Here is a 288,358-nt window from a genome sequence, read left to right as displayed (position 1 = left end):
GAATACTGAAAGTGTCAGGAAGTATCACGGTTGTTCTTCACCTTGGTATCCTTAGGAACTTTAAAAGAAAAATTCCGAAGTCCATGGCCCATCTTAGACCAAATAAGTCAAAATTTTAGGGATTTCACCTGTACATCAGTAGTTTTTGAAAGTTCCCAGGTGACTCAAATGTGTAACTAGGGTTGAATACCACTGATACAAGTTTCTTAAACTTCTATTTTCTTTTTTTTAAAACTAATTTTTATTGGAGTATAGTTACTTTATAAATTTGTGTTAGTTTCTACTATACAGCAAAGTGAATCAGCTATATGTATACATATACCTCCTCTTTTTTGGATTTCCTTCCCATTGAGGTCACCACAGAACATCAAGTAGAGTTCCCTGTGCTATACAGTAGGTTCTCATTAGTTATCTATTTTATACATAGTATCAACAGTGTATATATGTCAATCCCAATCTCCCAATTCCTCCCACCCCTCCCATCTCCATTGGTATCCATATGTACCTCTGTGTCTCTACTTCTGTTTTGCAAGTAAGATCATCTATACCATTTTCTAGATTCCACGTATATGTATTAATATATGATATTTATTTTTCTTTTTCTGACTTACTTCACTCTGTATGACAGTCTCTAGGTCCATCCACATCTCTACAAATGACCCAATTTTGTTCCTTTTTATGGCTGAGTAATATTCCATTGTATATATGTACCACATCGTCTTTATCCATTCCTCTGTTGATGGACATTTAGGTAGCTTCCATGTCCCGGCTATTGTAAATAGTGCTGTAGTGAATACTGGGGTGCATGTGTCTTTTTGAACTATGGTTTTCTCAATGAAATTAGTAAAGTCTCAGGATATAAAATTAATACACAGAAATCTCTTGCATGCCTATATACTAACAATGAAAGATCAGAAAGAAAAATTGAGGAAACAATCCCATTTACCATTGCAACAAAAATAATAAAAATACCTAGGAATAAACCTACCTAAGGAGACAAAAGACCTGTATGCAGAAAACTATAAGGTACAGATGAAAGAAATCAAAGACAACACAAACAGATGGAGGGATGTACCATGTTCTTGGAATGGAAGAATCAATATTGTGAAAATGAATATACTACCCTAAGCAATCTACAGATTCAGTACCAATGGCATTTTTCACAGAACTGGAACAAAAAATTTTACAATTTGTGTGGAAACACAAAAGACCCTGAATAGTGAAAGCAATCTTGAGAAAGAAAAACAGAGATGGAGGAATCAGGCCCCCTGACTTCAGACTATACTACAAACCTACATTAATCAAGACAGTATGGTATTGGCACAAAAACAGAAATAGCGATCAATGGAACAGGATAGAAAGCCCAGAGATAAACCCATGCTCATATGGTCACCTCATCTTTGATAAAGGAGACAAGAATATACAATGGAGAAAAGACAGTCTCTTCAATAAGTGGTGCTGGGAAAACCGGACAGCTACATATAAAAGAATGAAATTAGAACACTCCCTAACACCATACACAAAAATAGACTTAAAGTGGATTAAAGACCTAAGTGTAAGGCCAGACACTATAAAACTATTAGGGGAAAACACAGGCAGAACACTTTTTGACATAAATCACAGCAAGATCTTTTTTGACCCACCTCCTAGAGTAATGAGAATAAAAACAAAACAAAACAAAACAAAACAAATGGGACCTAATTAAACTTGAAAGCTTTTGCACAGCAAAGGAAACCATAAACCATAAAAAAGACAACCCTCAGAATGGGAGAAAATATTTGCAATGAAGCAACTGACAAAAGATTGATCTCCAAAATATATAAACAGCTCATGCAGCTCAATATCAAGAAAACAAACAACCCAATCAAAAAGTGAGTGGAAGACCTAAATAGACATTTCTCCGAAGACGGCATACAGATGGCCAACAAAAATGAAAAGGTGCTCAACCTCTGAAAGTTATTAAAACACAGTGCCACATCATTTTCTAGAACAGTTTATCAGTTTTTATTCCCATCATCAGTGAACAAAAATATCTGTAATTTCACTATATGCTCATCACATTAAAAATATGGTTTAAATTCTTCCCAATATTATGGATGATAATAGTATTATAAGGTACATTTCTCTGATGATTAATGCAAATGAACATTTTTCCTGTTTATTGGCAGTTATCATGTCTTCCTTTGCATATTTTTAGTTCATGATCTTTGCTTACTTGTGAAATCATTTCAAGGAAGTTAAAAGAGCATTCGAGAAATGTAATTCCACTTTAATTTATACACTTACAGTTATAACTTTCTAGTAAATCCAACAGCCACAAATTGCAGTCTCTACCCTGGTGAAGTCCTCTGTGGGAATCTTTGTAGTTCCTTTTGTATACATTAGCATTCAAGAGCTATGAATTACTCCAACTTAATTCAATGCAATTAGATAGAACTTTTCCCTTAAATGCAAGCTACACAAATCAGATTAATCTGAATAGTCTAGAAATGTAGGCAACCAGGGATAGTTATTCAGCCATGTGGTAATGTCAGTCATGTGAAATAGCTTTAGTGAAAAGATGAAATGCCATGAAATTCCTGGAGCATACACAGAGGGGGCTTTTGAAGAGGTTCTTCTGGGTTTTTTGCAGACTTTGCAGTTGCTTGTATTTCAGACTTTTTAAAGAATGGATTGGGGTTGATAACCACTAGCCATTTAGCAAATAGTGTAAGGCAAGATATATATTAGATGGTTGAAAGTTGGGGAGGCTGAGGACCCCAAAGAAATGGAAGACCTAGTAGTGAGTGAGTGACAAAAGATAAATAAGGCTACTACCTTTTCTAGTGGAGGAAGCACAAAATTCAGGCCTTCTGTCTAAGACTGGTTACTGGTTGCATTCAACTGTATTCTCCTAGTGTGTAGTTCTGGAGAGCAAATGAGTTAAATGGGAGTGGAAAGGAGGTTACGATTGCAGAATGAAGGCCTGTACCACTCACATGCTTCTTAATTTCTGAAAAGTTTAGAATGATTTGTGACAACAAGAAAAATCTTAAAGCAAAATACACATCTACAAAATAAGAGCCTAAATTAATATTAATTAATGTCATTACTTAAAAAATAATCTCCTAATGCTTACATTCTTACTGTCATTAGATATCAAGCCAGACAAAAGGATCATTTTGTCTTCAGCATAGTCTGAGTATAATTTTGCATTTTACTTCACTGATAGTTTTTCTTACAAAGTGTTTTATTAGTCAGTCTTTGATTTTTCTCTTAATAGAGTCTCCATTTCAGCTATCAATTTCAACTTCTATTAGATCACTAGGCAAAGTTTAAAATCCAACCTCTTTTCCCAGAATAAATCATGCAGTATAGCAATGTACAGTAAAAGCGGTAATGAGGAACGGGAGTTAAAAAAGAAGACTGGATGACGAAGATGGATTTTGAACTGCTGAACTCAGCCAGATTCTAGCAGCCCATGCAAAATCTTTCAAAACACATGCACAAACTATAAATTAAAATAAAATAAAACCTGGTTTCCCCTGGTGGCGCAGTGGTTGAGAGTCCGCCTGCCGATGCAGGGGGCACGGGTTCGTGCCCTGGTCTGGGAAGATCCCACATGCCGCGGAGCAGCTGGGCCCGTGAGCCATGGCCGCTGAGCCTGCGCGTCCGGAGCCTGTGCTCTGCAACGGGAGAGGCCACAACAGTGAGAGGCCCGCGTACCAAAAAAATAGTAAATAAAAATAATAAATAAATAAATAAAATAAAATAAAACCAAACAAAGGGTTTTTTACTAGTGGCAATGTTAAAACAGTGGGTTAATTATCTTGTGAAAACACAGAGACTTTTTTTGATAGGGTCTGATTTGAGTTTCATTTCTCTCCAATTTCACACATGGTTTGAATTAACATCTCTAGTTCTTGGAAAAAAAATATTACATTTTAAAATTGCACTTAAACTACATATTTTCCACAAATAGATTGGTAATGGCCATCTTGAGGAATATTTTTCTAAAGATAGTTTTACTATCACTACCTCACACGATGTGAAATCTAGTTAATAGGGCAGACAGTTCAAATCCAACTTCAGTGGTTAAGGGCATAGTCCTGTCTAAGGGTATAGGTTCAAATGTATAATTTTGTCTCCTATATTTCCAGATTCTCCATGTAGAATTAGTACTGTGAGCAAGGAACACATAAGGATGCTTATGTCCTCAGCACCAAGTTTGCTCTCTGCTCACCTGGGTACCAGATGGTTCCCACCTACTACTAGAAGCAGGACCTCCTTACATCTTCATGTTAGTTGACTAAATTCTCAATACCATGATTTTTGTCTTTAGTACCAAAATCTTTCTTGGTCACTGTCTCTGCTGCCTTTTTGTCTGTGATCATGTGTTCTGTTCTTGGCAAATGAACAAGATTGTGTTTTCTGCTTTTGAACTAACCTCTCTTGTTGTTGCCCTCTTTTCTGAATCTGTGTCCCCACAAGTCTTTCCTTAGAACAGCGAATGCCCGACTGTGGGCTCATGTTTAGATCTAATCCTGGAAGTCTACTTCTCCTCCCATTCTGACTTATCCTGCTCACGAGCCACTTCTCCTTTGTTAGGAAGGAAGATTGGGCTTTCATTCTCTGCTTGGAGGAGATCTCATTTTATGTACACTGGTCACCTAAGTTGAGGTAAATTTATGTGATAGAGGTCACTTGGGCACAGAATGGGTGGAATAAACACAGCAACGAATTATTCTTCTCCTTGGAAAGTAATACCTGTAGCAAACCAACTATTCACTTAGTCAGTAGATATTTATGGAAAACATAGTTTTGTCACATAATTAGGAATCCAGGGTATAGAGGCTTTTGGAATCAAATTTTGAGATTGTGTGTCTCATCTTCCTAGAGAAAACAGAGTTAATGTCATTAGTATTGGTAGACTTTAAAAAAATTTTTCCTTTACATAAGGGCAAAACTTAGATGGTAAGATAACTTTTACTAAGGAGTCTCAGAACTTGTACGTTTTGAGGGTGGACACATGACAGAGTCATATCATTCAGTGATATGTAAGGGCAAACACTAAACGTGCACACCCAGTTTGGTTTGGCAGGTGGGCAATGGGTGAAGTATCTTGGAAATGGGAGTGCTAATGAAATCAGCACTGGGTAGGGTTGTGTGTCATCTGTATAGCACAGTTCTCTTGGAGATGCATATTACACAGTAAAAACAATTCTTTCATTTTCTTCAAATCTCTTACCTGTCTCTGGCCATAGATTTCTCCAGCTGAGAATCATAGAACTGTTGAGCAGTTATCGCAGTCTATGTGATGTCAGAGGGCTTGTTCATCATTCTCTCTCTATCCTGGACCATTATCTTGAAACTGTTTTTGATACCTAGCATGATATTCTTTCTTATGCTTCTTTGTGACAGATCCTACTGTAGGTAACCCATCTAGAATAGTCTAGTAGATAGCTGGGTTGGTTAACAGTATTTGCTGTGTGGTAAATTCTCACTAGTTGAGAGTATATAGTCAAGTGCCCTGTACTGGCTCTCGTTTGCCTCTGAGTGTAAAGCACGGGAGAATAAAAAGTGAATTGTAAGCACATAAAGACAAGTATTTCAGAGATAAAGTATTATGACGACATAATTGGCCAGGACATGTTAAACAGGGTACACAGGACCCCACTCTGTGTATTAGCCCTGTGATTTTCCACCGTCAATAACACCCTGCTCTGTAAAATGGTCCACACTGTATTACGGCCACCCTCTGGTCAAGAGGCAGAACCAGAAGTTGCATACATCTTATAGAACTTCTGAGATACAGGCTTCTATCTTAATCACTTTCTATTTAAACTTGGAGAAGGTCACGTGCACATATGTTATGATAGCTTGTAAAAACACAAAATAAGATTCCGTTATCTAGGAATCTTGTTATCTAGGAAGCCGTTCAGTTGCCTCAGGATGAAAATGTCTTTGAAAGGAAATGTCTTTTTCCCATGAGACCCATTGATTAATGGTTCAGTCCATTCCTTCAGAGAGCTGTTGTAAGAATTAAAAAGATGGTACAATGCAAACTATTATATACATGTATAGCTGAATCACTTTGCTATACACCAGAAATGAACACAACATTGTAAATCAACTGTACTTCAATAAAATAAAATTTTTAAAAAGATGGTACATGTAAAGGTGTTAGCACTTTGCCTTACTCATACTGAGAGCTAAATAAATATTAACTGTTATAATTTATCTAACTTTATCCTCATGCACAACAAACTATAAGTGGACTATATTATTAGATTGAATTAAATATTAGAAAAATGGTACTTGGACAAATTCATTAACTTGTCCTTAGTCACATTGTTAGTAAGAAGAGGTTTGGATTTTGAAGCCAGAAATACCCAATTTATAAGCCAATATCTTCTCTCATTCTCTGTAGATACCATACTATGTTGCTTCAAGTCCATTGATAGAAAAAGCTGTAGTGTGGGCTGTTTGAACACTAGATTCGCCCCCATTGCTCTTACAGTATTGTTTCTACGGGAAACACACAGAGATTAGCCTTTCAGTCTGATTTGGGTGGTTTTAACTGTCTTCAATATGTAGGTAAATCCAAAGCAAATTACGGGTGTATCTCTCTTTACTGCTCTCTGCTGTTTATATACAATATTAACATCTTATGAAAACTCCTGGTTATGACTGTGATATGGGGCCTGTCACTCAGGCCCCAAATCTTTGAAGTTCCTTTCGGGTTTTTTCCCTCTCCTTCGTGCATATGTACCTGGGTCTGTTTTTGGACTTACTAGTGGTTTCAATGAATGCCAGAAAAAGGTTGACTTTCATAATCAGTATAACCTGCTCTGTAAAATGGTCCACATGTGGATTTAAGTGGGCTTCTTCCTAAGCATGTGTGTGTCCCTAGGAGGGCAATCTTAGTTTGTTCTTTCCACTTTTAGGGATCTTAGTAGGAGCTTCCATCTCGTGAACTTGGGTCTTCTTCTTTCTTTCTCATTTATACATTCCTTTATTTTCTATATACACTTCCTAGGCAACTTTATCCGTATTATGTGTTAACTACAATTTAGAAACTCAGAACTCAAAAGTTTATATCTTTAGTGACATCCAGGTAGAGATGACCAATAGGAACTTGATGTATGAGCTCCAAGTTCATATCCAGGTACCTACTGCACATCCTCACCTGCATGTCCCACATTTTAGACTCAGCAGGTCTGAACCTGAACTCATCATTACACCCCTAAATCTGTCACATGTTTAGTCTTGCCCATCTCAGAAAATGGCCCATCCCTGACCTACTTGCCCAAGAGTTGGAACTTTTGTCATCCTGTACTTCTCTCTCATCCATTTCCCAGGTCTAATTAGTTATCAAGTCATATAAAGACTTCCTCCAAAACTCCTCTTGATTGTGTCCCTTGTCTTCATTTTCACCAGCCCTCCCTTATCTCGGGCCCTTGCCACTTCCTGCCCTTGTTGCTCAAAGATCTTCCAGAATGATTGTTTTTGTCACCACTGCCAGAACGATCTTTCTAGAGCACAAAACAGATCATGTCATATCCCCATCAAAAAATCTTCCAATGGTTTCCTACAGCTTTAAATAGAAAACTCAACCTCCTTAGCTTAGCATCCAGGGCCTTTGCAATTGGCTTCTACTTCCATATCTTTTGTCTCCAGGCAGAATGATCAGTCCCTATCTTAGGGCCTCACACCTCCATTATTTTCATGGTCAATTTTAATCTGCCTCAAATGACCTTCTCTTATTTCTTCTAAATAGAAAATGCCTACAAACACCTCAAAGTTCTACACAAGTGTCTCCACCTCCAGAAAACGTCTTTGATGTGGCTTACCCAGTCTCTAAAAATAGTAATCATAATAACTAACATTTATTGAGAAGTAATATGTGCCAGGCCATGTTCTAGGCATGTTACATGTCTGAACCCACTTAGTCCTCGTAATTACCCTATGAGATGAACGTGTTCCTAGCAGAGCTAAGGCACACAGCTAGTATAGTGGAGGAACTGAGAATTTGCCTGCTCATTAAACAAAATGCTACTCACCATACTTCCCGTAGTACTCATAGGTGCTTAGCAAATATTTGTGGAATGAATAAATTAACAAATGTTCTTGCAGCTGAGTATCGTTATGGGAAGGATTTACACAGCCATCACGCTTTACAATGCTACCTCCGTGCCACTGACACCAGAATGAGTGGTAAGCCAAGTAATTCCATGAAGTCAAGGAGTGATGGAGGAACCCAATGAGTATTTATTGAGTGAATTAATTGGAAAATACGAATCTACCCTGAAGTACGTGTTCCAGAATCGTGTTCTAATGGAAAAGACATTTAACAGCATCAAGGGGTTTCCTGGGAGACAAGTTGGATGACCAGTATCCTAACTAATTCATGACTGTCAAACTTCAGCTTAGAGCAGGCACTCCTAAGTGTATCACATATCCCCTTCTCCAGCTTATAGTAGCTGGAGTAACTACCTGGTCACAATCCTTTCCGTTCATTGGAGACCAAACAAGCTCAAAATGTGAAGCGGCTAAGTGCAGGGGAGCAGGGGACTTGAGAGGTGGTCCTTGGGAAAGAGCTATGAACAGGTGGTTAAGCATTCTGCGTCCTAGCCCTAGCTTTGGTGCCACCTCCTATCGTGAGCGTGGAAAGACATGTTAACCTTTCTGAGGTCTGGACTTACAGAGTTGTCTAGGCCTTCACTGGCTTCACTGTTTCAATGACTGAATATCCCTGTATGAAAAATCTCTGACCTTGTCTTTGGTTCCCTGCTTAGCTGGCTCCTTGAAGCCCAACTGATCCAGTGTAGCCTGGCTGTTTGAGTTTGACTCTTTGCCTGTTTAGGCCAATCCTTTCTCCCTCAAGGTTTTCCTTCTAGTTTATTAACTGCACGGATCTGTAAGATGAATGAAGACATTCTTCAAATCTTAATACACAGACTTGGCCCTTCCTTGCAAGTTTTGCCACGTCATCAGATAAGCTGCAGCTAGAGATCTGTCTCCTGCTATTCTCCTTCTGCCTGGAGATCTCACTGTGGCTAAGCCAGTCTCAGCCACATCCCTGCGTGCTCCGTGCATACCGCAGCTCCTTTTGGGCCCTCCACTTGGATGCCCCCTCCTTTCTCTCCACCTGTGTACACCCTCCACATTCCAGGCATCACTCTAACAACCCTCACATCCTTCAGGAAGTCATCACCCCTCATCTCTCTGCATTGATCAACCCTAACAGCACTTCCTGCCTGTATCACTCACTTTCATCTTATTAACTGTTTTAAATGTCTGTAATTCTTCCATGCAATTTGATGATCTTTGAGGACAAGAGTGTGGCTTATGTCTCTGGCGTTCTTCAGAGCCCAGCAACACTGCTATGTATATAGTAGTAAATGTCTGAATTTACTTACGTCATTTCTTGATTTAAGTTGTTTATTATACATAAATATATTATGTAAGTTAATTTATTTAATCCACCAAAGACCATTTGATTATGATCAAGTGAGTTGGTTATGAGAAATGCATAATCTTACCCATTTTAAAGACCTATGTCTTATCTTACATATTTTCGAGGTGGAGAAACTGAGGCTTCAAGGATGTCTCAGGTTTCTGGTTATAAAGATGCTCCTTCATAAATATGTTCTTGGTTTTAAATCTGGCACAGGGAGAGCTAGAATTTGAACTCTGCTCTTTCTAACACAATCCACTGATATTTTAGTAGAGGGGATAAATGACATAAAAATATTTACTTGAACCATCAGGACTGAATTTTTAAAAAATTGTGCCAAGAATGAAACTATCCAGAAATCTAAGAAATCCTGAAACAACAGCTTTTTCTCCAACTAATGGACTGAACAAAATGGAAAACTTTGTTAGCTTAAAAGCATATATGTATATGTATATATTCATATATATAATATATATAGTGTGTATATACATGTATATATGGATATATGCTTATACTCTATATAAAGTGTATACACACAAAAGCTGAAACACATGCACATAATACACACACCTGGAATTAAACATCATGTAAAATCATGCATATTATGATTATAATACTCAGGAATGCACTGAAGATAAAACATAAATGTCTCTAACATCATCACACTGTTTCTCGAAATAGTTTACAGAAAGGACATCACATGGTTAATTTTAAAGTCCCCCTGATGAGAGGTACTGTGTTGGAGGCAGGATGACCTCTCCTTTATTACTGTGAATTTACCTTCAAGGCAAACATTTTTCAATCAACACTAATTTGCATATAATTTATCAAGAGAGAAGTGCAAAATAATTTTGTTGAAAGATTCCCCTTTGTTTTAAGTGTCATTAGCAGCCCCGGCTAATCCGATTTTTACAATCTTATCAGGCGCTTTTAGAAAATCTCACTGAACTCATCTGGAGGATGCATTTATTCCTGTGTCCCATATTGCATTACAGCACAGCGGAGAGGCGCAGCCTGCTACAGATGTTTATGTGAAATGCAGTTAGCGCTCTGCCAATTTCGTTTTTATAGGGACACAGTCAATTTTTATTCATTTAAAAACCAGAATGCTTTCTTTTATTGTGTGCAGCCTCTCCTGATTATATAGCTAAACAAATTATTTCTCTGTTTGTACTAAATGGTACTATTGGGGAAGAGCAATGGCGTGGTGTAAGTGTACCATATATACATCAGGCAAATAAATAATGGTTCCCTCTTAGGCTATGTTCCTTGCAATGGGTTATTTTAAACTTTTTTTTTTTTTTTTTTTTAGTTTTACTTACTGTAACTACCCATGAATGAAATGTAAATCTTGCATTGGGTAGTCTGTGGGCTCTGTCATCTGAACTTGAGTTTCCATAAAGTTTAATGGTTTATAAGCTATTCTCATGTACATTATTTCACATCATTTAAGATGTTTAGGTTCTATTGTCAAGACGTTGGAATAGTCAGGTGTTCCCATTGTTTTGCCAGAAGATTCCTACAGCTCTGCAATTTTATGGCACTACAATTTAAAAAATGCTTTGTTGAGTGTCAATACTCTTGACAATATGGAGCAAAAGATTTAGAGGACTAAAGTTAAAATGACCTTGGTGATACGGGAGAAATATATTTCTATATTTAGATACTTGAAAATCCATCATGTCTAAGTTTAGTGGAAACTCTTAACCATGGAGTGGAGAGACAGTTCCTAAACTGGCATTACAGACTACTGCCTCTAGACTCTTGCTGTATTTGAATCCATGCCCTATTGAGGTGGGTTGAATGTTGCTGAGAGAAGGCTCTGAGTCAGGAGATTTTCTTAGGGACTGATGCTAAAAGCAATGACTAGAGATCCTCTCCATAGAATTCAGTAAATCCCCTTTATAGGATAACACTAAATATATTATTTTTAATGATGGTTATATCTAGTAATATATGTTTGAGATTTAAGCAGCATGGAAAATACCATAAATGTGGATAGGAAAACAGAAAAGAGTCTAAATAGTCTTCTGGTTAACCTAATATTAGCTTTTTATCCCTCAGAATTCTTATTTAAGTGTTTGGATCATTTCCATATACATTTTTATCCCTAAGATAAACCTTTATTTTGAGGCTGACTTTTATTAAGCCTACATTCCCATAGATAATTTTAACAATTAAAAGGAAGAAAATGAATCTATTACCAACTATATGTGAATCAATTTAAATATTCAATTAAAGCATCATAATGCCCCTATATACCACTACATAATTATCTAATAAGGAATAAGCCACATGTACTCTGCCCTCAAGAAGCTCACAATTCTTTTGGGTAGCACGGGTTAAACACCAAAATGACAAACAAAAAAAGCACATTAAAAGTATAGTCTTGCAATACAAGAGATATCAGGAGCATGTGATTACGGATCATGCTAGTGGAATCATATAGAGTGAGTTCAGAGAAGAACTTTTGTGGATTGGAAAAATCTAAGAAGGCTTCCCAGAGCCTTGAATGATAGATAAGAATTAGGTAGATGAAAGCATAAGTCTGGAGAAACTGACTTTGCTTACTTGAAAGGTGAATTTGCCACATTTTCAGAACTGTGAAGTTTTTTATGATTCTATGAAAGAGAAACTACATGGGCATCTATTGTGTGTGTATGTTTGTGTATATATATATGCATACTATTGAGTAAAACATATACGTGTGTGTGTGTGTGTGTATATATATATATATATATATACACACACACACAAAATTTTTTTTTACTTAAATAGCGCTTGCTTTGGTAAAATCGCTTTGAGAAAGCTTGAATTGCCTCTTTAAATACATTTAGGCTTTTAATTGCACACATACTTTTTCTAGAAATTATACTCAACGCTTCTGTTTTGGTTTATTATTCAAATTTAATAAAACTTTGATCACCATACAGTGTTTCTTCTCTCTCTATATGGCTGCTGAGTTAATTCACCTCTAACTATCCCTAAGAACTCACATCTACCTGTATTTAGTTAGAAGCTGAACAGCTTCACAGTTAGAATGTATAGCATTCATGGTGAGGCATTGTCACCAGATTTCTAAAAGACCTCGTTTCCTTGGCAACCTTCTTCAACTTTCTAAGTAACCTCTAATTTTTCTTTTTGTAAGAAGTCTGTGTTATTCCACTCATCTTTCACCAAAAGAACCAACGTGAATAGCTTTTCAGGTTGAATTAATGCCACAACTTATCCAATTATATAAAACTTTTCCTGCTGCAAGAATCCTCTTATCACTGGGGTAATGTGCAAAGAATGTCCTTTGAAAGACAGGTTTACAGAGAACTGAAATGCTTTTTGCGATGACTGACACATATTTTATTATTGTATTCACCAAGGAAACTTGGGAGCGCCTCTATGTGTGCAATTGTGTGCTAGGTGCTAAAGCATGTCGTTTCTCAAAGTATCAACTTGCAACTTCAATAATATCTGAACAAATTATTACTATCATTGGGAGTGAGTCATAGGAGTGCAAATATTTAAATATCCATTTAATGGCTACTCCATCCTTCAGGTGATTTGGCCCCTGAATCTTGGAGTTGTGATTGATTCTGCTTTTCCCTTCACACCCCATATCCGGTCCATTAGCAAAATCAGTTGGGTCTACCTACAAAAGTCAAGAATTGACCCCTTCTCAGCAACTTCACTGCTATGACTCTGGAACAAGCCACCACCATTTCCCAGCTGGAGTGTTAAAATAGCCTCTTAATTGCCTGTTCCATCTGCTTTAGTCTGTTCTCCATAGCCAGAGGTGTCCCACCTAAGATGCAAGTCTCCTCTTGTGACTCCTCTCCTCAGAATCCTCCATGGTTTCTCACATCACTCAGAGGAATAGACAACGGCCTTCAGGCACTGAATGATCTGGTCCCCAGGTACTCTCCAACATCACTGCCTGCCCTTCACAATCTCTCACTAACTCTACTTCAACCACACTGGCCTCTCTATTGTTCCCCAGACCCACCAAGCACACTTCCACTCAGGGCCTTTGCATGTGCTGTTCCCATATTCTAGAATGTTCTCTCTCCCTAACATCCCCACAGTTTGTTCCCTCTCCAGTCTCTGGCCTTTGCTCACATGGCACTTTCTTCATGAAACTTTACTTGCCCCAGTCCCCATTTTAATTGCAACTTTCTCAGTTCCAGAGGGGAACTGTTGTTTCTATTGCACTAGAATAATGTACTAGGTATTTCCCTTGTTTCTTTTGTGCCTTTCTCCCTATTTGAAGGTAAGCTCCATGAGAGAGGGAGTTTTCTCTGTTTTATTTTAAACTATTCATGTGACATTGGAGTATATTCTTGTCCTTATTTAATTCCTCATATTGAAATAGTCTAAGAAGTCTTAGAAGAAACTAAAAAGCCCTGAAACTTTCATATTCTTTTTTTCTTCCTCAAATCTTTCTCCCTACCTTTTCATATATACAATATACTATTATTTTCTAGATACCAGAGCTCTAAAAAAATGTGAAATTCTAAGGAAAAATTTCCAAATATATCCCTTCCCTGCTTCCAGATGCTACAGTAGTTGGGACTAAAGATGGGCTTCCTCTGTGTAGGGTTCCCGAGTGTGGGCAGTTTGGTATTCGACCACATGGCTGATCAATCCTAGCAATAGTCTGTGTCTCTTTAACTATGACATTAGCTTATATGTTTCCTGAAACAGAGAAGGTAATCGCTTTTAGTTTCAAAAGCTTTATGACCAGGCACCAGGCATTATTCTGGAGTAAAGAATAATATAAGTTAACAGAAAACTAAGGCAATTCAAAAATGAAAATTTGAGTAGTACTGTGGTGGTTCTTCCAATGTCTAATTGTCTTCTTTTAGTCTTTGTTCAATCTCTCAGTCTGGTTGGTTCCACTCATCTGAATCCATTTTTCAAAGGCATCTATTATGAGCTGATTTTTGTCCCCCCAGAATTTATATGTTGAAGTCTTAACCCCCTAGCACCTCAAAATTTGACTGCACTGTATTTGGAGATAGACCTTTAGAGAGGTAATGAAGGTACAATGAGCTCATATGTGTGGGCCCTAATCCAATTTAACTGGTGTCCTGATAAGAAGAGGAGATTAAGACACAGACCTGCACACAGAAGGACCATGCAAGGACAGAGCAAGAAGGCAGCCAACTGCAAGCCAAAGAGAGAAGCCTTAGAAGAAACAAAGTCACCTTGATCTTGAACTTCTAGCTCCAGAACTGTAAGAAAATAAATTTCTGTTGTTTAAGTCTCTGCAATCTCTGACATTTTGTCATGATGGCCCTAGAAAACGAATATAGCATCCTATTGATGAATGCTGGATTCGGATATATAATGGCCACAAGCCCTTCTAGGTGAGGCATTCTGAAAGCACACTGCATCAGCCTTCTTGTTAGGCAGATGTTTGGCAAAGAGCTTTGCTGGGTTCTAAAATATAATAGTTTATGTTTATTATTTTTCTTATATTGTCATCTTTTACATCTATGTGTAGAGAGCATTTTTCTAGGTCCTTGAGATACAAATAACACAAAATGAAACAAAAAACAAATATGTTTCTTAACCATGAGAGGCTTATCATCTATTTAGGGAAAACAGAATGTATGTAGTTCCTAAAATAAGTATGGCAAAAACTCAAAGAAGGAAGCAACTATGAGAAACTCCAATGATATTTAAGCAAAATCTTAAAAACTTTGCAAGACCAAGACTAGTGGAGCAGGCATAATTCTACTCCATGAAATATAAATAACACACAAGTATGTGGAAGCTGGAATAATCTAGGAAATATGAGTTGAATGGAGGGGACCTATCTTGACCGGTTGCCAAATTTGGACTTCATTAAGTAGTCAGAGAGGAGCCTCTGAAATTTGTGATTAGGTAGCTGATATATCCAAAATAATACCTTTGGGAAAACATGGTGGAAATGTGTGCAATCGTTTTGGGGAGGGGAGTGAGGAGGACACTCCTTGGAATCTATTTCAGTCATACAGACTAATGCTTCCCAAAGTGTTATCCTGTGTTTCCTCAGAAGAAAATTTTCCTCAAAAGAAGGGACTCGTGGTTAAGTCACACAGAGATCTTCCTCGACTTCCAATGGGGTTTCATCCTGATAAACCCATGGTAAATTGAAAATATCGTAAGTTGAAAATGCATTTAATACGCCTAACTTACAGAGCATCATAGCTGAGCCTAGCCTGCCTTAGACGTGCTCAGGACACCTACATTAGCCAGCAGTTGGGCAAAGTCTCCAACACAAAGCCTATCTTATTATAAAGTGTTGATTATCTCATGTAATTTATTGAATATTGTGTGAAAGTGAGAAGCAGAATGATTGTCTGGGTCCAGAATGGTTGTAAGTGTTATCAGTTGTTTACCCTTGTGATCCTGTGACTGACTGGGAGCTGCAGCTCACTGCACTGCCCAGCATCACAAGAAAGTATTGTACAGATATCACTAGCCAAAGAAAAGATCAAAATTCAAAGGACAGTTTCTACTGAATGAGTATCACTTTCGCACCATCATGAAGTTGAAAAATTGTGACTCGAACCATCATAAGTTGGGACCATCTGTAGTGTGTTCTTGGGGATGTTCAAAGCTAGTTAGCATATTTTAAAGGCCCAAAGCAGTTCCTCAGTAAAGACATCTGTTTAATTATGTTTAACCCTGTGTTTCCTACACTTTTCTACCCCTGAAACTTTGTTGTTGTTGTAGTTGGCAGAGTAATGCCTCTAAATATCCTATGAAATTAGTCATCCACAGGAGAGCAACATTAGGAATTGCTAGTCTAGGCTTGTGGGCCCAGACTGGAGTGGTGGAAAAGGGAAAGTAAAAGAAAGTATTGGGTTCAAGAGACATTTCAAAGGCAGAGTGAGTTGACATGATCTCTCTGTGGGTCAAGTGAGAGAGATGCTCACTGAGTGATTATAAAGTTTGGAGGAAGAGAGGCAGGGAGGTTATTCCTCTCTTCCCAGCCAGAATGTAAGGCCAAGGGACAAGGATTGTATCTTATTTCCTTTCTCTTTGTCTTTGCACTTAACAGAGGACTGAGAACATGATCCATATACAACAAATAGGTAGTAATAGATTTCTTGTCTAGTATTTGAGTTAATATTAGAGGGAAGACTATTTAGACATCATATGTTAAGCTATCCATATCTATCAAAGCTAGACTAAAATTCCTCTTAATATCCTGTGGGTTTTAGGGTATCTACCTTGACTCTGCAAAGGCTTTATCCACTTAATAAAAGCCAAAGTCTCTTGTCCTTTGTTCTTAGGCTCTGCAGGTTTTGTTTCAGCTTCCTCTTCTCTTCCAGCTTTATGGTTGTTCCTTATCTTCTCCCACTTCACTTTTTGGGCTGGATCTGAAAATGACTTAGGTAGCTTTTGACTCGGCACTCTACAAGGACTCTGTTTTTAATCCTTTGGCTTCTCTATTTCTGGCTGCTTAAAGAACCTTTACAGCTCCCACCCCAGTTGGTTTCAGGGATAACAACCCCTTGGCCAGCATCCCAGATGGGCTGGCTCCAGCCTCTCCTAAGGGAATTAATTATTTACCACGGGTTATTTCTAGGCTTGACTCAACTGGATGTTCTTAGCCCAAATCAGGGTTGATGATGCAGGGCACGATTCCAAACAGTACTGATTCATGACTTCCATCTTATTCATATCTCCCCTATTTCAAGATTTTAATATAGGTTTCCCAGTATTCATTTACCTAATTTATTCCATTGCTCTACTGATTTCTCAGGGTAATTTTTGTACTCAGGTATAGTTAGCAGGTTGCAAATTAAGGCTTACAGCCCTACCGTGAACTGGTTGTATGTGACTCTGGGCATTGTATTAACCTCTCTGAACATCACTCTCCTGAAGCTGTAACATGAGGATAAAAATTATCTTATCTTAATGCTATCTCCCTGATGATTATAGGAAAAGAGATAATACCTGTAAAGGATGTAGCAAAGCTGCTGGCACGTAAGTTGTTCAATAAAGGCTAGTTATTATTGAACCTCTCAGAGAAGATAAAACCTGTGAAGTAAGGTTTTTATTATAGGATTAATATATTTTAAGTAAAATATATTTATTTCTTTCAAATTTATACAGTGACTCAGGCCATACCAACAAAACATTGCTTCATGAGTATTTGTTATTTTTACTAGCACTAACTTACTTGCATTTTAAAGCCATATATATATATATATATATATCAATCATCCAATTTTCATAACTAATTTCCATAGAGTACTTGATTATATTGATAATGTCAAAATTAAATTACAGGGTGGTTTTTGCCCAAATGATCTAAAAAACTTAATTTGGAAAGTCTTAATAATTGCTAGTTTATAGTTCACCTTTTTTTTTTTTTTTTTTTTGGCCACACTGGGCGGCATGTGGGATCTTAATTCCCGAACCCACGGCCCCTGCAGTGGAAGGCAGAGTCTTAACCACTGGACTGCCAGGAAAGTCCCATATAGCTCACCTTTTTAATCAGTAGGACTAGTATAGCAGCAGTGTTACTATGAGAACCATCCTATTCCTTCTATACAAAATGTCCCACTCACAACATATCTTTGTATCAAATCATCACATTGTATACCTTAAACTTAGACAATATTGTATGTCAGTTACATCTCAATACAGCTGGAAAAAAATTATTTCAAAAGAGCAAATTGGGCAAGGAATTAGAAGTGCTATCAGGAAATAGCATGAGTCCCTTTTCCATGAAATAGAATGATGATAGATTCTTGGCTTGTCCCCTCTACCTCTCTATTCGATAAACATTTGTGAGCGCCCAATGTTTATTGAGAGCTTATTATGAGTCAGGCTTCGTTTTTCCATCTATAACATTTTGAACAATTCATCATATTAGATAAGTGATCTTTGACAAAGATGTATTTCATACTGCGATCGACGATTTCTGTGCTGCTTTTTCAACCACAAGATAATTCTACATTTCTCCTATTACCAGGCGCTTACCAATGTAGTATATTATTATAATTTGCCTTAAATTATTTAGAATACAAAGATTTTTATTACAGAGATGTATTTAGCAACATTTTTAAAGTGTGATTTAAAATATACTTTTTTTTCCAAATCAACCCAGATGTGTACTTCAGTGATGAAACATCTTTAATCATTTACTAAGATGAAAGTAATTTGGGTTATATTCACATGCAGTTTATTGGTTAAAATCTGATGCGTCTGCCCTATAAGTCCATAAAATATTTTGTTTCTTCAAGGAAATAAGTATCCAAGTTCATTTGTTAATTTCAGTGGGCTAACACCTTCTAGAAAACAAAGGAAATGTTTGAAAAATAATGACTTTGACATTCAGGATAAATTATATATTCAAATGAATTTGGCAGAATAAAGCAGTCTGAGGCATTGCGTTTAAATTATTTTGAACTGATTTCTCCTCCTATAGAAGGTGACCAAATACTTCCATCAAAGGGGCTAATACCAGTAACTCACTTTCAAGCTCAGTTTTCCTGGGCCTCCCTGCAGACGGGAGTTGAAGGCCTCTGGGGTATTCAGGTTCAGTGAAGCCTAGTTGAATAATTGCGGAAAATAAACACCCCTAGGAAGTATGGAAAAGGTGAATGGTAGTAAAATGTTATTAAACTTAGAGATTTCAGCTTTCTCCCTTGTTTCTCCTGGCATATTTCAAAGGAAATGCCACAATGACTCTGAGGTTTTTTAAGTCACATGCTGAACTTGCAATAGTATTAGAAAGGAAAGCCATTGTGAAATAGAAAAAGAAAAGAGCAGTTAGGACACTTTAATGAACACTTGAATGCACCTCAAATGAAAAACAGATGTTCTTTGTTAAATTTAACAGCGATTCTTATTCAGATTGAGGTAACTAGCCGAGACAGTGGGGTAGAATTGGCTACAGCGGGATCTTGTTCAAGAAAGTTAGTATATTTCTTCTTGTTGTTCTGTACCAAAAATTTCTCCCAGTTTTTTCTGCATTTAGATAAAAGTGAGCATTTGAAAGTTTAAGCCTTGAAAATTGATTTTATTCATGTATTTTTCATTGCTAATTTTTTTCTATACAAACTTTAATTCATGAGACAGTTTTAGTTTTGTAACTATTGCATAAATCTTATTCTGGCATTTCATTAGTTTTTTTTTTAATGCATCAATGTCACATAACACAGGGTGCTATTAATGTTTTAGAACAGCAACTGATGTTAAGTACATTTTATTAATACCTTTTCCCCCTAAAAAACGTTTATCCACACCTCCCCTGTCACCCTCCTCCAAAAAAAAACCCCACTAAACAAAGCTTTTCTGGGTAACCCATTTCAGTCCATCAATCAGCGGTATTTTCTCCCATGCGCCAAACTTTTGCTAACCTATCTCATCTGATTCATTCAATGGAAACATGGTCACAAGCCAATACAGACTCACTCACATGACCCTTTTCTGAAAGGATAAATTATATTACTACTCCAGCTCTAACTCATTTTGAGATGCACTAGGTTTCCTGGTTTGGGGTTTTGAAAGTTTTTTAGCATATATATTGAACGGCACCTGGCATTCTATTTAACCATACGTGTGCCAGAGACTACAATGGTAGAAATCAAGAAAAAAATAGTGAACAAAAAAATTGGGTGGGGGGTAGGGGAAGAGGCGGATAAAGCATTTTGTGTGTTAACATATTATTAATTTTTAAGTCAGTGACTTCACTATGCATTATCTAAGGTGTAAAAGGAGACACAATCTTAGTCCACAACAAGGTGAGAGAAGTGTGTGATTTATTCAGTAACAACCAGTGAGGCAATGATGAAAATACAGACAATTCGGACTGTAATCAGCTGCTCTGAATGGAGGTATCTTCTTACGTGTTCCATGTCTTTTTATTTCTCTGTATATTTTTGTTTGATGCCCAGGAAATTTATCCTCTTTTGTTCTTAATCTTTATCATTTAAAAAGAAAGCCGGTAAAACAGAACTACAACCAGGTCATTAAACAGCAGGGAGACTATATAATAAGCTAAGTAAACAACGGAGGAAGGAAAGCATCCCCAAACTGTCATAGTTAAGCAGGGCTTGCCTCGTCGAAATTCCCATCTGAGCAACATCAAGGTCAACTTCAATACTCAACTGAGAGATGGGGGCAAAAAAAAGGCAATGTTTCAAAAGAACAAAACTCATAGCTCCAAAACCACTTCTAAGTTTAGATCAGTCACGCTGAAGAAGGGAAAGGAAAGACAGTGCTTCAAAGCAGACCAGCTTAATACTCTGTTACAAATCACATGTATCTCACAAGTTGCAATCGTGATTTATACTATTATACGATCCATTACATGCACATTTTAGGTCAGGGTGTTAAATTTCTCATTCTTTCTTCCTGTTTGTTTCTTTTCTCCTTTAGGAAACTTCAGGGTTAAAGGATAAATTCTGTGTTTTAAGTAGGACAAAAATTTCAGTCATACACAAAAAGTCACTTTCTTAAAAGCGACTCTTTATTTCAGAAAAAAACCCCTAATAATTAAAAGTCCAAGCACTGCCATATTAAAAGAGGTTAGATTTGGGAATCAATCTTTCTAATTCATAAAGCAAAATGATAAGTTATTGATCTTTTACATGATGAACATTTTTATTTGGTTTTGAGTAAACCAGATCTCTATTTTGCAGACCTAGTTGTTTAACCCAGTTAGGGGGATGTTAGAGAAGTCAGAAAGCAAGGGGGATTATACCTCACCTGTCCCGAGTTGGTGGTTCCCTGCATACCTCATCCTCCCCAGTCCCCTGACTCTTTCATCTGAACTCCAGTGATATTTCCCTTGGCCAGATTCTTTGGCAAATGCTAGATCTTGTACATCAGATACATCTTGAACATCTACTATCCTGCCATCCAGACGTGGTTCCCATCCTCACTTAGCTCTTACAATTTGAGGATGCTTCACATGTAAGTGATAATTCTACTTTTCTTGTTAATATCTCTATGTGAGAATGAACAGATTGCCATTTAAAGTTCTCTTAGAAGTTACAAAATCACGTTATTAAGAGCTATGATTTACATCCTATACTAGGGAAATTACCTGCAGCAGTCAATTTAAGCCATGCCAAAGTTGATTAACTTATAAGTGCATACTCATTATTATTCAACATTATAAAATATGCACCAGAACGGGTGATGTCATATTTCCTTCCGTAGTCTCACTCCCCTAGTCCAAACATCCCAGTAAAAGAAATATGAAGTTGTGTTGTATCAAATTCAGCCTCATGAGGTCTCTATGGTTTTAATCAGGACCTTTTCACCTTTTCTGCCACACCTCCCTTGAGACTTTTGGACATCCAGCCTAGAGCTGAGTTTGTCTCAGAACTTTCCTTTTTGGATTCTTTGCCCATCGTTGGCCATGCCTCATAGCAGTGCCGGCCTGTCCATCGATTCCCAGGAATATTATCTTTCTTTCCAACTATTCCAACAAGCATGCTTGTTTAGGTTAGAATACTAAGACATGATCCCAATGATACCAATGGAACAAGTATATTCACCTACACACACATACACACACACACACACACACACACACACACACACACACAGAGTAAAGATTTAATGGAGAATTCACTTTTTAAAGAAGCTATGATCCAAGAATATCCAAATCTGGAAAGAAGTTAGGTAATTATACATATTAAGGTGCTTAGATGAGGGGCATTTCCCACTAATCAGTTGTACACAGAAGGCTTTTCCCACTGCATGGGTGTTGTGGGAGAGATGTTTAATCACATTTCAGAATATGTAAGAATTAAACACCATGTAAAAATTTCATAGGCTTATTGAAAAATAAGGATGACTTGTTTTTTAGATTAGTAAATTCATTAGCATTATCTTATTTTTACAAATGATATTTTACTGTTTCAAAAGTGTCTTGTTTGCTTTCTCAACCTCTCCCAATTCAAGAATTTGTTAAAGTGTACATTTTTTCTAGAAACAATGAAGAAAATGACTCAGGAAGCTCTTTTTTCCTCTCTGAAGTTCTATGGGGAATTTTCTTTAGGAGTCTTGGTGACAGGTCCTACCTAGAGGCCTGATCAGGGCTCCCAGTCTAGGGCCTGGGAAGGCAAGTGTAACCTGGCAGGCCATAGGAAACCATCCATCAGGCCAGGGTGAGGACAGACACCTGGAATGCCACAAAAGACTTCTCACCTTATACAAATTAAAGTGAAACCCTTAGCAGGCAGAAAGTTCAAGGGGAACTAGAATTGATCACATAGAGCAAGAAAACAATGTACAGACTGCAAACACACTTCTCGAGCTGTGCAGATAAGATGACATTCACCAGTTCTGCCATCTTACTGTGATCAACATTCCCAGTCAGAATACTTATGTTGTCTAATAAATTTGTATTTGAATGAGCTTCCCATTTTATTTTATTTTTTTAACATCTTTATTGGAGTATAGTTGCTTTACAATGGTGTGTTAGTTTCTGCTGTATAACAAAGTGAATCAGCTATACATATACACATATCCCCATATCTCCTCCCTCTTGCGTCTCCCTCCCACCCTCCCTATCCCACCCCTCAAGGTGGTCGCAAAGCACCAAACTGATCTCCCTGTGCTATGCGGCTGCTTCCCACTAGCTATCTGTTTTTCGTTTGGTAGTGTATATATGTCCATGCCACTCTCTCACTTCGTCCCAGCTTACCCTTCCCCCTCCCCATGTCCTCAAGTCCATTCTCGACATCTGTGTCTTTATTCCTGTCCTTCCCCTACGTTCATCAGAACGATTTTTTTTAAGATTCCATATATATGTGTTAGCATACAGTATTTGTTTTTCTCTTTCTGACTTATTTCACTCTGTATGACAGACTCTGGGTCCATCCACCTCACGACAATTTCGTTTCTTTTTATGGCTGAGTAATATTCCATTGTATATACGTGCCACATCTTCTTTATCCATTCATCTGTTGGGTGAGCCTTGGATTTGGGGAAACTTACATCTTCATGCATGATGTCTGTTCATGGATGTAAAAGTCCCAGATTCTTCTTAGGCAAAGCATTTTAGGACATTTTAAGTGCAATCAGGGCGTTGGTTCTAAAAGTTTAATTTTAGAACCAACAATCATACTTATTTTCTTATATATTTTATAAATCAACATTACCATCTGAATCACTGAATTTTGACTTGTGAGGACCTAAGTATATTGTAGGACTGAATGTATTAATTAAAGATCATGGATCTGACTATAACTGTTGTAGAAAATCTGATTGCGTATGTGATTCTCAAGATGTATATTTTTTTGGCAACATTGTATTATTGAAAAATCTTTGGTCCTGGAATTGGTGGCACTCAGGAAGTAGTGGGTATCTTTTAGGTCCTTCCATAAAACTTTTTGTTTTATATTTGAAAATAGCAAGAAGATTGCAACTTCCATAAAGAATAGACCGTTTTTCTAAACATATAAGGCTGTTTCTTAACATCAATCTAAGCTAACAACAACAACAAAAAAAAATAGAAGCATTAGCAAAAGATAAGGGAGGAAAATAAAAATAGTTCACCTAGCTAGAAAGTGATCCTAACCTGCTACCCAAGACCTGTATCTACTCAGCTCTTTTCAAGTTTTGCTTATATAGTTTCTGGAAAAACTTGTATGCAGTAGAGTTATTTGGGGAGGTGTGCCTTCAAATCAAGAGTTTTTTATATTTTGCTGTTAACTATTTTATTTAAAAAAAAGTTGATATACGGGGAAAATATCAAAATGATTTCATTAGACATTTTCAAATAGAAGTATTGTATACACGAATTATATGAAATGAAGTCACCAAAGGAGACATGTGTTCCATTCCTTACCTTGTCTGTCACATATCACTAATCCTTTATGCAGAGATACAGCCTGCAAGGTGAAGAAAATGGGAGTCACTAAACAAGAAAGTCAAGGGAATCGTATACATTTGTTGAAAATTACTACTATTATTTGGATATCTTAAAGAAATAAAATCATTTATGGATTTCTTTCACAAATTTGAAGAATAAAACAAATAATATCCCATTAGAATGGGATGGATCCGAGAACATAAAGATAAAAACATTCCAAGAACGATCATGAAAGTCACATTCTAATTAAGGTCATTGAAAAGAGCATGAATCCTATCTATACTGTTGTTGTCAAGGGAAATTATTTCAGATGTTTAAAACAGTATGTTATTGTCACTATTTAAATCCAGTCTTTTTTTTTTAATGGAGAAAGACTGAGATTTATTTCAGATAATATTTTCAATATAATTATAAAATAAGAGAGATTGGTTGGGATTTTTTAGATAAAAATTTTAATATTATTCCTCAATAGTCTAGATCAGGGTTTCTCCACCTCAGCAATATTGACATTTTTGGTCTGTATTGTTTGTCATAGAGGCTATTGCTGTATGTTGTATGATATTTATTTATTTTTTAATTTTATTGGAGTATAGTTGATTTACAATGTTGTGTTATTTTCAGGTGTACAGCAAACTGACTCAGTAATGCATATACATATATTCATTCTTTTTCAGATTCTTTTCTCATATTGGTTATCACAGAATATTGAGTAGAGTTCCCTGTGCTATTAAGTCCAGTCTTTAAGAATATTTTTTTCGGCCTGGTTTTGTCCTGTAAGAGATTGAATCTTTGAACTGGTAGCAAAGATACACGCCTCTCCCCAACCACAACAGTATGAAAACATAATGCCTTTCTGAACAACAGTATTTTATGGCATCTTATAATGAAGGGAAAAATACATTCTTTAAATTAAAAAGAAAACAACAGGATTTAGATCCTGATTTTTGCCATTTATTTTTGTGATTTGATTTTGGATGAGTTTCTGCAGGTCTCTGAGTTTAGAATCTTCAAGTATAAAATGAGACTAATCAGACATGTCTCACAGTGTTGTTTCTAGTAAAGGTAGGTGTCTGTGTACAAGTTCCTTTCCCTGAGAATGCGCTGACAACTAGTTCTGACTGGTTGTCAGAACTAGACAGAACTCTAGTTATGAACAGATTAGGAGTATGTCTGCCTAAGGGACTGTACTTTCTATGCTTGAGAAGCAACAGAAGCAAATATTCCCATTTCCATTACCAAAGACCAGTAATCAACAGAAGAGTTTCTGGAGAGACCATGGCCCTAGAAAATAAAACCCTTAGTGTCCCCAGAGGAAGAATGGATTAGAAAAGTTGTACTAAAGGACTTCCGTCCTTCCCTAGAAAAACTCACCAGATTATCACTGACTTCTTTGTAAAACAGAACAAAATAAAACTGGGAGGTTTCCTTATCAAAAGCAGAGTAACCACTTTTTTTTCAGAGTCTTTCAAAACAAAGGATATTTACATCATAAGAAACTGACAAATACAGAATACTCATCTTTACATTAAGTGAAACCAGACATTCATATCAAAAAATATCTGAAAGGAGGTATCTGACCATTATAGAAAAATCTCCTTTAAAAATTGATAGTTATGGGTAATCACTTCTCTCAACACTATGCAACATACCTAGAATATTGATGCCCCTGCTTTTGAAATCTTAGGGTCAGCCCTGTCCCCCTTCACCCTTTGCACACCCATATTCATGCAGACAACACAAGCCTTTGTTCGTTTTGCAGGTGCAGTGGCAGCAGCTGTTAAGAGCACATTAGTTCAGTGTTTCAGCTACCTTTTTGACATCCCATATGTCTTAATTGAAGGTTAGCAAGCAGGGAGGAAGTTTGGAGGAGGCCAAGTGAAGAGCTGGTTAAAGCCAATTCACTGTATTTGTGTAACCCACGGTTGACCGCTGCCACCATCAAACAATTGTTCACAGAGCTGCATCGTTTATTTCCTCAACCTTTTAGGACTTCCCCATCCACAGATTGCCCCTCCCCACCACGCACACACTCGAGCTTGTAATGATGGATATAAATTTTGAGATACGCTATTATGTCACCATCATTAAAAAATCCTTTTGGCCAATTGGCATAGTAAAAAATAATAACCCCTAAACTGGCACTCCAAAAATCTAGAGGTTCAATTTTGTTCTGCTAATAAACAGTTGGATGACCTTGAGCAAGTCACCTTTCTTGGCCTTGAAGTACTGGAACTAGGAGATGTCACAAGTCCTTTCAGCTATAATCCTGTTATAAATTCCTACCCAGGAGAAAGATGCATCAGAGTTTCAATGGGATTCATGGCAACAGCACCAACATTACGGGGATTGATTGATCACTCTTGGGGATTGAAGTAGCGACCACTGCTCATCAATCTCCTTATCCCTGATGAAAACAAGGAGTTTCCCTGTAAACAAGGTGCCTCTTTTCCAAGACTTGGAGAGCCCCATGACTCAGGTTTCAGGGGATGAGCCATTTGCCCCAGATATAGACGCTGTGCTCTAAGGCCAATGGGTTAGTTCTGTGCTGGGTTTTTGTGTTCTTTTTTCTGGCTGAAAGATTTTTTTATATATATATTTTTATTGACGTATAGTTGATTTGCAATGTTGTGTTAGTTTCAGGTGTACAGCAAAGTGATATATATATCTTTTCCCATATAGGTTACTATGAAATATTGAGTATAGTTCCCTGTGCTATACAGTAGGTCCTTGTTATCTATTTTATATATAGTAATGTGTTTATGTTACTCCCAAATTCCTATTTTATTCTGTACTGTTTTAAGTGCAAATTTGGACATGGTCACCACATGAAATTACGTTTAACTTAAAATCAAGAGTGTGCTCGGTCTCTACAATGGTATTCGCCATGTTATTGGAAGGGGGAAGAAAAAAACCCCTGCCTGGGTTACCTGGCTCAAATTTTGTGGTGTTTGCACCTTTACCTCTCACAAAATGATGCTTTTAAAAATAATATCTGATAGAAGAATGATGCCTTTCACCATTCATATTAACTCATAACTGATCACCTGTAACTGAGATAACTACTTAGACTACAATTTTACTATTCTAGTCTGGCTAAGTGCTTCGGGAGACTTGAAGCACAAAACTCTGCTCACTCAAAAAGCTTGTTAATGGGTCCCTCATGACTCAGCTATCAATTTTTTAGTATCAGATATACATGCTGTATCCATTATTACTTTCACTTAGAGCCAGATCTGACCTGATTGTACAGCAGCTTATGAGATTTTATTTATTTTTCATTTTAGTAATAGATCCAAAGGAGAAATAACAGTGCATGGAAAATGTGTATCTTAATCAAAACTTCCAGTATAATATTATGAATGTAGCTGCTTTGTCCTTTAAAAGAATTGTCCATTTTTGCATGTTTTCTACCTTTAACATATCTTAGGTCGTTTAAATGTGCTTTGTAAGCAATGATAAAATGACAAGTTATCATTGATCTGTCCTTTCTTCTATCTCAGAGGGATGCATTAAATAATGCATGCGCCCATGTGAATTACTTTCTTCACTATAGCATCCCCAGACCATTAGCCAAATATAGCAACATTAACATCTTTCAACCCTCAGAAACCCTTTGGCTTTCATTTAATTAAATTATCTCATTATGAAAACTCTTATAATGAGATTAAATTTAATTATTTATTAGACACTTATTTGCACTAGGGAACCTATCAATTATGCATGGTTGAGCTAAACATTTTTCAATCCATCACCTTTTCTTTTCAAGGAGGGTGAAATTTATTAAGTACGTTTAGGATACTATACCTAGCAGATCTTAATGTGAATAAGTATCTAGCCCTCTTAAAAACTGCTATAATAAGGATTAAGATGACTATGTGTGAAAAATAGATAAGAGAATTGCTGCCAGATATTCTAGTGTTCTAGACTTCCAGTTTTTGTAAGTGCTCCTAATATAGTTTGTAGCCCAACTTAGAGAACTTTTCTATTATTATGCACCTACCAAACATATCAAATATAGCTGAAATTTTATATATAGGAATAATTATAGAGCTAGTAAAGTATGCATTTAAATCATGAAGTTTTGTAGCAATTCTATATTAAATATGTTAATATTAGTAGTATCTTAAATGCTGATTTAAAAATCTTTTAAAGTTTCAGGATATACAAAAATAGCATGGTATGGTAGACCACCTAGGTAACCACCTTCCACCTTCAACAGTTTTTAACTCAGAGCCAATCTGGTTACAACTGTCACCCTCCACCTGCTCTCCACCCAACTGAAGCAAATCTGAGACAAATCATTTTGACAATCTTTATGAAAAGAAAATTGAGTGTCTCAAAGACAAAATTTTTTTTTACAATGGAGTGAGTTTTTAGTGAATGTTATGATGATAAATGTCAATTCATGGCATGGGTTTTCCTATCAGTTCCCATCAATATGTAATTAATTATTCTTCTGGCTTGATTTGCACTGTCTTAAGATGGTAGGAAGCATATTATTTAAAAATTATAATATATATCATATTGATTACATATAATGTACATATATATATATATATACACACACATATATATTTAATAATGTGATGGACTATTGCAATAGCTCCCTAATTGGCCTCCCTGCTTCTGCCCTTGCCACTCTGAAGTTTGTTTTCCGCACAGCAGCCATGGTGATTCTTTTAAAAGGAGACATTATGTCATGACTGTGCTCAAAACCCTCCAATGATTCTTTTTTAAAATTTATTTTATTGAAGTATAGTTGATTTACCATGTTGTGTTCATTTCTGTTGTACAGCAAAGTGATTCAGTTATACATAGATATATTCTTTTTCATATTATTTTCCATTATGGTTTATCCCAGGATATTGAATATAGTTCCCTGTGATATACAGTAGGACCTTGTTGTTTATTCATTCTATATATAATAGTTTGCCTTTGCTAATCCCAAACTCCCAATCCATCCCTCCTCCACTCCCCTCCCCCTTGGCAACCACAAGTCTGTTCTCTATGTCTGTGTGTCTGTTTCTGTTTTGTAGATAAGTTTATTTGTGTCATATTTTAGATTCCACATATATGTGATATCATATGGTATTTGTCTTTGTCTGCCTTACTTCACTTAGTATGATGATCTCTAAGTCCATCCATGTTGCTGCAAATGGCATTCTTTCATTCTTTTTTATGGCTGAGTAATACTCCATTATATATATGTACCACATCTTCTTTATCCATTCATCTGTCGATGGACATCTAGGTTGTCTCCATGTCTTGGCTACTGTAAATAGTACTGCTCTGAACATAGGGGTGTGCGTATATTTTCAAATTAAAGTTTTGCCCAATGGTTCTTTATTTCACTCTGGGTAAAATAAAAGCTACCCAGCATATGCCTACAAAGGTCCACATAGTCCAATTCCCTAACTAGTTGTCTGGTCTCATTTCTCACCCCTTTCCCCTTTGCTTATTTCGCTCCAGCAGCAATGACCTTGGAGATGCTCAGTTACCTGGAGCGTATTCAGACCTCAAGGCCTTCCCATTGCTCTTCCCCAGCCATCTCCATAGCCTACTTCCCTACTTGCTTTAGCTCTCTGCCCATGTTATATCTTATCAAAGAGGTCTTCCCTGACCACCATGTATAAAGTGGCATGTCTCTCCGCACCGTATGGTTCTTTATCCTCATCCTTGCTTTGTTTTTCTTCATAGCACCCATCACCATCTGACATATTTGTTTATTTCTGCCTCTCTTACCAGAAGATGAATTTCATGGGAAGAGGCCTTTTGTCTTTGTATTTCTTTCTTCTGTATCTCCTATGCCTAGAACAATGGCTGGGATATAATAGGATATTCAATGAATATTTGCCAAATAAATGAAAGAAAAGAATTTGTTCAATTTTCTGAAATAATGTATATGTTTGAATACCCATAATGATGTAGTAGTCCTTTTAGATTGCTGGGAGTGGGGGAGGATGAGATGGAGAGGTAAATTAGGACCCATGTGTGTGACCAGCATTAGAAGTCAAATTTAAGGCTTTTAGGTGTTATCCTGCAGGTGCTTAATGGGGTCAAGGCAAAAGAAATAGGTTCAGGTATGACGGGAATAGGGGTGAGGTGGGGAAACTGAAGAGCTCATGACCCATCAAGAGAGAGAAGCAGAAACAATTTATATGAGACTCTGAGCTCAGGGTTGATTCAACTTCTAATTTTTTAAAAGAGAATCTGAAAAAGTGAAATTTTATATGAAATTCCCCAATTTTAAAAATGCTGTGTGAACTACGGCAATCATATTCAGTGGTGACATTCTGCAACTACAGCACTAAGCGTTGGGGATCAAAATAGCTTTTTCGACGGGAAATAGAAAGTCCTCCGGGAAGTGGCTCAAGTATCGTTGTGAAGAGTGGCCTCACCTGGGGAGAGCCAAGAGGCAGAGAATCTGGCTAAAACCTGCCATTGTGGATGAGGCAAGAATGATGCAGGTACGCATGAAGGTAGTATCAGAAGAGGTAGGAGTGGCAAGACTTTATGAGTGATTGGATGAGGTAAGGGGAGGCATTCAGGATTACTTTCAGTTTTCTAGCTTAGGAGAGCAGCCGTGTTTGGCTTGAAGGCTTATTGAGCTCTGGGAATGATGATGGTGATTGGAAGAGAATGTGATTTGAGTTATCTCCAGATATCAAGATAGATATATCTTTTAGGCAGTCAAAACTAGGGGCCAAGGGACATAGGAGATGGAGTGAAGCAGGGTTTCTCAATCTAGGCATTATTAACCTTTGAGATGGATAAGTCTTTGTTGTAGAGGACTGTCTGGTACCTTGTAGAATGATTAGCAACCTCCCTGGTGTCTTCCCTCTAGAAGCCAATAGTACTTCCCAGTCGTGACAACCAGAAATGTGTCCAGACATTGACAAATTGCCCTGAGGGGAAAAATTGTCACCGGTTGAGAACCACTGAACTAAAGATATAAAGTTATGTCTGTCTGATGTTTTTGAATTTTTATGTGAGTATGAATAACTGGGAATATTTTCAAATACAGATACTGATTCAGTAGGTCTGGAGAACGCCCGAGATCCTGCATTTCTAACAAGATCTTAGATGATGCTGAGGCTGCCAGTCCAAGGACCACACTTTGAGTGCAAGGTTTTGTTTTGTTTTGTTTTTATTGGAGTATAGTTGCTTTACAATGTTGTGTTTGTTTCTGCTGTACAGTGAAGTGAATCCGCTATATGTATACATATATCCCCTCCCATTTGGACCTCCCTCCTGCACCCCATCCCACCCATCTAGGTCATCACACAGCACCTAGCTGAGCTGAAATCTTCAGAACGTATGAGGACTGCTCTGGAAGGCTGTAGAGAGCAGTGGTTTTAACTTTGCAAACGTGGGCTTTAAGGGGGTTATGAATTAGGCTTCCTAATGATGATTTTCTTTCATTTCCTTCCTTTTATTTTAAAACTTGCTGTTTTTCTTTTACATCTCAAATATTTTTATTAGAGGAGCATTGTACTCTCTTACTTTGGATCAGAGTCCTAGCAGAAGACAGAATTCCCCTCAGATAATGCAAAGGAAGTGCATTTAATAAAGGAGCTGTTTACACAGATGTAGGCAAGGTTAAGGAAACCAATAAGGCATCGTGAGGCGCCAAGAGACTGGCAGCCATGGGATGTCCAAAGAGCGCTGGCACCATGGAGGAGGGGAGGTTGAGGACAAGCTCTGGTCCTGGAGCGATGCAGCCCCTGGGAGAACCACAGCGCTAAGCAGGAGGGATAAGGGAAGAAATACCCCTCCCTCTCTCGCTCTTCTAGCCCTCGGACCATCCTCCTGGTGCTTACTATTGGCCAAGTCCAATTGAAGCCCATCGGATGGGAGCTTGGGTGATATAGTCTGTAGAGATCAACCTTCTAAGGCGAGAGAGATGGTGGAGAAGAGGAGAGAATGGGTCTGGAGTGAGGAGGAGACATACAAAGAATAACTAATATACACTCCACATAGATATGAAATATGTATACTCAAGAAATGTGTGTTTGTCATTATCCCCATATTTTGATATCAAGTATATTCTCCAATATATGGGGGTTAATAATAGATCCTGCTATTATGATCATAGAAATTTGTCTTGTTTGTAATGACTCTGGCCTTAATAGGAAAATGTTACCAAAAGTGGAACAGAGCTCAGCTGTCTTTGGTTCTACTTTTGTTGCTGAACAAACAGCAAGGATCCCCAGTGCTTCCTTGTCCTATTGATGGAAGCATGAAGCCAGTGAAACTAAAGAAGCAGTGTGTGTGTGTGTGTGTGTGTGTGTGTGTGTGTGTGTGTGTGTGTGTACAAAGCAGAATTCTTTGGAGAGAGGAAGGCTCAATTAAAAAATGTTGGGATGACTCCCTAACTATGATTTGTCCCCCAGAGATGCTTGAAACACCATGTAGTGTAGTTAAGAGGGTAGACTCTGAAGTCAGGCAGCCGTGTGTGTTTGAATCCAGGCTTCCCACTCTCTGGTTATGGGAGTGTAGGCTGACCGTTAACATCATTTGGTATTGATTTTCTCGTCTACAAATGGGAATCTGTAAAATGGGAGATATAGTAGTACTTGTGTCATTGTGAGAATTAATTAAGATCATACAAGTGAAACACTTAGAGCTGTATGTGGCATGTGGAAGGTCCTCAATAATTAGTAGCTTTACTGTTGTCATAAGGTTGATTGCCTTGTTTCCAAATAAAAGGAGTCGAAATTAGTGAGAACTTTAAGTGCTCTGGAAGTGGTGAAAGAAGCAGAGGAAGAAAACTGAAGAGGTTTCTTCATCAATGAATGTCACCTTCTAATGAAACTGATGTTTCTCTGATTCCCTTCAGATTGCAACTGGATGAAACATCTGATGCCCTCAGAGCACTCAGTTTCGCTGGTTTTCTTCTATTATGTGTATGCGGATGCCATGAAAAAAGGGCTTCTATTTTCTAAGTTTTTGGTTAGAAAAAAATATTGATCTTCTATGAATCAATGGAGTGTCTGCAATGCTACAGAGCTTGTCAGATTTTGTTGTTTTATTGAAGGGTTTTCCAAATAATCATCTTATATGAGAGTCATGAATTCAATTAGAGGTATAGATTAAATCGCTATCTTTTCCAGAAGTTTAGTTCCAAAATGGGAAAACAATATAAGAGTGTTCTCTGCTTCTTCAGAACACCGGAATACCTGATGTTCACAGGTATTCCAGAGGTCAAGGCTTTAAAGCCCTTAACCATCCAATGGACATCGCATTTCCTCTGAGTTAATCGGGAAGCCACTCCTAGAATATTTGACCAAAGTTCCAACCCAGCTTGACATACTTTGTATAAAATTTTGCCATATATGATTGAGGTAAATATTTTCTTTCAAGAATCCGAAGGAACTCTTAGAAAACAGTCTAAGAAAACTAGGAGAGGCAATTTCAGGTGGGTTTTCATGTGAAATTTTAGTTGAAAAAGTGTGTCTGTGGGCAGAGAAAAGAGTGATAACGCTCTAGCCATTTCTCTGCAGCCAAAATTAGAATGACGGCAAACCTTGTCAAAGGTGGAGTATAAATTGGACACAGAAATGATGGGATAAGAATTCAGTTCAAGGAGTCTTAGAGAATTCTGGTGTTTCTTTCTTTCTTTTTTTTTAAACATCTTTATTGGGGTATAATTGCTTTACAATGGTGTGTTAGTTTCTGCTTTATAACAAAGTGAATCAGTTATACATATACATTTGTTCCCATGTCTCTTCTCTCTTGCGTCTCCCTCCCTCCCACCCTCCCTATCCCACCCCTCCAGGCAGTCACAAAGCACCGAGCCGATATCCCTGTGCCATGCAGCTGCTTCCCACTAGCTATCTACCTTACGTTTGTTAGTGTATATATGTCCATGCCTCTCTCTCGCCCTGTCACAGCTCACCCTTCCCCCTCCCCATATCCTCAAGTCCGTTCTCCAGTAGGTCTGTGTCTTTATTCCTGTCTTACCCCTAGGTTCTTCATGACATTTTTTTCCTTAAATTCCATATATATGTGTTAGCATACAGTATTTGTCTTTTTCTTTCTGACTTACTTCACTCTGTATGACAGACTCTAGGTCTATCCACCTCATTACAAATAGCTCAATTTCGTCTCTTTTTATGGCTGAGTAATATTCCATTGTATATATGTGCCACATCTTCTTTATCCATTCATCCGATGATGGGCACTTAGATTGTTTCCATCTCCGGGCTGTTGTAAATAGAGCTGCAATGAACATTTTGGTACATGACTCTTTTTGAATTTTGGTTTTCTCAGGGCATATGCCCAGTAGTGGGGTTGCTGGGTCATATGGTAGTTCTATTTGTAGTTTTTTAAGGAACCTCCATACTGTTCTCCATAGTGGCTGAACCAATTCACATTCCCACCAGCAGTGCAAGAGTGTTCCCTTTTTTCCACACCCTCTCCAGCATTTATTGTTTCTAGATTTTTTGCTGATGGCCATTCTGACTGGTGTGAGATGATATCTCATTGTAGTTTTGATTTGCATTTCTCTAATGATTAATGACGTTGAGCATTCTTTCATGTGTTTGTTGGCAGTCTGTATATCTTCTTTGGAGAAATGATAGAAGCCTCCTGTAGTGGACACTGTCGTGTGCCACCCAGACCTCCCTTTAGGAATGAAGACGTATTCCCTAGCCGCTGGGATTGCCACCAGCAGGGCTGCGGGAAGATGCTCATCAGCTGTCAGCTCTCTTTCAGAGCTGCCTTGACTGAAAAGCACAGCCTTGCTGATGGCATACCTTTCCTGGGGCAGCGTGCATCCAAAGACTGTTTAATATGGGAGTATAATGGCCCTGCTTCCAGTCCCAACTCAGGTTACCTCTGAAGGGCCTGCCCCTGGTGTGGCCAAGGCCTTCCTGGAGGCTGCCTTGCAGTCAGTCTCTTTCTCTGCCCATCCTGCTTTTCTCCCTACCCTTCCACAGTGTTGATCCCAACAGCACCCTCTCACAAATTGACCAAGTGCTAATCATCTTAGATTCTACTTTCTAGGAAGTCCAACTTGTAACACTTACCTTCAGCCTACAGAGTGACAAAGCAAAATAATTCCTTTCTTGCTGCCCACCTTTAGAAGTAAGAATTTTAGCAGTGGTTATTAAATAAATGGAAATTCAAAATTGACTATCTAAAGATGACACAAATGTACCGAATCATGAGCCATACAACAATGGCAGCATTGCTGTCAAGTTTAGCAACATTGGAATGTACTTTTGAACACAATTAGGTTACTTTTTCTTTTGCATATACCATAGATGTTTTTCCTTTCTCATCATCAGAAATGGCTAGCTTTTGATTTGTGACATGAAGATTGTTTTATAGTCTGCATATTTCAAGTAAATTTCCAATGCAATAAAATAAATGGCATGCCAAATTTTGTGCATAGGTGTTTATGGGCATTTTATCCTGGGGAAATGGTTCGTGTCTTTCATTGGATTCCCAAAGGAGATCATGCCCCCAAAAAGTTTAAGAACAATTGGTGTAAGTAAAATGAGAAGCAGAACTAGGATAATGTACTGAGCCTGTGGAAGGCACTCAAATACTTGCTGAATATCCAGGGGTACTGGGAGTTGATCATGCAGGAGTTTGAGCAGTTCCTGTTGGAGAGGTGGGCTTCTGGCCCAGGGTGGCACCTGCAGCGGTCATCACCTCCACCATACAGGTGCTGGAGAACTCCTTAGAAGGGCATTCCAGAACACACTTGTATTGACATTGTAAAGATAATCGTTTTGACTTTTTCCTCCTTTTTGATTCTGCTCTACTTCGGAACCTCCAAACAACTACCTTTACAAGTTTTTTCCATTTTGCTCCTTCACTCATTTTGTAGAATTGAACCTTGGCACTTTTACCTATGACGGTGGCTTTGGATGACAATTCCGTTTTCTCAGCCTGACTCTGCTGCTTCACACGAGTCTATCTCAGACCCTCTAATTCAGTCCTGGAGTCCCCTTCCCTAGCACGGTCCCCAAAAGATATTCCTAACAGGCTTTGTGATCACGACAGCAGAAATAGAGGAGAATGCAGAGAGAGGTGACCTTGAAATCAAGATGGGGTAGGTAACAGAGTCAAGAAAACAGGGACCACGATAATGACTTGAAAAGATCCCCATGAAGTTGGCCAATTTGGTCATTAGCGATCATACCCAAAGCAGTTTTAAACAGATGTTGGGGATGGAAACTATGCTTCTTTTTAACGTTTTATTATGGAATATTTCAATTACAACATGATAAGCCCCCATGTATCCATTACTCACATTTAATATGATCAACTCATGGCCTTTTTTCATATATACGTCCATCCACCACCCCCTGTACTATTTTGAAACAAATTTCATCCATCATATTACTTCATCCCTAAATATTTCAGCATGTATCATTAAATAATAAGATCAGTTAAAAATGTATAATTATCATACTGTCAATACACCTAAAATCAATGAATAATAATTTATTTATATCATCAAAATTCCAATTAATGCTAACATATAATTGCCATTTTCCACAATTTGCATGAATGTCATAAATTGCTTTCTAAAAGTTTGTTTGAATCAAAAAACATGCATGGGCTTCCCTGGTGGTGCAGTGGTTGAGAGTCTGCCTGCCGATGCAGGGGACACAGGTTCGTGCCCCGGTCCGGGAAGATCCCACATGTCGCGGAGCAGCTGGCCCGTGAGCCATGGCCACTGAGCCTGCGCGTCCGGAGCCTGTGCTCCATAACGGGAGAGGCCACAACAGTGAGAGGCCCACGTATCGCAAAAACAAAAACAAAAACAAAACATCCATGAATTGCATTTTTTTGCTATTATTAAAATCTATGTTTACTTCCCCTCCCTCCATTTATGTCTTGTTAAGAGAAATTTGTCATTTGTTCTGTAGAGTTTGTCATAGTCTGGATGTTGCTGGTTCCATCCCTATGCTGTATTTAATTTTATTTTAATTAATTATTTATTTTTTTGACATCTTTATTGGAATATAATTGCTTTACAATTTTTTTATTGATATTTTTAAACTGAAATATAGTTGACGTACAATATTATGTTAGTTTCAGTTTTACAGCATAATGATTTGACATTTGCATGCCTTATGAAATTATGGCCACAATGAGCCTAGTAACCACACGTAGTTATTACAATATTATTGACTACATTCCATATGCTATATAAATAAATCCCCATGATTTATTTATTTTATAACTGAAAGTTTGTACCTCTGAATCCCCTTCATCTATTTTACCCTCCCCCGACCCCTCCCTCTGGCAACTAGCCATTTGTTCTCTCTATCTATGAGCCTGTTTTTATTTTGTTTTGTTTGTTTGTTCCTTTTTTTTTTAGATTTCACATACAAGTGAGATCACAGAGTATTTATCTTCCTCTGTCCGAGTTATTTCACTTAGCAAAGTATTCTGTAGATCCAAACATGTTCTTGCAAATGTCAAGATTTAATTTTTTATGGCTGAATAATATTCCAATGCATGTATAAATACCACATCTTTTTTTTATCTATTCATCTGTTGATGGACACTTAGGTTGCTTCCATATTTTGGCTGTTGTAAATAATACTGCAGTGTACATAGAGGTGCATTTATTTATCTTTTCAAATTCGTGTTTTTGTTTTCTTTGGGTTAATACCCAGAAGTGGAATTATTTGATCATATGGTAGTTCTATTTTTAATTTTTTGAGAAATCTTCAGACTGTTTTCCATAGTGGCTGTACCAATTTCCATTCCCACCAACAGTGCATGAGGGTTCCCTTTTCGTCCACATAATCGCTAATACTTGTTGTTTGTTGTCTTTTTGATAATAGCCATTCTGACAGGTGTGAGTTGGTATCTCATTTTGATTTGTATTTCACAGTTGATTAGTGATGTTCTGCCTCTTTTCATGGGTCTGTTGGCCATCTGTATGTCTTCTTTGGGAAAAAAATGTCTATTCAGATCCTCTGCACATTTTTTAAATTGTGTTGTTTGTTTTTTGATGTTGAGTTTATGAGTACTTTGTATATTTTGGATATTAACTCCTTATAGGATATACCATTTGCAAATGTCTTCTCCCATTCAGTATGCTGCCTTTTTCTTTTGTTGACAGTTTCCTTCAGTGTGCAAAACCTTTTTCTTTTGATGTAGTCCCATTTGTTTATTTTGCTTTTCTTGCCCTTGCCTGAGAAGACAGATCCTCCAAAATATTGCTAAGACTGTTGTCAAAGAGGATACTGCCTATGTTTTCTTTTTCATTAACTATTAGTTTCTTTTCTTTCTTTTTTTTTTTTTAATAGATCTTTATTGGAGTATAATTGCTTCACAGTACCATGTTAGTTTCTGTTGCACAACACAGTGAATCAGCCATATGCATACCCATGTCCCCATATTCCCTCCCTCTTGAGCCTCCCTCCTATCCCACCCCTCTAGATCTTCACAAAGCACTGAGCTGATCTCCCTGTGCTATGCTGCTGCTTCCCACCAGCCAACTATTTTACACTCGGTAGTGTATATATGTTGATGCTACTCTCACTTCGCCCCAGCTTTGCCCTCCCACCCCATGTCATCAAGTCCATTCTCTACATCTACCTCTTTATTCCTGCCCTGCAACTAGGTTCATCAGCACCATTTTTTTTTTTTTTTTTAGATTCCGTATATATGCATTAGCATACAGTATTTGGTTTTCTCTTTCTGACTTATTTCACTCTGTATGACAGTCTCTAGGTCCATCCACCTCACTACAAATAACTCAGTTTTGTTTCTTTTTATGGCTGAATAATATTCCATTGTATATATGTGCCACATCTTCTTTATCCATTCATCTGTCGATGGACATTTAGGTTGGTTCCATGTCCTGGCTATTGTAAATCGTGCTGCAGTGAACATTGTGGTAAATGTCTCTTTTTGAATTATGATTTTCTCAGGGTATATGCCCAGTAGTGGGATTGCTAGATCATATGGTAGTTCTATTTTAGTTTTTTAAGGAACCTCCATACTGTTTTCCATGGTGGTTGTATCAATTTACATTCCCACCAACAGTGTAGGAGGGTTCCCTTTTCACCACACCCTTTCTAGCATTTATTGTTTCTAGATTTTTGATAATGGCCATTCTGACCGGCATGAGGTGATACCTCATTGTAGTTCTGATTTGCATTTCTCAAATAATTAGTGATGTTGAGTATCCTTTCATGTGCCTCTTGGCCATCTGTATGTCTTACTTTGTGAAATGTCTATTTAAGTCTTCCGCCTATTTTTTAACTGGATTGTTTGTTTTTTTTGATATTGAGCTCCATGAGCTGTTTGTATATTTTAGAGATTAATCCATTGACTGTTGTTTCAGTTGCAAATATTTTCTCCCATTCTGAGGGTTGTCTTTTCATCTTGTTTATGGTTTCCTTTGCTGTGCAAAAGCTTTTAAGTTTAATTAAGTCCCATTTGTTTATTTTTGTTTTTATTTCTGTTACTCTAGGAGATGGGTCAAAAAAGCTCTTGCTGTGGTTTATGTCAAAGAGTGTTTTTCCTATATTTTCCTCTAAAAGTTTTATAGTGTCTGGTCTTACATTTAAGTCTTTAATCCATTTGGAGTTTATTTTTGTGTATGGTGTTATGTAGTGTTCTAATTTCATTCTTTTACATGTAGCTGTCCAGTTTTCCCAGCATCACTTATTGAAGAGGCTGTCTTTTCTCCATTGTATGTTCTTGCCTCCTTTGTCATATGTTGTGTGCCCATATGTGCGTGGGTTTATCTCTGGGCATTCTATCATGTACCATTAATCTTTATTTCTGTTTTTGTGCCAGTACCATACTGTCTTGATTACTGTAGCTTTGTGCTATAGTTTGAAGTCGGGGAGCCTGATTCCTCCAACTCTGTTATCCTTTCTCAAGATTGCTTTGGCTCTTCAGGGTCTTTTGTGCTTCCATACGAATTGTAAGATTTTTTTGTTCTAATTCTGTGAAGAATGCCAGTGGTAGTTTGATAGGGATTGCACTGAATCTGTAGAATGCTTTGGGTAGTATAGTCGTTTTCACAATATTGATTCTTCCAATCCAAGAACATAGTATATTTCTCCATCTGTTTATGTTATCTCTGATTTCTCTCATCAGTGTTTTATAGTTTTCTGAGTACAAGTCTTTTGCCTCCTTAGGCAGGTTTATTCCTAGGTATTTTATTCTTTTTGTTGCAGTGGTAAATGGGAGTGTTTCCTTAATTTCTCTTTCTGATATTTTGTTGTTAGTGTATAGGAATGCCAGAGATTTCTGTGCATTAATTTTGTATCCTGCAACCTTACGAAATTCATTGATTAGTTCTAGTAGTCTTCTGGTGGCATCTTTAGGATTTTCTATGTATAGTATCATGTCATCGGCAATAGTGACAGTTTTACTTCTTCTTTTCCAATTTGTATTCCTGTTATTTCTTTTTCTTCTCTGATTGCTGTGGCTAGGACTTCCGAAACTATGTTGAATAACAATGGTGAGAGTGGACATCCTTGTCTTGTTCCTGATGCTAGTGGAAATGGTTTCAGTTTTTCACCATTGAGTATGATGCTTGCTGTGGGATTGTCATACATGACCTTTATTATGTTGAGGTAGGTTCCCTCTATGCCCATTTTCTGGAGAGTTTTTATCATAAATACGTGTTGAATATTGTCAAAAGCTTTCACTGCATCTATTGAGATGATCATATGGTTTTTATTCCTTAATTTATTAGTGTGGTGTATCACATTGATTGATTTGCATATATTGAGGAATTTTTGCATCCCTGGGATAAATCCCACTTGATCATGGTGTATGATCCTTTTAATGTGCTGTTGGATTCTGTTTGCTAGTATTTTGTTCAGGATATTTGCATCTATGTTCATCAGTGGTATTGGTCTATAATTTTCTTTTTTTGTGATATCTTTTTCTGGTTTTGGTATCAGGGTGATGGTGGCTTCATAGAATGAATTTGGGAGTGTTTCTCCGTCTGCAATTTTTTGGAAGAGTTTGAGAAGAATAGGTGTTAGCTCTTCCCTAAATGTTTGATAGAATTTGCCTGTGAATCCATCTGATCCTGGACATTTGTTTGTTGGAAGATTTTTAATTACTGTTTCAATTTCATTACTTGTGATAAGTCTGTTTATATTTTCTAATTCTTCCTGGTTCAGTCTTGGAAAATTGTACATTTCCAAGAATTTGTCCATTTCTTCGTGGTTGTCCATTTTATTGGCATGTAGTTGTTTTTAGTAGTCTCTTATAATCCTTTGAATTTCTGCAGTGTCAGTTGTGATTTCTCCTTTTTCATTTCTAATTTTATTAATTTGCATCCTCTCCCTTTTTTTCTTGATGCATCTGGCTAAGAGTTTATCAATTTTGTTTATCTTCTCAAAGAAGCAACTTTTAGTTTTATTGATCTTTGCTTTCGTTTTCTTCATTTCTATTTCATTTATTTCTGCTCTGATCTTTATGATTTCTTTCCTTCTACTGACTTTGGGTTTTCATTGTTCTTCTTTCTCTAGTTGTTTTAAGTATAGGATTAGATTGTTTATTTGAGATTTTTCTTGTTTCTTGAGGTGATATTGAATTGCTGTAAACTTCCCTCTTAGAACTGCTTTTGCTGCATCCCATAGGTTTTGGGTGATCGTGTTTTTGTTGTCATTAGTTTCTATGTATTTTTTTATTTCTTCTTTGATTCATTCAGTGATCTGTTAGTTATTTAGTAGTGCACTGTTTAGCTTCTATGCATTTGTGTTTTTTACAGTTTTTTTCCTGTAATTGATTGCCAATTTCATAGCATTGTGGTCAAAAAAGATTCTTGATACAATTTCAATTCTCTTATATTTTCCGAGGCTTGATTTGTGACCCCAGATGTGATCTATCCTGGAGAATGTTCCATGTGCACTTGAGAAGAAAGTGTATTCTGCTACTTTTGGGTGGAATGTTCTATAAATATCAGTTAGATCTATCTGGTCTAGTGTGTCATTTAAAGCTTGTGTTTGCTTATTTATTTTCTGTTTGGATGATGTGTCCATTGGTGTAAGTGGGGTGTTAAAGTCACCTACTATTATTGTGTTACTGTTGATTTCTCCTTTCATGGTTGTTAGCCTTTGCTTTATGTATTGAGGTGCTCCTATGTTGGGTGCATAAACATTTATAACTGTTACATCTTCTTCTTGGATTGATCCTTTGATCATTATGTTGTGTCCCTCCTTACCTCTTGTAACAGTCTTTATTTTAAAGTCTATTTTATCTGATATGAGTATTGCCACTCCTGCTTTCTTTTGCTTTCCATTTGCATGGAATATCTTTTTCCATCCCTTCACTTTCAGTCTGTATGTGTCCCTAGGTTTGAAATAGGTCTCTTGTAGACAGCATATATGTGGGTCTTGTTTTTGTATCCCTTCAGCCAGTCTCTGTCCTTTGGTTGGGGCATTTAATCCATTTACATTCAAGGTTATTGTCGATATGTATGTTCCTATTACCTTTTTCTTAATTGTTTTGGGTTTGTTTTTGTGGGCCTTTTTCTTCTCTTGTGTTTCCCTTTTAGAGAAATTTCTTTACCATTTGTTGTAAAGCTGGTTTGGTGGTGCTGAATTCTCTTAGCTTTTTTTTGTCTGAAAAGCTTTTGACTTCTCCAATGAATCTGAATGAGACCCTTGCTGGGTAGAGTCATCTTGGTCATAGGTTTTTCTCTTTCATCACTTTAAGTATATCCTGCCTCTCTCTGATGGCCTGCAGAGTTTCCACTGAAAAATCAGCTGATAACCTTCTGGGGATTCCTTTGTATGTTATTTTTCTGTTTTTCCCTTGCTTCTTTTAATATTTTTTTCTTTGAATTTAATTTTTGTTATTTTGATTAATATGTGTCTTGGTGTGTTTTTCCTAGTGTTTATCCTGTATGGGACTGTCTGTGTTTCCTGGACTTGGGTGACTATTTCCTTTCCCATGTTAGGGAAGTTTTCCACTGTAATCTCTTCAAATATTTTCTCAGACCCTTTCTTTCTCTCTTCTTCTTCTGGGACATCTGTGATTTGAATGTTGGTGCATTTAGTGTTGTTCCAGAGGTCTCTGAATTGTCTTCAATTCTTTTCATTCTTTTTTCTCTGTTCTGCTCCTCAGCAGTTATTTCCACCATTTTGTCTTCCAGCTCACTTATTCTTTCTTTTGTCTCCATTATTCTGTTTTTGATTCCTTCCAGTGTAATTTTCATTTCAGTTATTGTGTTGTTCATCTGTTTGTTTGTTTTTTAGTTCTTCTATATCTTTGTTAAACATTTCTTGTATTTTCTCAATCTGTGCTTCCATTCTGTTTCCAAGATTCTGGATCATCTTTACTGTCATTACTCTGAATTCTTTTTCAGGTAGATTGCCTATTTCCTCTTCATTTGTTTGGTCTTGTAGGTTTTTACCTTGCTGCTTCACCTGTGACATAATTTTTTGCTGTCTCATTTTTTTTTTTTTTATGAGTGGGATTGTGTTCCTGTTTTACTGGTTGTTTGGCCTGAGGCTTCCAGCAATCGAGTTTGTAGGCTATTGGGTAGAGCTGGGTCTTGGTGCTGAGATGAGGAACTCTGTGATACCTCACTCTGATGAATATTCCCTGGGGTCTGAGGTTCTCTGTTAGTCCAGTGGTTTGGCCTCAGAGCTCCCATTTCAGGAGCTTCCACTTGACCCTGAGCTCACAAATTAAGATCCTGCAAGCCACATGGGGTGGCAAAAAATAAATAAATAAATAAGAAAGTAAGAAATAAAATTAGACTAGGAAGCTAACAGATATGTTAGAAGGAATGTAAAAATAAAATTATAGATGAATCAACAACCAAAAAGTACATCAGTACCATAATAGTAAAAAAGAGGAAGAGGGAAAAGAAGAAAAAAAAAAGGAGGAGGGGAAAGGCCTTGGCTGTGGAGAATGGGGCTTAAGCAAGGGCGAGATTTGGGTGGTGGGTGGGGCCAATGCTCAGGACCCACAGGGCCGGAAAAGGTCCTGGTGGCTGTGGGGGGTGGGGCTTAAGCTCAAGGAAGAGAAGGGACTCAGGCCTCCCCCCACCCCTGGTCTCAGAGGGCAGGGGACCTCACCTGGGATCCTAGCAGGATTCCTGGGCTCGAGTGTGTGGGGCAAATGCCCTCCTCTCCTCTCCTGCTCCTCCCATCTGGAGTCTGGGAGGGCCCCTCCTGCCTGCATCATCTGATCTCCCTGGCCTCTCTCCAATGCCTGCGGGACCAATGAGGGGGTGGGGAGTGGGGGCCTTGGAGAGCAGGGGACTGGCCTGGGAGCTCAACAGGCTCCCCGTGTCCGAGTGGGCAGGGCAATCGCCCTCTGCTCCTGCAGGGCCCCTCCCGCCTGCCTCTCCTGATCTCCCCAACCTCCCTCCTATGCCCCCAATGACCCACGTAGCCTGGAGCGGGGTTTGGAGGGCAGGGGATTGGTCTTGGAACACAGCAGGCTCCCCATGTGGGTGCGGCAATTGCCCTCTGCTCCTCTCCCGCTCCTCCCGAGGGTCCCTCCTGCCTGCCTCTCCTGATCTCGCCAGCCTCCCTCCAATGCCCCCAGGACCCATGTGGCCTGGATGGGGCTTTGGAAGGGGGGGGGGAACTGGCTTGGGAACTCAACAGGCTCCATGACCTCAGTGGGCCAGGCGATCACCCTCCGCTCCTCTCCTGCTCTTCCTGGAGAGTCCCTCCCACCTGCCTCTCCTGATCTCCCTGGTCTCAGGGGCGCTGATCTTGTCTGGCCTCCACTTCTCCTCCCCCCTCGGTCCCCCTACGTCCTACCGGTTCACTCTGGGGTTCCTCCCGTCTCCTTGGGGGTTAGAGTCCCCCACCAGTAGCCAGCAGGCGCCCTAGTTGTGGGGAGACGCTAACTCCACATCTTCCCACACCGCCATCTTGACTCCTCTGCCTGTGTTTTCTTTTAGGACTTCTATTATTTCAGTCTAATATTTAAGTCTTTAATACATTTTGAGTTTATTTTTATATATGGTGTGAGAAAGTAGTCCAGTGTGATTCTTTTGCGTATAGCTATCCAGTTTTCCCTACACTATTTATTGAAGAGGCTTTTTCCCATTGCACATTCTTGCCTCCTTTGTCATAGATTAATTGATCATATAGGTGTGGTTTTATTTCTGGGCTCTCTATGCTGTTCCATTGATCTATGTATCTCTTTTAGTGCCAGTACCATACTGTTTTGATTATTGTAGCTTTCTAGTATAGTTTGAACCAGAGAGTGTGATACCTCCAGTTTTGTTCTTTCTCAAGATTGTTTTGTCTATTTGGGGTCTTTTGTGTTTTCATACAAATTTTAGAATTATTTGTCTTAGTTATGTGAAACATGCCTTTGACATTTTGGTAGGAGTTGCAATGAATCTGTAGATTGCCTTGGGCAGCATGTTAATTTTAACAATATTAATTGTTCCAATCTATGAGCAGATTATATCTTTCCATCTGCTGTCCAGACTTCTGTTTCTTTCATCAGTGTCTTATAGTTTTCAGAGTACAAGTCTTTTACCTATTTTATTCGATTTATTCCTAGGTATTTTATTCTTTTTGAAGCAATTGTAAATGGAATTGCTTTCTTAATTTCTCTTTCTAATAGTTGGTTATTAGTGTATAGAAATGTGACAGATTTCTGTATATTAATTTTGCATCCTACAACTTCAGTGAACTCATTTATTAGTTCTAATAGTTTTTTGATAGTGTCTTTAGGATTTTCTATATATAGTATCATGTCATCTGAAAATAGTGAGTTTTACTTCTTCCTTTCCGATTTGGATCCCTTCTATTTATTTATTTTTTCACGTCTGATTACTATGGCTAGGACTTTCAATACTTAGTTGAATAAAAGTGGTGAGAATGGACATTCTTGTCTTGTTCCTGACCTTAGGGAAAATTCTTTCAGGTTTTCACTGTTCAGTATGATGTTGGCTGTGGGTTCGTCATATATGGTCTTTATTATATTGAGGTATGTTGCCTCTATACCTACTTTGTTGAGAGTTTTTATCATAAATGGATGTCGAATTTTGTCAAAAGATTTTCCCCCATCTATTGAGTGGATCAAGTGATTTTTATTCTTCAGTTTGTTAATGTGGTATATCACATGGATTGATTTGCCAGTATTGAACCATCCTTACATCCCTGGGATAAATCCTTCTTGCTCATGGTAGGATTGTTGCATTCAGTTTGCTAATACCTTATTGAAGAATCTACATCTACATCCATCAGTGACATTGGACTTTATTTTTTTTCCTGTGGTATCTTTATCAGGTCTTGGTATCAGCGTGATGCTGCCCTCGTAGAATGAGTTTGGAAGCATTCCTCCTTCAATTTTTTGCAACAGTTTGAGAAGGATAGGTGTTAACTCTTCTTTAAATGTTTGGTAAAATTCACTTGTGAAGCCGTCTGGTCCTAGACTTTTATTTGTTGGAAGTTGTGTGCTTCTAATTGGATTTCATTGCTAGTAATTGGTCTGTTCATATTTTCTGTTTCTTTCTGTTTCTGTCTTGGTAGAGTGTACATTTTTAGGAATTTGTTCATTTCTTCTAGGTTTTCCATTTTATTGATGTATAATTGTTCATGGTAATCTCATGTGATCCTTTGCATTTCTGTGATGTCAGTTGCAACTTCTCCACTTTCACTTCTGATTATGTTTGGGCCCTCTCTTTTTCTTGATGAATCTGGCTAAAGGTTTATCAATTTTATCTTTTCAAAGAAATAGCGCTTAGTTTCACTGACCTTTTTAATTTATTTTATTTTTATTTTTTTGTCTCTATTTCACTTTTTTCCACTCTGATCTTTATTATTACTTTCCTTCTACTAACTTTGGGTTTTGTTTGTCTTTTCCTAGTTCTTTTAGGTGTAAGGTTCAATTATTTACTTGAAATTTGTCTTGTTTTCTGGGGTAGGCTTGTAGTGTTGCAAACTTTGTTATTCGCAGTGTTTTTGCTATGTACCATAGATTTTGGAACCTGGTGTTTTCATTTTCATTTGTCTCCAAATATTTTTTAATTTCTTCTTTGATTTCTTCAGTGACCCATTGATTGTTTAATAGCATATTGTTTTGTCTCTACGCATTTGTGGTTTTTCTCTTGTGCAGTATATCCCCTACATATGAACGAGTTCCATTCTGAGAGCATGTTTGTTAAGTCCAATTTGTTCGTAAGTCCAACAAAGTTAACCTAGGTACCCAATTAACACAATCGTCTATATAGTACTGTACTGTAATCGGTTTATAATTCATTTTTACACAAATAATACATAAAAAACCACAAAAAATAAAGAAAACATTTTTCATCTTACAGTACAGTACCTTGCAAAGTACAGTAGTACAGTACAACAGCTGGCATACAGGGGCTGCCATGAGTAAACAGGCAAGAAGAGTTACTGACTGGAGGAGGGAGAGGAGGTGGGAGATGGTAGAGCTGCAGGATCATCAGCAATAGGAGACGGAGGGCAAGCTGCCATTTCACTCATGCCTGAGGTTGATGGCACAGGTTCTGGTTCCTTGCTGCATTCAGTTCTATCTACTCTCTTTAAAGAACAATCCAGTGATGTCTGGGTAGGCTCTTTTTTTTTCATCATAGATAACACAGTAGCATGGGATTGCATTCTGAATGGTTGCTGCAACCTTCATGTACCGTTCTATGTTCGGATCCTGTGCCTCAAAAACTAACAGTGCCTCCTCAGATAAAGAAAATCCCCTTGCCATTTCCTACATCATGGATCTTTTTGGTTCTTGTTACTTCTTCTTCCTCTTGTCGCTCCACTCTCTCAATTATTTTCACTTTTGTTTCCATTGTTATTGCTTGGCGCTTCTTAGCAGTACCAGCTATATCACCACTGCTTTTACACTTGTTTCCAGACATCCTGGGCTTGAAATAAAGGTACTGTACTACTGTACTCTATACAGTACTGTACGTACACAAAAGCACAACCACTTGTAGAGGATGCACACACATGACAATGTATGCCAGACATGTGAACTAACTTACATGATTGGACACGTGAATGCACGTTCTCATCTCTGAAAGTTTGCAACTTGAAGGTTCGTATGTAGAGGACTTACTGTAGTTAATTTCTAGTCTCATGCTATTGTGGTTGGGACAGATGCTTGATATAATTTCAATCTTAAGTTTATTGAGACTTGCTTTATGGCCTGGCATGTGATCTATCCTGCAGAATGTTACATGAATGCTTGAAAAGGATTTATATTCTGCTGTTTTTGTGTGGAATATTCTATATATATATCTATTAAGCTCATCTGGTCTAATGTGTTGTTTAAGACCAGTGTTTCCTTATTGATTTTCTGTCTGCATAATCTGTTCGTTGATGTAAGTGGTGTGTTAAAGTACCCTACTATTATTGTGTTACTATCAGCTCCTCCTTTTTTTTTTGCAGCTCCTCCTTTTATGTTTTAATATTTGCTTTATATATTTACATGCTTCTATGTTGAGTGCACATATATTTGCAATCATATATTCCTGGATTGATTCTTTGGTTGTTACATAATGTTCTTCTTTGTCTCTTGTTATGGTCTTTGTTCTAAAGTCTATTTTGTTTGATATAAGTATTGCTACCCCAGCTTTATTTTCATTTTCATTGCATGGAATATCTCTTTCTATCCTCTCACTTTCTGTCTGTTTCCTTAGATCTGAAGTGAGTGTCTTGTAGGCAGCATATATATGGGTCCTCTTTTTTATTATTATTCATTCAACCACTCTATTTCTTTGATTAGAACATTTATTCCATTTATGTTTAAAGTAATCATTGATAGGTATGTACTTATTGCCATTTTGTTGATTGTTTTCTGGCTGTCATTGTCATTCTTTTTTGTTCTTTTCTTCTTCTTTTACACTTGCACTTTAAGAGTGGAGATTTTGCACATGCCCTTTAAGAGTGGAGTTTCTGTTTCCTATAGCCCTCTGGCTTTCCCAAACATAAGCCCTGCTGGTTTTCAAAACCAGGTATTCTGGGGGCTCATCTTCCCAGTGCAGGATCCCTGGCCTGGGGAGTCCAATATGGAGCTCAGACCCCTTCCTCCTTGCTCCTTTGCAATTGATATTCTTCCTCTTTGTGGATTGCCAGCCTTGGGGTGTAAGTCCTGACTATATTCAATGTCTGTCCCTCCTACTGCTCTCATTGTGGTTCTCTCTTTATGTCTTTAATTGTGGAAAATCTTTTCTGCTAGTCTTTAGATTGTTTTCATAGATAGTTGCTCTGTAAGTAGGTGTAATTTTGGTTTGTCTGTGGGAGGAGATGAGTTCAGCGTCTTCTTACTCCACCATCTTGGCCACCTCCCCTATGCTGTATTTTAATATGTTCCTCTGTCAATTGTTTTTCTCGTAACTTACAGTTGGATCTAAAGTTTTGATCAGGGGAAGCCATATTTTAAGAGTTGAGGAGTGAATGCGAGTTAAGAAAGTGAAGGCAGAAAACTTGACTAGTTTTCCAGAATGTTGTGCAGTGACATGAAGGAAGGAAATAGTTTAATATGGGAAGTTCATACATACTTATTGAATAAGGAGGGGAAAGATCCAGATGATAGAAGTTTAAGGTACAGGAAAGATAGACATTTATGAAGAGAAAGCTTGAAAGTTATGGAGTTAGAATTTAGTGGGTGACTTAGCATGTATTCATTTATTCACCTATTCCAGACTGTGTACCAGACATAGTGCTAGGTGCTGAGGAAATAAAGATAAAAGCAAAACAAACCAAAAAAGGCTTACCCTACATTCAAGGGCTTTATGTGCTAGGAGACAGAGATCACCATGTGAACTAGTAGGGAATTAAGTGTTGATAACAACTTTGTAGGCACCTTTCCTGGGAACAGTGGGTGGCTCAAAGGAGAAAGGGGTCCAGTCTTTAATTCTGACTGGTCCACATTCTGTGTGTTAAAGAGATGGCTACCCAGACAAAGGTTGGAGAGGAGAGGAGAAAGTGAGGAGGAAAGTGAGGATGAGAGTGGGGATGACTTAAGGAACCATTGTTCTAAATGGAATCTCTTGTTTAAAAAGAGAGAGACAGAGACAGAGAGAGACAGAGACAGAGACAGAGCTGGACTGGAATGGACCATGATTCAGAAAAGGGAATGCAATAATGAAAGAATAATAAGTCCTGGAACAGGGGGCCTATTTATAGCCATTTACCTTCTTGGAATGCCTGATATGATACCAGGTTGGCACCTCTATACTACTCTTATTTTTAAGAATTGTCCTGGATCCTAATTTTGTTCTGGCATCTGGGAGTAGTTGTTAATTAAAGATATGGATTCCTGGAGGTGGCTATGGCCAAGTGAAATAAGATAGAGTATATTTTTCTTTCATTTTCTAAACTTCTGAACCTTAAACATCATTTGATTCTCTCTTCCTTTACTTCACAATCTATCAGTTGATGTGTTTTGTCATTTTTACCTCTAAAAGCAGTGACTTTTAAACTTTTTAAACTGCAAACCACAGCTGGAAATATTTCCCATCACAATCCAGTACAAACACATTTGTATGTGTGAACATCTATATGCCTGAAAAAAATTCAGAGATGTTGACTGTTATTAGGGGTGATGCCCTCTGATATTTTATTTTCTACTTCATTTTTCAAAAATGTTAATAGCAAGCCATTTATGTCACTTCAACACCCATTAATAGGTTTTGACAGTGGTTTGAAAAACACTATTCCCATATTTCTCCTTCCTCTCCATACTGGTACTTTTTATTAGCTCTATGATCTGTACACCTCCAAAATCTCCTACTCTTTTTCCAAAATGTTATTGCTTTTTAAATGTACATTTCTTATTAGGTCACTTTCTTTAACACAGAAGATTCCTGAATAGAGCTAAGTATGTTAGTCCTTCATAATCTGAACCCCATCACCATTTTCAACCTAACTTCACAGTGCTTTCTTTCTTTCCCAATCACTGTGCTATAGCCAAATTAACTTATAATTTGTACCCCAACAAGAACAATTATTTTTAAAATCTCTTTAATGTTTGTTTTTAAAGTTAAAAAAGCCAAGTATGCAATTTAAGAAGTGAAACAATCCAAATATGTTTAAAGAAAGGGTGAATAACCTTCCCTCAATTCCCTTCCATTCCCATCCTCTTGAAGTGACCAGTTGCTAACAGCTTGGGTTGTATGCTTTCTTAACTTTCTCCATCCTTTTCTAAATATATATATTATTTATTAGGTTCTGGTTTTATTTTCAAAAAATGGTATAGTATACAAGAAAGCAAGTCTAACTTGCTTTTTTACTTGAAAATGCATATCCCTTCAGGTTTATAGATATAGCTCTATCTTATTCTTTTTAGAAGCAGCATGCAATTTTTTAGAGTCCGTGATCTATCCATATATTCCTCAGATGATCAAGTAGATTCCATTTTACCTTTACCAAAATGATGCAGTAGCAGTTCTCACGTAGTAATCTTTTATTTCTTCTTCTTCTTCAATAGGATGCATTCTCAAAAGTGGAATTGTTGGTCACAGCATCTGCAAACTTCAGAGTTTGTTTTAATAAATACTACCAATTTATGCTTCCAAGATGTTGTGGCATTTTTTTTCTTCCACCATCATCATATGTGAATTTTCATTTCTTCACAACTCTACCAGCACTCTCTGTTACACCTTACACACCGATTTTTTTTTTCAATTTCTTTGGTTTGCCAGTAATGATGCATTGCTTTTTGTAAGTTATTGCCATTTGGATTCCCTTCTCTGCCAATTTCTCACTCATATTCTTTGAACAATTTTCTATTGGATTACTTGTCTTTTTCTAATCAATAAGTGGTGCTTTGATTATTTAGGATTATTAACCCAATTTCTGTCCAACATTTTCCCAGTCTATTATCTTTGACTTTAGTTATGCTGTCTTTTGCTATACAATAATTTAAAACTTTTATGTAGTCAATTATGTTAATCTTTTCCTTTACACCTTTTGAGTTTCCTGTTTTGCCTAGGAAAATAATACTGAGTCAAAACTTGTACAATTGGTATCCTAGTTTTCTTTTTTAATATTTTTAAAATAAGTTATGCTTGAATTATTAATCCATCTGGAATTAATTTTTGTGTAGTGTACAAGCAAAATTGTACTTTTTTTTCCAGCCAATTATACTTGCACTGTTTATTAAGTAAACTCTACTTTCTCCACTGAATTGAAATGTCACCTTTGTCATAAATTAATATCCATTTATACTTGGATTTATTTTTGGTCTTCCTTTTCTGTTTCACTAATTTCTGTGTTTATTCCTATGCCAAAAGCTCACCGTTTTAATTAAAGTAATCTGATATTAACTTTTATTATATGGAAAATCAAGTCCTGCCTTAGTCTTCAATTCAAAATTTTGAGGGATATTCTTGAACGTTTTAAAATTTCATATGACTTCTGAAGTAATTTTACCTAGATCATCACTCCCATTCAAGATACCTTGCTTTGAATTACATTATTATATATGTTAGGATGTAAAATTTTTTTTTTTTTTTTTTTTTTTGCAGTACGTGGGCCTCTCACTGTTGTGGCCTCTCCCGTTGCGGAGCACAGGCTCCGGACACGCAGGCTCAGCGGCCATGGCTCACGGGCCCAGCCGCTCCGTGGCATGTGGGATCTTCCCGGATCGGGGCACAAACCCGTGTCCCCTGCATTGGCAGGCGGACTCTCAATATGTACATAGAGGGCTTCTCTGGTGGCACAGTGGTTGAGAGTCCGCTGCTGATGCAGGGGACACGGGTTCGTGCCCCGGTCTAGGAAGATCCCACATGCCGTGGAGCGGCTGGGCCTGTGAGCCATGGCCACTGAGCCTGCGCATCTGGAGCCTGTGCTCCGCAATGGGAGAGACCACAGCAGTGAGAGGCCCGCGTACCACAAAAAAAAAAAAAAAAAAAGCAAATAAATATATCATGTGAATTAAATATAATCTACAAGCATGAATTTATAGCTTTAAATTTATAGCTTTAAATGATTTTATTCTGAAAAAAGTAGGAAAATAAATTATTTAGTTGCAGTAATGAAAAAATAACAAAATAAACAGAAAATACTGGGATGGTAGTAATTCATACAGACTGAAGTTAAAGAAATAAAAATAATGAAATTGAAGTCTGCTTTTTGAAAAGACTAATAAAACAGAGAAACTTTTGCTATGCCTGATTTTTTGAAAAGGGAGTTAAAACAAAGATATGCCACATTAGCTATGAAGAGATAGAACCACATATATGGAAGAAATATGCTTACGAAAACATTTGGTTTTTTTGGTAAATCTAAACTAATACATTTGAAAAATTAGAAGAAATGAGTGATTTCCCAGCAAAATATGAACTGAAAACATGGACTAAAGAAGAAACTAAGACCCTGAGAAGACCAAAAACCATAAAGCAGTTACAAAGATAAATAAAAGTTTGTATTTTAAAAAGCATTAGTACTTCCAAGGGCAACCAAGATGGAGTAAGCCCACTGTAGCCTGTCTCTGTCACTGATACAAGGGAAACTCTGCACAAAATACAACAAGTCACCATTTGGAACTCTGAAAAGTAAATAAAAGCAAGAAGGTTGGAAAGGAAGGTCAAAAGTTAAGAAGCAAATTACACAGGAGTGAGTCCCATTTTTTTTTTTTTCTCTTTTCTCTCATGGCTTTAACTTGAAGATCATCCCCCAGTCATGATTCTGTAGCTGCAGAGTTTTGGGAAGAAAGAATGGAACCATCTCACCTTCCTGACAATAAAACCAGAAAAAGGAACCAATGGCAGCCAAAGAGTGTGGAGGTAAATTTTTCAGGATTTTTTTCCCTTTTTTCATCCCTCCCTCTCCTGACAGCAGCCCCAGTTGTGGAACTATGGGAATAGAAGGTACAGATCGCTAAAACTCAGAGAAACCCAGTCTTTCTGTCCGTAGGAACTGGGGAAACAGACCCCTGTAGTCTGAAAAGTGTGGGGTAAAGTCCCGGTTATTTTTTTTTTCCTATTTTAATCTTTCTGTTTTGACCACAGGCAGGCTCCAGTCAAGGAGCTGCAGCTGCAGTTCTGAGAGAAACTATCTTTTTAGTCAGAGGATAGATAAAAGAGGCCCCTGAGAGGTTTAGTGTGGTGGAATCCCAGAAAGGAAAAAGTTGGAAAAGGGGACTCCCTAATTCTGTGTATAAATGCAAGCATTCTGGGCTCACATCTGAGCTCAACATGCTTGGAACAGATCCAAAAGAACAAAACAAAGGCTTTGAGGATTGCACTACTAGATATACCACTGTCCAATTCCCAGACTAGCCCCTGAGTGGCTCACACATGTACCAAAGCAGCATAGCAAAAGCTTTGAAACCTAAACTGACATTGGGACCACCACCCAAAAAGGAGATAGAACTTGCAGTCTGAGACTAACCAGATTTGTTGTCTCCTAAAACAAGAAAAAAACCAACATTCTCCCAGGACCCAGAGTTTCACAACATGATAATCAAAATGTCCAGGATAAAGTTCAAAATTACCTGACATAAAAATAATAAGGAAAATGTGACCATTTCTCAAGGAAAGAAACAACCAGTAAATGCCAACTCTAAGTTGAGATATTGGAATAGTCCAAGATTTTAGAGAAGCTATTATACCTATGCTAGATGGGGTAAAGACAGTTGAAATGAATGGAAAGATTCTAAGAAGGAGAGGTAAGAGAAATTGTGCAGGAAAAGAAAAAAAAATTGAAGAGAAAAGACACCAGACTAGGTTGCTCTGTCTTTAAAGAAATAATAGTTCCTAAAACTTTTAAATTGTTTCACATTATACAAAAAGTTAATTTCTTCTATTCATTTTATGATTTGGCTTAACATTAATATCAAAACCTAAATTTTAAAAAGGGCAAAATTGACCAATTTCATTTGTAAATGCAAGATTTTCAAATCTTTAAAGGAATTTCATTAGCAAATCAAATCTAATAGTGTACTAAAAGCATAATACACCATTACAAAGTCAAGTTTATTCCAGTAATTTAAGAATTGTTTAACATAAGGAAATCTATTAACATATATGACACTACCTCAAAATTTTAAAGGAGAAAAACTGCTATGAATACATCACTAAATGCAAAAAAAAATCATCTGGTAAATATAACAGCATTCAAATTATACATTCAATAATACTACAAAAAACTTAAGCATCTACTAGGGAAAAGATATATGTAAAATAATGCTAATTAAACAGAGGGATAGACTGGGAAATGCAGAGGATTGAATATTGACCTAGAGACCTTCACAGTTTCAAATTGAACTATTGGCATTACAATACAAAAGTCTGGTGGACACCACAAAGGAAAGAGACCAATTGAATAGAACCTTGTATCAGAGTCAGTTTCAAAAGAATTTTAATGTTAATCTTTCACTCATACATGGACCATCAGATATTTTTGACATCAATTTTTTCTAGGTGTTAGTATCATTTGCTTGAGAACTTTTTCATAATTTTGATTTTTCTACCTTTAGAAGCCAAGCCCAACTGTTGATTTGAACAACACTGTAGCACAAATGGACCTAAGAGATATATATAGAACTTTCCACCTAAGCAGAAGTTTACCCATTCTTCTCAAGCACAGGAAGAACATTCTTCAGGATAGATCACATGTTAGGTTACAAAACAACTCTTAAGAAATTTAACAAGATCAAAATTATTCAAAGTATCTTTCCTGACCACAGTGGAATGAAACTAGAAGTTGATAACAGTAAGAAAATGGGAAGACTCACAAACACATGGAAACCAAACAATAACCTTTGGATCAATGAGGATATCTAAAGGAAAAGTATCTCAAGACAAAACAAAAACACTACATACCCAAAATTGTGGGATGCAGCAAAAGCAGTACTAAGAGGGAAATTTATAGCAATAAATACCTACATTTTAAAAAAGAAAGATCTCAAATAAACAACCCAACTTTACATTGCATCTGTTTGTAGATAACATGATATCATATGTAGAAAACCCTAAAGACTTCACCAAAAACTGTTAGAACTAATAAATTCAGTAAAGTTGAAGGATACCAAATCAACAGGCAAAAATCATTCGCATTCCTATACTCAAACAACAAGCTATCCAAAAAGGAAATTAAGAAGCAATCCATTCACAATAGCAACAAAAAGAATAAACTACTTAAGAGTAAACTAAACCAAAGAAGTAAAAGACTTGTATGCTGAAAATTATAAAATATTGGTGAGGGAAATTAAAGAAGACGGATAAGTGGAAGCCATCCCATGTTTGTGAATTGGAAAAATTAATATTTTTAAAATGTGGATAGATTCAATGAAACCCCTATCAAAATCCCAATGGCGTTCTTTACAGAAATAGAAAAAACAATCCTAAAATTCATAGTTCATTTATATACTCAGTTTCAGTTATTCAAGATGAATAATTTCTGAAGAGCTAATGTACAGCAGTGTGACCATAGTTAACAATACTGACTGTATGGTGTATTTGAAATTTGCTAAGAGGGAGCCCTTACTTGTTTTCATCACAAAATAAAAGAGAAAAGAAAATGGTAACTGTGTGTGGTGATGGTGATCTTAATTAGCTTGATTGTGGTGATATTTCACAATGCATAAGTGTATGGAGACATCAAGTCATACACCTTAGATATAAAAACAATCGTCAGTTATACTTCAGTAAAGATGGGGGGGGAGCCAAGCCCAGTAACAAAACATGAAATTTCTAGATGGACCCCTTTGACAAGAGCTGTTTAAGTAATACAGAATCTGCTTTGCCAATTCACTTTCTGAAAATCTTGCCAAGCGCTCCTGGTTATATGTAGTGTTTTTAATACATCTCATTAAGGGGGATTTCTGATATGTTTCAGGTCTTAGTTAACCTGCATAACATGGAACTGTTTTTGTATTGTTGTTGTTAGTAATTAATAGAAGAGAGAACACATAGCCTAACATGTTTGCTCTAAAGCAGAGATTTAATAATGTAAATATAATTTGCTATATTTTAAAATATTTATATGTTCAAATAAGTAGAGAAGAAGATAAACAAGTAAGCCCTGTACTGATTTACTGAATGTTAAATCCTATTAGAATAAAAAGAGTAAAAAGATCATTAGAGTTTCCTGGCAGAGATGTATCTTCCCCCATGAAAAAGGGCAGGGGAGGTAGGAGAAACTTTGTTGTTTCTTCCTCTCTCCCTTTTTTTTTTTTTTTTGGTTGTTTGTGTTGCCTTTGTTGCTTAATTGTCTTGGTAAAGTCCTGAGGTGAACCAGGTTGGCAGGCATCCTGGTGCAGAGGGGTGAGGGGAGCCCAGAAGAGAATGAGCTACATCTTTTCATCTACAGAGGGACTTGTGTGTAGGAACTGGCTGGCTTCCCAAATACCCAGGAACTAGCTGGATGCTGTGAAGTTGCCAGCATGATGTTTAATAACCAAGACCAGTCTGCGTACGTCTTGACTTACATAATTCAGTTCATTTCCAAGATGATTTTGACTATAATTCTCATACTTATTAAGGTATACTTCCTCTGATCTGAGCTACAGTGCCAAGAAAGACCTGCTCACTTCCTCTCCCTGAACATGTGTGATAGGGCTTCAGTATCAGAGTGTCATAGGAGCTCTGTATCTTTTTTTTTTTTTTTTTTGCGGTACGCGGGCCTCTCACTGTTGTGGCCTCTCCCGTTGCGGAGCACAGGCTCCGGACGCGCAGGCTCAGCGGCCATGGCTTACGAGCCCAGCCGCTCCGCGGCATGTGGGATCTTCCCGGACCGGGGCACGAACCCATGTCCCCTGCATCAGCAGGCGGACTCCCAACCAGTGCGCCACCAGGGAAGCCCAGAACTCTGTATTTTTGTTTGTTTGTTTCATGTGGCATTATTAGAAGATTGGATAATATTATCATTCTCTTTAGCTCCTATTCCTAAATAGCTGGGATTGAAGCTAGCTAGAGATGATCAGTAGAGTCATCGTTCTGGAAAAGTCCTTTCACCATCTCTCTCTGTATTAAATGATACATTAGCCATTATAATAGTGAACACCTTGTAAAATTCTTAATAGACAACTGAATAACTATGGTCACCCTCACTATCTAACTCATGTCCCCCTCCATTTTCTTTTTGCTATCATCATAGCCGAGCTCTTTTATAGGAGTTGCATGTATTTGCTAACTCCATTTCCTGACTTGCCAGTCATTCCAGATACTTAGAGATTCTAGCTGTGATTACCAGTGGCCTTTATATTGCAAATCTGGGACACTTTTCACCCTTGGCCACTTCATTATATGACCTTGAGGATCACTGACATCATGATGAAGTAGAAATTTTTCAATCTTTGAAATGTGGCAGGACTAGGTTTGAATTACAGGTGTCTTAATTCCAGAGTGACCTTGAACAAGATATTTTACCTTTTTGGGTAGTTCAGTTTCCTTGACTGGAAGATGAGTACAATATAATGATAACTAACTTTCGGGATTATGGACGGTGTGTGTAGGTTTAGCACAGTTCCTGGCATGTACTAGCTGTACAATACTCTTTCTTCCCTTCTTGAAACCTTGTCACATATTCTATTAGTTCTTCCACTTCTCGGATGATTCTTCATCTGTGTTAAGTAATGGTGTTGCCCTAGGCTTCTATGTTCTTCTCGTTACACACTCACACTAAATGTTCTCTCTGCTCTCATGCTTTAACCACCAACTTTGTTTCTAAGAATTCTCAAAAGTATGTTTCCAACTCCCATCTTATCCCCAAGATTTAGAACTGAAAATCTCCACCTGAATATCCCATAGGCACCTCTAACCTAGAGCATCCAAACTGAATGGATCACCTTCCGTGACACCTGTTCCTCTTTATTCTTGATCGCTTTGTAGGGTAGTGGACACGACCACTAGCTACACTATGAAACAAAGGTAGAAATTTGTGAGTCATTGGCATTGCTTCCCCTCAACTCTACCATCATATAAATCATTCAGTTCCAATAATACGTCTCCCCAATATTTTTCAGATCTCTCCCTTTTCTCTTAAAAACCCTTATATCTTCTTTTCGCTAGTCTAGGTCCTTATCCCTCAATTGGACCACAGCTATGGTCAGTTTAATGGTGTTTCTACCCCATGTTTGTCTCTCTTAATTCTATCCTTTACAAAGTCCATCAGGATTATCTATCCAAAATAGATGGCAAAGTTCCTCTTTTTCTTAAATGTTGTAAGTGGCTTTCTGCTTGTACATTGATACAGACACCATTTACTTCTATCTTCCATCCCTTTGCAAAGGCCGTTTTGTTTGTCATTCTCAGTTTACCTGAATGACTTCCATTCCTTCTTCAATATTTAATTCCATGATCACCTGAAGTAAGTCATCATTGACTTTCACAGTCTACTTCCTCTGTGCCTCCCAATCTTTTCTTATACTTCCCTAAAGGCCTTCAAATAAATCTATTGCATCATGCACCTGTTAGATGATGAGCTCTGTGAGGGCAGGGAACGTATCTCATTCATCTGTATTCTCAGCACTTGGCAGAATTTGGCCCACATGAGGGACCATAAGATGTTCATTGACACGAATTGAACTAACCCCATCTGTCCAATCCATGTCTCGAACCATTTCACAAAGCCATTAGTCAATAAGATGATACTAAGTAGTTTGACTCAGAATAAAAATTTCTGTTTCCAAGTATTTTTTGACTCCTTATATCAGATTGTCATAAAATAGAAGGTTACATCTCTTCCTTTTTCAAGTTCCTTATTCTTGGCTTCTCATCAACATTCACTTATGCTGACGTGAGCAGGCAATTTCTTTCTCCATATTCATTCTGTCGCTCTCTAACATTCTAATTATGTGTATATCATCCTATTTTTTCCTAAACTTGCCTAGGAATTGGATTGTAACCATGGAAGAAGACAGTCTTTCCTACTGAAATCTGACTTTGGGTCCACCATTCTGCACGTTGGAATAGAAAACTGAGTCAGCAATTGTAAACTCAAGGTCCACAAATGCCGATTGCTCTAGAAAATGTTGGTCCATACACTTTAAAAAATTATTTTTAATTGTAACCTTATGAAAAAAAATACAGATTTCTGGCTTCTCTCAAAAACTCTGAAGATCCAGTAACAGTAAATCCATATTCCTGTATGACACCAACCCACATGGGTTGAACAGCAAAAGATCCATTCATAAGAGCTTGCACTGCACTGTGCCCTGTCCCCTCCCCATTTTTCTTTCACACAAACTGGCTCCTGAAGGCGTTGAAGCTTGCCACCTACATCATTAGTGTTGACCCAGGTCTTAGAGACATTGCTGATCTTAGATGCATGGGAGTTTAAGATTTTTGAGGCTCAGAGATTCAGAAGATGGTAAAATTAAAGAAACTAAAAGAAGTGTGATGGAATATTTTGACCTAAATGAGAGAATTAGCGTTACTGGAAAGCAGCAACATCTTTCTAAGTGATGTGAGAGTAATACAAGTTAAGCGTATTTTTCACTACAAAACCAAAATAAGCAGGAGTGTGCTTTAGAGCTACCTAAATGGTAAAAAGTCGGGGACAGATTTTCGAAGCATCAGATGGGAATTTACCCATGTGATCTCTGTTAATGTAATAAGAACCACACCGCTCAGTGCTTTGAATATTCCTCTTAGGTGTTTATCTTTGAACATTTATGCAATTAGAAATAAACTATACAGCTAAGTTTAACCCAGACAGATATTATTCAATTATAGAAGAGTTTCAAATTTTTCTAAATTCCATTTCAACTATACTCACTTAGAAGCATTATTTTTTAAGTGGAGGGAAATTAACTGAGGGAGAATGACAGTACCACATTTTGAAAAGAGACTGGATTAAATATAAAAAATATTGGGTTTCAGTGTCACTTCTGACACTCCCTCTTTGTCCTTAGCCTCCCTGAGCCTCAGTTTCCTCATCTGTAGAACAGGTAATGTTACCTGATCCTTTTAATCTCAGGACTGTTGTGGCCTTTAATGAGATTACATGGGGAAAAGTACTTTATGAATAAAATAAAGCATATATAAAGTCAAGATCTTGCTGTATAATCAGTAGCTACTGTAACAGGTAAAATTTTTTTTAATTTTTACTGAAGTATAGTTGATTTACAACATTGTGTTAGTTTCTGCTGTACAGCAAAGTGAATTAGTTTTTTATATATATATATATATATATATATATATATATATATATATATATATACACACACATATATCCACTCTTTTTTAGATTCTTTCCCATATAGGTTATTATAGACTATTAAGAAGAGTTCCCTGTGCTATACAGTAGGTCCTTTTTAGTTATCTACTTTTTATATAGTAGTGTGTATATGTCAATCCCAGTCTCCCAATTTATTCCTCCCCCTGCCCCAGGTAAAATGCTTTTAATGCTCTTTTCTTAACTCTTTCTCCCTCTGTACCTATATTTCTCCCAGTTCCTGTCTTCTGTGGTGGCTAGTATGAGATCGACCCTTATTCTCTTAGGGTTACAGGGTGTTCTGTCATACTGAGGCCTGGGCTCATCTGTTTTCACCACTGGCCCACTGCCTGGCTGCTCCAGAATGTTTACAGTCATTTGGCTTTATGTTTTGGCATTTTTGGCCGCGAGGCATGTGGGACCTTAGTTCCCTGACCAGAGATTGAACCTGCATTGGAAGGTGAAGTCTTAACCACTGGACCACCAGGGAAGTCCCTGGATCATAGTTTAATATTCTATGTCTATGGGGGTCTACTCACCACAATTTGGTATAAGAGTATTTAGTACTTACTTAAAAATCACTGCATATGCCATTCTGAGAACTATTCGTTATCAGGTCAAAGCGTTGCAAACTATATGCCTTCATGCTCAAAACTTGGACTCAAAGATAAGTTGTATTTCTCCCTCTGGGGAGCATTGCCATTTCCTAAGAGAAGGATTCAACGATGATTTTGCCTTTCGCCTTTGTAAAAAGCACCAGCTAAAGAATAATACTAGTGGGGAAAGATTGATACTGGTGTTTTTACAGCTTCTTTCTTTCATTTATTCATTCAGGAAACACTTATCAAGTAAATATAGGACTGCACTAAGATCTTGAAAAGGTAACAGCAGAACTTAGTTGCTGCTTTTAGGAAGCTTATATTTCAGAAGAGGAGATAGAGTTATCTACCAGACAGCAGGGTGAAAAATTCTCCAATCCAGATATTTGTGGGAACAAAGGAAATTCCAGGGAGGGGCCCCAACCTGGCCTCAGTTGGTCAGAGAAGGCAACCCAGGGTCGGCCCCACCTGAGGCAAGTCCTAAAGGATGAAAAGTACCACTGTGAATGGGCAGTGGGACATGGGGAGGGATAAATCAGCCCCACCCTGGATCTTACAATGCTTAGAAAAGAAGAAACCTGTCCAGAGAGGTTAAGCTATTTAAATAAACCTTCCTAAAAATGTTCAATGTGGAACAGACACACCAATTTAAAATATATGCAGACTGATCATGTAAGCAACATGAAAACAACCAATTACCTTATCAGATAGTGTATCATCAGAGGTCTAAGCTTGTCTCTTAGTGAGGTTGGGAAATTCGATGCCCTCCTAAAGATCTGGAGAAGATTATGAAGTGGAAAACACTTAAAATTGTAGTTGCTATCTCTGAGATACAGTGAATTTTAAAAAGGTATATAAAAATAGTAATAAATGTTCTAGTAATGTTTATTAGGGTGAAGAAGCAATTGTTTTGCTCTTAAAAATTGGAAATATATTATATACACAGAAAATTAGAAATAGTAATATAATTAATACCTGCATACATCTACCCAGATTGCCAAAATATAATAGTTTTGTATTGTTCAAATGTCTTTTTCAAGATATGAAACATTATTTTTTTTTAATTTTTATTGCAGTATAGTTGATTTACAGTGTGTTAGTTTCAGGGGTACAGCAAAGTGAATCAGTTATACATATACATATATCCACTCTTTGTTTTTTTTTAGATTCTTTTCCAATATAGGCCATTACAGAGTATTGAGTAGAGCTCCCTGTGCTATACAACAGGTTCTTATTAGTTATCTATTTTATATATAGTAGTGTGTATGTCAATCCCAACCTCCCAATTTATCCTTCCCCCCTTATCCTCTAGTAACGATGTTTGTTTTCTACATCTGTGACTCTACTTCTATTTTGTAAATAAGTTCACTTGTACCCTTCTATTTAGATTCTACATATAAGCGATATCATATGATATTTGTCTTTCTGTGTCTGACTTAGTATGACAATCTCTAGGTCCATTCATGTTGTTTCAAATGGCATTATTTTGTTCCTTTTTATGGCTGAGTAATATTCCATTGTATATATGTACCACATCTTTATCCATTCATCTGTTGATGGACATTTAGGTTGCTTCCTTGTCCTGGCTTTTGTAAATAGTACTGCAGTGAACATTAGGGAGCATGTATCTTTTTGAAACGTTAAAGAAGGCATTGAATCCCATGGTTCATTTTCTTCATTTTCTATCTCCTTCCTTTCTTCCCAGAGTTGATTACTATTCTGAATTTGGTGTTCATCATTCCCACTCATGTCTCTATAGTTTTACTACAAATCTGTATCTATAGGCACTTATTATTGTGTGTTTTAAAACTTAAGTAAAAAATAGCCTATTATCTATTATCATCCTTAAACTTGCTTTTTTGCTTCAAGTGTATATACATACATATGTATTTTTAAAATATTTATTTGAAATAATGTTGTGGTGGTGTTTTGTGTATTTTTCTTTGTGTTCATGTATAGGAGTTTCTCTAGGAAATATGCCTAGAAATGAAATTGCTGGGTGTGAGAGTGTCTTTCCTTTTAACAAAATTGATATACTTTTTCATACTTCTAACAGCAGTGGATAAGAATTCCTGTTGCTTCAACTTCACCAACATTTAGAATCGTCAGAATTTATAATTTTGGTTGAGCTGAGAATGAAATGTTACGTCTTTTTAATTGGCATTTTCTTAAATGAGGTGATAAAAATTGGTATAAAAAAGGTAATCTTAGAAAACAGTGTTACTACGGATATCATATATTCATTTAACTGACCCATGGAAGAAAAGTTACTTAAGCAAAGGTGCACCTCCCCACAAAACTGTGGCTTTAGAATTTTGTTTTAATTATGATTTTTTATTCACGTTGGTCTGACATGCCACGTCCATTTAGTTATGTCATTCTTCCAAAATGTGGAATGGTGCAAATTTTCTGTTCATACTAAAAATTAAAATTATTCTTTCATTATAGAATTTTCTTAAGAGCCTAGAAATTTACATGCTTTCTATGAGCTTTCAGTTTATTCTATATTATGACTTAATACAGATATTGAAGCACAGAATTGCTGAATTTAGAAAGCGGAGGCCACCAAATCATAGAATTCTGTAACTAAGTTTAACTTGGATATATTGGGTTAGCCAAAAAGTTTGTGTTTTTCTGTAACATCTTACAGATCATCTGACTTTGTGAGTAATCAGAGAAAACTTTTGTCTACACTTATCTAGTTTGACTGTCCATGCTATGTAGATTCCTTAGTTTATCACCAGCTTTGCTTTATTTTGTGCAGTGATTTAAGAAACAAGCATGTATTTCCAGTACTAGTCAATGAGAAAATGCCAGGCCCTTTAAAACATAAACATGGCTTATCTGTTTCCTATTAATGCATACCTTTTAAGGAGATAAATTGCAACTTTAAAAAATTAGAAGGAAATCTTTGTAGTATAAAATAATATTGTGTGCTGAAATGCATGTGAAGTGAATATAAAATTAAATTTAATATACTTACTATTTAAGGTGGATACTTTACATCTCATATACCTTTAACCATTTGGACAACAGTTGGGACACTTGATCTTTTTAATTTAATTTATGTCTGTTAAGGTAGGAAATCTTGAGATATTTTTTATGTTACAAATTTATGTATATTTTAGCAACTAGTAATGCAAAGTAATACGATATTCTACATGGTAATTTGTTACCACTGTATAAGTACTAGTCCAATTCAGTATAATATAATTTTAATTATGAAAATAAAGCTTTTATCTACTTTCATCTGGTTTTGATTTCTTCATTTTTATTATAAGATCCCTTCATAAATATTATGTAATTCATCTGTGGTTCTACTAAAATGTCTAGTTTTACTCAAATGGGAGATCAGACGGTAGCCTTAACATATGTGTTCTGTTTCTTCTCATCTTGTATGTCATTAGTAAAAATAAGGATGGTTATGATGTATAATGAAAATGCAGATTCATAACATGATTAGCTTGATGTAAAACAAATTTTAAAGTGCCCCAGGCTTTAAAGACATTACTTTGGATCTGTGCCCATGTTGTGTATACAAAGTGCTTTTTATATTATAAGAGTCTAGAATCAACCTGTTAGTGAAAATACCAGTAAATCCCAAATGACACACGGAGGGAGACAATTATAAATGGTGTCTGCTCACCAGAGTGTGTGTGATGGGGGCGGGGGGCAGTCTGTGTATGTGTGTGTGTGTGTGTGTGTGTGTGTGTGCGCGCGCACACGCACATGCGTGTGAGGGAGCATTTGAGGATGAGTACGTTGTATGTTGGAATATCTTAGATTCCTCTAAGAGGATGAGAAAGGGGGAAATCTTCAAAGCAATTTTAGAACCAGAGCACTAATGTGTGTCTACACGATTGGTACTCACATCTGTAGAACCCTGGCTTTAGAGATAACACCATGAGGATAAATTTAATAAAAGACATTTACCTTAGCCCTGGTAAAAGTGAATACTAATTTTTCACTGTATTTCAAAAAACCAAAACCTTCCCAAACCACTTGCTCCGAAGTCATTGTCTGTGTGTGCCTTGTCCCTGGCTTCAACCTGGCCCCTGGTTATAGTCTGCTCTTTCCTCTTTCTCCCAGTTTCCCAATGTTCTCATGTACCAAGTTTCCAGATGAGTGAAAAGAAGTTACAGGCAGTTTCATATCACGTTGGCGTGGAAAATACTTGAGCATGCCTGTTAGACTAGGCACAAGGTGGGGTTAGGGGTTAATACAGAGACAGGAAGTGCAAAAGGCTCTTTCCTTCTGTTTTTTTTTTCCTACTGAAACTTACCTGGAGGTCTACCATGGACCTAATTTGCTTGCTTTTAATTGGTATCTAACTGAAGGTTTCAAGGGCATTTCAAATGGTGGGGACAGTATGAGTAAAGGGGTCTTGAGGAAAAGCATATGTGTCCTGGGAGAACTATGGACGGTTTAGGGCTAGAGCAGAAAGGGCAAACAGGTCATCCTGGCGGCCAAACTGGAAAGGTGGACAGTGTCTAGACTGGAGAGCCTCCCAAGCTGTTTTATGGATTCAGTTTTACTGTGGAGAGCCTCCCAAGCTGTTTTATGGATTCAGTTTTAATCTCTGAGAATGGAGTCAGCTGTTAAAGGATTTTCAGCACTGCAGTGAAATCATCAGAGTCCCAGTGTCTGAAGTCGACGCCGCCTGCAGTGTGGATGGAAGAGAACACTGGACGCAGTGGGACCAGCCGGGAGGCTGCCTGATTGGGGCAGCGGAAACGGGGCAGAACCTGAGGAGACTGCGTGCAGGATATGGAGAGGTGGCATCAGCTGACATGGCACTGGCTTTGGATGTGGAGAAGGAAGAATCCAAGAAAACCTTAACGTGTTCAGCTTGGCTCACTGGTTGTGTCCCCAAGTGAAAGAGAGAAATAGAGAAGCAGGTTTGGGGCTAAGAATATGAGTTTCCTTCAGTTCAGATTGCATCCCAAGTGTTTATGGGAAAGCTAGCTGGTGACACTACAGGGGGATAAGATTGTAAGGGAAGTATGTCCAGAGGGATGCTGAGCTGAACTCTGATATACAGTAGGGACTGGAAATTTCAGGCACAGGGAACAACACAAAGGCAGGAACCTGTGCGTCAGGTTTGAGAACTAGTTGTGTCTCAGAATGACTACAAGGAAGCAGGGGTGTGCAGCAGGGTGGGACTTCAGGCTGAGGAAGGAGGCTTGTGCCGGATTACCCAGGGCCCCTGTGATAAACTGGTGAGTTTGAACTTCACCTTCAAATCTATGAAGGATATTTTAAATCAGAGATATGATGAGATTCGTATTTTATAAAGAGAGTGTGGCAGTGTGGTCACCGTGTTTTGGATAGATGGGGTTTGGAGCTTAGAAGATGTCGTCTGTTAAGGCTGTGCTGTTACAGTTTATGCAGGACTCAGACGTGAAATCGAAGTTAATTTTATTTTCCACAATCAATGGCGTCCTGCTTCCAAGCACACACAGTAGCAAAACGAAACCTAACAACAATCACAACAGTAACAACAACAAAAATCCTTAAACGTGTCTATTTCAAGGTAACAGAATCTCTTAGGTGAACAGGTGGTCCTTTCAGGATGTAACCCCTGGTAGCTCTGGATTCTCTGGGAGCGCCTTTGCTCACCTTTCTCCCTGGGGTGACCTAAGTCCCCGGGGGACTGATTCATGTACCATCCTGGCCTTGGGGATGGCCTTGGGGTAGCTGTAGCTCTTGCATCTCTGGTACATGTGCTGTGCTGGGTGTTGCCTGTGGCTCACGTGGACATATCCTCTGGTTGCCGTGAACCCTGCCTGGTAGCAGGCACAGGTGTGGCTAGAGCACCATGCTGGTCGCTCTTCTTCAAGTCCTTGGTCCCCACAGTGGCCTCCAGGCTCAAGTGACCTACTAGTGGCCTCCTCATTTTCACAAAAGTGAAACTTTACTTAGTTGATCAAGTTTCTTAACACTTTTGTGTCCCCGCTGGAGACCCAGGAATTCTTGTCCGCCTTCTCTCTGCCATACTGGGATGGGTTTTCATGCCTGAAGAAGACTTTTGTGTATAGAAAGGAATTCACATATTCACCTGTGTTTTAATAAATAGTTGTTTAGCCCAGAGCTTAAAGAGTCAACTCACAGAACTTATTTTACTTATAAATCTGGTTATTTTTCACAAAATAAGAAGAGTTACTTTCACTTAGCTATCTAACCAATTGAAGCTTCTTTAAACATTAACTCCATTTAATTAATCAAATTCCCTTAGCCATTTCAAATTATAATCACAAGTCTATGATTTCAAGATGCAGTAAAGATTTCCAATATCCTAAAAAGTTGACTAAGAATATACAGAACCCAATGAGTATAAAATATATTACCTTATTGATCCTCAAACTTTTAAGTATTAACAGTAAAAGTCTCTGCTTTCTTCATTCATGTCTTCACAATTTACATTTTTATTGTAAAATATAATGCATATATATACATTTTTTATTTTTATTTATTTTTTTAAAGAGTTTATTTATTTATTTTTGTTGTGTTGGGTCTTCGTTTCTGTGCAAGGGCTTTCTCTAGTTGTGGCAAGCGGGGGCCACTCTTCATCGCGGTGCGCGGGCCTCTCACTATCTCAGCCTTTCTTTTTGCAGAGCACAGGCTCCAGACGCGCAGGCTCAGTAGTTGTGGCTCACGGGCCTAGTTGCTCCGCGGCATGTGGGATCCTCCCAGACCAGGGCTTGAACCCGTGTCCCCTGCATTAGCAGGCAGATTCTCAACCACTGCACCACCAGGGAAGCCCCATTTTTTATTTTTTTAAACGTACTTCTGTGTATTCCTGGAGTTATATGATAAACTTATCAGATCCCAAGAGAATACCAGGTAAGGTTACTAGTTGTTGGTTATTGACCATTCAGTGAGACAGAAGCCAGCAGTGGATAAAGGGTAGACTAAGTAGAACGAGGGGTAAAGACATTAATATCAGGCTGGTGGGTATGGGGAAACATAAACAAATACATAGACACAGGAGTGAGCGTAGGGTATGGGTGACAGAAAACAGGATGGTGTGGACTAAGTGGGTGCGGGGGACGGGATGTGTTAGATAGTTCAACTAGATAGTCATGAAAAAACTTTCAGTTAACTTTCAACTATTTACATTCTGATTATTCATGTTCTTTGTGTTTATGTCATGTTATTGTATGAGCAAGAAAGCAGAAAGAAGAAACGAATGGAGATGAAAGTCGAATCAGGGGTGTTTATTGTTTGTGTGGAGAGACTGGAGTCATCCTTAATTTCTTTCTTTGCCTCAAACCCACATCCAATCTACAAATTCTGTTGGCTCTAGTTCCAAAATATGCCCTAAATCTGACTACGTTATCATCTCCCCATAAAACCCTGGTCTAGATTATCACCATTTCTCACCTGGACTACGGCAGTAGCCCCCTCATTTGCCACCCTGCCTCTGTTCTTGGTCTCCTGTTGTCTATCCTACACCTATAGGCAGCAGCCAGAGTGCCCTCTCTTACATATAAGTCAGATCATGCATTTTTCTGCTCAAAAACAAAACAGAAGCAAGCAAACCAAAAAATACAAAATAAAATAGAAAGAGAAAAAAAAAACCTCTAGTAACTTTCCATAACACCTAGAGTAAGATCCCAACTCCTTACCTAGCCTACAATGCCCCGTGCTCCACACCAGCCCTGGTCCTGTTCTTTTCTTCATGTTCTCTGTCCTCCGGTTCTTTCTTTCTTCCCTCCTACTTGTCAAGCTGTTCACTTGGAACTTGCTGTTTCTTTTGTGTGGCCCACCTTCCTCTCCCCTGCCCACCCGCCCCAAGATTTTACAAGTCTATCACCTTTTCATCATTTGTGTCTCAACTCAAGTGACTCCTCTCCCAAGAGGCTTTCCTTGACTAGCTGACACAGCACCCACCACTTCCCTCATGTCCTTCTCTACCAAATTTTACCAGAATTCTTTTCTCTGCTTGTCGATAACCATTGCGTGCACACACACACACAGGAGCAGGAAAATGTCTATTTTTCTACAGTATATTGATTTTAATCAAAATTATATGTACATCATCTTACATGTCAAAGAATTCTATAAAAATAACACCACCTACATGTATGCGCTTTACAGCCACAGCATGTAGTATTCTACAACTCTTTTTAATAATTCAACTTCATACTCTCTCTGATTGTTTAACTCTCCTTTCCATATATTCAGATGTATCTACTCTTCTATCAATTTTTTCATCTTGATGAAAACTTTCCTGGTGCCTCCTGACCTTCTTCAATCTGGACGGCCATGCCTGGTTTAGAGCTATCCTAGAAATTCTCTTTATCATCAACACCAGGGATAGGAGACTTCTCTCTCGTATTTCATTTACTTATTTCATAAAGGAACTTTGCTTCCATATTTGAACGGAACGTATCATCTCTTAGCTTCCTGAGAAAGGATATTTGGAAAATAAATTTTTTGAGATTTGACACATTGGCAAATATCTTTAATTTAAATGTCTTCAATTTTCTTACTTGCTATAAAGTTTGTTAGGATACAAAATTCTAGGTTGAGAATTATTTTTCTTTAAGGAATTTGAAACATTGCTTTATTACCTTCTAGAAATACATGTTCCAATTAGGAAGTTTGAAGTCATGACCCATGCTTTGTATGTGATCTGTTTTTTCTTTCTAGAAGGTTATAGGCGCTACCCTCTCTCCTAGTGTTTTGAAATTTCTCAACAATATCAGTTGGTATGTTTTTTTTTTCAGTTGTTTTGTTTGGTATATATTAAGCTCTGAAAACTCATGTCCTAGGAAATATTTTAGAATTATTTATTTAAATTTTACCCTTTATTTTCTCTGCTCTGTTTTTGAAACTCCAGTTATTTGGATGTTGGACCACTAGGTTTTCTTACAGCTCCTCATTTTCTTATATTTTCTGTTCTTCTCTCCTATTTTCTGTCTCTTTTGCTCTATTCTCTGGGAAACTTCCTCAGTTTTATTTTCCAAACCTCATTGAATAACACATATCTGTTATCCTACTTTTTATTTCTAAAGGCTCTTTTCTGTTGTTGGATGTTCTTCTTTTTTAAAAAATTATAATTATTATTATTTTCCTCTCTTGTTTCATGGTTACAGTATCTTATTTCTTGAGGGATATCAGTTTAGTGAGAGTTTGTTTTTGTTTTGCTTCCTTTTGCCTGATCTCTGTTTCCTGCAAGTTGCTTTTCTCTATTCATTTGGTTTCTGCATTTCTTGGTAGAGGCTCTCCTCAGACATAGATAATCCAAGTTGGTGGTGTAAATTGGGATGCTTTTCAGCTTTTCTCACTGCCAACACTAGATTCAGCTTTCTCAGATCTGCTAAGTCAGTTAGCAGTCAGTAGTGGTCTGCCTGTTTTTTCACTTATAAAATGTGTTACTGTTTTCTTATTACCTTCCCTTTTAGTTCTTTGAGATTTATGCTTTTAAAAAACTCTATTTAGTGTTGCTCTAGTGGGGCTTGTAGAGAAAGCAAAACATAAATGCTCATGTCCAGTTGGCCACCTTTTCATTTATCTCCTCTCTTTTATGCATACATGACAAGTGGGAATTCTGTCTGTCTTGTTTACTGCTTCATCTCCTAGTGTCCACATTTCTGGCACATACTAAATGCATGATAAATTTGCTGAATGACTGACCGGCTGGCTGACTGGCTGGTTAGTTAGATTTCTGAACAGTCTAAAAGACGCAAAATTTTAAAATGACAGCATTGCTGGATACATCTACAATGAGGTGTTTCTGAAAGGCAGAGGATGCAGACTTTATTTAAAGATACTTTTACTCTATTGTGTATCCTTACATTTTTTAAATTCATTTTTCTAGATTTTTTGGTTAAGAATTGAAAAAGGAAACATAAACTGATGTTGGAATAACAGGGCACTTCAGGATAAATATGTTGGGTGTAACTAAAATACAGCGTATGGTAGGTTTTTTAAAAAACTGAACATTAACTTTTTATTCCGTTTTCCTGTCTCACCCAAACACATATACCAGGTGAATACAGTGATTTCAGGTCTCTTCTAATTTCTTAATTTCCTTAGAGTTTGGTTATTCCCCAATGTTAGGATGGCAAATTTCTAGCACATTTTCCATGACTCAGTTTTGTTCCATAAAGTATTTTAAGTATGTTTTAAACATGAGACCAACATTAACTCTCTTAGGATGATAAGTCCAACTTTAGAGTTTCCAACGGGGGACAAATATAACAACATGTAAGGAAAATAAAGGAAAACATAGAAGCGAAGAAAATTCAGGGAAATCATTTTTCTTTCACAGAGCCCTGGCATGTTCCCTCAAGTAGCCAAGTATGCATGTATTAATTAATTTGAATAAAACTTATCGAGTACCTATTATGTGTACCAAGCTGTGCTAAAACTGGAAACTCAACCATGGCCTGTCTGGGCACTCATTCTATACTTGTATAATTAAATTGATTTGAAATTCAGTTTTCTATTGCTATTTTACTATCCGTAGGAGCTTTCCCAAAGCAGTAAACATTTTAATCCCCATGCCATTTTGGAAAGTTGTGGAACCTTCCTGCATCCTTTTTATTGGTTAGCCTGTTTACAGATTATAAATTGACACTGTAAGTGATATGACCACAAATGGCACAGAAAAAACCCATGCTGAAGCCAGAATTAGAACCTGAATCTGTCGTGCATTTGTTTTAGTCTAGTGAGTAGCACCCTCTGAACTGTAGATAGATTTTAATAATCCTACACATTTATGGAAAAGGGCACCATTTAAACCTTGAACAGTAATAGAAATACAATCAAAGAAGATGGAAACATAGGGGAAGGAAATCAAGATTATCATATGTTGCTTCCTGAGGTCTTCACATGAAATATCTCATTTAAAATATCTTTTTGGGGATTTCCCTGGTGGTGCAGTGGCTAAGAATCTGCCTGCCAGTGCAGGGGACACAGGTTTGAGCCCCGGTCCGGGAAGATCCCACATGCCGCGAAGCAACTAAGCTCGTGCGCCACAACTACTGAGCCTACGCTCTAGAGCCTGCAAGCCACAACTACTGAAGCCTGCGTGCCACAACTACTGAAGCCCATGCGCCTAGAGCCCATGCTCCACAACAAGAGAAGCCACTGCAACGAGAAGCCCAGGCACCGCAACGAAGAGTAGCCCCGGCTCGCCGCACCTAGAGAAAGCCTGCACGCAGCAATGAAGACCCAACGCAGCCAAAAATAAATAAAATAAAATAAATAAATAAATAAAATATCTTTTTTCAAATCTAGGTCATTCCTTGGTTAGTAATAGGCATGATTTTGGGAAATTGTAAACAGAAAGCTTAGAGATGTAGATTCCTCCTTTTAAATAATCTTCAGTAATTCATCATGAATTAATTTATCTGTGGAGAGTTAGGTCATTTTTTCTTAAATTTATCAAATGCAGTGCCTCCCCAAAGAGATGAGTATACTAGTAACAGTAAAACATACAAAAATCTGCGTATCTAAAAATGTTATCTTTTTTCTCCTTTAGAATGTCTAAGTTACAGACACTCCTTCTTTTAAAAAGGCCTAGGATCCAGCTGGCTTTCTGATTATTGTCTTGAATAACTTCTTTCTTGTTTTTGTCCTGGCCCTCCCGCACCTCCTCCCTAGCCCTCTCCAGCCACTTTCTGCTGGTGAGGAAGAGCTGTCCTCTCAGGCAAGGACAGGAAGGAAAGTGAACAGCTCTCCCAGGAGGCCGGAGCTAATGGGGGTTTTGCGGATCTTTCAGCAGGGGCTGTCGATGCTAACCGCGCGGTAGAGGTCTCCTTTACTGGCTCTCTGACCTCTTGGTAAACTATTTGTTTTTCCTTATATTGATTAAAAAAACAAGCCACCAGCCTGTAACTCCCTATCAACCAGGTGTTGTTTTTAAGAATCATGCACTTTTAAAATACACAATTTCAGGAAAAAACCCTGATCCCGGACTTGGTTTTACTTTGCAATTCAGGTAAACCAGATCATCGATGCTATTACAACAGAATCCCTGAAAGAAGCAGCAGATGCTTCCAGACTTCTGTTTTTTCAAAGAATATGAACTACAAATTTAAAGGATCAGCCTAATATACCCAACATTAGGCCATCTGAAATAAGAATTCTTATTAATTATGAGCATCCAAAGACTAAAAAACTGGAAACTTTGTTTACATTTTGGCCATAAAAAGGTACTCTTACTATTCAAACAAACTGAAGCTATTGTTTTCCTTAGCATGTAATGCAGTCTACTTTTTCTTACTCTACAGCATTCTAAAGTAAAATTCAAAAACCCAAGGCAACTTGATCGCCTGCAAGTATGAATCTTTACAGTAGAGAAACCTCTAGATTGCATACCTATTGACATTGCTTCATAAAAACATCTAGAATAATGGTGCTTCTGGTTGTGTTTCCAATAGCAATGTGATTGCAGCACCCTGTGGATTAAGTTACCGATCCTTTGAATTCTGACCTTCTGTCTAAAACAGCTTTAGAGGTTACTCTTTTTCTCCGATTTGGGAGCCTAGAGGGGGGAAAAGTTAATGCTGTTTGAAGGAAGGAAAAATTTCTATAGGTTATTAGATTTGGGTTTTTTTATTTATCCCCTTCCTGGCAAATCCTTTGTAGCAATAATAGAGCCTCTTGATTCTGAGTACTTAAACTACACCTCCAAATACATAAGGAGAATTGGAGTGCCTTCTGAATGTAATGATTTCCTTGATGAATAAATCAAGTGCTTCTGATGGAATAGCTATTAAGATCCAAGCAATATCACCTTGGATAAATAAAATTAAGGACTACAACAGGGAAGAAATTGATAGAACTGTCCATACAATAGCTTGTTGTAAACTCAGACCCTTAGCTGCTCTTTTTAATATAAAGAAAAAGTTGGGAATATTTATAACCCTGCTTTAGGAAGATAATTCACATTTTTTGGTGAATAATGAGAAAAAAATATATAGCTCCTGATTTGATCATTCAAGTTTAAGGATTCATCACATTTTTGCCCCAATTGACCATTTAATGTATGTACTTTTATTTTTGAACCAGCAAATTAACTTGCAATATGTGTTTGTAAATAATCAGATATTATTTAGTGATGATGTCTATTCTCTATTAAATATATCATTTCCATATATCACACACCTTTCTGGATTTATTAACTTTATGAGGTGTCACCTTGCTCCAAAATGATGATACAACCAGGACACAGTGATGTCCCAGTGCCCCATCTACTGTTTAGCGGTAACTTTGATGGTGCTAGAGAAAGAAGGCAGATTCCAGAACAAATAGTTGGAGGCGGGGGGGAAGCATATTTTTAAAAAACAGGATTCATACAGATAAGCTGTTACATTATGTATTAAAAATGAATGAAGAGGACTTCCCTGGTGGCGCAGTGGTTGAGGGTACGCCTGCCGATGGAGGGGACACGGGTTCGTGCCCCGGTCCGGGAAGATCCCACATGCCGCAGAGCGGCTGGGCCCCTGAGCCATGGCCGCTGAGCCTGAGCGTCCGGAGCCTGTGCTCCACAACCGGAGAGGAGAGGCCACAACAGTGAGAGGCCCGCGTACCGCAAAAAAAAAAAAAAAAAAAAAAAGAAGAATGTATATAGAATGCCGGCACAGAGTAAGCACTCAATAAACGCTAATTCCCTTCCTTCTTCCGTGAGAAAGTCATCATTTCCGAAGAATTTAAAAACTGTGAACTCAGCTGTCATGAAACCTGGAAAACACAGCAAATTTCCAGATCCTCTTAAAGGTATTGGGAGGTGCTGACAAGATGGGTTTTGCCCATGGCTTAGAGAAAAAAAGGTTGAAGAGACAACCTGGGTTTTCTAGGTTGCTTCATGTCAACAGAAATCCATTTTTTAGCTTGAGAAAGCAAAATAACTTATTGCTCAGATTAAGCATATGATCCCAAGACCAATTGTTTACATATTTTTGGCAGAAGGAAGAAAAAGTAACTCTCTTTGCCATTTTGGGAAATCAGTTGATTTTAAAAGAGAAAATCCAATATGTCCTATTTTGTTTTTAGATTAAGTACCTCTATCATCCCATTCCCTCTTCTTAAAAACCTACTGCTGCCTTTGTTATCATTATTAGTTTCAAGAAGTGCTGCTCAAACTTTCTATTAAGAATAATAATTTTTAAAAAAAACATCCTATAGGCAGTCATTACTACATCTGATAACAAGTCTCCCACTCTACATAAATAAATGGGTATTATTCATATGTAATAACCAATGTGCTTATTAGGGAGCCAGGAAATAGGTTATATTTCCATATTGTGTTGGTATAAAGGATCTAATTTTTATTACAATAATGTTCCATGGTACAGTGAATAGTTAGTAATTGCCTCCTTAAATTTGCTGTTAAAAGCTATTCATCTTGGAATTTGAATGGGAAACATTTAGCAAAATACCGGTAGACATTCAGTTTGGCGGATTTAATATCATTCTTAAAATAAATAGAGGATGTTTTACTTGGTTACGTTTCCGCAGAAGGCTACTGGGAGCAGGGCCCTCATTGCAGGTCTCGTGCCACTGGGAAAGAGTAGGTCGTGGAAGTGACCACTCCACATGCCAGCAAGGATGGTAATGTCAGCCACCTAGACACTGTTCCAAAGGTTCCATTAAAAGCCAGGAATGTAGAGCCGTGGCATGGACCACGAGAAAAAGAGTTATCTGGAAGCAGAGGCACTGGAAGTACAGTATTTTGGAATATTTGCTGTTCTACTTTGAGCAGTTTAAATCACAAAATGTTGACTATTTCCAGGTATTACTGATTTTAAGAATGTGGAAGAAATAATAACTAGGATTTCGCTTTTGAAGAAAAAGCACTGATCTTTAAGTGCTAATTCTATTTTGCAACTTACTGTACCATTATTCTTGAGTAAGAATCTTCAAAAAAATGGTAGAAACAGAGAGGTAAGAGATAGTGGGCATCAGACCAGGTAATTGCATGCATGCTTAATTCTAAAATGATTTAAAGGTAAACAAAACTAGAAGAAAAAAACTTCTGAGTCTGTCTTTTATTGGAAACTTCACAACTGCTCAAGAACTGTATTATCGTTCCTGGAATGGAAAAAGGAAAAGGGAGACATGTTTTAGCTTTTGCTTTCTCAGTGTTTGTTATATTTAATTGGATTAATCAACTGTATATTCATGTCATTTTAGAAAAGTTCCAACTTACCTTTTCGATTGTTCTAATGGATCCCTTATATCTACCCATGTCTTTTTTCTTTTTTAATTAGGCACATTTATTTTTGTAATCATGCCTTTATTTAAACTTCTCTGTTCATTGAACAGCACTAACAACTCTGTCAAAATTGCAGACTTCTATATAACCAGGCACATATCTAGACAACAGTTTGCTCTGTATGATAAAACTTGTTTGGAGATACATGAAAGATATCATCCTTTTTGAGGGTATTCAAACATTTTGTTACAGTTGACTATTCCAAGCGTTTTCCTTTTCCAGATAAAATTTATTTTTGTTTTAGTGTGGAAAAGGCATATTAGAAATTTTTTCCTCCTATTCGTATGTTTATGTGTTGAAATTTTTCCAGGAAATATCAGATAGTAATGTTTTCTACTATCACCTGTTTTTACTAATGGCGGATTTTCAGCAAGTTTTCCTAATTTCTGTTGTAATGGGTATGACTTTATTTAGGAACACCTTGGTCCTTAAAGTATATGGTTAATTCATGTAATTATAGTTGTGAAAATTTAGAAATAGGAAGTTAACAGTACACTACAAACTGGGTCTTCTTAGTAATGGCTTACATTTTTGCTGTTTATCAGAGGATAACTTATTTTGGTGTGAGCTGTATGGTATTTATTACATATTTGATATTCAGAAGTAGTAACCAGACAAAATTTATGGATATGCATGTGATTGTTTTTAGGCCATCTAATTTTGCTTTAGGAAAAGGAAAGCATTTAATAGTGATACACACTTTTGAAAAGTTAAAAAATAAATAAGTGGTATACATGGATATTTCTTGTAGCCAATGACTAAGCTCTTTGTGACATAACTATGCCGCATGACCTATATCATATCAATTAGTGCTCACATTACATTCATCATGCTTTCATCATTTTCTTCATAATGACATGCATCATTTCTTTAATGGTTCTTGTTTGGTTATATAAATAAAAATAATTGAATTTCAATATAAAAACTAATATAATGTGGTAAATTTGATTATATAAAAGTCAGATATGTTACGTGATATTCCTGCTGACTTCATATGGTTTGTGTCTTCTAGATTCATCAGTATAGTCTTTCATGGATCAGAAAAATAATATTTTATCTTATTATACCTAAAATAATTTTTAAACTATGGGAAACATGGCCACAATAGCTTAAAGTTTCAAATACGGTTGAATTCTCCAAACAGCATCTCAAATTTTATATTTTATGGAGCTTAGAAATAAATATGATAGCAAAAGCAGTTACTGTGCAGGTCTTTGATATCATAGATTGAATTATTTTATGTCACGGCACTAGAGACCTCCATTACATGCTGTATTTTATTTTCTGCATATATACTCTAGTATACTGAATAACCGATACTTCTGGTCTGGGAAAGAGCCGTAGGTGGTAACGTAATTCTATTTCGGCTGCATGAACAGATCCAATAGCAAACAACTGATTTTTGACCTTGCTTCCCAAATATGGTAGGTGGCTAGCCCATGATTCCTTGCCAGTACCATACAAAATGAAATCCTAGGTGAGTTTGCAGTTTAAGCAGTCTCTTAGGTTTGACAAAGTGTTCTCTTCTGAGGAATTTAGATTGGCATCCTTGGTGGGGGGTAGGGGGTGGGGAGTCCATATTGAATTTTGGTCATTAGAAGTTTCTTCTTTGTTTGCATTGGAATGGTGCTTTCATTTACAAATTAGTAAAGTAAAGGTAAGACTGTCTGTTTTATGAGTTGATGATCTGAAATGTATTATAAAATCATTTAACAAGTAACTGTGATTTTTAAAATGTTTTTCCATACCAAGGCAGGAGCCTTAACGAAGAAGATGCTTATTATTACTAATAAAAAGACTAGATCCGTAGAGTAGTATTACTGTTAATGACGAAACAGTTTTAAGGAAAATCCAACGGGCATAAAGATTCTATTTTAGAGTACAAAATTGGTTATGATGAGTAAAAATAAACATTTGTATTTGAACTATGGTATAAGGCTGGCAAAAAGCAGTATAATAATTAGTCATGTAAGTGATGCCTTCTTTAAATGTTTGAAATCAATATAATGGTTGTTATTGATTTAATAACTGAAGTCATTTATTTGCCTAAAACATGATAGTAAGTAAATATTTTAAACTGTAATTTAGTCATAATCTGAATAGCTCGACTACCTAGGTGAGCATTGTAGACTTTCATGCATAGATTGAGTTTAGTTAGAATTTTTTAAAAGAACAGACTGTAAGGAAAGAGTTCTAGGTAAAATAAATCTTTTCCCCCCAAATCATTTTAAAATATCAACACTGAAATATTATCTGGTTCATATCCAAAAGAATTGCTCCTGTAAAACTTGCCATTCTAGAAATCACTGCATAATTAACATTCAGGCTTTCATTGTTAAGCTGATAATAGCTTACACGTTTGCTTTTTCTCTCCCTCTGCTTACTTAATATGGAAATGGCCATTCTAATTTTCATTTTCCCCAGACCTGTTAGTTGTTACATTCGGAAAAAAAAATTTTTTAGGGGGGGGGAAGTATCGATTCCCTAAGTTTCAGGGCCTGAAAACAAGTTTTGGAAAAGTATGAAAGATAACGTGTAACTACTCCCCAAAGCTCGTAATTGGTAGCTGCTGTAGCAAGAGATGTGTGTTGACAGTGTCTCTGAGAAGCGATTCTCACACAGCTGTTTATTCAGATAGCATGGGGCGCGTTCATTTACATAATAAATTTTTTCGGAGCAGCAAGGTTGAGTCAGAGAGAGCAGTGCTCCTCTCAATTGTTGCATTTAAACCAATAAGGATAGGACAAGAGAATAGCTGTGGTTTGCGTTGCAAAAACAAAAAAAGCCCCGAGGCTCCACGGGCAGACCTACAAGGCTGCGCCAACAAATCGAGGGATGAGATGGTGCTGTTTCTTTGTCTGGGCTTCTCAGATGCTATCAGCTGCTGCTGTTTAGAGGGAAAGAGCGCGGGGCTCAAAGCGGTGACTAAACAGAACGGTGGGAGCTGATGGCTGCGAGTTTGGGGCGAGGTAGAAACTCTCCAGTGCCACTTCCGACTCTGAGCCTTCCTGTTGCCGTCCAGTGTGGCGGTTTTCTCGCCGGGGCCAGCGTGTGCGCTCAGTCGCTCGGCAGCCCGAGCCTGCAGCGGCGCCCAGGCGGCGGTCCTCGCGGCCCCGCTTCCCCCCGCGGACGCGCTCCGCTTCCCGAAGCGCCGGGCTCCGCCGAGAGCCCCTAAGAGCCCTCCCGCGTCCTTATCCAGGAGCAAAACTATGTCAGGAATGGAGGTTTGCTAAACCAGAAAATTCGAAGGAGCCCAGGAAACTGGTGGATGCAGCAGATGTAAGCGCTGTAAGTACAAGCTGACTGTTTGAAAAACTGTTCTGAATGACAACAGCTGTCCTGTGGGCAAAGCCGAAGATAACGAGAGCGCTTTGAGTTATTGTTTTGATTTGTTTTAAAAGAAAAACATTAGGGCGTGGGGAAGATTATGACACTTTGTACCCAGTGCTTTATGGGCCACTGGGTTCCATCGTAAAAGTATAAGTTTTAACCCCCAAATTAGCTGAGCGATTAGAATCATTAAGAGGTAATTAGAAATTAATTGTTAACGATGACTTTTGTTGTGCTCTATGTAAATAAGTATATTGCATGGCTATATTCTTGTAGGGAGATCACTTCATATCTCTTTTCTGCACAAACCTCAACTATTACTGTGTGATATTGATTAAAGCGGTATCTGTCTATATCCATTGCAACACACAGATAACTTTTCCTATACATTTTAGTGGGATTGGAGAAAAGGAGGAAGGAATTAACATTTTCAAAGGACAACAGATAACAAAAATAAATTGAAACCACTTTTTAAGGAAGGAAATCCTTTCATTTCAATAAACAAATTTCCCAAACATTATATTAAAGGGCTCATCTTCAAAAGGTGAAATAATAAACATTTGCCAAATTAATATATTTCTCACTTATTGACATTTAACAGGACTTGAATGGACCTTGAAATTAAAAACAAGGTTCTTAAACTTTTGAATTACCACTTAAAATATTTGTCATTCAAAATCAGTATATGAATTGCTAATGACTCATGGGGTTATATTTCTTGGGAGGAGTTTTTGAAACATTTAAGCACAGCTTTTGCACGAATTCAGTAAATTCAGAGCTGTCACTGAATGTAGACAAGTGTTTTTATGTTTCATTTCTTAAAATGACAAGGGATACAAAAAGTCGCTAGTTAAGCACATAGTGTAGTTTTATAGGCTGGGGGTTGTTTTCTTGATGTGTCTCTCCTAGTAGGTTTTATTTAAGCGTGTGAGTCTTTTCGCCCACCGTTTGGGATTTGAAGACATGCACACACGAATAGTCATGCTTTTTTGCATTATCAAATATTTGATATTTGACTTTCTCGCTGCTTGAGTTCTCCTAAGGCCCAAAGTGTTCAGTAAGTGAGCAAACAGCCATGGATTTTCAATCCTGAAAATTCTTCGCGGTGACAGACAGAGCAGCCTAACTGAGCCACTGTTCAGTTTCAGAATGCCAAAGGGAAGTCAACAGCTCTGGGAGTTTGGTAGACATAATAAATGATTTTCTCAAAAGAAAATTTCCCCTTGAATTCGAAAATTTATTTTGTAAGAATACCTTGGGGAAAAAACCACTCTCAGTGAGAATAAAGCCCCTTCCATTTCATCAGCTATCGAAAGTATTACATTCAACATCTTAAATAAATGCTAATTTTGAAAGCAATCCGTCAAGTCTATAGGTAGAATCAGTGTCCTTCACATACTTGTTTTTGTTTTCCTGGGGACTCTATTTTGTCATTTGCTTTAAACAAGATACTTTAAAAAGTGATACAGTCTATTACGTTTAAAATCAGTAAGGGTATTAAAGAATTCATTTTGTGGAGTCTGATAAATAAGGAGGTAAGTATTAACACTGAAACGACATCTACCTCTTCCTGGAAGTTCATTTTAATTTTAGGTTTAGATTTTTCTTACATCACTGACACCATCGTTGGAAATGTTGATTGAGGAACATTTTAGCAAGGATATATTGTGATTTAAAAGCAGCCTTCTGCCTAAGGCACATTTTCTTTCCTATAAAATACACTCTGATTAGAAAATTGCCATTGTCTTTCAAATTTGGGAGTACTCAGGTTGATCTGTGGTTGGGCAAAACTAGCTCGCCTGCCAACTCTATTTATTTAGATAAGTTCAGTACTTTCACTTTGAAAATTTCTTTTGAGTTTGAAAAAAAAGTTTAAAATTATAGTCATTTTATAAAAATTGCTTCTAGCAAGCAAAAAAGCCAATGGAAAACCCATAATTTAAACAAGTACCTACATTTTATTTGCTCTCTGCTGCTGAGATTTAGAATCCCTTTCCATTTACAGTTTACTTTTCACAGAACATTATTAACTTTTTGGCTTCATACATGATCTTCTGTCAGATGCTTTTGATTTGTAATTTAGCAAAGTATAATAAACAGTGCAAAAGTCATGAAGTTTGCTCTGCATCCTGAGCTCTGTGGTAGGGAAAAATGTGATAAAATGTGTACCTTAAGTCTTGTTTGATGATCTCTCAAAGCAAGTTTGCCTTCTGGAAATAATTTCTGGGGTTGAAGAGCATGGTATTAACAGATTTAATGTGGCTATTCAATGGATTGGCGAAGTACTATGTGAGGTTTAACAAAATGAGAGAGACAAATTGAACATCAACAAAAGTTACATCTGTGAAGAATTAGAAATTTAATTAGAAAAAAGGCAAACTTAAAAGACCTCATTAACTAATCAGAAGTCAAAGTTACTAGTTGCGGATCCTTGAATTGAAATTCTAAGAAGTTCTGCTCTCCCTTTTTCTCTGTATTTTCACAACTCTGTCAGTACGCTACACTGGGTATTCTCTACAAAGAGTTTTAAAAAGCATTAAAGTGAAATGACTTCATTGTAATCTAAGATGACCATTTATAATGTTATGGGAAATATTTTTGCACTCCTAGGAGCATTTGAATTAAAAATACCAGATTAGGAGGAGACAAGAAACATACTAGGTTTATGGATGTAAGGCAGAGAATATGAGCTTACTGAATGCCTAACAGCATTTTTCTGAAAACCATGAAATATTTTGTTTTCTCTTTGAATGGAAAGGCGCCTAATTAATTATTTTTGCAGCACATTATGTTTTCAGACCTTGAAAACCTAGAACCTTCCAGAGATATTGGCAAACATAAGAGAAAACTAACGCCAATCAGAAATAGGTGTTCTTTTTAGATAAGTCATTACAAGAGTATGTTTTCTTACTGCACTGTAATCTTGTACTACACATAAAAAACTAAAAGCATGTGAAGTGTAGCATTTTGTAAACTGTAACTAATTTTGCTCACATCTGTGTCTAATTGTTGTCTGCATTCGCATTCTTGAGAGTAGATTTATTTTTCCTGGACCACGATGTGGATTCAGCTGACCAGCCTAAGTGAGGATTAGTTGTTTTAAAGTTATTTTGATTAAAGAGTCATTTTTAAAAACAGTAACACACAACACATGGTTTAACTAATCCTTGAGACACAAAAGAATATATCTGATGTATACTTAATGAAATGAAGATCATGGATACGGGTTCAAAAATTGTAGTGTACGAAGTACAGTAGAGACTGAGTCCAGCCAGCCTAAAAAAAAAAGTACGTTGTTGTGAAAATGCATTTTTTTCAGTGAGAAAGCGTGTTAGAATGATTCTTATTTTGAAGTTCATTTTTTTAATTAACAGATTGACTTTGCAATTAAATAGGATAGGTTAAACCTCAAATATAAATATAATCAAACTTTCAAAGTATACAAGGAAACTAAAATTAGGTTTTTAAGATGATACTATCTAGCCAAGGTTAAAATAGGAATGTATTTTAATATGTAACAGAAAGTATGTTTTACAAACTCTTTCACATAATTAAGCCAAGAGAGTTCTTAAAATTAAGTTAGTTCTCACCTATAATTTATTCCAGGTGTATAAAAGTGGAAAAAAAGAGAAAAAAAAGGAAATTTATCCTTGAGGTATATCGCTGCAGTTTCTAAAGGAAAACATTTCATCTTGTGTGAGAACATTAATTTCAAAAAAAAATCCGAAGCCAGTTATCACAAAGTGACCTATCTGTAGGCATTAAAATGAAACTTTTATTGAGTACTCAGGCATCTCTTTAAAATTATTTTTCATCCTGCACATATTTTAGAAAAGTATACCTAGAAATTTCGTGTAACATTATACCAAGATATTTAGACTTTAACGATGCTTTATTCTTGCCAAAAAGGTAGTACTTTTTAATTTCATAAATCATAATTAAAAAATAACAGGACTCAACAGAAGATGCTTGGCTGGATAACTTTAATGCCATTTGAGATGCTTCAGTTTTTTCATCTTTGTTCTGTAACCCTAATTGATGTCTGTTCCGGTTGAATGAAAATACACATCAAAGATTTGGAATTCTGAGTCATTTTAAACGTTATGCAGAATTCCCTTTACCTCCGAGGCAGGCGTTAGCCTGAGCTTGTGGGCCAGCAGCCCACCCTCACCTGAGCTTATCACCTGCTGGCAGTTTTGCTGTCTCTGGACGAAGGGCAGTGACTAGCAAAGCCTGCAAGCTAAGTTAGCTGTTCAGTGAAATGCCAAATACAGATTCATCTGGAGACAAAAGAGACCAGAACTCTGGCCAGCTGAGACACTGAATTGATTATTCAACTATCCATTCTCTCTCCTGGTTTAAAATGGGGAAAATTAAACCAAAAGCGAACGGCTTTTGCTATTTCACCAGGCAGTGATGGATTTCCCTGAATTTAAACATTCACTGAATTTTCAATTTGCTGGGGTACATGAGCACATTGCTCCACGATGGGACTTTGGGGAGGAGAACTTGCCTTTGCTATTTCTCGTTGAGTCCGGCACTGCCTGAAAAGTGGCCGAGAAGCCGTTTTGGTGAATGTTCAATAGTAAATATAGGAGAAAACCATCCCGATAAGGATAAGAACTGTCAGGTGTCAAAGGCATGGGTGGGAACTCTATTTCAGCTGGTGATAGCAGAAGATGAAAGATCTTCTGAGGATGCTGGAGGGTTAATGCTTGAACTACTGCTGTGAAACACACTCATTTTGCTAATAGCTATTTTTTTTTTCCAAGCACCTTGTCCAAGCTGCCTGAATAAGGCTGCTTTGCATGTTGATTGGGGGAGGGGTAATCCCGTTTGCAGCTGTCATAGGCCAGTGATGAATCACTATCCCGTCATTTGGCTGCCTTCCCCCCCTAACAAGGGGAGGAGGAGGGCAGACCTGGAGGAGGAAACAACAGTGGAGACCTCAACTTAAAGACAATATGCCTTTCACCGCTGCAGTATCCTCCTTTTTCTCTTTTGGTTAAAAGAGAGCATTGTAGTCCTGAGCCACGTGCTCTGTATAATTAAGAACTGACACTGAAGCAGAGTAACAACAGCTTCTAATTTTTTACCCCTGATCACAGGTGCAAACATCTCAAACCAGTTCAGATGTTGCTGTTTCCTCAAGTTGCAGGTAAGGATATCGTTGATATTTGACATTTGGGGAGATTACCTTTCTGTGACCCCCCTATCTATTTTTGTCTAGTATTTCTTAATTATTTCTATTCATAGCCTTGGTTGGAAATTACTTAACCATTTGTGTGTGTGCCTGTAAAAAATTGTTAAATATGTAGAAAGGGAAGAGGATCCTGGGTTTGAAAATGATTAGGGGTTCTAGTTTCTGGGGTTGGGAAAACTGTGAATGTGTCATGAGAATTAGGGGAGAAAAATTGGATTTTAAGCCATTTCCCATTTGAATCCAGAAGACTTGGGGAAGTCAAAACTCACTTTGGAAGTAAAACGGTTCATGTTAAGCCGTTTTAAACACTGACGTTTACAGTCAGTTTAAGTGCAGCCTCCAAATTAAAACGACTGGAGCTTTTATTGGCCTGGCGGGATGAGCAGACAGTCTTAGCTTCATACATATTAACCCCCTTCCTTTTTTTTTTTTTTTTTTTTTTTTTTAGAAAAACACAAAGTTTAAAACAAAGTGAATGGGTCTTAGACTTTCAAACACTTGGCTGTCAGAAAACAGAACGGTATCTAGGTGTGTTTTTAGTCACTTTAAACAAATGCTCGCCTCTCTTCATTAGGAAAAGATGCAATATAAGTGAATGGCTCTGAAATTGTGAACATGAGTCGTGGCTTCTGTACCCTGTAGGGCATACGCAACTGCCGAGTGGAAGAACTTTCGGGGGGATTTCGCTGGTTTTGTGTTGTAAAAATGCCCAATTTGAGCAGGGAAGTGGCATTGTTCTTATTTCCCTGAGTGGGTGACAGCTGAGGTATTCTGACTACTCATGTTGCTGGGGACTCACTGTATGCTGGCCTGCTCCCTCCTCACTTGGGCAGGCTGTATGTAATCCACAAAGCAAACAAGTGAGCCGACATCAGGATGTTTTAATGCTGCATTTGTTTCAAGGGAGACAGAGGAACAATTAAGCAGTTTACCAGAGTAAACACATGCATCAGGGACAACTCATTCCCTGTCACTGGACTATAGGCTTCAAGTGTGGTATTTGGTTTGGAGACCCATTAAATTACAATTGGGCGGTAAATTATAAAGGAGTACCTAGTGCTAATTTATCAGATGAAAGAGATTCCATAGAAAAGTGATTTTTTTTTTTCAATTTTACACTTTCGTCTTTTAGAAAAATAATGCCTTGGGGTTTTTTTCCCACCTAAAAAGAAAAGCATGATGGTCTGTTTTCTTTGATAATAAAAATAGATGGAATTGTCTCAATAGATCTTGGGACTTGATGAGCTATCGGAGGAGAGAAAAAGAGATTTAAGAAAAAACTCTATATGAATGTTTGGCTGAATAGGTAAGGCCAGTGACATCTTGTAATAGTACACGTTACATTTTCACTTCAGCCATCCTTTCATAACGTAAGACAAACTATTTTGAGTCGAAGAAGATAGATACAATGGGACTTTTGTGCGAATGTGTTTCAAAGAAGGTGTCAAGTCGTTAGCGCATTAAATAGTGGGGTTATGAATTTGGTACATCTGTCAAACGGAAGGCTTCTTGTCTTTAGGTCTATGGAAATGCAGGATCTAACCAGCCCGCATAGCCGTCTGAGTGGTAGTAGTGAATCCCCCAAACTCGATAACTCTCATATAAATAGTAATTCCATGACTCCCAATGGCACCGAAGGTGAGTGTCTGCCTTCTCACTGTTTACTTTGCACCTTGTTTCTTCATCAGTATACACTGTGTTACTAGGTGGTTATGACTTCAGTTGTCAAATCCATGAAACCACTGTTTTATTTCTTGTTTAGGTAATTTGACTTACGAATCAGTATCCACCCTTACTTAGGGACTGCATGTTACCAGGTTATTGTGACATTACACAGACTGGTTTTATTTCACATAGATGCATATGTATGCATGACATATTTAAGCTTTGAGTGTGTTTTTTCTTCTTGTTGATCGTTCTCCACAGCACAGTATCAATCTGCAATCGTTTTGCTCTATGAGCCATGAAAATTTGGATTATTTCCTTTATTTTACTTTCCCTTTGTTACTAAATATAACCAAATTTGTTTCAAGGCAACATTAGACTGGATTGTCTCTAAATATCAAAAAATAATTTGTGTGCCTAATGTTCTTGGGGCTTTGGCCACTGAAATATAAAGAAGTAAAAAAATACTTATTGTTTACAAATATACGACCTTACTTGGAAGATAACATGAAATTCATTTACTTTCTTAAAGATTAAGTATATACTTCAAACATAGTACTGTTACAATGATTTTTGTGTAATTAATACATGTGAATATTTATGTAAATTTCATGTAAATAGGAACGCCTACTTTAATCCATATATACCTAAGTCTAAACATAGAGGTAAAGCTATTTGTATCGTTAGCTGTCGTGCACGTTTATTTAGGTACTATACATATTTTTAAAACTTCATAGAAGGGTATGTTACATATTGCATTGTATTTATTTCTACTTTAGCCTACTGAAATATTCCTTCTTCACAGATGATATTTTTGCTTATTTATTCCTTACTAAGCCTTAGGACCTTGATGAACTTAGAACCTAAGTTTCACTAGAATTATCTACATTAGAGTTCCATCCATAAGCAAAACCCTTAACCATCATTTCTCAATCACCATGATGATCTTTCATCATAGTTCTTAAAAACGACAACAAAAAAAATCCCAAATGCCATAAACTTGTTCGTTTGGTGCAGTATTCCCGTATGTGTGAGGGAAGCCTTTTGAAACTGATAATGATGTGAAATTTCTGGTAATGGATACAATGTAAAATCAGTTGTTTCTGATAGGAGATAACTTTTACAGCCTCCGTGATTGTTTTTACATGTAAGTCGTCTGTATTTTCCTTTTTGAGTAAATACCTTCATTTATGGAAAATGGTCCCTGTCAAAAGTAGAAACTTTGCTGACGTAGCAAAAAAAAATCTCTGAAAAAGGTTCCTTTACATGGGAAACTCTTTTCTGCCCATTTCGATAGGCAATCAAAAAGAAATTTCAGTTATGTATAGGAAAGTCATTCTAGCATTTAGGAAGATTTTATAGAGCAGATGAAATAAACACCAGCAGTCCTTTTTTCCTCTCCTTTGGAATTTGGCTTCAGGTGTGAGCATGACAGCTGCTGCAGTGTGGACTGGACCGGGTGTGTGCACAGACACACAGACCACTGCAGGGCCCTGGACCGGTAGGCCCCATGCCAGTGTCAGCGTGCAGGGCGGCCGCTGAGGGCAGCATCAGGGGACCAGAGGTGGAAACCTGTAACAGTCATTCTCATCACTGTGAAGTCCAAATAAGACAATCATTTAAAGTAACTTAAAAAAAAAAAGAAGCTCTAAGTATGTTATATTGTTTTGATTTATAGAATAGACCAATACATATTGGTAGGAGTAATTATGAGTTAATTTTCTTATATATGAAGACATGAAATAGGGGTAAGATGTTTTCATTTTGTCATCGTTTTACTGGCAAATCAACTCCTACAAAAGAAGAACCAGGCAATATTGAAACAGGGTACGTGTTGGAGACTGCCCCCTTGGATGGCTTTGTGTGAGTGATGCGTGGTTTGCTTTTTAAGGACATGTGAAATGATACTATTTCTGAATATTTATATTTCATAGCTTGATGTCATGTTTGTATTCAGTAATATGTACTTGATCAGATTTTTGCGTAACTAAAATAAATCCAAACTAAGAAAATGTTTTAGATAACTGCGTAATCTGCTGAACTGTCAATTTGGGAAATACTTAGAAATTATTTCTCTCCTAAAAAAAAAAACCTCTTAGTTATCTTATGGCTTAGAAATGGATTTTTTTTAGACCTATTTCAGACAGGTACCCAGTTACTCACCTCACTCTGTTTTCGGGCATTCTTTACTGGTATACTTTGCAAAGGTTATGGTAGAAAGTGAAGTGAGAAGATATCAGTATAAATTATCCAAAGAATACATGAAATTTTAGTCAGTCGACTGGGGCATCAGTTTTACTTTAGTGTACAGTTTGAAAACATGGACCCAAACTTTCTTCACCACCTATGCTACATGTCTGTTCAGATGCAAACGATATCAGAAAGTTCTGGGTTATTATTAAGTTTGTGAATCGATTTATCATGCTGCTTACATGTTGCATAAGGCATTTGTGTCTTTTCTCTCAGTCACCACTAGAGGAGTTCAGCTTAAAAATGAGTGAATTCACAGTGGCTGACAAGCTTTCCTGGAATAGAATCATTATAGATTTTCCTATTCCTTCTTTGAAATCTTATTTATTTTGAAACCAGCAGTATTTACCAATGAATTAGAGGAATGAAAAAAACAAGAAATCCCTTAACTTTTTAAAAAGTGTTTAAAATATCAATCACCTCCCCTAGGTCCATAACAAGTATTTCTAGCTATCCCTGCCATGATGGATATTTAAGTGACTTTATTGCAGCCCAGTTGCAATGAGTCTCCTTAATTAGGTCAACAAAACTTCCATTGAGTTTACATAGTTGTTGGCCCTCCACCCACTTAGATAGGTTGTCTTCTCTCACCAGAGCCATTTTTTATTTCCTGCAGCCACTTGTTCCTATCATGAGGCTAAGAAAACATGAAAATCTCCTGTATCAAAAACGATAACTTCATCTGCAGAACAAACAAGAAGGGAATGGAGTGGAGAGGCAGAGAATATTAAGTTTCTTCTTAAGTTGGCTGCCAAATTATCATAAGACTCAGTGTTTGTAGGTTCTGTCCTCACAGGCTAGTGCCTATTTTCATGGTTCATCTAAGGGATAAAGACAGAAAGACACTGAGCTGCAGCCTCACATATTGTGCTTTTCTCCTTCCTAGTTGAAATGTTCTTTAGTGAGATTCGTTGTTTGAATGTTTCAGATTTCAAAAGTTTCAACTCTTCATATTTGTATATTCTATTCCAACCTCTCTGGGAGTTGTTATTGTTGCAGTGAACTGTGGGTTTCACCCAGTTTATACATCTTTGAACTAGAAAACATAAAGAGGCAAAAATACAAAATAGTATAAATGAATGCTTGACTTGCATTAAGAAAAGCACTGTTAGAAGTGATATGTCTCCAGATGAGTTAATAACTATTTTAGATTACTGTTCAATAATTAAAGCTTGACCTGGAGAGACTGATGGAATGGTTATGGAAACATCAGTGGTGGCTTTCCTTTTATAACTGTTTTCTTCTAGTCTTTTCGTCTTTCGGGACAGAGTGGAAGAGGAATTTCTTATTAGATTATTAAAGCTTAATTTTTAAGACATAGGCTCTTGGGTGGTGATACTCCTATTAGATAAATATGAGCGTCGGACCTGAGAGGATTTCCAGTGTGTAGGTATACGTTCCGGCCTCTCTTTGGTAGAGGCTGCGTGTTGACGTTTGTGTTGTGTCAGTGTGAGACGTAGTTGGGAAACGTTTCTTCAGAAGGACCTAGGGCTCCAGCAGTAAAAGGATTTTTATTTACGTACCTAATTAAGGCCTTGTTTGCAAAGCAGTGATTCTTTCCATCTTTGTTTTTTCTGCTTGTCTTAAATCCACGGGAGCATAAGATTGGTCGGTTCGTATATTGCTAGTGTGAGTGTTTATTTTTGGTTGTCTAGGGGTGAGGAGTGGTGAAGGGCAAAAAGGAGTTGTGAGCAAGCAGAACTCAAAGCTCTCATTCTGAGTTTTCTTGATTGTAAATTTAGAGGCAAACTCAAGAAGAGGCTAAACTTGTCTTAAAGCAGAGGAATTTGTCTTGAAGTGACATAAAACCAGATGCAACTGGAATCTTCACTACAAATAGGGTTTCAGGGATTCTGATGGTAATTCAAGTAGTAATTTTGAATTGGTATATCAGATTTCCCAGATGATAAGAGATGCAATCTTGGATTAGGTGGTTAAATTTTCTGCATTTTAAGACTGATTTAGTTGTGTATTTCATATTTTAGGCTGATAGGTTAATTCAATTTTACAAATTTCTATTATCAGAAGTTATTTGAAAGTTGCTTTATCCTTTCTACAAAGCTTAGAATGCAAACAAATTGTCAGTATCTTGAATTTGTTTTCCTCACTGTAATTTTAATTTCGTAAAATACAGTTATAGCCAACTAGAGTATTTTTAAGAACTCTTACGAAAAATATGTCAACTGGAGTGAATGTGTATAACATTATGGTTTGAGGCTACATTTTAAAAGCTATATTTATATATTTGTGGTCAAATTTTCTGTTGTCAGTAGAAAAAACGGTAATCTAATTTTATTGTTGTTTACATTCTGTACATGATTTAGTTTCTGGAAGATGAAGGGACATTGTGAGTAAAGGAGTTTCTAAGTGACATTTTTAGAATCTGTCTGTAGCCACAGAATTGGCCTCTTTTAAATTGTTCTTTAGCAAAAGCTGTGAAAGGATGAAAAAAATAATTTGTTAGGATTTAATGTTTGCGTATACAGTGTATGAGAATAATTTTCACATGCCTGTTGGTAGTTAATGAAAATAATAGCTAATTTTTAAGAATAACTTATTATTAGTCACTAAGCTGACTGTTCTCTATGATTCGTTTCTTTCGTCTTCAGAAAATCCTTGGAGATCGCCAGCATAGTGGTTGAGACACTGGGTTTGAATCCCAGCTCCTTTTGCTGGCTGTGTGAGCTCAGGCACGTTAACTTCTGTGTGGCTCAGTCTCATCTGTGCAGGGGGGATAACAGCAGGTCTCATATCAGGCTTGCTGTGAGGATGATAAGTAAAACTTGTAACACACTAGGAACTTACTAAGTGCTCTGTGAATTTCTAGACCATATGTAGATAATATCCCCTTCCAGAGTACCATTATTGTTTCATGTACAATAAAACTGAGTCTCCGAAAGTTAAATGCCAAGTTGAAAGACACGTGATTTGTAATTGGTACCACTGGTATCTGACCTGGTATTTGAATCAAGTTCTATTTGAGTCCAGAGCCTGGGTTTTCAAATCACTGTATCACTCTAGGGAGAGAATACATGATTCCACCATCTGCCAATACCTTTTCTAATACCTTCGTACTAAACATTGGTACCTCCACTGTCCTCGTGACTGGAGAACACTATTCTCTAGCAAACAGCAGAGCTGTAAAAGGACCAATGGCAAAGGCTTTGATGACAAAAGGACTTCATTATAAGGACAACTCCCCAGGGTAGTCATACTCTGCTTTTTAAGTTCTTTTGTGCATGAGTGTGTGAGATTTCTTCCTTGTGTCGTGTGCACATAGCATATTGCATCAATAGGTTAACTTCTAGGGGATTGTCTCTTACTAGTTTTCATTTTCAAAGCTTTAGACTTAATTATAATTCCACCAGCCGTCCATCTATGTTAAGCCTCTCTGGGATCAAACGGAGTTGGGAAGTCATCTCTGCTTTTCATTATAATAGTCATTATTATATGCACATTTGGATTGAAGCAGTATTACTGTGAAATTTTAAAAGTGGTTGCAGTTTTGCTACTGCTCAGAGTAAGTCTTTTCGGCCTCAGAAAATATTTTGAAGTGGGTGATGAATTTGGTCACATTTCTCTTGACTTTAAGAACCAGGTTATAGTAACCAAGCAAAACTCAAAGAAGAAGCTTAAATGGCATTTGTTGGGGGCTCCATAGGAAGAGCAGTTTCCAAAGCCATAAGTTGGGAACATGCGTGCTACATTCTAGGAACAGGAGGAGAGAGAATGACAGGGAGTGGAAGAGGTCAAGTGGGAGGAATAGAGGGTTGGCATGTGTAGGGCTTGCAGGTTGGCAAACATACTCTAGCCAATTACATATCACTAACTGTATCTTTCATAGTAAGAATAGGAACTATAATACTGCCTGAAACTAGGCTCAGAGTTTCTAGAGGGCCAGGCTTCTTGATAAACTAATGACTCGATGTAGACAGTTTTCATCTACTCCCAATATCTAATAGTTCAGAGAATTACAGTTCTGGGGCACCTCTCCCCTAGCTGGGCCAGAACTTTCATTGGAACAGAAGTATGTATAACTTCCTAAGGACATCCTATCTCTGGGAGAAACTTTGGTTTCCCCCAGAGGGACGTGCAGACCTTTAGTGAGTGCCAGTATTTAGGCCAATCCTTATCGCTTTGGTCATGAATTCCCTGATTTAAGTAATTTCTAATTTCTTAGGATGCCCGAGGATGTTTTGGGGTGAGCAGTATATAGATAAAAGTGGTGTGTGTGTGCGTGCACGCGTGTGCGCTTATTCTCACCTTGCTTACTTGGAATAAGGTCCAAGAATAATTCATTCTCTTCTTTTTGCCTCCAAACTTACAATATAATAGAAAGAATATATACATAATTGTAAATTTTCTATTTTTCCCTTTTCCCTTTAGGTAGGAAGAAGTCATCTGTCACATAGACATCCTCAAAGACTGCTAAAATATTGCCTTTACTAAAAGAGAACATAAATTTTGAGAAGCTAATCGAGGATTTACGTTAAGCTTTAGGACGGCCAAGTAGTTTATAACTAAAAGCTTACTATGATTATGTACAAGGTAGTTTGCTGGGTTTGCAGGTTTTTCAGTTCTATTTCATGCCTCCAGTATCCCATTACACTGAAAAAGGTGGGTGAACTCTACCAGACACATTCCAAGGAGTATTTTAAAGTGCTCCCTGTAATATAGGACAGAGACATTTTTTCTTTCATAAGATTAATCTAAATCAAAATCTAAAATATTTCCTTGTTTTATCACTGCATCTATTACTGATAAGGGGAATTTTGTGTGGGGAGAATACTGTTTTAGCAAAATAAGGACTATGAACTGAATAGACTAAGTTCTTACTATCTATTTAAGGATTTCTTTTATTCCCTCCACCTACCTTATTTTATTTTATCCTATCAAAAGTTAGGGTAGCTTTTCTGCACCTCATTTTAAAGAGTTTAAGTGATTATTCTATGCTCCCACAGCATATTATCTGTGTTGGAAAAGAGATTCAAAGGCATGTCAGGCTAATTTTAAAGGCTGCATCCTTTACACTCAAAAAAAAAAAAAAAAGGACTTCCTAATAGCCTAAACACTTAGCACTTACTGAAATACTTAACCTGCCTTAAGAAGTTTTTATGTTACTTTATCTAAGATTATTACCCGTTGAAGGAACTACAGCTTCCATTTATACGTGTATTTCACCTAGTAGAGGCTCACGGGTCCCTAAGGCAGGGATAAGTCTGTTCACTGTTGTGTCCTTAGCAGATGGCTGAAGGCTTGGCCCTGAAAACAGTCAACAAATATTTGTTATTGCATATTACTAGGTAAATAATGCAGGTGAATGATTCCAAGAGGAGGCTCACTAATTTTATTTACAAAGCATTAACAGATTCAATAAGTAGCTAAAGCCCATTTTGCAAAGTTTTGAAAATGATCATTGTACAGACCAATTCCTACAGTAGCCATAGGCCGTCCATCCAGAGAACATCCGCAGTCAGCATTGCTGCTGAGCTTGAATTTGCTCCACAGGAACTAACTTGCATTTGATATGTACTAATTAACTGTTTTATAAATGGAAACTTCCACTTGGACTCAGTATTATTCAGCAGCGATGAATTAACTTTCACATAGTCCAAGAAACAGCTGAATGATAAAAAGATCAAGCAGTTAGCACACTTGGGTTTAGTATCCTTACATAGATGGTAAGGAGTCATGATTGGAGGTCAACATTTTTAAGGTGGGGAAAAATTGCAGGAGCAAGGATGTATACACACCGCAGTGAAAAGAATATACATATCATGTAAGAATATATATCGTGCTATATATCCACTATTGCCTTGTTAATTCAAGAAATAGTCATTGATTGTGTCTAGAAATTTACCAAATACCATTCTTGCCAAGGAGAAGTTCACGGTCTACTGTGATTGGCAGACCAATAATCAGATGACCACCATACTTGATGCTCAGGGCTGTATTCTCCAGAGGAGGAGGGATGCCTAAGCATGACTGAGGTGATCTAGGGATGGTTTCTGCACACTGGTAATGCTTAAACTGAATCTTGAAGGAGAGGTAGAAAACCACTGGATGCCAAGCCAGAAAGGCAGAAAGGGAGGCCATGGATTATTCAGGTGTAGCAAAGCCATCCCTAATCCCGGGGGCTGTGGGGGGGGGGGGGGGGGGCGCGGGCAGGGGGGTGTTGAGAGACATGGCAGACAGATGATGAATGGCCTTATGTACCAGGTTCAGGAGTTTGGATTCAATCCTGTAGGAACTGGGTGACCTGAAGGCTTGCAAATAGGAGAGTGATGTGATAGAGTCTGTGTCTTGCAAATACACTTAGGTAGTACTTTGAAACTCTATTCAGCAGATGGTAGGTGGGGAGAAAAGACTCCAGGTGAGACGTTATGAGGGCATTTTTATCTAAAATCATGTACTTATTTATATATTTTTATTTCAGCACAAATTTCTATTTGATACTTGCCTTAAGGAAAGCAGAGAATGGATAATATTTAAAATATATCAGAGCAGTATTGCATGATCATGAGAGGGTGGATTTTGCAGTCAGACTAACCTGGGCTTAAAAAGGTCAGTTTAGGGCTTCCCTGGTGACGCAGTGGTTGAGAGTCCGCCTGCCGATGCAGGGGACACGAGTTCGTGCCCCGATCCAGGAAGATCCCACATGCCGCGGAGCGGCTGGGCCCGTGAGCCATGGCCGCTGAGCCTGAGCATCCGGAGCCTGTGCTCCGCAACGGGAGAGGCCACAACAGTGAGAGGCCCGCGTACTGCAAAAAAAAAAAAAAAAAAAAGGTCAGTTTAACAATGTAACTGACATGTGGGTTTTGAGAGACACAAGAGCAGGGAGTTGGGGGAAGGCTGGGAAGCCAGGATGCTAGCCCTGCCCCTTACCACTTAGCAAGTGTGATGCCCTTTATCTCTGCTTCCTGGTCTGTAAAATGAAGAGAATAATAGTACTGACCTGGAGGGGTGTGAGGATAGTTAAATGAGTGGGTAAAGCACCTACAACAGTCTGACTCCTAGGAATTACTTAACCATTGGCTGTTTTTGTTGTTACTGTTATTATCGTATATGATCTCTGAGCCTCTGCTTTCCCCACTGTAAAATGGGGGTTATACCTTTTTCACTGCGTGTATTTCACCTAGTTAGAGGCTCAAGGTTCTTTAACGGCAGGGACAGACCTAAAATGCTACGCACAGTCACTGCCATACTATATGCTCAAAGAATAGCAGCTATTATTAAAGAATAATACATGTTATATATTTTTAAGCAAACATATGGCTACTGCATGCTGGCTGGCTACTGCAGTGTTTCCATGGAAAGAGAAGATGTTTCCTTCCCTTGTGAGATCTGCACATCTCTTAATAGCCTTTGCAGGTACTCTGAGTACCTGTGGTACTCAGTAAGTACTTTCTCAATTAATACACAGAGGGTAGGATTTAGTTCTGGGTGCTCCTGTGATTCGGTGAAGAATGGGAAAAGGTATGATCTGAGATGTAAATTTGGTAGGTTGATTACATTTTAGGCAAGTAAACCATTTTTCCAGATTGATATGATTGAGGTTATGAACCCAAGCCAGCTCATCTGCTTCCAATCTTCATACACTAGTTTATTTTACCATCCGCTAATTTGCAACATACAGTGATACACTTTTGTTCAATGCCCTGCTCTTCTGGGACTTTTCTATTGCTGTGCCCTTCACTGATTGTTCAGATCTCCATCAGAGGAATGATTAAGGATGATAAAACCCTAATTGGACAACGTTTGATTTTTCAGTGGTTTCATAAAAGGTATGGTAATCAAAGAAATTTGAAACCTAATTGTGTGACCTTAGGCTAGTTTTTAAACGTCTTTAAGCTGCAGTTTCCTCATCTTTCAAATGTGACAATTATAATAAATATCTCATGATGTTGCCACGAGAAGCAAATAAGCTATTGCGTATAAAGTGCTTAGCACAATGCCTGGCATGTGGTAAACGCTCAATATATATAAGCTATTTTTAAAGTGACTACTCTTCCACATGAAAATTCTATGTAAATATTGCCTATGCCATACATTGAGACTGTTACATTGCTAACTCAATTCTTAAAATTGGAACAACCTTTTCAGACCGTGGTGCCATGTTTCCATTCTTACAGCACACTAAAAATGTTTAGATCCCACTTTGGCATCTAAATGTAGGTATCTGTTAAACATCATCAAATGGCACATTTAAGATTTGTGTGTTTCATTATGTATATTTTACTTAAAAGAAAAAAGGACCATAAACAAATATGAACTCTAATGATACGAGCGCTGAAGTGTTTTGGGGAACTATATTATGTCTGCAGCTTATTTTTAATGCGTGTAGAATAAGGTGGTTTTATGAGGAATAGATGTGGGAAAGTAAATAGATTAAAATGTTAATGGTGAAATCCTGGTGGTAGGTTTCTGGCTGTTCACTGTATAATTCTTTCAACTTTTCAGTATGTATGAAAATTTTTTGTAATAAAATATTGGTGAAAAAAATGAACCTCAGATACTTAAAGTGTCCCAGGAAGGAAACATTTATTTAGTTTTCACTGCGTACAAAGCACTCTGCCAGGTTCCAGCACATATACAATGAAGTATGACACTACCTCTGCCTTTAAAAGCTCACAGTCTGGTTGGGGGAGATAAGACTTTTTAAAAATTTTGGCAAAAACTGAAAGATCATGTTGTGTCAATTAAATTATGAAGGCAGAGATTTCCAGTCCGTGGCTTAGAGATCCCCAGGAGTTGCAGAGCTAGTACTGAAAGTCAGCAAGTTCTGTGCAAAGAGCTCTGTCGGAAGGATGAGGAAATTAATAGGTCACATCCATCTTTAACTCTTTTTCACGTACGGACGTTCTGTTATGTTTATGAAAATATAAATTTTCTTGTCCGAAAATTCACAGTAGGTTTTTGTCATCGGGTACTTTCTCCATCAACAGATTAAAAATAGGCTATCATTTGGGTTCTGAAATGTTTTGGTGTTAGAAAGAGGGCTTCATTCTCAAGAAGGTTAGAAGCCACTGATCTAAACAAAAGTGCTCTCAGAGTTCAGAGAAAAGAGCTCTTCAGCTTGCTGAGGTCTGGCCAGGCTTCAAGAAGGAGATGGAATCTGAGCTGAGTGTTTGGGAAATGGGTAGAATTTGAATAGGTTGAGAAGGGATGGAATGCATTCTAAATGAGGGACCAATACGAACAAAGGTAGGATCGTTTGGGAGACTGGGAGGAGACCAGTTGAGCTGAAGAGGAACTGATAGTAGATAAGGTTGGAAGAATCATCTAGAGCCAAACTAGGAGGTGGAGGACCCTGAATACTAGGCTAAGGAATTTGGACTTTATCCTGGAGCCAGTAGAGAAGCCACTGAATATTTTGAGTGAGGGATTGATAGGGTGCAAGTGTTTTAGGTATGAATCTGGCAGCAGTTTCAAGGATAGATTGGATTGAGGGAGAGATGTGCAGCAAAATGGAGGCTCATCTGATCTGCCAAGATTTCGTGTGTTAGAAACCTGAGCTTGTGTGGCAAGAATGAGAATTGCCAAAAAAAAAAAAAAAAAAAAGTAAAAAGAAAGTGAAATCGCAGGAGACATTTTACTGGAGCAGCTGTCACTTACCAAGTATCACTTCTTTTACCAAAAAAAGTCAACTAGTCCAGACCTCGACGTAAATCATTGCACAGGGCTACTCCAATATGCTATACTTTCTGTGAATAATGAGTTTTGAAACTGAATAACATTTCTTGTTGGCTGTGTATACCCTTAAGTTCCAGTTTAGTCTAGGTATGTTGGTTTGGTTTTCATAAGGTTGTATTGCTATTTTGTAGAGTTAATATTTTTCTACTCTCTTTTAAGAGAAAGAGGATGACTTTAAATTTTTAGAGGAATAATAATCATATTCCAGACTGTGATACCTCATTTTCCAAATGGGTATTAAACAAAGGTAGATATATACACTTTTAGATAAAGAAGAAAGAGTTGAATGGCTGCTTATAATCTTTAATTTATTAATTCAATCATATGTCTAAAATAAGATCTATAAAATATATAAGTTTGGGAATATTGCTATCTTGCACTTTCATATTTCATGTAACAATTTTATTCTGTTTACATATGCATTTGGTATCCCTTGATGCCACTTTTTGAGTCATTGGACACATTTTTAAAAAACATACATTTCCGGGCTTCCCTGGTGGCGCAGTGGTTGAGAGTCTGCCTGCCGATGCAGGGGACACGGGTTCGTGCCCCGGTCTGGGAAGATCCCACATGTCGCCGAGCGGCTGGGCCCGTGAGCCATGGCCGCTGAGCCTGCGCGTCCGGAGCCTGTGCTCCGCAGCGGGAGAGGCCACAGCAGTGAGAGGCCTGCGTACCGCAAACAAAACAAAACAAAAACAACCCCCATACATTTCCACTTTGGCCTCATGGTTTGAGCAGTCATTAAATCTGTGAGTGATACTATCATTGAATCCAAACTATAACTTAATATTATGATGGTTATACTTTTGTCTTATAGGTTATTTGTCATCTGTACAGCATAATTGAATCTCTTTAAAGGGCTTTTTAAGGCTTACTTACAGCAATATCTAACATTTGTCTTGGGCTGATCGTGCCCCACAAATTATTATTAAATCTTTGTGACTTATTTACCTCTCTTTTTACTGATTCAGGAAGGGTTCTCTCTAAACACACAAAAATTCCAATGATTGATATTCCTTTATGCGAATGTATCTTCTCCAAAGAGTACTTTGCTCAACATAACATGAGGGGCATGTGTCCTGTAAGTGAGAGGCTTTACAGGAACCTGCACATACGTTGACAGAGTGATAATTTGGGAAGAATAAAATGTAATCTTCTGTGTGATCATACACAGTGTGTTTAATTGCCTTATGCAGTATGCCTAGTGGTATGAAGTCAGTTGTAAGCTGTTTTTTAAAGTCAGTTGTACGTTTTTACCTTCATCCATTCCTTCAGTGAATATTGTGTTCCAGCTCTGTGTCAAGCATGGTGCTATGTTCTGTAGAGATATAAAAAGCTGGAGTTCCTCTCATGAAGAAATTTATAATATATTCAAACGGATAAGACTGTGAAATGTAAAATGAGGTTGAGTAGGATATGTGTTCTAAATGAGGTACAAGCTCAAGGAAAAGAAGAATCACCCCTGAGTAGTAGATTAGGCAAGACTTCACACAGCAGGTGGGACAGGTTGACGGGAATTTGTAGAACCTTTAATGTCAGAAGGAAAGGCACTGGCCATACTGTGGATTTGAGGAAGCATTAAACATTCAGTAGACCAGTTTGGTTTAAATGTTGACTGTATATAGGGACATGTGGTTCTTTGTCTGTAAAAGGGAGATAATAAGTGTCACACAGGAAAGTTAGGACAATTAGAGGTGACCTTATATTTTGTAATATTCTTATATTCTTGTAAGTTACCGTTTGTTATACAAATGTAAAATGTGTATGGAAGAACTGGCAAGGAAAGGAAAAAATAAAAGTATAAAAAGCTTGGTCTTAGAGTATAGAGGGCCTTATGAATACGATAAAGGAATGGTAACTTAATTTGGGAGAAAATGGAGAGCCTGCTCTTAGACCTCAGAGCCAGGAGTGACTCGCTCAAATCTCGGCTAAGGAAAGATAAGTATCTCTGCTCAAAATAGAGTAGAGACTGAGAAGCAAATTGGTCAGCTTTTCCAAGAGAAGAGGTATAAGGTAATTAGGTTAGTGGCTGTGAAATTAGGGGGGGAAATGGTTGTAAAGAGTGGAATGGTAGAAATGATAGACTTGGCAATGGAGTGTGAGGAATGAGTTGCTGGGAGGAATCAGGGTGAAAAGGAAACTTTCTGTCTAGGTGGCATGGCCATTACAAAGGGATAGAATGAGGAGTTTGCGTTTGAGCAGGTTGATTTGACCTTGATCCAGGCAAGGGCCTTGCATAATTGGAATGTGAAGATTGGTCCCTGTGATAAAAGTTGTGCATGTGGATAGAGATTTGAGAGTTGTCTACGTGAAGGAGATTTTTTTTTTAATTGTGGAAAGACATAACTGTGAGGGACAATTTAGATAGATGAGGAGGTAGAATTATAGAACCACAGAGTAGGAAAAGGAAGAAAATCCAGAGAAGAAGACATATACAGGTTAAAAAAGGGAAACACTGCTGTGTTGTGTTGGTCAATGATGAGAAAAGTGTCAGAGGAAGGCCCACTCCACAGAAGAATTAAGGAAAATCAGGATGGAAAAAGTTTGCATCGGGCAATTAGGAAAATCCTTTCAGTAAAATAGTAGCTATAAAGGGATGATACAAAGGATTAAAGACAGAGTAGATATTAAGGACTTGAAGGCAAACTTTCAGAAAACTTCGTGATGAAAGAAGGGAGAGAGGTAGATCATGCTTGAGAGAAGTTTGTTTTAAAATCAGGGCAGACCTGCCTTATTTATTTATTGGATTTTTAAAAATTTTTTTATTGGAGCCTAGTTGATTTACAATGTTGTGTTAGTTTCAGGTGTACAGCAAAGTGAATCAGTTATACATATATCCACTCTTCTTTAGATTCTCTTCCTGTATAGGTCATTACAGAATATTGAGTAGAGTTCCCTGTGCTATATAGTAGGTCCTTATTAGTTATCTATTTTATATATATGTCAATCTCAATCTCTTAATTTATCCCTCTCCTCTCTTTCCCCCTGGTAACCATAAGTTTGTTTTCTACATCTGTGACTCAATTTCTGGTTTGTAAATAAGTTCACTTTTACCCTTTTTTTAGATTCCACATATAAGCAATATCCTATATTTGTCTTTCTCATGCTGACTTACTTCACTCAGTATGACAATCTCTAGGTCCATCCATGTTGCTGCAAATGGCATTATTTTGTTCTTTTTTTATGGCTGAGTTATATTCTGTTGTGTATATATATCCCACATCTTCTTTATCCATTCCTCTGTTGATGGACATTTAGGTTGCTTCCATGTCCTGGCTATTGTAAATAGTGCTGCTGCCTGTTTTTAAAATTAGGGGAAGTAGAAGGAAGTAGTCCCTCGAGATGGAACGATTGAAGATGTTGAGACCAAACAATCAAATATTGGAGCGTTGTTGCAAAGAAGGTATGGACGTGGCGTAAGAATAAAGGTATAAAATTTAAACGCTGCTAGAGGAAAGAAAACCTCTATTGAGATTCATCAGTGGGAAAATGGGAAATGTTGTAGAAAGATCATTGAAAGATTTAATGCAGCTTCTACATTCTTTATAAAATAGTTGGCGAGGACATGTGCTAAAGAGGATGGGGGATAAGGTGCGGTTTGGAGTGTTGAGTAAAGTAGAAAAGACTTGATGGAAACTTTCAGGCAGTAGAAATGGAAAGGTGGGATTGTCAAGCAACAGGATGACTCAGAAGAATACAGAAAGCATACATTTTAGTGGATTCAGTTAGCGGGTGAATTGTGGTCTCCTCTCTTATGCTCAGTCAGCCAGCACAGAGCCGAAGAGTGAACAGTAAGAGATTGCCAATCCCGAGAATGGAGCTTGGCAAAAAAGATGCTTGGAAAAATGAGGTGACGCTTGGGATTCTAGGGTGGGAGTTCTGGGTTCCAGACTGGGCTGGTGTGGTTGGAGTGGGAGAATGGATAGGGGTTTGGAAAGACGGGATATTCTGAGGAGCATTAAGAGCTAGTCCAGCAGAAGTGAGCAAATGAAAAAGGTAAAAGGTGGTGTTATTTAGAGGCAGTGCAGTTCTAGGCAGTGGTGTCGCTGAAGTATTTAATTACCAAAGCGGAATGAAAGTAAATCTCATTGAAATAGAAGAGAGAAAGGAATCATAAAGAGTAGTAGAGGGATAATGAACAGAGTTTGTAAAGTCCTGGAGCATTGAAGTAGGAAACAAAATAGAGAGGAAGACCGAGCGTGTGCCAAGCAAAGGCAAGCTGTACTGTCACAGTTAGAAGCAAAGTTATGAGATGAGCTTAGATACTACCTGGGGAGGATCTACGGCTTACCAGGCTGGTGCCTTTGCTGCAATCCTGGGCAAATTCTTTTTTTTTTTTTTTAAGAAGATGTTGGGAGTAGGAGTTTAATTTATTTTTATTTTTGGCTGTGTTGGGTCTTCATTTCTGTGTGAGGGCTTTCCTCAGTTGTGGCAAGCGGGGGCCACTCTTCATCGCGGTGCGTGGGCCTCTCACTACCGCGGCCTCTCTTGTTGCGGAGCACAGGCTCCAGACGCGCAGGCTCAGTTTGTGGCTCACGGGCCTAGTTGCCCTGTGGCATGTGGGATCCTCCCAGACCAGGGCTCGAACCCGTGTCCCCTACATTAGCAGGCGGATTCTCAACCACTGCGCCACCAGGGAAGCCCCTGGGCAAATTCTTAACACAGAGGCCGGCTCCCAGTCCATCAGGCACAGCTGTCCTCTGGGGGAGAACGTGCTTTAACTGCCCTCTTAATTTATAGTGAGAAATATAGCTAAACAAATGGACTGGGTACTTATCTCCTCTGATCAGCCTGTCATCTTCCTGGAGATTATGTGACTGCAACATTCAGATTATAATGAGAAGTTGCTTGATGAGCAAGGAATCATGGTATGATGGGTTTGTTGAATGATCTTTATAGCTAAAGTCCCCAAGCTCCAATGATCTGATAGCTCTGTCTCCAGTTAAATTTATGGTGAACAAATACAGGGTTCTCTTTTCCATGGGCCACTAAGCAGTGCTGGAGAGAAATGCCCACATTTTCTCCTGGAATCCTCTATCACAATTGCCATGTTCACCATCCTCCCACTAGCCTGTTTCTTCAGAAAGATTGTAATGACTGAGGTATATGTTTTCTTTTTTTTTTTTTTTAATTTTTAAAGGTTACTTTCCATTTACAGTTATTACAAAATATTGCCTATATTCCTCATGTTGCACAATACATCCTTGAGCCTATCTTATACCCAGTTGTTTGTATCTCCCACTTACCCACTCCTATATTGCCCCCCCCAGTGGTACCCACTAGTTTGTTCTCTATATCTGTAAGTCTGCTTCTTTTTTGATATATTCATTAGTTTGTTGTATTTTTTAGATTCCATATATAAGTGATATAGTATTTGTCTTTCTCCAACTTATTTCACTTAGCATAATGTCCTCCAAGTTCATCCATGTTGCAGCAAATGGCAAAATTTTATTCTTTTTAAGACTGAGTAACATTCTATTGTGTGTATATATATATATCACATCTTCTTTATCCGTTCCTCCATTGATGGACTCTTAGGTTACTTCCATATCTTGGCAATTATAAATAATGCTGCTGTGAACATTGGGGTGCATGATCTTTTCAAATTAGTGTTTTCATTTTTTTCGGGTACATACCCAGGAGTGGAATTGCTGGATCATATGGCAGTTCTATTTTTAGTTTTTTGAGAAACCTCCATACTGTTTTCCACAGTGGCTGCACCAGTTTATATTCCCACCAACAGTCTACAAGGCGTCCCTTTTCTCTACATCTTCTCCGTTTGTTATTTGTGTTCTTTTTGATGATAGCCATTCTGGCAGGTGTGAGGTGATATCTCATTGTGGTTTTGACTTGCATTTCCCTGATGATTAGCAGTGTTGAGCATCTTTTCATGTGCTTGTTGGTCATCTGCATTTCCTCGTTGGAAAAATGGCTAGTTCTCCTGACCATTTTTTTAAAATTGAAATATAGTTGATTTATAATGTTGTGTTAGTTTCTGCTGTACAGAAAAGTGATTCAGTTATACATATATACGTATTCTTTGTCATATTCTTTTCCCTTATGGTTTATTACAGGATATTGAATATAGTACTTTGTGCTGTACAGTAGGACCTTGTTGTTTATCTATTTTATATATATAGTAGGAAGTGGATGGACCTAGAGTCTGTCATACAGAGTGAAGTAAGTCAGAAAGAGAAAAACAAATACCGTATGCCTACGCACATATATGGAATCTAAAAAAACAGTACTGATGAACCTAATAGCAGGGCAGGAATAAAGACACAGATGTTGAGAATGGACTTGAGGACACAATGGGGGAAGGGGAAGCTGGGATGAAGTGAGAGAGTAGCACTGATATATATACACTACCAAATGTAAAATCGATGGCTAGTGGGAAGCTGCTGCATAGCACAGGGAGATCAGCTTGATGCTTTATGACGATCTAGAGGGCTGGGATAGGGAAGGTGGGAGGGAAGCTCAAGAGGGAGGAGATATGGGGATATATGTATACATATAGCTGATTCACTTTGTTGTACAGCAGAAACTAACACAACATTGTAAAGCAATTATACTGCAATAAAGATATAAAAATAAAAGAATAAACAAATGGTACCTAATTAAACTAAAAAGCTTTTGCACACCAAAGGAAGCCATTGACAAAATGAAGACAACCTACTGAATGGGAGAAAATATTTGCAAATGATATGACCCATAAGGGATTAATAGCCAACATATATAAACAGCTCATACAACTCAACATCGAAAAAACAAACAACCCAATTAAAAAATGGGCAGAAGAATTTGCAGCAACATGGATGGACCTAGAGATTATCACACTAAGTGAAGTAAGTCAGAAAGAGACAAATACCATATGATATCGCTTACACATGGAATCTAAAATATGACACAAATGAACTTATTTACAAAACAAAAGCAGACTCACAGACATAGAAAACAAACTTATGGTTACCAAAGCGGAAGGGGAGTTGGAGGAGAGGGATAAATTAGGACTCTGGGATTAGCAGATATGTTTACTTAATATAATCATGATTTAGTCCTTCCTCTTGAGTTACCGCCAAGTTACCGTGATTTGATTTTGGCTGTCCTGAGGCAGTTGCCCTAATGGTTGATCTTAGACAAGTCACTTAGCTTTAGATTATTCTAATTTACTTTTCAAAGGGTAAGCTTAACTTTAGTGTGAAGTTTGTAACAGATTCTGTCCCAGAAGAAACACTTTGATTTCTCATAATTACTTTAATAAAGACACTCTAATGATAGAAGTAGCTATAAAAACATGGCCTCTGGACCTAGCACAGTGCTGAATGATTTTTAAGCATTTATCTTTTTTAATCTTCTCGTGAGCATGTTATCCCCACTTATAGAGAAGGAAGCTGAGGCACACAGAAGTTGAGTAATTTTTCCAGGTTCATACTGTTAATAGCAAAGCTAGATTGAACTTCAACTGATAATTCCAAAGCTGGTGCTTTTAACTCTTTATTCATTCATTCATTTATTTATTATGTATTTTAACTCTGTTCCTTATTGCTCCCTGGTACTATTCCCCAGGAGAAAGGCATTCAGGGTAGGTAGGTATAATACTGCTGCTACTAATGATGATGATAAATATAGTTTCAGTTCCTTATTTGTATCAGGTACTTTACATACGTTTTTATGGATCCTTATTGCATTTCTACAATATAGGTATTTTCTTTGCTTGTGATGAGAACTTTCAAGATGCACCCTTCTAGCAACTTTCAAATATGCAGGACGATATTATTGACTGTAGCCCCCATGCTGTACATTACATCCCCATGGCTTGTTTATTTTATAACTGGAAGTTTGTATTTCTTGATCCCCTTCACCCATCTCACCCACCCACAACACTCCTCTGGCGACCACCGATCTGTTCTTCGTATCTATGAGTGTCTGTTCTCTTTATGAGTTTTGCTTTGTTTGTTCGTTTATTTTGTTTTGTAGATTCCACACATAAGTGAAATCGTGCGGCATCTTTCTCTTCTGACTTGTTTCACTTAGCATAATACCCTCAAGGTCTATCCATGTTGTCACAAATGGAAAGATTTTATTTGTTTTATGGCTGAGTAGTGTTCCATTGTGTGTGTGTGTATGTAGGTGTGTATATATATATATACACACCTACACACACATATGTGTGTGTATGTATATATCACTGTAGATATTACTTTTAAAATATTTTATATGAGATAATTAAGGTTGAAGAGATCATATAACTTTTACAAAGTCTTATAGCAGGTAGCTGGATTATTTGCCTCCAAAACCAAAGTGCAAAGAAATTGATAGATGGAAGTTTGTGGCACTTCTGGAGGGTAGCAAGTTGCCCAGGATAACTCAGGCCTAAAGTACATGGACAGGTGAAGCTGTTGAGGGGATCAGGGAGATTAAAGGGGTAAAGGAGAATTTCTGAATATTTTTAAAGGATGAGTAGGTCCTTAAGTATCAGATGGAAGATTGGAAATTTGGAGTGGTAGGAAAAAGAGAGACTCTTGAGTGGTGGCAAAAGAGACTAAAAGTTGTTATTTTCTGATAGACTGAAGTCACGTAATGCAGGAAAAAGTATGGCAGAGATAAAAGAATTCTACCATTATTTAGAGGAGAACACGTCACTCAGATTTTTCTTTTCAGATAAATAGCTCAGATGGGATCATTGTTCTCAGACATGACAGCATTTGAAATCTCTCAAACTTACAAAAAAAAATTCAGCATGTTGTGTTTTTAAATGCAAAGCTTTAGAAGGGTGCTCTATTATATCACCTGTGGCATATTTATAAATGTCATGGCGCTAGTGAGGATGGGTAAAGTTCTGGTGGCCAGAGATGATTCTTTTTAACTTTCTGGTGGATGTATGCTTGGCAACCACAAAGCCAGCAGTGGTCTCCGTTTATTTGGCTTTCGTTCAGAAACTATTTTCCATCACAATAAATCACCAGTCTCTTTAGCATCAGGTAGCGGGTGATCACAGATTCAATTACAGTACCTGATAAAATCGCGAATATCCTGGTAGTTCCTTTATATACTGCCTCTTCTCTTCAACAGTGAGCCTTTTAAAAACTTGGGTTCATCAGGAAAAGGGAGTCTTTATTCTTTAGTGTATAGATGAGTATAGTTGAACAATGGCAAAAAGCAATGGGCTGGGGGCCTAAAAGAAAAAGTATCCTCTTCGTTTCCTTCCTATTCTTTTTGCCTAGTTTTAATGGCATTGCAAGTATAATTGAATGCGCCTCTTGGGAGTGAAAGCTGTACTTGATTAAGCTAATTATGGAGAGTAGTTGGGGTAGGTCTTGGGGTACAGGAGTAGGAGTGGTTTGGCGTAGTCAAGCTTTCGTGAATTTTATAGTCCAGTCTACAGATTCATAGACCTTAGATTTGGCCAAGACTTAGAAGTCATCTGGGCTAACATCTCACACTGTAAATTTCTTCTTCACCATCTTTCCCAGGCAGACGGGTAGGCGTGGACTTTCTGCTTGAGATCTTCCAGCAAGTTCACTAGCCTGGAAGCGTGAACGCTCTAGGAAGACAAGGACTGCAGGGGTTTTGCTTTGCACCATGTCCACCAGGTGTGGCAGTGCCTTGCTCTGTTGTCGAGTAGCTCTAATTATTGGGAAGTGCCGCTTACTGCTAGTTTTCAAGACTTGGAATAAAATATATCCAACATGAAATCCCATTTCTGCCACTTACTGTGTAACTTTGGGCAATTTCCTAACCCCTCTGATTTCAGTTTTTGCCTGTGAAACAAGAAGGCAGTACGTAACTAGTGAGTTTGTGTGTTGTGTTCCGAGACCTACTTGTAGAATTGTTTAAAGAGATTAATCAAAATGTCTACAAAGAATCTGACACGTAGGAGGTACTTTGTAGGACCCATTCCCCTTGGGCCTAATTCTGATCTTTTTCTGGGTGTGTGGTATTTGATACTGAGTTCAGATCCCATGGTAATTTGTCCAGTATAGAGTGAAATAGAACCATTGTTTTTTATGTACAGGGCGTTATATGAGTTCTTTTTAAAGATGTAAAATAAGGATGTGGACAACTGGGCATGAAACCGTGCACCAGCAGTGGTGTCCCTGCCTTCCTAAATCTAGCTATATAATGGTTATGAAGAGCAAAATCATTAGGTTTCCTGGAGGCGTGAAGAGAGGAGGGAAATACAGGCTTATATCAGAATTTATTAGCATCAACTAAGACTTCTAATCTGAAACAACTGGTGGAAAAGAGAAAATTTCAGTTACACTATTGTTTGGTCTACATTAAAGCAATCAATTGAAGTGATTCCCTTTGGACTCACTGGTTTTATTTTTCAACTTGGTTTAGAGACAGTCTAAATAATTTTTTTTTTGAAACTATCGGCTGCAACTATTTATAATGTGAATTTTCGAATTACTCATTATGCACTCGTAAAAGATTTGAAGGCCCAAGAGGGTGAATTTGTCCTTTGCCTGATGTTTATAAGAGATTGGCAGTGTTGAGAGAAGGAAAAGCTTCATTTTCTCCATCATCCTTTCCCATTCCAGAATGTGTTTACTTGGTGAGAGAAGCCACCCCAAATATTCTCTTGTTAGGGCCTTCATTTTGGGAAACATGTTATTGATTTTTAAGTAACCTCTAAAGTATTATTACACTCTTCTTGAAAACCTGTTAATAGGGATGTATAACTTCCACAAAGTAGGCTAGGCAAATTCCAGTGATAGAACTTCACTAGTAGTTTCTAGGGAAACAAGAACTTCACTAGTAGTTTCTAGGGAAAACAATGATGCTATTTTTTTTTTTTATTTTAAAAAAGCTAAAACTAGGGGAAATAGGGTTCTGAGGTATTCTGCCTTATCTTTAGGGATGCAATAATCCCCTCACTATATCAGTAAAGTAGATTTCCTTTGGAGAACCTATAGCATAAAGAGAAATGTTTTTAGTTTACAGACCCAAGGGACTTTACTGAAGGTTATGCTTTCCACAAACTGTCTGCTACTGTTATTTTGAAATGGAAAATTTTATTTCTGCTTCATTTATATTTAGTGTGGTTTGGGTACTAAGTGTACATCAGACCTTGATGAATTGTCATGGCTGGGTGGTAATAACAGTCCATTAAAGTGAGCACTCTGTTTTTTAGCCATGCTGGATAACTGAGAAAGTGTGTGTGTGCGTGCACCTGTCCTTGAGCATCATGAAAGCTGGTGTTATTTCCCACTTCTTCAAGTCTTTCTCTTCTATCCTTTGGACTCTATTTGGCCGAATGGCTACAAACCCAAGGAAATAATTTCACATCCACATTTTGTAAATTTTGAGACATACGTTATTTATTTTAGTAAGCAATTTAGTAAACATTTAAGACAACAATGAATTGAACTACTTTTAAAGTGTTTCTATTAAAAGGTAACTTGCCACAATAGATTGTTTCCTTAGGAAGAAAAACTTAACATGGGAATTTCTTTTAAAAAGACTCTTAGGAATATTAATCTGATTTATATTCAAATACGAAAAGATTGATTTTTAAATGATTTTCTTATAATTATTTTGAATGTTATATCTTCTCTACTATGCCTTTATAAATATTAATTGGGTATATGATATATGTTGTTTATTTTTGTAGTTAAAACAGAGCCAATGAGCAGCAGTGAAATAGTTTCAACAACAGCAGACGGGTCTTTAGACAATTTCTCAGGTTCAGGTAAGGAATAAATATTAGATTTTCACAGTAATATGAAACATTATTTTTCCTAGTTTACATATACAAATATATGTGTGTATATGTATGTGTGTGTACGCATGTGTATAAGTATATATGTGGATATCATCTGTGTAATACTGTATAGTTTTTCTCAGCGTCACATATTTGCAATTCTGATGTTTTTGTTTGGTGTGATGAAGTGTTTGCTGAAATGTTGGTATTCTGTAAAGGAGAAAAAAATCAAAAGGGGAATTGTTCTCCGTCTTCTCTAAATTATCTTTATTATGTTGATGACTCCTTCCCTCTGTCTCTCATCTGTGTGATTTTTTCTTTCTTTTTTAACAAATTTATTTATTTATTTATGGCTGTGTTGGGTCGTTGTTGCCACATGCGTGCTTTCTCTGGTTGCAGGGAGCAGGGGCTACTCTTCGTTGCGGTGCGTGGGCTTCTCACTGCAGTGGCTTCTCTTGTTGCGGACCACGGGCTCCAGGCGCGCAGGCTCAGTAGTTGTGGCATGCGGTCTCAGTAGCTGTGGCTCGCGGGCTCTAGAGCGCAGGCTCAGTATTTGTGGCGCACGTGCTTAGTTGCTCCGCGGCATGTGGGATCCTCCCAGATCAGGGCTCGAACCCTTGTCTCCTGCATTGGCAGGCAGATTCTTAACCACTGTGCCACCAGGGAAGTCCCTATGTGATTTTTCTAATCACGCACAATTTGGCTTCTGATAGCCCCTAAACAGACTTGCCACGGCATCCTCCTAACTAACTGTCATGTCAACTAGAGATCAGACTTTGTCAAGCAGCTTTAGATCCTTAATTAATTTTTTAATCTCTTTCATTTTGAGAAAGCCTGCCTTCAACAAACAAAACATACAAGTTTCACCTCCGTGATGATGAAATTGCTGATAAGAACGTGACTGTGATAATAAATTCACTGTGAGGCTCTGATTGTATCTTTTCCAAATTACCCAGCTTGGACTCTTTCAATTAAAACTCATTCTTATCGGAAGTAATTCTTCAATTTTTTAACCCTTTTCAAGTGATTTGCTGTGTTTATGAGACCTCTCCATCGGAAATGCTATACTTTTCTAAGTTTGTGATTGATTTCGTCTAGCTCTTGGGATCATTTCACATACACTCCAATTAGAAGGAGTTATAAATAGATATAAAATGAAATGCAGATGCACAACTTTTATGCTGATGATACCAGCTGGAGGCAATAAGGAGATAACAACAGGTGTTACACCCATAGTTCTTTCATAAAGCATTTACTAGAATTTGACTTATGTCAGGCAGTGTGCTTGGTGCTGTTATGGATTCAAAGGTGTATGAGAACGGTCCTGCCTTGCGACTTAATAGGGCGAAGTAATCACCAGGCCATCATAGTACAGCTGGATAATGCTGAGGGAGGCCCGGGGACCCCTAAGAATACCCAGGAAGGACCCAACAGAGACCGAGTTGGGGTGGGGTGGTCAGGGAGGGTTTCCTGGAGAGGATGCCTGCACTCAGCCTTAAAGAATGTGTAGGAATAAAGCACATGTAGAATTGAGGATGGGGAAGCTGGACGGGTGGAGTGTTCCGTGGGAGGAGACCAAGGCACGGAGGTGTGGAACTTGGAGGCACCACTGATGGTTCAGTATTCTTGGTGTGTCCGGTGTGAGCAGTGCGGGGTGTGCTGCACGGAGAGGAAGGGACCAGAGTCTAAACAGGCAGGTGTGTTCCACGTGGCATGTGTGTTTTATCCTGAGTGCCACGGGAGGCATCAGGTTGCGTGATCACTTTCCCTTATGGAAGGACTCAGGCAGGATGGAGGGGAGGTTGGGGAACTGAAGGGGAGAGAACAGTTAGGGGTTTTTGCAATCATTTTCACAAGAAATGCTGAAGACCTGAGATAGGGTGCTGGCAATGGCTGTGAAAAGGTGATGGATTAAGATGTATTTATGAAATAGAATTTATGGTCATAGTGCCCAATGAGCATGGTGGGGATGAGTGAAGCAGAGAGAAAAGGGAGGAGTGAGGGAATCTGAGAGGTATGACTGAGGAAGAAAGGTGGTAGCTTCTGTTTGGGGCTTGTTAGTGGTGATTTAGCACGCACCTGAAGATGTTGGAGCTCAGGAAAGATCTGGAATGGAAATTCTGAAAGTGTACAGAGAGTTGACGCTAGCAGGGTATAACAAGGTTGAAGACAGAACCCAGGGAAAACCAATACATAAGAGATGGGTAGAGGATAAGATGAAAACACAGGTGATTGGGGAAGAAGAAAAAGAGTATTGAAATGGAAGTAAAGGCAGGAAAGAAACTTCAAGGAAGCACTTCTATATGATAGATTCATATACAGGTTTTAAAAATGGTTTTTTAAAAAAACTTAATGACATGAGAAAATGTTTACTTATATTAAGTGTAAAGCAGATTATAAAAGAGTAATATGTTCCGTATAATCACAGTTTTGTTTAAAAAGACATTTATTTGTATGTATTTGTGTCTGTGTGTATGTGTATAAAAATTAATGGTTGGCTCTCTCTGAATGGTGGAATATAATTTGAATTTTATTCCTTCTGCCTTCTTCATATTTTTTTGCAGAGCATATGTATAACATTCATACTTTTAAAAAGTAATCATGTTAAAGTACAAGTTAAAAATCACATACTAAACTGCAAAGAGATAATTTTTTTGAAAGTATCTGTGAATAATAGTATTGCATCATGGTTTCTCCTGATTTTTATCACAGTACTGTGGGGAAGAAGTTCCTCGTTTTTAAGAAATACATATAGAAGTATTTATGAGTAAAGGGACATCATATTTGCAACTCCAAAAAAATGTGAGTTATACATGTGCGTAATACACACATAGAGAGAGAGAAAGAGAATAAAGGATAAAGTTAATCTCATAAAACATTACCATTTGTGGAATTTGGATGAAAGAGATCTGGGAAGTTTTTCTACTATTCTTGCAACTTTTCTCCAGTTGTCGAATTATTTCAAAATAAGAAAATAAAAAATGAGAAGCATGAATGAATTTAACCTATGGCAGTTTCAGTGGACAAGCGGGCTTCATCTCCCCATGTGCCCGCTGGCCTACATGCCCTACTTCTATGTCTCCAGCATAGTTCCTAGCAGATAGTATGTGCTCATAAAGTTTATTGAGTGGATGAATGACTTAATGAATACGATGAGGAAGTGGAGACAGGAAAGAGAAAAATGTCTCTCACGTCGATAAGTGGTAAAGGGAGAAGAAGAGAAGGTAGTCTGTTAGAAAGAGGGCTGGAGGGTTGGGGATGGCATTTAGGTCAGGGTGTTTTGGGCTGCCAGCACGAACTTTATAGAGGCAGGGGTGAAAGGTAGAGGTGACCCTGATGGGGCAGCAATGGCTTAAATTCAGAACAGAAGTGGGTCAGCCTAGAAAAGGAATAACTTTTCCACAGAAATATCAGGGAAGATTGATGGAAAGTAACACAGATGAGTTTGAAGTGGAGGAGGAGGAGACAAGACTTTGAGGGAATTCCTGCCTGATTCCTCTGTTCGAACCTTCCAGTGGCTCCCATTCATCTCTGAATAAAAGCCGATTCATTACAATTAGCCTGCAAGCCCCATCAGACCTTATTGCCTGCTTCCCTTGCCTCCTGCTGTTCCTCTAATAAGGGCCTCTGCAGGGGCAGTGCCTCTGCCTGGAACACGTCTCTGTGCACCTGCCTGACTGCTTCACCACCTTCACATCCCACCATTGAGGCTCACCCTGACCACCTTACTCAGTGTTACAAAACTCTTACTATAAACTTCCAGAATCCCACACCCACCCAATAACACTTCGAACCTTTTACAAACTATATCATCCACTTGTGTATTAGGTTTATTGCTGGTCTCTCACCCCCACCAGAATGTAAGCTTGAGATGGCAGGGATTTGGTCTTCTTTTGTTCATTTGTATCCCTGACACCTGAAAACGTATCCAGCATGTGTTAGGCACTCAGATATTTACTAGATAAATTATTGAATACATGAATGAATGAATGAATGATGGCTTCTACTTTTCTCTCTGAAGTGACTCAATATGAGAAGAAAATTCAGGATATCAGTAAAAGACGAGTTTCAAATAACTTCATGTATCTAGGATAGATAGAAAAAAGTGAAGGAAGGGGATAATAAATTGAGAGAGGATAAGGATGTCAGGGGGCCTGCCTCTCTTGATGGGTTGGAGAATAGGTGAGATGGGCATAAAGGAATGAAAATTCTGGAAAAAGAGGATGTTCCTTCCTTAATCTCAGAACTCAGTGAGGCCTCCACCTGATGCTTCTGGAGTTGGTTCTCTGTACTTCCCTTCCTCAGCCTTTATCACTCCTTTAAAAATTACTTTGCATCATCTTTCCTCCTGCTAAACTTTGCATCATCTTTGCATCATCTTTCCTCCTGCTAAACTGTAGCCCTATGAGAACAGATACTGTTTGTCTTGTTCACACTTACAGTCCCAGTGGCCATCATAGAATGGAGCTCATACGCAGTGGTCAGTACATGTTTGTAAATAAACAAATGAAATCAGTCAGTGCTGTTGTGGTTTAAGACTGGAATGGAGAAAGAGGTCCAGGATGTGGTCTTGAGCTTGATGGTTGACGTAGAAGGCCAGAGTTGAGGCCAAGACAGAAATGAGAAAAGCGCTGGATGCATGACCCAAGATGATGTTGGGATGTGTCAGGGGACACAGTCAAATACTAAAGTTTTTGATAAATGCAGGGAAGTGCTTAGGAGGTGGGTCATTCATGGAAGTGTTAAAGAGTTGTCAGGAACCTCAGAGAAGGGAGGGTTTTGTGGGAGAGCAGAAAAACAATGATTTGGAAGAAACAACAAGGAGGATGTGTTTGTAGGTCTTTGTTATTCTGGAATCTGAGAGAATGAGCAGCCTCTACTGGGAAAAGATACGCAGGAGAAGTAAGGGCCTTGGAGGAGGGCTTAGCGGAAGGTGGAGGAATAGTTTGGTGAAGAGACTGAAGCTGTAGAGGAGAATCTCATTTGCCATAGATTGATGGTCTGTGTTGGACGCAGAGGAAAGGATCAGGTGACCTGGGGAACTGGGTCAAGGCATAGGAAGCACAGAGCACCATGGGGATGGACCTTCATTTACTGTTGTCTTTTACTTTTTCTCTTCCCTTCTCTCCTCCCCTTCTCCTCCTCTTTCTTTTTCTCCTCTTTCTCCTTCCCCCTCCTCTTCCACCCCCCTTCACCCGCATCTCCTTCTCTCCCCCCACCTTTCATAAGTAAAGATGTGAAAACCATGGCATGCTGGAGTGGCTGTGAATAGGACTTAGGGTTTATAAGAGGAAGAGAAGGCTGGAGAAAGCAATCTCCAAGAATTAACTCCAAGATGGTCTTTACCTCTGTGGTCACTATGCCTACCTTCCTTCTCTATGATAACTTAAAAATTCACATCCCTAATATTCTGGGTATCTTAAGGAAATAGCAAGGATAAAGAAGATATGGAGTCATCCTGACACTGGTAATAGCTGTTTCCACCTTTGTCCTTCAAGGAACCCTAGCATGTTAAAGCATTAAGGAGGCAGTGAGGCTCACTCTTCTCCAGGGAAATCTCCAGGTATCCTGGTGTGGGGAAACTGGAGGAGAGAGGTTGATTTTCCAAGGCATGTGGCTGAATTGAAAAATGCAAGGTTGTTTATTGTGTTTTTAAAACACAGTGACGTTCTGCTCATTTACTATTGACCAATGAAAAGCAATATTTTAATGATTAAAATGTTAAGAACAATTGGGGTTGAAAATAATGTGCTTTGAGGGATTACAAAATGTCTTTGCCTGCTGCTGCTTCCACTTCCACAAAGCCCAAATTTGTTATTCATTTGTTAAATAAAATGTCAATTGATATGGATTCATTCAACATTGATGTCTGGGGGTATTTGAAAATCGGAAATTTCTAGAGGAGAAAAGAATCACATCTGACAAATATGATTTCTTTGTTTTCGTAATTGTTCATGAAAAGATCTACCTTTTGGGATCTGATTCATTCATTCAACAATTCTGTATTGAGCACCTACTGTGGGCCAGGCAGTGTTCTAGACAATGGTACTATAGAGGTGAAAAAGTAGACAGGTCCCTGCTCTCATGGAGCTTTCATTCTTGTGGGAGAGACAAATGATAAATAGGTAAGTGGTAATATAAGTAAATAGGCAGTGAAAAGTGCTCTGAAGAAAACGAAAGCAGATCAAAGACTATGGTGAAGAGTGGGTAGGGGTGTCTTTTAGAAGGAAGGCTTCCCTAAGGAAAGGGCATCTGAGCAGAGGTCTTAGTGAAGTGAGGGAATAAGTTTGGGTTAATCAAAATGAAACAGGATAACAGGGTTTGGAGTTGAGGGCAAGGAGGGGTTTGACATGATGATCTAATTTATGTTTTTAAGAGATCACTGTTTGTCATGTGGAAAATTCTCTTTGGGAGAAGGGTGGGAAGAAGGTAAGGAGAAGCAGGGAGACCAGCATTTCCTGGTGCAGAAGAAGAGGACTGTGTTAGCCCACGTGTTTCCTGGAGGAACCACTGAAGCAGGATGCAGTGTGCCGGTATCCTATCTGGGAGGGGAGGGAAGGTGAGGTCAGGGGGCGGTGCCCTGGCTGCCCTCTCTGATGGCCACGGCCAACGTTGGTGACTGGAACAGAGTGGCAGACAAGAGAGAGTGAGAAGTTGTCACTTTTAGCCTATATTGGAAGGGAGAGCTGACTGGACTTAGGATAAAAGGGCATGAGGAAAGGAGAAGAATCAAAACTTAACTTTTAGGCTTTTGACCTGTGTGTCCAGCTGAATGATGTTGACATGGACGAGATGGGAGCCCAGGGGAGCCGTGAACTGAGGACTTGCTAATTTTTAGATTTCTATCGACTTTCTCAGTGGCTTCTCTAGCTCGTGAATATTAGTTCACCATGGGTCCTTCTCTCCCTTCCTGCAGTAAGATTTGGGGAGCTTCTTTAACTTACATGTGAGAGGTAGGAGAAAGAATGCAATGATAGGAAACAAGAGTGCTAAAACAAAGAAGGACCTGTTGTCCCTACTTCCCCAGGGCTCTGCCCTGTGGCCTTTGGAGTTTACTAATGGTAAGAGAACCAATTTATTTACCTTGATAAATGGCCTGGGAGCATTCTTTTTGCCTTAGGTTATTCTGGTCTCATGAAATTAAAAATAATCTGAATTCTTAGATTATTCTTAAAAAGTTTAAAGTGTTTTAGGCAATTAAGGAAAAAAGTACTTGAGGTAGAAGGTGGAAGATTCTTGACTTTAGGCTACACAGAGATCACAGGGGTTTGAATTTAGAGAAAGCCCTGAGGGTATGGCTGTTTACATGGCATTACATAGTCAGTAATTTTAGGTGCACACAGGTAAGTAGCAGCAAATACTCGGGCAGCATCATGGTTCTTATTCACATCTATTTCATAAGAAAAACTATCGACCCATTTATATTGCCAAAGATCAGGTTTATTGTTGTGTGTTTATAAATAACTTAAAATAATTTAACCATCTTTCAAGTTATTATGGTTTAAAAATATCTACTTTGCTTATGACCTAAACCTCACAGTCTCATTAAACAAATGTTATTTATTGATTACCTACCACATGCCAGGCCCTACCAGGTGCCAAGGAAACAAAGGAGAGTAGGAGGTCCTTGGCCCTGGAAGCTCACGGGTAGCCGAGGAAACTAACATCTATACACTACATAAACTAACCATCATGTAGTGTGGTGAGTGCAACTTTGCCAGTGTTTACAACATTCCAAAAAGTACAGAGAAAGATGATATTATCCTAAAGAGAAAATAATGTTTTAGTCCCAGTGGAAGAGTGTTTGACAGGCAGAGGGAAGAAGAGCATTAACATGGCAGTAGGCTCTGACATGAAGACCAGCCAAGACAGACAGGAAAATGCATGGCATGCATGGGCAGTCCTCAAGTCCAGGGACGCTGTGTAACTCTAAACCCACAGGAGGGTGGATGCTTGAATATCTTTATATAATCTTCCAAGGAATTTGGAATTTTTTTCTAGGGATAGTATAAGTGCAGGTGAGAGATTGTAAACTGGAGAATGGACGTGAAGAAGTTTCCGGGTAAGGAAGATCAGTGTGGCGGCAGAAGTGAGAGTCAAAGGGCAGTGGGTGGAATGCAGGGTGAGTAGCTAGATGGCCGTTTCTCTAGTCCAGGTGAGACATAATGAGGACCCGCCCCGGGACAGGAGGGTAGGGCTGGAGAATGCAGCACAGCTCAATGGGTGTTTCTGAATTGGAGATGGGTGACTTGAGAGTCACAGAGGGAGAAAAAAAATGAGATGATTCTGAGGTTTCTAGTTTCTATGAAGGGGGGTCAGGGGATAGTATGTTTTGGTGGAAAGAGCGGGCAGATGTGGGTTCAGATACCAGCTTTCCTGTTTATTTGCTTGGACATGTTACTTAATTTCTAGCCCCATATATAAAATGGGGATAAAGAAATCCTTTTTTAAGCATTTTGCTGGATAGATGGTGATGCTGTCCATCGAGTAGAATTAAAAATACAGAAAAAGGGCAAATGTGGGGGCAAAGATAGTGGGAATTTGGGAATCTGAGATGTTAAACATTTCTTACACAAACACAGTATTATTTGCTTTATGTCATTACTTCATTCACTCCTCACAACCATCCTATGAGGTGTAGGTAGGGTTACTGCCATCATTTTACATGAGAACATGTCAAGGCTCAGAGGGATCAAATAACTTGACCAAGACCACGTAGAAGAGTTGGATCTTGAATCTGAGCTGAAATTAAATTCTAATTCCAGAAACTGTGTCCGTATGACCACACTCTGCAACCTCCCAAATCTTTCTCCATGTGTACACACATATACTATGCATATAATCTAAATCAGAGCTTCATGGAACCTACCTTATGCTGTACAATCACCCTGATATCTTCTATTCTGTTATTCTATTTGTTTATAAAAAATTGCTGAGCAGAACCTATGAAGTTGAGTTTACAATCTTTTCATGGGTTGTGACCCATAATTTGAAAAACACAGGGATAGAGCAAGAAAAGAATAAAAGGGATTTCTGCGGCTTCCATCCTCAGATGGCTTTGGGGTTTTTTGTGTGGTAGTACATATTTGTGTTGTGGTTTCATTTTTTAAAAACTTCTTTCTATCTATGATGATCCAGGGAAGATATTACCCCTCCAGCAGCTCTGCTGGATAAATCTTCTCTGCCCTTGGTCTCTTTCCAGGCCTAGAAGAGGGGATTAGAAAGGTCGTAATTGCAGGTGGCCTGGGCAAGTGGCAGCACTTGTGGTCCAGGCATTCTCTCCCTTCTATAAATTGTATTTAATCCTCGCGTAGCTATTTGTATGTTGGCCTCCCCACGTGTGACGACAGGACTTGTCTTTGCATGTTTGCATCTGCAGCATGGAGTGCAATGCCTGGAACAGAGTAGTGGCCCAACATGTGCCAAGAGATGGGGGACACCAGCCAAGCTGGCCTGCCTTCTCTCATTAATATGGCCTCCATCTCTGCCAGACCAACAGCCAGAGGGTTGAAGTCTGGCAGGTCTCATGAGTACTGCTGACCTTCATCTATTCTCTTGTCACTGGGTTAGGCCTATTTGCTTTACCGGGAAAGGATTAGTCATAGGTTTTGAGATTCTAACCCAAAACCACCACTGTTTTCCCAAACACGAGCTAGAAAATTACATTTGAGAAACATAACTGTACTGATGTGATATCATGAAAATGTATAAAACCCAGAGTTCATGGAAGCTTATGAAAGGTTTTAATGTAGAATATAATGAATAAATAATAGAGCCTCTGCAGACAGTGATTATTCGTAGAAGAAAATAAACATATTACATTTTATAATAATGGTACCCAAAGCATATGCATCTTAGCCAGGAAAAGCGTAGGATGAGTTTGAAGGGAAAAGGGGAAATACATATATATGTGTGTGTGTGTGTGTATGTATATATGTATATATTTATGTAAATGTGTATATATGTAAATGTGTGTAGATATTTATGTACATAAATAGATGGCCCATATTAGCAATGAAAGAAGTGGAGAATCACCATTTTAAGGCCTCATGTTGGAAAAAAAAACACGTTTTTTTTTTTGCTTCTTTAGTTCAGAATGATTGTAGAAGAATATTTGATAGAAGAGTTTCGTGCATTTCTGAGACTTATTGAATCAAGTATATGTGATTAAAAAGAAATGAGATTCTGCTTGAATGCTTAAATAATCTCTTAAAAAAAAAGCTTTGTGACTTGAATGCTGAAGTGGAGCATATATAACTGAAAGGCAAAGGAATATCCATCTCCATGCAAGAAAAAACGGGCTTAGTTTGCAACTTGAGAAATTTTAGATGGTTGTAGGAATGCATTCTTATTTTTAAAAAATTGCTGAATCAATGCAGGCAAATGAGGATCTGTCCTATTTCTACTTCCCCGAGCGGAGATTAGACTGCATTTCTCAGTAACACAGTCTCAGGGGCGTGTGTCCCCTTGAACACAAACAATAGACCAGAGGACCTTCCGGTCCCGCCCAGCCCTGTAATTCAAGTTCATCCCTCCCCTTTCAGCGCAGTGGTTCCAACCAGTGGCTGGGACTCCCTGTGCTCTTAAAGTATTGCCACTGTAAAAGCCATCACTGACAGGTATTTAAGAATATTATGACTGTGTTTTCTAAGAGTTGATTTAAAATTCGAATCACTGGATCAGTTCCTATAGGTTCCTTAATACAGTTTAACTTTCTGTTAGGTTGACTTATGAAATTGCCATTTCTGCGGGTCCAAAAGGTCTACGGTTTCATGTGGCCACAACCTATAGTTGAAACTATATCAATGCTTTATACATAATTTGTATTTTGCTTGGATTATTGTGCATTATTTTTCTTTTTCCAGCCATTGGGAGCAGTAGCTTCAGCCCAAGACCGTCTCACCAATTCTCCCCACCACAGATTTATCCTTCCAAGTAAGATATATTTTCTCTTAATCAATAAATAACTTCTCTGAGTAGTCTTTTACCTTATTTCAAGTCGTGTCTGGTGCCCACGTGTTACATCTTAATTTAAACTAAAGCGTGTTTCATAGAGACCTGAATGTATTTACGCAAATTTATTTGGAGCATCACCTAGGAGGGACACTGTAGTATTTTGGTTCTTTGTGTATTACACTTGAAAGTTATACATTAAGAAACAGTCTTAACTGGAATTTGTGATTTGGTTGTTAATCAGTTACCTTGCATGTTTCCATCTAATGCATGGGCTTTCTATTTTCTGTCATTTCTGACAAATAGCAGACCATACCCACATATTCTCCCTACCCCTTCCTCACAAACTATGGCTGCATATGGGCAAACACAGTTTACCACAGGAATGCAACAAGCTACAGCCTATGCCACGTACCCACAGCCGGGACAGCCCTATGGAATTTCCTCCTATGGTGAGTAATCCCTCGGCTTTAGCACTGACGTTGCCTAGTGGGCACACCTGTACGTGTGAAAGTTTCACAGGAGTGGTACTTAAAGACGGTCCTCTTGGGCCACTTGAGAAAGGGTGGTCACCTTTTGTGTCTAAATTCTTAAAATGATCGTTTCTAATGCACATTGGAAGAGCTGGTAGTTACTTATCTTGAGGTCAGAGGTGGCAAATACCATGGTTCATATGCCCTCTTGCTCTCGTTTTGTTTTGTTTTGTTTTGTTTCCATTTATACCTCAATTCTTAATTTGCCACTTGAGCGCTTGGCTCTGGAATCCAAAGTATTTTGGTGCATATTTCTGATAAAACTTCTGTGAATGGAGTCTTTTGGGGTGAAGATTCATTTCCTATTTATCAGATGCTGAGCTATGATTAGAGAAGTACAAGCAGAGTTCAACAAACCCTGGCTCTAAACTTGAGGGGGGGTAGTAGTCTCAAATTTCAGCATTATCAACCATTAGGAAAAGTGATCTATATCACGGCTTGGGCTGCACTTTAAAGAGGCCAATCAGGAAACATTTAAAGCTCACATCCCTATTTGTTCCTTCCCACCTGGAGATTATCTTTATCTTAGCGTAATTTAACTCAATTGTTACAGGGTCAATACCTGTAAATTAAAAATAAATCCAGCCAAACCTCAAAGTTTAATTTTTTAAAAGCTTAGAATTCCAGAATACCTTCGCTTCCATTGAATGGTAGCTGTAATTTCAAACAAACTGCAACTTGTTGGAAGAGAAAAATGTGGATTATTGGCATTTTATTAAGAAATAAATAAAACCTAGTGATCAGAAAAAAATACATGAAAGTTTGGAAGCAAGACTGATAGAAAAAACTGGTGGAGTATTTTGTGATCAATATTCTAATTATGCTTCTGCTGCTATCGTTATTTCATAATAATCTTTTCTCAGTCTGAAAGAAATAATGTTCTTCTTTAAGCATTTCATTAATCATTAGAAAGTAAATTATTTTTTGCTTTTTTGTTCTGTCTTTACCCCAAATTGGCCATATATATAAATTTCTTATAAAATATATAGAAATTAAAATCTAAATTATGTATGACTTCAACGTTCATAGTTTTATTTTAAAAAGATCACAACTGAATGTGATCTAGGGAGGCGTTTTTCAACCAGACTTTAAAAACAGCCATAAAATGGACTTTCTAGAATTATCTTTCATTTCCATGACTTTTAGTCGTTTCTCAAAATAACGTTAAATATAGATTAAATTTGTCTGTAATTTACTTTTAAACTATTCTTATGCTAAAAGAGGGAAAAGAGTCTATGGTTTGAATTGTGTAACTTCAATTCTATAATGTGAGTTAAGGCAGTCCCCAATTTATATCCTCAAAATTTATTTGTAAGCTGATTATTTGAAGTAGAAATGTATTTTCCAGTACAAGCAATACTCAAGTACTGTAGACCCATCAGTGCTGCCGGGGGAAGGTACCATTCCTGTTACCGCCTTGGCTGCCACTCACACAACTCTCTTGTTTTTCTTTCTCTTCCCCATTCAGTCATGGAAGGGCCCTTTGCCAATTTCTGGGCTGCGGGGTAAGGACTTCTCTAGTTCTAAACCATCAACAGATGGCCCTGTTGTCTGAAATAGTTGTTCCAGTAGAGTGAGATGAGCAGAGGTTCGGAGGTTAGGCTCAGAACTAGTAGGATGAAGATGGGGATTTTCATGTGGTAGGTGGGGATAGGGGAGGTGATGAGAGTGAGTCTCAGTGTAGAGGGCTTTGATCCCAGGACCTTCCATGCTTATAAATCTCCTGGGAATAATTCTCAGTCCTTAGTATTTTTCTGATCACCTCCTTTCTTCTCTTTTCGTACCTTGAGGACAAGGAGATGCCCCAGTGCTTCTGACCAGCCATTCTCTTTTTCTTGGGCCAGTGCATGGAAAAATATGGCAGCCTTCTCCCTATTGCTTGCTCTGAAGGAAGAGCACATCATTTAGGGGTTTTAACTGCTGATAGTTAAGGTCCTGATAGTTCTAGAAGACTTTCTCCAAGGACTTGTGTCCCCTGACTTTTCACCTAGACCCAATAAGAAAAGATAGGCAAATCTTTTCATAGTAAGAGCAAGGGGTCCACGAGGAGGAAGAGGTCGTGCCATTCTTCACTGGATCTGCGTGGAGTCGACCAGTGAGATGAGTTTGACAGCTTGTGGATAGAAGCTATGGACACAGGTGTGGCTATGGGTGTTTTCTACCTCTTCCTGCTTTTCCTTACCTGTTCTTATCACAAAGATTCCCATCCTGAGCCTCCAGGCTAAAAACAGAGGTGGCACAGGTGAAGACTGAAAGCAGATCATTATAGCATCAAATGGAGAGAGAAGGGGGAAAATCTCTATTGTGACACCCTGAAAAGGAAGGGAGTTTTCTAGAGCCATCTAACCACCTGTCTTGGGCACTTGTTTTTCCAGGGACCATTTATAAGTTTGGGTTATTCATTGGTTTGGGATTGCCTGTACAGGGAAAGTCACATTTTTAAAAAATGCTAAGGTTGTGTTAAGACTGAAATGTAAGGCCATTATGAGGTTACTTAGAGATACTTCAGGAATTAGAGTAGGCTCTCTTCGCCAAGAGTCAGATTCTTCCACTGCCTTAGGAAAGTTACCTAACTTCATTCTACTGATGAAATTCCCCTAAAATGGAAATAAACAGTGAGACTACTGTGTATTCTAGATCCCAAAGATATTATTTATCTTAAGTGAAAAGTAAAATTATTCCGAAATGTGAATTCCCTTGGCAGAAATTTTCATCCCCTCCCTCTGTGGGAATTAAGGACAGTTGTTAACTTTCATGAGTGTCTTTAATTATGATCCAGGGCTGAGCCCTGTACAACGATACCGCCAAACCCAAGTCCTGAAATTAGGATGTCAGCTTGGCACTTTGGGAAGTATTGGGGGGCCACAAATACACTATTTTTACATTATGTGATGAAAAGAAAGTGTACTTTATGTTACACTTAAAACAATTATATTTGAATAAAAACCTGAAACTATAAGGGACAGAAGGAGAACTACTTGTCAATTTCTCTGTGCTGTTTATAAAGCGCTATGCTGTTCTATAGGATTGAGTTATTATTCTTCTTCTCTTGTGCTTACTGCCTGTAGGATCTGGATATCTGGGAGAAGGCTTCCCCCTGTGTTGCTTAGTTCTATGCCCAATATTGCTACCTCTGACCTCAAACTGTGATGTGTACTAAAATCACCTTTGTGGTAGAAAGAGTAAAGAAAAAAGATGTTTTTAATGTTACGAGGCTAGAGACTCTAATTAATCACTTTTTAGAAAAAATATTTTGATTCTGATGTTAATGCAACAACATTTAGAATAATGTTCAAGTTTAATTATGGCCATTTCTGGACTGTAAAGATGATCTTAAACTCTTGTAAAGCAATACAACTAATTATAGAAATGATATCACTGGAGTGACATTTTATAGAAAACGGAATTCAGGAAAACAAAAGAAAAGAATAGTGCAGATACGCATTGAAATCTGTAATAATCCTGGTTTTATTCTTTTTAATTGAAGTTACAGTGAAGGGTATTTCACGCTATGGCCTTGGTTATTGAGATAACACTGCGGGGGGAAGCGTTTGTAATTGGATAGTTGTGGGAGTGTTTGTGTATATGGACCAGCTTTTGAAAATGAACAGATAGATAAGCTATCACTAACTGATTTAGGTACATTGTGGGCAGGCATCAAGACTGAAGGTGGATTGTCACAGTCTCAGTCACCTGGACAGACAGGATTTCTCAGCTATGGTACAAGCTTTGGGACCCCTCAACCTGGACAGGCACCGTACAGCTACCAGATGCAAGGTCTGTATACACACTGGCATTGCTCTTTTCATTAATCCTGTGGGACAACAATTACTTTCTAAAGTGGCACGTGATATTCTGTGTAAGGAGCGGATGATGGTGAAAGTGGGCTGGGCTTGGAGGCAAGATACCTGGTTCTAGTCTGGTTCTTTACTTCCCTGCTCTCCAGGCCTAAATTTCCATATTTATAACATCCAGGGGTTAGACTGGATGATCACTCAGGTTCTTTTACAAAAAGCTCTAAAATTCTTTGTGTCATTGAAGTTTTCTGCCTTTGCTTCTATCAACTAAAAAAAGAGTGAAAAAAAAAAAAGCAAAGTCAAGGATGTAAGAGGTTGTAGTATGATACATGCTAAAAACCCTGGCACTTGGTGTCGCCAATCAACCTGTCTCAAAGGGGTATGTTTTCTTCATTTTCATTATCACAGCTCTGGAAATAGAGCATGTGATAGGTGTTGACTAAATGATCTGCCAAAGACCAGGAGATCAAACTGACAGCTACTAAATGCATCTTCAAGCTATTGCTTCCAAGGACGCATCCCTGGGTTCTGATTTTTCAAACTATAGACAAAACATAATGTAAGTGCAAGTCATATGGATGACAGCTGAAAGCTTACAGTTGTCAGAGCTGTTTCACGAGTAGGCATTACTGTAATTAGATTATTATCATGCAAATGTGTCTAAAATACTTGAAAATTGTTCTCACCTAATTTAAACATTCTCCTAATATTTTGTTTTTACCGCTAATCAGTTTAACAAATGATATGCATCCTTTCAATAGTGCCAAGCTATAGTAGATTTAAATACCTGCTATTTTTTAAAAAATTATTTGTTTATTTATTGAAGTGTAGTTGATGTACAATATTACATAAGTTAGAGAAGTACAACATAATGATTCACAATTTTTAAAGGTTATATTTCGTTTATAGTTACTACAAAATACTGGCTATATTCCCTGTGTTGTACAATACATACTTGTAGCTCATTTATTTTATACATAATAGTTTGTACCCCTCAATCCCCTCCCCCATCTTGTCCCTCCCCGCTTTCCTCTCCCCACTGGTAACCACTAGTTTGTTCTCTGTATCTGTGAGTCTGTTTCTTTTGTGTTATAGTCACTAATTTGTTTTATTTTTTGGATTCCACATATAAGTGATAGGATACAGTATTTGTCCACCTTTGTCTGACATTTTTCACTTAGCATAATACCCTCCAAGTCCATCCTTGTTGCTGCAAATGGCAAAATTTCTTTCTTTTCTTATGGCTGAGTAGTATTCCATTGTGTGTGTGTGTATACCACATCTTCTTTATCCATTCATCCGCTGGTAGACTTAGCAACCTGCTCTTTTAAGTAACAGCTATGTTATAAACATCTTTTCACATCAATAAAATCTATTTTATGGCATCATTTTAATGGCTGCATGGTTTCACAGATATATCTTATTTAACTAACCCCCCTATTATTGGACGTCTGGAGCAATGCCACGAATATCTTATGTGCATGCTTAATTATTTCCTTTGAGTAAACTTAAGTGTGGAATTGCTAGGTAAACTGTTTTCAACTCTTAGGGATTTGTTATATATTTCCACAAGGAAGGGCTGTGAATTAGCGTGAACACGTTAAATATTTTACTTTAAAAAAAAGTTGTCATTTTGGAAGGTCCAAGATTTTATTGTTGTTTTCATGTGTATTTTTAGAAAATTGAGCTGATAAACCAGTTTTTCTTTTCTTGCATGGTGGTGTTTGTCTTTTCTTATTATTTCTTATATTACGTCTCTTAAACTTTAGTAATGTTTTATAGATGTATTTCCGGTTTATCATTTTTAAGAGCTTTTTTTCCTGCACGGGAAGCTAAAATTTTGTGGGACCAGATTCATTAATCCTTTCATACTTGGTTTTGCCTTTGGTATAAAAAGGCATGGATTGTAAAGTTTTGATATATTTGATGGCTACAAAATTAAAATTACCTTATGACAGATAGCATTTAGTGTTAGAAGGATATTACTCATGTGCTTGATTCCAAAACTTGAAAGCTGCTCTTGGAAAAGAGCTATGTTTCTCCACATGCTGAATATCAGTTAAGTAAAGGGATAGAAAGAACAAACATCGATGAGACTTCATTAAAGGATCGAATAGTCTTAGGCTTTAGTAATGAAACGGATCATAAGGCAAGCAAAGTCTGTTCGCTCCTAAAGCTTTCATTGGTGTCAAGGAGAGAGACAGTAGGCAAACAGACAAATACATTATGCAATTGCAGAGTCTTAGGAGAGTTATGGGGAAAAAATCTGGCACTATGGTCGGTTCCGTTCTACTCCGGGCATCCAGTCTCTTTAAGGAGAAGTGGATCCTAAAGGTCAGAATGAAACAGGTGAAGCGCCTTCCGGAGAGGAGAGGTAACTACATGTGTGATTCCTGGGCTTGAGCGCATGTGCGGCCCTTTGGTTACCATCCACAATGGGCTGAGTACAGAAATTGCGAGTTAAGTGTTTAGAAACTTTCATGGTACGTCCGTAGTAAATCTTATGGTGGTGAAATCAGACATGCACTCTGCGTCTTTTCTTTTTTCATCTCATTCTTTTAGTCATACATAACTATTATATTTTGCTAAATTGTCAGCCTGGGAAGGATTAGGAGAAGAGAAGCATGCTGTGGGTCTCAGAGTTCGAGAAATATTGCCCTTGACTTAGCTTTATCTTTCTGTCCTCGCAGATCTAAAGCTTATGGGGCAAGAAAGTTCCTAAGAGGACTAACTAGCTGTCAGAGTTGTAAGCATAGCGTCAGTGTAGAGAGAAGAGTGGACATGAAAGAGGAGAAAAGAACGTTAATTTGGAGGCAGAAAAAAGTCTATTTTAAAGCCGAAATAAGGACATGTGTAGCACCAAATATAGCATTGCTTTTCTAGTTATAGGTTTCATTGCATCTGGGATGTTGCATTACAACTTTCTGTGTTTTTAAGCGTCCCCTGGTTGAATGGCCTTTCCAGTGGGATTTTAGAGCCCTTTTTCCATGACTGAGGTATTATTTCATAGGGATATTTCTATAACGGCACCTCACTCATTTTCAGAATAATCTGACTTTCACACACCAAGCCAAAGAATAATATGCTATTAACTTGAAAGTTGCCAGTCTGATGATGGATAATGATACGTGATATGCTATAAACTCCTTATGGTCAAATGTGGATAAATAAGTAAACTCTGATTAATATGTATTTCTTAAATATTAAGTGCATTGTAGAAAATGAAGTGGATGAAATGATTTTATGTGCCCAGTCATGGGAGTCTATAGACCTTTGTCTTTTCAATACTTCTTTTTAATATAAAACTTTCTATAATGTCTGAAATTATTGTCAAAATTCTCTAAATTCTATTATCCTTAATGAATAACAGTGATTTTTGCTTGTATCAATCTTATATCTGTTAAAAGATCTTAGAATCTTGGATGACAGTATATGTTTTTTAGTGATTTGGGAGCGTTTTACCTAGTATTTTCTCCAATATCCTTTGAACTTTTAAATATATACCTTTTAAATATAAGGTATGATGATGAGTTATTCAGAGATTTAGTTACTAAGATTTCGTAATGTTAGGATTTCACGATACTAGAAGGAATATTCTAGTAACCCAGATGACTCAGTGAGTGTTATGCTGATTCACTTCAGGAAAATTTTTGATGATCACCTGTTTGGTTCTGTGAGATTTAGAAGGTTGGACTTAAAGGTACAGTGAAATCTTGCACTGTGGCTAACAACGTAAATTCTAGAGTCAGACTGCCTGTGCAACAGCCCTGCCCTTGCTGTCCGTGGGACTTCAGCATGGGGCTTGATGTCTCATGTCTCCATTTCTTCGTCTCAAATGTGGGGATAATATTATCTGTTCCCACAGTAGCATTGTGAGGTTTCATTGAGATTATCCGTGTATATCACTGACCAATATCTGGCACGTAGTCCGCATTCAAAGGCTTATTTTTCTTTACTGTGTTCATTGTGGCAGTGATGTGGTAGTGGTGGGGGAGGGGTGATTATTATTATTATTGTTATTATTATCATCATCATCATCATCATAATCCAGGCTTCTGAAATAGTTCCAGATTAGGAAGCATTACCTAAATTCTCCTTCTCTCCCCTTCCCCAGGAGGAAAAAAAATTCTCTCTATATGAAATAAATATAAAAAATTTAATATGTATACTATTATATATGTGTCTGTACACATATATATGTATATATATATATAACCAGCAAAGAGAGCTCCAAGAACCCAGTAACCAAACAGGCGTAGCAAAGAAAGAGCCAGATCTAACTCATGCGCTGGCAAGGAAGGAGAATCACTATCAAAAGGGTCAGGCTTTGTGTACACGATACAAACGTACAGAAGAAACAAGAGAGAACAGCCGAGAACGTGAAGAAGAAAATCAGAAGAGAGAAATGGCTGTGTTGGCAGCAGCGGTGGTGGGCGCTGGAAAGCAGGAGCAGTGGGTAACACAGAAGGGCCACGCGGACAAAGAAATAAACTCAGCTCTGCCGTGATGGGAAAGAAAGCGGCATCAACCAGGTCCTTACGCCCCAGGAATCCCTGCAGCCACAGTGCGACTTGAGTGTGAGGAACTGGTGGGGAAAAGGGAGGTCATAGCCGTGTGAACACCAAATTATTTAGTTCGGAAACCAAGATTAGGGAGGAAGATGGGAACGTGACAAGCTATGCTCTATCGAGATGGAAAACTCTGCTGCCCATAACACAAAAAAACAGCGACTGTTTATCATATGCACTTACCATATGCCCAGCACTTTTCTAATTATCTAACATATATTATTTTATCCCTGCAACGACCCTGAACAATGGCTTTGAAGGTTAAGAATCTGAATATGCTGACGAATACATCAAAATGGAGAATGGTTTAGAACTGTTGACCCTGCCATGTTTTCTATACGCTTAAATGACCACACCTATAGGGGAGGCACTTACAGAAAACGACAAAAACAACGAAATGTAGTTGCCTGTAGTATGTTTCCTGAAGGGTGGATTTGCTGTTTTGGGAACTGAGATACTGCATTACACGGCTAGCTATGTAAGTAGTAAAAAAAATACCAGCTCGTGAAGCTTAGAAAACTTTTTTTAGAGAGCTCATTTCCGAGCACTGTGTTTTAACATTTTCACGACACTTAAGGAGAAGGTTGAACTGGAAATTTGTGGGCATTTTGGCGCTGCCTTATCTTGTGAACTAGGCCAGCCTTGGTGCCCTCGTTTAGTCCAGGTGAACCTTCTGGATCCTTCCAGCTCCAATGTTCAACACTCATGTCCGTGGCAGGCTTCGGTGAATCTGGCGCATGCCGCTTTAAGGCAAACAAGGATCAGAGTTTTAAATGCACTCGTTTTTAAATGCACTAATACTAAAAGCCCACAGAGTAAAACCTCAGGGACTGGAAAATCTGATTGCTTTTACCTTTGCTGCAAGATTCTGGAAAATTCTATCTCTGCTTTTATTGGATCTCTTTTGTACATCCAGTGAAAGATTAGAAACTTAAGTTTTACAGAGAAAGACAAGATGTTTCTGTTCGTGGACAACTGTAGAGTTCACCCTGAGGAAGTGAAATCCTTGCTGGTAGTTTTTGACATCTGCCTGCTCCCCAGGGTCAGCTTCAGTGTTTCTGGAAGAAGTTTTGGATGGTGTGAGATTTTTCTTCACATGCCATTGACAAACATGCAAATGAGTGAGTTGAATGAGGGAGTGTGGACGGACAGAGGGTGCCTGGAGACCCCTGGGTCAACCGTGCAGATCCTGTAGATAGTGTTTTCAATGCTGCCAATCAAAGGGCACTGACAACAGGAATGAAGGGGGGGGGCGTGTGAGTTTATGTGTATGTCTGTGTGTATGTGTGTGTGTGCACACGTGCGTGCGTACATGTACCAAGGGCAAGAAACTTAGGAGAAACTGCTTTAGCCTATGATTCACTGACCCGTTTCACAGAATATCTGCTAAGCTTGTCATAAGCAAATTTTATTCTCCTTTTATGTAAAAGAGGCATCTGACTTGAAATCAAGCTTTTAGTTATAATTTCTTAAAAACACAAGTTCCAGACCTATTGCTGGCATCCCCATTCATTCATTTACCCACCCACCCCCCCGTCCTATACACTATAGACTTAAGAGTACCATCAACCACAGAAAACAAGAAACTGTTCAAAATTTTGAGGCTGAGTCATAGGAAGAAAATGACATTTTGTTCAGCAATCTGTTTGAGATAAGGAAGTGCAAACAATTTTCACACGAAAAGTAATTCAAGTTAAGTCTGGTCTCTTAACTGGTTAAGCTTCAGCTTTGAGGCAAACCCAGGTTTCCCTAATAACTTAGTTCTATTGATCGACAGTTGCAGGGGGTGACCATCTCTTCTCATATTTTCATTTTATTTGGTAGTATGTCTGAAATATACAAATGTTTTGCTGGGAGTGGAGAGGTCTGTTTCACAATAGCAGTTGGAAGTTAAGATTCATAAGAACTCTAGTTCTCTTCATTTGGGGAAACGAATTTGGAATTTAGCATCGTAAAATCCTTGGTTACTTTATTATCGTAGTTTGTTCAAAGCAGTCTTCCCCTGTGTTCACACTAGTAGGGGGAGCTGGATGGAGACATCACAGAATCGCGGTGGTTGTGTGGAATGCCTTTCTGAGTGTTTTAGTGCCCCAGAGAAGCAGTGAGGTGGGGATATTCCTGTCATTCTGCAGCAAGAAGGTGTCAGGATTTGCCACGATAGATGGGAGGGACTACACAGATGCGCATGCCCGAAACCCAGAGGGCTCTGGAAACCCCGCTTGGTTTATTTTCCTTTCGGTTTTATTGCTCTCTTTTAAAGGAGAAAATCACACGAATTCTAACTCCGTCTTTGTATATAATGTTGTTTGCTCTGTTAGAGAGATTGGAGTTCCAACCAGTGAGGAGAGACAAAAAACAAGGACAGGGGTTTGTTAATGGGACGCTGAAGGGTGACAGCTCCACAGTTCTCTGCACCTCGCCGATCTGGGGCTCGTTATGAAGCGGGAACCGTCCAATAATAATCTAATAAGGACAACCACCCCGACTTCCGTTGGTCTGCCTGTCTATAGCTTTTCAAATATATAGTTGAAGTCTTTCAGTTTATTAGTTTTTTAGAACCTCGAAACTGCTTACCAAAATGTACTGTTAAAGTTTTTTCATTATCTATAGAAATGGTATTTTTCCTAACTTCAAATATATGGTTTTAAGAAAATATTTATTAAACCTTTTTAATAATCTGCTCTGATAAAGCCTTCGAGATGTGCACTTTCTGGCATAAAATGACAGATGAGAGTTACAATTGGAGAAAAGCTATTGCAGCTTGCACCGATGTTCACAATTTCTCTTAATTGCTTTGCCATTCTACTCACATTTATATTTTAGTTTGTGGAATTTTTTGCATTCTAGACTTTTTTTTTGGCTTAATTTGATTTTTTAACAGTAATATTTTGTTTCAGTTCTTTTGGCATCTTGTGTTATTTTAAATGACAAGTGTTGAAAATTGTATGGAGATCTTTTGAAATCCAGTAATAGCGATAATTAATCAGAGATCAATACCCAAATTATTGTCGGTATGAATTGGTTTTTAGTAAAATATAGAGAAATAGATGAAGAAAGATAAATAACGAGGTTTTGTAGTCTTTATTACCCTAGTTACAAATTGTCTTTGAAATAGAAAAACTATTACTGAGATAAAAAGGAAACCTTGGTCATTTAAAAGCCTTCTTGTAAGAAAAGGGGAAAACTTTGGTTTTAAATAGCCCATCTGGCCTTCAGAGGCTTTTCCGCAGGGAGCTCCACTGACTTCTGCCACATAGATTGCGCCCGATGATGGACATAGCCCATGGCAAAGAGGCCAGGGAAGGAAAGCAAATGGACTTCTGTGAAAATACACGAGGGACAGATAGCATCCTGCTTGCCGAGTAAGTGCTAGAAAATGCTCTAAAACATGGGAAATACAGACAGGCCCCAGCAGGTTCCAGCATTCTTATGTTGGCTGGGATTCTGGGTTTTAATGTGAGTCCTTGTTCTCTGTTCAGTAGACCTTTGACCTACATGTTACCCTTTTTTTTTTTTTTTTTGAAGTTATAGCTGGGCAGTGTTCTCCAGGTTAAGTCACACACAAAACTTTGACTTGATATTTTAAATCATGTTATAAATCAACATAGGCTGGGTTCTTCTTCACTATGAAACAGTAGTAAGGATTTATTAATAAAGGTTTGGAGGGGTTGGTTTATTTTTAAACTACAATCGCTTAGCATCTATAGAACTGGGTGGCCACACAGGGTCTTCTAGCAAGACTGTTTCTTGTTTGTTACGGTTGGTTGACGAGACCACCACCTTTTCCCTATAGCAACCCCTGATGGGGACAAGAAGAAAGCCAATATTTCTGATCACTATCCTTGGGTGACTATATAATTTACTTTTAAAATTATTCACCAGCCTCAAAAGAGTTACAATGAAGAAGTCTTTTAGAAATGAGATCATTATTTATGAAATTTCTCAGATGCCCTTGTCTCTACCCTTTGTGTGTCTGTGATGTTTGTCCAGCGAAAAATTAATACCGCTTTTCTGTCCTCCCCACCCCTTTCCCTTTTGGTAACCATAAATTTGTCTTCTATGTCTGTGAGTCTGTTTCTGTTTTGTAAGTAAGTTCACTTGTATCATATTTTAGATTCCACATATAGGTGATTAGCAGATACAAACTACTATATATAAAATAGGTAAACAGCAAGGACCTACTGTATAACACAGGAAACTATATTCCATATCTTGTAATAACCTATAATGGAAAAGAATATGAAAAAGAATATATATATATGTGTGTAGGTGAATCACTTTGCTGTATACCACAAACTAACACAACATTGTAAGTCAACTCTACTTCAATAATAAAAAATTGAAGTTAAATTAAAAATATGACTTTTTACAATATATAATTCACTTTCAGCATCGCTGAATCAGAGCATCTGAAGGGTGCATTTTGTGTGCTAGAATGGTAAATGGTGGCCTGGAAGTGGAGATAATGGCCAATCCCTAACTCAGAGTCCTTGGGCCAGGAAATCACCATTCTCTCTCTGACAAGGATCCTACCTCACATACTGATGTGGGAAATAACCTGAGACAATGGATGTGGAAATACTGAAATATAAATGGACTGTAAAATCATAGGATGTTATTGCGTTCTAAATTTGAGATTTTTCATCTGTAAGCAAGGCTCTTATTTTCATTCATGTACCCATGAAATACCAATATCTGAGCTAGATCAGTGATATTTTATGAGCTGTTCAAAATTCATGATGCTTAATTAATTTAATATTTTATTTGATTTAAAACCCTGCTGGATTTTCTTTCCGGAAATTCAGACATATTTTAAATCCTTCCAGAAGGTGCTTCTAAGTCCTGTATTTAATATTCTTCATGTAATTTACATCTAAAGTAGTGATTATAATCTAATTTTGTGTGTGTGTGTGTGTGTGTGAGATACGCGGGCCTCTCACTGCTGTGGCGTCTCCCACTGCGGAGCACAGGCTCCGGACGCGCAGGCTCAGCAGCCATGGCTCACGGGCCCAGCCGCTCCGCGGCATGTGGGATCTTCCCGGACCGGGGCACGAACCCGTGTCCCCTGCATCGGCAGGCGGACTCTCAACCACTGCGACCCCAGGGAAGCCCCTATAATCTAATTTTTAAAGCTAGGCCTTCATATATCATCCAGTTTAAAAGAAACCAGTAAAGTGTGTATCCTTTAGATAAAATCTGAGAAATAAACAATTATTATTTTGTTATTTTTCCTTTCCCCACTGTCTTTTTCATTGCCAAACACATAAGGAAGTTGAGAGATGGGCCTTCAAATCGCTCTTCCAAACAGCCTTCTGCCATCATTACCAGACACACACACACACACACACACACACACACACACACACACACACACACAATTGTGGAAAGATTTCCTCTTGTTACTACACCTGCTTCTTTATGACAGTCGTATTCTCACTGGACCCTGTTGTCATTACCATCCTGGATTGAAACTCAAGTACCAGTTCTGTCTCCTACTGGAGCCTACACGAAACCCTTCAAAGTCAGACGTGGTTTCTCCTTGTCCATGTGAGACAGGTGAATAAGTAAAACACATGAATTTAAGGAACTTACGGTGAGGATAAAAGCAAGGCCAATGAAGGCTGTTCTGAGAACAATGGTATCAATTATTAGTGAGCTCGAGTTCCCAGAAGGTAAAATCAGTGCAGAGAAGAACAGTCAGGGAAAGCTTATTGGGAAGATAGGACCTTAGCCAGATCATGAAGGATGGGAAATGGGGATTGACGGAGAGAAGCATTAAATAAGAGGAGCAAGAATGAATAAGATGCGTTTTCAGGATAGCGGGGACCCCATCCTGAATTCATGTAGTGAGCTGTGGACAGGCAAGCCTTGGAAAGTAGCTTGGTGAGCATATTCCTCTCCCGGGCACCTCCATCCCCACCTCTCCACCCCAAACGCTAACCCACCCCCATCTCCAGGCCCAGTCATATAAACAAAAATATCTTTGCATTTATAACACCTCCTCCAGTCCTTAAAAGGAAAATCAGAATCATAACATTTCCCACGTCCCAATATGCTAATATTGGTATGATCAATATTCAGATGCCTGGGTTTTTCTGATAAAGAATGTCATTTTGCTGAACTGTTATCCTTTTGTTAAATGATCAAGAAACTTCTGTCACCTACCTTTAGTCTCTTTCCCTACTTCCCTATAAACCTTTCACTCTCACATCTTCTCCTTTGGATGGTTTATACTCACTGTGTACCAGGAACACGCTCCTTGACATTTTCTGTGTATTTTCTGTGTATTGTCCTTCTCAGTCTAATCAGATGTTTTCATTTCATTGACTGAGCAGCTCCATGTCAGAACTCGTGGTGCTCATGTACATAACACAAGCTAATGTTTCTTCGTGGTGCTTTCATGAGATTGTGTGTTTTTAAACTTTCCTCAAAGGATAGACTCATGACACCCGCTTCTTTTGGTCCACAACACCCTCTAGAGTAGTAAGTGTGCCAATTAGATGTGCCGGTAGTTGCTGTGGACTGAACTAACTTGGAAAGGTTTTTTTTTTTCATAGTATAACCTATATAATCTTCCCATTCAGAATATAAAAATTTTCAACTTTAAAAAGAAGACAATGGAATGAAAAATAATTTTGTCTCCTAGAGAAGTTCTGAAAGGAAAGATTTTTCCAGTGTTCTAGTCTGGAAATGAGTGTCTCCCCTCCATGCCAGAAAAGAAGGATGGCTATGATTTTTCACAATAGTAAACTATTTAAACAGATAAGATTTCCTTTTCACTAGTGGGGGAGAAAGTATCACCACTGCCACCCTGCTTGGAAGGTAACTTAATTCCAAACTCTACCAAGAATGCTATTGGGCGTTATTGGAGCTCCATTTGAACCAATCTCTGCCAAACTCCTTGAGTGAGAAATAATGGTTTGGAAATGGGAATTCTTTCTACTTTGGGGAATTTTCATGATTTGTTACATAAAATGTAAAACAATTTATCATAGAATATTTCTGTTCTCTTTACCTAGAGGTGACTTTTCATGTAAAATCTTTTGGATCTAGGAAGGAAAATACTTCTATATTATTTTGATAAATGAATTCTCAATGCTAAGCCTAATTCTGTGACCTAACGTTGTAAGTGAAGACTCTTGTGAATCGAACAGAAACTCTCAAGAGGAAGGATCTTAATGGAAGAAGGAGGTCTGTTTTTCCTGGTCATGTCCTGCCCTTTCTCCCCTGTAGCATACATGCTTAAGTCTGGTACGTGGTGGCCTTCTACACAAATGTGCCTCGTCTCCCAGGCCTGTGTAGAGTAGGAAGTGGGTTTAGTAGCTACTCACGGACGCTTTCTTAGGAGCAGTGTCATTGCTATTTTGCCTTTGTGGTGTTCTAAGCTTCGCTGAAATTCACCTGGTAATGCTGGCACCCAATCTGCATCAGATCAGCTCTCAGACCCTTCACTCCCTATGAGCTTTGTTTAGCCCAGCTCAAGGGCCACAAATACCCAAAACAGTCCCTGAGACGCTTCCATTCTTTAAATTCCTGGTGAGTGTGATTACTTTCTTAGTGTAAAAACAAAACTTATACTAGCGGGGGTTTTTGAAGCAGTTGCTGAAACACCAGTTGAATTGGTACTAAAACATAGTGGCTAGAAATCAGGGACTTTAGGTGTTCAGTAACCCTGTGGGTTTTCAGGTCACGTCCTACCCCTCCTGCCTCAGTAAGATGGTGATTTCTGTGTCTGAGGAAGGGCCCAGATTGGTGCCATTTAACAAACACCTCCTGGTGATTCTGTGGCAGATAGTTAGCCATATGTTGAATACGTTGGTTAAAAAATATATATTAAAGGAAAAAGAACCCTGGTTACTTTGAGAGGCAATACACGGCGAACTTCAACTCTGGAGCCAGATGGCCTGGGATTGAACCCCAGGTCTGCCACACTGCTTGTCATCTTTGGCACCTTCTTAATCTGTAAAATGGGGTATAATAGTACCTTCCTGAGGGGTGGTTGTGAGAGCTCGTGAGTTGTAACATGTAAAATATTCACTTGGCCTGGCTCAGAGTAAGCCCTTGATATGTTTTAAGTATGATTATTCTTGTCACTCCTATTTTGATTCTATGTTTGCTTCCTATGGTTTTTTGTTTGTTTTTTTTCATCCTTGTAGAATGATCCCTGGGAACACTTTAGTAAACTTCAGATCTTCCCATAAAGCAACAGAGAACAGGGTAAGAGGACATGAGAGAGCATCGTATAGATGCTAAAACCAGACGGAACTATGTTTAATTTTACTTCCATGCCATGGAAGCTATATTACCCTAACCTAACCCTCTGGTTCCCTATAGTATCAAGTTATTTTGATAGATAAAGCATGTGAAAGATGAACTTATTCCTAACATATAGTAAGCATTCAATGCATGTTTTCCATTTTTATTGTTCATATATGTCATATATATAAAATATAAACATCACAGAGAAGGAGCAGGAGACAGAGAGAAATTCAGTAACCCAGGCTTAGGAGGAAAGAGGAGAAGAGGAGAATTCAGGGAAGGTTTTTCTGAGGAAAGGAGTTTCTAGTCTGTGCTGAATTGGGAAGCTGATTAGAAGTTAGCCAGGATATAGTGGGACTGGGGAGGGAGGGAGAGGTGCAAAGAGTAACCTTCAGAGAACCGCGTGTTGCTTCCCTTGTATGAGGCTGGAATGTGTATCTGGGTGGGTGAGGGCTGGGAGTTTCTGGGAAGAGATCAAAGAAATCTAAGAGAAAAACTACAGTTAGACCAAGTAGGGCCTAATAAATAAGCCCTGGTAAGGAGTTTGAATTTGATCCTGAGGCTAATAGGGGGCAGTTACTTTTTTAACAAGGGAGTGAGAAGATGAGATATGCACCTTAGAGAAAGTATTCTACTGCTGGTGTGGAGAATGAGCTGTAGGAGCCGGAAGATGGGCAGGAGACCAGGAAGCAGGCTGTTGAAGAAATCCAGTGCTGGTGGCCTGGACTAAAAGTTATCAGCTCTCTTTCCTAAGTCCTCCGTGGAGGCGGGTGGGGCAGCCCTGCAGATCTGATTCTGGGGTTAAAAATTAATACTGCCTGAGCCTGATTCTCCCGCATGTCCATCTCTGCCTGACGTAAGTTAGATCCTTGTGGAAGTTGCGTTAAGTCTTGTAGGCCACTGGAGTGCTGTTAAACTCCTGCATGTGAAATGGAATGGAATCTCAGTCTGCAGTCAGCCAGTAAATGAGTATAACTTATGTGGAATTCCAGCTAACGTACAGCCGTCGAAGTAGCGTGAAGTCTGGGGAGTCACTGGGGTACCGTTTAGAGTACTGAACAGTGATTTACTTGGTCAGACCCCAATGGCCTATATGTGCCATTATAGCTTCCATGGTCTTTTCTACTTTGTTCCAGGGAATAAGTTATGGAATAAAAACGTCCATTTTTAAAATATATTTTCTATATCTTAATTCATTTTCTTGGTGGATGGGGACTATTGAGGTCACTATTTATTGTTCAGAAATGTGTAGTTTAAATGAAAGTCACAAGTCATAACCCAAAGTAATTTTTCCTATAAAATGTACATAATACAGTTTTCAAAAGTATTGATATTCACACTCTTACCCAGAATAAATTTGAATTTTTATAAGGAATTTTTTAAATGCTCATTATACGTTTGTGATATATAGGTATAGATATAGATTTAATGTTAATTGTTCACTGATATACAAATAATGAATGAGTCATATGCCCATGAAGTCCAGTGTTTAAAAAGAAAAAAAACAGAACTAATGTTAACCTGGTAAGTCCTAGAGGTCCAAGCCTGTATGTTCTGTCCTCATGTAATTATCACCACAAGCCCTATATTTAATACTTGCTTAGTAAGTATGTGGTTGCCACGTGCAAATGATCATTAATATGAAAAGCTTGTCTGTTGTTGCCCCTGCGTTTGTGGTGAAACAAGTATTAGTTGTGTGAGAGCTCGCAGCTTATCTGTGATAGGTGTTCTGGGCACTTTGAACAACCGATGTTCCTAAAATTTACAAATGAGGAAACCTCAAATATGAGCCTGTAATAACTACATTTAAAACCATCTTAGGAAATATTTTCCCCTCTTAATAAAAGTAACAAATCCTTGAGATTAGCTCAAGATGGCGGAGTAGAAGGACGTGCTGTCACCTCTTCTTACAAGAACACCGGAATCACAACTAACTGCTGAACAAAAAAGTACTGGAACCTACCAAAAAAGATACCCTACATCCAAAAATAACAAATCCTCTGATTGGGTTTTCAAAGTGCGTAGATGCTTGATAAATAAGTAGGAAAAGAATTTTAGATATGCAAAGAGATTAAGTCATATTTATCTAGTTTGGGAAAGTCAAAAGAGGGAAAAGATAAATACGGTGGAGAATTTTAGAAACGTTTACTGGACTAAACGGTAACGGTTCCGAACATTTGTGTGTCACTGTGGCTTGTTCATTATGTTTTCCAAAACATTACTTCATTTGATCTGTTTAAGAAGCCTATGAAATAGAGTTTCTACAGCTAGGGAAATTATTTCTTAGAGCAGTTAGGTGATTTGTCCAGAGTCCAAACAGCTCATAAGTAATGAACTGGAAACTCTATGTTTTCTGACTCTTTAGCCAGTACTTCAATGTTCAGTAGCAAGTAAATAATTGGCATATATTAACTACCACATTGTACCTGAAGGCATCTGTGACTAGGCAGTTCGCATCGAAGATGTCCTCCTTAAACTGCCCATGCACTTACTGCCTAGACTGCTCATTTGCCATAAAATTTTAATTTAAAAAAATGGTTTTTCTGTTTACAGAAGTAACACAGTTCTGAGTGGAAAATTGAAAAATGTACATTGGCTCCATGAATATTATGTGACCATAGATTGCACCCCTCCATAGATTGAGATTTTTGTGCTTTCTGGAAATACTTTATGCTTTAAAAATATTTCAAATGAGATCACAAAGAACATTTTTGTTGCTTTAGTTTTTATTTTAACAAATTAGTATGAAAAAATTTCCTGTGTCTTTAAACGTCATTATGATACTATTTCAACAGTTTCATAATATTCCATTTTCCAAATAACACCTATTAAGAACTTGGGGATGCTCTCTATGTTTTGTTACTAGAAATAACACTGAAGAATATCTTTACTAACTACGTCATTGTATAAATCCATATTTTCTTAGATAGCCTGGCAATAGAATTGCTGGGTTAAATGATATATAAAATTTCTTGATCATGACCAAATAGCCCAATAGCTTGTCTTATTTAAATTCCCATTTTGTTGTGTATGAATGCCATTTTTTACACGTTTGCAAGTCCCTGATCTTTTCAAAAATCTTTGCCAAAATGTTCATCAAAAATAGTGTATTATTAAAGGTACATGCACCCCTATGTTCATAGCAGTGCTGTCACAATAGTCAAGACATGGAAACAACCTAAATGTCCATCAAGAGATGAATGGATAAAGAAGATGTGGTATATATATACAATGGAATACTACTCAGCCTTAAAAATAACAAAATAATGCCATTTGCAGCAACATGGATGGACCTAGAGATTATTATACTAGGTGAAGTAAGTCAGAGAAAAACAAATACTATATGATATCACTTATATGTGGAATCTAAAACATGACAGAAATGAACGTATCTAGGAAACAGAAAGATTCAAAGACATAGAGAACAGACTTGTGGTTGCCAAGGGGTTGGGGGGTAGGGGAGGGATGGAATGGGAGTTTGTGGTTAGCAGATGCAAACTATTACATATAGAATGGATAAACAAGGTCCTACTGTATAGCACAGGGAACTATATTAAATTTCCTGAGATAAACCATAATGGAAAAGAATATTAAAAAATGTATATGTATGTATAATTGGATCACTTTGCTGTACAGCAGAAATTAACACAACATTGTAAATCAACTATACTTCAAGAAGAAAATGGTGTGTTGTCACTTTGCGTGGTTAAACAGTAAGATAGTAAATCCATTGAAGGAGGGGACCAAGATTTGCTCTTTGGCTTGAATCCTGTACAACTCCTGCTGTATCTTTTGACACAGAGACATTCAACAATCAGGATGTTGCCTACACAGCACATGTAATACATAAAACACTGGTCATGTTCCTATTTGATCTTTGTTTTTATCAAATACGTCAAGTGCTTCCATTCATTCTTCTGTGAAATGAAATAACCAGCTTTTTCGGTGGCCATTCAAATGGCAAGTACAAGTTGGAAAGCATTTTGCATCTTTGGAAGTAGCATCATAGTTTTTGAGCTAGCAGGAACTTTAAAGATCATTCAATCTGATCCTGTTACTTTACAATAAGCGTATTTAATGTAAAGACATGAAAAATCCTGGTGTGTTTTACAAATTGAAATGGAAAGCGCAGTGTCTAATATTTTTGCACAAATGTATAATTTTGTCCATAGTTTATATGAGTTCCTCATGTCCTCAGAAATGTAAACCTCTGTACTTTTTAATTATTTGTAGTATAGTGAAACTAAAATTGTCAACCATTTTAAGAAAACAAAATTTTAGCCATGGCAATGGATTCTGGTTTCAAAGACAAACCAAACACATTTGCAGTGAACTCCAACCCTGCTTTATCTAAATAATAACTTCCTATAGGCACATCACTTGGCATGGCTTAGTCAACCATATTTCTTTTCATTTTTTAGGTAGCAGTTTTACAACATCATCAGGATTATATACAGGAAATAATTCACTCACGAATTCCTCTGGATTTAACAGTTCACAGCAGGTAATTTTCAAAGCCAGTTTAACTTCTGAAATTTAAAGAAATGCAACAGATGAGTTTCTTAGGTAAAGAAAGGTCCATTTATATCACACTATAAGCGAGACCTTTCTTAAGCCTTCTAATAGTTTTTTTTTTTTTCCTCCTTCAAAAATCTCTTTAGCGGTTCTATATTGGTGAGTTGTTTGGTTCTCAGATTGGTTGAATTTCACCTAGAAATCATGGAATAGAAATATGAAGAGGGAATCTGATCTTACATAAAACTGGTTTGCAAGTCTGCTCAATTCACTCAGCGTGTGCTTGTGTGTCCCTTTGTGAAGTCAGAGAAGACGGAAGTGCAAACACATTCACGGTTACGTTCTGAAAACGCTAAGCAGCAGCCGTATTCTGACAGGTTGCTCTTGTGTGGTTTGATTTGCTAGGACTATCCATCGTATCCCAGCTTTGGCCAGGGTCAGTATGCACAGTATTACAACAGCTCGCCGTACCCGGCACATTACATGACAAGTAGCAACAGCAGCCCAACGACGCCGTCCACGAATGCCACTTACCAGCTTCAGGAACCGCCATCTGGCATCACCAGCCAAGCAGTGACAGATCCCACAGCAGGTAATTACGTGCATTTTTATTAGTCCTGCACGCTATGTTTCTGGTGGTTGAGATGCATTTTTCCCCAGTCATATATTCACGACAGTGGTCGCACGCCTTTGACAAGTTTTGGCAAGGCCTTAAGTCAAGTAGCGTGATGGTGACCTTAGCTTTATTTCTACTTGCTTAAAAATTTTAGTACAAAGTGCGTAACTTCAAAAGTACATGAAATAGAGATTTGGTTTAGTCGTACCTATACTCAGTTTTCAAGATATATATAGCTTTTTAGATGCATAAGTATAAATGTTTAGCTATAATGCTGACCTATAATTATAACTGTTGACATATGAATATGAAGATAAAAGACATCACCTCGAATTTAATGTTTATCATCATGAAACAGTTAATGTTTTTCAAAAAAATCAAATAGCATCAAAGGGTTGATCATGGAAAATAGTGATTCTCCTGGCCTAACCTTTCCCACTCCTGACTTGCTGTGAACTTTTTAACAATGTATCTGAGGGTGGGCATTTCTTATACTCCTGCACAACCTTTGAGGGGCCTTTTCAAATGCAAGTCTCTCCATCTCTGGAAGTTTATCTGCTATGTTTTTAACATTTCTTCCCCTCCATTAATTCTTTCTGGAACTCTTAGTATTGTATGCTTAATTTCCTGAACTGGTCTCTAACTAGGTTTCTTACGTTTTCTCTCGCACTTAGAAAACTAGAATGTTTTTCCCGGACCGGGGCTCGAACCCGTGTCCCCTGCATTGGCAGGTGGATTCTTAACCACTGTGCCGCCAGGGAAGTCCCTTCTTTTGCCTACTTTTGATTTAATTTGCCCCTCTTTTTCTAGTCTTCTAAGGTTTGAGAAACCTTAGAAGTTTGATTTGGTAGGACTGTCCATCGTATCCCAGTGTTTTACATGAACCATCTGGGTCCGTGCAAACTTCTCAAGGATCAGAAGGAATTTTGAAATGAGGATAGCTATGTGAATGAGAAATAGAAAAACTCTTTAGGGTCTGTGGAATAAGAGATTGAGAAAAGGAGACAGCAGAATAATTTTACTTAATTCATGACATTTTGGTTGTGAAGAGAACAGAATAAAACAAACTGGTGAAGACTTAATCATGTTTCTTAAATTAAGGTTGATTAGAGCTTTAAAAAAAGGCCATTTGGACATATAAAACTTTATCTCTGAAACTTGACATTGTTCTGAGTGAATTTTATTTATAAAAGGGATGCTGTGTGAGAGAGTGGGGATGAGTGGGCACGAAGCCACGCCAGATGGGAAACAATGCGAAATTATAATTTTTGAAAGGTATATATAATTTTATTTTAAGATTGAATGATCTATCTTAGGTTTTATTTGAATACATGCTTAGTGTTTTAGGTACTTATTTCAATTTCAGTATCTTTATGGCTACAGAATAGGAATGAATTGAAATGGGGAGAAAATAATATTTTTCAGATTTTTTTATATTCACCACTTCCCACTAAAACGCATGTGTAGGGATCAGCCTTTCTTGTCTTACATAGTTAGGAGTCGAAAGTTCAGTGAGTTTACACATTGAAAAAGAAATGTGGATTACTTTAAAAATTCAAGGAAAATTTAGTCTTTTTTATTTTTTAAACTTTGTGGTAAGATTGTGGATTCAGCCTAAGTTGTTTGGCATTAACTTTCCTTTCTTACTAGTCATGTGTAAAATTATAGACTTATCCTTCTTGATGAAAAGTAAGTGTTGGTGATAAAGTACCTAAAAATCATTAAACTAACGAATTAGAAGGAATGATTTATTACATATAACCTAATGTTTTTGTTTCAAGATTGAAATAAAAAATAGTTAAAATAATGAATGTCTATTTTTGTTGAAGTTATTTCAGGTGGTTTTTTTCTTTTAATAGTCTATTGGGTTTAAAGTCAGTATTTTCTAAAACTGGAAAGTTAAATTCTAGTCATTATCTGATCTTATGTATGACCAGGTTTCTGCCTTTCAGTTTCATGGAATTACGCAGTACAGATGAATCCACAGTACATGAGTTCTTCCATACTTTATATCTGTTCCTTATTGTTCATAGAATCGTTATGTCATAATGAACAAATAAGATAGCCTTGTAAGGCTTTTTCAGGGTAAACATGTAGGGACTCATTTATTTTTAATTGTGCATTTTAAAATTGGTATGAACAATAGTAATCTTTCAAGTCCGTGATATTATGCAGTATTACTTATAAATATGTACCTCCTCATGAATCTTAAGTTCAAAACTTATTTTAATATGTTTGTAATTAAATATTGAAAACTTTATCCTCTTTTCATTAGGCATGTGTAATACATTAAAAATAACATAACTTGCATATGAAAGCTTACTCTCAAATTTTAAAAACTAAAAACAGTGCCTTTGCATTCATTTAAAAAAAATGAGTGTATTAGTCATGCATTGACTGTCTTAATAAAATACAATTTACATCATCTGGAGATATGTAAGAATCCATATACTTGAGAAACATAGTGAGATTTATCTGATCATTCACCAATGTTTTAATTTACTTATTGGATTCAAGAAAATAGTGCCTTCTCTTCAGCTAGCAGTGCCAACCTCCCCACTCCCTGTTGAAGGACATCTTGGTTGCCTCCAATTTTGGCAATTATAAATAAAGCTACTATAAACATTTGTATAGGTTTTTGTATGGACATATGTTTTCACTCATTTGGGCAAATTCCTAAGAGTCTGATGGCTAGATTGTATGGTAAAAGTATGTTTAGTTTGATAAGAACTGCTAAAATGTCTTCCAAAGTGGCTGTATCATTTTGCACTTCTACCAGCAAGAATGAGAGTTCCTGTTGCTCCACATCGTCACCAGGGTTTGGTGGTGTCAGTTTTCAAATTTTGGCCATTCTAATAGGTGTGTTGTGGTATCTAATTGTTTTAATTTGCATTTTCCTAATGAAATATGATGTTGAGTATCTTTTCATGTAATTATTTGCCATCTGTGTATCTTCTTTGATGAGGTATCTGTTCAGATGTTTTCCCCACTTCTTAATCAGGTTGTTTGTTTTCTTATTGTTGAATTTTAAAAGTTCTTTGTATATTTTGGATACAAGTCCTTTATCAGATGTTGTTTTGTCCCAGTCTGTGTCTTGTCTTTTCATTCTCTTAACATTACCTTTTGCAGAGCAGAAGTTTTTAATTTGAATGAACTCCATCTTATCATTTTTTTTCTTTCATGGAACATGCGTTTGGTTTTGTATCTAAAGACTCATTGCCAAACCATAGGTTTTCTCTAATGTTATGATCTAGAAAATTTGGGGGCATAGAGTTGTTCATAATATTCTTTTATTATCCTTTTAACGTCCATGGGCTTGCTAATGATGGACCCCCTCTTTCATTTCTGATATTAGTAAGTTTAATCTTCTCTCTTTTTGTCTTGGTTAACCCTCTAGAGTTTTATTAATTTTATTGACCTTTTCAAAGAGCCAATTTTTAGTTTTATTGATTTTTCTCTGTTGTTTTCCTGTTTTCAATTTCATTGGCTTCTCTGTTATTTAGTATTTCTTTTGCCTACTTTTTTATATATATATAAATTTATTTATTTATTTATTTTTGGCTGCATTGGGTCTTCGTTGCTGCACGTGGGCTTTCTCTAGTTGCGGCGAGCAGGGGTTACCCTTCATTGTGGTGTACAGGCTTCTCATTGGGGTGGCTTGTCTTTGTTGAGGAGCACAGGCTCTAGGTGTGTGGGCTTCAGTAGTTGTGGCACGCGGGCTCAGTAGTTGTGGCTCATTGGCTCTAGAGTGCAGGCTCAGTAGTTGTGGCGCATGGGCTTAGTTGCTCCACGGCATGTGGGATCTTCCCGGACCAGGGCTCGAACCCGTGTCCCCTGCATTGGCAGGTGGATTCTTAACCACTGTGCCACCAGGGAAGTCCCTTCTTTTGCCTACTTTTGATTTAATTTGCCCCTCTTTTTCTAGTTTTCTAAGGTTTGAAGTTTAGATGATTGATTTTAAGTCTCTTCTTTTCTAATATACACATTCAATGCTATGAAGTTCCCTCTAAGCACTCCTTTTGTTGCATACCACAATATTTGATAGGGTTTTTTTTTCATTTTCATTTAGTTCAAAATATTTTTATTTTCATTACCATTGAAGCCCTCCCTTTCAAAGAGGTCTATATTTATAAACATCCTATCAGAGAAAAATCTTAGAAATTTGATGGTATACAGTAAGAATCATTTGTTACAGTCATAGTTATTCACATCCTCCTAATTAAATGGCTTTCAGTTCTTAGAAAATGTGTTTAGTTTCTGAGAGAAGGGTATTATTACATGGTCCATTCAAATTCTACTGTCTATATAAGATAATTTTGGTCACAGTCAACTCTTTTTTTTTCCTTATCCAAATCTAAGTAATATTAAAATTACATCCAATATTACTTTAATTTTTAAATGATGGATTTCATTTAAAATTTCTTTTAAACTTTTAAAAGAAAATTTTCTTTTAAATTTCTTTTTAAAATATTTTTCTTTGCAAAGTTACTGATTTTCTTCTATGTTTAAAAACATAGAGGTGAGAAATAAAAAAAGAAAAAGACATTTTAGGATGTTTCCCTTTTGTACTAATATCTAAACCCTCATCCCTCCTAGCCACTGAAGTGTAAAGAGTATATTAAAAAAAGTGGTATTTTTTAAAAAGTGGTAAAAAATAATTTAACACTCGAGAGTTATTCATGAAGGAATTTTTTAATTGATGTTTATCAAAAGAACACTTAAGCCATTCTTTAAAAAATGTTTTTCTTTATCATATGTCAAAATATGAACACTCATTTGTAATCCAATTACTGTGCTATATTTAAATAATTTGGCTTGAAAACATTTTTTTTGTCCAAAATCTCTTAGAACATCTCATAATAATTATGACAGTGACCATAATAATAATGCATAATAAAAACACAATTACTGTGTTTAGAGCTTTACATTATATTACCTTCAACCTTATAAATATACCCATGAATTAGGTACTATATGTCTCCATTTTACAGATGAGGAAAAAGAGGCACATGGCTCTTGAATGCTCAGTAAATGTTAGGTGTTATTAACTTAATCAGGAATTTTGAGGCCAAATTCTTATGAAAGGGCTATTCACCTGTAACATTGTATTTTTAAAATAGTACAAAGCAATCAGAGAGAGAGGGATGAAAGTAAATGATAAATCATCATTTTAGGTTAATGTGAAATAAAAGCTAATTATGTATTAGGAACGAATTTTAGCACGGATGCTATAGAAAAGTTCCTTTTTCAAAGGATTTGTTCATTTGAATTTCTTACAAAAAACTTGATGTTGAAATCTACCTTTTCATGCTCTGACTGCATGCAGACAATTTACTGGTTAAGGTGATGTACAGGAATCTTGCCAATATTGAATTTCAAGTGACAGAGGAAAAATCAGTATAAGAGGGAATTCAATATGCATGGGAAACCATTTGTTCCCTTTACTTCTTTGATCCTTGCCAAGGCCCAGGAAAGTAGAGCAAAGCGCATGAAAAACAGGGGAACATTCTTGTGCAAAGTGGCAGGAGCGCTCTGAGCTCTCACAGGAATTCAGTGTGACAGGATGAAAAACTAAACTGCCGGCAGTCTTCCCTGTGAATGTAGGAAACTTGGGCCACATCTATACTACCTAACATGTCTATGTCTGTTCGCTATAGATATGATCCTGAGGTTTGCAGTAAGCTTCCATTTTGACTCCTATATTTTGCCAAGTGAGCGGTTTTGCAAATCTTTAGGCCATATTTTTGCTCCACAGATGCCTTGTGGACTTTGGAAGAGTTTGCAATGTGTTCAGCTTGAAAAGCAACTATTTCAGCAAAACAATTTTAACTAACATTTTGGAAACATTTGTCAGCAAAACAAATATTTGTATCTGAAATAACCAGGCTATTGAGATGTGAGAAAACAAAACAGATGTTTGTTTGGCGTTCTTGTGTTTGGTTGTCTTGATGGAATTTGTTTTCTTTCTTTTTTTTTTTTTTTTTTTTTACCCCCAGGGGATGTACAGCGTTAACCTTAATGAGATTATAAAATTCTTGGAAATAAAATTCACTCTTTTTCTGTATTGCCAGGAATGTAATAAAAATGAATTTCCATACCTGTGAATTTGGGACTCGTTTCTAAGAAGCGAAAAATTCACTGTTTTAGCATTTACCCATTTTGTGCCTCGTTACTGGTTTCACTCATTTTTTCAGTTAGCTGGCATGAGCTCAGGATCCCTTATAGAGTCAATTTTAGTACACTTGGATTCCAGTATGTCATTCTTTCTGATATTTTTACATAACAGATGATTTGAATATAAATAATAAAAATCAGAAAGCATACATTATAGAGCTAATTAAATTAGTTTACTAACCTCCCAAACATTTATTATTTCATCTTCTTTTGTAGCTAATTGAGTCGTTGTTTTAGTAAAGTATTGGTATTAAGCATCCTATGGGGCCAACACAAATCAATGTAATAAGTTCCCTTGTTTAAGTTGAAGGACATCAGAATTTACTGATTCAATTTTTTAATTGGAGATTGCAGGGGAAAAGGACCTTGAAAGTTACCTGTGTTTGCCATCCCTCCACCTCATTTAATTGGGATTGAATGGTTTAGTGGATAAGTTTGGGATTAACTTTTCAATAAAAGTAATTTTGATGATTAATGGCTATCAGTTTTATTCCTAGCTTCATAGCCAAAAAAAAATTTAAGTTTAATGAATGTCTTTTAAATTTGTTGAATACTAACAAAAGAGCATGGGATAGAATTATAAAGGTCCACGAGGGTTTACAGAGAAAAGTAAAACCCCTTTCATCTTCTACACCCAGCTCCTTGGTTTCTTTCAGCAGAGTTTCCTGTGTATCCTTCTACAGATACACTTTGCTTATATAAACATAGACGTAGCACCTGCCCCTGAGCACTTTTTTTTTTTGCATATTCAAGTATGTATACTTTTAATTAGTTTTCTTTTTCCTTAAAGATATTAGAATACTATACATACTATTCTGTACCCTACATTTTTCTCTTAGTAATATACAGAGAAAAATTCAATATGTAGTTTTGTTGTTTTTTATATTTCATATACAAATATAACAATGGCGAATATATTCTGAGCACTTACTGTGTACCGAGCAGCATTCTAAGCACTGTTCGTGCACGACTTAGTTTGTTTCTACCAGGTCCGAGAGAATAGGCGATGTCATCATTATCCCCATTTTACAGGCAAGGGCAGCTAAGGAGAGGTCAGCTGCAGTGCTGGATTTAACCTCTGGAAGCTTGACTTCAAACTTGAGTGCTTAATCAGGAAAGCATGCTGCTTCTTGAAACCACTGGGTTTGAGATTTCAAACAAGCGGAAACATGAAAATGTAAACAGAGAGTCACAAAAGGTAGTAGCTATATGGTGTTCATTTTCTTTAATCATTCATAGCATATATGAGCATAATTACTCAGCAAAGGCATCTATTAGGAGGCATTCAGTTAAATATATGTTCAATGTTTGAATGAGCTCTACTTGCTAATAAAAATAACGTAGGTCTGTCTGAAATTATAGGGACATGGTATGTAATATGTCTAAGGTGATCTTTTACTGTATTTCCTGAATTATAAGATCAGTTTGTGGGTCTCTCGAATGATGCTACAACCAGTTGTACACTTTCTTATCTTCCACTTTCCTGCATCTGTTCTGTCCTTACTCGCTATTTATCCTGTTTAATAATTACCTACTGTGGACCTGCTTAGGAAACGATACTCACAACAGCCCTTTACCCTTTCCTTTCCCTTTCCCTGCAAGGACCTCATTCTCTACCTTGGGAACTTTTTCTTTTTTTCTTTATTTCTCCACTCACAGCTCACGGTTGATGAGTGTTAAGTATAGGGATAATGATATTCTTGTCTCAAGGAAAGCCATTCATTTTAAAGTGAAAGCAGGCATCTTAACCCAGTACAGTCATCTTCCAACACTTTTGAAAATATTTACGTGACCCCCTTTAGAAACTTTATAAAATGAAAATTGCATTTTCTTCAGAACCATTATGTAAGACAAATTTTTCTGTTTTTCACTTTTACGTAACTGCCGATATTTGAGTACAGTTTTCTAATGTTTTACGTTGCGTGTGTGCAGTTTTCACCTGGATTATTGATTGACTTGATAATCATGGATTGGTTTGGAAATCATGTCTACCATTGTTTCTGTGAGAAAATAGTTTCTGAGTTTCAGACAGCTTATGTAAAAATATTTAGAACATAGCTGATTTGAAAATGGGCAACTCTTTTCTATCTACAAATCCACTTGAGTAACTTTACCCTGGAGCAGTTGAACAACTTTAAAGTTAGAAGTGACCTTATAGATTCTTTTGCCTAAGACTTTCACTCTACTGATTATGAATAAGGAATCCAAAAAGGTTAAATTTTTCCAAAGCCGCGTGGCCTGCCGTCAGCAACGTGTCTTTATGGCAAGTTGGAGTGGCAGCCTTGGGAGATATGACGTGGTATGGATTTTCCCACACTGCCCCAGGCAGCACTGCTATCTCCTGAAGATGGAGATGGATGTCCTTTAATGAGTTCCAAGGTGGAATCAGTTAGAGACACAAGATGTCAGGTTTAAAGTTATCAGGGTTCCTTTACATTAAGGCTTCTGTGATCCTTTGATACAGTAATACTCACTGAGAATTGAATATAATGCACAGTGTCCTAATCACACCTGCCTGGGTACCACTCTCCACCCACCCCCACAGGGCATATCTGTGAACTTCTCTTGGGCACCACACACTTCCTTGGAATATAATTGAGAGAAACTGGAGTGGTACCTAGGGATTCGGAGTTGGGCTAACCCGGCTTGGAATCCTGGTTCTGTCATTTACTCTGGGCACATCACTTAGCTCTTTAGTGTATCAGTTTTCTATGAAATGAGGATGATACCACTCTTGTGTATAAGATGAACGAGGGAGTGAAATTATGTGGTGGCCAGCAAAGTGACTGACAGATACTAGGCTTTCAGATATTCATTTCTTCAGCTATGCGTTCAACAGACCTGTACAAGTGCTTGCTGTGTGCCAGGCACTGCGCCTGGTGCCAGGGACATAGAGGTGACAGGAAAGGCAAGGTCCCCAGCCTCGCTGTAGTGCGTTGCGCATTGTGGTTATTTCAGAGATAAAGCCCTCAAAGTGTGTCTCACCTGTTCTCTTCACGTAGAATGGCTGTCGGGGATTTAAGCCAGAGGTTGAAGCATGTGAGAGGATGATAGATGTTTCTATGAGGTCGTTCCATAGAGTACTGGAGCGTGGATGATGGCCTGACTCCAGGGATGATAAAGTTCTCTTAATTTAGTCACTAGACCTTGTCTGAGGACCTAATTTACCTGTGGTAGTAATTCGTGAAAGGGAAGCAATAGTCATGGAAGACAGAGAAATCAAAGCAGTTCTCTAAAATGAATTAATACCTACTGGTCTCTGACTTCTGGTTACTTCTATGAGACTAGTCAACAAGTATACTTGCCTTGCCTTATTTTACACAAGTTTTTGTGGGAGGATTCTATGACTGGTCACTTGAAGTTATCAAAGTTTCTTTAAGTCTTCTCTTATCCTTTGATGAGGTAATATTCACTGAGAGTCTTATATGATGTAATGTAATTTGTTCAAGGCTTTGATGAGGTTGTTTGTTTGTTTGTTGCCAGGATAGATAGCTCCCACTTTAAAAAGCTCCCAGTTTAAAATTGGCATGTCACTTTGGAGGCTTGTTGGCCCGTTACATTGTAGGTCTCTGTGGGTCCTAAATTAGCTTTTTGAGGAACGTCACTGGCCTTCCCTCAGGGCTGCGGCCTTCCATCTGGGAATCGTCCCTGGACATGTCTCTTGGTTTTCATAGGGGAATATCCTTTCCATTCTCAGTGCAGCTAACTTAGTAAGAAAGTTCAAGCCTCCTCTCAAGCCAGCAGCCGAGAATCACTCTCCTCCGAGTGACTCATCAGTATAACCTCCTCCCTCATTGCCGTCTAAAACCCAAGTGGAAACTTGCTTCTGTTAGCTGCCAGAAGGGTAAGTAATGGGCTCGTTCTTCTAGATATTTTCAGTTTTACCCTTAAGATAAGCAAGATGCCTGCCGTCCATGTTCTGTGCTCTGAAGCGCCGAGTGGGCCATATGGAGTCCAGGGTAATCAGCCTTAGGAGTCAGAGTCTTGTGAAATGTGCTGTTTTATTTACCAGGAGGGTATGTTCCTGGCATCATACACACCCTCTCAATGAGCAGTCCCATGAGGTGTTTCCTTCTCGTTTCTGTAGCGAAATTGGTTCGTCTCACCTTATATGCCCCATGAGTCTTTGTGCCTCTGCCTGTGTTGACTGCAGACTTAGGGCAAGCAGACCTGTGCTGACACTCTCCTCCCAGCTTTATTTTATTTACCTTCCCCACTCCAGTGTTTCGTCTCATGCCCTCGTTCATTGTTTTAAAAGACTGCTGTGGAGTTATTGTGTATAGATTTGGTGTGTATCTTAAACCCTTTTTGGAGAAAGGTAGGATATAAATTACTCAGAAAATAAAATAAAGAATGTAAATTGTTTGATTCAATAAGAATAAGGGCCAGAGAAAACATTCACCACAACTACTCACGCTCAGGAAGCACCTGTTTTGCAAACGACATTACAACCATCTTTTAAATGCTGCCATTTTGGTTAATGCATGCACAAAAACCTCTTCAGGATTCTCATAATAATAGCCTCCCAAGAGCACACGTGTCTCCATCTCTGCTTCTCTCTGCCCAGAGTCTCATACCTCCCCATCTAATTCATAGGCTTGTATTCATTTCAGTTCAGCTAACTTATATAAAGAAATATGTTGCCAATTGTAATATGTTTCCCAAAGGTCAGAGTTCATTTTCTCTACCTCTGACATCATTTTCAACTTCTGTAGTTTCTTTTCTTTTCCATCCCCGATGACATTTTAAATGTTCTGAGCGTTCTAAGAATTTTCTTTCTGAGGGATCCCTTTTCTTTCCAGCTTCTCATTTAGTGTTTTCCCTAATGTGTCCGTTTCAGTACATTTGTTCATCTAATTACCTCCCTTGACTCAGCTGTGATGTTGAGAAAGGTTATAGAGGAAGTATGTTTCTCCTGAGATTTATTCCTTAATCTTGCTGTTAAATTTTGTTACACTGCTGCATAATTGAAGGAAGGGCAAAAAGCGTGGTTTCTTCTACTGCTACCTGTAAATGAGGATTTGACGATGTTCTCCAACATGCCCTTAGCTAATCATTGTGCATCTCTTAATTACAAAGTACTCTTAGGTGCAGTGGGGATACAGAGAGCAACAGGGTTATTCTCTGTCCTTAAGGAGCATTCTGTGTGAACAGTCAAACCTAAGAAAGGTTGAGTTGAAACAATGTAGTGCTAGGAGCAGCAGCAAGGCGCTCCAGAAGAATGCAGGAACCAGAGATTTCTTATGTAAAGTGTTTGGGGAAAAAACTAATAAAGGAGGTAAAATTTATCCTCAGCATCAGAAGATGGGAATGAGTGAGGGACAGAGGACAGGGAAGGGATATTCATCCAAGGCTGGAGATACAGACTCTTTGCAATGAGCTCAATGATGGTATCATTTCCATCAGAACAAACTTAAACTATACTTACATTTCACTGAAGGATGAACAGCATTTCTAAGCTGGAAGATCACTTTATGACTGTCTTTACCAATAAGACACCTGAATCCAGGGAGGTGACTTTGAACAATTCACTTCACACGACGGCACTAACACGTTGTACAAAATACTGCAGCATAAAATCGTTACCTACTCTTCATAATGGTGTCATCCTCATTTTACTGTTGAAGAAGCTGAAGTCCAGAGAGTGTGCAGATAATTATTTAAATGACAACTTACCACGCCCATTCAGATCATACTGTCTGGATTTGTAGGTTACACTGTCCACTGTGATGACATTTGAACTGCTTAGTTTTCCGTGTTCTGTCCTATAAGTTAGAGAAAAGTGGAGATGGACCAAAGCCTGCAGGATCCACCCCCTCCATAGGTGGATTATTTCCCAAACATTGAAAGAGAAGAAGGTCATATTTTCAGAGTCGGTGCAGGTTCCATAATTGATGTGGCCAAGCCTGGGTCCTGGGCAGCTCCCCTCCCCCAGCCCCAAACCCCTGGGAGAAGGTGGCGGCCGAAGCTCCCCATCCAGGAGCCCATCAGAGGCTGGACCACCTGACGCTGTTCTCATCACTGCAAAGCAAGGCTTGTGGCATAGAGAAGTGACGCTCTCTCTGAGAAAAGTCAAGGCAGGTCCGGTCAAGTGTATGAGGCAGAGAAGGCAGGTAGAATGAGAGAAGTCATCTCAAAGCCTAGAGGAAACCCTGTTCAATCTACCCTCCGCTTTTCAACCCAAATATGACCTCACTTTTCTTTTACTGTGAAGGGTAAGGTCTACCCCTAGCTCTGCACTGGATGAAGTCAGCTGAACCCAGAGGATGGAATAAGGAACCGCGTGTGTCTGAGTTCTCCTTCTGTCAGATCCTCCCTGAACGAGTGTGACGCCACCTTGATAAGTACTCACTTGTGACACATTCCTTAAGAGAGTGTTTAAAATGTTTGCTCTGCGGATTATTGGTGATCATGTGCATTTTGTGAACCAGGGATGTCCATGTGCCAGGTTGTTAGTTCATTCGACAACACATGTGTTTTGAGCCTCCAGAATGTTCCAGGCTCTGTTCTTGACACGGGGGACTCAGCAGTGAACAACATGAAGTCTCTGCCCTCTGGGAGTTTACATTCTACCGGAGCACACAGACAATAGTAAATATAAAAATGCATCTAGTCGACAGAAGTGCCTGGAAGGATGACCTGGTGTGTAAAGAGAAGAGAGTTAGGACAGGTGAACTGTTTCAGAAGATTGGTCCAGCAGGGTGAAATTGATGCAGCTAATACAATTCTTTCAGTTGCTTTTGCTGTACACTATAGGGTAATAGAGAAATCGGGCAGAAACTAGAGGGAGAATTTGGGGGTATTTTTAGGCAGGAAATATATCCAGCCTGTATACATATGTGAGGGATCCGGAAGAACACTGGCTGAAGTAGGTGACAGGGGGCTGGGGTCTCATGCCCAAATGAGGGGCTGGCCGTGGGAGTGCAGAAATTTATCCATCCTAACAAGAGGGGAGGAGACTGTTCCTGAAAAGTGCTGGCAGGGGGTTTACCCAGGCATGGAAATTGTGGAGAGTGGTGCTTCTGTTTTTTCAGTGAATGAGGGGGCAGGTAGGCAGGTTTCTTGCTTGAGGCTAGAAGGAGACTTGGTCCTGAGGGTCAAGCTGTCCCAAGCTGTCGCGACGCCTCAGTATGTCATGACTATAGGCAACGCTGAGGTTCTGTGAAGGCAGGAACCGCCATCCGGCTCAGTTGGGTCCCCAGTGCTTAGCACGCTGCCTGGCGCAAAGTAGGTGCTTGGTCTCAGCACGTAATCCTAAAGTGGCATTTGCTCCACTGGTTCAGGGATTTGCTCGTGGCAGCCACAGGCAGGATAGCTACGTGGTTTGTGGGCCCTAGGGCACAAAATGCAGGCCCTTTGTTCGTAGATCAAGACTTTCAAAACCACACAGCAGAGCCTTCAACCACGTGTAGGGCCCATCTGAGCACAGCCTTGTGACCGCTCAGGCCACAAGTCCATGGAGCTGGACTGGTACACAGTTACCAGTCGAATCTGATCAAGTACATCCGTGGGCAGTAGGCCAGGGGCACTGGCTGGAGCCAGGACTTCCTGAGAAGATAGCATTACGTGTTTACCTTTCTCTCAGAAGTTTAAGAAAGATCAAATCCGAAAGAGAAGCTGCTGGCATCACAGATGGAGAGAGGTGAAGGTATAGCAGCGTTCTAAGAAAGTGAGCGGAAGATGCATCAGAGCTGTTTAGAAACCTTTATCACCAAAAACATTTGCTAGCGGTGTCTCCTGAGTCAGAATTCCCCAAATCACAACAGTGGAAAGGGGAAGGTGGGAAGAACTGAAACTCGGCAATGGAGTTTACAGTCCATTATCAGTATAGATGTGGCATTAATGACTGATTTAAAAAGAAAAGACATAAGAAAATCCTCCCCATTCATTCCTCAAACTCCAGCAGAGAAGGATAGTATGAATGGAAGATTAGATCCAGGGCAAGGATAAGATGACCAATTTTTAGCTGCTTTAAAATTGACTTGTTTCAAAGGTCTTTTTGAAGACCTTTCCAACATTGTTCCCCTTTTATTGGGGGGCAGAAAAAAGCAAGTTAGCTGAATGACTGTGTGTATATACATCCGTGCTCTGCTGTGAGCATTTGTCTTCTATGGTAGTGACTCTGTCACCGGACAGTGCAAGCGTGAAGTTTAGGCCACCACTGGAATTTCTTTAGAGTTTGGAGAGTAATGGGAATTTCAGGGAGTTTTTTATTGTCTGAACCTACTTTATTTTCATTTTCATTCAAGATGACTTCAATCTATTAATAAGCGAACATCAAGAAAGATCAAGAGCATTAGTTTAGAACATTAGATCAAGAGCAATTAGTTTACCTAATTGTACTTGTTATCCAGTTTTATATCTTTAATTGTTCCCAAAGTAACACGAGCCTTGTCAACTGTATTTTTTTAAGTGACAACATTAATTTATTCTGTTTTACTGTCAAAGACTATCAAGCTTTAAAAATAAATGTCAAGGGGCTTCCCTGGTGGCGCAGTGGTTGGGAGTCCGCCTGCCGATGCAGGGGACACGGGTTCGTGCCCCGGTCCGGGAAGATCCCACATGCCGCGGAGCGGCTGGGCCCGTGAGCCATGGCTGCTGAGCCTGCGCGTCCGGAGCCTGTGCTCTGCAGTGGGAGAGGCCACAACAGTGAGAGGTCCGCGTACCGCAAAAAAAAAAAAAAAAAAAAAAAATGTCAAGAGCCTAATCAAATTTAATCAGGTCTTTTCACCAAATGTATAAATGTCTACTGTACATTGTATGCAGTGTTCACAAATATACATTATATATAATGCTCACATTGACAGAAGATCGCCAGCTCTCTATCTCAATACACCATGTCAAAATGAACATTGACTGGTTTTCCTCTTCATGAATAGGAAGCAATGAATACACAGCAATCATTATCTCAAAAGAAGTATCAATGCTTACCAAGTGTGCTACAAATTCAAACTGGCCAGAAACCCTTGTCAGAAAGCTTCCAGGAATATCAGTTTTCAACTCTGAGGATCTCTGACTAGAGAGGTTGATTCCAGGCTGACTTACAGGAGAGGAGAATCCGTTTTACAGAGTGTTGTTGGGTGACTGGGGGAGAACCTGGGAGGGAATAGCTGTCAGATTCAGGTGTCAGAGGTGACTGCAAGTCAAGGAAAATCTAAGTGTTCGGTGTGCCAGGCATATGTGCTCCTTTTCCAATTGCCCTTTCACCTGATTTCCTAATTCTCCTGTACAGTCATCCCTCAGTGTCCTGGGGGATTGGTTCCAGGACACGCGCCCTCCGCACCATACCAGAATCCACGGATGCTCAAGTCCCTTATATAAAATGGTGTAGTTGTTTGCGTATATCCTATGCTCATCCTTCTCTATACTTTAAATCCTCTCTAGATTACATATAATACCTGATATAATGAAACGCTATGTAAATAGTTGGCAGCACGTGGCATATTCAAGTCTTGCTTTTTGGAACTTTCTGGAATTTTTTAAAAACATTTTTGATCTGTGGATGTACTACCCTTGAGGATACAGAGGACTGACTGGTTAGTGAACAGTATGGCTTGACCATGGCAGGCAGGGCCTTTGAGTTTTGCTTTTCCCATAAACAAACTTAGCTCCTCATGCAGTGTCACTGTCATCTGTGACTGTGTCCTCCGGATTCAGTCAACTGCGAAGAGCCCAGTCAACAGGTGTCCCCAAGGTCACACATCTGGAACAGTGCCCGTCGTACAGTGGTTTCGTTAGGCTTGGTGCCTGCACGGAGGTCTGTTCTGTTGGAGATGAGAACACAGAATCCCTCCCAGGATGGAGGTGTCGGTGTGCCCGTTTCAACCCGAGGAGAATCTGTAATCTGTTTTGCATGTCAGGTTACTGTGTCCATGAGAAAAACAAAATCCTATCCTCCTCTTGCTTTGTTTGCATTTTCAAGATAGGGATGTTTTGACAACATGATGGCTCAGGTCTCTTAGCACCTGGGATAGGGCCTTTTCAAAAGTAGGTATTAAATTCCTTATCTGCTTGTTATCAGCTCCCCCAAAATTAGCTCCGTATTTTGGACGTTGTTCTCCAGTTAGTTCAGCAACATGTTTCACTTACTATCTATACTACACAGTTTTACCGTTTACCATTTAACAGGTTTGAAGAAGTGACACCACCCAGAAAAGTCAGGTGACAGTCACTTGCTTGAATCTCAGTCACAACAGAGTCACTTACTTGAATCTCATAGTCACACGGTTACATTAATGAATGCAATTATATCCTCCCACAAGCCAAATCTGCTTTGTAAATAAAGTTTTATTGAAATACTCCCATACTCCTTCACCAACATCCTGTCTGGGGTTGCTTTGGCACCATAATGGCGGAGTTCAGTCACTGCAACAGAGACCACATAGCCCACAAAGCCTAAAACGTTTACTATCTGATTCTTTGCCAAAAAAATGTGCTGACCTTCAATTTCAATATGTCCAAAGCTGGACCCAAATTCTCACCTACATTTTTCCCTCCATCCCTCCTTCCTAAGCCCCATGCTCATACTACAGTCTGCCTAGTTGCCAAACCACTAGCATGGGCATCAACCTTCCGCCTTCTTCTTTATCCCATTAGTTATGGATTTCGCTGCCAAATGACTTTTTTTTTTTTTTTTTTTTTTTTTGCGGTATGCGGGCGTCTCACTGCTGTGGCCTCTCCTGTTGCGGAGCACAGGCTCCGGACGTGCAGGCTCAGCGGCCATGGCTCACGGGCCCAGCCACTCCGTGGCATGTGGGATCTTCCTGGACCGAGGCACGAACCCATGTCCCCTGCATCAGCAGGCGGACTCTCAACCACTGCGCCACCAGGGAAGCCCCCAAATGACTCTTTGAACCTGTAACTCTTCCTTATCCCCACTGCCTGCATCTGGGCCACCAGCGTATGCATCACCTGGATGACTGAGTTATCCTCCCGACTGATCTCCCTTTCTCAGTCTTCATTTGTCTCCAGGACCCTTGCTACACTGGAGCTAGAGTCCTCCATCTAAAAATGTAAATTTGATGACATCAGCCCCTTGTTGAATTCTTTGCTGCCACTCCAGCCTTGTCTGTGTACTCTATCTCTATAGAGTCAGGTCACATTGATGGTTTTTCAGTTCTGCAACATGCTCTCTCTTTCTGCACCTTCACACGTGCTCATGTGACTACTTGGAGCACATTTGCATACCCTTTTTATTGGCGTGTTTGTCTTCCATCATGAGGAACCTTCTATGACCCTGCAAATCGGAGCTATATGCACTTCCTCTGTGGTCACCTAGCATTCTGCTTTTCCCATTTCATAACCTTTTCCAAGTTGTTTTGTAATCTCTCATTTTTATTGATGAATCAATCAGTGCCTTCCTCTGAATGTTAAACTCCAAGAAGGCAGGAACCATATCTGTTTGGTATACATCATTATACTTCAGGCTTCTAGTACGGTACCTGGAATAGTGTGAACGTTCAGTCAGTGTTTGTTAAATGAAATGAATGCTCTTCTGAGTGTTTTCACATCCATTATCTCAGTGGGGGTAAAGTTGAACAATTTAGAGAGGATTTTAATGAAACATGAGATGTTACTGGATTAGAAGATTAAATTATTTGTTGTTTTGTACTTGTAGGAGGAAGGAGAACTAAGAGACGGGAAAACTGGTTAGGAGAGTAGAAGCATTTAATTCTACCTCGTAAAACAAAGAGGAGGAGTTTTTGAAAAAACTAGCTTGCATTATTCAAATTTCATATTCCTTCTAATAAGTTGTCAGATTGTCCATCTTTTAGGGCTTCTTTTCTTCACCTGGAAAAACTTTACATAGCGTGATTTAAAAGTCTTCTTGTAGACTTTGATCACTGAATGTGTTTTCTTTGGGGGGAGGTTTATAGAAGTAAGTAATCGATTTCATTATAGCTTTTCTATTTCCAAACAAATTGAGAAGGAATGTATTTTTAAAGATTTAATTGAGTTTTTAAAAAAGGGATAAAGAAGTAAACACCAAGAAATAAAGGAATAGGCAATCAACTGGAGGAAATCTAGGCTTAGAAAACTTAGGTAAGATAAACGACTTTGAGGACAAAATTATCTCTAAACTATCTGGAAGTTGAGGTGTAAAGCATGATGCGATAAGACACATTGCTTGGTGTCTTTAGCTTCTTCTCAGATATGAACTTCCAAAGCTGGAGAGCTGAGCACCATTCAAGATAGACTTTCCAGACAAGTACTTGAAGTCCAGCTCCATTTTGAAACTGTTAAAAGAGATTGGTGTGTGTTCTGTATAGGGTGGTGGCTATAAAGATTCTGTATGGAGATGTAGATCACAGAATATTTAAAGAAAAAGAGGTCAAGACTTTTTCTTTAAAACACAACTTTGAATCTAATGAACTCCATAAAAAATAAATTCATTTGAACTTTCTGATGCTCTATAAAACATGGAAGAGAGATGCTTGGTTTGGAACATCTTGAGAAGATGCCACAAACATCTACCTCTGCAAGAAAAGCATCTAATATAGATTTAGAGAATGTTTATCGTTCACCAGGCGGCACAGTATTCTAACAGTTCTATGAGATGAGTTAGCTCAGAGTTTATGTTAATCATCCCGATTAACACAAATTGAGCATTGAGTGGAGTTGTTTTGAATTTTCTTGCCGTAATTAACCAAGAGCCTTGAAAGTCATCATGGTGGTTTCTAGGTTCAAGGATCACATATCCAGTTTATATGAGGAAGTTTGCCATCTTGTTTGCTATGCCAGAGGACATGCAAAAGCTACATCTAAAAGTGATAGGAATCAATTAGGTTTTCAGGTTAAACAAGAGACATAGGGCTGTTTCATGTGATTGAAAAACAGAATTTACTCTGTCAGAGCCCATTCCTATCTACCCTGACTCATAAGGCTTTGGAGAAGCACTTCAACTTGGAGGTAATACTGAGATCACACAGTTTGACACATGGAAGGCCTTGTTGGTAGAGTCAAGGCTGATAGTACATTAATAAAGGCTACCACGTCTTTAGCTGTTCTCCACAGTTCTCTGTTTGGTGAAATGGCACATCAGCGTCTTCATGAGAATAATCATTCCTCTTATTAGACTGAGAGATTCCAACCCATATCTAGTAGAGTGATCTGGCAAAGAGGTTGGGGGAGAGCCAGCACGCCGGCACATCTGGAGTTTGGGCAGGTAGAGACTGTCTGATGGGTGAACTGGTTGGACTGTGAAAAGAACATACCTAGGGCTAAGAGTAGAGGGTTTTTTGTTTATGCTGGAAACAGGATAAGAGTCTCTTCCCGACTCCACAACCACTGCCCAGCTCTTCCTCTGAGCTGGTTGGGGGTTGTTTTTAATTTTGTGGTTTCTCTACGATTATTTCTGTGGTTTTTCTGAGTTTCCCAGATGAGTACTTTTAATGTGCTGCCTGGTTTGGGATATTTGGTTCAAAGAGATGAAGACACAGGAAGAGCCTGTGATGAATGCCGTATAGAGTATGGCATTGCTCGTACATGAGCTCTCCTCATCTTGCCGCTCCCTTGTTCTCACATAAAATGAGGGAGAAAATGGAGAATTTTAAATTTTCAAAGAAAAATCCATCTGATTCCATTTTCCCTGGCCCAGGGGTTTTTCTTTTCATTTCGTTCCATGAACCAGAAGCCTTTCTGTAGGCAGGAGCATGGCTGGTAAGGCAATTGTGTGGACGTCTCAGTATGGCCAGGAGCTATTTGTGGGATGAGAGAGAAGCAAGTGGACCTGGAGATGGGGTCCGTTGTCTCACCACAGAGAACCACAAAGAAAATCTCCCCCACTTGGTACAACCTGTTGTCTCCCACCTTCCATTAATTTTTAATTATTTCTAATCACACGTTCTTTCCAAACAAGTCTAGCATCAACTATCTCTTAAATTATTTACTGATGTCTGTAAAAGATAATGTAGAATTTGAGCAGAATGAAATGTGCTTTACTTTTCCAACTTCCCTATGGATTAAAACAAGGATAATCTTGGCACCGTGGTGATAGAACAAGAGATGAAAGTCCTTGCTGTATTTCCACAGAGTACAGTACAATCCACAGCCCGTCAACACCCATTAAAGATTCAGATTCTGATCGATTGCGTCGAGGTTCAGATGGGAAGTCACGTGGACGGGGCCGAAGAAACAATAATCCTTCTCCTCCGCCAGATTCTGATCTTGAGGTATGTCATTGGCAAGACCCGAGTAAATAGCAAGGTGTTTTAGTAGCTAACTGGTGATTCTGTATACCTGCTGTGAGCAAGGTGTCCAAATGCCTTTGTTACTGCATTCTGTTCCATATTAACTATAAGTAAGCCAGTTTTTTTTTTCCATATTGAAGATAGAGCAGTTATTTATTTCTGTTTTCTCTTCTACTTTAACTATGTAGTAAAGCATTTTTTTTCTCTTTAGTGAAACATCATAAATTATATAATCCTGCTTTGACAAAATTCTCTTGTACTGCTGTCATTGCCATTTAAATTAAGTGTTGTACGAAAAATGCTTAATAAAATCCACTCGGAAATTAAAGACACTCTATGTATATTGAGAAAGGAAAACCCAGGATATTCTAAACAGAAGAGGTTATCACCTTACAAGACATATTTTGGTGGAGTTCAAAGCAGGAGGGATTAAATAAAACTTTAAAGGGTGATAGATTTCATAGCCTTGAATCCACTGGAATTGTTTCTTTTTATTGCCCAAGTGAAACTGATGGTAGAAAACATGATTCTTTTGGCTGAAAAGATGGAAAATTTTCAGCAGAACTTGTATGAATATGTACTGGTGTAAGTGGGATTGGTAAGAAGAAGAAAAGCAGGCTTGGGAGGCCTTTTGTGGTATCTCAAAGACCTTTTTGAAATGAGTTCCTTCAATAATTCGATTCCAAATACCCCAAGAGTGTGTCAGGAGCATGTGTGTTGCATCTGCTTAAGTTGTTAACTCTGAAATCTGAAGAAAATTGGGCAGGAACAATATATCATCCATTTGATAACATCGCAGCAGATAACCTAAGAATAGATGATGTAGTTTCAGTTTTTATGTGCAATTTTTAAATACTTGGCTTGATAAGAATAAAACACAAGATTAGTTATTTGAACACTTCTTAATGAACAGAGAGCAGAGATAAGGAAAAGATCAATTGAGTGATTTTTCATTGATTGCCCCTCTCTGTCTTAGAAGTTATAAACAAACTCATTTTAGCTTATGTTTCATTTCTTTAGAACTAAGACTAAGAAACAACTACAGAAGTAGGAAGGACCTATAGTCTTTTTTCCTATATTTATGTCAGTGTTGCTAATGTATTTATCCTCTTGCACCTCATTTGAGGTTATATCTGAGGAAAGCTAGGAGATACCCTTTGGAACAGCTGTGTTTAAAAACAATAGTAAATTCATATTTTTCATTTGTCTCCCATCTAAAGACTACATTTTCATGTTGAAGTTAGCTGAATAGCAGGTTTCTCAACCAAGAGAAAGACACAGTGATTGGTTCTTCCTTTGTAGAGGGTGTTCATCTGGGACTTGGACGAGACAATCATCGTTTTCCACTCCTTGCTCACTGGGTCCTACGCCAACAGATACGGGAGGGTGAGTATCACGAGGCATCAGTTTTTAATTTCTTTAGAGTAAGTATTCCTAGAATTGAATTTTTTTATCCAAATGGGAATGTGACTTAACTTTAAATAATACATTTAAAATATAAAAAGGAAGATAACTTGATTTATTGAAATAGTCATATATGTAAGACAAGGACATATAAATGAACAGAAGGAGTTCTTTTTAGGCTCTTAAAAATGAGATAAACTTCATGCAATTACATTCATTCTTATTTCAGACCCCAATGAATACAGGTGATTGGATGCTATTCTAGGATGAAATAGTAAAATATATAGATGATACAGAAAGGTCTTTTGTGTTGTATTTTTTTGTCATGTCCTTTTATTCTCTTTATTCCCAATATATTCAATGGAGCAAATATTGTGCTTGATATTGTCTTCTGTGATTACCAGTGTTAGTATTTTATTTTCAAAGCACCTGTTATGAATGTCTTTATTAGTCCCTTTGCTATGGAGCTAAATTTATGCGAATGCTTTGTAAAATTGGGCCTCTGAATGACAAAGGACCAATACGTCCAATTCTGAGCTGTTACAATATTTATCTTGGTGGTATAGGTACAGAATAATGTTATAGATCACCTTCCATGAGTACAACTTCAATTTCAATGTTCTGCATTTGGGTTTCTCAAAACCTTGGAAATCCTTTCTGATTGCTTGGTGGTTGCATAAACCTTTCCCATGCAAAAATCATGTTATTTAAAGTGCGTTTAAGTAATTTCTGAAATATCCTGTGAATATGATATTTTTCATCTTTTTAATCTTTAAAGAAAGATTTAAAGATTAAATCTTTTTGAAGCCTTAGGAAGTGAATCCTTGTGTCTTGGTGACTCCAGATTTGTATCACAGTTGAATGTTAAAATTGATACATGTAAAATGGTCATGCTGTCTTTACAGATTTTATGCAGGTATTCATTCTTTCCATAAATAGTTATTTCAATAAATACATATTGAGTGCCTGATATGTAGGTGTCTGAAGGTGAAAGTAGAGAAATGATCAATGAGCTTCACAATGCAATCTTCCTTCTTTTAACCCTAAAGATACACCTAACCCAAAAAAGGGTTGGAAAAATGCACATTTATAAGAACAAGGATATTCCACCATTTGAATGTCTGTCAGAAATAAGATATATGTAAAACACAATATGTCCCATCTTATTGTTAAACAGATTTTCTATGAGAAGACAATTAACAAAAACACAGATTATAAAAAAATAAGGTCATAGAATCAGTCATTCAAAATAAGTCTCTATTTGTGGCTAGCACATAATAAGGATTCAATAAATATTAGTTGTGATTTTTTATATTATTTCTTCTATCAATACTATTACTATCCCTATTTCTACAAAAACTACTACTTTAAAAGCCTGAAATATCAAAGTGCAATGAATATGAAGAGTCTTGAAGATCATCTTAACAGAACAATTTTAATCTCCCTACAACTAACTCCTAAGGAAGAGAGCTGGCTCCTGGAACTCAAGGAAAAGTGTTGAAAAGGGCATGCACTTAGGAAACCAACATTTGAAAACCACACAGAAAGTCTCAAGTCTTTAAAAGCTTTGTCACTAGAGGCCAAATTGATGTAAAGAGAGTTGTCTTGATCAGTGTGCTGTTAGCCATTGAAAGGGGTCAGTTTAGAAAGAGGTGGTGAACATCCCATGACCGCACGACCTCGTGTCAATCTCTGGCCATAAATTATTGGTTTACACATGGAATTCACACCTAACCTAGAAGCCACTGGCAGCTTAGAATTTTTCATTCGGATTCTTGACAAGATCTAAACCAAACATTACAAATATCATGAATTTTATTTTTACAAGTGTCAGCCATTAGTATTTTGAGACTTCAACCGATAGTATTTTGTTTGTTTGTATGTTTAGTTTTCTCATACTGGGGCATGTGATAAAAAGTTTTACCTTCTGTAATTTCCCAAAGCCAAAGGTATATATTCTTTCAACTATGGATGATTTGAGATGTTTAAGTGTAAGCTTACCCTTTGTTTATAAGTTGATGGGGGTTGGGAAGAGAACAACTTCAGAAAGCCTGGTTGGGGAAAATCTTCCTGAGCATGACCCTTTGAGCCTGAGGTCAGAGTGACCTGAAGGGTCCAGTTGAGAATGTGCCTATCAGGAGAAAGAGTGTTCTAAGCAGAGGAAACAGCAAGCACAGAGGCAGGAAAGGGTTTGATGTTTGAGAGACAAAGAGGCTGGTGTTGCCTAGCTTAGTGTTGGAGATGCAGAGTCAAGAGAGGTGTGGGCTGGGATGAGGGCAGGTACAGAGTGCCTCCCAACCATGGTCAGCAGGGTTAATCTCATTGCACGCGCCGTAGGAAATCCTTGGAAGACTTCGAACGGGGACATGACAAGGTCTGATTTAGATTTTTAGCCTACTTTGGTTGTGTGGAGGATTAATGGTACGGGGAGAGGGGTGGAGGAACAGAGAGGAGGTTTCAGGGGTGATCTGATGCGTTAGCAGCACAGATGGAGAAGCTGATTGGATGATGGATTCTATTGTGTTACTGCATCTAAGCTCGTACTCCTGACTGCACGACAGGCCAATACTCGAGAGCTGGGGCAAGGAATAATGACTTTATTCAGAAAGCCAGCAAACCGAGAAGATGGTGGACTCGTGTCCCAAAGAAACATCTTGCCTGGGTTAGAATTCAGTCTTCTTTTATACTGAAAGGGGAGGGAATAAAGTCAAACATTTGCTGGTTCCCATCAGCCTCTGGAAGGGGTGTGTTAATCTCTTCCTCCCTGCAGTCATTCACAGGTGGGCCTGCTCAGAATGTTCGCTGTGAGCTAAACAAAGGTATTTTAGCTTAATGCTCATTACCCGGGAGGCAGGGTTCCCAGAGATGGGCCATTATGTATAATGTAAGCTTATAGGTGACATCCCTTTAGGGATTAACTTGTAGTAGAATACAATTGCAGATAGAGAATTAGGATTTAATTGGACTGTGCTGGTGGGCAATAAGTAATAGGCTCAGGGTTTTGTCCTGAGCAACTGGGAGAATAGTCATAGATTTGTTGAGATGGGGAAGAACTAATTTGGAGGGAAAATGGAGAGTTCAGTGTTATACTGGTTTGAAATGCCCATTAGACATCCACTTGGACTAGGCAAGGAGATACTTGGAAGGTGAGCCTGGGGCATGGGGGAGTGGTCGGGGCAGGAGATGTCAGATTTAGTCAACAGTGCACAGCTCAGGATCAGAAGGTCCTCAGACGATATTAGCTTGCTTTCTTCCTAAACACCTTCTTTGTGCTGGGCACTCTTGGTCAGCCTGTGGTCCCATTGCTGGGCCACGCCCCTTCCTGACTTTTGAAGATGCTATTGCTGAGGATGTTGAATTGTAGCCTGAGGCATGCAAGAAAGCTTGCTCCATGTTCTCTTTATTAGAGAACTTCAGAGTCTGGCAGAACTGCTCTCAGATCTGATAATCATGTCTTATAAAACTGTGGCTCAACAAGGATTCTTCCAAACAATAATAATAACCAAGCTGATCAGAACTTGCATCCCCCTAGAAAAATGACACAGACGAACCGGTTTGCAGGGCAGAAATTGAGACACAGATGTACAGAACAAACGTATGGACACCAAGGGGGGAAAGTGGTGGGTAGGCAGGTGGTGGTGTGATGAATTGGGAGATTGGGATTGACATATATACACTAATATGTATAAAATGGGTAACTAATAAGAACCTGCTGTATAAAAAAATAAATAAAAATTTTAAAAAATAATAAGAACTTGCATCCCTCTTGTTTGCTCGGGGCACAGGAGAGAAATCTTAAAGCAGTTCAGGGGCGGGCCGTCTTTCTTGGAGCACAGGTTCAGGGATGTTACTGGGCTTTGTCAAGGGAGCATGTGGCTGTGCCTTACTCTTCAGGCATATAAAGCATTGAATACCCGACAATGTGATCGCTGTCCGGTCTCTATGGGAACCAGATACTTGAGAAGTAGCTTAGTCACAGTAGCTTAGGCTCCTGGATGAGTAGGCTATTCAGTAAGGGGATACAGGATCTGGTTGATATAATGCAAAATTAGGGCATGTTACAGCAATATGTACCCAAAAAAAGTTTGAGAATGTCCCACCTTCCATGTAATCCTAGCTGTGGGAAGCAGTCCTGCTGGGTGTTATAAGGAAGTGTTGTTTTATAACAAAGGTGATGGGAACAAAAAGAGGGTGCTAGCTACAGTTCAGATCTTAGGGAAGAGAAAAGAAAGAGCATATTAGCAGGAAAATGAAGTCCATGGGTGTTACTGTAAATTAGGTTGTTGTTAATAATATCCTAGCTTTTTTTGTTTAATGCTTCTTTTTAAGTTACTTTCAAACTAAATCCAAATTCCCCAATTTTACTGAAGAAAACTAGTCTTGATATTTTTTGTTGAATGTTCTCTTTAAAATAGACAATGTAATAATCTAGTTGTTAATATCAAAGCACAGACCACAGATTTGTATTTAAAATAAGTATTGTGCTTATGTCCCAAGCATTATTCCCTTTTGGTGGGAGGACTTCCCAAGATACCCAGTATGTTGATTGTTTTAATACTTTCTTTTTATTGTTGCTTTACCACCTGTGTCTCATACAGATTTGGGCTCGAATAGGTCTTCAAAGTCTTGAGCTTCACTACTCATTTTATACAAAAACCTAAATGTGTGAACACTTAGGACAGCATAAAGCTTAGCATTTTTAATTTTTTTTTTTTAATTTTTTCGCGGTACGCGGGCCTCTCACTGTTGTGGCCTCTCCCGTTGCGGAGCACAGGCTCCGGACGCACAGGCTCAGCAGCCATGGCTCACGGGCCCAGCCGCTCCGTGGCATGTGGGATCTTCCCGGACCTGGGCACGAACCCGTGTCCCCTGCATCGGCAGGCGGACTCTCAACCACTGCGCCACCAGGGAAGCCCAAAGCTTAACATTTTTAACTGTAGGCCCTACTTATTAAGAATCTCCTGTGTGCCCAGGACTCATTTAACTCAACTTTAGTGCTCTGAAACTGCTATTGCCAAACCCATTTACAGATGAGGGAACTGAAGAGGTAGAGACCAAATGTGAAAAACACTTAGCATCATGTCTGGCATAAAATATGTATTAGTTGTATTTTAATGCAGCTGAACCTTGGCTGTCAAAACAAAACAAAAAACTCCTTGAATCTGGCTTAGTTGCTAGTGAGTGAATTATGGTAGTGTCTTTAAATTGTTGAAGTACCAATATGTGATAGGCCTTATGGTATACTAGAAAGAGCATCAGATTTGAATTCAGATAGAACTAGACTCAGATCTAAGCTCTGATTTTCAGTTCATTGACCTTGGGCAAATTGTTTATCCATGCTGAGCCTTAGTTTCCATATCCATAAATCTGACTACTTATAATTGCTTTAAGAATTCATTGCCTTAAGTGCCAATGATTTTGCAATAAGGCTGGAGGGGAAAAAAAAAGATGTAAGTCGTGTCATGAATTTGAAGGGCCTTATTAATAGCAATAATCCAATAATAAAAACAGCCTATGTCACTGATTGATCTTGTATCTGCTGTCTGAGCGTTTGTTTTCTAATGTACCAGCCTTCTAGGAAGGTCCCCATTGTCATAGTGAATTTAGATCAACTGAACCTCCCTAGTGAGTGTATCACTGTGGTCATTCAGCACATTGATGAAAGAAAAATTTGACAGCAGCTTATCTAACCTGTTTCATCAGAACACTCTAGGTAGCCAGTAAAGATAGCTGTTCTTACCCTGTTTTAGGGTAAGAACTCCCTAAAAGTCCACACTCTGTTGAGCCACCTTCCTTGGTGGCTGTAGATGTCAAATTCTTAGCATGGCACCCAAGCAGCCGGACATCCAGGGTCCTCCTTGGGCTATAGAGGATCTGGTTACTTAAACAGGATGATCTCTCTTTTGGAACCTCCAGACCAGGGTTTCATAAACTTTTTTGATAAAGGGTCAGATAATAAATATTTCAGGCTCTGTGGGCCATATCCTGTCATAACTATTCAGCTCTGCCCTGGTAGTGCAAAAACAGCCACAGATAATATGTAACTGAATAAATGTCAATAAAACTTTACTTACAGTTCCCAAGTTTGAATTTCATGTAATTTGTACATGTCATGAAATATGATCCTTCCACTGGATTTTAAAAATCTAGACCAGGGATTGACAGATCACATCTCATAGGCCAAATCTGGTTCATGGCCTGTTTTTGTAGAGCTTCCAAGCTAAGAATGTTGTTTGAATTTTTAAAGGGTTATATATATTAAAAAAAAAAGAGAGAGAGAGAGAGAGATGAAGAATTTGTCTCAGAAACCGTATATGGCCTGCAAAGTCTAAAATATTTTTTGTCCGTCCCTTTAGAGAAAAGGTTTGCCTGCCCTCGCTCTAGATCATGCTCTGAACTTTGTGTTAGTTAATATTACTCCTGCCTTCAGGACATCGGGACAATTCAATGACGGCCACAGTGTGGCTCACTAGACAGTAAACTCAATGCAGGCATTGTGTGTCTGCATCTGGGGCCCCAGTGAAGCACAAGGGAGCACATGAATTTGTTAGGGTAGGTAAAATAGTGGTAAGAAATAGGCCCCAAATCTCATGGCTCCAACACAACAGAAGTGTATCTGTTTCCTGCTGAATGGTCTTGAGTGGATCTCCCGGGTTGCTTGGTTTAGGCAGGCTTTGGCACTGCAGATGATGGTTGTACCATCTCACCGTGTAGCTTCTGAGGCTTCTGTGATCCTTGTCATCAGCTTTCTAGGCCACAGGGAGAAAAAGCAGGGGGGAGCACGAGTGGCAGGCTTTATGGGCCAGGCTTAGAAGGGTACATAACCTCTGCTCCCTTGGCCCAGCGCAAAGGGGACCAGGAGATGTAGCCTAGCTCTGTGCCCGGGAAGAAACAGAGAATGGGTTCGGGTGCATGGGTGGCCGTGGCAGCCACAGTTCTCAGCTAAGAAATATTCGACAAATGAGTAAAACCCAGAGCAGACTTTCAAACCTTTGTGGTGTCTCTGGTCATCCCAGCAGAGAAGTGCCCTAGGGCTGTGTGACAGGTGTGCTGAGTGGCCACTTACTTGCAAAGGATTGTTCCCTGATTTTATTCTCTTCTTTGTGTATCAATGCCAAGTTAGATCAAAATGATGAAATAAATTAGGGTTCCCAATATAACCTTTGGATACTGTGAATTGACATGGAACCTAAACTCTCAAAATGAACCAAAACACAATGTTTTTGACTATCAAAGCGATTTCCAGCTGAAAGAGCCTCCTTCATCCCTTTTTTTTTTTTTTTTTTGCCCTTATCCCGACAGTGGTTCTCTTTCCCTTTAACTGGTGGCCTCTTCCTGCTTACTGGCTATAACATAGACTGAAATGTATGTTCCTGCTACCTTATTGAACGAAGCCTATTTTTCATGTTCACACATGTAAAAGGGAACGCAGTGAACAAACGTGAACCATCACAGCTTTCCAGCCACCGTACTGGCCTGCCACCACCAGCTTTGGACCTCCCTTGCTCTAAGGCCTGGAAAAGCCCCTTGGAGATAATGCAAGTCTCACTTGTTCTGTCTTCATCTTCCCATCTATAAAATGGGAGCAGTCACAGGGCTGTTGGGAAAACAATGTAAAGCACCTAGAAAAATACTCATAGGCACTTTGTAAATAAGAGCTGTTACTGCTTACTTTGGGGGGTTCAGAGGAGGGAGTGAGCAATAGTGAATACTTTGTCGTTCCAGGTAGCAGACTGGGAGAGGTGGAAGGAGAGTGTAACCGTTTAGGGAAATGAGAGGCAAAGTGGCTGGATATCTATTAAGTACATATAGAGGATCGGAATTGCAGAAGATGAGTAGCAGAATATGTACTGAAATGGTAATAAAAAGACTGCACCTTTGTTCAGCTTCTACAGTCTGCACTGCCATCTCACATTGATTAAATATCCAATTAGTTCCTTCTTTTTGTCTAATGAGGAGGCTGTGGCTCAGAAGATTAAATGATTGGCCCAAGGAAGCACATCTATTAACTGACAACGTCAGGAATTTCATCTAGTCTTCTGATGGGCCCATCACCCTCAAAAGGGGGGTGCCAGGAGCCCTGAATGCCAGGATTTTGTGACGTGGGCATGGGGATGCCATGAACGATATTGAAACAGTAGAGCGACATGATGGACGTGTACCATTTGGAAGATGGATGTGATAGCAGAGAAGATTATTACAGTCCCCCCCGTAGGAAATAATAAAGGTCTAAGAGAATGGCTGTAACACTAGGAAGGAGAGAGAGATAGGAGAGTGGTTACAAGTGAAATCTAGATGTCTTTTGATTGGATTTAGCCGTGTAGGCTTTTTGCTGGCAGTGCATGGGCCCCAACTTGGCTAGATCTGTTCTGGCTTTCTTCTCCTTCCTCCCTCTTTGTACCACGTCTTGGCATCTGTCCCATGTTTGGGATTCATTGGGTTTTCTCCACAATCACAATTCATCTTTGGAATGGTGAAGTTCTTACCCTTATTCTCTACTTGGGTATTATTTTCATGATGTTGAAAGAGAGTCTCTTAAATGGGAGAAAATTAGAGCAGTCGAGTGTCACATATCTAATCAGTAAAAATGACCTGATTAGCCCTACCACAGGTTTGGATTTTTTTCTTTTTAAAATCATTCAGTGAGTAATTCAGCTGTGAATTATTTTTCATGTGTGTACCTTCTCTCCTGGTAATCCAGATTATTTCTTAATTGGCATCAGAACTATGCCCAACTCCTAAACCTTGGCATTTCACACCAGCTGTTCAGTGATAGGGCCTTATAAAATTGCAAAAAGTTAATATACCATTGATGGTGTTGATAACTTTAGACAGGTTAGAGAAAAGAAAGAAAACAGTGGAATCTTTGGGTCTCATAGGTTGTACATATCATTTACATAACGCTTTTAGAAATATTTTTAAATGAAATAACATTTTAGCATATTTTTTTTTCCTTCTCTCCAAGAAGGGAGCTAATTTTCTCATCTTATCTTTAATCCTTCCCTTGTGAGCAACCAGCATGGGGCCTTGAAAGTAAGCCACTCCTGGACTCAGAGCTCCTGCCCATTCCTGTTTTTCAGCTTCTTTTTCTCCAAAACAAAAGATCCTGAATGGGGAGAATTTATTTTAAATGGCATTTGGGCCCCGTCTGTGGCTGTAACATTAGCATTCTAAATAAGGAGTTGCTTAAGGGGTCCAAAATGGGTATTTTTTTTTTCTTTCCTTTGATTGAGACTGGCCAAGATTTGTTGTTGCTTTGAGGAGACTTTACAAGATTTTCACATTGACCAACAAATCCTCATAAACCTGTTCACATCCTTCGCATCACACCTCACTGGGCCACTTCAATCCCAGTAATTGTTCGCCAGTGGAGGCTTAGCTGCCCACATAGGATCAGAGCAGATAGAATTTTTAGAACCTTACCTTTTAGTCCACAAATTAAAAATGTAAGTACTATATCCCAGGGAACTAGTCAGACTTTCTGAAATAGTTGAACCATCTTCTGGCACCTCTTTCTAGCCTAAGATAAACTCTTTAAATAGCATTTTTAAAACGTGATAGATTCCACTTTTTGATCCAAAGTATTAGGATAGCAATTGCCAGGATTCTGTATAGGTTTGATCACATAGATGTAGTGGGGTATGTATTCAGGTAGGAGAGATGCAAAAGACATTTATCATGTATTTAAAAGGTACTTGGAAATTGGAAATAGTAATAGATAAAAATTAAAAAGCAAAATTAATTTTTTCGGCTTTCAGTAAAATAAACCCCCCCAGCATCACTGGTACTTTGTAGAACCCTGTTACTATTACTGTAGAATTACTACAGTAATATTACTATATTACTATACTATATTACTATTACTGTAGAATTCCTATTACTCGGAATGCTGCAGCTATCTAATATTAGAACAACGACTTAGGTATTAAAATATTTTTTATATTAATTAAATTATATTATATTATATATTATATTATATATATATATTATATATATATTATAATATATATTATATTAATTAATTATATTATATTAAAATATTAGGTATTAAAATATTTAATATTTTACTGGTATATCTAAGCAATAAAGAGAAATTGCTTTCTTATTAACATTTGGTGCTATTTTTAGTTGTTTTTACGGTAAAACTTAAGCAACTTATTCTTTTTGGACTACACAAGATCTAATGTAATATTTGGCATTGGAACATTGTTAAACCAAAACTAAAAATCTTGGGATGTATCTTTTAAAATAGTCATATAAAAAAAGATATTTTTATGGCTAGATGAATGGTTAGCTTTAAGGTTTCTAGAGAAAGGACAAAGTATTTTATTTTTGTACTCAGAATAACATTCTGGATCCTATTCTAAAAACCCAAGAAGAGATAAACAGGTATTCCTCAAACTATCTATTTTGAGGTTCAAAGGGCCATGGACACTCTGAGCCAAAAATGGAATTTTGAGAAAGTAATGAAAATGGGTTAAGAAAAGCATTTTTTTTTTTTTTTCCCGGTACGCGGGCCTCTCACTGCTGTGGCCTCTCCCGTTGCGGAGCACAGGCTCCGGACGCGCAGGCTCAGCGGCCATGGCTCACGGGCCCAGCCGCTCAGTGGCATGTGGGATCTTCCCGGACCGGGGCACGAACCCATGTCCCATGCACCGGCAGGCGGACTCTCAACCACTGCGCCACCAGAGAAGCCCAAGAAAAGCATTTTTTAATCAGTCTCAGTTCGAGGGGTGGTAGGTATGGGGGGTGCTCGTGTTTGCTATTAAAAGTAGATTAAATTGCCATTGAAGCCACGAAATGAGAATTAGGGCTGAGTGCCTCCCATCCTTCCAAACAGTTTTACAGATAGTTAAGATCAAATATCATGTACAAATACTGGAATTAGCAATGCAGATGTAGCTATGATATTTCTCAACGTAAATGGCCAACGAAATAATCTGAGCACATCTTGAACTTCATCTTGGTCCCTGGAATAGAGCACAAGTCATGTCAGAAAGTACCCACCGCTGCTCCTCCCCACACATCTGGGTAAGAGTCCACGCTAATGCCATGTGGTCTCCATGTTAGGACTAACCAAAATTTAAGACCCCATCCAAAGAATTTATCATAGTAGAAGCAGTAGATGGTACGCAGTTCCTTAGCCTTCTGGCCTGTAGTAGTTTCGTTGTGAGTAATGATCACTGAAAACATCCATTAAGTAATTCAGAAAATTGTACCACCAAATGGCACCATTCCAAGTTGCAAAACCACCCATGTTATACAGGCTGTAGTACCTAAGACACACTTCGGTGTGCACCCCTCTCCTTCCTGAGTCACCATTTATCTCCTGGTCTGATACCAATGAATCATTCAGAATGTCAGTCCTTTATGATTTCTTTTTTTTTTAATTTATTTGTTATACAGCAGGTTCTTATTAGTTGTCTGTTTTATACATAATAGTGTATATATGTCAGTCCTTTATAATTTCTTGAATACATACATAGAAATGTAATAGGTTCATAACCGTAATTCCCGCCTTCAGGGAGCTTATAAATTAATAAAGGAGGCAGTCAGTAGGAAATGGATGAGTCTTCAACAGCAGTTCTTCATTGGGGCAAAATTGATCTAAGCTAACGCCACTCTAAATCCACAAAGAGTGAAACCACAGAATCTCCAAAGGAATAACAATATTAGGAAGGAAACAAGTCTTCCTGTATTACTCATGACAAGTGTTCTCTAATAGCTACAATTACTTAGCTAGTAAGAAAGAGCCAATAATAGGATGTCAGATGATAACACTAGTATTGTGAGCCAGAAAAAAAAGATCAGGATCCACAGGAGCTGCACAACCAAAAAATAAATGCCAGAGGTGCTAAATGAGATGCTTCTAGGGTTACTGCTCTTCTTAAATTACACTGGGAATTCTCCTTTGCAGCCGATCAGCATTGCAATTTGACACTGCTGCTCCTAAACGTATAAGACATAGGTCCTGTGGCTTCCATTATGAATGTAGGAGTTTCTCTGGTTTTCTGGAAAAGACCATCCCATATGATAAAAAATTAGTAGAGTTAATACAGGAAAAGCATTGTCTTCTGACCTACATCCTTCTGTATATGACAAATCTCACTTAAGTCTGAGTACAGATTACCAAGCAACTCCTAGCATCTTTTCCATAAAAGGGAGATGCTGAGGAATTTTGCAAGACTTTTGTAATTTTGACTTAAAAATTTCTTTTGTTATTTTAAAAGTATGGTTTGAGTGTGCTTTACATTTTCAAAATAAATATTTTTAATCTATAGTTTCACCACCAAAAGACAACCAATCTGGAGTCAGTGAATATTTTTGAAAAATTTATTATAGAAACTTCTAAACATCTACATAGGTAGATGAAATAGTATAACAAAACCCAGTGTAACTTCTGCCAGCTTTAACAATGATCAGATCCTAGTTAATCTTGTTGCATGTATGTCCTTTACCACATCCCTCCCCTATCCTGCTCTACCCTAGGGTTATTTTTCAAAGCAAGTCCCAGAGATCATATTATTTCATTTGTATGTATTTCAGTATGTGTTTAAGACTCCATTAAAAGAATTTTTAGAATAGAAATAGTAGATGTTACTCAGAACTTTAGCCATCTAGCAAAATTAATAATAATTTCTTAATATCATTGAATGTCTAATCAACAGTTACATTTCTCTGATTCTTTTTTTGATTTTAAATTGTAAAATACACGTAAGATAAACTCTTAGCAGTTTTTTTTTTTTGTTGTGTTTTGTTGTTGTTGTTGTTGTTTTGCGGTACGTGGGCCTCTCACTGTTGTGGCCTCTCCTGTTGCGGAGCACAGGCTCCGGATGCTCAGGCTCAGCGGCCATGGCTCACGGGCCCAGCCGCTCCGCGGCACGTGGGATCTTCCCGGACCGGGGCACGAACCCACGTCCCCTGCATCGGCAGGCGGACTCTCAACCACTGCGCCACCAGCGAAGCCCTCTTAGCAGTTTTTAAGCATACAGTTCAGTGGTATTAAATTCATCCACATTATTGTGCAACCAATCTCCAGAACTCTTTTGATCTTGCAAAACTGAAAGTCTATACTCATTAAATGACTCCCCATCCTCTCCTCCCCACAGCACCTGGCAACCACCATTCTACTTTCTGTCTCTATGATTTTGACTGCTCTGTTATTTATTAATTTTTATTGAACTGTAGTTGATTTATGATATTGTGTTAGTTTCAGGTGTACAGCAAAGTCATTCAGGTATATATACTTTTTCAGATTCTTTTCCTTTATAGATTATTACAGGATGCTGAATATAATTCCCTGTGCTATACAGTAAATCCTTGTTTTTTATCTTTTTATTTATAGTGGTGTGTATTTGTTAATCCCATACTCCTAATTTATCCTTCCCCTTTAGTAACTATAAGTTTGTTCTTTATGTCTGTGAGTCTCTTTTGTAAATAAGTTGATTTGTATTATTTTTTAGATTCCACATGTAAGTGATATCATATATTTGTCTTTCTCTGTCTCACTTACTTCAGTTAGTGTGATAATCTGATTTTGACTCTCCTGAATACTTCATATAAGTAAAATCATACAGTATTTGTCTTTTTGTGAGTGGCTTACTTCACTTAGCATAATGTCTTCAGGGTTCGTTCATGTTGTTTGCATGTGTCAGAATTCCTTTCCTTTTTATTTAAGACTGAATAATACTCCATTGTATGGGTATGCCTCATTTTGTCTATTCATCTGTCAGTGGACACTTGGGTTGCTTTTACCTTTTAGCAATTGTGAATAAGGCTGCTATGAACATGGGTGTACAGATATCTCTTGGAGACCCTGCTTTCAATTATTTCAGGTACCAGAAGTAGAATTGCTGGATCACATAGTAACCCTATGCCTAATTTTTTGAGGAACTTCCATACTGTTTTTCATAGCAGCTGTGCCAACAGCACACAAGGGTTCCAGTTTCTCTATATCCTCATCAACATTTGTTATTTTCCAGATTGTTTTTTTATTTTATAGTAGCCATCCTAATGAGTGTGAGGTGGTATCTCATTGTGAGTTTGATTTGCATTTCCCTAATGATTAGTTATGTTGATCATCTTTTCATGTGCTTGTTGACCATTTGTATATCTTCTTTTTATTTTAGCTTTTTTCTTCCTGTTTTACTGAGATATAATTGACATCCAGCACTGTATAAGTTTGTGTACAGCATAATGATTTGACTTACATACATCTTGAAATAATTATCACAGTAAGTTAAATAAACAAAAAAGAAAAAGTATTTTTTACCTGTGATGAGAACTCTTAGGATTTATTCTAACAACTTCCATATATATCATACAGCAGTGTTAATTATATTAATCATGTTGTAAATTACATCCCTAGCATTTATTTTATAACTGGAAGTTAGTATCTTTTGACAACCTTCATCCAATTCCTCATGCCCCCACTTCCCACCTCTGGTAACCACAAATCTGATTTTTTCTATGAGTTTATTTGTTTTCTTTTTAAGTATAATTGACCTACAACACTATGTTAGTTCCTGGTGCACAACACAGTGATACGATGTTTCTAATGTATATCTTCTTTAGAGCATATCTATTCAAGTTCTTTGCCCATTTTTTAATCGGGTTGTTCATTTTTTGTTGCTTAGTTGTACTTTGTACATCCTGGATATTAACCTCCTATCAGATATGAGTTTCAATATTTTCTACTATTCCATATGTTGCCTTTTCATTCTGTTAATTGGACCCTTTGATGCACAGAGTTTTTACATATAGTCAAATTTATCTATTTTTTTGTTTTGTTGCCTGTGCGTTTGGTATCATAGCCAAGAAGTCACTGCCAGATTCAGTGTTATGAAGCTTTTCCCCTAAGAGTTTTATAGATTCACTCTTAGGTTTAGGTCTTTGATCCATTTTGAGTTCATTTTTGTATATGGTGTAAGGTAAGGATCCAACTTTATTCTTTTGCATGTGGATATCCAGTTTTCCCCACACCATTTGTTGAAAAGACTGTCTTTTCCTCATTGAATAATCTTAGCACCCTTGTTGAAAGTCATTTGACCGTATATGTAGGAATTTATTTCTGAGCTCTCTGTTGTATTCCATTGGTCTATATGTCTGTCTTTATATATCACTCTATACCACACTGTTTTGACTACTGTGGCTTTGTAACTAAGTTTTGAAATCAGAAAATGTGAGACCCAACTTTGTTATTCTGTTTCAAGATTGTTTTGGCTATTTGGGGTCCCTTGAGATTCCATGTGAATTTTACGGTGGATATGTCTGGTTTTGCAAAAAACATCATTGAAAACTTGATAGGGTAAATCACTTTGGGTATATTGATATCTTAATATTAAGTCTTCCATCCATGAACATGGACTGCCTTTCCATTTATTTGTGTCTTCTCTGATTTCTTTCAGCAACTTTTTGTAGTTTTCAGTATACCAGTCTTTTGCCTACTTGGTTACATTTATTTCTAAGTATTTTATCCATTTTGATGCTATTTTAAATGAAATTGTCTTAACTTCCTTCCTGGATTGTTCATTATTAGTATATAGAAATGCAATTGATTTTTGTGTCCTGATTTTGTATCCTGTAACTGTGCTGAATTCATTTATTAGTTCTAACAGTTTTTAGAAACTCTTTGGCATTTTCTACATATAAGATCATGTCATCTGTGAACAAAGACATTTTACTTCTTCCTTTCCTATTTGGATGCCTTTTATTTCTTTTTCTTTCTTACTGAATTGCTCTGGCTAAGACTTCCTGTACTATGTCAACTAGAAATGGCAAAAGCAGGCATCCTTGTCTTGTTCCTGGTCATAGAGGAAAAGCATTCAGACTTTAACCATTGAGTATGATGTTGCCTGTGGGCTTTTCATATATGTCCTTTGTGGTATTGAGATAGTTTCCTTCTATCCTCTGTTCCTAGTTTGTAAAGTGTTTTTCTCCAGTGGTTTTATAATTTTTTTTTTTTTTACAGTTTATTGTATGTCTCTTACATGTCTTTAAGCTGTACATTCTCACTCAATCTTTTTTTTTAACCTTGAGTATTTCTGTTGAAATAACCAGATCATCTGTCTTATAGAGGGTCTGAGACTGGGTTTTCTTGATTGCATCTCCATTGTGTTCCTTTGTCACATATTCTTTTGTCCCCTGTATTTCCTGTGAATTAGTAGCTAGATCCAGAAGCTTAATTAGATTCAGGTTTAATGGTTTGTTTGTTTGTTTTGGTTAAGACTTCGTAGGTGAGATATATCCTTCCAGTAAGAGATGTGTAATGTCTGGTTGCTCTTGTTTTAAACTTCAGCTTGCTGGTTGGACAGTCTCCTCTAACAATCTATTGTAATTATCCTGTAAATCCTTTCTTATTGGCTCAAAGTTAGTTGATTAGGAAGGAGAAAATTCCAGAGTTTTGGGCGGGGGCGGGAGGGGAGTTAAACCACAAGTTCATTAACTCAGCAGAACCAAGTATATGTGGATGCACATAGAAATAAAAAGATGTGACAGTGCTTGTTGCAAATAACTAACCCATAGTTACTTTTGGTGAGGCAAAGTGTTGAGATAAACCTAAACCACTTTCTGAATTTAGAGATTTTCTCAAATATCTTCTGTCCTTGAATATCTCTCCAGTATTAGTACACATCCTTGTTAAGGATCACCTCTAGGAGACAGATATCCTCAGTGGCTCATGCAGGTGCCACATTCCTTTATTATATTTTCAACAGCATAGTGAATTTCAGTTTACCAGCCATAGTTCTGAGTCAGTGAACTAATGTGATTAATCTATAATAGGTCCAGGGGTTTAAGTAACTGAACTTGCCCACCACACAGCTAGTAAATGGCAAAGTTAGAATTCCAATCTAGACTCCATGACTGCAAAGCCCATGGTACGACCACCATGAGAGTGTGCACTTCCAGTGTCCTTCTACCCTGTATGCCTGCAGGTTGGAAGCACAATTATCTTGGAAGAAGCTCCTTCAATTTCTGTGACATGTAGCAAAAAAGTACCCCTGCCAATGCCTTGTGTTGGGGTTAGTGTTAGACCTAGTTCAGCCCAAAGATGAACTGGATGGCATCCTTGTAAGCTCTGATCACAAGGAGTTTCATTACTTGTCATCCTGAGAGAATTCCTAGATGGATGTGTGGGAGTAATGACACAGCCCTGCAGTCACAACAGTGTCTTCGTTGGTGTTTGAGTCTTGGTGAAATCAAATTTCTGAACTGCTGTGGATTGTGCTTCCTGAAAAGTGCATTTTTAGTGATGCTTGAAGTTTATCCAATGCCCTAGCTCATCTGTAAAGCAAAACAAGGCAACAAGAGCCCACATTCCTAGTCCTCCAGTGTTCTAATACCCACATACATTTACGGACACCCTTTTCTTTCATTTACTTCAAATCACATTATAGTTTTTCTACATGTCAATTCAAAACTGACAGACATGAATCTCCCTAGAAGATGAATTTAATGGCATTTCAGCATTTCTGTGCACTGATTTTGTCGAGAATTTCTTCTCTTTAAAGCATTTTCATCACCTGAGGATCTAGTGTAATAGCAGTGATCAGGCTAAAAAAAAAAATCGAGGAACAGTAAAAGAATGACAACAGTCCAGGGATGGTACTGATGATTTGAATACGGGATGATAATAACTTTAGTCTCTGTGGGCAGCTCTGTGTTCTAGAAACAGGAGAAAAAGGTCTTGAGGGAATGGGATAATTAAAGATCACTGGGTAGAAGATGAGAGCAAAACAATTGTTTTAGGCTTGGGTCTAATTTATCTGTATAATGTTGCTTTCTCTTCAATAGACATAACTATTTTTGACTTACACAAAACAGCCCTGGGTAGCCTAGCATTGAGACGAGTTCCTTCACCTTATTTTCATGACTTTAAGCAGACAACTGCAATTTTTTTTAAGTTGAAGTATAGTTGATTTACAATGTTCTGTTAGTTTCTGGTGTATAGCAAAGTGATTCAGTTACATATATATATATATATTATATACATATATAGAATATATAGAGAATATATATATATAATATACATATAGAGAATATATAGAGAATATATATAGAATATACATATATAGAATATATAGAGAATATATATAGAATATATATATATAGAATATATATATATATATACATATTCTTCTTCAGATTCTTTTCCATTATATGTTGTTACAAGATATTGAATGTAGTTCCCTGTGCTGTACAGTGGGTCCTTGCTGTTCATCTGTTTTATATGTAGTGATGTGTATCTGTTAATCCCAAACTCCTGATTTATCCCTCCCTCCCCCACCTTTCCCCTTTGATAACCATAAGTTTGTTTTCTATGTCTGTGAGTTTATTTCTGTTTTGTAAATAAGTTCATTTATATCTTTTTTAAGATTTCATACATAAGTGATATTATATTTGTCTTTGTCTGACTTACTTCACTTAGTATGATAATCTCTAGGTCCATCCATGTTGCTGAAAATGGCATTATTTCATTCCTTTTTATGGCTGAGTGATGTTCCATTGTATATTTGTACAACATTGTCTCTATATATTCATCCATTGATGGACATTTAGGTTGCTTTGCAATTTACTATCATATCAAAATAATTTAAGATCAGAGTTAAATTTAATTCCTCTGTGTGTGTGTGTGTGTGTGTGTGTGTGTGTGTGTGTGTGAGGGGCGGTGCTGGATGCTGTCTGTCTTGTCTTGTTAAGGAACAGCTAGTAGAATTTCCTGGGCAGAAGAACTATAGTAAGTTTACACTGTTTATTCATTAAACAAGAAAAATGATAAAGCATTTGATTGTATTTTCTCTGTTTGAGCCTCTTCACTGAACTATTCAGTTTTTACTAGGGAACTAGATTGCAGAGAATATGAGAATATATTTTGCAAGATGTTGTAACGCATACCACTGATAAATTTTAAAAATAAATAATTGTATGCTGATCTTATGTTAATCTTATTCACTGCATCAAATAGATAAGTAAGGCTTTGTAAGTAGCTCTTCTAAGAATGAGCTGCTCTTTAATCAGGTACAAAGTATGAATGAACATGTTTAATATTGATACCATATTATGTAGATAGAATGACTTTTAGGAATCAAATGTCCTTTTTTCCCCCTAAGCTAGGTATCTAGGATTTTTTTTTTTTTTTTACTGACACTAAACACTAATAACTAACTAAAGATCAAATTTAATATTTTTTCTTCATTACAATTATTTGAAATATCTGCTGCTTATTTCTTCCATTCATTTATTCCTCCACCAAACTTTGGGAAAGCCCTGTGCCAGGCATTGTGCATGGTCCCAAGGATGGAGAGAGAAAGATAACAGGGATATGTCTCTGACATAGACAAGAGCACATACAGCTGTGGTACCCAGCGGCTGATGAGCCCGGCTGGGAGGAGTCGGGGAAGAGCCTCTGGATTGATGGAGGGGCACTGAAAGAAGCGCCCTGTGGGATGCAGGACTGAGCATGGGGGTTGAACAGAGACTTGGTTGTATTCATGTCGGTAACCGGGAGAGACCTATCCAGTGAGGGAAGCTACTACAGATAGCTACAAACGAGACACATGAGAAAAGATAATGGTGGTGAATATAAGGAAGGTATGAATTCCAGGTCCAAGGGGCAGGACCATGTGGTTCATTTGATGTGGGAAATATGATGAATCCAGGTTGCAGCCCATTGCGTTTCAGGTGCTCTATGGGTCATCAAGTACAAAGGACCAATAGGTGATTGATATATGGGCCTACAAATGAGGTCTGGGGTTCAACAGAGGGGAATGGGGTGATAGTTGAAGGTATGAGTGTGTTGGAGTCTGTAAGGCAGTGTGAATAGAATGCGGAATGGATGAAAACAGTCCTAGGAACCAACATCACTGAAGGGATAGAGGATGGATAATCAGATTCGAGGAAGATGCCCAGAAAAGACTGATGATACAGACATAAGGGAAGAAGAAATGTTAAGAAGAAATTAGAAGTGGTAAATACCACAGAGGAGTCAAGTTCAGAAAAGAATGGAAACATTTGGCAACAAGGTTTACTTAAAATGAAATGTTTCTTGGAAGTGGAGGCGAAGTTCTAAATAATTTTTCAAAAGTGACGTAGCAAAAAATGGTGTTTTAGAAGGCACCATTTCACAACTACAGCTCTGGAATTCGTTACTGCAAAGCACAAGGAAAGTAAGATTAAGCCAAAGACATGGTGACTTTAATGTCTCAGTTTGGGTCTAAAAAATGTGTTTTTTCCTTCTTCCTCTATATATGCCAAAATAAACCATCAAGCTAGGACTAATTTATTAACTGTTCAGTGTTAGCTTGTTTGACATTTGACTTGTATCAGCCATATTTGAAAAATATGAAAATATTGAAAGATTATTATAATAGGAAGATCACATCTAACCTTGATTTGAGAAGAACTCCAGTTGCTAGAATGTGGAAGCAGATCTGTTACCGTGGTTACCTATCTGTTCTTCTGGCTAGTTTCCTTTCAGGTAAAACACTTAGGGTGAGATAGCTTTGTACCCTAACAGCGCTGTTACCACAAGCAAATCATAACCCGGCTGCAAATCAGTTTTCCTGTCTCTGAAATCAAAAGTAGGTGTTCTTTAGAACTCTGCTTTTCAAACCGTAGACTTCGACACATTAACGGCGCTGAAATGGAAAGTAACAGAATACTCTCCACACAGTGTGGAAAGCCTCGTTTTGCCAAGCTCACTTTTCAGGTGTGTGTGTGTGAGGGACAGAGAGAGAGATGTTACTAGATCATAGTATAAAATGATTTTTCTTACTGTGGATTATGGTTAAAAAATATTTGAGAAACACTGCTTTCAACTAGATCCCCTTCCTATTCTAAAATTCTTTCATTTCAGTTGATCGTCAGACGGTTCTTTTGGTGGTGTAAATGTTTCCTAACAATACTGTGGAGTGGCAGGTATGAAAACTGTTAAGGAATGACAGCTAATAACAAAAGAGAAAAACATTAAAAGGTAAATAAGGCCAACATCTATGTTGTATTTGACCACAAGACTGAACAAGCCTTTAAAATTTATTAGTATTCCAACTCACAAGTCATTACTGTAATTTATGAAGAAAAGTTAGAGTAGGCTATATATTCACAAACAATGGAGTAATTCTTTTGATGGTGGTATAAATAAGCAACCATATCAAGGAGAAATAATCCTTTTTCAGAAGTAACAGTACCATGGCATATCAATTCTAGAATTGCCCATTAAATAATTGCAGTGAGTCTCCTTCGCCTGGCCACATAAAAAGATTCATTGATGTGGTTATGAGACAAGTCAGTGTATTTTTATTGGCCTCAACTAGAGGGAGGACACACCTGAGTCAGGTGTTTTGTTTTAGAAGCAGCTGTTTGAACTTCCCTTCCTGGTTAATTCTGCTCTAGGCTGTATGTGTTTGAGCATTTGTTTTTTCCAGCACACTTATTGATACTTGGAATTCTTGGAAGTGAGCAATTTCCTATAAAACCAAGATTCAGTGAGAGTTTTTCTTTACTTATTTGTAAACAGTTTTTAATTCTTCTACAACCTATGAAATTTCATAGATTTTAGGTGGTATCAAGCAGGGAAGATTTAACAAGCCTTAATCATTGTACAGGAAATTTGAGGGAAGTGTTTTTATTTGTCCCTCCCTGCACAGCTCTTGGACACTCAGTTGGCCTATGTGTTTTTATTTCCTGTCTGCCCTCTTACAAACCCTGGGGTATTTGCTTTGCCCCTTTGCCAATCTAACCCCAGATTTTTGGCAATAATGTGTTTTCTCTCTCCTTTACGTTGCCAGTCAGCTGGCAGAGAAGGCCTAGGTGGGAGGGGAATTGAGACCAGCAGTACCATCCTGCCCTATTTTCCCCAAACCTCCTCTTGTCCATCTCTGGGACTCCTGTGAGATAAACCATGCTGGTGCTGGAGCTGAGGGTGTGCTGGTGGGGTGGGCGGAGCTAGTGGGATGGGTGGTGCAGGGATGGTGTTGACTCCGCCTCCCTGGCCACAGTTGATTGGCCCATGGCTGGCACCCAGTGAGTCTCTGCCCCCTCCACCATCCCAGGCCCCTCCTTTCTCCCAGGTGTATAAACACATATGATTGTGACAAATGAAGAGATGGAGTTTTGTTTTTTTTTTTATTCTATGGGAGAACAACATATTTGCCATCAAGCCACCTGATTTATTAGATGAGCAAACTGAGGCTCAGTGAGATAAAGACACCAAAGTAACTAAGAGAACAAGTATAGGGCTTGGCCTCTGGGTCTAGGGCTCTTCTTCCACCGTTTGTCGCTGCCTCCCAATGCCCATGAGAAGATGGGGCTTGGTGTTGATGGACTTTAGATACTTGGAGGGTAGGGAGTAAAACACAGGCAAGTCTTGAGCTTTGAAATGAAGACAATAGAGAAAATGTACGGGGTTTATATTGGACAGTATTAGAAAGCAAGAGTTATTTTCTCTGGGTTTTTCTCCACTCTAAGACTCAAAGACAGGTGACACACAAAGTACACCCCAGCTAGATGGGTGGGCGACATGAAGGCATAATTTCTCTAGTTACAGTTTCTCTAATTAAATGATCCACATAGATTCCAAAGGTTTGCTGTGATAATAAAAGAGTATATCAGAAACTTTGTTCTTTGGAAAAATTTAAAGGCCGTAAAGGTGAAAGTTGGTATTGCTATTAAAATGCCAATAAAAATTTGAAAAACTCACATATCCTTGAATACTTTCTCTACAGAATATTTTTCCTTTTTCACTAATTATGCAGGATATTCACCATGAACAGTGTTGCTTCCTGGGTTGGATGCATTACGAATATAGTAACACCATTAAAACCTTGCAAATATCTCTATATCCCCCATCTTCAGTACCAACAGATGTCATCAGGATGTGTGTTGTGTGGGACAAACTGTCTATCACTAGTGTCGAAGGCTTGAAGCGTTGGGTAGAAGCCACTGTGCTCCCCTGTGTGTGTTACTGGCTGTTTGATGACTGGATAGTGTCACATGAATGTCAAGATCAGCTTCCTGCACTGGCATGGTGCCAGCTGGTCAGAGTGGCCACCATCACTTCCGTTTTGAGTATATTCAAAATTGGCGGGCAATCTGAATAAATACAAAATAATGGTAGTTATCATCTGGAGTGAAATTGGTATTTTCTGTCCTTCTGAAATTAATCTATATTATATCTATTTTCTGATATTTGTGGCAGTGCTTTTAGACACTTCATGGATTGAGGTGGAACATAAAAAAAAAATGTCTTTCTGATTCACTGAATTTCTTGCTCCTGAAACAGACGTGTGAAGCTGTATTTCCTCTACTCTGTATGTCTAAGTAACCCTAGATTTTATATTTTTTGCAATATTATAAGCAGCAATTTTTTTCTTCATTATGCAAAGTACCAACAACCTTAGAGGTACTTTTTAAATAAAATAAGTCACTGAAGTTCAAATACAGAATAAGCCACGCACTCTAAAAGCAGCTGGAGTCCAAGCCTTTTGTCCTTTCCTGATGCTAACTCCCTCTCAGCGTGACACTGTATTTCTTGTACCCTGAAGTATGTATGTTCTTGACCTGTAAAATTCTTCTTTTAGGATCCACCTACTTCAGTTTCCCTTGGACTACGCATGGAAGAAATGATTTTCAACTTGGCAGACACACATCTATTTTTTAACGACTTAGAGGTAAGTTCTGATTATTTTATATACTCTTCATGTTGCATGTTTGGAAATAGGTGATTGGTCCTAAAATAACAATGGGATATTATTTTTTGAATATATAATTGGAATAAGGAGATAAAGTAATTATTGATTATATGGTCATGCGTTTTGCCTTCATGGAATTTCTGTTTTGCTTTACTTTGGCTGCTGTATTTCAAAATTCGATTCCACATGATTATTGATAGGGATTAAAAGTTGATGTCAAGAATGTTTTATATTAAACTGTGTTGATTATCAGAAGCTACAGATTTCTCAGTTACATAATCACTGTTGAGATGGGTTACCTTTAGAATCCAACAGAATTTGTGATCCTTTCATATGCTGTCCATGTCAGACTCTTACCGTATTGGGTCAGATTCTTTTCTGTCTGGCTGGCCCAATTGGTCGTATAACATTTTAGTCAGGCCTCTGCTCTTCGGGTTGCCAGAATTCCTTATGTCAAACTGCTGATGATTTTATTTGTCCTTTATAACCTGGGGGGAAACTTTTGTAAGATGGTTAAATGTGTTACGGGCAATAACAAACATGCTGATCTTGATTAGAAGCTTTTTTTTTTTAAATTTATTTATTTTTGGCTGTGTTGGGTCTTCGTTGCTAGGCGCGGTCTTTCTCTAGTTGCGGCGAGCCGGGGGGCTACTCTCCGTTGCGGTGCGCGGGCTTATTGCGGTGGCTTCTCTTGTTGCGGAGCACGGGCTCTAGGCACGCGGGCTTCAGTAGTTGTGGCACGTGGGCTCAGTAGTTGTAGCTCACGGGCTCTAGAGCGCAGGCTCAGTAGTTGTGGCGCATGGGCTTAGTTGCTCCGCAGCATGTGGGATCTTCCCGGACCAGGGCTCGAACCCGTGTCCCCTGCATTGGCAGGCGGATTCTTAACCACTGCGCCACCAAGGAAGCCCCAGAAGCATTTTTAAGAATAAAGAATATTGGTTTTCATAGCTCCATTATGAGAAAATATGCCTGTAACTACATTTCACTCCCTTCATAATAGAGAGAGTTGTTTATTTAAATCCTGCTATTAAGCAAGCTTGTGGTAGGGCTGCCAACAGGCATTAATCATCAAGTTGTTGTTTTCCTAGATTTTATAAATGTATGTTATTTCAGACAGGAGAAGAATCTGAAAGATTCAAATAGAACTTTTACTGATCAAAGTTAATTGGCAGCAATTGGCCTTTAAATATTTCCTTATGTTTCCCCTTTTCAAAATCAAGCAAAATGCACCTTATTTCATAGATGAGCCAAAATCATTTGAAAAATGCCAGTGTGTGACAGAACTTAAATGCGGTTTGTTCAACATCTGTCCTGTATTTTGATTTCTTTTCATCTGCAATGAAACTACTCACAGACGAATTGGCAACTTCCAGTGCAATGAAATTATTTAAATGTGCTTCATTTTTCCCCCATTCCTTAGTGAAATATTTATTTTTACACTTAGGGTGAAATACAGAATTTTATTTTTTTTTTTTTTTTGCATTTTAAAGTGTTTGCTTTCCTTAAGGAAATTACATGTAAGGCATTACTATTTTTTAAGGTGGAAATATTCCAAGTGAGTGACAAGTTCAGAATTGCCTTTCTAAAAGCTTAATAATCATACTTATTTTTCAAAAGCTGTTTCTGCCTTATGGTTGTGATTCCCTTCATAAGAGAACAGCACCAAAAAATTCCGTATTTTACTAATATGTTAGAATTCCTTTCTTAAGTTTCGGTTGTTTCCAACGATACAGACTAGGCTGATATTTTCTATTGGGTTCAAACCTGTTACTCTTACTGATGTTAATAGGTGTTAATAGCATCCATCAAGAAGAAATTAGCCGTAATTTTCTATTGTTTTTAAACTCTACCCTCTTAAAAATGACAAAGCTTGACTGTACAGTGCCAAAACTATGTGGTAAAAAGTGAGAAGTTAGGCAAAGTAGTTAACTTGGCATAATATAGACAGAAAAGCTTCCTAACTCAGTTTGGATATAATATAGCCAGATTTTTATTTGTTTACTAACATTATTCACACTGAACTATATAGAGAAGGTCTGAAGTAAAAGTAAATATTAAAAGTTCTAGTTTAGGTTTGTAGTGGATGTAGTTTTTTCATAAGCCCAAATTAAAAAAGAAGAACTAGGGATCCACATAGATATTGAAATATCAGATTTTCCTCTTGGCATGAGGACTCTTTCTTATAAGTAAAGTAGAAAAGAGAATGAAGGAATAATTCAACCGAATGTAAAAATCAATAGTGAAAAATTATTTAAGCTTGTAACCTTCCCAAAATTGATTTTATTTTACTTGCGAATAATATAAAGCAAAAGTATAAATGAAAGATTCACTTAGCCTCTGGCTTCGGAAATTATTTACCTTCTTTTGATTTGTGCAATATTTAAAAAATACATTGGTTTTTATACTTATTTCAATCCTTCATTTTATATTTTTGTAATCAACAAACCTGAGACTGGTCATTGCAAATATTAGTTTCTTTCAAAATAGAGTAAAATTATTTCCTGGCAAAAATAAATGTATTAGCTTAATACCCTTTAGAAAACCAAAATTGTCTCATCAGGCAAAAATGATGTGGTAATGCTTGATTTCACATGCCAATTAGCAATGTACTGTGGTAAAGGACATGAATATTTTAATATATTTTAATTACATGTTTTTAGCTTTTGAAGATCTAGAGTACAGGTAATTTCAAGGAGATTAACAATCTACTGGTTAGCTTGAAGTGTGATTTCTGAACTCGAATTGTTGACTTAAGCCTCATTTTCTTTTAAAATCTTAACTTTTTGCCAGCCGCTCTGTCTAATTTGGTTAGTTCAAGCTGTGACTTAAAAGAGATTCTCAATAATGAAATACACTCCGTGAGGAGATTCCAGTAACAGTTCTTGTGTTATCAAAGTATTTGCTTAAGATGGTTATTAGGATATTATTTAGGAAATTTTCGATATGATTTTCAAGTAATTTAGAAGTATCGTCCCTGTATTTTAAGACATAAAAAAGTTAACCATTTTAGTTTTAAAAGTCTTATTTGTCATCTCAGTTAGTGAGAGTTTTTAATAAAAGCAATCACAATTTAATTCTGTTGACACTTCAGGAAAAAATAAATAAAATGGAGAAAGCTGGTTTTTCGAACCATTAAAAATGTCTGACATGTGAAGGACCATGAGTGACAGGGAGACACAATTATCAGAGGAAATAATATTTCCCCCCCACCCAGAGAAGCGTTTAGACTTGAGTTCCACGCACTCCTGGCTTTCCTATTTCCAAGTCTGACTAACACCCTGCGTATCATTTTACCAAAAGGTCTCCGTGTGCAATCCGACGATGCTTATTATGGAAGTCATTTTTTATGAATGACAGTATGCAATTGGAGGGTTTTTTCCAGCTTCTTTAGTAAAGTCTGTCTCTTTCTGACTGAATGGAGAAAGAGCTCTTTCTGTTGGATTTTTACTGAAAGGTGATCGACCTTCTGAATACGATAACATTTCAGTTTAACTTGCCTTTTGTCGATTCTCCTGCTGGATTTTTCCACAATTAAAGGATGATATTTCATCAAGATTAATATGAGTCTAAAGGAAAATAAGGCACAAGCTGATGTCGAATATTCTCTTTCTATCTGGTGTTAGGTAATATCATCTCACTGGCGTTATGGTTGCCATCCTAACTGATGTTATCAACATGGTAGCCTCCAAGAGTCTCTGCTCTCAGGCCACAGGGGTCAGGGTTGGGAAGTAGCAGGGACCCGCCTCTCGTCTTCTGGGTTGTACACACCACGTTCGCCTAGTCAAGTGTGAAACTGTGCTATAACTTTCTCCTTCACGCTCCTAGTATGTTGGTTAGTTGGGACAGACCAGAGGATTCTTTGGTGTCAAGTTTTACAGTGTGAAAACCCCAGACCTTTCTTGGGCCTTTGACATGTAGACTCCTGTCCCAGGTTTGATTTTCAATCACCTACTCTTGTAGCTCCTTGTTTTCACATTTTCTATTTAGAAAAGGCCTGGGACCAAAGGTTCTGGTCTCAGTAGAGCTGGGTTTGATGAGTCAAAGGCCAAGGAAAGGCACCATGGACAGTCTCCAAGTAATGCCATAATTTAAAGCAAGTAGGCTATAATGAGTTTTCTTATAAAGCAAAGAAATTAGTTTGCCCCTTGGTTTCATTCAGTCTTTAAATTTGCAATAATATGTTATGAGTCTAAAACTTAGGTTATCGTCTGTTAATTATTTTAATATATTTTGTTTATAAATTGATTTTCAGCTAGGAAAAAAATTCTTCCTTCAAAATATCAGTCATGCCAATGCTAAGTAGCTTTGATCTCAAGCGAAGCGTTCTGTAGTGACCTAACGCTTGTGCTTCCAAAAGTGGAAAAGTTGTAAGCTAATCGAGAAGTTGACTTTTTGAGTGGAAAAGTATAATTCACCTACAAAGTGCTTTGTTGCTAAACAAGAATGAACTCTGATGCCCAGGGTCCAGCTTCTTTGTAGACACAGGATGCTCTGGTTCCATAGGTGCTTGTAAAGAAGACACTTCCGGAAGAGCTTGAGCTGTTCTCTTCTTTCAGTGCATGTCACAGCCAAGAAACAACTCTATGAAAGTGTGTGGGCCTATCAGTAATTGCATTCTAAACATAAATGTACCCTACATTCTAAACATAAATGTAGGCATGTGTATATGCCACTTGTCATTTTCAGCTCTGGACACAGGCTTTTGTATATGTATTTAATTTTCTTCTGATAAATTTAGCAAACATAAAGGATTCCATTTTTTAAAAAATCCTAGTAACATCCTTCATAACACCTAGAATATTGCCCTATACATGTTGACCATTAATGAGTATTTGTTAGATTAAATTCTTATCTGTTGCCTCAGATAGAAGATCGATTTCTGTGTCCTTTCCCATGGAAGACAATGGACTTGACCTTGCCTTTCTGTTTTAAGATGGGTTGCTTGACCTCATCTATTTTCTTAGTTAATAAGAGTAACACCAAAGCCCTCAGTTTAGGAGGCAAAATAAGTTTGCAAGCAGCAAATGATTATTAGACAAAATACATATTGTAACTGGTGATCAAAATGAAGCAATACCCGTATTTTATCCATTATTGTTACTCATGAATAAGTATGTATTCTTCCTATCTCATCATTTCTCACAAGATTCTATCATCTTTATTTTATCTGAAGCAAAAAAACAGAAACATAAACCTATATTCCAAGACTTCCTTGATTCGGATGTTTACCAGAAAGTTAGGAGTCAAAATATGTGGCTGTTTAACATAATAAAAGATATTTTCCTTTTACCAACAGCCAACGTTGTACTTAGCAATAAAATAATAAAGGCAAATTGTCATAAAGATGGAAACAAAATAAGAATGTCCTCTGTCACTACTGTTAGTCTGCATTGTTCTAGGAATTTGGAGCAGCGCAGTAAGATATGAAAGAAATAAAATGAAAGATTAAAATTATTGTTTTTTTGCATAATATTTGATATACATAGAAAACTGAAGAGAATCTCCAGGAATTGTTTTAGAATTTACAGTGGGCTTCAGAAAAGTAAAAGACTATAGAATTAAATTAAAAAATCAATAGCCTTCTTCTAGCCACCCATGTAGAAAATTTAATTAAATTATAATTTTTAAGTAACTGCAGTAACTATAACACACAAAAAAAGATTAAAAGGAAAGATAAGGAGTAACCTATATAAGAAGGGTTTATAGGAAATATATGAATAAAACTTTGACGTCCTACTGAAGGATCTAAAGGAAGATTTGAATAAATGAGATTTCTTCCATTCCTTTTTTTTTCTGTAATATGACAAAATTGTTATAAGGTCCATTTGAAGGATAAATAGGCAAAAATACCTAGAAGTTTTGGACAGAAAGCAGTAATAGTGAGCACCCAACTCCACCAAATATTAAATGTTTTATAATTCGACAATAATATGAAGATTTATGTTGGCACGGCTTTGACATTGAACTATAGGGAGAAGAGAGAGCTCAGACACAGACCCAACTTGTAGAAAAATTTTGTATGTGTTAAATGAAACCAGACAAATTAACCAGTGAAGGAATGGATTATTCAGTTTATATACAGAAATAGGTAAATTACAGAGTTAAAATGTGAAAGAATAAAACTCAAGGAGAAAATATAGGTAGATCAAAAGGAGATCTCACGTTGCTTACAGGAAATAAACTTTTGGGTAGCCATTTGGCGGTAAGCGGAGCCTAAAAAAGATTGATACCATTTGTGCTAATTGTACATCTAGGAATTTTTACTTGTCAAAGACAAAGGCAACTATTTATAAATATTTCCAAATTATGGAATTCTGATCATGTTTCATTTCTTGTCCCAGGAGCTGGTTACATGACTATGTTCCATTTGTGAAAATTCATTGAGCTATAATATATACTTTCTTCAACAAAAAGTTATTTTTTATAAAGTAACATTTTGAGGACTATACACACAGACATAGTTTGCTCTTGATTCTGTTAAAAAATTATATACCCTATGTAAAATATAGGCACTACTGTTTCTCTAGCACAGTGCCTGGCCCATAGAAGGCACCCAGTAAGTACGTGTTAAATAATAAATGGAGGAACAAAAAACAGATGGAAAGAGGTACTCTAGAATTTTAATGTTATTTCTATCTGAGATCCCAGGTTTTATTTTCTTATTTGTACTTGTCTGTGTATTCCAAATTCTTTATAACATATATACTAATTTGTAGTCAGGGAAGAAAACAAACACTGTTTTTGAAAGCCATAGATAATATTAAAAGACAAAGCTATTTCTAACCAATAAAATAATCAATATTATTGCAACTCATTAAGAAAAACCTAAAGAAATTAACAAAGGACATGAACAGATAATTCACAAGGGAAAAGCATTCAAATTTTCAACACATAGAAAAGAAAGTGTTGGATTTCACCTCTAGTAATCAGAAATGTTAGAGTAAGTGTTCAGCCTCTTGCCCATCAAATTGGCAGAGCTTTAAAATCAGTAATATGGTCTACAGTGCAGTAGGAGGAACACTTGTGTACGTTACTGATAAGGATAGAAATTGGTACAAGTTTTGAGAAAAGTAGCTTGATAATATGTATTCAGAACCTTAATGTATGGATCCTTTTACTCAGTAACTTCACTTTTAACTTCTAAGAAAACAGTTAGAGGCAGAGAATTGATACAATATTAATGAACATTTATTGAACACTTGTCCTAAGTGCTTTACATACGTTATTCCACTTGATACCCTGATATTTCTATGATAAGAGCACTGTTATTATCTCCATTTTATAGAATAGCCAAGAGAAGCTTAGAGTTGTTAAAACAAAACTTGTCTAAGGCCACACAGCTGAGTGGCTTAGACAAGTGACTCAGGTCCAGTGCTTTCTAGAAGTCCACTCAACCCCATGCTATATCTCCCACATGGTGTTTTTTTACCACTAAAATATAGAACTATTTTAAATATCCTAAAATAGATGAATAGTGATAAACGATACATCCTCATTGAAAATTGTTTTCAGACTGCTTATTAAATATAGGGAAAATATTCATGGTCCATTTCAAGTTTTAAAAATAGACTGTTCAGTACAGTGTAGCCTTAATGTTAAAATTTATGGCATATTATCTGAAAAGGCTACATAGTATGAGACCAACTATTTGACATTCTGGGAAAGGCACAACTGTGGGTCAGCTGGCTGCCAGGGGTTGGGGATGAGAGGGATGAATTAGTTGGAGCACCGAAGATTTTTAGGGCAGTGGAACTATTCTATGTGATACTACAATGGTGGCTACATGTCATGAGACATTTGCGCAAACCCATAGAATGTACTACACCAAGAGTGAACCCTAACGTCAACTATGGACTTTGGGTGGTGATGGTGTGTCAATATACGTTTATTGGTTGTAAGAAATGTACCGCTCTAGTGTGAGATGTCAATACGAGGGGAGGTTATGCATGTGTAGGAGCAGGGGGTATATGAATAATCTCTGTATTTTCTGGTCAGTTTTGCTATAAACCTAATACTTCTCTAAAAAATAAGGTTTATTAATTTTTTTAAAAAGTATGGCGTATTAAGAAAACTGGAGGAAAATACAGCTTTAAAAGCTACCATTATGTAACTTTAAAAATAAGCAGTCTACAGAATAAATTGTACTGTATAATTCTGATTTTAGCATCTATGACATATTAAAAATAACTGGAGGTGAATACACTATAATGTTGCTAGTCTGGATGATGGGGTTATAAATACTGTGTCTCTGTTGTGCTTCAAAACTGAGATGCTTATAGCATTGCGTAAACTCTTTATACCTTCTGCCCTTCATTCAATAGTCAATATATATTTATTAACTTTCTCTTTTTTTTTTTTTTTTTTTGCGGTACGCGGGCCTCTCCCGTTGTGGAGCACGGGCTCCGGACGCGCAGGCTCAGCGGCCATGGCTCATGGGCCCAGCCGCTCCGCGACATGTGGGATCTTCCCGGACCGGGGCATGAACCCGTGTCCCCTGCATCGGCTGGTGGACTCTCAACCACTGCGCCACCAGGGAAGCCCTATATTTATTAACTATTAAGTGCCAGGCACAATTCTGGATGCTGAGGATGCAGCGATAATTGAGTGAAGGTTACCCTCTTCGTGGAGGGGAAGTAGGAAATAAACACTATGTAAATAAAATAATTTCAGGTAGAGATAAGTGCTAGGAAGAAAATCAGAGTGTAATTTAAGGGATAAGGGCTCTTTAGCTGAGAGTGGAACATCTTTAGCTGAAATATTCAGGAACAGGTGTCTCTGAAAAGAGGACATTTGTGAAGAAACCAGGAAGTTGAGAGGAAGTAGCTGGAACAGCAGGAAGTCATTCTGGAAGGGGAATGGCCTGTGCAAAGGCCCTGAGGTAGGAATGCAATTTGCTCCTTCAAGAAATAAACAAGAGCTTCATTTGGTTGGGGCAGAGTGAATGGGGGAAAAGTGACAGGGTCCAGATCATGAAGGGCCTTGTAGACTGTGGTAAAGAAGTTGGAAATTTTTCTAATTGCAATGGGAAGCCATTGGAGAGTTTTATGCATGAATGTGATAGACTAGTGTTTACTATAGACTGGTTATCATATGAGGAACTGGACTCAATGAGACCAGTAAGGAGATGGTTGCTTTGGGCTGAGGATGTAGCAGTTCCGGACGTGGTGTGAAGTTGCAGGATTTACAGTATAATTTGGTGGAGGCACCAGCAGAATCTGCTAATGGGTCAGATGTGGGAGGAGAAGGAAAGCAGAATCCAGGATGGCCACTAGGTTTTGACCTGAGCAACTGGATGGGTGGTCACGTTATCTGAGATGACAGAGAGCGCTTTGGGGTGGCGAGGTTGGGGGAAGAGTTGTCCTCAAATATTTTGCATGGAGCATATTAAGTTTGAGATACCTATTCAACATTCAGGTCAAGAGATTATGTACATTTAGGTTTGGAACTCAGAGGAGAGAGGCAAATGTGAAGATATAGTTTTGGGAATCATAGAGGCATGAGACAAAACATCTCATAGGGGAAAGAGGAAATTGAGAAGAGGGCATAAGATTGGGCATCAAACACTTAGAAACAGGACCAAGAAAGAAGAACTTGCAAGAGAGAGTGGTAAGGAGTAAACAGTGAAGTAGGTGGGAAAGTACAAGGCATCACAGAAATCTAGGGAATAGTGTTTCAGGAATGAGGGGGTTGCACTACTGTGTCGAGTGGCTGTTGGATTTGCCAAGAATGTTGGCTGGTAATGACCCTGGTAAGCGCCGTTTCAGTGAAGTGGAAGACGTAAGCCCAATGGGAGTGGGTTGAAAAGAGGATGAGGGTTGACACCGTGAAAACAGGAAAGATTGATTGAGAGTTTCCACAATGACAAAATGCAAAGAGATGGGTAGGATGTGGAGAGGGTCATAGGATCAAGGTGTGTGTGTGGGGGGAGGGGTGGTGGGTTAGTGTTAAAATAGAAGATATTTAGACATGTTTGGGGGTCGGGGGAATGATCCAGTAGAGATGATACAAGGTGTGGCAAAGGGAGGGAGCAGCGGAAGGAGTGAAGTCCTTGGGTTGCAGGAGAGGATGGGATTCAGGACACCAGGTACAGCGTTGGGCTTCAGTAAGAAGGCAGGCAGACTCTGCAGGTGTACAGATGCAGGCAGGCAGCTGGGGTTCCATAGTGGGAGAGGAGGCTGTTCTCACTGTAAAGATACCTCCCGTAATATCTTATGATTTTCTGTCTACCTCTTTCTGCACCTGCACCCCACCCCCAGGCAGTCCCTTGAGAGCGGGGACCGTGACTCGTCCAGTTGAAGCCTAAGCACTAACACCAGATTTGGTTACACAGAGGGCTCTCCTATGTCTTTTTAATTTTTTCCAAATTTTTGAAAGTAATAGTCTACAATGAACCCTACTCTTTTTACAATTTGCAAACATTAACTTTCTAAAAGTAAATGACTGATCACAAATCCTAAAAATAACTGAAATTGTCCAAGAAGTTAAACTTTGATATTATCCTTTTTTTTTTTTTTTTTTTTTTTTTTTTTTTTTTTTTGCGGTACGCGGGCCTCTCACTGTTGTGGCCTCTCCCGTCGCGCAGCACAGGCTCCGGACGTGCAGGCTCAGCGGCCATGGCTCACGGGCCCAGCCGCTCCGCGGCATGTGGGATCTTCCCGGACCGGGGCACGAACCCGTGTCCCCTGCATCGGCAGGCGGACTCTCAACCACTGCGCCACCAGGGAAGCCCCGATATTATCCTTTTTTAAGTCATATTTTCAAAGTCTTTAGTGGCAAAACACCATGGATGTGCAAGAGGTACGATATAAAATGATATTCAGTGTAGATCCAGTTTAAGGTTTTTCTAAAAAGGTGCGTACATCCAAAAGAAGATAAAACGATTTTCCACATTAAAAATGTTACAAAAAATAAATAATTTCTACAGTAAAAAAGGGATTTACCTCTGGATAGTGGGATAACGCTACCATGAGGTAAACAATAAGTTCTCTTTATATTTTTTCTTTTCTATAGTTAACATTTCTTATAATAAGAAAGTTGTTGAATAATCATGACTCAACTATTCCAACTTGACTCAAAGCCCTATATTTATGTGGTGTGTTATCTTACAATTCTAGGGGTACTGGAGGTTAAACTCACAAGTTCATTCATTCTTGAGGGACCCCTCTGTGCCTCAATTTCTCATCTGTAAAGTTGGATGGTGATAGTACCCACCTCCTAGGGTCAGTGTGAAGACTCAAGACGCGAATACCTGTTAAGTGCATAGAACTAGCTCTAGCCCACAGGAGGCACTAAGGAAGTCCAATCTGCTATTACTCTTTATCGAGTATCTTTGATGCAAAACACTGGAGAGTAGGGCCATGGAGCAAGAAGAGGGGGTGACTTAGGGAGTGGTTAGGAAATGAAGCGCGTGAAATAATAAGTGGTTTGCCACCAAAATTCCCGTGTAGAATTCCAACAGAAATCACACGAGAAAAACAACAGAAGTTCTGCCGGTGTTCAGTTTGCAAATGCAGATGGTCCCAGGCACATCACAGTGTACTGTACTCCTTTTGTTCTTTCCTCATTCACATGCTCCTCCCACCCCTAGTTCCAAGAGGGGAGGTTTCCTTTGGGCAGTTAAATAGCTACTGTATCTGGCTTCCCTCACCCTGTGCTGTCCCTTCATGGAAAACGAGGATGCTGGCTTCATGGCCATGGACTGTGCTAGTAAGTTGTCCTTTCCTTGTCTTCTTCCTGCTTCATGTTTGAAGGGTGGCTCCTGGATCTTGCCGGTGGTGTCTGCAGCGTGGAGCAGAGCCTTGCTGTGTACAAAGCAATATAGGAGGGAGAAGGGCAGCAGGCTTTAGGGAAACTCTTCTCACATCAGTACAGAGCATTGACTTTGACTCTCCATCAGCACTGGGAATTCAGTCTTCTTATCTCCAGTGTACGTGTGTGGACAGTTGAAGTGAAGCGATTTTTGCCCAAAGCCACTTGGTTAGGTGATGGTAAAGCTAAGGTGGGAACAGGGGTTTCTGATCCCAAATATCATTGCACAAACCTCTCTAGCCGTGTCCCATGACCTGGCTATTTCTCTGCAACAACATAAAGGAAGTAGTGGCATGTTGGTGCTGTCACATACTGTTGTCATACAGCAGATCCCAATAACGAACGTGTTTTCTCTAATGGATTATTTGTTAGCTTTGTTTCTCACTACGTCTTACTCTACTGTTAGTGGTCACCAAGCAAGCTAAAATCTGTCTTGGAAAGGTTTGGAGGTAGATGGGTAGGTAGATAGGTTGTCAGACAGATAATGGACAGACAGACATGTGCTTGTAAATTCCTATTGTTGAGTAGACAAAAATATTTTAGCTGCCTGTATCTACACTGCACAGAAAAAGAGCTACAGTGCTATAAACTTACTCGTGCTTACTCCATTCTGGACACTATGCTAGGCATTGAGGAGAAGAGATGAAATATATTCACTGCCCTCAAAGAGCCACGATGGGGGGTGAAGATAGAAAAGCAAGAAAACAGTGGGCTTCCCTGGTGGCGCAGTGGTTGAGCGTCCGCCTGCCGATGCAGGGCACACGGGTTCATGCCCCGGTCCGGGAAGATCCCGTATGCCTCGGAGCGGCTGGGCCTGTGAGCCATGGCCGCTGGGCCTGCGTGTCTGGAGCCTGTGCTCCGCAACGGAAGGGGCTGCAACAATGAGAGGCCCGCGTACCGAAAAAAAAAAAAAGAAAACAGAGCACAGTATATCTCCACAGTGACAGAGACACATAAGGATCTTAATAGAGTCCAAGGCAGGGTGGCTAACCCAGCCTGGGAGAGAGGTGGCAAGGCAGAGAGGACAGGAGATATGACTTCCCCATGACGTAACGTTTGGTGTGAGAGAGGATGGCATTTAGGAACAGTTTGAGTAGATATAAAGCTCAGAGCACATGTAGAGCAGTTGTGAGATAAAGAAGACAGAAAGGGAGACCGAAGCCGGATCATAAGAGGCTTTGTACACTCTGCTAAGGAAGTTGAATGTCATACTGAATGCCAAGGGTAATCACTAAGGAATGTTTAGCATTGCTATGGAGATGAATTGTATTGTGAAGTCAGAGGTGTCAGTAAGATAGGTTAGGAATCACCAGGGTTCATCTGTAGGAACAGAATACGGGGGCAGATGGGAGAGCTCTTAAGAAAGTCGTCTAGAGAGCATGGGAGAAAAGATTTGATGTAATGGGCTGGGAAACAAGAATCTTACTTTCCGGCCTGAACAATAAGTAGAGATAGAAAACCCAGGACAACTAGCTGGCTTTGGAAGGAAGATGCTAAGTTCGATTTTGAGATGTTGAATTTGAAGTGTGTGTTGGACATCAGGTAAACTACAGCAAGCGGCAGTATATGCGGGTCTGAAGCTCAGAAGAGAGAATTGAGCTTGAAGTCATCACCCATAAAATTGGTTACGATTTCTCAGGAAGAATGTATTGAATGATAAACATTATCTCAGAGCAGGGATCTCTTTGTGAGATTTTTGTCTGGAAACACAGAATCTAAATGCTTGTTGATTCCCTGTTCAGAAACTTAAATAATGTATGTAAAGCAAAAGTGGTCGTTCTAGCAAACTGATAATTGACCTGCCTGTGAAACTATCTTCCTCGTTTTACCATAGTCTCTTTTTTGATTATTTTTTATTGAGGTATAATTGACTTACAATAATATGTAAGTTTCAGGTGTACAACATAGTGATTCACAGTTTTAAAGGTTATATTCCATTTATCGTTATTATAAAATACTGGCTTTATTCTGTAGATGAAGCCACTGGGAGGCAGCATGGTCTGAGGAATGAGCGAACACTTCTTTGGAAGTGACGCAAGTTCAGGTCTCGCTTAAAACTAATGTTCGACCTTCACCCATCCACCCCGGCAAGCGTCAGAGGTGGCCCAGGGGTACAGTGCAGTTAGGAGAGAGGGTCATCTGGAGCCCCAGCCAATGCCTGGTGCATGGCGCTGGGCCTCAGTATTCAGGGGTGCCTTTCCTTCTTGCCAAATAGAGATGCCACTGCAGCTTTCACGTAATTGGCCGATGGCTGTCAGTTTATTTAAAAATCCTGAGAAATTGACCTGTTGGTGTCACCTATGACAGACTTTCTGTTTAGATTCTTCATTTTGACAGGTGCTCAGTAATCTCCAATCTGGGAGATTTTACTCGCTTACCTTCATAGGAAGTTTGCTTAGTAGAGAAAAAAATTCTTTTTAAAAAAAAAAAAATTGACGAGTGCAAGAGAAAGCCTGTAACTTCAACTTCCCCAAAATGTGCTTAAGTTGTGGTCCCTGGAGTCTTCTCCCGTTTCGGGGCAGTTACAATAGAGCCTCTATCTGGGCTCAGCCAGGCCAGTATGCTAACAGCATTTCTAAGTAAAAACTTTCTCAATCCTGGATTCTTCTTGCTGCTAATTGTGCGCGACTCCTTTGTAAGGCAGGTAGAGTGCCGGGGCAGGCGGAGAGGATGCCGTTTCTGATCAACAGTATTTGGTGATTTTGTTTGTCTCTTCACAAATAATGGCCGAAGAAGTATCTTCTAGTATTGGTGTTTTGTCAAAAAGTTAAAGGGACCTCTTAGATCCAAGATACCATCCCTTTTAATTGGTGGGAATTGTTTGTTTTAAACACATACTAATGCAGTCCCCCTGGACTTGCAGATAAGATGTTTCTACTAAGCAAAAAGTAAGTAGCTTGGAACATTAGCAGTTGAAAGATAGTATTTAGCATGTATATAATAAGAACATGTAGAGGTGCGGCGAAATAATATTTTCTCTTTTAAAGTAGTAATTATAACCTTTACTTTCTTTAAAATATAAGGAAAATTACTTGAATTCAAAATGACAGAAATGAATAATTCACTCTACTTTCAGTCACATACCTGTTCAAATGGTCGTAAGCAGAAGTCATACCCCATAATTGGCCAAGGCCTGAAGGAAATTGACAAGGGCTTTTCCAAAATCCAGGAGAAAATTTTTAAACTTTATATCTGAGTTAAGAAACAAATGAATTTTGTAAAACTTTTTAGGGATGATAGTAAACAAGATGAAAGTCATGTTCTCAAGGTGCTTAAAGTCACATAAGCTCAGAGTAAGGAGTACTCAGAAAGATGAGGGTGACTGTTGAAACTGTCACAAAGGATTAACGGGAATAAACAGAGCTGTGTGGGGTGGGCTTTAGAGAAGAATGTTCTAAGCAGAAGGTATATAGTGAACAAGGCTCAGAGATTTGAGTGATTAAAAATATCACGTAAGGAAAAGTATAATGTAGCCTAAAGAGATAAATGAATGTCATGAATCTGTCTAAGCTTGTTCATCAGCGTGGTCATTCACTTCAACATTTATCAAGTGATGACTGTTCTATGCACAAAAATGCTTAAATATTAATTGTTAATGAGTAATTAATTTAATTAATAATTAAATATTAATTATTTTAGATGCTTAAAATGGAATTGGAAGGAAGATTGACAGTTGTTGCCCTACTTAAATATTAGGGAATTAAGAAAATATTAGAAACTATCAGCCATCGCTTGGTTAAAAGAAATATGAGACATGCATAACGTGGAATAGTATACAGCAATTTAAAAGATAATACAGATGATTAATTGATATTAAAAGATGTTTATTCCATATTGTTGAGTGGAGGGGAAAGTAGCTACAAAACGTGTATCTGGTTCTCCCGGCTTTTTGGGTGTGTATCCCGCGCCAAAATTTAAGCTCTACGAAAAACGTGAAGAACGATGGATAATTGAGTGAGTAGGACCAGGAAGAACAATGGAAGAATTTTAAGACTGGCTCCTTCTGAGGGATGGAATTGAAGTTTATTTGTTTTATATATTTTTGTGTTTTGCCTGCGTTCTCTACATGAATATGTATCTTTTGTAATCAGATAAAATAATAAATTTATTTTCATAAAACTACTAAATTTTTAACACCGCAATGACAAAATGCAGTAATGTTAGCAACTAATTTCTGGTTGGGTCGCCCCATTTTTTCATATTAAATTCTGGCAGCCAGGTAATCTGGAAGGTTTCCTTCAGTATCGTCCATGTGCTTGGTCCACACAGAAAAGGAACAGGCAGGAATAAGTTTCTACTTAGAATACAAATAGGGAGAAAAAGACCCATAAAAAGCTCTCTCTTCCTTCAAAGCATTTATTACCTGGTGGGATACACAGATCTGTGTAAGCCTTCATTTCCTTATCCATCAAATATAGAGTTTAAGGGAGGATTGGACATAGCATGCAATATACGTGCCTGACGCATAGTGTCTCTTAATGATTGTTGCTTCTGTTATCCAGACAGTGAGCTCCAGAGCATACATCAGGGTTGAGAAAGAAAAGAATCCATCAGTTTTATTGGTCAAATAATAATAATAATAAAATGCTTGCCAGAGGAATCTTGCCTTGACAGGAGAGAAAGGAGAGAGAAGACATTCCAGCAAGCAATAGACACAACCGTTATGTGGCGAAAGAGGGAAGTGGAGGCCAGGCTGATCGAGGCTGGCCTGAGAGGAGCGTGTGCCTCCTCCAGATGGGCTGTGAAGGAGAGACAGACAGCACTGGATAGGCAAGGTTCAGTCTCATGATTGAAGCCCTTGAATGCCCATTTGCACTGGAATATATAACGTATTTCTAATTTAATTTTTCCAAAGCATCTATTGATCACCTTCTGGTTAAAAGGCAGAGACAGACAGAAACAGAAGTGAAATGTATTACCTGCCCCCAAGAAGCTAATCCTCCACAATGGATTAACTGGAGGATTTCCACCAGCTCTCCCATCGTATTTCCCGGGAGAGCAAAACCTTCTTTGAGAAAACTATATCTGAAGGTGATTAATGCACAGGCTGGGTTGAAAGGAGAAGGGCGAGAAGCATGATGAATCCCACGTTCCATTCTTGTAGCTTTGTGAGAATTCTAGTTCCTTCTCTGAGAGAAAAATCATAGTAACACTCACTTATACCCTCTCTCTCCAGCCCCTCCCCATGTTTATAAAGGCTTACTGGCATTTTCTGCATCTCGTTTATCTTCGTGTGCTTGGTGCCTGGTATATAAATAGTTGAATACATGACAAAATGAATGAAAGAATACAGAATGTGTGTCCTATATATTTTCTAAAGATATTTTTTCCAGAGGTAACACAGATCATATTAATGCTATATTAATGGTATATAATATACTGTTTTCCTGAATAATATATAAACAACCAAAACATAGTCTTTGTGGCTTGAAATATATAATTCATGGGAAAAGGGGTGGTTTTGTAGGGAGTGAGACTATGAGTATGAACAAGATTTTTCCTTAGTTTTCAGGCACTTGCCCCTCCCCCCTCCCCTACTGACACCCATTGGTTTGGGGCACACCAGAGCCCCCATGCTGGAGGAAACTTACCAGATAGGACAGTTCACACCAAAGTAATGGAGCTTAAGTCATTTACCCTTACCAGAAGTCTTTGTCTTATAAAAGAAGATTGAAAAGGGATGATTTCCATGGGTGGAATTTCAGACCCACTGATACTTGGAAGAGAGGAGAGAACTTTTTGAGTAAGAAAGTGGCCTCCTCTGAGGTCCTCACTCCCCCCATGAGGGGCTGACAGTGAGGGAAGGTGATGATGGAACCTTCCTGAAGCTCATGGGGAAACTTTTTTTTTTTAAGTGCCTATGTCCGTTTCTGCCTACTTTTCTCTCTGGAGTCAGCAATAATTATACGACAGAGGAAATCAGCCTGGAGAATTTTTATTCACTTATGAACTAAGGATGTTATTCCGAGCTACACATTCTTTTACACAAAACTGATTCTTTTTTACCATTATAAAGTCATCTGGCTATATGATAAAAGTTAACTAAAATTAATAAATTGATCTCTTTTAAAGTTTCAAATTTTACTCCTCACCCCTGCAAAAAAGAGTCACTTAAAAAATCAATTAAATTGAAATATGTCCTTAAAAATTGTCCTGACATATGGTTTGCAGTTCAATAAAGAGGAACCGATAGACATGAACAGTAACAGTAACAGTAGCAACAAACAGGAACTTCTGTTTGTTGCAAATATTGAATTTTAGAGTGAAAAATTATTTCAGGAAAAAAGAGTTCTCTTATAATATGACCTGTTTAATTATTGCAGCTTTAGTTCATTGGTTTATGTGTGATCAAAACAGAAATATTCCATGTAAATGAAAACATCTAGTTAAATGCTTCGTGAATATATTAGTATGTGATTAATTTTCTTCAAATGGCAGAGAAGGTTAAAAGAAAGTGATTACAGAAAAGTATAAAAGGTTTCCTGGTTTGGGTATGTTCCCATGCTTCTAGCAGCAGGTTTGCAATAAAAAGAATGATTTTTATGAGAATATGGTTATTCACAGCAAGACTAGAGCTGGTGTCACTGTGAAAAATTCTTCTTTGGTAGATACTCTCAGCAGGAATAATAGATCTAAAAGAAAGGCAACAGGAATTACAAAGAACACTGTGGCCAATGACAAATTATGTTTGCAAAATGATGGGCAAACCCACTGAAAACGGAGAAATCAGTTCAGCAGTAAATCAATGTCTTATTCTTAAGAGTAGTCCTGACATTCCAAAGAATGACATCTATATTAGATATGTGCTGAGTTGTCCTTTTTTTTAAGGCTCTGAATTATTATTTTGTACCTTGTCAGCCTGTAGTCTTTTATCTTACTACTTGATTTTAAGTTACATGATATAATTAAAAACATGTATGATCTTTTAATGAAAAGCTGTATAATACAATTTGACATATCAAACATTGATGCACTGCCCTATTTTTGTATTTGAAGGTATAAAACATTTTCACTGATTTCTCTGCAAATGTGTAAAATGCCATATCTTTTTGTATTAGCTGAATGATAAATGGAGCTGTGTATTTGGGCCAAAGCTGTTTATGTATAGTATCACGTGGTAGGGGTATAGAATGCACTGAAATATAGTTTGTGCTGTTGCACAAAACATAACTTAAACAAAAAAAGATGGATCTTGTAGCATTAGATATTAGGCATTCACTGTATACCTTTTCATTCACTCTGTGCTTTTTAGTCACTTTATTTTTTTATTCATTGTATATTTTTTAAAAAGTAAAGAAAGTTATGTGTTGATAGCATTTGATCAAATGTAATAATATGCCATAATTATCAATTAAATGAATCCACTACTTTTAGAGACACAGTGTTGAACGACTTTAAATAAGCCCATTTTATTTTAAAAGCTCATTTTCAATTCTTTCTGGCTTTCATTAGTAAGCCTTTCTTTTCCTCACCCTAAGGTGGAGGGTGTAAATAAAGACAAATATATTTAATATAACCGTGAGGTAAAGAAGGTATTCATGGTTAGAAAGAAGGAACTCCAAGCAGAGTGAAACTGACATATTTATTAACACTGTACCACTCTCTAAGAAGGAACCAGCTTCATGTAATTCCTTTGGGATTCTTCGAGCAGCATGCTGCAGTGGTATTATCATGACATCTTACTTTTAATGAGCACATTTTTAAAGGAATTAATATTATAAGAAAATATTACAAATTTAAAAACACGCTCTCATCTTTTCTTTAATTATTGTTAATAAGAAGCTTGAGAGTCCTGTAATTTTTATTTAGTGATCTTAAATATTTAGTATAACTTCGTACATATACGAAAACGTAGCTTAAGCGCTTTATCTTTTGCCTTAATATGCCATCTCCAGGTACTTTCAGTAAAGATTTTATTCTCTAAATGTTTTATGAATATTCATCTAAACAGAATGAGATTGAAATAGTTAATATCTTGCCTTTGTTGAAACTGCTGTAATTCAAATCTTGGGTTTTGAATCCAGGTACCTAGTTCTCCTAGCTAAAGTAAACATGATTCTAGTAAAATATCTCTCTCGTTTATATAATCCCTACAGGTTATGGTAACATTAAATATATTAAAATACTGTTTTTCTAAGTAAGAAACAATAATTAAAAACAGCACGTGTCTCCACAAGTTGCATCTTACTACCAGCTCTTAAAAATAGATGTTAAAATTCCTCTTATCGGTTTCTGAGATTCAAAATTCTGTTTTTATTTTATGTTTTCCTACTGGCTTCTATAGTTGTGTCATCCTATTCCTATCAAAACAGATAGGGATATTTAAACATTGACTTAAAATGCGCGTTGGCACTGACGCTGTGCCGAGTTTAAAGTGGGAATGTGAAGATAAATTTGTCCAGCTCTATTTTAATTCCTTAACTTGGTGTTTCCCAAACTGTCAAACAGAATGATTTCAAAAACTCCCTTTGTTCCTCATCTCCCGTGCCTCAGCCCTGGGTAATCTGCACCCTTTTCTTTTGCAAGGAAGCATTGTAGTGGGGTAGCACAGGCAATCGGCAGGTCACAAGGTGCACCCCAGACAGGCATGACAGGTCCTGCCGCTGAGCGCCAGAGTCACCGGGCTGCAACCCGGATACCCTTCTTTCCAGGTGGCCCGCGCTGCAGGCTTGCCGCCAGTCCATGGTGAGGGGCACAGGGACGCAGCAGTTCTATGGCTTCTCATTGCATCCATTTGAAAGTGCAGTGAGGGTTTGGACACACCTATAGAAAGCACACTACAAGCATATTATTCCCCGTCAGTAAGTCTAAATACACAGCACGTTGATCGAACAGCCTCCTTTATAAAGCAAAAGAGTGAAATATGCAAGTAAAACCCTGGCTTCTGCAAATTTACTCTCAGACAGAATTTCTTTCTTTTTTTAATTGAAGTATATAATTGATTTACAATGTTGCGTTAGTTTCAGGTGTATAGCAAAGTGACTCAGTTATACATATATATTTTTTTCAGACTCTTTTCCATTATAGGTTATTACAAGATATTGAATATAGTTCCCTGTGCTGTACAGTACAGACAGAATTTCTTAACCACCGAGCTCAAAGCGCTGACTCTAATTGTCAGCGAATTAGAAGCAGGATTCTTCACGTCTTTGTCATTAATTAACTTGTTTGTTGACCACTCCTTCCCCCTACATAGAACTTCTGAATAACAGAAAATCTCTAGGGATGACCCATTTCACCTTACTTTTCCAACAAAGCTATGCAAATATCTAGGCAGTCGGGAGTTATTTCCAAAAGCCGCCATGGAAATCACTCCCTTAAAACCTGTGTCACTCAAATACTGGTCACCCCATAATGCCATCAGTACAATTTAGATTTTCTATGAGAAAGAGGATAGTGTGGGCAGATCCACAGGTTGGGGGGGGGGGGTCTTTTTTTTTTTTTTTAAACATTTTCAAGCACTGCTGATCACTTGTTAAAATAAAGCTTTCAGACAATTTGTATGAGTTGTCTCTAAAGTACTAGAAATACTCCTGTACTCTGTATAATTAAACATTTTCATGTTTAGGAATAAAAGGAAAACTTCCTAGTAACTTGTAGATGTCTAAGGTATCAGGCAAGTATCTGTATCGTTGGAGGGGCGGAGGTCAGAGCAGTGGATGTAACTGCTTGATGACAGACGTGGGGAGAGAGAACCCAGCCGTCCTTTCCTTGGCCTTCACCAACTCCAGGGGGTCTCAGTAGGTTCGCTGATGTAGACAATAAAAATAGCTCGTTCTCCGGTGACTCTTTCTTCCTTCCTTCTTTACTTTGTAAAGAAAGTTATTGATACAATTAGTCGGCAGTAAGGTGTCCGTTTTCTCATGGTAAATTTGGGAAATGGAGCAAATACCGCTTCAGTCAGCAGAATCAGGGCTTCTGTAACTCAACTTCTCCAAAGACGTGTTTGTAAGAATTTTATATTGTTCCCTTTCATAACATGCAGGCTGCCTCAAAGTCTTCTAAGTGTCTCTGTTTATTCAAAGCCTGCAGGTTTATTTGGAGTTTATGTTTCTAGTGTCGGATTCAGGGGTATAAACGCCTCAACATCCTGGCGATGACGTCACTGTGCTTGGCACAGATAATAGGACCCATTGTAACTGTCTTAATTCTTTTTATTAATTTTCCTAAATGAATGTGAATGGTATGGTGTATTTTTACATAATTATGGCACAAGTGAAAGGCTTGGGGGGAAAAGTCCAACCACTAAGGTATCAAAGCAGAATAAATATTTGCAGAAAAATTCTGCCATAACTTAATATTTTGCATATGAGCCCCTGTACAAAATCGGAGTTATTCCCGGCGCTTGGTCCAAAAGAACATGTCTGTGGCCCGGCCCTGGAAGGCCAGAGATGATGACGGATCAGAAAAAGGTCAGCTTGAGTCGCAGTGCCAAAAATAATGACAGAAGGGACCAAAAAGGCAGAATAACAGTGCAACCAGAGTTCTGAGAGAGACTGTGCCTTTGCCGCCTGGCCGTGAGACGGTACTCACGTGGCTTGCTTCCGCTCCCAACCTTCCCTCTCACCTCTGGGACCTGCTCACTAACTGCACAGAGTCCCTGTGCATCTCTAAGTCTAGACCTGGTATTCAGTTCTGCTTCATGCGTTGGCAGTTTTCCCCAGCCACGCATGTGAGCATTTTATAATCCAGCCCCACGAGTGCTGAGATGCCTGGGCTGAGGGCCGGGAGTAGCTGAAGCTTGCTAATTTTATTTACTTTACCGCTCTGTGAAGCACAAGCCATGGAACATAAAGGGAAGCCAGGCGAGGGTAAACTTTGGTCATTTGGTTTGTGGTGTTTATCTAAAGGATGCTCCTAGGAGGCTCTCAGGTAGAACAGAGCCTGTAGGCCAGCACCTGTAGGCTCAATCTCACGCCTCCCTGATCGTCGCCAACTGCCCTCATTCAACTCTACCGTGACTGTGACCAAAATCCTTGTTCCTGGCTTCAAGGCTCCTATGAGGACATGTGTCAAAGTCACACTAACACCTACGCTCTCACTGCCTACCATTGTGCCCTGTCCCCTCCACCCCAGTTCCCATGATGGCTCTCCTTCCGGAAGTTTCTCTCTGGAGTGCCATTTGGAGGCATGGTGGAGAGATGAAGGGGCGGGGCTTGAACTGGAGAATGGAGGACTCACATGCCGAGCTCCGGGCTGGGAGAGGGGCTGTGGTGACAAACTCTGGACCCAGGTGGGTGTGGGGCAGACGAAGGGGAGGATGCATCCTGGAGCAGGGGTCCCCTAAACGTGAAACAACGGGCGAGGCGCCAGTGGCCCAGGTCGTGGCCACCTGTCTACACTGTGTGAAATCCAGGGATCCCAGGAAGAAACAGTGAATGGGGGTCAGAGACCTGTATAAGTGTCTCAGCACTTAGGTTATTTAACTTTTCTGAATCTTCATTTATTTGCATCTATAAAATGGGTTATAACATTAAATACTATTTTGTGCTCTACACAAATAACAGTAATTCAACTCAACAAGAAATAGGAGTCTGTATAAGAGAAACCGTGGGCCTGCCTCTGCAGGAACTCCACAGAAGTATAAGAAACGACTCAGAGTCGCTCGCCGTCACTTTGAGGGAAGGAGGAATACGCTCTTTGCGGGACACGAAGTGTCAACACGGGACACTTTGGTAACCGAATGTCAACGGATGGTGCTTTAGGACTTTTGAAAAGGGAGGGACTGAGCTCAGGATGGCAACAGTGGGCCAAATGCGTTAGCAATATCTAATTCGGTATTGTGAAATTTTCCTAGTGAAGGTTAATCACAACTGTGCCCAGCACTGGCCTGACTCTTCCTTGGAATCTCTTTGTGAGGTGTGGGTATATGTGAAAACTGGTTAACTAAAAATGTTAATTATATATTCCTTTAGGATTGACGTGACGCAGAGCCTTTACGCAAAAATACTGATTTTGACATGCCTTTGGAAAGCCATGAACAACAAATAACTCTTTGCCCACCTCTTGATCCCTTTCCAGTCCCACATTAATTCTCACATCTATAATTTGGGGGGCAAAAGAAACTATGTCCAAGAACCTTCCCTCTCACCTCTGGGACCTGCTCACTAACTGTACAGAGTCCCTTTGCATCTCTAAGTCTAGGGTATTTCCTAGAGAGAAGGATGGCTTGCCCCAAAAGTGCCACCTTCCCCTACTCCACCCCACAGCCATTCAAAAGTAGAGGACCGGCGTTGACAGTCTGGGATCAAAAAGCTATGTTTTGTTTCTGTTACCGCAGCTTCAGCGATTGTGAACCACCTCTAGCTGTCCACCATGTATGTCTGTATTTGATTACTTTAATCACAAAAGCAACCAGAATTAACAGTGGGCCAGGCTGTCCCTCTCTGATCTAGCAAACTATAATTTCAGTTTTTCAGAGCTCTGCAACCCTCTTGGACTAAACAGAATTCCACCATTCAGCAAGAGGATAGTCCCTTGTTTTTATTTATTTATTTTTTGGGAAACATGTACATCTATACATTCTTTTTTTGTACTCTTTTCCATTATGTTTGATCATAGGATATTCAATATAGTTCCCTGTGCTATACACTAGGACCTTGTTGTCTATCCATTCCAAACGTAAGTTTGTATCTACCAACCCAAACTCCCAATCCAGCCCTCTCCCTCCCCCTCCCCCAACCCCGGGCAACCACAAGTCTCTTCTCCATGTCTATGAGTCTGCCTCTGTTCATTTGTAGATAGGTTCATTTGTGCCATATTTTAGGTTCCACATATGAGTGATATCATATATTTGTCCTTCTCTTTCTGACTTCATTTAGTATGATAATCTCCAATTGCGTTCATGTTGCTGCAAATGGCATTATTTCATTCTTTTTTATGGCTGAGTAGTATCCATTGTATATAGGTACCACACCTTCCTTATCCATTCATCTGTCGATGGACATTTAGGTTGTTTCCATGTTTTGGCTATTGTGAACAGTGCTGCTATGAACATAGGGGCGCATGTATCTTTTTGAATTATAGTATTGTCCAGGTATATTCCCAGGAGTGGGATTGCTGGATCATATGGTAGTTCTATTTTTAGTTTTCTGAGGAACCTCCATACTGTTCTCCATAGTGGCTGTACCAACTTAACATTCCCACCAACAGTGCAGGAGGGTTCCCTGTTCTCCAAGAGGATAGTCCTTTGGATTCCAGGGGGGTTCTGCAGCATTTACCACAAGTGTAATTAACTTGGCACATGTGTAGCTGGTTAAATTAACTTCTGGCCCTCCTGCTAAACTGTAGGTGCCTTGAGGGCAGGGACTGATAACTTGATGCTACTTCCAAGGCAGAGCCAGCTCCTCCGCTTGCCACCTGCCTGCCCATGTAACTCTTCCCCTCCTGCCTCAGGGCCTTTGAACATGCTCTTTCCTTGGCCTGCAAAGCTCTTTCCCCAGATAGCACCACAGCCTTGCATATTCCCCTCGCCTGCTGTATTTTTTCTCCTTAGCACTTATTACTGTCTGATTGTACATTTTGCATATTTTCTTGTTCGGGTGTCTCTCCCAACTAGAATGTTAGTTCCAAGATGGTAAGGATTTTTGTGTTAAGTGGTGTATCCTTAGCATCTAGAACAATACCCAGAACAGTCACCCCTTAATAAATAATCAGACACATGAATAAATAAATGATCACCTTTTAAATCCAAGCCATCCATTAGCCTGCTTGGATGGGTATTGAGTGCAAAGTCTGCCAGGAGTCCAGAAAATCACTACTCTGTGTCCCCAGGTGAGACCCCAAGCCTGACACCCATATATGCTAGGGGTCCCTTAGGCATCTCAAGTCTCAGTAGGACTGATTAATGCATGAAATATGCTCAAGTGGCTGAGCTGGCAGTGGGAGCCCCCCGTGTGGATGCCACCCCAAGACTTGGATTTGGTAATGACATACTCCTTAAAATCCTATCACATACTTTTTGGAAGTTTATTTCAAAAGTACATTTTCAGCACATTCAGTCTTTTGGGAATAAAAACGTATTTTCTTGTGGAATTCTATATATCTGCACTCTGCGTATTAAGCATTAAATTAGGGCTTGTAGGGATATATTTTGGGACGTGAAAATACAGAAAGCTTCCATTATTGTCTTCTGTGTCTACCAGTGGGGGATTTAAACTTTGTTGCTGTTGTTGTTTCAGTGGGTGCAGAGCCCCCTCTGCTCCCTCCCTCAGTTACCGAATTGTCTCGGTTTATGACGAATTTGGAAACTAAAAGCAACCAAATTTGGAAAGCAAAAATGAAAACCTCAAATTAGGCTCTTAGGAAGACAAACAAAAAGCTAGATGGCTTCTGAAAAGTGGGAGAAGGGGAGCCTCATCCCCACAGAGGAGACAACTGCAGGATATCAGAATGTAGGGAACTGCAGTTTCTAATTTGAGGGTGAAGACACTTAGCACAAGTTCACATGTAACAGGGCTCTGCTGGGAAATGAAATGATCTTTCAGTATCTTAATGCTCTCCATTCTTTAAGGAATTAACGTTTTTCATAGGTAAGCATCAAAAGTAATATTATAGTTTCTCATTAAAATTTTTTTAAAATACATAGCTTGCTTCCCAAGACATTTATACCATTATTTGTAAACTCGTACAGAGACTCAGCGAGGATGCATCTTTAATATGTAGCTTATCAATTCCAAGTCTGTGCAACATAGTACTTGTCTATTGTTAAGTAAAATGAGCACCCATTCCAAAAACACATTTTACATAGACATTTTAACGATGTTTTAATTCCTAAAAGTGCTAACCAGGCTCTTTTAAAAAATGCTCTTGATTTTTTAAATCTATTTTGATTAAAATTGTTCTACAAAAATTCTCCAGCTAACGAGCGGGATTTCCTTGTTGCCACCACGCCAAACTTTGCTTTAATCAAATCACCGTGAAGTGAGTTTGGTTATCTGCAGTTAAAAAAGCTGGAAGCTGTTGACACTTAGCGCGAACCAAGATATTGAACAATACTTCAAATGAGGGCCTCAGCCTGGGAACAAAAAGTCTTAAGGAAAGCTGGCAGGAGAAAACAAATACAGGATGTGGATGGACAATAGCCACGGTAGAGTCATCAACAGTCATTAGAAGATAACGGCTGCTCTGTTAGTAATGGAGATTTTCAAGAGCATTAGCTTAAGAAAAGCCTCTTAACACCCTGTTTTTGCAAAGAATTCCTCCCACCCCTAGAGTTAACCAAGTAACTTTAGGTCACCGTTGATTCCTTGAATTAAATTCGCTTTAACATATCTTTTCCTCTTCTAATTTCTCAACTTCCTCCTCCTCTCCTTCTCTCTCCCAAGAGAGAAAAATCCTCCACTGCGGCGCTAAGGCTTTAGGGGTTTTTGTCTGTTTGCGGGGAGTACACTTTTCTGCATTTGTTTGTCTTGTAACTAACCATGCACCCTAAAAGAGTAGTTTACCAACAGCGTAATTTTTGTATTTCTGGCTAGATAAATGGCTAGATAGCAGAAAGTCATGATTTAGTAATTCTTTAAACCCAGAATAAGTACGTTGTTGAAAAAACACAACTATCGTTCATCTTTCACCCTCCGAATTATGTATAATGAATAACTCTGAGACGTTTCCAAACATGTTTTGCAGGAATGACCTGTTTTTTTAAATGTTAAATTCACAGTCCTGCCTGTGAGGCCTCCTAGACTTTTATTCTTTTTTTTTTTCTTATCTGGGGTTACGGACCTGGGAGAGCAGGGGAGGGTTACAAGGTCAAAGTCCTTTCCTCCTTGGAACTGGCTGCTTGCTGGGAGAGGGTTGCCTGGAAAATAGATGCTTTAGAAAGAAGAGGTTGGGGGGTCAGGATTTTAATTCTGTTAAGCAACAGCTGGTTTGAGTTTCTTTCCACTTCTATCTCCTGCTCCTTTCCTCACAAATCCATGGAGAGAAAAGAATTTGTTCAGAAGGAACCAGCAACATAAAAATACACCTTCTATTCCTGTGGTGCTTACCTATGGCATCTTGTTATACATTGGATGTGAAGCATTAGAGGGACAGATAGGCTAGATTCTATAAAATTAACTCTATAGGAAAGATAACCAGAGCTTTAGTCTGAAGAACATTTTTAAAATACAGGATGCACGCCTGAAAAATTCTTTTAAAATTTTTTTAACTAAAACTTTTAATGGAAATAAGTGTCAGAATGGCCTCTGGGGTACCTGGAGGCTGACTGCCAAGAGGAGAATCATAACTGAAAACAGTAAAGCATGCCAAGTGTGTGTTACTCGTTTCTGGACTAGGGACCGTGTCTGTCTCCAAATTAGTTTGCCTTCATTTGTTCAACAAACGTTTACTGAGTGTCTGCTCTTCCCACAATGATGCTGGGGGCTGGGGACACAGCAGTAAGATGTGGGCGTGCTTATATGTGAGCAGGTGTATCAACGTGAACCCGTCCAACTGAGCTTTAACCCACAGTTACACTTCCTATTCTAAACACTTTACACATGGATTGGGATTTTAAAATCAGGTCTGTTCAACTCGTATTATTCTATAATCAACTCATCAATCCGATATTTAAAATGAATATGTAATAATAGTGAAACAGGTAAAAAAAGTTAAAAAGTTTTAAAAACAGTAAAAAAACACCTCGTGGTTTGATTATTTTTATTTAGGTTGTGAAGTCTCCCATGGTTTTTTCCTACACACGCACACACGCGCGCGCACACACACACACACACACACAGAATAAAACTTGCATCTCTCAAATCAATGGCAAACCAGTAACAGATTTTCTAGTCTGGGCTCCTCCACACGCTGGCCTCAGGCTGTGTTGGTGTGTGGCTCGACAGCAATCAGAGGTCATAATTTCATTGGCAGTTAGCATCAGGTTTAATTTTTCTAGCATGTTAGATTTACCGAAATGTCTGGTTTCAGTTACGCTTCGGCATTGACTGCATCAGCTCGGAGCAGCACGATGTCTTCAGGTACCTGAGGTTTATGAAACACATATGCTAATTGTTTTCAATCAATCACTTTCCTTTCTAAACACAAAAATGTGTTTTCTGAACCTGAATAACAGTAGTCCTTAATGACATTGCTGGTTTCTTATATTGTAAAAAGACCCGAAGTAGGTAAAAATGTCAATTTAACTAGACTGCCACCTACTGATTGCCGTGGTTGGAAAACACTCCAATTACAGTGTTTGGGCTTTTTTTTTTTTTAAACAGGCTTGTGTGGATTTTCCCCCCTCCAAAAAATGTAGATAAATGTAGATGCTTTTTGAAAATTAACATGTATCATTTTCATTGCATTTTAGGAATGTGACCAAGTTCATATAGATGATGTCTCTTCGGATGACAATGGACAAGACCTAAGGTGAGCCCATGAATGGGAAGTGATGGGCTCCATGTTATAGCTTAATTGCTCAGCTTATTAAGATGAACTTTCTGTTTGGTTAACTTTGGGCTTTTCTTGCATCTAAATAGCACATATAACTTTGGAACAGATGGCTTTCCTGCTGCGGCAACCAGCGCTAATTTATGCTTGGCAACCGGTGTGCGTGGCGGCGTAGACTGGATGAGAAAGTTGGCCTTCCGTTACAGACGAGTAAAAGAGATCTACAATACCTACAAAAATAATGTTGGAGGCAAGTGACTATCACCAGTAGGTTACTGGGTTAGTTAAGATAGTCTTGATACGATGCTCAAAGTACCACACACTTTTACATCACACTTTTTTGGATAGAACAGCTTTTTTTGAGAGCCGTTTCATCTAACCAGTGATTATTCTGCTGTGACTGAAGTAACAGACTAGAGCCAGCTGCCCTGGCCAGGCTAGTCTAGTCCTCGCTCCATTCCTTAGTAGTGGTGTGACCTGGAGTAAGTTTCTTGACCTCCTGCCTAAAGGACTTAAGACGAATCATAAAGCTCCTTCTACCGGGTAGATGTTTGCATTAGCTTGGATCTTTTGATTGTGGTTCAAAATGGCTTTGGTATGAAAAGGAACATATTGACCTAATGAAAAGTTTAGGTGGTGTTGGTTTCTGGCATGGCTAAATCCAGATGCTCAGATGATGCAATCAGTAATCTTTGGCCTGTAATTTCCTTTGGAAAATTACCGCCTCCCGAAAGGTGGCAAATGTGCCTACCAGTAGACCCAGGCTTATATGCTACCAGTCTAGCGCCTCCATGGGGTGGGAAGTGTCTTTCCCAATAGATTGAGCAAAAGTTCCAAAACAGCCTTTCACTGGCCAAGCTGAGGACATATGGCTATTCTGGGAGCCAGAGGGTAGGGTCTGCTCTGCTCAATCTTCATGGTTGGGGAATGGGGGAGAGTAGGCTCCCCCAAAAGAAGAGATGACGTCTGTAGCCAGAAGAAGGACGCTAGGAGTGCAAAACCAATATATGTTCCTCACAGTGCTAAATATTTGTCAAATGAATGATAATGTGAAAAATTGCTTAGTATATTATAAAGCTTGAGGGTAGTATTCGAGTAGTTTTAAGTGTTTACTGTTTATAAAGTTGACGAGACACGTTAGTGAGGAAGTAGTTCATGTGCTTTTAAATCCACAGGTCTGCTTGGTCCAGCTAAGAGGGAAGCCTGGTTGCAGCTGAGGGCCGAGATTGAAGCCCTGACAGACTCCTGGTTGACACTGGCCCTGAAAGCTCTCACACTCATTCACTCCCGGTAAGTTCTCCCCAGGTCACTTCATACAAAGTGCCTTTGCCTGAAAACGAGCTGTGCTTGTTCATTTTGGAGATTTAATTTTCAACTGTCTTTTTTTTTCTTTGTATTCTCACAGGACGAACTGTGTTAATATTTTAGTAACAACTACTCAGCTTATCCCAGCATTGGCGAAAGTCCTGCTGTATGGATTAGGAATTGTATTTCCCATAGAAAATATTTACAGTGCAACTAAAATTGGTAAGCTGCTTTTTAATTAATTTATTTATTTAACAGTCAACCCTTTGCTTTCAGGCTAGTAAAAATGAAAGACAATAAACAGGACTACTTTTTTCAGAATGCCAAATATCAGAAAACTAGAAGAACGATTTAACCCATTTTATTGTCAAAATTGGCTTTAGATATCAAGAGAAATATAAAGCACGATCCATGTAGTTGAACTCAGAAAATTTTACTTTACTGGCGAACATTAAAACCTATGCGTTTTAGCTATAGGCAACTTAGCATCACTTCTAGAGTATTATCTTATTTTTATTCTCTTAGGCAACATCAATGAAAATATTTTATAAGCTTAAACAAGTAGTTGTATAGAAATATACAAAGGAGAAATTAAATAGCTAATAGCAGCTTTAATTAAACAACTCTAATAATAAATTATTATTACTGGAACTATTTTTTTCACCTTATTTTACAACATTTCACCTTATTTTACAACATTTTTTTCACCTTATTTTACAACTATTTTTTTCACCATATTTTACAACATTTTACAATGATTGAGTTCCCATTTCTGTTATGGGGATCAAAAAAATTAAATTCTTGCAAGAAGGAAATGTAGTTGGGAAAGAAGACTAATGGGAAATTTAGTTAAGATATAAAGCAAGACAAAACAGAAGTAGGGATAAAAAGAAGACATGGCTCTTTCCTTAGGGAGTTCATTATCTCTAGCAGAGGAAGCAGACATCAGAATAACTATAATATGACAAAGTAGTATGTAAATAAGCATTTATCAAGTATCTACTAGATGCTCAGAATTGTACTAAACATTTTACATATTAAAGTCAGTCTTTGAAGCCTTTCCATTTTTCAGCTGAGAAAACTAAAGCTCAGAGACTTAATTGTTCAAGTTAACAGCTAGTAAAGTTAAGGTCAAAGTAGATCTCTCTGATTCCAAGGTCCAGCAGGCTCCCTTCCACAGCCTAAGGGGTCCTACCACTAAGTGCCCAAATGTGCACTTCAATGGGAGAGCATTCACTGCCACCCAGGAGGCAGCAGAGGGCACGTGTCAGTTAAGAGTAAAGGGAAGATAGGACATTTGAGCTGGGTAGAGAAGGGTAAATAAGAGTTTACTAGGCAGATGGCTAGTGAGAACAAAGTGACAGAGGAATTAAAATGTGTTCCCTGCTGAGGGACCTGTGAGTCTTCCGGGGTGACTAATGTGCAACGCCCATGGGAAGCTGATGCTGGAAAGGTAGACTTGGGTCTTATCATAAGTGGCCTCGTATGTTGCCCTAATGAGATGAATGTTATGTACATGAGTCCTAGGAAAGGAGGATGAGTATCCTGGTAGGTGGAAAGAAGGTTGTTTCTGGCTAAAGAAAAAGGTGCAAAACAGAACCCCTATCTGTTTGGCTTGCACTTCTCCTTCAAAGAACTTACTAAATTGCCACTAAAAAGTTGCTTGTTCAGTTATTTGTTCATAGTCTCCTTGATAACTGAGTCTGTCCATCTCACTCATCACGGTGGCTACAGGGCCCAGCACATGGTAGGTACTCAATCAGTGTTGAATGAAGTGGGTGAATAAATGGTTGTTTATTCAGAAGAAGGCTGACACAGAGGTTTCTTTTAGGCAACTGGGTCAGCAGTGACACTGTTAGCTGATGGGGAAATCAGGTTTGATGGCAAAGATAATAAGGGTTTGATCTTACCAATGTGAGTTTGAAAAACCTATGGGATATTCAGATAGCCCTGTCAAGTTGGAAATAGTTGGAGTTTGAGAATGACTGATGCCTCCTGAGAAGGGCCAAGGAGAGAATACTGGAAAATACTTATAAAACGAAAGGAGTACACCAAATAGAACTCCTAGTAGCCCAGTAGAACTTGAATTTTTATATGTTGTCATATAAAATAGCAATCAGTTTCCACGAACTCAGGTCTTTATTCTATCTGTATCAGTAAAGAGGAATCATTGTGTTTTGTAAACAAGGATCCAAGGGAAAGGTTTATCAGCACATGAAAGAAAGAACATATTCCAAATGAGCATATAATACAGAAGGGATAGCACTTAACTTCCCAGAAGAAAAGAACAATTAGCGTATTACACGTCATGCACATTGAACTTTAATCCCAAATAATTTGAAAATGCGAGGATAATAGGAAGTTGCAATAACAATCAAGAAAGTATTTTTTAATGGGCATTTTGTTTGCCATATTGGACTTGTTTAATTGTTTTCAGTCTAGAATAAAAATTTGATTTAAAAACTGTACGGTGGTAGAAACGATCTCAAAACCATAGGTAGAATCACTTTTCCATATTTCTAATAAAAAAAAAGTAGGGATTGAAACTCCTGTAAGTTGCTGCTAGTTTTGCCATCAAATGAGATCTAATTTGGGGATCAATGCAGAAAACCACCCAGGAATTTTCCTTGTAGGCCAGGGTTCCCCACCCCACACGCACAGCAGGAGCTGAGCGGCGGAAGGGGGAGCAAAGCATTGCTGGGGTTGCTGCCTGAACCATCCCCATCTCCCGGCCCCTGACCACCCCCCACCCCCACCCCCTCGGTCCATGGAAAAATGGTCTTCCATGAAACCAATCCCTGGTGCCAAAAAGGTTGGGGACTTACTTTTAAATAACATTGAGTTTACCTTCCTTTTTTCCATGAAAAGGAAACTTTACAAAGCCACATAAACATTTCCCTCTAAGCGGGGAAAGAAAGTTTCATGACATCTGACTGTTTGGTTACATATTTTTTGCAGTGAAAACCATCCTTTGTATTTGTTTCTCAAGGTGATTTAATATTTCACAGGTTAGAGGGCAACTGAAGAAGCATTGAAATGACATCCTTTGAAGAAGGCTGGCCTTATTTCGTTCTGTCAGATGCAAACTAGAGATTTTAGTGCAAAATACAAATATAAAGCAGACATTTGTTTAAGCAAACAAGCAATTTGTTCGTGTGTATATCTGATCCTTATTTGAAAGAGGTACAGGCCCCGTTCAGCCATTCACATTTGAAACCTATAAACTGTCCCATTGTCCATTAAAATGACCTTATTGGCAGCCCAGGACTTGGAACCCCAGTTCCTGCTCCAAGAAGCAACAATGGCCACATTAACTACAGGGACGTGCTTACAGTGTAGCTGCCACGGGCGCCTAAACTAAGTCTTGACATGGGAAAGATAATAGATAGGTACAGGTATCCTGTTACCTTTATCCCACTTTTCCTCTAGGAAAGCGCTTTACTGAGCATTAGGTGTCTGGGCCAGGTAAGCACGCTCTCTCTTGTAGGGCGCCAAATTACCTGACATTCATTTCAGAAACAGTTTTCCAAGAATACTTCAGGTCAATGCATTAGGCCTGGGTGGGGGGAGGGTGTCTTTCATTCAAAGAGCATCCCAACCTGAAAATGAAGGGATAAACTAAGTCCAGTGTTGGATTTCTCTTGCCGTAACAAAACCAATCCTTCGGTTTTGTTCATCCTTGTCAACAGTCTTTCGATCAGATACTGTATTCAGAGTTTGATAGATCATGAAACATTTTTTAAGTGAAGTTAAAATATTTTGCCAGAATGGCATGCTTTCATTTAGTCTCAGCTTGTAGGGGGAAAAGTACTATTTCCAAACAATACTTTTTCCACCAAATGCTCTACTGAGATCTAGATTCTACTTTTTAATAAATGAGTCTTGGGGGAGAAAAAGTACTAAAATTGTCCATTCCCAAGGGACAGGACACCACATGGGTCGTTCATTTACAGTTTTTGCTGTATTGTGCTGTTCTACATACTCCCCAAATGGCATATAAAAGCACTCTTTTCCTAGTTTGCACAAGTACGATAGACTTGGATCAGAAGCATGGAAAAAGCATTTTATATAAAAAGTTTAAGCCCTAGAGTGCTGACTTACTCAAACTTTACATTTTTTCACAATGTACTTTTGTTCATTAGGAAAGGAAAGCTGTTTTGAGAGGATAATTCAAAGGTTTGGAAGAAAAGTGGTGTATGTTGTCATAGGAGACGGTGTGGAAGAGGAACAAGGGGCGAAAAAGGTGAGTGTTCCTCCTTGGTGCCTCTTGTGCCCTTTAATTTTTCTTACTCCTCAGAATCTTCAGAACTGGATCATTTCAACACATGCCATTTCTCTGAAACAGATCATGAATGTGTTCTGAACCGTAAGTGCTGACCAAGGGCAGAGTAGAATTAAGTCATTATTGAAGCGAGCTTTTTGAAGAGTGGTATTCACAAGCTCGGGGGTCATGGATGGCTGGTCTTCACAGAATGTAGACTTGGGGAACAGAAAAGGAGGCTTAGTTCTGCAGCCATCATCCGGAACAGAGACAGCACACATGCCTGCTCTTGCCGCTTTCTGCACCCATGGCAGACATCGCCAGGTGATTAGACGTCCGTTACCTGAGCCTGGATGCAGCCTAAGAACCTTCCAGACATCAGTTCAGAAAGATTCTAGGAGCTAATCAGAGCTGGCTTGCAAAACTATTTTCTGCCCTAGAGTACGGTGCCTTCTTTTGATCACGAGGTCGATGCTTGCCTCTTTTGGGATGCTCAAAAAGGAGGAAAGGAGCAGGTCCCTTGACTCCCCGTTTGCCCATGATATTTCTTGTTATTCTTCTGCATCCCTGCAAGTGTGATTCTGTCATTTCCCGTAGCAAAAGCTTTCTCATGAATGTCCTTCATTGTATTTTAAAGAGGGGGAAGGAGCCACATTCCTTAGCCTGGCACTCAGGGTCTTCACAATCTAGAAACAACGTAGGCACGTTGGTCTTCTTACTCTCCTTTGGCCACGCCCAGCACCTCCTTCCTGCTGCTGTTGTGCCTGGAATGCTCCTCTTCCCAGTGCCCTACTGTCACTGTCTTACTCATTTTTCAAAATCCAGTTTACATACCACCTTTTCTATTTCCTTTGTTTATACGAACTCAGTTATAGTAGCACCACTTATACTTTAATTGCAGAAGCTCTGGTAAATAACTTGGATTCTTGAGCCAGATACCCTGGGTTTGAATGACAGCTCTACCATTTTACCAGTTCTGTGACTTCGAAAAAGTTACTTTACCATTCTCTTTCCGTAACTGTACATGGAGATTACAGCAGCACCTAGCTCATTGGCTATTTTAAGGATTAGATTTAGTTCAGGTATAAAACAGAGCCTGATACATATGAGGTATGCAACAAATGGCAGCTCTTATTATTAATCATTTGCGCATGTGCCTGTTTCAGCAGTGAAGTGTGAGCTCCTGAGATGTAGGGATCTTATTTTGCTTGATTGCTGTTTGAGACTCTGTCTTCATTTTTTTTTTTTTTTACAGTTCCCTAAATCTTGGCACAGTCATGCACTAATATTTCTTAAATTGAAGAGCATTAATTATTTTATGAGATTAACCAATAGAATAATTTTTTTCTTCTCTTCCCCATACACTCACTCATAGAAGTCATTTTTCCATAAAGGAGGCAAGCTCTTCTGGAATATTCCAGTATACTCCAGAAATGGCACCAGCCCATAGATGCAGCATTAAGCATGGCACGTGGCCAGCCTCCTTATAGAGTCCAAGAATACTTAATTCACCTTCAGTGCCTCTGAATTCCAGTAGAAGCATAGAAGCTGACCCTAATGCTATAAATAATAGATTTCACTTACACCCATAGATACACAATGTGCCCATGATTACATGTAGTCTCCCCACGTGTGTTCGGTGCTGGTAGAAACCCACACACACTTTTTTAAAGCTTGATTCTAAGCGGTATTTGCTATCTAAGCACTAATTCTGCGTTCCAGCTTCACCAGTGGCCAACCACCATTGTCATTAGGTACATCTGTTAGCCCTTTGGGCTGTCTTCATAAAAAGAAATCTGTCCCAGACTAAACAGAGTACCCAAAACTCAACCCTGGAGAGTTAAAGAGAATATTTGGTGAACATCCAGACTCAAATCTTTTTCCTGAGAAAGCCTCTGGAATCCCCTGCCATTTCTAGACAGGACCTCCTAGTGGCTATGGGAACATGGGATAGATTTGCACCTCTGAGCATCACAGAATTGAAGAGCAGCATTTCATGCCAGTATGGCCCAGGGCCAAGGTGTGTGAATCTGCCTTCCAAGCTGGTCCTTCTCCACCTAGTACTCACCAAAATATTTTAATTTCAAGAGGAGGTTGCCAAAATGTGGCTTTCTAGCTTGTGGTAGACAGAAGAATGTTTATGAAAGTGATGACCTAAAATTCAAAGAACACAAGTATGTTTCTTAGATATTTGTGTGGGTGAACACAAGATGGGAAAAGTAAAGGAATTCGTGATTTGATGTTAGAATTGAAAGTAGTAACAGTACTGAGTACTTGCTCTCTTTGAAGAACAGTTAAAGTTGTTTCCACTGTTTGTCTTTGGACATGTTATTCTTTCTATTCAGGACAAACACACACACCTATACCAAAAAGAATTAGGCAGCTGCCTACGACGAACATCCTCTTTAAATTTTTTGACTGTAAATGAATGCTTGTAGCTTCAACTTTCTGTTCTGATTTCTTGGGATAAGTGTATGCAATCAGTCCAGTACTCTCTGTTACAAAGGAACTCTTTGCACCTTGAGAGCTACCAGCATGGGAACTCTAATGAAACTGTAACCAGGAGTTGTAAGAACTTTATGTGTGTTTGTTAAGTGTACAGATTTTTCAGAAATAGTCAGATTCCTAATAATTGTGCCTATGATTCAGATGTCATAAATCTATCATCCTGAGGGACAAATTGACCATTCCTTTCTTATAGTCTGTCTAAGCTTTCTAGGTTAACTAGTATTTAAACAGCAGTACTTAGTGCATGACTTAAAAGACAAGGATCTAATAGTTCACAGTAAATAATGAGTATATTTAATGTGTGGGGTTCTGCATAGAAATAGAGAATATTTAATATTTTTAAGGGAAATATTTAATTTAAGGGAACACTACAATTTAGCAAACTCTATATGAAAATTCAAGCTAAAGAAATAAAGAGATGGTTATCCTTACTATCAGTTATAAAGCCCTTATTATGTCCCAGAACCTCTTTTAGGCACTTCCTATCCATTATCTCATTAAATCCTCACAACAATTCTATGAGGCAGGAGCCCTCAGACCTCCTTTATAGATGAGGAAACGGAGGCACAGGAAGGTAAATACTTTGGCCAAGCTCACACAGCTAGAAAGTCACCAAACTAGGATTTGAAGCCAATTATATCTGTGAGATTCAGCACAAAATTCCTTCAAATTACAGACTTTACTTACATATCTTAAATATGATTTGATTTACAAAAAAACATTTTAATGCTTTTTTTAAATTGTTGGAATATAGTGTGCAGTTTCTTTCCTTTTGGGAGGTAGATAGAACTATGTTGTGTTCTCTTTCTCCCAATTTTACACTCATGATTAAAATTTAACAAATAAATCATTAATTCTAGTTTATAATTTGGTTCACAAGCATTTCAGATTAAATAAAACTAACAGTGAACCAGTGAAGTTCTGCAAGTTTGGGCACTAAAATGTTTTGCAAAATCAAAACATTTTGCATTTCTTCTAAATCAATTTTAACCATTTAGCTGCCTCTCTTCATTTCCTATGTCCTTTTAAAAATCTAATACAACAGTCTCCTCTCTTCCCTGTAGAGATGTCTTTCATCTCCCTAAATAATGTTCTTTTGCTAGAGGTAGTTATTTTTTTAAGCCCGGAAATGAAAACTAGTAAGTATTCTGCCAGTTACCCGTTTTGTTATGGTCACTTGAAGTCTGCTCTGTCACCTTTGTTCTCTTTAGCAATACAGTCCCAGGAGTTTCATCAGTAATTTTATCTAATTCTATAATCCATATCATTAAAAAAAAAAAACGCTTCAAAGAGAAAAGGTTAGAAATACCTTTGTTTTTTTAAAAAAACAATGTTATTCTAAAAAGATCTCTTTTTTCAAAATTTTTATGGGAGTATAGTTGATTTACAATGTTGTATTAGTTTCAGGTGTACAGAAAGTGAGTCTGTTATACATATACATATATCAACTCTTTTTTACATATATCAACTCTTTTTTAGACTCTTTTCCCATATAGGCCATTACATAATATCGAGTGAAGTTCCCTGTGCTATATACAGTAGGTCCTTACTTAGTTATTATCTATCTTATATATAGTACTGTGTTTATGTCAATCCCAGTCTTCCAATTTATCCCTCCCCCACCACTTACCCCCTGATAACCATAACTTTGTTTTCTGTTTTGTAGATAAGTTCATTTGTACCCTTTTTCTAGAATCAACATATAAGCGATATATGATACTTGTCTTTCTCTGTTTGACTTACTTCACTCAGTGTGACAATCTCTAGGTCCATCCATTGTTGCTGCAAATGGCATTATTTTGTTCTTTTTTATGGCTGATATTCCATTGTACGTACCACATTTTTTTCTGTTCCTCCATTAATGGACATTTAGGTTGCTTCCATGTCCTGCCTGTTGTAAATAGTGCTGCTGTGAACGTTGGGGGTGCATGTATATTTTTCAAATTATAATTTTCTCTGGATATATTCCCAGAACTGGGATTGCTGGATCATATGGTAGTTCTATTTTTAGTTTTTTAAGGAACCTCCATATTGTTCTCCATAGTGGCTGCACCAGTATACATTCCCACCAACAGTGCAAGAGGGTTCCCTTTTGTCCACACCCTCTCCAGCATTTATTGTTTCTAGATTTTTTTGATGGTGGCCATTCCCACAGGTGTGAGGTGATACCTCATTGTAGTTTTGATTTGCATTTCTCTAATAATTAGTGATGTTGAGCATCTTTTCATGTTAGTTGGCCATTTGTATGTCATCTTTGGAGAAATGTCTATTTAAGTCTTCTGCCCATTTTTTAATTGGGTTGTTTTTTTGATATTGAGCTGCATGAGCTATTTGTATATTTTAGAGATTAATGCCCTGTCAGTTGCTTTGTTTGCAAATATTTTCTCCCATTCTGAGGGTTGTGTTTTCGTCTTGTTTATGGTTTCCTTTGCTGTGCAAAAGCTTCTAAGTTTAATTAGGTCCCATTTGTTTATTTTTATTTCCGTTTCTCTAGGAGGTGGGTCAGAAAAGATCTTGCTGCTATTTATGTCCAGGAGTGTTCTGCCTACGTTTTCCTCTAAGAGTTTTATAGTGTCCAGTCTTATATTTAGGTCTTTAATCCATTCTGAGTTTATTTTTGTGTATGGTGTTAGGGATTGTTCTAACTTCGTTCTTTTACATGTAGCTGTCCAGTTTTCCCAGCACCACTTATTGAAGAGACTGTCTGCTCCATTGTATATTCTTGCCTCCTTTGTCATAGATTAGGGGACCATAGGTGTGTGGGTTTATCTCTCGGCTTTCTATCTTGTTCCATTGATCTATGTTTCTGTTTTTGTGCCAGTACCATTCTGTCTTGATTACTGTAGCTTTGTAGTATAGTCTGAAGTCAGGGAGCCTGATTCCTCCAGCTCCGTTTTTCATTCTCAACGTTGCTTTGGCTATTCGGGGTCTTTTGTGTTTCCATATAAATTGTAAAAATTGTTGTTCTATTTCTGTGAAAAATACCATTGGTAATTTGATAGGGATTGCATTGAATCTGTAGATTGCTTTGGGCAGTATAGTCATTTTCACAATGTTGATTTTTCCAATCCAAGAACATGGTATATCTCTCCATCTGTTGCTGTCATCTTTGATTGCGTTCATCAGTATCTTACAGTTTTCTGAGTACAGGTCTTTTGCCTCCTTATGTAGGTTTATTCCTATGTATTTTATTCTTTTTGATGTGATGGTAAATGGAATTGTTGCCTTGATTTCTCTTTCTGACCTTTCATTGTTAGCGTATAGGAATGCAAGAGATTTCTGTGTATTAATTTTGTATCCTGCAACTTTACCAAATTCATTGATGAGCTCTAGTAGTTTTCTGGTAGCATCTTTAGGGTTTTCTATGTATAGTATCATGTCATCTGCAAACAGTGACAGTTTTACTTCTTCTTTTCCAATTTGGATTCCTTTTATTTCTTTTTCTTCTGTGATTGCTGTGGCTAGGACTTCCAAGACTGTGTTGAATAATAGTGGTGAGACTAGACATCCTTGTCTTGTTCCTGATCTTAGAGGAAATGCTTTCCCTTTTTCACCCTAGAAGAAATGGACAAATTCTAAAAAGATCTCTTGTAAGAGTTTTCTCTGAGCACCTCTTTGTTCCTAGAAAGACCATTCAGAGAAGCCATCTCACTACTGGTGGATATCTTTCTTTGATATATGTCTTTGTTGTCAAAATCTGCCATGCTTATTTTTTTACCATAAAATTTTTTGTTTCCCTAATACAACATTCCTCAAGTGAAAATAATTAGGCCTATGTATGATTTAAAAAAAAATCAAAATGTAAATAATAGTCTTCTGCACACTGACAGCAGTTTTGGTTTCTAGAGTAAAAACAGCCTTGTTTTATAACTCTGACTTTATTTACTTTTTAGAGAATTACTTAAAATGAATCTCTTGTGAATAACATGGAGGGAAGGGGGGATGGCAAGCACCATTATTCTGCATAATGACAAACGCTTCATCAAAAAATGTCCATTTTCAATGTGCATTCCAAAACTTGCTGAAAACCAAGATGAAGCTGAGAATCTGCTTAATAATGCTTGATTGTGAGTTTATTTAGGAGAAAAATAAGAACTTCTTTTTCTAAAAGAACATTTTTAATGCAAGTTTTTGCTTTTAGTTTTATTTCAGTGAGACATAGGGATTACTGAGTACAGAATTTTATTACTCTAAAGCCATTACATTCATTTAACTTAATGAGCACATACTGTATGCCAGGTCTTAAATTGGATTTCATCTTTATTCTTAAAGAGCTCACTCCTGTCCAGAGGGGACACAGATATACAAATAGTCAAAGAGCAAAACTGTGCAGTAAGCTTCATGAGTTCTCAGAATATCTCTTTATTTACAATTTGAGAAGTATTTGTACCTCCATATGCAAATTTTCTAGAGATAATATATGCATAGGAAAGCACAGATCTGTTCTTTATTTTTTATACAAATGGTAACTATACACTTTTTTTTCCGTGCCTGCTTTTTTCACTTAATATATATCCTGGTAGTTATTCCATATTAGTACATGGAGCTCTGCATCTCTAATTCTTATAAATGGCCGCATCACAATTCCATTACCTTGATATGTTGTAGTTTAACGAGTCCCCTGGGGCTTAACATTTCAGTGGTTGCCAGTGTTTATTATTGTAAACAGTTCTGCAGTGAGTGGTCTTTACGTGGTTCATGCGTGGGCAAGTATATCTGTGGGATAAATTCCTAGAAGTGCAATACCTGGGGCAAAGGTTATGTGCTTTTATGGTTTTGAAACATTTTCTTAATACATTTTTAATAATTCAGCAATATTCAAATTACATGTGTCCACACACACAGCTTTTTATATTACTGATCTTATGTATACCCAGAAGGGATAAATGCAAAATACCAGACAAGGAGGAAAGTTGGCAGAAGGGGATTTGGAAAGCTGCACATGTGGGCAAGAGGAACAAAGGATGTGTCCTTATTTTATCATTAGGGAATATTTTGGTTCTAATGATCCCAAAACGTGTGCTACTTCCCAAGATTTAGGTCTTGGTGCCCATTTCTCTCAATATATGCTAATCTTGATAAACTAATCATATACACATCAGTTTAGGCTATCACTGTTGTTAAGATTTGTGGTTTAGCTGTGTTTTAGTCCCCTGGCTCTAGTTACCTGATGGACTCTCTCCATGTAGGTATCCCATTTCATCCACCTGCATATCAGCAGATGAATTCTACTGTCCCAAACCAGTTCGCCCACTCAGATTTGCTTTGGTGTTCTCTACCTCCAACCCATCCCCCATTAGCAAGAACTCTGTCTTTACAGTGTGTCTCCCATCCATTGCACCCACTCCATTTCCACTGTTCCTTTGCCTAGTTTCTCTGCTACCAGCCAGCCACACCTCCAATCCATCCTTCCTTTAGTGCCTCATTAAATTGCATAACATACTTCTACCTGGAAAAAATATCTCCTTTCTTATTAGTGTTTGTTATGAACACACCATTCCAGCCCCATCTCCTCCACACTAAGTACTCTGTGCATCCCACCTTTGTCACATACCATCTCCTGACTGGGAGTCCCATCCCTCTCCATCTACCTAACCAAATTTGCCCATTTCACAAATTCAATACAGGCCCAATTTACCCTCTCCAGCTTACAGCTGAGTTCTCTCTGAATTTATCATTTTGATTCTCTGTTTTCTTGAGATATAATTGGCATTCAGCACTGTATAAGTTTAAGGTGTACAGCCTAATGACTTGACTTACATATACTGTGAAATAATTACCACAGTAAGTTTTGTTGACATCCATCATCTCCTATAGATACAAAAAAATTTTTTTTCTTGTGATGAGAACTCTTAGGATCTACTACTCTTAGCTTTCACATATATCATATAGCAGTGTTAACTACAGTCATCATGTTGTATGTTACAGCCCCAGTACTTTTTTATCTTATAACTGGAAATGTGTATCTTTTGGCCACCTTCATCCAATTTCCCCTCCCCCACCCTTTGCCTCTGGTAACCACAAATCTAATCTCCTTTTCCATGACTTCCGTTTTTTTTTTGTTTTTTTTAGCTTCCACACATAAGTGAGATCATACGATATTTGTCTTTGTGTGACTTATTTCACTTAGCATAATGCCCTCAGTGTCTGTCCATGTTGTCCCAAATGGCAGGATTTCCTTCTTTTTTATGGCTGAATAATATTCAATCATGTATATATCACAATGCCTTTATCCATTCATCTGTCAGTGGACACCTTGGGTGCTTCCACGTCTTGGCTATTGTAAATAGTGCTGCCATGAACATGAGGGTGCAGATATCTCTTTAACATAGTGTTTTCATTTCCTTTGGGCATGTATATACCCAGAAGTGGGACTGTCTAATCATGGGGTAGTTCTGTTTTCAATTTTTTGAGGAACCGCCATACACTTTTCCATAGTGGTTATACCAATTTACATTCTGACCAACAGTGCGTAAGGGTTCCCTTTTCTCTACATCCTCATCAGCATTTGTTACCTTTTTTTTTTTTTTTTTTTTTTGCGGTACGCGGGCCTCTCACTGTTGTGGCCTCTCCCGTTGCGGAGCAAGGCTCCGGACGTGCAGGCTCAGCGGCCATGGCTCACGGGATATTCCCAGACCGGGGCACGAACCCGTGTCCCCTGCATCGGCAGGCGGACTCTCAACCACTGCACCACCAGGGAAGCCCCTCTTAACTTTTTGATGAAGGCCATTCTAACAGGCGTGAGCTGGTATCTCATTGTGGTTTTGATTTGCACTTCCCTGAGAAGTGATGGTGAGCACCTCTTCATGTACCTGTTGGCCATTTGTATATCTTCTTTACAAAAATGTCTATTCAGGTCCTCTGCCCAATTTTTAAATTGGATTATTTTTGTTTTGCTATTGAGTTGTATGATATTAACCCCTCATCAGATATATGGCTTACAAACATTTTTTTCTCACTCCATAGGTTGTTTTTTTCATTTTGTCAAATGTTTCTTTTGCTGTGCAAAAGCTTTTTAGTTTGATATAGTCCACATGTTTACTTTTTATTTTGTTGCTTTTGCTTTAGGTGTCACATCCAAAAAATAATTGCCAAGGCTGATGTCAAGGAGCCAAACATTTTTTTCGGTGTTTTCATATAGGAGTTTTTATGGTTTCTGGTCTTACATTTAAGTCTTTAGTCCTTTTCAGGTTAATCGTTGCATTCTTATACATGTGAATAGCCAGTATTCCCAGCAACATTTATTGAAGAGACTGTCTTTTCTCCAGTGAGTATTCTTGGCTCCCTTGTAAAATATTAGTTTAGCATATATACATGGGTTTATTTCTGGGCTCTTGATTCTGTTCCATTTTCCATGTGTCTGTTTTCATGCCCGTACCATACTGTTTTGATTACCATACATTTATAATATAGCTTGAAATCAGGAAGTGTGTTGCCTCCCACTTTGTTCTTTCTCAGGATTGCTTTGGCTATTTGGGGTCTTTTAGTTCTGTATACATTTTAGGATTGTTTTTTCTACTTCTGTAAAAGAACACCATTGGAATTTTGATAGAGATCACATTGAATCTGTAGATGGCATTTTAACAATATTAATTCTTCTAATCCATGAACATGAGATACCTTTCCATTTATTATTTGTGTCTTCTTCAATTTCTTTCATCCATGTCTTATAATTTTCAGTGTAGAAATCCTTCACTTTTTAAGTATTTTATTGTTTTTGATGCTTTATTGTAAATGGAATCACTTTCTTTATTATCAGATCATTTGTTCTTAGTGTATAAAATGCTGATTTTTGTATCCTGAAACTTTACTGAATTCATTGATTAGATCTAACAGTTCTTTTCTTGGAGTCTTTAGGATTTTCTATATATAAAATCATGTCATCTGCAAATAGTTTTACTTCTCCCTTTCCAATTCTGATGCTTTTATTTATTTTTCTTACCTCATTTCTCTGGCAAGGTCAGTTTGATTCTTAGTCCCACACTGCCTTACATTGTAATGAAATAGTTTCAGCAGATATGTCTTGCCTGCTGGTTCTTGGCAGTAGGATCATATGTATGTATATTACTTTACAAATCTGCTGTAGCTACAGAGCTGTACAAGTAATAGAATATTTTAATGAAAAAGTTTATAGACTTTATTAAACCGAGAAGCAACCCTGAGTCATTTCCCCTAAACCCTTATTTTGCAAATAAACAAACTGGGGCTCCAGGGAGATTAGTAACATGACTTTGAATCATGACAAAAGTCAGAGTTGAGAGTATAACCCAGGTCTCCTCTTTCTAGAACCTGCTTTTCTTTTCCTCTTTTGCCACCATATCTCTCTGTCTTCATATAAGAAATATTTGTTCCACGCTAAACATTGATTCAGGGAAAAAACTTGTTTACTTTGCACCCAGTTGCCCTGGGAAGCTCTTGTCGGTCCATAAAAGCTTCACATCAGTATGTGCTTAGTTAGGGAAAATGTTATTTTGCAATATTAGTTCTAATTACTTGTTAACATGTTTGACTCCCCTGTTCTCTCCACTAGACTCAGTCTTCTTAGAATTAGTCACTATTAAGTGTTAATCATAACTATCACTATTAAATGTTAATCATAACTATCATTATTATTAATAAACTCTTTAACAGGGCTAACCAGGTCCTGCACCACTTGGCTCCTACAGCCGGTAATGTCACAGCCATGTCTTTCTCTCTCACAGCCAGTATCCTAACAATGAACTTCTCCTTTGTCCTCTGCCCCAGCCCCCTTCACACACACAGAGACATTACAGTGCTCTCCTGAATGATCAGCCTTTCATAACTAGCTCAACTATGACCTCCTCTTACCAGTGTCTCTCCCAGTTCCCCAGGCAAAGGGAATTACCCCCGCCTATTCCTTTTAGGTGAACATTCATGATTGTTGTTCATTTCTCTTTTTTTTGTATTTTTACTGTAACTTTTTTTTTACATCTTTATTAGAGTATAATTGCTTTACAATGGTGTGTTAGTTTCTGCTTTATAACAAAGTGAATCAGTTATGTTGTTCATTTCTGCTACTCACCCACAGACTGTGAGAGGGTGGGCTGGGGATGTCTTCTACACCATGCCTGTGAATGCGAAAAATCACTAATGAATGAATGCAAAATAGTACAGTCTACTTTTATGATCTAAAATTGCCAAGTGGAACATCATAAATTTTTTTTTTTTCATAAATTTTTAAAAAGAAATCTCTAGTACTTGGTTCTGGACAGTTATTGAAGGATAACAAAAATAGAGATACTCCAAAATAGTATAGAATCCAGAAAGGTCTACATATAATATTGGACTGTGGTATATGTTTTTAGCAGATTACTTGTTAATAAGTAACAATAGTTTGCATCCCCAGAATAACAGCTATGTGATCTGCACCAAAATAGCTAGTAGCTCCTACTGTCACTTACAGATAGTCCCCCCAAAAAACTCCTCAGTTCTAAATTCTGTTTGCTTTCATGCCATCTTCTCCTAATAGTGTGAATTGTTTAAAAATTCCCTAGACCTATAATTGCAAATTATACTCAGGCCTTCACATTATTTTTTGCATAGAAAAACCCCACAGTGTTTTCTGTGGGCTTAATAGAATTGTGTTCTCTGAAGCGTGATGATTATCTTTCTCTTACCAAGAAAAAGATTTTGCTGATACATAAATACTTAGTATAGTGCTTTTTGAGCCGTAAAGTTTATAATCATGTTTTTATCCCTCATGGACGATGTAACCTCTTGTGTGTGTGTGTGTGTGCTGCTTTTCTTGTCTCTGGTTAATTCAGGTGTTTCACAAACATTCCCATCATTTAGATTTCTAGATGTTTTAAACTACCACCAAGAAAAACAAAAAACTACCTTAGATGTTCATTTAAAATTTCCCATATGGTAAACCTGTTTCAGGGTCAATGCAAAAAACGAAAAAAAAGTCGCTTCTTACAGGAGTAAAATTAAGTTTTGCAAAATGTAAAATACTACCAGCTAAGGAAAACCGCTTAAACTTGCAGCATGAAAAATGCACTGGATCCAGATTTTGAAAGGCAAATGTTTGACAAGGTTTTGTTCATAGCTACTGGATTTTATTTGAAATCGGCATGCAAGTCGCAGTGTAGGTCTGCTTAAGAAATACCCAGCACCTTCTTAAAAGAAACAGACTCCTGAATTACATTTTAAAACGCAGTCCAGTATTCTTAGGGGAGGATTAAGTTTGAATTTGTGTTTTAAACAGATGTGATGTTGAGATCTTAACTGGCAGTTTTCACGGTACTGAATAAGGGGGTGTGGGCAGCATGGTGGAGTGCCAAAGCAGCCTTTTAGGGCCTGTGCTGGGAGTGTTCTCTGTCTTCACCACGTTGTCTGCCCCTTTGCAGCACGCCATGCCCTTCTGGAGGGTCTCCAGTCACTCGGACCTCATGGCCCTACATCATGCCTTGGAACTGGAGTACCTGTAACGGCCCCCTAGCACTTTGAAACCACACAACCGCCCTGTGACCAGGGACACATCCAGCAGGCTGAGTCCCGAGTCGGCGCCGGACTCCAAACTAGCGATTTCAACATTTTGATGCCCAGCTGCTGTGGGTCCTCGCCTCTGCCCTTGTGGTAAATGAAGGACCACATCCCTTTCTTCAGAACAGCTGTTGACTCTAGTACTGTGAATCCAATGCAAATAAGCCATGAGAATGTTCTAGCACAGTGTAACGTGTCTTGGCCACATTAACTACATGGTTCGAACCTGTGAAGAAAGGACCCGCAGACGCTTTACGTTTTTAGCATCTTCAGTGTGACCTAAACAGCTTCTCCAATACAGCAAACCTGATTGCACAACAGAGACTGAAATGGGTTTCCTGATTACCAGTGGGGGGATCTTCTTGTAAAGGTTTACTTTTTTGGTGTCTCATACCCAGGGTCATCTGTACATCTCTACTTATTTATGAACAGACTTCTTAAAAAAAAAAAAAAAACAGCTTTATCGAGGTATAATTCAGGAACCCTACAATTCATGCGAACAGACTTTTTTGACATCAAATAACTGAAGAGACAGTAGCATGATGAGAAGCGACTGAAGGCTCTGGCCTCATGACACAGCAAGTACTTTGAATTTTAGCACATTGCAAAGTAGTTTAAAATATGTCTAATTTAAACGTATAATATGTACATCACTGAGACAATCATGTACAGAAAGAATTTTGGGTGTAAATTTGTAATAATGGATGATTCTTTTACATATTGTTTAGGAAAATGATATTGAAAGGTAGCAATGCCTTGATAGTGAAGTATGAGGCAGGATATGCACAGACGTGCAGTGCCTTCTCGAAGTACTGGGTATAAATATGTAGATAATGGATTTTTTTTTTTAAGATCATGTTGTCAAGACCAAAAGCATGGATGTCAAGTGTCAATAAGATTTTGTTTTCCAATTTTTTTTCCCATCAGTTCTTTTTTTATGCTGTTTGTTAGGAGGGCCTTGGTAAAAGAACACGGCAGTGTCTGTCTTAAATAATTTTGGGGAAAAAAGCCCTCTTAAAACCTCACTTTTTCATTTTCAACACTAATGTAGTATATGTAACTACTTGGAAAAAGATGATTCAAACGCTCCGTCCCACAGAAAGAATGTAGATGATGGATCTATTTTATTAATGAAATGGCTCATGAATTGGACACTAGCAAAGTTTTCATGTGCTCAGATGCTATTTTGTCGTTTAAGGAAGGACATTACCACATATCTGGAAATCAGCAAAACTTTGTATTACTTCCTACATTCATGTTCCTTCTGTTTTCACACTCACCTCCCACCCCAGCCTCCCAGGAAAGTTCATTGCCAGCAGGGGACACAGCCCGGTCATCATCACCAAGAAAATAATGCTACTCTTCACCCCCATTCTGTATTATATGACAAGCGTAAACCTGGGAAATAAAATTTGTCACCTTTGCAATACCCTAATAAAGTTTCTCCAAAAGTGAGCCATCAGTTTATCTAGACACTAGTTTCTCTCATCTAAAGCCTTCCATTGTCATGAAATTACTTTTTGGATGAATTTTCTTTAATAGTATATTGGGGGAAAAAAATAACACCAGCTTTGACCCAAAGTAGCTAAAGAGCTACTCTATCCTTTTCTGAAGTTTCATGTTGCTGCTAGAATTAGTCAGTTGTGAATTTCTCAAAATCGTTTAATCATTGAATTCAGTTTGTTTTTCCTCTTTTGCTTGAAGCAAACAGAAGTCGACAATTTTTCAGCCTTTCCATTTTACATTTTTGTACTCTGCAGACTGAAAAGACAAAGTTTATCTTACCCTTACTGTATAAAGGTGTGTTGTGTTGTGTCCACAACTGTGTACAGAATTTTTCTTCATTCAATTTGTGTTTAAATTAATAAAACTGATTTGTGAAGTACTGTAAGCTCCTTGACTTGTCGGTATTTTCTTCATCTCTTGGTTCTAAGAAATAGTAGGATCTTGGTTGCATTAGAAAGCTCAGTCCAACAAAAGGAAGTTGTACAGAGCAACTGTAGGAATGGCTTTATCAGTCCTTGAGAGGGCTAAGCTAGAAAAATTACAGCTGTTTCTTTGATCACTGTTAAGAACAGATGAATGGGAAAGCTCTTTACTTCCTCCGAAACTATATAAACTAGACCTCCGCTCAGACTTATATGCTATAGAACAGAATTCAGCATCAAGTGTCTTGGATGCCAGAGCATAGATTTAGCCACTTAAATACCCAAGGGACAGCAACAGAAATGAGCTTCATCTATAAAGAACGCCCACAACATACACCGCTAAGATTTGGCCAGATTAATCAGACAAAGAGCTATAAAACAGCACAACTTGCTTCCTCCTGGGATTTCATCTTAGAAACACAGCATTCATACATACAAACATGTGACCATCAAACACGCAGTGGTCTGACTCATTTATCAGGCCCAGGGTGTTCGTTTTTCACATGCACGCACTAGTGAAGTGTGTGCGCATGCTCAGACACCCGAGAATGAAAAGTTTGGGGAATGTCTATAAAGAGAGGCAGGGGTAGGGAGCAGAGGGACTTTTAGGTCTCAGGTGAAGAAAGTATGGAAAACAGGCAAAATGGAGAGCATACCCTCAAAAGATGGATTTTCTAAAGCGCCACTTCTAACGTGACCCCCCACTCTGGCCAAAATGCTTAAAGGGCTCCCCTTCAACCATAGATGAGAGCCCAGATTTCTCTACCTGCCATTCTAGAGTTTCCAAGTACAGCCTCTACTTTCTTCCCAATGTTGTCTCTCGTTATTCTTAGGAACAAACCTTCAGTACATATAGACTGGGCTCTTTAATGGGCCAAACAGCCCGTAAGCATCCCCGCCAAATGCTCAGAGCTCTCCCATTGCCATCAATGACTTCCTCCACCTTTAATCCACCCAAACCGTGTCCAGCTCCAGAGCCTTCACCTCGGTAGAACCTTCTTTCCCACCATGGCACACAGTGTTAGCACCTTCTCTTGAACTTCTCTCACCCAACGTCCATAGTCTTACTGGCCGTCCAGACTACTCCCGTAAATAAAGGCTCGCCAGGCCCCCACCACTGTCCGAGATGCTGAGGATAAGAGGTCTCTGCTCACGAGGATGGAGTTTACATCAGAGTAGGCGGGAACAGACAAATGAATTACTGAATGAATGAGTGAATAAGATACATTCAGTTGGAAACATTCTTTGTGGAAAATTAAAACAGGGAATATGGGTAGGTGACAGGGCTTCCCTGGAAAGGATGGACTGAGACATGTGAACTGAGACCGATTGCTAAGAAGCAGGCAGCACGTGAAGATGAGGGGCAGAAGATATAGGCAAAGGGCCTCAGAGGAGAAGACTTCTATTTACTGTGTTTTAGGAGTGAAAATCACACTCATGGGTCCCAGAAGAGATGATCTGGGAAAGGAATGGAGACGGGGAAAGTCTTGGTGAAGGATTTGGACGCTATTCTAAATGGCCGCTGAGGGGTCTACACGGGGTTGTGACCCAATCTGACACACACTTTGGAATGAACACTCTGGCTGCTGGGTGGAGGATGGGCTAAAGAAGGGTGAGAGAAGAAGTGGGGCAACGAGTCATCAGGCCAGTAGGACAGTCCAGGAGAACAACAGCCAGATTCAGATTAGGGTGGGGAAAAGGACACCTGGATTTATTTTTAGTGACAGCAAGGACAGCACTTGGCTAATGGGTTGAATGGGGGGAGCAGTGAGACACAAGAGGAGTCTGGACACCCCCAGAGTGAGGGGTCTCCTCCACACTGTGAGACAGTACACCTAGTGGTTAAGAGCCTGGCCCCAGCAGGCAGACTGCCTGGGTTCGAATCCCAGCTTCCCATTTTAGTTAGCCAAGTTGTTTAACTTCCCTGTGCCTTAGTTTCCTCATCTGTAAAATGGGAATAACAATAATACCTACTTCAGACCGTTATTATGAGGACCAAGTAAGTTAACATGTGTAAAGTGTTTGGGACACTGCTTGGCATATTTTTTAATGTTGCCCATGACTATGCTGGCTAAGTATTCAGACTTTTTTTTTTCTCCCCAACTAAAGAACCAGCTCTTTGACGGCACAGACCATTTACAAGGGGACTGCATTTTTCTGGCCTAGTCTAGGAAACAGGATGAAAAAGGCCATCTAGTTTCTGACCTCAAGCACTGGGATGGTGGCTATTAGAAAAGAATCACAATGATAAAGGAGGCTTCCGTGAGTGGTCCTGCTGGCGTGAGAGGTGGGGAGAGCAGGGCAGCCTGGGCAGGCAGGAAACGCCGCCCCGAAGCTGAGCCCTGCCGGCTAGAGTTGGCCTGAGCAGAGTGGGGAGAAGGGGAGCACAGGAGAGAGGCCGAGAGGGAAGATGAGAAGGGAAGAAAGGCCACAGGACTACAGGAGCGCAGGGAGTGTGGGTCAGAGTGGCCGGGAGAGGGAGGGGTGAGGACGTGAACTGTCCTTCACTTCCAAGTAGAACTTCAGGCTTAGTGCTTTTATTACCCATGAGCATGGCTATTCCTCTTTCACAGGAGAAAGACAAGAGGATAGAAACAGGTTGCATTCAGCCTCCTGCATTATAGCACAAACAGCCTGGGACCCTTCACTGGGGCCACGATTCCACATTAAACTAGACTTAGATGTTAGCCCTAAGTAGTGCCTAGCGGAGCCCCTTTTATTATACCGATTACAAAACTCAGGTTAAATGCTCTGTCCAAGAGGTCACAGCCAAATCAGGCAGAGTCATAACCCCAGGCGACGCTTGGGTACAACACAGAATCATGAAAAGATCACGGGCTCTCGGGTCAACAGAAGTTGGCTTTGCCCCTTGCTCCCTGGCTCCACACCAGGGCTTTCCATTTTCAAGGTGTATTTGGCGTCCTGTCCACCGTTAGTACAATTGTCCGATGATGTCTGAATGCTTTGGGTTGTAAACCTCAGCACCTCAATTCTATGTCATCCTTCCAGAGACTGGTTTAAAATTTGTCTTCCAATCAGCATTTACACGTGTCCAATGCACGTGCATTCTGTCATAACTTTTAAAAGTTGCTTTTCAAAACATTTGAATAGGGCTTGGGTGTTCCCCAATTCAAATGACTATAAAGGAAGCCATTTGCTTAACACAATGTGGAGATGCTGCCGCGGACAGCCTGTGTTCATTTAAGACCTGTAAGAAATTTCCTTCCAGACCCTGGGATCCCCGACACTCTCTTTCTGCAGCTACAGAAGCTTCAGCTGACTCACGTCGCCCTGTCCATCCCACTCAGGATGGTTTTCTGACAATCCAGAAGGAGACAGTTAGCAATAGCACTTCTTTCTTTCAGTGTCTCTCAGAAACGTTTCCATTTCTCTCCGTTCTGTGCAATTATCCAAACTGACAGGCGAACTTGTGGCAGAAGAAATGAAAGGGTCTGTAATTGAGGAAACCTTTGGCTCCACTGACTGAAAGCAGGTTGTTTGTAAAAAGGAAATCCTGACCTCAGCTAACTGGCAAACTCTGTCAGAAGCAATAGAAGGAAGCGAAGGAGAAAAAACAGCGCCGGGGATTTTTATTGGCAACAGAAGAAAAACGGATGCCCCGCCAGAGGGAAGCCCTTCCGAGAGAACTCTCTGATGGGGGGACCAAGTGTGCCCAGAGCTAGTGCGTGTGCGGCTACACACCGCCTGGTGGCCCTGGGCTGGGTCTGTCGGCTGGTCTGACTGGGGGACTTTGCTGCCTGGGACCATAGCTAGACTGACCATCCTGAACATGGATTTTCTTCACTCCTCTCTACTGCTCCCAGCACCCCGTGGCCTGCCACACCTTGTCTCTGGCTTGACATGAAGCCCCAGGACCCAGAGGTGGGAAAGGAGATAAGCTACCTCGTGTTTCCCATGTGGGTGCTGTCCACCTCCTCCCCCCACCTCCTCCCTCTGTCTGCCACCCCATTTGGCAGGGCTCTGCAGGGACCTCTGGGAAACTCCCTAAGAGAGGAGGCCCCCTCAAGCTCTCATATCCTTCCGTCAGTGGTCCTCAATGGGCTGCCCGTTGAAGTGGCCTGGGTGCCTCGAACACTCCCTGAGCCCCTCTCTATAGATTCTAATTGAATTTGTCTAGGTTGGGGCTCCAGCAGCAGTCAAGGTAAAGAACCATTGCTTTGGGCCAACCAGGTATGGGAAAGACCTCCATTCAACGCAACTCCCAGCAAGGCTGGGCCATGTGTGGAGTGTGAGTTCCCAGATCCTGGCCTTTCCCTTCCAAGCCATTCCGATTCCCGGTTGGCCATGCCTATGCCCCGGAAATCCTTATGACCCCCAACTCAATTCCATTCAAGCATCTAAGGGGCTCCTCCTGTGAGTGAAGAGTTCTGCCTGCTGTCAGGGGTGTCCCCAGGGGATTAGCCATCTAGTGGGGAAACAGAGAGAATGTGAGAAAAGGCAGATGTGACGAGGGCCTCACTGGATGACCAGGACACTGGAAATCTAGGGGGACAAATGTTGCAAAGAATTTTAACTTATGATAGAAGCCCAGAGGGGACAGCAATGAATGTTGGCTGGGGAAACAGGTCTCATTGAGGGGATGACATTTTCATCGACCTAGATGAGACAAAAGAATAAGATGCTGATAGGCTCCTAGGTTCCTCACCCTCTTCCGGATCAATGAGAGAGAGAAATATTTAATAACTGCCGGCTGCAATAACCCGAGTGAGATGTAAGGAGGGTCTGTCCTAGGGCAGCCCTGGGGATGGAAACATGGAACCCGTTTCGCAGGTGTCCCAGAGGCACACCTTATCACTCCTTATCAAGGAGGCCCTTCCTATCACCCTCCAAAAACTTAACCTGGAGATGGGCTGGGGGGCAGGGGGCAGGGGACAGGACCTTTGTAGTGCTGTAAGCAGATAGGTTATGGGGTCCCCGAAGAAAGAGAACCAGGAATGGCTTTCTTGACATAAGAGGAACCATGTTGGCCTCAGCATTTTGTGATCTAAGCCTGGCCACATGCTGGCCCTTGAACAGGTCTCAGTAATCAATGAGCTTTAGGGAACAAAGGAATGCAGGAAGAGAGAAAAGCCAGCCGAACAATAGAACAATATGCAGTGACAAAGCAGAGTCCTCCTGCCTCCTCAGGGGATAATACACAGAATAATACCTCTCTGAGTTCTGCAGGGTCTAAGGTCCCCACCCAGGGGAGGACAGAATGATGAAGTTGACCCTCCTGACTTCAGTCAACTCAAGTTCGGATTCTGTCGACCTTTGTCCCAATTTTACGCTGAATTCTCCTCTGCTCAAGCCCCTTCATGAATATACATGGACCTTAGCTTAAAAACTCCCCAGTTTTGCTACTGGGGAGACACCGCTTTGGGAAAGACCCCTAAGGTTCTCCTTACTGGCCGCAAGGAATAATAAGCCCTTCCTGCTCCCCGTCTTTGGCTTGGTTGTGTCTATTGGCTCAACACCCCCCAAGAGGCAAACCTAGTTTTCGGGTAACAGTATCTGCAGGAGGACGAGGGTCCCCCGAACGCTCACTCCTCGCACCTCCCTTTAAGGGACGCTGCATCCTCGGAGAGACGAAATTGGCACCCAGAGGCCTCTCCAAGGCCCTTCAGTGCAAAACCCCTTTGACTGCGTCCCTTGCATTTACAAGCACGCCACCCATCTCAGATGGAAGGCAAAGTGTCGACCATGAAGAGAAGAAAAGAAAGGAAAGAAAGAGAAGGAAAACCAAGACAGTGTGTGAAGGAGGAGGGAGGGAGGGTTTGTTGTGTCAACTTGGACGTTAAAAAGAACGAAACCACTGAACAGGATCCCCCTGTACTTGCCCTAGCCCTGATGTGCAGGCGGCCTGGACAGGGGCCCCCTGAAGTCCCAGGGATCAAAGTCCCGGTGAGCACGCGTCCAGACAGCCCCCGGGGCGGAGGAGGAAGGGGAGAGGGGCTCTGAGCGGAGGCAGCCCTGCCCCTCCGCTGGCTCTTCAGAAAGGGCCTCTTTCACCGCCTCCCCCCATGTTCCTGTCTGTACCAACCTCTCACTGAGAAATCACCGCAGGCCCCATCACCTAGCCTACTCAGTGGTTCAAAAATACCAAAGGTTTTGCAGAACTTCCATTCTTCTCAAAGTAGTTAAAATGCAAGCGGGCGGGGGCCTGCACTGATAGAGGAAGCACACGCCCTTAGTGGAACAGTCTTGTTTTGAAAAACTTCTGCCCTCTGGGGTTGAAAGCATTTCTTGGCCCAGTGGAATCCAAAGGTGCCATGAGAGCTCCAGCAAGGCTTCCAGCCCCTGACCTTGATATTTATTTGCAAAGCCTTACAGGAAATCAGTGCTACGTGTTCCATGAAAAACAAAGGGAAATGCAGGAATCAGGAAAAACAACAGACTGCTCCAAACAGCCTGACATCAACAACAGGCTTTAAAGAAAATGAGATGCTGAAAAAATAGTTCCCTTTGACACGTCACCTTTCAGCATGTACTGAAGACCCACTGTACGCCCAGCCCGGTGCAAGGTGCTGACAGGGTCTGGGTCCTAAGAAGTTCATGTTTCCCAGGGTGGAGTCTGGGTGGGCTGCTGAGATAAAGGCAGCGTTGGGTGATTTGGGCTTGAACGGTAAGGATCAGAATGAACTGGAGGCTTTGGGCGCAGGGGTCACTGGGGAGATGAGTGCTTTGGGAAGATTCCTAGGCGAATGTAACATTTAATCTGTACTGAGGAACAGGTGGGAGTTTCACAGATGGAAAAAGAAAGAAGAGCAAAGCTGGGGGGAAAGAGCATAACGTCTAAAACAGTTTCAGAAATTGAGCCTTAAAATTGCTATAAAAATTAAGCATGACTAAAACAGTTTCAGAAATTGAGCCTTAAAATTGCTATAAAAATTAAGCATGACATTTATAACCATTCACGGAGTGCTTTCTACCTCCTGCGAGAAATTCATAGAAGGGCAAGAGAGATGTGCTCTGCACACCAATGCCCAGAGTTCATTTCACCAAAGGTTACAAACTCAAATGACAACAGGGGCCAGTAAGTAATATAAGTGGGTGAGGGATTCAGGCCTATTATAGAAATCCCAGGGCCCTCTCATTTAAAAACAACAACAACAAAACCTTATTCTGATTTGATAGTGACAGTTCAGAAGTTTTCCTACACTAGAAAAAAAACATGCAAAAAAGTATACTGTTATCAGCCCTAGGCATTCATTCTCGGAGGGAAGAGGTGGGGATGGTCAGAAGAGAGCAGGGCTCTACGAAGCCGACAGCTGCTTCTCAGCTCTACCCAGTTGTTGCCACGAAGGAATGCTGGCTCAGAGTGTCAGGTTTTCCAGATTTCAAGGAAGCCAGATATCCTGATATGGGGGGGGGGACGGGGGGGGGGGCGAGGAAACGGTTGTGGGAATCTCAAACTTTGTAAATTCTGGCTCCAAATTTTAAATTCTGTAGATGGATTAAAATAGGACAGTGGGCATAGTTTAAAACATGCAGATAATGGAAAAGATTTCTGGCTGGAATGTCTAGGAAGACTTCCTGGAGGAACTGATCTCTAAGCTGGGCCTTTGGGAAGGTTATTGGCCTCAGGTAGGAGCCTGGAGGGCAAACGGACTCAAGTGACAGCATCAGTCATACTTTGGAAAGTCATGTCATTCAGTGGTACCCAATGTGGCCATGTACCAAAATGAACTTGGGAATTTTTTTCACCACATTTATGATCTTTTAAATATTTTTAAATGTTTCTGTACATGCTACAACATGGCTTAACCTAAACAACATTATGCTAAGTGAAAGAAGTCAGACACCAAGGGACAGATATTGTATGATTCTAACGTTGTATGAGGGACCTAGAATAAGCAAATTCATAGAGACAGAAAGTAAAATAGAGGTTACCATGGGCTGAGGGCAGAGAGAAATGGCCAGTTATTGTTTAATGAGTACAGAGTTTCTGTTTGGGATGATGAAAAAGTTCTAGAGATGGACAGTGCTAATGGTCGCACACTATTTTAATGTACTTAATGCCACTGAATGGTATACTTAAAAAACATTAACATGGAAAACAAAATAAAAGTTTATGTAATATAAGCATGCCTACTTATCAGAAATGGAGAAATATGTAAAATTGTAAAAGGATTTTTTGTTCTCAACCTGCCGCCACATGAACGTACAATGAACCATCATTTCCCTCACAAACTCTTAGGAATTCATGCCACTGGACTCCTGAATGCCAGCACTGACTACTTCACTGGCAAAAACCCCAACTATTTCCACTTAGAATCATCCTGGGTTTCATGTACTTTGACTCTGAATCACTCACTGACTGCACTACTGCTCAGTTATAGAACTTAAGGAGAGAGGGATGACGGGAAACAGGAAAGCTTCAGATTCCCCAGAGGATACAGTCATGTGACTGCCTTTATGTGTCTGCACATTTGTGTGTAATGTATGTAGGTACATACTGGCTTATTTTACATAATTTCCTGCTTCTTGATATTTTAAAATTTCAACTATCTTAGATATCTTTCCATTTCAGTATTTATAAATCTAGTTCCTCACTTCCCACAGCTGCCTAGTATTCCACTATATGTGAGTAGCGTACCTCTTCCACTGATAGGAACTGAGGGAGTTTGCTATCTTTTCCCTTTACAAACTATGCTGTAATAAACATTCGTTTATATGGGTATTTATAAATGTGCACAAATAATTCATATAATTTAACTTCCTAGATATTTAAGTGCAAGCTCAACAGGTATGACTATTTAATGCAATAAAATTTGCCAAATTATTATGCAAAAAAAACTGCACTCATTTTTACACTTCCACCAAAAGTATTGTGAAATCTGGAAGGCTTTTGAGACTCTCAGAACCCTGCTGCCAGAGATCCTGCTGCAGTAGTTCTGAGGTAGGATCTGGATTTCCATATTATTTAAAAACTCTACAGGTATTTCTAAGATTTGCCAGCCCTTGGACCCAAAAAGTAAAAGCTAAACATCAAATTGTGTATCATCTAATTGCAACGAAAATCTAAACACTAAGGAATATTGTTGACAGAAATTGAAGAAGTCCTAAATAAAAGGAAGGATGCCCCATGTTCATAAATTAGAAGACTGAATATTACAAAGAGAGAGAAAACACACAAGCTGATTCCTTCAACTAAACAGAGCAGGAAGACTTCTACTAGTAGATGTCAAAACCAATCACAAAGCTATAGCAATTAGTGTGATATTGGCCCTAGAATAAACAAGGAAAAATGGAAAAGAATAAAAAATAGAACTACATATATTCTGTCACTGATGACTAGGACAGTACGTACAGTAAAGATGGCCTTTTCAATAAATGGTGCCGATCAATTTTATTTCCATTTGGGTAAAAAATGCATCTTGACCCTACCTCTCACCATACACAAAAATAAAATCCTGAAAGACAGTAGGTCCAAATGTAATACAGACATTAGAAAAATACATATAAAAATAGCTTTATGAACTTCAGAAAGATTTATTAATAGGACAAAAAAATTATTAACCATTTTTAAAATTATAACTTGGACTAAATTAAAATTAAGATGTCTGCTCATCAAAATACACCATTAAGAGAATGAAAGAGCATATAACTGAATCACTTTGGTGAACAGCAGAACTTAACACAACATTGTAAATCAATTGTTTTTCAATAAAAATTTTACAAAAAGAGAGAGGATGAAAGGGCAAGCCACAGTGGGAAAAGAGATTTGCAGCACATATATCTGACAAAGTACTCATAAAATGAATATATAAAGAACTCTTACAAATCAATATGGAAAAGACCAAAAAAATAAAAGATTTTTTAAAAGATTTGAACAGACACTCCATATAAGAGGATATCCAACTGGCTGATTAAAAATAGACAACGTTGCTCAACTTCATTGGTTGTCAAAGAAATGACAACTAAAATAATGCGATACCTTCCCATACAACCAGAGTGACTGAAATAAAAGAGAGAGTTAATACTAGTGGAAGTGCAGCCTCTTTGTAAAACTGTTTGACAACACCTGCTCAGCTGGATCATGCTGCACTCCTCTGATTACTGAGGAAGATACTCTTTATACCATTTATTTAGTATTATCCGTTGCCTTGCAAAACAGTAGTTGGTTCTCATATATATATTTCTTAACCCCCTACCCAGCATTTTAAACTTCTTGGAGCAGGAAGAGTGCCTCATTTCCTATACCATCAGAGTATCCAGCCCATCACATGGTAAATCTTCAGAAGTTATCAGTTGACAGTGCTATTGATTTATAGTTTAGATCAACAGGCACATTTTTATGTTACCCCGAAAACTCTAATCCATTGTTGCATTTTTCTTTGATGTCTTCTACATATTAAATACACTAGTATCTTATATTTCAATTAAATAAGCTGCTATAAAATTCCACTTCTGGGGATTTATTCAGAGAAATATTATTCATCATTTATTCACCAGAAGTTGTATTAGGCATAATACAGCTAAGGATGCAATGGGGAGCAAAAATATATAATTACCGGGCTGGGCTAATCATGATCAGAGCATAAAAATGAATGCTTGCCTTCTGGTTCAAGATGGCAACATAGGAGGAGCCTAAACTCACCTCTTCCCATGGACACCCTGAATCTACAGTACACATGGAACAACTCCCTCTGAAAGAAACCCTAAAAACTGGCTGAGCAACTCCTACACATGAGGTGAGAGAAGGCCCCCATGAAAGCAAGTAGGAGAGGCTGGGACACGATCTCTCCATAAACCCCATCCCCGGCACAGCAGCCCACAATTGCAGGAATTCTAAACCTGAAGTACCTCCCTGAGGACCAAAGGGTTTGAACCCCACAGTGGGCACCCCAACTTCTAAGACCTGAATCTAGCCTTGAAAACCAATGAGGCCTCTGCCCATGAGACCCACAGGCTATAACCATCTGAGAAACAGCTCTTAAAGGGCTCACGTGTAGACTTACCCACCAAAGGGCTCTGAGCAATGGCAGCCCAAGAACTGTCTCTCCAACTGTTACTCCAACTGTGGGATCCAGGATTCAGAGCCAGGTGATCAAGTGGCATTCCCTGGGCAGCAGCCCTTAAAATTTGGGCACCAGATGTGAAAACCAGGGTACCAGATACATATAAAACTCCCCTCCAGAAGATATTTGCAAATCTTAAAGCATCAGTCTGAGAAGTAGACATCTGATTGAATGCACGTCTAGGGGGTCTGCTGGCTGGTACCATTTTGGTGCTCTCCCTCTGCCACGCTCCAGAGCGCAGTGCTTGGCAGACTAATGCCCCCAGGGCACTGTACAGGTAGCCGATGGAAACTGGTCCCCAGTCTTTCTGTGAAAGAGGCCTTTAACTTGTCCAGAAGTTTTGGCCTGAGGGGCAGGCTTCTGGTTTGGCACTCATCTTGAGGTCTACAGAGATGCCCTCAGGAAACGGAGGACCGTGGACACAATCTTTCTGCCCTCTCCAGCTCGCCTCACTCCAGCTCACCAGTATCTTCCAGAAGGAGCTTATACTGGTCTGGTGCCCTGATTTTTATGGCTGCCACCAGGCGAACCTCTACATTGTCTGGCTCTGGAGACCCCGCCCCCAGGCACAGTAAAAAGCAACAGACCAAGGAGCTCAGTCTTTCTATGAAAGAAGCCTATTATCTTATCGTCATAGCTGCAGCCTGAGGGATAGGCTTCTAATTAAACACACATCTAAGGGCCCACTGTAATCCCTTCCAAAGATCTTGGAGAGGATGGATGGTATCTTTGTGCTCTCCCTCTGCTATGCTCCAGAGCACCAATGTCTCCGAGAGGGGAGCTTTTATACACATCTGGTACCATGTTTTTGCTGCTTCCACCCAGGGGATACCCCTTGATCACTTGGCTCTGGTGGCCAGGTGGGCTTGTGTTCCTAGATCCCACAGGACGGTAACAACTGGAGAGTCAGTTCTTGGCTACCACCCCCAGTGCACTGCACAGACAGTAGACAGAGATACAACCCCAGTCTTTCTGTAAATGAAGCCTACTTGCTTGTTCCAGAACTTCAATCTGAGGGGCAGACTTCAGGTTTGGCACACATCTAGAGGCTGATGGAGGTGCTCTCAGGAGACATAGGCCAGTGGACACCATCTTTGCACTCTCCCTCTGCCTCAGTACAACTTACCAGTATCTCCCAGAAAGGCACTTATACACTCATCTGGAGTCCAAATTTTTGCAGCTGTCACCTAAGGGACATTTCCAGATTGCCTGGCACCTGTGGCCAGTGGAGCTTACACCTGTGGTCCCACAGGACTATATATATTTGCATACTTTAAAAGCTGTCGCCTGAAGTTCAGGCTTCCAATCACTCTGAATCTCAGTGCTAAGATCTTCCCTTTCAGATCACTGATAGGTCTTGGAACACCCTCAACTACTGGGAGCCACTAAAGATAAAACAGGCCTCTTAGACAATAACAAAGGTTTGAGAGGCAACTAACAGCTAGAGCAGGGTTGAATGATAAGATGTATCTCCTACACAAGGCTAACCCTTCAAGACTGGGAGAGGTGGCTGTTTCATCCGATGCATAGAAACCAACGCAGAGTCAAGCAAAATGAAGGAACAGAGGAATATATTCCACAAGATAAAACCTCAGGAAAAAACCTTAATGAAACAGAGGTTAGTAATTTCCCTGATAAAGAGTTGAAAATAATGGTCATAAACATCGGAAGAAGAATGGATGGACACAGTGAGAAATTTTAAAAAGAGGTAGAAAATATAAGAAAGTACCAGTGATAGAAGTCAAAGAGCTGAATAATATAATACTGAACTGAAAAATACACTAGAGTGGTTCAACAGCAGTCCAAATGAATCAGAAGAAACTATCAGTGAACTTGAAGACAGGGCAGTGGAAATCACCCAGTTAGAGCAGCAGAAAGAAAAAAGAATGAAAAAAAAAAAAAGTGAAGATAGTTTAAGGGACTTAAAGGACAACATCAAGCAGACTAACATTCACATAATAGGGGTACCAGAAAAGGAAAAGAGAGAGAGAGGGGCAGAAAACTTATTTGCAGAAATAATGGCTGAAAACTTCCCTAATCGGGGGAAGGAAACAGACATCCAGCTCCAGGAAGCCCAGAGACTTTCACAGAGTTGAACTCAAAGAGACCCACACCAAGACACATTATAATTAAAATGTCAAAAGTTTAAGACAGAATCTTAAAAACAGAAAGAGAAAAATACTTGTTTCATACAAGGGAATCCCAACAAGACTATCAGTAGAGTTTTCAGCAGAAACTTTACAGGCCAGAGGGAGTGGCACAACATATCAAAATGCTGAAAGAAAAAACTCCCAAACAAGAATAGTCTACACAGCAAATCTGTCATTCAGAATTGAAGGAGAGAGAGAGTTTCCAGATAAGCAAAAGCTAAAGAAATTCATTACCACTAAACTGGCCTTACAAGAAATGTTAAATGGACTTCTTTCAGCAGAAAAGAAAGGGTGCTAATTCACAACAAGAAAACCTATGAAAGTGTAAATCTCAATGGTAAAGTTAAATATATAGTAAAGTAATGAATTAGTCATTTATAAAGCTAATATGAAGGTTAAAAAACAAAAGTAGTAAAATAACTATAACTCCAATAATTAGCTAGGAATACACAAGATAAAAAAAGATGTAAAATGTGACATCAAAAATATAAAATATGGTAAGGGAGAGTAAAAATGAAAAGCCTTAGAACGTGTTCAAATTTGTTATCAACTTGAAATAGACTGTTGTAAATATAAGTTGTTACATAACATGTAAGCCTCATGGTAACCACAAAGCAAAAACCTATATTAGATACACAAAAGATAAAGAGAAAAGAATCTAACCATACAACTAAAGGAAGTCACCAATCATAAAAGAGAGAGAGAAAGAAGAAGAAAGGAAGAGAGAGGAACTACAAAACAGCCAGAAAACAATTAACAAAATGGCAATAAGTGCACCCCTATCAATAACTGCTTTAAATATAAATAGACTAAATTCTCCAGTCAAAAGATATAGGATGGTTGAATGGATTAAGAAAAAACAAGACCCATCTATACTCTGCCTATAAGAGACTTGCTTCATATGTAAGGATACACATACTAAAAGTGCAGGGATGGAAAAAGATATTCCATACTAATGGAAACCAGAAGAAAGCTGGGATAGCTCTACTTATACCAGACAAATAGACTTTAAAACAAAGACTGTAATAAGAGACAAAGAAGGGCATTACATAATGATAAAGGGTCAATCCAATAAGAGAATATAACATTCGTACATATTTATGCACCCAACACAGGAGGACCTAAATATATAAAGCAAATATTAACAGACATAAAGAGAGAAAAAGATGGCAAAACAACAATAGTAGGGGATTTTAATACCCCACTTACACCAATGGATAGGTCACCCAGACAGAAAATCAGTAAGGAAACATTGGCCTCAAACAACATACTAGAGCAGATAGACTTAACAGATATACACAGAACATTTCACTCAAAAGCAACAGAATACACATTCTCCTCAAGTACACATGGAACACTGTCCAGGAGAGATCATCTGTTAGGCACAAAACAAGCCTTAATAAATTTAAGACAACTGATATCATATCAGACATCTTCTCCAACCACAATGGTATAAAACTCGAAATCAATTACAAGAAGAAACCTGGAAAATTCATAAATATGTGGAGAAGAAACAAGCTACTGAACAACCAACGGACCAAAGCAGAAATCGAAAGATAAATTTTAAAAAACCTTGAGATGATGGAAAATAAAAATATATCAAAGTGGGACTTCCCTGGCAGTCCAGTGGTTAAGACTTTTCCTTCCAGTGCAGGGGATGCAGGTTCAGTCCCTGGTCAGGGAGCTAGGATTCCACATGCCTTGGGGCCAAAAAGCCAAAACATAAAGCAGAAGCAATATTGTAACAAATTCAATAAAGGCTTTAAAAATGGTCCACATAAAAATATATATCAAAGCATATCAAATGCAGCAAAAGCAGTTCTAAGAGGAAAGTTCATAGTGATAAATGCCTACATCAAGAAAAATCTCAAGTAAGCAACCTAATTTTGCACTTTGAAGCACTAGAAAAACAAATGATGACCAAAGTTAGTAGAAGGAAGGTAAAAATCAGAGCAGAAATAAATGAAATAGAAACTAAAAACACAAGAGAAAAGATGAATAAAACTAACAGCTGTTCTTTAAAAAGATAAACAAAACTGACAAAGCTTTAGCTAGACTCACCAAAAGAGAGAGAGAGAGAAAGATAGGACTCAAATAAATAAAATCAGAAATTAAAGAGTAGATGTTATGAGTTATGGTCAAGACAGCAGAGCAGGAAGACCCTAAGCTCACCTCCTCTCATGGGCACACCAAAATTACAACTATATACAGAACAACTATTGTTGAGAAACACCAGAACGTACCAGAAAAGACCTGCTACAACTAAAAATATAAAGAAGGAACCACAACAACACAAGTAGGAGGGGAGGAGATGCAGTACTGTTGAGAGCCATACCACTGGGTGCGAGACACGCAAACAGGAGGAAAATTATAATTGCATAGTTTCTCACCAAGGAATGAGGAGTACAAGCTCCACATCAGGCTCCCCAGCCCAGGGTTCCTGCACCAGGAAGATAAGCCCCAAGAACACTACCACAAAGACACTGGTTCTGGCAACTGCTCTATTAGTATCCTCCCTCTAGCTTGTTAGCTGGGAGGACCCAGTCCTCCCCCCACACCAGTCTGTCTGCACCAGTACTGGGACACCTCAGATCAACACAGGACCCAGCCAACACAACAGCAGGCCAATACCAGCCCCAGGACCACCTGCCTCCAGGCCATCAGTGGGCCAACACCAGCTCCAAGATACTCTGGACTCCTCAGCCAGCCACCCTGGGACCCAGCTCCTCACCAGCAGGACAGCACAAGCTCTGGGACACCCCAGAGCCAGCTGTGTCAGGAACCAGACCCACCCATGAGCAAATCAACACTAGAAAACAATCCTATTTACAACTGCAACAAAAAAAAATTAAATATTTAGGAATAAATTTAATCAAGGAGGTGAAAGACCTGTACACTGAAAACTGTAAGACACTGATGAAAGAAAATGAAGATGATACAAAGAAATGGAAAGATATTCTATGCTCATTGACTGTAAGAATACTGTTAAAATGTCCATACTACCCAAAGCAATATACAGATTCAATGCAATCCCTATAAGAATTCCATTGACATTTTTCACAGAAATAGAATAATTCCAAAACATTTGTATGGAAACACAAAAGATCCTGAATAGCCAAAGCAATCTTGAGATAGAAGAACAAAGCTGGAGGCATCATGCGCCCTGATTTAAAACTATATTACAAAGCTATAATAATCAAAACAATATGGTACTGGTGTTAAAAACACCATAGATCAATGGAACAGAATAGAGAACCCAGAAATGAACCCACACATATATGGGCAATTAATCTATAACAAAGGAGGCAAAAAATATACAATGGGGAAAAGACAGCCTCTTCAACAAGTGGTTTTGGGAAAACTGGACAGCCACATGCAAAACAATGAAATTGGACTACTACCTTATACCATACATGAAAAGTACCTCAAAATGGATTAAAGACTTGAATGTAAGAGCTGAAATGATAAAACTTCTAGAAGAAAACATAGGTGGTAAGCTTCTTGACATCAGTCTTGGCGATGATTTTTTGGATTTGGCATCAAAAGCTAAGACAACGAAATAAAAAATAACAAGGGGGACTACATCAAATTAAAAAGCTTCTGCACAGCAAAGGAAACCATCAACAAAATGAAAAGGCAACATACTGGTGGGAGATAATAACTGCAAATTATATATCTAATAATGGGTTAATATCCAAAGTATGTAAAGAACTCACAACTCAATAGCAAAAAAAAAAAAAAAAAAATCTGATTTTTAAAACGAGCAGAGGGCTTCCCTGGTGGCACAGTGGTTGGGAATCTGCCTGCTAATGCAGGGGACATGGGTTCGAGCCCTGGTCTGGGAGGATCCCACATGCCGCAGAGCAACTGGGCCCGTGAGCCACAACTACTGAGCCTGCGCGTCTGGAGCCTGTGCTCCGCAACAAGAGAGGCCGCGATAGTGAGAGGCCCAGGCACCGTGATGAAGAGTGGCTCCCGCTTGCCACAACTGAGGAAAGCCCTCGCACAGAAATGAAGACGCAACACAGCAAAAATAAATTAATTACTTTAAAAAAAAAACAAAAACGAGCAGAGAATCTGAATAGACATTTTTCCAAAGAAGACATACAGTTGGCCAACAGGTACAAGAAAAGGTTCTCAACATCACTAATCATCAAGGAAATATAAATCAAAACCACAATGAGATATCACCTTACACCTGCCAGAATGACTATCATCAAAAATGACAATAACAACAAGTGTTAGTGAGGATGTGGAGAAAAAGGAACCCCTGTACACTGTTTGTGGGAATTTAAATTGGTGCAGCTACTATGGAAAACAGTATGGAAGTTCCTCAAAAAATTAAAAATAGAATTACCACATGATCCAGCATTCAACTTCTGGGTATTTATTTGAAGAAAATAAAAAATACTAATTAGAAAAGCTATGCTCCTTATAGCATTATTTGCAATAGCCAAGACATGGAAACAACCTAAATGTCCATTAATGGGTGAATGGATAAAGAAAATATGGTATATATACACAATGGAATATTATTCAGCCATAAAAAAGAATGAAATTGTGTCATTTTCAACAATATGAATGTACCTTGAGGGCATTATGCTTTGTAAAATAAGTCAGAAAGAGAAAGACAAATACACTACAATTTTACTTATGTGTTGAATCCCCCACCCCCCCGAACACCCCAAAAAACTAAAAATACAACTAAACTCATAGATACAAATAATAGATTGTCAGTTGCCAGCAGCAGGGGTTCAGGGTGGGTGAAACAGGGGAAGGGATCAAAAGGTACAAATTTCCAGTTATAAAATAAATAAGTTATGGGGAGCAATGTAGAGCATGATGGCTCTATTTAATAATACTTTTCACACCTTTGAAAGATGCTAAGTGAGTAGTTCTTAAAAGTTCTCATCACAAGAAAAATAAATTTGTAACTATGTGTGGTGTCGGATATCAACTAGACTTACTGTTGTGATCGCTTTACAATATATACAAATATCGAATCATTATGTTTTACACCTAAAACTAATATACAGGGGCTTTCCTGGTGGCACAGTGGTGGAGAGCCCACCTGCCGATGCAGGGGACACGGGTTCGTGCCCCAGTCCTGGAAGATCCCACATGCCATGGAGCGGCTGGGCCCACTGAGCATGAGCATCCAGAGCCTGTGCTCCGCAACGGGAGAGGCCACAACAGTGAGAGGTCCGCGTACCGAAAAAACAAAAAACCTAATATACAGACATACCTTGTTTTATTGTATTTCATTTTATTGTGCCTCACAGATAATTGCATTTTTTTACAAACTGAAGTTTTGTGGCAGCCCTGCCTCAAACAAGTCTATTGACACCATTTTCTGAACAGCATTTGCTCACTTCATGTTTCTGTATCACATTTTGGTAATTCTTACAATAATTCTAATTTTTTTGCTATCATTATATTTGTTATGGTTATCTGTGATCAGTGATCTCTGATGTTACTATTGTAATTGTTTTGGGGTGCCACAAATCATGGCCATATAAGACAACAAACTTAATACATGTTATGTGTGTTCTGACTGCCCTATTGACTGGCCGTTCCCCCATCTCTCTCCCTCTCCTGGGGCCTCCCTATGCCCTGAGACATAACAATACTGAAATTAGGCCAATTTATAACTGTACAATAGCCTCTAAGTGTTCAAATAAAAGGATGAGTCACATGTCTCTCACTTTAAATCAAAAGCTAGAAATGATTAAACTTCGTGAGGAAGGCATATTGAAAGCCAAGACATGTGGGATCTTGCCGGACCGGGGCACGAACCCATGTCCCCTGCATCGGCAGGCGGACTCTCAACCACTGTGCCACCAGGGAAGCCTCAGGAAAAATTCTTGAAGAAAATTAAAAGTGTGACTTCAGTGAACACCCAAATAAGAAAGCGAAACAGCCTTATTGCTGATATGGAGCAAGTTTTAGTGGTCTGGATAGAAGATCAAACCAGCTACAACATTCCCTCAAGCCAAAGTCTAATCCAGAGCAAGGCCCTAACTCTCTTCCATTCTATAAAAGCTTAAAGAGGTGAGAAAGCTGCAAAAGAAAAGTTTACAGATAGCAGAGGTTTGTTCATGAGCTTTAAGGAAAGAAACCATCTCCAAAACATAAAAGTATAAGGTGAAGCAGCAAGTGCTGATGTAGAAGCTGCAGTGAGGTACCCAGAAGATACTTAGCTAAGATATTTAGCTAAGATAATTTATGAAGGTGGCCACACTGCGCAACAGATTTTCAATGTAGGTAGAACAAGCCTTATTTTGGAAGAACATGCCATCTAGGACTTTCATAGCTAGAGAGGAGAAGTCGATGCTTCAGAGCTTCGAAGGACAGGCTGACTCTCTTGTTACGGGCTAATGCAGCTGGTGACTTGAAGTTAAAGCCAATGCTCACTTACCATTCCAAAAATCCTAAGGCCCTTAAGAATTATGCTCAGTCTACTCTGCCTGTGCTCTATAAATGCAACAACAAAGCCTGGATGACAGCACATCTGTTTACAACATGGTTACTGAATATTTTAAGCTCACTGTTGAGACTCACTGCTCAGAAAAAAGATTCCTTTCAAAGTATTACTGCTCATTGACAATGTACATTTCTAATAGAAATGTACAAGATTCATGTTTTTTCATGCCTGATAACACAACATCCATTCTGCAGCTCATGGACCAAGGAGTAATTCTGACTTTTAAGTCTTATTGTTTAAGAAATACATTTCTGACTTTTAAGTCTTATTGTTTAAGAGATGCATTTTGTAAGGTTATAGCTTCCATAGATAGTGATTCCTCTGATGGATCTGGGCAAAGTAAACTGAAAACCTTCTGGAAAGGATTCACCATTCTAGACGCCATAAAGAACATTTGTGATTCATAAGAAGAGGTCAAAATATCAAGATTAACTGGAGTTTGGAGAAGCTGATTCCCACTCTCATGGATGACTTTGAGGGGTTCAAGACTTCAGCAGAGGAAGCAACTGCAGATGTTGCAGAAATAGCAAGAGAACTAGAATTAGAAGCGGAGCCTGAAGATGTGACTGAATTGCTGCCACCTCATGATAAAGCTTTAACAAATGAGGGGTTGCTTCTTCTGGCTGAGCAAAGGAAGTGGTTGCTTGAGATGAAATCTACTGGTGAAGATGCTGTGAAGATTGTTGAAATGACAACAAGGGATGTAGAATAGGACATAAACTTAGTTGATAAAGCAGCTGCAGGGTTTGAGGGGATGGACTCCAATTCTGAAAGAAGTTCTGTTGTGGGTAAAATACCATCAAACAGCACTGCAGGCTACAATCTTTCCTGAAAGGATGAGTCAATCGATGGGGCAAACTTCATCATTATTTTAAGATGTCGCCACAGCCAACCTAACCTTCAGTAAGCACCACCTTGATCAGTCAGCAGCCATCAACATGGAGGCAAGACCCTCCCCTAGAAAAAGCTTGTGACTTGAAGACTCAGATGATGGTTAGCATTTTTTAGCAGTAAAGTATTTTTAAATTAAGGTATGTACACTGTCTTTTTTAGACATAATGCCATTGCACATTTAAGACTATTGCATAGTATACACATAACTTTTATATGCACTGGGAAATCAAAAAGTTCATGTGACTCGCTTTATTGTGATATTTACTTTATTGCAGTGGTCTGAAACCAAACCTGCAATATCTTTGAGGTCTGCTTGTAATGTGTCAATTATACCTCAATAAAAGAAAAAAATGAATGCTTAATGACAAATATAGACGTACTAGGAATTATACTTAAATGTGCCTGTAAGCCGGGGACTTCTGCCTCTGTGCTGTAAGAGAAACTTCTACCCCCAAATCACACTTACCATACTTTGTTTGTGTAGGTTTGATCGTCTGAAGTCCACTCTAACCCCTCAGTCCTATGAGGGCAACACCATGTCTGTTTTGGCCATTGCATCTCCAACACATAGGACATGTTAGAATTGATTTTTAAAAATTGAAGTACATCTATGCAATGAAATGCTGTGCAACCATTAAACAAATTATATAGGGCTATGCCTACAGTCATAGAAAGCTGTCCACAATATATTGTCTCATCAAGAAAAAAAAAAGTCAAGATACAGACAGCACACACTGTAAAAGACAGAGACTAATATATACCAATATATACAGTGGTAATCTCTGAGTGGTGGAATTTTGAAGCATTCTAACTTCTTGATAATGTCTTTATTTTCTGAAGTTTCCAATGAGAAAATGATATAGCTAAAATAATTTCAAAGCTTTTTAAATTTTAAAATAAAAATTTCCCTATTTTCTAATCACTACATTTGGCAAGATTTGGCTCAAACACCATGTACTCAGCAAAGAGAGAATTTCTCCCCTGAAGCTGAGTGTTTTGAGGCCCATGCCCAATCCAAGGGGTGAAGTTTTCTGATTCTCCATGATCTCTACTTTCTCCTCTGCCTGCCCAGTCTGTGGGGTAGAGGAACACTGGGTCACGCAGGCAGGTCAGCCCCCTGCCACTGCAGCCTTGGCTTGAACCTCTCCTTCCACCACCAATACCATTTCCCGGTTCACGATGTATTCAGTGACCATAAGTGCGTAGACCCTGAACATCTATGCTAGACCCTGGATTAGAAGGAAAGCCTGGGGGATTGGCTGGCAAAGAGTCTATGCCCTCAAGGATATTTCAGGCTCTCTGGGAGACAAAACCCACGTGCACAAGCACACACACACACACAAACAATCCCACTTCCTCAAGGCCATGGTGTTCGCACTCTTCCGGTTATTGGGAGCTACTCCTAGAAGCCAGTGTACCAAGTGGCAGTAGACAGTGTGGACTGCTATGCCTCTTTCCAGCTTATTTCACTGCGTTTTAGTATTTCCAATGACCACAGTACATGCTCATGGTAGAAATTCTGAAAAGTCCACAAAAACATAAAGAAACAATAAACCCATGCATGATTTTTCCATCTCAGGAATGACCACTGTTAATAGTTCAACAAGTTACTTTTAAACTTTTATTCTGCTTTTATTCTTACATAGTTGAGATCAAACTGCATATTCAACTTTTTATGCTGTTTTTCCTGACAGTTTATGATTACTATTTACTCATGTCATTAAGCACTTCCTAAAAGCCTTTGTTTAGGGCAGCATGATGGTTCATTATTTGAGCACGTACTATTTGTCCAACACTGTACTGAGCACTGTAGCAGCTGTAAGAACTAACACTGGGGAGTGTTAGCTACTTTTCTAAGAGCTGGACAAGGGGATTATTGCATTTGATCCTTACAACTTTGAGTACTATTACTAATTCTATTGTTCAGAATTTTTTTTAAAAAAGCCTCAGGGGACGGAGCGCAGGGAGAGGACTGGGGTTGGCGGCCTGAACATAGCCTGAAGGGGTTAGTGCGCCACGGCTAGCCGGGAGGGAGTACGGGGAAAAGTCTGCACCTGCCGAAGAGGCAAGAGACTTTTTCTTCCCTCTTTGTTTCCTGGTGCGCGAGGAGAGGGGATTAAGAGCGCTGCTTAAAGGAGCTCCAGAGACGGGCGCGAGCCGCGGCTAAAAGCGCGAACCCCAGAGACGGGCGGGAGACGCTAAGGCTGCTGCTGCCGCCACCAAGGGGCCTGTGTGCGAGCACAGGTCACTCTCCACACCCCCCTTCCGGGGAGCCTGTGCAGCCCGCCACTGCCAGGTTCCCGGGATCCAGGGACAACTTCCCCGGGAGAACGCACGGCGCGCCTCAGGCTGGTGCAACGTCACGCTGGCCTCGGCCGCCGCAGGCCCGCCCCGCACTCAGTGCCCCTCCCTCCCCCACCCCCCCACCACCCGGCCTGAGTGCGCCAGAGCCCCCGAATCAGCGGCTCCTTTAACCCCGTCCTGTCTGAGCAAAAAACAGACGCCCTCCAGCGACCTACACGCAGAGGCGGGGCCAAATCCAAAGCTGAGCCCCTGGGAGCTGTGAGAACAAAGACGAGAAAGGGAAATCTCTCCCAGCAGCCTCAGGAGCAGCGGATTAAATCTCCACAATCAACTTGATGTACCTGCATCTGTGGAATACCTGAATAGACAAGGAATGATCCCAAATTGAGGAGGTGGACTTTAGGAGCAAGATCTATGATTTTTTTTCCCTTTTCCTCTTTTTGTGAATGTGTATGTGTATGCTTGTGTGAGATCTTGTCTGTATAGTCTTGCTTCCACCATTTGTCCTAGGGTTCTATCCGTCCATGGTTTTTAAAAATTTTTTCTTAATAATTAATTTTAATAACTTTATTATACTTTACCTTCGTTCTTTTTTTCTTTCCTTCCTTCCTTCCCTCCTTTAGACAACGAATCACCCCAAATTGAGGAGGTGGTCTCTGACAGCAAGATTTATGATTTTTCCCCTTTACCTCTTTTTGTGAGGGTGTGTTTGTATGCTTCTGTGTAAGGTTTTGTCTGTATAGCTTTGCTTCCAACATTTGTCCTAAGGTTCTATCCGTCCCTTTTTTTTTCTAAATAAGTATTTTTTAATTCAATAACTTTATTATACTTTATTTTATTTTTACTGTATCTTCTTTCTTTCTGTCTTTTTTCCTTCTTTCCCTCCTTTCTTCCTTCCTCCCTCCCTCCCTCCTTTCTTTCCTTCTTTCCTTCTTTCCTTCTTTCTTTCTTTCTTCCTTCCTTCCTTCCTTCCATCCTTTCCTTCTTTCTTTCCTCATACTTCTACTAATTCTCTCTACTTTTTCTCCCTTTTATTCTGAGCCGTGTGGATGAAAGGCTCTTGGTGCTGCAGCCAGGAGTCAGAGCTCTGCCTCTGAGGTAGGAGAGCCAACTTCAGGACACTGGTCAACAAGAGACCTCCCAGCTCCACATAATATCAAATGGCGAAAATCTCCCAGAGACCTCCATCTTAACACCAGCACCCAGCTTCACTCAACGACCAGCAAGCTACAGTGCTGGACAACCTATGCCAAACGACTAGCAAAACAGGAACACAACCCCACCCATTAGCAGAGAGGCTGCCTAAAATCATAATAAGGCCACAGACACCCCAAAACACACCACCAGACGTGAACCTGCCCACTAGAGAGACAAGATCCAGCCTCATCCACCACAACACAGGCACTAGTCCCCTCCACCAGGAAGCCTACACAACCCACTGAACCAACCTTAGCCACTGGAGACAGACATCAAAAACAGCAGGAACTACAAACCTGCAGCCTGCAAAAAGGAGACCCCATACACAGTAAGATAAGCAAAATGAGAAGACAGAAAAACACACAGCAGATAAAGGAGCAAGATAAAAATGCACCAGACCTAACAAATGAAGAGGAAATAGGCAGCTTACCTGAAAAAGAATTCAGAATAATGATAGTAAGGATGATCCGAAATCTTGGAAATAGAATGGACAAAATGCAACAAACAGTTAACAAGGACCTAGAAGAAATAAAGATGAAACAAGCAACGATGAACAACACAATAAATGAAATTAAAAGTACTCTAGATGGGATCAATAGCAGAATAACTGAGGCAGAAGAACGGATAAGTGACCTGGAAGATAAAATAGTGGAAATAACTACTGCAGAGCAGAATAAAGAAAAAAGAATGAAAAGAACTGAGGACAGTCTCAGAGACCTCTGGGACAACATTAAATGTACCAACATTCGAATTATAGGGGTTCCAGAAGAAGAAGAGAAAAAGAAAGGGACTGAGAAAATATTTGAAGAGATTATAGTTGAAAACTTCCCTAATATGGGAAAGGAAATAGTTAGTCAAGTCCAGGAAGCACAGAGAGTCCCATACAGGAAAAATCCAAGGAGAAATACGCCAAGACACATATTAATCAAACTGTCAAAAATTAAATACAAAGAAAGCATATTAAAAGCAGCAAGGGAAAAACAACAAATAACACACAAGGGGATCCCCATAAGGTTAACAGCTGATCTCTCAGCAGAAACCCTACAAGCCAGAAGGGAGTGGCAGGACATACTGAAAGTGATGAAGGAGAAAAACCTGCAACCAAGACTACTCTACCCAGCAAGGATCTCATTCAGATTTGATGGAGAAATTAAAACCTTTACAGACAAGCAAAAGCTGAGAGAGTTCAGCACCACCAAACCAGCCTTACAACAAATGCTAAAGGAACTTCTCTAGACAAGAAACACAAGAGAAGGAAAAGGCCTATAACGAACTCAAAACAATTTAGAAAATGGGAATAGGAACATACATATCGATAATTACCTTAAATGTAAATGACCTAAATGCTCCCACCAAAGGACACAGATTGGCTGAATGGACACAAAAACAAGACCCTTATATATGCTGTCTACAAGAGACCCACTTCAGACCTAGAGACACATACAGACGGAAAGTAAGGGGATGGAAAAAGATATTCCATGCAAATGGAAACCAAAAGAAAGCTGGAGTAGCAATTCTCATATCAGACAAAATAGACTTTAAAATAAGGACTATTAAAAGAGACAAAGAAGGACACTACATAATGATCAAGGGATCGATCCAAGAAGAAGATATAACAATTGTAAATATTTATGCACCCAACATAGGAGCACCTCAATACATAAGGCAAATACTAACAGCCATAAAAGGGGAAATCGACAGTAACACATTCATAGTAGGGGACTTTAACACCCCACTTTCACCCATGGACAGATCATCCAAAATGAAAATAAATAAGGAAACACAAGCTTTAAATGATACATTAAACAAGATGGACTTAATTGATATTTATAGGACATTCCATCCAAAAACAACAGAATACACATTTCTCTCAAGTGCTCATGGAACATTCTCCAGGATAGATCATATCTTGGGTCACAAATCAAGCCTTGGTAAATTTAAGAAAATTGAAATTGTATCAAGTATCTTTTCTGACCACAACACCATGAGACTAGATATCAATTACAGGAAAAGATGTGTAAAAAATACAAACACATGGAGGCTAAACAATACACTACTTAATAATGAAGTGATCACTGAAGAAATCAAAGAGGAAATAAAAAAATACCTAGAAACAAATGACAATGGAGACACAACGACCCAAAACCTATGGGATGCAGTAAAAGCAGTTCTAAGGGGGAAGTTTATAGCAATACAAGCCCACCTTAAGAAGCAGGAAACATCTCAAATAAACAACCTAACCTTGCACCTAAAGCAATTAGAGAAAGAAGAACAAAAAAACCCCAAAGCTAGCAGAAGGAAAGAAATCATAAAAATCAGATCAGAAATAAATGAAAAAGAAATGAAGGAAACAATAGCAAAGATCAATAAAACTAAAAGCTGGTTCTTTGAGAAGATAAACAAAATAGATAAACCACTAGCCAGACTCATCAAGAAAAAAAGGGAGAAGACTCAAATCAATAGAATTAGAAATGAAAAAGAAGTAACAACTGACACTGCAGAAATACAAAAGATCATGAGAGATTACTACAAGCAACTCTATGCCAATAAAATGGACAATCTGGAAGAAATGGACAAATTCTTAGAAATGCACAACCTGTCAAGACTGAATCAGGAAGAAATAGAAAATATGAACAGACCAATCACAAGCACTGAAATTGAAACTGTGATTAAAAATCTTCCAACAAACAAGAGCCCAGAACCAGATGGCTTCACAGGCGAATTCTATCAAACATTTAGAGAAGAGCTAACACCTATCCTTCTCAAACTCTTCCAAAATATAGCAGACGGAGGAACACTCCCAAATTCCTTCTACGAAGCCACCATCACCTTGATACCAAAACCAGACAAGGATGTCACAAAGAAAGAAAACTACAGGCCAATATACTGATGAACACAGATGCAAAAATCCTCAACAAAATACTAGCAAACAGAATCCAACAGCACATTAAAAGGATCATACACCATGATCAAGTGGGGTTTATTCCAGGAATGCAAGGATTCTTCAATATATGCAAATCTATCAATGTGATAAACCATATTAACAAATTGAAGGAGAAAACCCATATGATCATCTCAATAGATGCAGAGAAAGCTTTTGACAAAATTCAACACCCATTTATGATAAAAACCCTGCAGAAAGTAGGCATAGAGGGAACTTTCCTCAACACAATAAAGGCCATATATGACAAGCCCACAGCCAACATCAACCTCAATGGTGAAAAACTGAAAGCATTTCCACTAAGATCAGGAACAAGACAAGGTTGCCCACTCTCACCACTGTTATTCAACATAGTTTTGGAAGTTTTAGCCACAGCAATCAGAGAAGAAAAAGAAATAAAAGGAATCCAAATCGGAAAAGAAGAAGTAAAACTGTCACTGTTTGCAGATGACATGATACTATACATAGAGAATCCTAAAGATGCTACCAGAAAACTACTAGAGCTAATCAATGAATTTGGTAAAGTAGCAGGATACAAAATTAATGCACAGAAATCTCCGGCATTCCTATATACTAATGATGAAAAATCTGAAAGTGAAATCAAGAAAATACTCCCATTTACCATTGCAACAAAAAGAATAAAATATCTAGGAATAAACCTACCTAAGGAGACAAAAGACCTGTATGCAGAAAATTATAAGACACTCATGAAAGAAATTAAAGATGATACAAATAGATGGAGAGATATACCATGTTCTTGGATTGGAAGAATCAACATTGTGAAAATGACTCTACTACCCAAAGCAATCTATAGATTCAATGCAATCCCTATGAAACTACCACTGGCATTTTTCACAGAACTAGAACAAAAAATTTCACAATTTGTATGGAAACACAAAAGACCCCGAATAGCCAAAGCAATCTTGAGAACGAAAGAAGGAGCTGGAGGAATCAGGCTCCCTGACTTCAGACTATACTTCAAAGCTACAGTAATCAAGACAGTATGGTACTGGCACAAAAACAGAAAGATAGATCAATGGAACAGGATAGAAAACCCAGAGATAAACCCACGCACATATGGACACCTTATCTTTGATAAAGATGGCAGCAATGTACAGTGGAGAAAGGACAGCCTCTTCAATAAGTGGTGCTGGGAAAACTGGACAGCTACATGTAAAAGTATGAGATTAGATCACTCCCTAACACCATACACAAAAATAAGCTCAAAATGGATTAAAGACCTACATGTAAGGCCAGAAACTATCAAACTCTTAGAGGAAAACATAGGCAGAACACTCTATGACATAAATCACAGCAAGAGCCTTTCTGACCCACCTCCTAGATTAATGGAAATAAAAACAAAAATAAACAAATGGGACCTAATGAAACTTAAAAGCTTTCGCACAGCAAAGGAAACCATAAACAAGACCAAAAGACAACCCTGAGAATGGGAGAAAATATTTGCAAATGAAGCAACTGACAAAGGATTAATCTCCAAAATTTACAAGCAGCTCATGCAGCTCAATAACAAAAAAACAAACAACCCAATTCAAAAATGGGCAGAAGACCTAAATAGACATTTCTCCAAAGAAGATATACAGACTGCCAACAAACACATGAAAGAATGCTCAACATCATTAATCATTAGAGAAATGCAAATCAAAACTACAATGAGATATCATCTCACACCAGTCAGAATGGCCATCATCAAAAAATCTAGAAACAATAAATGCTAGAGAGGGTGTGGAGAAAAGGGAACACTCTTGCACTGCTGGTGGGAATGTGAATTGGTTCAGCCACTATGGAGAACAATATGGAGGTTCCTTAAAAAACTACAAATAGAACTACCATATGACCCAGCAATCCCATTACTGGGCATATGCCCTGAGAAAACCAAAATTCAAAAAGAGTCATGTACCAAAATGTTCATTGCAGCTCTATTTACAATAGCCTGGAGATGGAAACAACCTAAGTGCCCATCATCGGATGAATGGATAAAGAAGATGTGGCACATATATACAATGGAATATTACTCAGCCATAAAAAGAAAGGAAATTGAGCTATTTGTAATGAGGTGGATAGACCTAGAGTCTGTCATACAGAGTGAAGTAAGTCAGAGAGAAAAAGACAAATACAGTATGCTAACACATATATATGGAATTTAAGAAAAAAAAAAATGTCATGAAGAACCTAGGGGTAAGACAGGAATAAAGTCGCAGACCTACTGGAGAACGGACTTGAGGTTATGGGGAGGGGGAAGGGTGAGCTGTGACAAAGCGAGAGAGAGGCATGGACATATATACACTAACAAACGTAAGGTAGATAGTTAGTGGGAAGCAGCTGCATGGCACAGGGATATTGGCTCGGTGCTTTGTGACAGCCTGGAGGGGTGGGATAGGGAGGGTGGGAGGGAGGGAGACGCAAGAGGGAAGACATATGGGAACATATGTATATGTATAACTGATTCACTTTGTTATAAAGCAGAAACTAACACACCATTGAAAAGCAATTATACCCCAATAAAGATGTTAAAAAAAAAAAAAAAAGCCTCAGTTACAGAAATGTAAAGCATTTGCCCAAAGTCACAGAGGTGGTAAAAGATAGAACTAGGATATGAACCGATAACACATGACTTCAAATCCTACCCAACTTCACTACTGTCTTATGTCGCCTCCCACTTCCCCCAAATGGATAGGAGTGGCTGATAGTAAGCTCTGTGCCAGACACCAGCGTTGATTAATTACATGCATTAATTTATCTAATTCCCACCATGGTTCCATGATTGTCATCTTTTTACAGATGAGAAAGCTGAGACCTAGAGAGGGTAGGCAATGTGCTTAAAATCACACAGGTAGGGAGTGGTGGTCTTGGGTTTGAGCCCAGCTCTCTGACTCTAGCCCCCAACTTGACTGCTCTTCTCTACTGGAACATAAAACACAGTCTCATTGCCACATCCAATGTCATGAAGTTTTTTCCTCTGCTTTCTTCTAAGAGTTTTATAGTCTTAGCTTTAATGTTTTGATCCACTTTGAGTTAATTTTTGTGTATGGTGGGAGGTAAGGGTCCAGCTTCATTCTTTTGCATGTGGATATCCAGGTTCTCCGGTCCATTTGTTGAGAAGACTGCCCTTTCTCCACCGAATGGTCTTGACACCCTTGTTGAAAATCATTTGACTATATATGTGAGGGTTCATTTCTGGGCTCTCTATTCTATTTCATTTGTCTATACTTTTGTCTTTATGCCAGTACCATGTTGTTTTGATTAATTTAGGTTTGTATTAAGTTTTGAAATCAGGAAGTATAAGACCTCCAACTTTATTCTTTTTGTCCCCAAGATTTCTGGGGGCTATTTGGTATCCCCTGAGATTCCATATGAATTTTAGGATAGATTTTTCTATTTCTGCAAAAAAAAAAAAAAAAAGGAATTGGGATTTTGAAACCGTCCACAACAAAAACATGTAAATCAATAACTGTAGTAAAACGCTGTGAGTGTTGGGAACCACTAATCTTCCCCACTAAACTGTGAGCATTTCAAGGGTAATCATTTCATATGTATCCTCCTCAGCATATATTACTGAATCATGTGCTGGGCAGCACTCGATGCCTCTGAATGAATCAGGATTACAGAGCATCAAATACTTATTTCCTTGTCTGACAAAAAATCAAGATATTTTAAGAACTGAACAGAACAAACTGCAAATAAACAGATATCTTCTTTATGATCAGACTTCAAATTTCTACGTAAAGTAAAACAAAATTGAGCGCTGGCTGGCACAAACACGTCATAATTTCCATGATTATATAAGAGCTTCGAGGGGTGCGAAGTAAAGTGTATGGGGCATTTTTCTATAGTTTAAAACAAGTAGAACCTCTCCCCACCCCCGAGCCAGCTGCAGTTTAATAAAACCTAAAGGTGATATATAGAGATATCTATATCTATCTATCTCTCCTGACCATCAAGGGTAAGTGGTTTATTATTTCAGAGACTATTATTACTGGCTGCATGCTCATTGTAGATGCTCAGGATTGGATGTGGTTTATTCTGTTTATAGCATTAGTACTGTTTTTTAAGTTTAAATAAACTAAACAGATTGAAGAATTGAAGTTTGCATAGTAATGTTGTTATATAATATAAAAGGTATGAAACATAAACTTCTTCCTTCCTTCTGTGGAGTCTAATGAAACTGCCAGTTATTTATTTTAGCACAAGAAACTCTTGGCCTGCAGAGCACAGGAAAGACAGAAGAAACGCTTGCTTTGATGCTTCTAGAATTAACCCAAGAGGCCTTGTAAACCAAGATAGCAAAACTGCCCTTACACTGCCAGACCAGGCACTGTCTCCTCTGTGCCCCCTTTTCTTAGCAAACAAAATTCCAAGAGCTCATGAAGAAATAGTCCAGCAGTGGTGATGTGTGGGGAGAGAATTCACTTTTATCTAGGCCAGGAGGGCTCCAACTTTTATGGAACACAGACCTCTTTGAAATCTGATGAAACATTTGAACTGTGATTCCCCCACCCAAACCCAAATGTAAACATACTTGCAAAATTTTACATATGATTTCAGGGGGTTCACAGACTAGAACTTCTGGTCTACTGAATGCCAACTTTGTATTACATACTGTGCTAGGTGAATTAATACAACGTCATATACATTAATCTGGCAAGTGATGATGTTTGGGTCCAAGGGTTAAAGGGAAGTGTTACAGAGTAACAACTTTGCTGGTTTATTTTAATTGATTTGCCAGGAAAAGAGCTCCAGAGGTTGAAGAGCTGGGCATAGTAAAAAGACCTGCTAAGTCACTGTCTGGTAAAGAAGGTGGACTTGTCCAATGAGAGGTCTGGCCTTTGCCCTCAGGCCCTGGGAGGGAATCAGTGTCGTACCTGATAGGAGGGTCTTTGCTTAGGGAGAAAGCGGGCCACACCAGATGTTAGGGTAGGGCCAGCCATATACAATAGTCTGAGGTGGGACCTGGCCACCTGAAAGAGACGAAACACGTACTTTTGAGTGAAGGCTTTAGATCATGCAGTTGACCTGGAGACTGAGATCAATGACCTGGGCAATCAATCAATCATATCTACGTAATGAAGCCCCAGTAAAAGCGCTGGACACTGAAGTTTAGGTGAACCTCCCTTGTTGGCAATATTCCATGTATACTGTCACATGTTGATGCCCAAGGGTAACACGTCCTTGAGGATGATGGAAGCTCTGTGTTTGGACGTTCCCAGACTCTGCTCTATGCACCTCTTCCTTTGACTAATTCTGGTCTGTATCCTTTGCCCATAATAAACCACAGCTGTGAGTATAATACCTTTCAGTGAGTTCCAGGAGTTCTTCTATCAAATTATCAAACTTGAAGGTGATTGAAGGACGTGCCCCCCAAACTTGCTGTTGGTGTCAGAAGTGAGACTGTGCCCTCCAACTTTGTTGTTAGATCGTAACTCCTTGCAGGGTCTTGGGCAGACTTGGCAGTCTGGAGGACTGCGCCCTAATCTCACCATTTGGCTAACTCTGTGTAGCCACTTTCAAGCAGCGCTCAATCAGCTCCCCCAGGGTCTGCTGGTAAGTTGTCAGAGGATTTCTAGACCCTCTGTCCTGGGGCAAGCCTAGCTGTGGGAAGCCCCCTGACTCCTGATGTGGAGCAGTGGGGAGGGACCCATGAACAGTCAAATCAAGGTAAGTCAATACCTTAGTTAACTTTTCTCATGGTAGAGTCACTCTTTTAACCTCTCACACCCAAGTTCACCCCAACAAGACTGGAAGGAAACTTAGCAAAAATGGACTCTCAGGTGCAGCAGAGACCTCAGTTTTGCTCTCTAGAACTGCTTACAACAGTCTCTGTTTCTAAGACCAAGGAAATACCTTCCTAGGTAGGCACCATAAGTACCAACAACTGATCCATACAGAGGTTTCCCCAAAAACATTTGGTCCTGAGCTTATACTGACTTGAGATCTTAAAAGAGCACATGACATTCACGACTAAACGGAGCTGGCTTTTTTTAATAGGTACGTCCATGTTTATTACCTATTGAAGAAGAAACTCAGGAGACAAACATTTAGTCAACAAGATAAGCAAATGAAATAAGCTAGAAAGATGCCTTAGAATGGTGGAGAGGCAGGTAATCGTCCAACTATTTCCAACCCTTTTCTTTCATCCCTTCTCCCAAACTAGCATGAGACTCAAACCTAGAGATTAAGTGGAAATCAATACCACTCTGCTCCCAAAGTGCGCTGAGGAATCACAGATTCATTAATAAACGTGCACCGAATACTTTATGGGCTTGAAGTACTTTGTTAGGTGTTCTGAGGTGGGTGGGAGCTTTGGTTCAAGACTTTTTAAGATAAGACCCTGCTCCAAAGGACTCACAGCCCAGTAAGAGAAATGGAACACATGCACCTAACATAAGAATATAAGAAAAGCAGGGTTCAAAAGAGACCATGTGGAATATAATAAAAATAAATAACGACTTCATGGTAATTCAAGAGAGGGATATTTTGGGGGTAAACAGAAGAAGTACCAGATTTTACATGGAGGAATTAGTGTTTTAGGTCACCTAAATAAAACTGTGGTCATTACAAAGAAATACCATTAACTAGAGACTTAGAATATTAGTACTCTGGAAAGATAAAAAGCAAAAAAAAAATGAAGGAAATAATTTTATACCAGAGTTTCCCTAAGACAATTGAGACAAAAAATCAGAAAGGGTTAGCTGTCCTAACCCAAGGGGCTAGATCTTCTCATCCTGGGTCTCCTCAGAAAGCAGTTACAGCAGGACCGGAATGATGCAGGGGCTTGGACAAGATCCTATGGGGAGTAAGTGGCTGACCGGTGACTCTAACTCAGGCCTGTTTGGTGTTAAAGCACGCAGCAAGTCCAAAGGGCAACGTGCCACAGCTTGGGGGCAATGGCAGGGCTCAGCATCAGGAGGGACGAGGGGTGAGAGCCTTGAGGGGAAATGAGCGCATCAGCGGAGGAGCCCCAGAGGCGGCAGCAGCAAAGGTAGACCCGGCACTGGGGTTTCAAACAAACCACCGCTTCTTGGCAGGATGCGAGGACACGGCTGAGGGTGGGACTGGGGTAGGGTTGCCTCTGGGAGAGACGGAATGCTGGTCCAGACGAAGAGAGGTAAAGCCTAGGTTTTATGGATGTGTGAAATGTTTCCTGTGTTTTCCTTTGATCCCGCCGCCCCACCAAGGCGAGGGGACCAGCAGGGGCTCCCCCTCTGTACTCTCGCTGCTACCTGAAAGGAAGTTCTATTTTCTGGACTTGTACTAGTGAAAACACAATTTACAAATTCTGTCCCTGATACCCACCTAGACCAGTTACTGGCTTAAATACTGAAGCTCTAACTCTTTAAAAGAATAGAGAAATAAACCTGCCTTATTTCTCTCCTTATCTGCAGCCTTCACTTCTCCCACAAAGAGCCGGGGAGCTGACTAGAGCACTCCGAAGAATTCTAGAAACTACCAAGGGAAACAGCAGCATCTCACCTCCAGACTCGAGGGCGCACTGCCCAACTTTTGTGCTTCGGCCACTCTTTCTTCTGAAATAATTCAGGAAAAAGCTACAGACACATGCAACAGGAAAGCAATACGAGCTGAACTCTGAGCTTCTGAGATTCTACGAAGGCGCAATTAGGATCAGATAGTAAGGTGGAAAGGAAGGTACTCAGAGAAATCAACCCAAGCTCAACAGGAAGAATGAATTTGCCGGGAAAAAGAGGGAAGCAGTGTAGGAACAGATTTGCGTTCTGAGAGACCACTGTTTCCCCTCATTCTCTGTAGCCTCCGTTTTCCTGACTGTAAATGGGGATAAAAGTACCTGCCTGAGGGGAGACTATTTTGGACAAAGAGGTTTAACAACCAAATGATAATGTGTGACCTTGTTTGGCCCCGGGGGTGAACAAACTAATTTTAAAAGATACTTCCAAGACAATAAAAAAAAAAAAAATCAAGATGGACTAGGTCTTAGATGATAGCAAAGAATTACGATGTTTATGTTCTGAAGAACACGTCTATATTTTTTCGAGGTACACAGATGTAGAGGTAACATGATATGAGTTCTGGAATTTGCTTTGACATCCTTAGTAACAAGGAAGGGAGAGGAGGAGGGAGTTCGAATTTTCAAAGGCTTCTTTCCATCTCCACCCAGCTGTAAACAGCCAATTCATCCCAAGCTGCCTCCTCGAAAACGTACGGCCACATTGAACACCCAAACCTTCCTAAAGTATTCTCCAATATGAGCCACACGAGATGCTGGCTCCTAGCAGGGGCTACCTGCAGGAATTACATATTCTCAAATCAATCGCTTGACGTTTTTACAGGCATCACAAAATCTACACCTTTGCTCCAGCCTAAGTCAACAACAAAAGCATCGGCCACGGCTGCCTATATTACAGGATCCGTGTAAATCAGCAGTTGCCTTTAGGCTCCAGGGGCCTCCAAATTTGACCAGCTGCTCAAAACAGTAAAATCTCATTAGCTCAATGTCCAGCCACTCAACAGTGAGGCTGACTTCAAAGTCACACTCTGCCACCAAAGAGAGAATAACCAGAAAACTTCTGTATTTATAAGTTACTTAACAAGCTGAGAACTTGATTTTTTCTCAATAGGAAAAAAGGGATTGTGTGCTATTTAAGGGTTTTGTTTTGTTTTTTTCCTTTTTAACTACTTCTCCCCTTCCTTTTATGAGGAGAAACTTTTTTCCTGGTGGAAAAGAATTGATAGGACTCTACTTCCTTATGATCAAGATGGGAAATTAGATATTAAAAGGCATTTGCACAAGCTTGACGTTGACTGTTTTGATCCACTGAAAAATTCCAATTAGTGATCATTTTTGACTTGGGCATCAGGCTGGGAAAAGATGGCATTAACTCTTCTCTCTGCTGAATAATGTTATGGAAGGAGGGGTCGCGTTTATTGGTATTTATGTCAAATTCATTCTATACCAGCCATCTTTCTTAAACACATCATCAGCACTGAAATAGCTGGTTGGCAAGTATATGGGACATGAATGCTGTCCCAATATCTATCAGATGGTGAAAAAAGAGGAAAAAACTGCGAGCGTGTGTGCGTCCATTAATTTTTATTTTTCTTGTTTTGGGCCGGGAGATGGGGATACTGAGAGAAGCTATTTACAAAGCCCAGTTGCTCTCTGATCCTTTGCTGCTCCAGGCGATATCTGCCACTCATGTTGTCAGTGAGCACCAGATGTTTTCATCACTTTGTTAGTGGTCTACAGATAGCCAGAGTCTGATGACCATGCATGTGCTTATTGGTTTGATGCAGGGTTTATGGAGGGCATGGTGGTGAGCAAGGGCACTGGGAGAAGGTGGGCGGCGGAAGCTGGTGAGCTTGACTGTATCCTACCTACCTTTGGCCAGGGATAAGCTTTTGCATGGAGCACATCTGTCAGGACGGCAAAAGCCCACTGATGGGAAACAAGCTCTCAGGGCCAAGACTTGCTAAGAGTGGTCCAGCTGGCACATTGAAGGATGGAAGCCCACACCTGCCTGGACCAAGAAATCCTTCCCCGGAAAAAATGCTGCCACGTGCACAGCCTGTGCTTGTGTCTTATCTCTTTCACACTTTATTTTTATCATCATAATCCATTCCGCCTCTTCCAGAAGCTATTCTGCAAGATCTCAGCTTTTAAGTCGAAGAGAATAAAAGAGATATTGGTCATCATGTCACTGTCATTTTTTTTTTTTTAAAAAACCAGTCTCCAATTATTTTCACGGTAGCTTTTGAAAAGGAGGCCGAGTGACACTAACATGTTTCTATTCAAACTGAACACTGCTTCACTATTGCATGATCTCACTACACGAAGTTTCAGGACAGCACTAGTTTGTTTTGTTTTTTTTAACTTCTACAAGCACACCTTGTCATACTGTGCTTTGCTTTACTGCGCTTCGCAGAGACTGCATTTGTTACAAATTGAGGATTTGTGGCCACCCTGCAGCAAGCACTATTGGCACTATTTTACCGACAGCATTTGATCACTTCATGTCTCCGTCACATTTTGGCAATTCTTGCAATATTTCAAAGCTTTTTATTACGGTTATATTTGTTAGGGTGATCTGTGATTAATGATCTTTCATGTCACTATTGCAAAGAGATTATGACTCGCTGAAGGCTCAGATGATGGTTAGCAGTAGAGCATTTTTTGAATTAAGACATACACATTTTTTAGATATAATGCTATTGCACACTTAATACAGTATAGCATACATATAGCTTTTACACGCACTAGGAAATTTAAAAATTCGTGACTCGCTTTACTGTGCTATTTGCTTTATTGCAGTGGTCTGGAACCAAACCCACACTGTGTCTCAGGGCTGTCTGTGTATCATTAGTGTAAGAATAGTGCTGTCACATAGCGGGTGCTCCAAAGATGTTTGTTAGATGAATGGATAAAGGGAAATCAGTCCTTTTTACCTGTTGTGTGGTGGCAACAGAAAAGCTATCTCCCATTAGGTTCACAGGGTTATGCGGCTGAGAATGAATTTCACTCCCTCAGACTTTTCTTCTTTCCTTTGCATCATGTTTCTCTCATGTCATAAATTTCCTGTGTTTTCCAAAGATGCCACTAATTTGTTTGTCACATGGATGGCAAACACACTTGCCAAAAAGGAGTAAGCAGGAATCCTGCCGTGCATGTTTTGTATTCTTTAAAAGCAACACCAAACCAACCACGGAAAACCACTAAGAATTAAACCGACAACTTCTGTGGAACAATCAGCCCTTGCTGGCAAATCTTCCAAATCACCAGAATGGTTTTAGAAACCGGACCAGAGACAACACGAACGTACAAAACCCTGCCAGATTCTCACACAAGGTTTTAACATCACCCTCCATATTTGGGGGCAGATGAAAGGGTAATTGGAGGCCTGTGGAAAATATGAGTTTTTCTTTGCTTCTCATATATCCCTTCACATTCTAGAAGGGAAGGAAACGACTTATGTAATGTTACGATAGTATGAAATGACTATTGTCTCCATGCTTGTGCTACCCACCTCAGGCAGGTCGGGCTGTGGATTCTGGCTTTCCCGTGGAGGGAACCACACAAGTCAGAAGTGTGTCTCAGGCTTCTCCCAATGTGAATCAAAGAACAGCACCAGACACAAAGAGTTCCAAAAATCGGAGGTTCTGCTCTTCTAGCCCAGTGATGTGCTTAACAGGAAAGAGGAAATGAAAGTAAATGAAAACAGGTTTCCAGAAACATGGTCGTTACCGGCCAAATCAAAGTCCAAAAAAATGTTAACAGCCCGTGATTATATCCTTGGTAAACGATGATCCAAAACATGCTCCATCAGGAAAAAGACAGTTGAGTCCAAGATATTCCTTGAAAGGGAATCCCAGTAGTATAGGAACGAAGTAGCTCCAACTGTCCTCCCGGCGGGGAAATGCAGCCCATCTTCTCCCCAGTCTGGTCCGCGAGTCCACCCGGCCAAAACCCCATTACAAAGCCGCCTCCCCCCCAGCCTGGTAAGATGAGAAGAGCCCAGCAGAGCAGGCGGCCACAGCTCTATGTTCCAAATGTGTCCTGCATCCATCGAAGGAAAATGAAACAGTTGGTTCCTAAGCTTTATGTAACCATGCTTGCAGACCTGGAAGGAGCTCCAAAAAATGAATGGACACTTTTTTCTCACATGCTTATTCTATTATAGCTAATGTTATGTCATCATGCATACACTTAGGCTCCAGCATGTATTTGTACACCTGGATCCTGCCGGGTATTTCCCAGCAATTAACATCGTTCCTTATGCCTATTTTTATCTGCACGTCTCAGCTTTTCTGCTTCATAGATACAGTTTTGTGATTTCGACTGTGCCTCATATCTTTTCGTGTTATTTACAAGTTCTCCTCCAAATTTACTTGGATCCAGATTGACTCATGTAGCACCAAAGACTTACCCTTAGAAAGTTAAAAGTAGCCCTAGTTTACTCACCAGATACTGATTTTGAACAGGAAAGCATATAGGGCATAAGCTTTTCTCTTTTAAGTTTGTCATATCAAAAAAAGAATAGGGGGCTTCCCTGGTGGCGCAGTGGTTGAGAGTCCGCCTGCCGATGCAGGGGACACGGGTTCGTGCCCCAGTCTGGGAAGATCCCACATGCCACGGAACGGCTGGGCCCGTGAGCCATGGCCGCTGAGCCTGCGCGTCCGGAGCCTGTGCTCCGCAACGGGAGAGGCCACAACAGTGAGAGGCCCGCGTACCGCCAAAAAAAAAAAAAAAAAAAAAGAATAAGAATCACACACACACACAAAATATGGGTTGATATTTGAGCTTTGAATGAGTTGGGAATCCCATCATTTGTTGTTCAGTTTATCTGCTGAAGTGAATTATAAGAACAAAAATCCATTTTAATCGGTTGTACTGCCTTAAAATTCTCATTAATCTAGTCAAAAACTCCCTATAGATCATCGATATGTAGACTTCTTCCCTTTTGTCCTTCCTCCTTCCCTCTCTTCTTCACTCTCTCCCTCCCTGTCTACACTGGACCAGCTACTAGAGATATTTATTGAACAAAGATTTTTTTATTTAAGTATAGTTGACTTACAATGTTGTATTAGTTTCAGGTGTGCAGTAAAGTAATTCAGTTATATATATTTCATATTCTTTCCCATTATGGTTTATTACAGGATATCAATTACTGTTCCATGGGCTATACAGTAGGTCCTTGTTGTTCATCTATTTTGTATATAGTAGTTTGTATCTGCTGATCCCAAGATCCTAATTTATCCCTCCCCACCCCCTTTCCTTTTTGGTAACCATAAGTTTGTTTTCTCTGTTCCTGTTTTGCAGATAAGTTCATTTGTATCATATTTCAGATTCCACATATAAGCGATATCATATGGTATTTGTCTTTCTCTGTCTGACTTACTTCACTTAGTATGATAATCTTTAGGTCCAGCCACGTTGCTGCAAACGGCATTGTTTCATTATTTTTATGGCAGAGTAGTATCCCCGTGTATATATGTACCACATCTTTATCCATTCATTTGTTGATGGACATTTAGGTTGTTTCCATGTCTTGGCTATTGTGAACAGTGCTGCTATGAACATAGGGGTGCGTGTACCTTTTCGGATTAGAGTTTTCATCTTTTCTGGATGTATGCCCAGGAGTGGGATGGCCAGATCATGTGGTAACTCTATTTTTAGTTTTCTGAGGAACCTCCATACTGTTTTCCATAGTGGCTGCACAAATTTACATTCCTATCAACAGTGTAGGAGATGAACAAAGATTTATATCGCTCTGTTTTAAAGTATAACATCTCTTATGTTATTGGCCAAGTTTTGACTTGTTCTTTCTTTTAAATTTATTTATTTATTTTTGGGTGTGTTGGGTCTTCGTTTCTGTGCGAGGGTTTTCTCTAGTTGCGGCGAGTGGGGGCCACTCTTCATTACGGTGCATGAGCGTCTCACTGTTGCGGACTCTCTTGTTGCAGACCACAGGCTCCAGACGCGCAGGCTCAGTAGTTGTGGCTCACGGGCCTAGTCGCTCCACGGCATGTGGGATCTTCCCAGACCAGGGCTCGAACCCGTGTCCCCTGCATCGGCAGGCGGACTCTCAACCACTGCGCCACCAGGGAAGCCCTTGACTTGTTCCTTATCCATTCATTCAACTCACATTTATTAAGTGGCTGCTGTGCACGAGTTACTCAAGAGACTTAGATTACTAAGGAAAATAATGTATGCACATAACCATACGTAACACAAGGTAAGAAGACAAAAGAACCACAATGGAAGCACAGAGAGAAGCCTAGGGCAAGTCAGGGGAATAATTTTAGGTGGAGAACATTCAGGGAAGGCTTCCTGAAAGAAGTTGTTTTTTAAGATTGAAGAAAGAATTCATAAGCATGTGTGTGGCGCATGTAAATTACTCCCATGTTATTTTAATAATTTGTCTATTTGTCTCTCTGTTATTACACAGCAAATTCCTTGAGGGCAAGGGGTACAGTTTTGTCCACATTTATTTTTTTCTAATACCTAGGGCAAGTGCCTGGAATGTGCTCAGTAAATGTTTATTGAATAACGTTATTAATAATTAATTTGGTCATGGGGAAAATTCCAGGCAGGGGCCACAGAGAGCAGTTGACTATAGACAGAGTCTTTTGATTCCATCGTTTGGCAAATACAGAATCTTTCAGCTATGAAAAATAAAGCAATATGTTTCTTGTTCCATTTGAAAGTTTATTTTGATTTGAAACAAACTTCCTTGTCTTCTCCCCACGTCCTGCTGCACGGCTTTGCTGGCCATGCCTGCGTGGGCTGAGAGACAACGGAGCTCAAGGTAGAAGCTTCCTTTTCTCACCCGGGTTCCTGAGCAGCTTCCTGGCCAAGGGGGGCTTCATTCATGGCCCCTCCATCCTGTGGGAATGTCTCACTCTGGCTACACTGAGGATTAACCAAACTGGGGCAAGTGTTTGGAGAGATTTAGATGAAGGTCCCTGTAGACCCACAAGGTATTAATGGGATGGAATGTTTAGAAAATCATGCAGCTTGGCTCAGTTTTTCAAACTTGTGAGGCTCCCTGTTGGAGTTATTGCTATGTTCCCATTTTCAACAGATTATAGCCCGTTACCATCCACAGCATGGGAAAAGACTTAGGGAAAGGAGAAAGAGAAAACAAAGTCTGAAGCCTGTATCACTTCAATATCTGTGTGTGTGTGTGTGTGTGTGTGTGTGTCTGGGGCAGGGGGAGCCTGGTGGGGAGGGACTGGGAAAACAGTGTGTTAAATAACTAGATGGAAAAGCCTCGTCCCAAGAGGTTCCCTGAGAGGATAAAAGAAGGGAAACCCTTCGCCATTAACTGGAATACTTGGAGGGGACTGGATCTTTCACAGCTCCTTTACTCTCAGCATCGTTTGTATCAGTTAAGTGATAGTGAAGACCGTTGAATTTTTTTTTAAAGGTACTTAATAGTAAATTCATTTCATTATGTTTGAGAGGAGAATAAAGACAAGGCAAACCTTGTGATCTCAAAGTCATATCCTTTAACGATCTTCACCTTGGTCAGAGTAAGTGCCTGGGAAGGGCATCAACTCGTCAACTCTTAGCAGAGGCGTGTGACGACAGCGCCTCACATTTGCAACTTAGTAAGTACGGTCACATTTATGACTTATTGGACCCTGGGAGAGTCCTAAGCCAGACATGTTAAGCCCCATTTAATAGAGAAACAGAGTCAAGTTAAATACGCCGATTTCCATAGAACTGCTAACTGTGGATTGAGCCACTCGGTAAATGTCATTTTATTCTCACACGGGCTCTCCTCTTTCGTTGCAGATGAGGACTTCTTCAAATCAGAGCAATTAGGTTCTTTCCAAAATATCACAGAATTTATCAAAGGGGGACCACACTAGGTTAACAGACCATTAGAGAATCCACACTGTTCTTTACTGACACTCCTTTATTAATCTGACAACCTATATATGGAACACCTATGTGTGTCAAGCACTGTTCTAGGTACTTTAGCTATATCAGTGTCTTGTGGTGTTTACATGTTCAAAATAGAGATAAACGAGCGACTTCACAATCGTGTGTGTGTGTGTGTGTGTGTGTGTGTGTACAACCAGTGAGTCTCTATGGGAGCAACCAATTTGAACTATTTGAAGTGAATTTACCAGGATTTAACTTCACAAGTAGAAATAGCTTCTATGTTTTCAGTACATCAAGCACTGTTCAAGTGATTGCCGTAGCCGCTGCCAAGACTCCCCTGCGCTGTTTAGCCAGAATCCAATGACTACATCTCGAAAGAACCACCCCCTGGGGTCTTAACGGCTAAATGTAATTTCTCAACCCACAGTCTTGATCTCAGACCCCACTGTCAGAGAGAGGATAAATTAGTGGTATAGCTAAGAGCACTCATATTAAATAATGTCTATGATTTGTCCATGGTCCAAAGAGTCTGATGATCTAAATTGGAAAATAAAATGTTTACATTTTGTTTAAGAATAAGTTGTGTTATGTAGAAGTGATTAGTTACAAGGTTTGGTGCAATTCCGCCATCCCAGTTCAGGAATTTGGAGAGTGCTATGCTACCATTCAAATATTTTCTTTCTTTCTCTCAGCCCCAACTTTTTTTTTTTTTTAATGTTAATTGATTTGCTCCATGAAATGCCCTGTAAAGTGGCCAGATGTTGTAACAGAATCTTGATAGTACGGGAATTCAGCAGGAGACTCCAGCAGCATAAAATGGTCCAGTTTCCCCAGCTCTCAATTGAGCAAAGACAAAAGCTCCCACTTTAAGTGGGATTAGGAAGAATCTCCTGGATTTCACTAGTAGTGTCTAAAGAAATACTGCCCAGTACCCCACCACTCAACACACCAAACAGGTGCTTTGAAACACAGAAGATATTACCCTGGATGAGTAGCCAAGAGAACCTGGTTCATTCTCGACTCTGCTATTGTCGAGCTGTGTGACTTTGGAAAAAAGCATATAGTCTCTGTGTCTCACATTCTCATTTATCAAAACGGTCACTGAACACCGCTGTGCTAGGGATGAACAAAGTGCTGTGGGGAGTTAGGGCAGCAAGGAACTCTCCCAAGAGAAGTTAAAGAGGGCTTCACAGAGGAGGTGACCTTTGTTCTAGTTTTGGAAGGAAAGTAGAATTTTACCAGCTGAAAAAGACAGGGACAGGACTGTGGGATAGGAGGGGATGCGGTGACTGTGTAGTCACAACCAAGAGCTATTTGCAGAGACAAACACAAAAGGGGATGGAGAGATGGTGTATTCAGGGGTTAGGGAGAATCAGGGAATAAGCACAAAGGGTGCATAGGCAAGGCTGTGAGATCAGTTCCATTCAAACTTCAGGACCTGTGTGTGTCTCACTTAGTTTAAATTTTATCCAGAAGGTAACAAGAAGCCAACAGGAATTTGTGTTCCATCACTGCTGTTTTGCAGGACAAGATTTTTCTTTTTTAACCCAGGAAGATAACTCTGTTGGCTGTGTGCAGGATGCATTGGATGAGAAAGTAAGTGAGGGTTAAGAAGCCAGTTAGGAAGTCTTGCCACCAGGCAAGACATAAGGGTCTGAATTTAAAACCTAGCAGATTCTCATGGCAGGAGAAATTTCTGAATTTAAAACCTGGAAGAAGAAATTTCTTAGGGAGAATTAACAAGACTTTGTGACTGGAGAAGAAAAAGTGACTGAGAAATCAAGGGGGCTGTGGCATTTCTCATTTGAGAGGCTATAGCATTTGCCCTCCACAACCATGGGCTCTGCATCTGTGGATTCAGCCAACCATGGAATCTGTGGATGTGGGGAACTGACTGTACTGCACCACTTTATATAAGAGACTTGATCATCCGCGGATTTTGGTATCCACAGGTGTCCTGGAACCAGTCCCCCGTGGATATCGAGGGACTGCTATATAGTGATGCCCTATAGACAAAGGTTCTCAAACTTGAGCGTGCATCAGAATCACCTAGAGGGCTTATTAACATAGATTTCTAGGCTCCACTTCCCAAAGTTTAAATCCAGTAACAAGTTCTCAGATCTGCTGCTACTCTGGGGAACACACTTTGAGAAGCACTGATGTAGGATTTCAGGGGGTGAAGAGTTCATTTAAAAAGGAAGTAAGCTTAAAGGTTAGCATCTAAGCACATTTTGTTTGAGGAACCTATGGGGCACGTTATATATTTGTTGTCTAACCACCCCTTCAGATGTCAACTCTAAGAGGGCAGGGATGTTCTCTGGTTCACATCTGAACCACCAGTGCCTAGCATAATGCCTGGAACGTATCAATAAAGATCTGCTAAATGAACAAAAGAAAAATTAATCCAGGTAGAGATGACCAAGAAGCAACCGGAAATATGGGTCCTTGAATTTTGTCAAGAAGTCATATCAGTTCACATGGATTGAAATATGTAGTCTGAAGAAGTATGATTGTAAATAAGGCAGTTAGAAGCATTAGAGCTGACATTTTTCAAACCCTTAAGGAATCTAGCAAAACTAGGTACACGAAGTTCCACTGAGTTCGTAAGCTTTGTAAGTGCCAACAGAGGGTTGAAGACAGAATCCACATTCAGAATGTCTTACAGTTTGAGCAATGAGGGTACAGCGTGCAAAGCCGAAAACGATTTGTTCCTAAAGTGATGGAAACAACTACTAAAGGGGTACGCATGTGGACTACTGAAGGAAGGATTTCCTTACTTCGTTTCCTGTACTTGAAGGGAGGAGGACTGATGGTCCGTCAGGCCCATTCTAACCCTAATAGATATTACAATTCTATGACTTGAGGAAGGCGTAGGGAGCAATGGCGGATTCACGTCAACTTGAGCTGAAGAACACTGTAGTTGGATGCAGCAGTACAGCCAACCAAAATTTATTTCAGAGTTGGAAGGACAAGCATCATGAAAATACAAGGGCTACGATACTTGAGGGAAAAGAAACATGTGTGAGTCAGGGCACCCGTGACGTGCCGGCCTAGAAAGGTAGTGAAGTGCTAACCTGCTAGAAAGGGGCGACGGACCATTTCAGCTCCAAGTCAAGATCATGCCACACATAGCATCATGAGCCTGTACACCAGGCAGCATCAACTTTTCTGAATAACGAGGCAGAGAAGACAGAAGTTAATAGATCGTTATGAGAGAATAAAGCTCTTGTTTATCAGAATATCCTAGGACATCCTTGTGCTAAAAAGTCACTTCTGAGCATTAAGAAAAGAAACATATTCTAACTTTGGCACTTAGAGCTCACACAGGATTATTGTTAGAAAGAAAGCATAGAACTCAGGCAACATTTTGCTGAGAAGTAAATTCTTTTTATCAGTAAAGGAAATCTGGGGCCTGATGGTGATAGAACCCTGGTCCTCTTAAGTTAGAATATGTTTTACCTCTGCTACTGGTTTAGAAATGCTTTAGAAATACACAAAGGATTTTAAAAAAAATAGGAGTGTAGTGCCTCGGGGAGTACTGCTAGTTTAAATAACACATGAAAAGTATTTATGAGCCCTTTTTTATGAGGTGGTCAAAGAAAAGACCATCCAGCATGTAACATAAGACTGGCTGAAGAAGAAAGCATTTCCAAACCACATCGGAGAGTTAAGCATGAATGGAATTTTATTTCAGTCTCTACTGCTTATTTAAATGAATGGTGTTTTCAGATGGGGTCTAAATGATAATGCAGATCAAGGTAAGGCTTGCCAGGAAGAAAATATACAGACTAGTCCACTATTCCAAGAATGTTACTAGGTAATGCTGGAATCATCTGAAATATAGAGGTTTAGCAAAAGGGGGGGGTCTGGAAGGGGTAAGTGGTTGTAATACGCCCAAGTCCATTTTGAATTCTGCGTGTTGAGCTTTTTGCTAGAGTCAGGGCTTTGGAACGACGCCATGTTCAGCAAATGTGGCTAGGTTGTCTACAGCCAACCATGCCCAGGCACCGTACACACACCACCGCAACATGTGGTGACAGCCTCGGTCCTGTCGGCTCCAAAACAGACTGTTCTCCATTCACTCAACTGTTGCAACTGCCCTGTCTAAAGAGCGCATGCCTGTAGTTTTATTCCTCTTCCATGGTAATGGGTCTGAGCTAATCTGCTCACAATCTCCTTTCTGGGCCTCTGTGTGACAAAGAGCATGCCCTGGTGTGTGACAGCTGGCAAAGGTTATGGGTTGTGGATGCAGCCTTGGAACAGAACAAAGATAACTGGCCCCTAGAGGCATTCAACAGAGATCCTTGGCCTCATTAATTCCCTGTCTTCTAATGAGCATCTGTCCCGTGAGTTGTATCAATAACAAATTGTAATGGTAAAGTGTTCCCTCAGGCCACCAGTTGATTGAGTTCCATAGCTGTGTCAAGAGTATTGATGTGCTTAGCCCCTAAATGAATGCTAAATGCTCCTGGCCATTCACTCACTCAGCCCACAAACGCCGACTGAGCACCAACTGCATCCTAGGCACTCTGCTGAGCCATCACCTAACTTTGTGATTTTCCAACAAACTCCTTTTGGACGCTACAAACATCACATGGTGTTTTAAATCTGCAGCTGGTGTCTCCAGATGAGAGAAAAAAATTGTTTTTGTTTAATAATCTAAAATGGGACCCATCGGATCATCAATATCAAAAAGCCCACATTTCAAGTTCAGAAGCATCAAACAAGGTCCACGTTTTATAAATCTTACACTTAATAGTGGCATCACTGAATGAGGCATCGTTGAACGAAATTTAGAAAAAGAAATACAATTTTAGGCAATTTGTCGCGTGTGTCTACACAACAGCTTCAAAATAGTATTAAAGGTGAGAAGAAAAGAAATTCGGTGATAGGAAATTCAGTCTTCAGGAAATTCAGTCAAATCATTCAATCATCGTTCAGTCCCTTTTACAAAGCCAGACCAATTTTGTTATAAATTTCCCTTTAAACATTCATGTTTTCCATTCCTTGTTCATCTGTCTTCCTTACCCTCAAACTCTGGGCTTGCGGTGGATTGGAGAGTGATGGAAATGACTGATGCAGAACAGGGAGCCTGATGGTACCCATTTAGAAGGGACACTGGCCAGTGCACAGTGCAGCTTGGCACACATAACCCCACCTCCTTGGTACTCACCCTCCGCTTCCCTCTTTCTTTCTAACCTCCTTGCCAGATGGAATAGTAGTTTACCAGCAGGAGGGAACTCCATCCTGTGACTGCCTCTATGTGAGACCGCTGGGTGTAGAAGCAAACAGTATCTACCCTTAGCAGCTGTCAAGCCCGACCCACGGTAACTGATCACTTCTTCATCTTGTGGCGGGAGCCACCCTCCAGGAAGTAAAGGGGAAAGTTTAATTCGCTTCTATTAAGAGTTAATCCACAAACCCTCATTTTTCACTCTAGCAAAGTGATTTTTTTTTCAAGTTTTTGTTGGAGTGTAACTGACTTACAATGTTGTGTTAGGTTCAGGTATACAGCAAAGTGAATCAGTTATATATATATATATATATATATATTTGTGTGTGTGTGTGTGTGTGTGTGTGTGTGTATCTCCATTCTTTTTCAGATTCTTTTCCCATATAGGTTATTACAGAATATTGAGCAGAGTTCCCTGTGCTATACAGCAGGTCCTTATTAGTTATCTATTTTATATATAGTAGTGTGTATATGTTAATCCCAATCTCCTAATTTATCACTTCCCCCCATGTTTCCCCTTTGGTAACCATAAATTTGATTTCGAGATCTGCGAGTCTGTTTCTGTTTTGTAAATAAGTTCATTTGTATCATTTTAAGCAAACTGATGTTTAAAATATATCCTGCCCTACCAAATACAGAGCAAATAAAAACAGGATGCTGCCTCCATTTTTTTTTTTTTTTTAAATTCCAGTCTTTGCCATAACTGGTGAAGGCTGGAGTCTCAGTCTTCTGGGCAGGAATTCACTCCAAAGTTTACCAGCACAATGCCATGTGGTGGAAAGGGTTTCCAATCCAATTCGAATATGGTTTTTCAGCCATATTCGAAAGGCGAGAACTTGTGATCCTTTTCTTTCTTCAAATAATCTATCTTACAGTTCAGCAAAGAAAAACGGCCACAAGCCCCTATACGTTTGCTTTTTTCCTTCTAAAATAAACAGCGCAGTACCTCAAGTATATCTGACTGATTGGAGGCCATTTCATTGGACTTTATGCTCAAATTCTTCCTTTTCTTCCCCAGAGGCAGGCATACTTTTAGTTTTAAAATGAAAAGATGTAACAGCTGAATCCAGATGCAGCCCCAGTTTCTCCAAGAATCTTCTGGATTATCTAATGGTAACTTACTTTGTTTAGAGTGTTCCAGCAGCTTCAAACTCATAAGCATTCAATCCTACCAGTGTTTTCTCAAGAAGCCACTTCAGTGCATCCTCAGAGGGAGGTGGTAGAAAATTATTCATAAAGCAAAGCTTCCAGCAACATCAATAAGGTGATCATTGTAGCTGGGAAGATCGCATGTTGTCTTGGCTCTCTCAACAACTAAGTCTAAAGCAGTATTTTTTAATAGATAATTTT

The 288,358-nt window shown here is 38.9% G+C and overlaps 1 protein-coding gene and 1 long non-coding RNA gene across 7 annotated transcripts; one reads left to right on the top strand and one right to left on the bottom strand.

Annotated features, from left to right (window-relative positions):
• Positions 1 to 87,222: 87,222 nt before the first annotated feature.
• EYA1 (EYA transcriptional coactivator and phosphatase 1) lies at positions 87,223 to 237,616 on the top strand. 6 transcript variants are annotated; one of them, XM_060035173.1, is made up of 16 exons: positions 87,223 to 87,341; positions 110,929 to 111,006; positions 121,884 to 121,953; positions 122,278 to 122,423; positions 126,144 to 126,281; positions 143,550 to 143,632; positions 144,049 to 144,235; positions 164,465 to 164,604; positions 165,925 to 166,008; positions 189,603 to 189,692; positions 218,815 to 218,873; positions 218,984 to 219,144; positions 220,070 to 220,184; positions 220,300 to 220,421; positions 224,342 to 224,442; positions 237,339 to 237,616. In XM_060035173.1, the coding sequence occupies exons 1-16, from the start codon at positions 87,227 to 87,229 to the stop codon at positions 237,417 to 237,419; spliced, it is 1,770 nt and encodes a 589-aa protein (XP_059891156.1). In that variant the 5' UTR covers positions 87,223 to 87,226; the 3' UTR covers positions 237,420 to 237,616. The 6 variants fall into 6 exon arrangements, with proteins under 6 accessions (XP_059891156.1, XP_059891159.1, XP_059891158.1 ...); XM_060035172.1 differs by having other exon boundaries at positions 87,227 to 87,341; positions 122,281 to 122,423; positions 126,159 to 126,281; XM_060035171.1 differs by having other exon boundaries at positions 87,227 to 87,341; positions 126,159 to 126,281.
• LOC132440201 (uncharacterized) lies at positions 218,305 to 277,480 on the bottom strand. The gene is made up of 3 exons (XR_009522536.1): positions 277,409 to 277,480; positions 236,012 to 236,057; positions 218,305 to 218,486 (listed from the first exon to the last, which is right to left on the bottom strand). It is a non-coding gene; the product is annotated as an uncharacterized lncRNA (long non-coding RNA).
• Between the last annotated feature and the right edge of the window lie 10,878 nt (positions 277,481 to 288,358).

Source organism: Delphinus delphis, chromosome 17, assembly GCF_949987515.2.
Source record: "Delphinus delphis chromosome 17, mDelDel1.2, whole genome shotgun sequence".
In the NCBI taxonomy this organism is placed as follows: domain Eukaryota; kingdom Metazoa; phylum Chordata; class Mammalia; order Artiodactyla; family Delphinidae; genus Delphinus; species Delphinus delphis.
Note: the sequence above shows the minus strand (reverse complement) of the source record. Positions and strands in the feature narration are given on the sequence as shown.

Bases quoted from the DNA above. Each gene is read 5' to 3' on its own strand.
- EYA1 (XM_060035173.1), top strand. From the start codon at position 87,227: ATGGAAATGCAGGATCTAACCAGCCCGCATAGCCGTCTGAGTGGTAGT. The intron at 87,342-110,928 runs GTGAGTGTCTGC...TTATTTTTGTAG, and splicing joins GACTCCCAATGGCACCGAAG to TTAAAACAGAGCCAATGAGC. The intron at 126,282-143,549 runs GTCTGTATACAC...TTCATTTTTTAG, and splicing joins GTACAGCTACCAGATGCAAG to GTAGCAGTTTTACAACATCA.